The sequence below is a fragment of the Tripterygium wilfordii genome, chromosome 6 (assembly GCF_013401445.1).
Source record: "Tripterygium wilfordii isolate XIE 37 chromosome 6, ASM1340144v1, whole genome shotgun sequence".
NCBI classification, from domain to species: domain Eukaryota; kingdom Viridiplantae; phylum Streptophyta; class Magnoliopsida; order Celastrales; family Celastraceae; genus Tripterygium; species Tripterygium wilfordii.
Genome location: NC_052237.1, coordinates 9,273,464 through 9,484,102, shown reverse-complemented (window position 1 = coordinate 9,484,102; position 210,639 = coordinate 9,273,464). Strand labels below are relative to the sequence as shown.

At 37.0% G+C, this 210,639-nt stretch overlaps 29 protein-coding genes, 1 long non-coding RNA gene and 1 pseudogene across 59 annotated transcripts; 17 read left to right on the top strand and 14 right to left on the bottom strand.

Moving 5' to 3' along the window:
• The first annotated feature begins 4,115 nt into the window (after window positions 1-4,115).
• LOC120000266 lies at window positions 4,116-7,618 on the top strand. Of its 2 annotated transcripts, none has more exons than XM_038848246.1 (5): window positions 4,116-4,290; window positions 4,651-5,082; window positions 5,191-6,502; window positions 6,591-6,737; window positions 6,880-7,618. In XM_038848246.1, the coding sequence occupies exons 2-5, from the start codon at window positions 5,029-5,031 to the stop codon at window positions 7,395-7,397; spliced, it is 2,031 nt and encodes a 676-aa protein (XP_038704174.1). In that variant the 5' UTR covers window positions 4,116-4,290; window positions 4,651-5,028; the 3' UTR covers window positions 7,398-7,618. The 2 variants fall into 2 exon arrangements, with proteins under 2 accessions (XP_038704174.1, XP_038704175.1); XM_038848247.1 differs by having other exon boundaries at window positions 4,629-5,082.
• A 3,663-nt stretch (window positions 7,619-11,281) lies between these two features.
• LOC120000973 (probable pectin methyltransferase QUA2) lies at window positions 11,282-16,470 on the bottom strand. The gene is made up of 9 exons (XM_038849165.1): window positions 16,175-16,470; window positions 14,757-15,496; window positions 14,532-14,664; window positions 13,792-14,032; window positions 13,203-13,428; window positions 12,862-13,037; window positions 12,406-12,709; window positions 11,916-12,054; window positions 11,282-11,779 (listed from the first exon to the last, which is right to left on the bottom strand). Exons 2-9 carry the CDS (start codon window positions 15,464-15,466, stop codon window positions 11,627-11,629), a joined length of 2,082 nt encoding a protein of 693 aa, XP_038705093.1. The 5' UTR covers window positions 15,467-15,496; window positions 16,175-16,470; the 3' UTR covers window positions 11,282-11,626.
• A 7,849-nt stretch (window positions 16,471-24,319) lies between these two features.
• Window positions 24,320-26,788, bottom strand: LOC120000389 (7-deoxyloganetin glucosyltransferase-like). Its single transcript, XM_038848463.1, has 2 exons — window positions 26,168-26,788; window positions 24,320-25,473 (listed from the first exon to the last, which is right to left on the bottom strand). Exons 1-2 carry the CDS (start codon window positions 26,682-26,684, stop codon window positions 24,542-24,544), a joined length of 1,449 nt encoding a protein of 482 aa, XP_038704391.1. The 5' UTR covers window positions 26,685-26,788; the 3' UTR covers window positions 24,320-24,541.
• A 7,053-nt stretch (window positions 26,789-33,841) lies between these two features.
• Window positions 33,842-36,572, bottom strand: LOC120000456 (7-deoxyloganetin glucosyltransferase-like). The gene is made up of 2 exons (XM_038848545.1): window positions 35,950-36,572; window positions 33,842-34,959 (listed from the first exon to the last, which is right to left on the bottom strand). The coding sequence occupies exons 1-2, from the start codon at window positions 36,464-36,466 to the stop codon at window positions 34,022-34,024; spliced, it is 1,455 nt and encodes a 484-aa protein (XP_038704473.1). The 5' UTR covers window positions 36,467-36,572; the 3' UTR covers window positions 33,842-34,021.
• An 8,689-nt stretch (window positions 36,573-45,261) lies between these two features.
• Window positions 45,262-47,456, bottom strand: LOC120000455 (7-deoxyloganetin glucosyltransferase-like). The gene is made up of 2 exons (XM_038848544.1): window positions 46,834-47,456; window positions 45,262-46,313 (listed from the first exon to the last, which is right to left on the bottom strand). Exons 1-2 carry the CDS (start codon window positions 47,348-47,350, stop codon window positions 45,367-45,369), a joined length of 1,464 nt encoding a protein of 487 aa, XP_038704472.1. The 5' UTR covers window positions 47,351-47,456; the 3' UTR covers window positions 45,262-45,366.
• Window positions 47,457-48,271: 815 nt separating this feature from the next.
• On the top strand, window positions 48,272-48,791 carry LOC120000031. Its single transcript, XR_005468566.1, has 2 exons — window positions 48,272-48,720; window positions 48,753-48,791. It is a non-coding gene; the product is annotated as an uncharacterized LOC120000031 (long non-coding RNA).
• Window positions 48,783-50,751, bottom strand: LOC120000028 (7-deoxyloganetin glucosyltransferase-like). The gene is made up of 2 exons (XM_038847901.1): window positions 50,074-50,751; window positions 48,783-49,745 (listed from the first exon to the last, which is right to left on the bottom strand). Exons 1-2 carry the CDS (start codon window positions 50,588-50,590, stop codon window positions 48,808-48,810), a joined length of 1,455 nt encoding a protein of 484 aa, XP_038703829.1. The 5' UTR covers window positions 50,591-50,751; the 3' UTR covers window positions 48,783-48,807.
• A 2,743-nt stretch (window positions 50,752-53,494) lies between these two features.
• On the top strand, window positions 53,495-54,710 carry LOC120000029 (protein PHOSPHATE-INDUCED 1-like). The gene has a single exon (XM_038847902.1). It carries the CDS (start codon window positions 53,578-53,580, stop codon window positions 54,520-54,522), a length of 945 nt encoding a protein of 314 aa, XP_038703830.1. The 5' UTR covers window positions 53,495-53,577; the 3' UTR covers window positions 54,523-54,710.
• A 2,633-nt stretch (window positions 54,711-57,343) lies between these two features.
• On the top strand, window positions 57,344-58,547 carry LOC119999448 (protein PHOSPHATE-INDUCED 1-like). Its single transcript, XM_038847015.1, has one exon. It carries the CDS (start codon window positions 57,431-57,433, stop codon window positions 58,370-58,372), a length of 942 nt encoding a protein of 313 aa, XP_038702943.1. The 5' UTR covers window positions 57,344-57,430; the 3' UTR covers window positions 58,373-58,547.
• Window positions 58,548-61,477: 2,930 nt separating this feature from the next.
• On the top strand, window positions 61,478-62,603 carry LOC119999357 (protein PHOSPHATE-INDUCED 1-like). The gene has a single exon (XM_038846863.1). The coding sequence runs from the start codon at window positions 61,555-61,557 to the stop codon at window positions 62,497-62,499; it is 945 nt and encodes a 314-aa protein (XP_038702791.1). The 5' UTR covers window positions 61,478-61,554; the 3' UTR covers window positions 62,500-62,603.
• Window positions 62,604-69,770: 7,167 nt separating this feature from the next.
• Window positions 69,771-70,998, top strand: LOC119999622 (protein PHOSPHATE-INDUCED 1-like). The gene has a single exon (XM_038847304.1). It carries the CDS (start codon window positions 69,852-69,854, stop codon window positions 70,794-70,796), a length of 945 nt encoding a protein of 314 aa, XP_038703232.1. The 5' UTR covers window positions 69,771-69,851; the 3' UTR covers window positions 70,797-70,998.
• A 1,006-nt stretch (window positions 70,999-72,004) lies between these two features.
• On the top strand, window positions 72,005-74,344 carry LOC119999621 (F-box protein FBW2-like). Of its 7 annotated transcripts, none has more exons than XM_038847296.1 (5): window positions 72,007-72,296; window positions 72,551-72,584; window positions 72,680-72,755; window positions 72,909-73,207; window positions 73,507-74,344. In XM_038847296.1, the coding sequence occupies exons 4-5, from the start codon at window positions 72,909-72,911 to the stop codon at window positions 74,159-74,161; spliced, it is 954 nt and encodes a 317-aa protein (XP_038703224.1). In that variant the 5' UTR covers window positions 72,007-72,296; window positions 72,551-72,584; window positions 72,680-72,755; the 3' UTR covers window positions 74,162-74,344. The 7 variants fall into 7 exon arrangements, with proteins under 7 accessions (XP_038703231.1, XP_038703228.1, XP_038703224.1 ...); XM_038847298.1 differs by having other exon boundaries at window positions 72,546-72,584; XM_038847295.1 differs by having other exon boundaries at window positions 72,495-72,584.
• A 2,507-nt stretch (window positions 74,345-76,851) lies between these two features.
• On the top strand, window positions 76,852-81,374 carry LOC119999620 (phospho-2-dehydro-3-deoxyheptonate aldolase 1, chloroplastic-like). The gene is made up of 5 exons (XM_038847294.1): window positions 76,852-77,500; window positions 77,596-77,873; window positions 78,810-79,086; window positions 79,382-79,627; window positions 80,929-81,374. The coding sequence occupies exons 1-5, from the start codon at window positions 76,937-76,939 to the stop codon at window positions 81,193-81,195; spliced, it is 1,632 nt and encodes a 543-aa protein (XP_038703222.1). The 5' UTR covers window positions 76,852-76,936; the 3' UTR covers window positions 81,196-81,374.
• An 808-nt stretch (window positions 81,375-82,182) lies between these two features.
• On the bottom strand, window positions 82,183-85,218 carry LOC119999619 (serine/threonine-protein kinase SAPK2). Its single transcript, XM_038847293.1, has 9 exons — window positions 84,860-85,218; window positions 84,678-84,752; window positions 83,964-84,065; window positions 83,628-83,681; window positions 83,429-83,521; window positions 83,253-83,345; window positions 83,059-83,163; window positions 82,876-82,974; window positions 82,183-82,676 (listed from the first exon to the last, which is right to left on the bottom strand). The coding sequence occupies exons 1-9, from the start codon at window positions 84,977-84,979 to the stop codon at window positions 82,401-82,403; spliced, it is 1,017 nt and encodes a 338-aa protein (XP_038703221.1). The 5' UTR covers window positions 84,980-85,218; the 3' UTR covers window positions 82,183-82,400.
• A 1,562-nt stretch (window positions 85,219-86,780) lies between these two features.
• LOC120000705 (serine/threonine-protein kinase SSN3-like) lies at window positions 86,781-88,801 on the top strand. Its single transcript, XM_038848825.1, has 3 exons — window positions 86,781-86,885; window positions 87,397-87,597; window positions 88,649-88,801. The coding sequence occupies exons 1-3, from the start codon at window positions 86,781-86,783 to the stop codon at window positions 88,799-88,801; spliced, it is 459 nt and encodes a 152-aa protein (XP_038704753.1).
• Window positions 88,802-90,078: 1,277 nt separating this feature from the next.
• On the top strand, window positions 90,079-91,883 carry LOC119999618 (14-3-3-like protein). The gene is made up of 4 exons (XM_038847291.1): window positions 90,079-90,724; window positions 91,139-91,261; window positions 91,394-91,510; window positions 91,603-91,883. The coding sequence occupies exons 1-4, from the start codon at window positions 90,239-90,241 to the stop codon at window positions 91,657-91,659; spliced, it is 783 nt and encodes a 260-aa protein (XP_038703219.1). The 5' UTR covers window positions 90,079-90,238; the 3' UTR covers window positions 91,660-91,883.
• A 1,695-nt stretch (window positions 91,884-93,578) lies between these two features.
• On the bottom strand, window positions 93,579-97,390 carry LOC119999617 (VQ motif-containing protein 9-like). 2 transcript variants are annotated; one of them, XM_038847289.1, is made up of 2 exons: window positions 96,188-97,390; window positions 93,579-93,916 (listed from the first exon to the last, which is right to left on the bottom strand). In XM_038847289.1, the coding sequence occupies exon 1, from the start codon at window positions 97,162-97,164 to the stop codon at window positions 96,199-96,201; it is 966 nt and encodes a 321-aa protein (XP_038703217.1). In that variant the 5' UTR covers window positions 97,165-97,390; the 3' UTR covers window positions 93,579-93,916; window positions 96,188-96,198. The 2 variants fall into 2 exon arrangements, with proteins under 2 accessions (XP_038703217.1, XP_038703218.1); XM_038847290.1 differs by lacking the exon at window positions 93,579-93,916 and adding an exon at window positions 93,944-94,713.
• A 4,627-nt stretch (window positions 97,391-102,017) lies between these two features.
• On the top strand, window positions 102,018-105,820 carry LOC119999615 (alcohol dehydrogenase-like 1). Of its 2 annotated transcripts, none has more exons than XM_038847287.1 (8): window positions 102,018-102,213; window positions 102,311-102,450; window positions 102,533-102,579; window positions 102,678-103,000; window positions 103,956-104,038; window positions 104,140-104,376; window positions 104,561-104,722; window positions 105,269-105,820. In XM_038847287.1, exons 1-8 carry the CDS (start codon window positions 102,162-102,164, stop codon window positions 105,383-105,385), a joined length of 1,161 nt encoding a protein of 386 aa, XP_038703215.1. In that variant the 5' UTR covers window positions 102,018-102,161; the 3' UTR covers window positions 105,386-105,820. The 2 variants fall into 2 exon arrangements, with proteins under 2 accessions (XP_038703215.1, XP_038703216.1); XM_038847288.1 differs by having other exon boundaries at window positions 102,061-102,213; window positions 102,324-102,450.
• A 5,220-nt stretch (window positions 105,821-111,040) lies between these two features.
• Window positions 111,041-113,918, top strand: LOC120000791 (cytochrome c oxidase subunit 6b-3-like). Its single transcript, XM_038848924.1, has 4 exons — window positions 111,041-111,195; window positions 111,989-112,086; window positions 112,209-112,290; window positions 113,679-113,918. The coding sequence occupies exons 1-4, from the start codon at window positions 111,157-111,159 to the stop codon at window positions 113,730-113,732; spliced, it is 273 nt and encodes a 90-aa protein (XP_038704852.1). The 5' UTR covers window positions 111,041-111,156; the 3' UTR covers window positions 113,733-113,918.
• A 1,083-nt stretch (window positions 113,919-115,001) lies between these two features.
• On the top strand, window positions 115,002-120,157 carry LOC120000790 (serine--tRNA ligase, chloroplastic/mitochondrial). 2 transcript variants are annotated; one of them, XM_038848923.1, is made up of 11 exons: window positions 115,002-115,294; window positions 115,602-115,839; window positions 115,930-116,078; window positions 116,435-116,528; window positions 116,619-116,767; window positions 116,888-116,980; window positions 117,476-117,655; window positions 117,956-118,122; window positions 119,001-119,135; window positions 119,238-119,331; window positions 119,535-120,157. In XM_038848923.1, the coding sequence occupies exons 2-11, from the start codon at window positions 115,623-115,625 to the stop codon at window positions 119,808-119,810; spliced, it is 1,554 nt and encodes a 517-aa protein (XP_038704851.1). In that variant the 5' UTR covers window positions 115,002-115,294; window positions 115,602-115,622; the 3' UTR covers window positions 119,811-120,157. The 2 variants fall into 2 exon arrangements, with proteins under 2 accessions (XP_038704851.1, XP_038704850.1); XM_038848922.1 differs by having other exon boundaries at window positions 115,004-115,295; window positions 115,608-115,839.
• A 1,983-nt stretch (window positions 120,158-122,140) lies between these two features.
• On the bottom strand, window positions 122,141-122,881 carry LOC120000704 (pinin-like). The gene has a single exon (XM_038848824.1). The coding sequence runs from the start codon at window positions 122,879-122,881 to the stop codon at window positions 122,396-122,398; it is 486 nt and encodes a 161-aa protein (XP_038704752.1). The 3' UTR covers window positions 122,141-122,395.
• A 2,254-nt stretch (window positions 122,882-125,135) lies between these two features.
• Window positions 125,136-128,288, bottom strand: LOC119999631 (39S ribosomal protein L41-A, mitochondrial-like). Of its 3 annotated transcripts, none has more exons than XM_038847315.1 (4): window positions 128,112-128,279; window positions 127,770-127,938; window positions 126,393-126,457; window positions 125,136-125,600 (listed from the first exon to the last, which is right to left on the bottom strand). In XM_038847315.1, the coding sequence occupies exons 2-4, from the start codon at window positions 127,912-127,914 to the stop codon at window positions 125,532-125,534; spliced, it is 279 nt and encodes a 92-aa protein (XP_038703243.1). In that variant the 5' UTR covers window positions 127,915-127,938; window positions 128,112-128,279; the 3' UTR covers window positions 125,136-125,531. The 3 variants fall into 3 exon arrangements, with proteins under 3 accessions (XP_038703243.1, XP_038703241.1, XP_038703242.1); XM_038847313.1 differs by lacking the exon at window positions 125,136-125,600 and adding an exon at window positions 125,662-125,956 and having other exon boundaries at window positions 128,112-128,288; XM_038847314.1 differs by lacking the exon at window positions 125,136-125,600 and adding an exon at window positions 125,997-126,231 and having other exon boundaries at window positions 128,112-128,287.
• Window positions 128,289-133,691: 5,403 nt separating this feature from the next.
• On the bottom strand, window positions 133,692-144,360 carry LOC120000948 (chaperone protein dnaJ 1, mitochondrial-like). 6 transcript variants are annotated; one of them, XM_038849126.1, is made up of 19 exons: window positions 144,134-144,360; window positions 143,885-143,990; window positions 143,691-143,780; window positions 143,485-143,576; window positions 141,643-141,726; window positions 141,400-141,438; window positions 141,052-141,186; window positions 140,915-140,956; window positions 140,728-140,815; window positions 139,793-139,857; window positions 139,553-139,615; window positions 139,392-139,464; window positions 138,829-138,920; window positions 137,987-138,058; window positions 137,184-137,240; window positions 136,553-136,601; window positions 136,402-136,471; window positions 135,091-135,180; window positions 133,692-134,124 (listed from the first exon to the last, which is right to left on the bottom strand). In XM_038849126.1, the coding sequence occupies exons 1-19, from the start codon at window positions 144,158-144,160 to the stop codon at window positions 134,097-134,099; spliced, it is 1,362 nt and encodes a 453-aa protein (XP_038705054.1). In that variant the 5' UTR covers window positions 144,161-144,360; the 3' UTR covers window positions 133,692-134,096. The 6 variants fall into 6 exon arrangements, with proteins under 6 accessions (XP_038705054.1, XP_038705053.1, XP_038705052.1 ...); XM_038849125.1 differs by having other exon boundaries at window positions 141,052-141,189; window positions 144,134-144,358; XM_038849124.1 differs by having other exon boundaries at window positions 133,692-134,088; window positions 144,134-144,357.
• Window positions 144,361-149,111: 4,751 nt separating this feature from the next.
• LOC120000703 lies at window positions 149,112-149,762 on the bottom strand. The gene has a single exon (XM_038848823.1). It carries the CDS (start codon window positions 149,760-149,762, stop codon window positions 149,112-149,114), a length of 651 nt encoding a protein of 216 aa, XP_038704751.1.
• Window positions 149,763-152,573: 2,811 nt separating this feature from the next.
• On the top strand, window positions 152,574-153,565 carry LOC120001126 (blue copper protein-like). The gene is made up of 2 exons (XM_038849392.1): window positions 152,574-152,783; window positions 153,083-153,565. Exons 1-2 carry the CDS (start codon window positions 152,624-152,626, stop codon window positions 153,457-153,459), a joined length of 537 nt encoding a protein of 178 aa, XP_038705320.1. The 5' UTR covers window positions 152,574-152,623; the 3' UTR covers window positions 153,460-153,565.
• A 6,314-nt stretch (window positions 153,566-159,879) lies between these two features.
• LOC120000702 lies at window positions 159,880-163,062 on the bottom strand (annotated as a pseudogene).
• A 680-nt stretch (window positions 163,063-163,742) lies between these two features.
• LOC120000882 (chaperone protein dnaJ 1, mitochondrial-like) lies at window positions 163,743-174,871 on the bottom strand. 5 transcript variants are annotated; one of them, XM_038849050.1, is made up of 19 exons: window positions 174,670-174,871; window positions 174,421-174,526; window positions 174,230-174,319; window positions 174,024-174,115; window positions 172,195-172,278; window positions 171,952-171,990; window positions 171,603-171,740; window positions 171,466-171,507; window positions 171,279-171,366; window positions 170,344-170,408; window positions 170,104-170,166; window positions 169,943-170,015; window positions 169,380-169,471; window positions 168,544-168,615; window positions 167,738-167,794; window positions 167,094-167,142; window positions 166,943-167,012; window positions 164,971-165,060; window positions 163,743-164,195 (listed from the first exon to the last, which is right to left on the bottom strand). In XM_038849050.1, the coding sequence occupies exons 1-19, from the start codon at window positions 174,694-174,696 to the stop codon at window positions 164,168-164,170; spliced, it is 1,365 nt and encodes a 454-aa protein (XP_038704978.1). In that variant the 5' UTR covers window positions 174,697-174,871; the 3' UTR covers window positions 163,743-164,167. The 5 variants fall into 5 exon arrangements, with proteins under 5 accessions (XP_038704978.1, XP_038704977.1, XP_038704975.1 ...); XM_038849049.1 differs by having other exon boundaries at window positions 163,743-164,159; window positions 174,639-174,868; XM_038849047.1 differs by having other exon boundaries at window positions 163,743-164,159; window positions 174,670-174,866.
• A 6,436-nt stretch (window positions 174,872-181,307) lies between these two features.
• On the top strand, window positions 181,308-184,985 carry LOC120000965 (serine/threonine-protein kinase PEPKR2-like). The gene is made up of 4 exons (XM_038849152.1): window positions 181,308-181,593; window positions 181,901-182,746; window positions 183,609-183,905; window positions 184,225-184,985. The coding sequence occupies exons 2-4, from the start codon at window positions 181,993-181,995 to the stop codon at window positions 184,587-184,589; spliced, it is 1,416 nt and encodes a 471-aa protein (XP_038705080.1). The 5' UTR covers window positions 181,308-181,593; window positions 181,901-181,992; the 3' UTR covers window positions 184,590-184,985.
• A 1,623-nt stretch (window positions 184,986-186,608) lies between these two features.
• On the top strand, window positions 186,609-188,929 carry LOC120000777 (dihydrofolate reductase-like). Of its 2 annotated transcripts, XM_038848897.1 has the most exons (7): window positions 186,616-187,106; window positions 187,174-187,272; window positions 187,400-187,441; window positions 187,531-187,660; window positions 188,214-188,315; window positions 188,410-188,462; window positions 188,688-188,913. In XM_038848897.1, the coding sequence occupies exons 1-7, from the start codon at window positions 186,876-186,878 to the stop codon at window positions 188,697-188,699; spliced, it is 669 nt and encodes a 222-aa protein (XP_038704825.1). In that variant the 5' UTR covers window positions 186,616-186,875; the 3' UTR covers window positions 188,700-188,913. The 2 variants fall into 2 exon arrangements, with proteins under 2 accessions (XP_038704826.1, XP_038704825.1); XM_038848898.1 differs by lacking the exon at window positions 188,214-188,315 and having other exon boundaries at window positions 186,609-187,106; window positions 188,688-188,929.
• A 178-nt stretch (window positions 188,930-189,107) lies between these two features.
• LOC120000775 (pyridoxine/pyridoxamine 5'-phosphate oxidase 1, chloroplastic-like) lies at window positions 189,108-197,054 on the top strand. 8 transcript variants are annotated; one of them, XM_038848890.1, is made up of 15 exons: window positions 189,108-189,265; window positions 189,403-189,541; window positions 189,655-189,693; window positions 190,366-190,533; window positions 190,607-190,712; window positions 191,994-192,160; window positions 192,284-192,526; window positions 192,650-192,738; window positions 193,793-193,843; window positions 193,933-194,023; window positions 194,755-194,859; window positions 194,957-195,027; window positions 195,260-195,346; window positions 195,661-195,714; window positions 196,669-197,054. In XM_038848890.1, exons 2-15 carry the CDS (start codon window positions 189,416-189,418, stop codon window positions 196,703-196,705), a joined length of 1,434 nt encoding a protein of 477 aa, XP_038704818.1. In that variant the 5' UTR covers window positions 189,108-189,265; window positions 189,403-189,415; the 3' UTR covers window positions 196,706-197,054. The 8 variants fall into 8 exon arrangements, with proteins under 8 accessions (XP_038704818.1, XP_038704822.1, XP_038704823.1 ...); XM_038848894.1 differs by having other exon boundaries at window positions 195,661-195,749; XM_038848895.1 differs by having other exon boundaries at window positions 195,661-195,752.
• A 4,139-nt stretch (window positions 197,055-201,193) lies between these two features.
• On the bottom strand, window positions 201,194-204,199 carry LOC120000170 (transport inhibitor response 1-like protein). The gene is made up of 3 exons (XM_038848096.1): window positions 203,616-204,199; window positions 202,801-203,302; window positions 201,194-202,703 (listed from the first exon to the last, which is right to left on the bottom strand). Exons 1-3 carry the CDS (start codon window positions 204,149-204,151, stop codon window positions 201,948-201,950), a joined length of 1,794 nt encoding a protein of 597 aa, XP_038704024.1. The 5' UTR covers window positions 204,152-204,199; the 3' UTR covers window positions 201,194-201,947.
• Window positions 204,200-210,639: the final 6,440 nt, after the last annotated feature.

Here is a 210,639-nt window from a genome sequence, read left to right as displayed (position 1 = left end):
CTATAAAAAGTTTCAAAATACACGATCTTCTTACTGGTGCGTGTAAACAATTTGAGTGTTTGTCGCGTTCGACTCGTTAAAAGCTCATTCGATTAGATTAAGTGATTAACGAATCGAGTTCGAATAGTTTTTTTTAAACAAGCCGAGCTTGAACATGGAGATGTTTGAAAATATCTAGGGAGTACATTATAAGATTCTTCAAATGAACCCAAATAATTTTTCTATTAACTTTTTGTTTTGTCTTCCATGCCTTCCTATATATTACCAGGTACAACAATTGTAAGCTTGCAAAGGCTGGTATAGTTGCAATGTTAATCTTTAAATCGGCTGTAACAATAGACAACACTTCTTCTACAATGTACTATGAATCCAACTTTTGGTGACCTTGATTCAGTGAAGTATTTGTGCAATGCAGACATTTCTTGACAATTATCATAAACGCATTCAATTACTCTTTCTTCATTGTCCGAAGATATGACCTGTTATTTGGTTCTTTCACACTTTTTAATTGAACTACATTTGAACTCGAACGTTGTGTCTTGCATTGATAATTGTTTTCAATATACCACGTCTTCACCATATAATTAAGTAATTCTTTTTCATTTTCACACACTTGATTCAAGTCACTATATATTTCCTGGTAGTTCAATTATCAATCTCTACATATCGCATCATCTACCAAAATAACATCTCCAAATTCAGGGATTGGTGGTACCATGTACAGATGGTGCAACACAGTCTGTTCAGCTAAATTGACATATCCCTCTTAAGTGTTTACTTTTAACATAATATTCACCCAACATTTTAGCTATTATGGTACCATCATTCTCTTTATCGTCATTATCACCAGAATCAATGTCATATTCATCTTCGTAAGGCTCTGAACTATTGTTAGCAAATGCTTGCTCAAATTGAGTGTTATCTTCTCCGCGACATTTTTTTCGAGATTAATGTCACATTAACTGATGATATTGATCGCTAATATGAACTCCGAGAAGCTATTTGGGAATAATCAACCACCCAAGGAGCATATTGATCATATCCAGCATCAACAGAAAATTCAACGGAGAGATCGAGTTTTATTCCATGATGTCGTCATGATCACTTTAAACATATAAACAAGTAAATCAAATATACCACTAGCATCATTTCAATTCAAACACCATACAATAATTAGTTATAGATAATCCAAAAATAAATTACTCAATAATTCAACAATAAATTAATCCAATAATCTAACAATCCAATAATCCACTAAATTAATCCATCAATAAATTAACCCAATAATCCAGCAATCCTATAAATTAATCCAATAATATCAAAAGTAAACTGATTAGAGAGAAGATATACCTAGCCCAATTGAGGAGAGAACAGGGAGAACTGGAGAAGTAAGCATGCACGCGGTTGAGGAGAGAATTGAGAGGAGTGAGCGCGTGCAGGGGCGGAGTCAGGAATTTATATTAGGGGGCCAAAATGTTGACGGAGATTCAGGGGTAGTGCATCCGATTTTATTTTTTGATGGTTATTTATTGAAAAATTACCTAATTTCTCATTAATTATAGCAAAATCAAATTAAAAAACAAAATTATCATTGAATGCATAAAGATTATGTATTTACAAATTACAAGAAAATATAACCACCACACGTTGAATCTATTGATTCAAATCATGCACATGCAACAACAAAAAAAAAAACCTTAAAGTATTAACCACAAAATTTTGTAATAAAGTTTAGTGTTGTGCTGCTTCTTGATTTGGAAAAATTCTTGATTTGGAAAAGTTAAAAGTAATATCACAGTTAACTAGTTATTATGCACTGTGGAGTTGACATATGGGCAAATACTGCCAACTAGTACTCAGAAAAGAGATGAATGGCATCAGCAAATCGTTCATCCAGTATCCTCCTAAATCAATGAATTAAGATATTATATATATATTTTTTTAAAAATTCTGGGGGGCCAAATCCCCTGCTCCCCACATCCCTCCGCCCCTGAGTGCGTGGAGGTGAGAATTGAGAGGAATTAATGACGTTGTTTCAAATAGCATCATTGAGGAAAACATCCACTAGTGATGCTGTTTGAAACAATAATAAAATGTTAGATCGGTAAATAATTATTTTCAGTGATAAATCAGTATTTAATTTTGAATTGAAATGATATTTTGGTAAAAAAACTGGACATATACCCCAAATCAAATCCAAATAATTGGAAAGAGCCGCAGAAAAAGAGCGGTACATTTCAGGTACGGTGACATGGCAGGTAAAGCTACAATTAAATACGTAAGGTTGTTGCTATTTGCACTCCCTTTTTTACTTTCAATACCCCTAATCTAGTCAAATCCATAAAAGTGTAATGATGATTCTCTTTTTATTTTTTTTAAAAAATGTTACTTTGAGAATAACGTCGACACTGAAAATAAACTGATTAATTGTTCTATTTTTTAAAAACAAAAAAAAAATGTTAGTTACAAATGATGACACAAGTTCGGTTTTCCTCGGGTAATAATGGGGACAAGACATATATCTGTGTTCACGTGATTAATTCCATATGTGTTACTAACACAACTATTCGTTCGTCTATATGTATTCACGTGATAATTTTGTTTTGTTTTTGTTAGGTAAAATTTTTTTTACAATTCTAAAAAAGGTGAATATTCTACGCACTCATTACATGTTCCGTCTATTTTTCTTTGCTTATATTCACCTTCTCTCATCTGAGGTTGAGAAAAAAATGGATCATCTAAAATTTTGGGCTGAAGATTTAAGATTATTGGCAGGATGATATTTGGGTAAATGAAATAAAATAAGAAGAAGAGCCTGATCTTGATTGACGAACTAAGGACATTTTGGGCAGAGTATGTCGATCTATTCGGGGGTTATGATCGGGCAAGTTCCATTTACACTTCACTGAACTTTTGGGAATCAGATAGACCAGCACCACTTCAGAACTGGATGACAATGTCATATATGGGTCACTTGATTGCTTCAAGGTATAATGTCGTATTACATCTTATTAGTTCTGAATAGTGTTTGACATTTCTGCCACTACGATCAATGCCTCCACCGCCACATGAACATGTTACTATCACTATCGGGTTCGTTAATAATAATCACTTTGTCCAGGTTGCCTTGACAGAGGGTTATCCGATGTCTCCCATTATGATTCAATGGTTTAGATACAAGTACGATTGTGCAGCTACATGGGTTACACCATATACCATATACGATTAGTGCAGTAGTTCTATATTTCCTTCTGAAACCATTGTGTTATAATTTACATAATTTGTATGAGTAGTGGAAAAATAAAGATGTAACAAGCGTAATAAGAAGTTATTACCACTAATAACTACATAGTCTCAATAGTTATTATCACTAATAACTAGTTATTTATGGTAATGAATAGTTATTACTACTAATAAATAGTTATAAATGGTAATAACTACTAATTACCAGTAATAAATAGTTATTAAAGGTAATAAATAGTTATTAAAGGTAATAACTACTTACTATCACTAATAAGTAGTTATTAATAACTACTAATTTATGGTAATAAATAGTTATTACTACTAATAAATAGTTATAAATGGTAATAACTACTTATTATCAGCAATAAATAGTTATTAAAGGTAATAACTACTTACCACCACTAATAAGTAGTTATTGCCACTAATAACTATATAGTCTCAATAGTTATTACCACTAATAACTCGTTATTCCACTAATAAGTAGTTATTGCCACTAATAACTATATAGTCTCAATAGTTATTACCACTAATAACTCGTTATTTATGTAACAAGTAGTTATTACTAGTAATAAATAATTATAAATGGTAATAAATACTAATTATCAGTAATAAATAGTTATTAAAGGTAATAATTACTTACTACAACCAATAAGTAATTATTATCACTAATAAGTAAAAGCTGGGGTATAAATAGGAGCGCCGAATACGTAATTCAAAATCTATAGAAGATGGCGATCAGGAGAATCGGTGATGCATGTGTGGGTCTACCTGTCCCACATGTGAATGATGACATATTCTGGGAGAGGATTTAACAATTTAAGGTAGCTTTTTCATAAAGCCGTGTTTCATGCGCGTATGTTTTCCCTTTTTACTGGTTCTTCTGGGTAATATCCTCCCCCAACTAACATCTTCCCTAATCTTTCCAGCTCCTTCCTTCCTTCCTTCTCCATATATGCCCCCTCCACCCGAAGCTTTCTACCACTAATAATAGAACACCATTTTTAGTACTGAAACATTCAGAAACCTGGAGCAGTTCGGCTTTAACAGGTATGCCTCTTCATTGCAAGCTGTTAATTCTTATTCCTCTTGGTGTATTGTCTGTTTTTACAGTATCTACAGATGTTGGGGATAGTTTTGTTGGCTTTAACTTTAAACCCTGCAAATTTACTTTCTCTATTCAAATTGGGTTGACAAACGCGAAGGCCAGAACAGATGATTATACCCTTTTTGAATCTTAAAGGAATTATCAGTATGTGTTTACTTTTAGGTTCTGAAATCTCCAGTTTTCTCATCTGGGTTTTTCCTTTTTTGAATCTTTTAAGAGGTATCTGATATTTGTTGATTGTTTGGTTCTGATTTTTTCAGTTTTTCTCATCTGGGTTTAGTTAATTGATTGTATTTAAACAGATCATATATTGAAGAACGATTCTTTGAAGCTTCTGGAGAGAAGCTGCTGGTAGGATAACTCTGGCCGACTCTCTGGTGCCACTTCCCGATGCCGGAGCAGGCGTTGGTCCTTTGTTATCCGGCCCTTGTTCTTCTTGGTCTTCTACTCGGGCATTGATTTGGTGTCTTCCCATTGATTACGGCTAACTCTTGATCAATCATCTCCAATGTAATATTTTAAATTTTCAAGATTTTCTCTTGCAATTCAAACTCAGTTATCAACTGCTGGAGGTGTGAGAATAGTTAAAATACTTTTGAACCAAGAAAGAAAAAGACAAGGAATTCAGGGTGATCTATTCTGAGATTCTTGCAAGAAATCTAAATTACACGAATCTCGAAATGGCAAAACTTGGCTGCTTATATGTATTAATCGGGCGGAAGAAGAAAGATAAGGTATGTATAGCCATATAGATTGTATTCCTCATTATAAAATCATACTGTTTGAAGTTTGTTGTATCTCATGACTGCTTATCTATAACCCCCTTCTGTATGTGTTTATAGGAGGATACTAGTTATTCAAAAAGTATTGATTTCAACAAAGGGCTTAGGTCCCTGCAAATTAGGTTCGAGAGCTCAATGAAACCTTCAGAGAGCGATGAATTGAAGTCCAATTCTGTCAGTATCTCTGAACCTCTACAGAAGAATTATCGTCCTGATACCAAGGTGAAGAGACCTGAGAATCTTGACAGCAATGAAGTAGAAGTAGCCTATGAAGGGGAGGATGAGCATGAAGAAAACAACTCGATCAAGAGAGAGCTCTCCGACCTCGATCTTCAGGCCCACGTTGCTAATTCTGGTGATCTAGATTCTCCTCAAAAGTTTGCCGAGTTGAATTGTTCTAATTCATTTGATACTCAGATGAATGAACTTGCTGTGAAAAGGGCCGGGGGAGATTTTACTGAGAGGATGCAAAGTGGACATATAAGTGATCCTGGGATTGGACAGGCAGAGTTCTGGGCGCAGCCAAAGCTTAAGCGCTCTTGCTCTAATCTGGAAACGAGTAATGTGCTCCAAAAGATTGGTGAGTTACCTCCTTCAAAATCTCAGTCATTTGAAAAATTGCAGGCCTTGTCGAAGAGTGTGAGGAGGCAAGTGTATCCCAACAGCCCTGCATCTGTAATATCGCATTGCAGCGCTGATAGAGTGATGTTAAAGAAGCATTCTTCGAGCCAAATTCTACCTTCCAGGAGTAGAAGGCTGTGGTGGAAACTGTTTCTCTGGAGCCACAGGAACCTTCACAAACCATGTACCCAGAGAGTAAGACCAGTTGCCGTCAGTGCTGCTTTAAACCAGCAAGGTGGGTACTCATCAGACACACTTGAACTAAACCAGGCCATGGCATCAAGCAAGATTGAATCACCTGGATCATTTACTGGACAATCTTTTAAAGAAGGATGCAGCAAGGGACATGATAATCAGAGCTGGGATGGTTTTCATGGTGGAAATTCTGGTTTATGGCCACAGAACCAATGGGTTGCTTTCCCAATGGAATCATCCTCCTTTGCAAGAGTAGACAAGTGGGTGAAAGACCTTGAGACTGAACCCCAGCCCCCACCCGATGGGGATGATAACCATGATGAGGACATTGTTTTCCCTCCCTCTCCTGAAAATGGCCGATCACCCCGCACAACCCTTTTAGCCAGGCGTTCAGAGATCAATCTGTCAGAGGAGATTGTTTATGCCAATAGTGTCATCCAGTCACTGAACTCTTCCTCAAGTGTGGCTCACATATCAGGCATTGGCTTGAAAGCTGTTCCTATGATAGCCGGCTTCTATAGCCTTCGAACTGTTAACTTGTCAAACAATTCCATAGGTATGTCTTTGGACAAAGGAAAATATGTAAGGATTAGAAGTTTATTGGGAGTAACTGGAAATTCTTTTTGTTGTTTCCCTGTCTGCAGTTCACATTACTCCAGGAACACTGCCAAAGGGCCTTCATGTTCTCAACTTGTGCAGAAACAAAATCAGCACTATCGAAGGACTGAGAGACTTAACCAGGTTGAGGGCTCTTGATCTCAGTTACAACCGAATTTCTCGAATTGGACAAGGTAATTATATCAAGCACACCTAATTTGTGGCTTCTAACTAGATTTTTTATGATTCTTTAACAAATTCTTTCCCATGAAAATGCCTTTTCCCTAATAATTATGTCATATAATTCTAATTGTACACACTGCATTTTGATGCCAGGTCTGTCAAACTGTTCACCAATCAAAGAACTCTATCTTGCTGGTAATAAGATCAGTGATGTTGAGGGTTTGCATAGGCTCCTAAAGCTGACAGTGGTAGACCTGAGTTTCAACAAGATAACCACAACAAAAACTCTGGGCCAGCTTGTTGCTAACCACAATTCATTGCTAGCCCTGAATCTTTTGGGTAATCCAATTCAGGGAAATATCGGTGATGAGCAGCTGCGCAAAGCAGTTTGCGGTCTCTTACCAAAGCTTGTGTACCTGAACAAGCAGCCAATCAAACCGCAGAGAGCACGAGAGGTGTTCACTGATAGCATTGCCAAAGCTGCTCTGGGGAACAGCGGTTTGAGCTCTCGTAGAAAAGCAGCGAAAAGAGCAAGCATGGTTCTGTCACCATCCTCCAGTGGCCGTAGCAGGAGCAGTATTGGTGCTGCCCAGAAGAGCAGAAGCAGATCCAAGAGCCGAGTCCATCAACAGTTGAATCGGGCAGCAGGAGCTTCTTCATCTCACCAATAGTTGTTTCCTTTCATGTATTGTCGCTCCAAAACTTGTGAATATCTCTGAAGGATTGATTAGATTTGATAATTTCCTTAACAAAGGATTAGAAATCAATCTTATGCTAGTTTGTTCAAACAGTTGGTGTCAGTTATGAAGAATGTTCTCTGTAATGTTTGCTTTTTTTGCTGTTTAGTTTGTTAAACATCATTCACAATCAATGGAACCAGGATACAATGAAATGCTTGAAATCAATCAAACATGAAGCCACATATTAATTGGGATAACCAGAGAAGCAATTGGGGAGCAAGTTGCTTAATTAAGAAATAGAATGGCAATTTTACACAGGAATTCAATCAGATCATATGATTTTCTTTTTCTCATGGTGGGGTAACCTACCACAGACAACCCCTGGAGTCCCAGATCATCGTGGATATCTCTGTCTACTTTACTTTGCTGGTAAAGACAGGATGGGCATCATGGTACTAGCAGAAAAAAGGACATTTCCCTGAACAAATGAGACACTTCACATGTAGCGATATCCATCCAAGCAGATCTTCAGAAACACAAGAATCCAAACAAATATAGCGGCAAAATGAAGAACAGGGAAAAGAGCAACACATAATTTACCTTGGTATGGATTCAATACGAGATCCTACGTCCAGTAATGGCATTCTTTCAGTCTACTATGATTTCTAGAGAGTTTACAAGATTCATGAGTACAAGACATAGCCCTCACAACTCTCTAAGATTGCCCTTATCCCTTCTAGCTAGGGTTGTTCAAAAAACCCTCCAAAACCGAAACTGACCGAAACTGAAATGATTGGTCGTTTTTATAAAACAAAGTGCATATTTCTCCACTAAAAATCGAACAGCTAAAAAACCTATCATTTGATCGGTTATTTTCATGTAAAAAAACCCCAAAAAACTAACCGAAACCGATCGCGAACACCCCTACTTCTAGCTCTCTGTCTTAGTCGTCTCTTTTACTCTTTCTAAACTCCGTGACAAAAACAATAAGTTTTTCCAAACCTATATCAACCCTGATCTCGCGTCCAGCTCGATTCCGCTTGAGCGCAGGTGCTTATAGACCAGTTCCGCTCAAGCTCAACATATCTTCGGTCTAGTGGTTGCTCTCGGGTTTGCGCAACAATTCTTTCCACTCAAGCGCTCCGCTAGTCCGCTCGAGTTCGACCACACGGGTCTACTTGACGCCACTTGGAGCACGTTCTTCCACTCGAGAAGACATGCATTTGACAGTGTTCCGGCAATATTAACTTCTTCAACTTGAGCCCAGAGGCAGACCGAACCATATAGCACTGGGGGCCATGCCCCCATCAAAAAAAAAAAGTTGTACACTAGTTACATTATAGGTTTATGACAAATTGACTCTAAGACTCCCAATAAAAGAAAATGAGGTCGCTAATCCATTAATTCTCACCCAACTCACTAACTAACTTTGACTCAACCCAACACTCATAAGTTTTATATCATAATTTTATCTTGTCATTTGTCAAACCTACTTGCCAAGCCTCACAAATCCTCTCAATATGACAATTTGCAGTCTACATTCATAAATTAATCACATAAAGAACCCAAAAAAATATTCGCACCACTTTTATGGCCCCAATAATTTCAATTCATGAGTCCGCCACTGCTTGAGCCACTTCTCCACACCACGGTTAGTTGATATCGAAGATAGAATCTAATCCGTTTGGATGTTCTGCAAAATCAGGGGCGGCCCTGGGCCTGGGCGAGCTGGGCCGTGGCCCAGGGCCCCCAAATTTTCCCCAATTTTTAGGGCCCCCAATTTTTCATAGTATTAGTTAAGTTATATGGTGGTCCATTTATCCTCTTACTCTCTTAGCCCATTTTAAAGCCTTATATGTGTTAGTTTATAAAGTCCATCAAGAAAGAATGAAATTTTGAGGAGAGGCCCAACTAAAAAATCAATAACAACCAAGAAAATTTGAGAGGCCCAACTAATTGAAGTAAAAGAATTCTCATTCTTTATTCCCTTTTCTTCTCAATTCTACTTCTATCTTCTCGACTCTTACTTGTGACTTCCGAGTTTCAACTTTGACTTCCGAGACCGAGTTCCGACTCTAACTTCCGACTTTCGAGTTCCTGTTTCAACATTGATTTGGTTTCATTTGAGATTTTAGAACTAGAAGGAGCCTGAGACTTGAGACTTGAGTCTTGAGAGTTGCACTTGCAGGGAATTCTTTCTTTGAGTTTTGATTTTCTAGGGTTTTTGTTTTCATATCTTTATGATTTCTTTGGTGTTTGCAATCTCGATTTCTTCTTTTAGAAGTAGGTTTGAACAACTTCAATTATATGGAGAGACTTTTGGATTTTTGTTTGATTTGAAGAAGTTACATTCTATTGATAATGAAAGTTTGATATCGTATTGCACTAAACTTGAGAATTTTTTGAAGTGTGATAATCTTTATGATATTGATGCAAGAGATTTAGCTTTAGAATTAAAAGTTTTGTGTAACATCTTGCCTAAAGAAGTAAAAAAACCTATTGAAATATTAAATCATTTGCTTGATGGTGGTTTTCCAAATACATGGATTGCATATAGAATATTGTTAACTATTCCGGTAACGGTAGCCTCCGTAGAGAGAAGCTTTTCAAAGTTGAAATTGGTAAAATCATATCTTCGGTCCACCATGTCACAAGAAAGGTTAAATGGGTTAGCTATGTTGTCTATTGAGAGTGATTTGGCGGAAAAGGTTGATTATACTAATGTAATTAGTGATTTTGCATCTCAAAATGCTAAACGAGTTATATTTAAGTAATATTTTTTTTTGGGAGTTAGACTTTAACTATATGATAATCGCTACAAAAAAAATTTAGAGGGCCCCCTGTTTAGAGTTCGCCCACGGCCTCCGTAGACTCAGGTACGCCACTGTGCAAAATAAAATATTTGATAGAAAGCTGATATCCATCGGGCTGATATCCATTGCATGCAACTTGTTTCAAAAAGATTAGGCATGGCCTACAGAAATACAGCCAGCCATTTCTTTAGCTTTTTGTAGCCGTCTATTGATATAAAAGGACGCCAATACTAATTGGCTTTTGAAAACTAAGTTGGGCCATGACGATCCCAAGTTTATCTTTCTGAATAATTACTGGAATCTCTGAAAGTATGATGATGATTAAAATGCAGACCACAACTACCCATCAACCTAACCGATGCCAATGAACAGACTGACGATGCCTGAGGGCTTTGATATCAGTACCCCTTTTGAGCACATAATTTATGCTCTTAAAACCACAAAGTTAGAACTTGGAAGGGAAATGGTGCTTGTAATTGGTTCTCTTCAACAAGAGGAAATAGCAACTCCCCAAAATGCATCTCAAAACAACACTTGTCCACAAGACTCCCGTTGTGGATGAAGTCGCAGATAGACAAAATGTATGGACACCTTACTCTATATAATATGTGGAGAGACTTTTCAGAAATATTTAAACATGTGACCTCTAAGTTGAGCGCAGGTAATGTTCTTGTACTAAATCAAACACATTTTTGGTGGCTTTGTCAGAGTATACTATAAGACCCTTAAGTAATCTGTATTAAATACGCTGCATTGTGTATCAGGTTTAGCATCCAGTGCAGGTTTCAGCACCTGAAAAGCAACCTTTAAAGGGCCCGGCTTTTGGACATTCAAAGAGCGAAAATGCTGAGTATGTCAATGTTTTTTGTTCTAACCATCTCAAATACTAAGATGGACGCACATGATCCATGTGAAATCGTGGTTTATACATGCCCCGCATGATTCATATGAAATCATATGCATCCATCTCAACATTTGAGATAAGCTTCAAAGAGAGCACCCTATCGAAGTCAAACAAACTTGGACAAGCATGAAGGCAGTAAAACTGAATAAATTGCTATATGCTGAAGCAAAAGAACACTTTATTTTTAATCATCATCACAATCTTAATCATGTGGTTGTATAGTTACAAAAACATTGCAGAGAAAATACAATTTAATCCTATACTTCTCTTTTGCTCAGAACTTCAATTGAGTAATTACATGGCCCTATGTACACCTTACGGCTCCATAGGAGTTGTGGTTGATTTCAACCAGATTCATTAGTTTCCTCACCAGTGTTTTTAGACACCTTCTTTCTGTTCAAAAATTTATATCCTCTTCGCTATGGTGGAGTTTATGATTAACATCCACCGGAAATGAAAAGGAATACTGTGAATTAATTTCTTTGGCTCCATCTAGAACTTAATTAGCTGGCTTGTCTCTTAAAGATGGGTTTCTGGCAGATGAGCAGTCTTTCATCACTATCAAGTTCTATAACTCGTGCATCCCACCTCAGCTGTGTTGTCAGCGCTCTAGCTGATTCAACCAGAGCGATGGTGTCACGTATTATTACCCAGCCCTGCACCAACAGAGAGTAAAGTTGAGCCGTAATCAATGAGAGTCTATCATGTCTGTTCGTTGTAAACATGAAACGTTAACTCTCAGCAAGCATTCATAAAAATGTGCATAAAGAAAGGATCAGGTGATTTTAGTACCTCAGGACGAAGTAATCGGTCAATTTCTGTGAATATATCAAGCATGGTGCACCTGTGTTTCTGTCCAGCTTCAAAAGAAAGAAACCCTGCTGTATGCACCATATCATATGTTCTAGGGTATGTCGGAAAAGCTTGGCACCTAACAAGGACAAATTGTGCAATTAATAAAGAGGGCAATTATTGACAAAAGCTCGAGTTTTTGACATTAGTAATGAGTTAAAGCAAAAGGATAAAGAGAAATATGTCATATCGTGAAACTAATCATCATAAAATCCTAACTTCATTAAACAAAATTAAAGGAAATCTATTCCATCATTCATTGAGTTCATTTACATGCTATTCTCTGTGAAATCCCTGAATTCTTAACCATATCCATGTATTAATCTAATCCGAGGGAATATCTAATTGTAGAACTAGCTCAAACTGCAGAAACGGGAAACGTAAAAAAGGACATGCTAAATAAATAAGTTAGGTCAAGTGATCAAATTACCAGTCATGCAATACACCAACAAAGCCCCTGTCAAGGATCAAGGGAAGATAGTTGGGCCCGGTAGTTGGAACCACATTCATAACCCAAACAGACTTCCCACCTTCCACTAATGCATTGTTGAAACCACCAAAATGTGCATTCATGTCCAGCCCATTTCGGACCATGTTATAAGGAGGTGAAGGATCCTCATCACCAGGTCTCTTTGGGTGATCTGAGAATATTAGTGGTGACAGAAGAGACCAATAATTTGCAACGGCTCTTTTCCAGTGTTCTGCATCCTCAGCAAATTCTTCTGAATGCAGACCTGGTAAAACATAAAAACCTTGGGATGAAACAAAGCATTGAAATATTGAATGCACAAAACTTTAATCCTTAGCTCCTATAAAATGAAGTTGCTTTCAATTAAATTTTCTTCCAGGCCAGGTGAAAAGAAAAGGGAAAAAGAAAAAACTTTACCATAAATTGCAAGTTCACTCTTATTCAAGTGAGACCTCGAAGGCCAGGTTGACTTTGCTTGAAGAGGAATCCATCTATGGCTGCGAGTTCCAGCTATACAAGCCTCATGTGGTCGATAATATGGAGATTCAACTTCCTGACCTTTACCACAGATAGAGGGGATTGAACCTGGCTTCCTAGAAAGACAAATTAATGTATAGCATAAATCACGATAAATCAATTCATTGTAAGCATTAAAACATGCATGGTCACATTTCTTTATTCCTCTAGGATATTTAGAATCAATAAACAAAGCTATTTTATGTTGAACAAGTATAAAGTAACCACCCTGGATTCCTTACCTCGAACTATAACAGTTCTTCTTGCTAGTCTTTCGCCATACAACAGTTTCATCTTGTTGTGACAACATCTCCCAGCATAGGTTTTCTGCAAAATTTTGAACAAGGTTCCATCTTTTCTGATTTTCTTTGTTGCGAAGAAACCCCTGAGTATTGATAAGTGGTGCGGTCCAGACAAAGTATCCACCAGGCTTTAAAACTCTATCAGCTTCAACTAAGAAAATACCATCTGTAACACAGCCATGAAAATGCAGTGAGCCATAGTGTCTTTACAGAGAGAAAAAAAACAACAATACTCTAGCCATAGGGTGTCAAGAATCGATGATAAACTCTTTAACTAAAAGAACCGTACTTGATGCATAACAAGGAGTAGTTTATAATCACTGGCAAACAATGAGAAAGATATGTAAACAATTTAAATATTCATGCGAACCAAGGTTTCAACAACATACATCAAAAACATGGTACCTAGTCTAAATCTGCAACCCAGGAAAAAATATTCTAACTTCTAAGTAGCTTGGGAAATCTTCACAGGTTCATTTACAAAGATCATACATGAAAGAATCTATTTTCACTGCCTCAGAACTGTTACCTTTTTTGTACCAATCAATGCCGCATCGTGCACAATGCAGCATATCAAAGGAGAGACACGGATATGGCAACTGTTTTGAATTAAAAGAACCAATCATTGCAGGAAGACCTCTTTCAAGAGTTAGTTGAACTTGACTGCCTGAAGCCTCATAGTTTGCAATGCACATGGTTAACAGCTGTTTTGAAAAGAGGTGTGCTCCAAAGCTACCATAACCACATCCTATATCCAAAATAGTTCTAACCTGAAAGATGTAGGAGGCCAGCATAAGAGGAGAGGAATACTATAGTAATGTCAAGACGCAACTATGCAAGGCCCATTTATCTAATGGATGACAAAAGAGACAATAAAATTATTTTTCACAACTTTTTGCATCCAAATAGACTCTTTGTAAAAGGATCTGTCATATTTAATTAATCATGCTGTAGCACCAACTAGGAGTAGAGCTTAAGAAGTCAATTGGGTTGAGGGGACACTAGCAGTTCCATTTTTATTGAGATTAGCAACCAACAGATCACATAATTTATGTTCAGAGCTCAGATTGTGAATAGGCAAAGAAACATCTTTCAGAACATAGGTGGCAATTCAGTCAGATATATGACTTCAAGTATGTGAACCATTAAATCAAAAGAGGTAATATAGGACTAGAAGATAACAATTCAACATGGAAGCAAAAAGCAACAGTTAAAACAGAATATGTTCAATGGCTGGTTTCCTGGGGAAAATATCATAAATTGACTTACTCCAGCTTGTATCAACTGAGAATCATTTATCAGCCCCATCATTCTTGCAATTTGATGTGAGTAATCTTCTACACCATCAAACATGGGAGAGGCTGAACGAAAGGAAATCTGATCATCCTCCAACATCATCATCCTGCCCCACATGATTGAGCAATGGATGACCAGTCAGCACGAAAATGAAAGCTCATATGAAAGTTTTGGCTCACAAAATAAATTTCCACATACCTCTTTGTCAAGCTACCAGAGGAAAGTACCTCCTGGGCAGTTATTTTAACATTATTAGACCAGATGACGTCCCTCCCAGTTGGCCACCTAAGAGGAACCCTATAATTTACAGGTGGAACAACTAAACAATTTTGCCTTGAACCATAACCACACTGACGATCAAACATGTCACCATCGGAAGAACCTAAAGCAAGGTTTTCCAACATGTTGAAGCAAGGCACATAGTTTTCTGACTCTTGAGAACAAAATTCCAATTCTATTAACCTTGAAGTACCAAGAGAGATCTCACCAATATCCCATAAATCTGAAACCAATTGCTCCTGGAGTCGCCTATATCCATGGACAATGTGGCGTTGCGACGATGTTGATATGGAGATTGTCCACCAAAAAGATCCAGTAAGAGCGAGAAATACTATCACCACTAAAATGATCTTCAATGAGAGCAATATTAGTTTGTGTCGACTCCTTGGAGTTCCAATGCTGAAGGGATCAAATGCAAAACCATTCTCCCCAACTCCATATTTTGACGGAGAATTATCTGGAAAAAGTAACCGAAAAGGAAATCTAAGGGCTAAGTAACTGTTACTAGAAGAAAATGTTCCATCCAAATCTTCCTTTTCAGGTTTAGTTTTCATTTGAGAGTCCCATAGGTCTTCACTGTTACCCGATATCCGCATCCCTGATATACCTCGATGTAGAGTCCTGGACATTTCCTATACCTTGGAAACCCACAAGAAGCGCTGCAGAAAAATGTGGGGAAAAAATATTAGAAAATTTATGCATAGACAAACCGAATAAAGTCCTTTACTCAAGTTTATAAAAAATGGAACCAGAGCCATAGTGCTAAGCAGAATTCTGGTTAAGTTTTCTGTTCAATCATGCTAAATATTGTAGAGCATATAGCAAGCTGGAAATGTTGCAAAAGCGAATACAATAACGTTCGTCACAAAAATGAATCAGAGAATAGTTAGATAAGAGAGACTGCTCTAATAAACAAGAATACAAGATCTCTCCCCTAGTTAATTAGATCCACAATCTGGTGCAGAATTTAATTACTAAAGGAAGAAACCTTCCTTCTTTTTTTTCCTTCAATAGGACGAAGAAATCTTCTTGGCAATCCTAACATTAGAATCCAAAAAAGGAACAAAAAAGACAGCTCATTTAAGGTCTAAAACACAAGGCAAGTAAATCAGATGCATTTCTAGACAGCAAGACAATCGAATCAATTCCACTGAATTCCCAAATCCAGAAGTCAAAAACAAGTAATTTCATTTCAACCAAAATTCACACCAGTAACACTAAACGAAACCCAGAAGAAAAATAAGCAAAACTCATTATGTAGATCAACCTAACCGTTTGATAGTGGTATCAAATCAAGCAAGCAGAATTGAAAGCCAAAACAAAGAAGAAGAAGCTACCTTTGTAGTGGCAAAGCTGTAGACAAATTGGCAGACTGAAATACTGAGAGAGCAGGCCAAAAGTTTCCGAAAATCAGCTCAAATTCATGAATAGTCTGACAATGACACCACAAAAACACATTCGATTTTGTTGTGTTCTTGCCCCGTGATCATCTCTTGTCTTTCTCTCTTTCCCAAACTAAAAACACTTTTGGGTAAAGCGAATGACGAAAATTTTGGGTGGGATCAAGTTCAGAGAGAAGAAGCTCGTGACGAACTGCCACTTTTATAAATTCTCGCAGATTTGAAGATTAAAAAGAAAAGAAAAGAAAAAACCAACCCATAAATGGGACGACAAATAGTAATCAGCTGAACAGGGTTTGACTCTAAACTAAATTACTCCTGATTTTATTATTAATTTACCCAATCGAAGACTGATTGAAGAGATCTACCGACTACTGTTAAGCTCATTAATTACACTTACACACTCTGTAACTGTAATTAATTAAGCGAAGGGAATGAGAGAGAGACCCTATGCTGAATTGCCGAACACTCGCCACTTTCTGTGCAAGATAAATGTGTACAATATGCTTCACTCTCCATGTAGATATATATCATATATGTGTACAATGTGCTTCACATCTAGCATTAATGTAGACCAAACTTTCCATTGGAGACGGCAACCAAGAAATTGAGATTCAAATATAATTCGCCAAGATTTTTTCAAAACAAAAATGACATCATGCAAGTTAATTTGTCCTTTAAACATTTAATATGAATCTAAATTTGGACCGTTAGACCTGCGAGTAGGGTAAGTTGGGCAAAACCCAACTTGTGACTACAAGGATAGATATTACTCACAGTAGAAATCAAACTCAAGACATTCCGAATCCATACGTTTTGACATCATAAGACATTCATCACTAGGCTATCAACTCTGATTGTAGAGCTTAGCATGGGCAGAGATAATAGTGTGGACCTACATCCTCATTGGCAGATATGGAATAGAAAGGATGAATATGGTGACATGATCAGAAACTGAATCCGGTAACAAATGGAGCCATAGTTCCTATTCTTACACACTTTTTTTCTTTTTTCTTTTTTCTTTTTATAAAAAAAACAACTCAGTAGTAGTATCTTTTAGATAGTCCACTAAATCTAAATTCGAATTGGAATAGACACACACAAACTCATCCTATAAATTAATTGAGTCTCGCTTGAAAATAATTATACCAGTTTAGAGAGACCAAGAGATAACTAGGGAGGTAATAGCCAAGTGGTTCAGTTATTGCACATTCTAAAGAAGACAAAGAGCGTCACGAGTCTCTACTGATGAGGTGCGGACGTGGGGTACTGCCGACTTGGACAAAAGCTACTCAGTACTCACGAGGATTCTTTGGACAGGCAAAGTACCACCATTGGGTTCTTCTCCCCTACATATAACTCCAATGTTTTAAATACCTGTGGTAAATAACGTTTGAACCGATAAAACCGGGTACCAGATTCCTCACCAATATTACTAGTACGATTCATCTTAAAATACTAACTTAGGATTCGGCTCAACACCAACGTAACCATCACTTCGTACAGGGTTGGCCCTAACTTCTTTGGTGCCCAAAGCGGCGTGATAAAATAGTGCCCTATTGAAACAAAAAAATCACAAAGTGAGACAGTGTTTATACAAAGTGAGATGGTACACTTATTTGCTTTCTCCAATGAGGAAAATGAGAGGGAAAATGGAAGTTATGGTTTATTTTTGGTTGGGCTTGTAGTGTAGTGTAGATTTTGGGATGGGATCAGCAGTGTTATTAAAATCGACTCGCCACGATAATTTTTGAATCCAATCAGTGGGCTTAAATGGTCAAAGGTTGAACTACACATTTTTTAAATGATTTAATTTATATATAAATAATATGTGTGTGTCTTTATATAATTGATTCTTGAGTGGATATATGTATACTAGTGTAATAAACCTTTACCTAAGTAAATATTCAAATAAATGTATACATCGAAAAAAACCAAGAGACGTTGGCAATTTGCATCCTTTTGTCACTTGCGTACTTGACGGACTCGGCATGTGGTGGGCCCAAGAGAGATGAAGTTGTTTGAGTGGAGGAGTTATCCCACGTCCGAAAAAATAATCAAACTATAGGGTTCGTTTGATAGAGCGATTACAATGATTTTCAATGCTAGTGAAAAAATTATGGAAAAAAATTGAGTTTAAAGCTGTTAAACATGTTCTGAGGTATTTGGTAAACTAAAAACTGACTCTACCGGATAAGCTATGGAATAAAATATTATATCTTAAATTTTTTAATTTTTATAATAAGTTTTGTCTTTAAATCTAGTCTAATAAGTATAATTAATTGTTAAAATTAATTTCATTTTAAATTAAAAATATAATAAATGAAAAAAATGTTTAACCTTCACATTATTTTTATAAAACATTCATTATAGAATGTAATTTGATTTTTTCTTTAAAAAATTATTATTATTATAAAATGATAATGTTGCACATGTGAGGGCCCACGTTATTTAAAAGAACCAAAAAAACATTACATTGGGGTGATTGCAAGTGAACTCCACGTCAAATTAATTTTAAAAAAAAGACAGATGGCAAAACACCATTACCGCCCAGAAAAAAGCTCCTATGAAGAGCTTTTTTTTCTAGGAGCGGATCCGCTTACTAGGGTGTGGTGTTTGGCAGGGCCGTTGGTGGGGAGCCGCCCTGCCAAACGTGGCTAAGCTTGTGGAGCCGCCCTGCCAAACAGACACTATGACTATAAAGATAATGTCCAAGGATTTGAAGAAAAGCGTAGTAAGAAGTGGCTTTGTTTAAATTGGCCTGTTATACAGGCCTTAAGTTGTTTAATAACATTGGGCAGAGAATTGGGTAGTAAAAATAATTTTAAAAAGTTGGTGCCCTGGGCCAGCCCTAGTGCCCAAAAGCCAAGGTGCCGGGGCTCTGCTGTAAAAAAATTACAGTAGGCCCCGTTGTAATAATAATTTGAGATGAAAATTTTTTTATTTTATTTTGAAAAAATTATATATGTGTAGTTTATGGTCTAACGAATTCAACGATATATTTTTTGTTCAAAACAAAAATCATATGCTATATGAAAAATGCTTAACAATTTTAGACCGTCGGATATAAACTCAAAACATTCGGTGTCTGGATCACGATGAATTTGATTTTTGTTTCTAATAAAAAATATATCGTTGGATTCGTTAGATCATAAACTACACATTTATAATTTTTTCAAAATAAAATAAAAATTTTTTGGGATCCAAATTATCTACAACGGGATCTGCTGTAGTTTTTACTACAGCATACCCCTGCCACCCCAAAAGCCATTGCTTTGGCTGTTTTGCCCAATGGCCAGCCCTGACTTCATACACCAATTGAGAATATATCGGTTGACTCTGAGCTGTTCATCGGTCTCATCCCTAACATCAAATTGTAATTTTGAATTTTCATTGATGTTGCCTACAGCGTTCCATATGTGATATGTCTCTGACATAACTCTCATCATTACGGGGTTCCCTCCAAATTTCTATAAATATAAGAGTTCATTCCACTTTGTGTGGATCTGATATAGGAGATATCATTACTAAGAATTCTAAAAAATTCTTACTCTCACTCTTGATTCTAAGTCACATTGTTAACTTGATCGTCGGAGGTTCATGGATGACACCAAACCAATATTAAGAACTCTCACAATCATCATTCCCTCTTTAGCCTTTGCAGGTTATTAGTGGCCTCATTGATAACTCATGAAATTGTAGATCTGATGGTCTAACACCCACCATAATTGGGCAGCCAAAGTTAAAGATCTTCACTTTCTTGCACACAAATTAATTGATGGCTAGGTCCACTGGCAGGCCAAGATTGTGAGCAATACCAGACCGTCCATATATATAATAATGAAATTCGTTTTGCATGTATGTACTCACAAACCTGCAATTGTGGGGCTTTTACCATGCTTGAGGTTGTATTACACAAGATTCAACCTCAAGCATGGTAAAAGCCCCACAATTCTGGGTGGGCTTGAAGCCCAAAATCAATGTAGACCTAGTTATTGGGTCGGCTAGATGCGAGGTGAACTGGGCCTGAAACTTGAATTAAAACTGAGCGCATAATCAGGCCCGCGTAGCAGCCAGAGGTTGCAGAAACGTTTCTCCCAAATCCCAATAACGAGCTAGTTGGTTAGAAACTCTCGTTAGCGACATGACATTTACCTTGGCATCCAATCAAGTTTTGTGAAACAAAATTCATTTGAGCTTCATTTTGGTGTTCAATACATCAACCATTTAGCGATGGTCTAGTTGATTTTTCTCTAGACTTATGGGGCATTTGGTTGCTAATCCAGTGGTGTGAGTGTGAGACGAGTGTGAAGTGAGTATGAGATGAACATTACCATGTTTAGTATGAAATGAAGAGTGAGCATGAGTGTCAGAATTTTAATTGTAAAATTTTCATACTACCCAATTTTTTATACATAAAAATAAGAATAGATTAATTTAATGGTTGTGATTGCTTCGTAATAAGGGGTATAATAGTCTTTTGAGTATCAAACTCATTCTCCCTTGTGGAAATTAGTCAATCTCACCATTTTAGTGAGCTTGGCTAATCTCCATAAGGAGAGAAAGAGCTTGGGATGAGTTTGGGATTCTATCCTCCCAAACTCAACCAAACAAGGAAATGCGTGATTCTCGTCTTCCCCCGTTTGGGTGCTTGATCACCATCCAAATGATTGATTGTCTAGGTTGAGACTGAAAGGAGACACCTACGGTTGCTTCTCATCATATATAGATGATATAGGGTGCGTGAACCATAGAAATATATGTGAATGACCTATGCAATAGTTATATGATTATCCATCGTTCTAATTAATGAGTTTTTTTTTTTTAATATTTGAATCCGAATGTTAGAAATAACAGGGATTTGTATTGAAAATACTTTTAGTGTAACCAGGAATGGAGCACTGAATAAGAAAAGGAAATCAATTGTCAACAATAAATTTTTTTAAATCTCGCTTTCTATATTGGTGGGAAGTGCAAAGTCAAGATATGTGATTGCCTTTCGAGGTACCTTAATTTACGAATTAAGCCAGACTTCTTTTCAAGGGACATTGAGTTGGATATCCACTTGATTAGAAATGGACTCCACCGTACGTCTGGCTGTGAGATTGCTATGCAAGCAGTGTGAAAAACATGGTCATTGTTGTCGGTGGTTCACTCCTTGGGGCAGGCATGGCAATGCTAGCTGGAAAGACCATGGGTTTGAGATCTATGCTTATTACATAGGCAATTTTAGAATTATTTAATTCTTACGTGTGGAACTCAGGAATTTATGTGGAAGATAGGTATTTATATGGAATAAAGAAATTTAAGTGGACGTATGTGTTTAATATTTGTCAAATGGATGCTAATGTGACATTTGCTAATTCTTTGAAGAGAGAGGAGATTGAGAGGGTGGTGAGGGAGTTAATAGATGGCAGATGGGGAGAAGAGAAAAAGAAATGAAAAAAGAAAGCAATGGAGTGGAAGAGATAGGAGTCCATTGTTGCTCCTAGTGGGCCTTCTTTCATGAATTTGGGAGAAATTGATGAGGTGCTTCTCACTCCAAAGAGTGGAATTAATTGAGAAGTTCTCAATTATTGGGTAGACCATTAATTACTTGCTGAATCACATCACACCCCACAAGTCAAATCAAGTAATTTAGTTTGTGGGGTTGCTAATTATATTTCTCATCATAAGTTGAACTACTCACCAGCCAAACCTATTTAGTTCTATTGACTTAGTCAGTACTTGATAGACAAATTAAAATCATCAAAATGATTTTTAGATGGGATTCGATCCTCTAAATGTTTATCAACTGTAACGAAATGTCAAACAAAATCCAACTTTTTTACAAGCAATCGAGTTGTATTGATTAAAAAAAGAGGGAAAAAATTCAAGTTGATAACACATGTCATTTCACATTTTATAGATTGAAAGTTGACAACCACGGGGATACTCTATAAGTGAACAGTTTTAATTGCAACGAAAAGTTCCTGCTTAGATGAAACTCGTTTTTCAAGTTGATCTCTAGTTAGGAACATAATTGATATCATATTTGTAATTGAAAATATCTATCATTTTAATTGCTAAGAAGAGTCCCGGTTGAGACGAAAGTCGTTTTTCAAGTTGGTCTCTAGTTAAGAACATGATTGATATTATATTTGTAATTGAAAATATATTGGGGAGGGACTCCTAGGTAGAATAGAATTAGGAGATTTTATACCACTATAAATACTAACTAGTCATTTACTAGGGTTTTTAGTAGAGAGAAATCCAAGGATTGTGTGTATTGAGGGAGAGGAAGGGGGAAAAACTTTGTGGTGTATCTCTCATATTTGGCCTAGATTTCTTAAGAGATTCAAGATGTAGGGTGTTAGAGATATATGCTAGATTGAGTCTCATGATAATCTCTTGAGCTCTTTGGTATTCTTGAGTTTCTTGGTGAGAAAAAATTGTCGGTGTGTGGTTGTGTAATTTTCTACACAGTGAAATTTTATTTTGATTGTCTTTTGAGAACAACTTTAGTTTTTTTCTCCGGTTTAGAATTTTCCACGTAAATATTGTATTGGTTGATTGTGTTATGTCAAGTTCAATTTATATTTGGTTTTACCATCTCATTGTCCTTTTGTTTTTATTTGTCACATCATATCATATTTTTATTTCTTTCCTTTCTAAAATTTATCCGATTTTTACTCCATGATTATATGTGAATTGTATACAATGGTGGAGCCACCCACAACCAAGGGTGAACGGCTGCCCCCTTAAAAAAAATTAATTATAATAGTACATATAATTACTAGTAGACTTTGCTCCTCTTAAATACTGAGAAAAAAAGTGAACATTAAATTAGTCTCATATGTATTGGATCCAGTTGCATAGACCAAGTTTAAACACTAATAACAAACCCAAATGCCTGAATGAGATTATTATGCAATATTATTAAAACATGAGAATTAGGAAAAAATAATTATAAACGTTTAATCAAATTTATGGATATAGTTTTCACTTTTACCTTAACGTTATTATAGTGATATATATAGAACCCAACAAAAATTTTCTAACGGCACTGCCCTCGGATCCCCACTAAATTTCGCCCTCTTTTATCCAATGTTGGATCCCCCTAATTGTACACTCTATAGTATTGGAGAGCCCAATCCTTTACTTTATCAGTAATGTTAACGTTATAAGTCTTTTTTACATGAAATTTTCATGTATTTGCTTAACACATGTAATTTGCGGGTTCTTACGCAAGCTAACGGGCTTATTTAATGCACATCCAAAAGAAAATTTTCATGTATTTACCAAACATGTGTTATTTGCGAGTTCTTACACAAGCTTACTTGCTTATTTAATACACACCAAAATGTGTAGTGACAATCAACTCCCATATAAAAAAATTATTTGACAAACTTATTTTTTCACAATTTTTTTTTATGAAGACGTGATGTGTTTGGTCTTGAATTATCAATAGGATATCGGAGCAAAATCCCGTTCCATTTGGATTTGACTTCTAGTTGTTCATTTGTTGAGTCTTCATAACTTAATCCACAAATGTGAAGAAGTGTTAAAACTTTATCTCACATCAGATTGTTGAGTGGCATGCAAGAACAGATATATGTTATCTCACACAACCAACACGTTTTCTTAGTCTAAGAATCAATGGTGATGACTAAAAAAATACAAAATCATATGGGTTATTGACCCAAAATGAATAATATTGATTTGCAGTGGTTGAACTGAATTTTTCCAACCTACTATATATTACGACGACTAAAATGGCATTTAGTAGCATATGGCGGGCCCAATACCAAGCCATAAGGGTAAATGCAATGGTGAAGTGGTATTGGACCAACAAAGATGTTGTCTTTTACTGATGTGGCTGTATTATAAAATGTGTTTTGTTTATGTGGCTATATTGGGATAAGTGTTTTGCTGATGTGGATGTATTGATATTTAATGTTTTGTTGTGGATAATATGGAGGAATGGAATGTTGTTGGGTTAGGTGGAAAGAGAAAGTGTGTGGGAAGAAAAAGTGTATAGAAATTTGTGTTTTGCTGATGTGGCTGTATTAGAATACGTGTTTGACTTGACTTTTTATGTAATAGAGGTGAGACCGGGCCAACAAAAATGTTGGCCCACTAAATTGTTTCTTATTGCATTTGCCCTAACAATACGAAGCACAAACCCGCCGTACATCACATGCTGTAAACATGGTGACTTACCCAAAAACAAAAGCTGTAGATATGGTGGCCAACTTTCCAGGTATTTGACTTCAGAAACAACATGACACACACAATAGAGTCAGAAATCTAATCTAACTATTCTCAAGTAGACAGAAGAACCTGGTTGATCACATTGTCCAAATTCACATAGGAAGACCCACTTGAACCAGCAGTAGCCTCCTCTGCCATTTCCTTCCACACCAAAGCTTTCTCCCTCATTTCCTTTCCCTTCTCTCCCTCCATCAACTCTCTCACAAGGCTCTCAACTTCATCTCTTTTAACATCACTATTAATCTCCATCCCAATCCCCCATTCTGTGCAACAATACCTGCAATTCGTCTGTTGCTCTGCAAAGAAAGGCCAACAAACCATAGGCACTCCTCCACACACACTTTCAAGTGTAGAATTCCACCCACTGTGAGTCAAAAACCCACCAACACTTGGATGTCCCAACACTTGCTCTTGTGGGCACCAGCTTGACAATACTCCTCTGTTTTTAGTCTCTGTTATGAACTCCGTTGGCAGAATTGCAGAGTCACCGGAGACAAGATCAGGCCTTATGACCCACAAAAAGTTTTGCTTGGAATTCGCAAGACCCCAAGCGAATTCGATCAGTTGATCACCTGTCATGACTGCGATGCTCCCGAAATTGACATAAACAACCGATCTGGGGTCTTGGCTGTCTAGCCATTTGAGACACTCTGGTTCTTCCTTCCACAGGTTTGATCCCATTGCTTCTAGTTCACTGTCTTGGATCTGATTTTGGAGAAACTGTAGTGGACCAATTGGGTAAACAGGGGGAATGATTGTGGACATGGCTTCGATAACTTCATGTTCTAAGGCGTCAAAAGTGTTCAAAATTACTGCAGAGGCTCTCTGGACTCTCTCTGTCTCGGAGATTACGAAGTTCAACATTGTGTCTTCAGGGTCAGTTGTTCTTATAAAACTTGGAATATCTTTCAATCGGATATTCTTCATGCCCGGAATCCAATCTATCGGAGTATCCAAGTACCCATTTGTCAAGTCTTTCGGATCTGCCATACGAAAGTAGTAACCATGTCATTAGTAGCCAATTATATCCCCAGTACATCCTCTCAATAAAAGCCGACAAATGGTTTTCAGTGGACCACAACCAACTTGGTTGTGTAAATTTTGACTGGTTGCATAAATACTCCTCACAAGTGTTTACCTGGTAAGGGTGTCTATGTAACTAACCTAACGGTGCGAGTTTATATTTATATTGAATGTCTAAACATGTTGTTATCGGCTACCAAAAACTGTACATATAACCAAATCATTTTTTCAATAACCGATAACAACGCCACCGTGTTTGTCTATTTTTGGACAACCAATTAAGCCCTAAACTCGGGTTGAGCAGGCTATGGTAAATTGGGCGGAGATTCAATGCAAAACTGATTGGGAATCTCCGAATCAGTCCCACTGAAGATCAAAAAGCACGGCAAACATACGCCTTTTGGCCAAACATCATTAACTTTTTAAAGCAAGAACAGAAATAATTATGTTCTTTAACCAAACTAATTTTTTGAAGTCGAAAGGCAGATTTGGTCTGGAAAAAAAAAATACGCAAGGACTCAATTAACCATTTTTGATAAATTCAAGAGTTTCTGCGATATTTATCGCTTAAATTTTTTTGGTCCAATTGAGAATTTGTATCCTTCGAGTTTCAATGACAGAATAATGAAACATGGATAAAAGACAAAACCGAACCTTTGAGTGGTACTAGACCCTTTTGAATGAGGTCGCGATAATGAAGGTAAGCCATGAAGCCGCAAGCACTAGTAGTCCAGAGAAGCACTTCAGGAACACCGAGCTCCGCCGCCGCATCAAGAGTGAAACTCATCACCCCATCAGAAACAACACAACTCACCGGAGGAACACCCTCCGCCTCATTAAGCCTCGCAAGCAACCTTCTAAAGGGTTGGAGGCAGTACTTGCTGGTGGAGGCACAGAGTGATGGAATGTCTTGGGTGGCATCCACATCGGTCGAAGGAAGACCGTCCGGAATGGTCAGAAACCGAAAGGAAGGAAGGCCGTCAAGAGAGTTTGGACCTCGCGACTTCAAGAGGCGTTTGTGGTTGAATTCTGTGTTGACAAAGGTTATGTGAAAGCCTTTGGAGTGAAGGAGTTTTGCGAATTTTAGCATCGGATTTATGTGGCCTTGAGCTGGGTATGGGATGCACACTGCATGAGGCTTCTGATCATTTGTTATGACAAGGGAACCCATTTTCCCTATATCAAATCTAGATAGATCAGAAAACAAAATTGAAACTTGAAACCAGAGAAGAGGAGGAAGAAGAAGAGAAAGTTATTATGGAGAGAATTATGCTACCTTGTATTGTGTCATGAATTATATAGGCAAGCGAAGACGGAAGTTGTTGAAAAGATATTATTATAAATAAAAATATGTATAGTCAAATAATTACCATAGTCGCCAAATGATGAACTTTTTTTCACAGCCGGAGCCCGGATGTTAGACGGCTCTATGATTTTTTGTCATTGTTTACTTTAGTTGAAAGTTCAATGAAGCCGATATATGCATGTACCGCTTTTTTTTCTTTTTTTTGTTTTTTTAAAATTTGAGTGATAACGTATTTGGTGGATTTCCATGGGGCAAATCGTATAAATTTGAAAGGTCACGAGTTCGATTATTATTGGGAGCAATACCCTTATTGTCAAACATTGAGTTTTAACCCAATTTATCATGTCGTCAGGTAGAAGTGTAGGTTTGACAATCTATATAAGTTTAGGCACACATAGTATTTTCAAAGGGCAAATTAATATTGTGTCATTCTCGTTTACCGAAAAATATTACAGACCCCCAATTTATGGCTCTAAATACTATGTGATATGTGTGAGTCATTAATTATAAATACATATGTAAGATTCATTTAATATACGACCTTCCATATTGATTGGAGTTAAAATAAGAGTTATAAATTGGGGTCTCAAATATTTGTCTTTTTTGTTTTACATATATAATCCCAAACTTTTACGGAGTTACGACTTGATACACATGATTGCTGAGGTACCATTATGGAAATTGGCATGGTGAGGTCAAAGCATGTGCGGTATGGATGACGTGGTGAAGATATTTCTTTTTTTAAGATTTAATAATAAGAGAAAACTCTTGAAGATCAGCCTCTTCCTCTCCCCAAGAAGCAGAAAACGTGTGAGTTTGTTCTTGAGAGATTACTCAGATCTCTGTCTACTTAGGGTTGATGAGCTGTAATCAATTGGAGTTTAGGACATGCTTTTTAGCCACGCTATAAAATTACCCGATCCTGATGAAAAACACATCTCATAATTTGTGATCGCAGTTGTCTCAAATGTTAAGTTGGAAGCACACAATTTTATCTGGACTGTGTGGAGCATGTGAGGCCTATAATTTCACACGGATTATGTGCGTCCATCTCGATATTTGGAATAGTTAGGACAAAAAACATTGGAGTTCTTAGCATTTTTTAAATAAAAAACAACAGTCTTACAAATCCCAATGTTTTTTTTTATCTCAACTTTTCCAAATATGAAGATGAACGCACACGATTTCATATAGATCATGTGGAGCCTAAGATTTCACGTTTGGCACCAGGCAAATAAAGCTTTCTTTTGGTTATATGAGTACTTGTCTGGAAAAACATACAAGCCATTCATTTATATGTTCAAATATATATAAAAGTGTAATGTAAGGATGTAAAATAGGGGTTACATTTTAATAATGTGGATGAATGAGATGATAAGTGGGGTCCACTATTTTGGATCTAGCATATTTCAAATCAATAGTATAAAAATAAATCATTATTTTACACTCTTACATGAAACTCTTATGTGAAAATTCCTATATATATATATATATATATATATATATATATATATATATATATATATATATATATATATATATATATATGTTGTTTATGACCAACCATATATTATTATATATCCCCACATTATGATGGGTGTCAATTCATCATAAGTTTGAACCACATGCATGCAGTGTCGTGTCGTATATGTGATTGATAGAGCTATTCAAGGTGTTTTGATTTAGATGAATGCGAAGCATGGCTGACGACTTGCCCTCGGCAAGACAATTAAGGATCATCAATAATTTCGTCCATGTTTGCTGAAAAGTCAAAAGTCAATCCATTTAGGCCAGCTAGGCAGCTATTGCCTATGAAACTAACGTGTACGAAGCATGCACTACTAAGTAGTAACTTCCACATCTGACAACTGCCATTATGACCCGTCAGTAATCGGGGCTTGTTTTGACTACATCATTCTTGACTGCTACTCTATTATATGACATCTACGTTTTACAGACTTGATCAGTTGAAGGGATTGGTGATTTTTCTACGCTTTAGTGCGACCAAAGACGCATCTCTTTGTTACTTTGGTGTATCAATTGTTGAAGTTGATCTTGGTTTTGTCTATACCAACAGTAAATTTAGAAAGATACTTCTCTGAAATGAACATTTTCAAGACAGATTTACGCAAACGAATGAGTGATCAACTTTTAAATGATTGTATTGTATATTTCACAGAAAAAGAGTTGTTAGGAACTATCACTAATGATGTTGTAATATAACATTTTCAGAATATGAAAACCCATAGAAAACCAATGTGACAAATAAAAATGTAATGTTTTATTCCTTGAAACTATTATTAGTGATTCTCTTCGTGTCATATAAGTAACTCCAAAAATTGTCGAGGGTGCTGCCTTTGGATCCCCATTGCTTAATGTGTCTCGAGTCTTGCATTCACGCGTACCTTTCTTTTGGGATCAATATCCTTCAAATTCTTTTTCTTGTTCAAAATTCTCGGATCATGATCCTATACTTCTTAGGGCATAATATTTCTTACAGCCAACCATTATTAATCCAAAAGTGATAGAGATCTCAGTAAATGAAATCTCAATCATTCCAGTAATCGATCATGTCCTTTGATTGATGTACATCAGGTTTTATAGGCTCCTACACTTATATCAATCAATGATCAATATTGATTACTTGGATAATTGGGATACCATTTAGTAGGATTCCTAACATTTTTGTTATTAATCTTCTATTGGGCATGAAGGCACATTGTAAGTGGATTCTTCAGTACAAACCAATGCTAGCTAGGTTCCAATAGTATGTCACAATAGCTTTACGCGGTTAATGTGTCATTTCTACCAGTTCATCATTTGACCATATTCAATTATTTGCCAGTTGTGAATAATTAAAAGAGGTTAGCCATCTTTGTTGAACCATCAAACGATTTTGTTCCAGAAAATCCTTATATCACCTCCTTTCCGTTATAATAACGACTTTTCCCACATATCAATTTCTTGTAAGAAATCCCTAAACAAATTAGTTTTCATATCAAAATGGCTACTCTACTGAACATATTTTTAGTCTCACTAATATTATGTATATTAGAGCCAAATATCAATTAGTCTGGTTATCTTTTCAGACTTAAGGCATACGGTATCCAAGATCGGGAGTTCGAATCAACCAGCGAGGATATTTCCTTGTGAAATCTTAGTTTCGTGAACTTGTCCCACTTCTGGACCCCTATCTACATGGGTTTAATTTGGCCCCTTCTTACTTGTCGTCAACATGGTGCGGGCTATTCTGGAAGCCCAAAGATTACGCCCACTCATCTTTCCGAATAACATGTTGGGCTGGGTGATTTCTCGATTATCAAAAAAATAACATATCATCAACATAGAGACTAACTAAGACATGCATATTATCTATCATATGACATATAATGGATTCACTGTTAGAATTTGACCAAAATTTGGATACAATTCAAAGTCTCCCTAAAAGGAAAGGACAAGTGGGTCCACGCGGAGAAAATTAGAACACAAAGTCGTGTTCAGTTCAACTTTGTGTAAAAGTGGTGATCTCTTTGTCTTTTATTTGGGTTGAAAAGCCGAGAGTTAAAAAAAAATAAAAATAAAAAGGCAGTGCTAGTTCTAGCAAAGCCGAGAGGGTTAAAAGGCAGTGTGTTGGTGAGGGAGAATCCGGTATAGAGCTTTGTTGGTTAGTTCTTGAGTTCAAGAACTCATCTCCTTTATAATCTTCTTCATATTAGTGAAATTCTTCTTTGTCGCCTGAGAAAGTAGGTAAACTATGTCGAATATCGTTAAATCTTGTGTCATCTTTCTCTAATTTGTTTCCAAAAGTTTTCTATATTCGATTTTGTTTCGTTAAATCTCAACATGCACTTGTTACATCCAATAAACTTAAAGCCAATCTCAATCATGTAGGAATCAAATTTCTCATGCTCCCTCGAAATAGTACATGTATCACTCCAGTTGATATATACATATGCAGATGATATGCTGCTGATTACGAGTCCTTATTTTTGTTTATTTTAAATTATTACTTTCCAAATGTCCTATATGAGATGATCTAAGATCAATAGACAAGGACAATGGGATTAAATATGAAAAAATATTTAATCACACCTGATTAAGCAGCCTACACAATCAGTTTCTGAAATGTGTTTGATTTTTGTTGTTAATTACTTTCTCGATCAGCTTGATTTTAGCCCTAAATTATGCCATTTGGTCATCACTTGGTGAATAAATCAAACAATATGCGACACTTAAAGAGTTCAATTTATTGACTTTGAGGACTAAATACATCCACAAATATTAATCACTAATACAAATATTTGACAATCACAATCAGCTAATTATCAAAAAATGTCGGTTATACATTGACATCCAAAACTAGCTGGGTCCTAGTGACGTATTGGGTGGTAGGACCGACTTCAGTGACTGTCTATTCAGATGACCTGCACAATAGAAAACATGAGTTATACGGAATTCCGAGGGTATTCTCGGTTGACCTCTCCGACACTCAAATCAATATGCTATTAGTGGGGAATGCTCGCTACTTGGAGTGGGCTATCTCTCTCTAAAATATTAATCACTAATACTTCTGTTTGTCTTTGCATGTCTTTTGTTATTTTCTGTTAAGATGACTCTTTCTATGATCTTTTAGCTTTTTTGACCTTTTTCATAGTAAAGTCGAAACACAGCGGGTGCCTTTTACATTGCCCATGAGAAGCTTTCCATGTCAATTAAGAAGGGCTTTTGGTCGGGTGGGGCCGTTGCAAGAGCATTCAAAGGAGAAGATCCGTAAGGAGTAATTTTTTTTTCGTGGGACTTGGAAGAGTGGTCAGGTGCGAATTTATCTGCATTCAATGTTTTATTACAAATAAATTACATATTTTATAGATAAATTATATGCTCTACAGATAAATAGTTATAGTTTTTATGCACTACTGTAGATAAATTCATATATACAGTGCAGATAAATTTATATACAGTGCAGATAAATTCATTACAGTACAGATAAACTAAATTTACATGCTAGATTTTTTCGTCTCAAAATATATTGAAAGAGTTTTTAAAGCTGAATGACAATATGTAACTTTTTCAAATTCCATTATCTATTTTGAGAGAGAAATTATTTTGAAATTTCGTTTAAGAAAAAGGAAAAAAAGTAACAACTGCTTATGTCATCTTGGGAAAAATGTGAGGGAGACGTTGATGCATGTTGTGTAATTTCTTTAAACAAAAAGGGACATATATTATTTTACAATCTTTGTCTTTAAGATCTGGAACAATACAAACAATGTAATAACAATCTTGACCACTTAAAACAATGTAATAACAATCTATAATACTAACAAAAATAATGAAAATAGATTGTTGGTCAAATTAGGTCTGGTGAGATATATACTAAATTAACATTTCAAAGAAACATACATCATTATTTTTTATATTCTTACTTGAATTACATTATTTTTTATTTGTATTGCATGAGAAATCTCATTGTTTATTTTTAAAACATTAAAATATTTGTATAGCTAGAGAAATTTCATTATTTATAACATTATTTTTGATCAACACAGACATTTACATTATTTCAGCCTCTTATTACATTGTTTCAACTTATTATTATTTTCTTTAAGTTTTTTATTATATTGCTTCAGTCTCTTAACCATACTTCTATTACATTGTTTTTATGGGTGACACTGATTATAATTATATTGTTTCATTGTACAGATCTGATAAAATTATATTGACCATCTCTGTCGTGACGAGATCTCAAAGACCCATGAAAACCCAAATCCAAATCACATATAAAAACCCAAACCGAGATCTCAAAGACCCAAGGATGATATTTATTCAAATAAATCAAATTCGTATCTGATGAATAAATCAAACATATATTAATTTAAAGAACCAAACTCAACTCTCAACACCCAACACCCAACACCCAAATTCAACCCAATATTCTTTTTTTGGGCTAACTCGTGATTTAAGAGCTACCAACTAAAGAAGCCCAACCTCGTAGTTTTGGCATTGTTCGCTTCACAACACTCAAACCAAACACATTACAAAAACAAAACTATGGACTACTCTTTTACACAGAGAAATTGGAGTTGTTTATTAGAAAAAAGATGAGAAACAAATATGCCGCAAATCTAAAGAAGGAGAGCATAAACAGAGACGCCCCAAATCAAATATCTAAATTAGAAAAGGAGGAAAGAAGATAGAGATAGAGAGAGCTGAGTAGGGGGAGATGATAAATAGAGAAAGAGACGAGGGGAAATGTGGAGAGGGTGGAGAGAGAATGAGAAGATGGGTGGAGATGAGATAGAGAGAAGAGTATACATGATAAGATAAATTGGTAGGCCACATGAATTGACACTCTATGGAGACCCATACATCTAGCTTGAAACCCAACTAGTACCAAGATGATCAAGATACTTATTACATGATAAGATAAAAATAGAGGACAAGGAATCATGGGAGGGGTAAGAACTAGTCTTACACAAGCTTACCAATTTTTATTTTTTTTTATTACATGAGAAGGGATGGAGGAGGGATAAAAATAGAGGACAAGAAGATTTATAAATTCGATAAGTCTCATTGAATTGAGAGTATTGGAGTTAAGGTTTGAATTCTTGTTTCAAAAACTAGAGATCATACTATTATAGGAACCAAACTTACGAGTTTATTTAATACACATCCAAAAGATAGTAACTATCGACTCTCCAAAAAAATTATTTGACATAAATTTTTTTTCAAATCTTTTTTTTGATGAAGTCGTAAATACATTATTAATGACGACTAATTAAAATGTGCATTTAGTAGCATATGTCGGCCCCAATACCAAACCATAACAATACAAACCGGCCGAACCTCACAGACTGTAGACATGGAGGCCAACTTTTCAGGTATTGACTGGAGAAACAACATGGCAAATTTTAAAGCCGAATTTCAATGAAAAATTTTGCATTACAAGAATTTATTAGTAATATACGAAATTTCAATAACGCTAAACATCCCTTATTCTCTTTATCCCAATTATCATACATAACGAGATGGATACGCATGATCTATTTGAAATCGTAGGCCCCATATGAACCATATGAAATAGTATACATTCATATCATATCAGTATTTGGATAACTGAGACAAAAAAACATTGAAATCAGTAATACTATTGATAAAATTTAACACAATGACACACAACAGAGTCCAAAAATCTAAACCAACTATTCTCGAGTAGACAGAAGAACCTGGTTGATCACATTGTCCAAATTCACATAGGAAGACCCACTGGAACCAGCAGTAGCCTCCTCCGCCATTTCCTTCCACAGCAAAGCTTTCTCCCTCATTTTCTTTCCCTTCTCTCCCTCCATCAATTCTCTCACAAGGCTCTCAACTTCATCTCTCTTAACATCACTGTTAATCTCCATCCCAATCCCCCACTCTGTACAACAATACCTGCAATTCGTCTGCTGCTCTGCAAAGAAAGGCCAACAAACCAAAGGCACTCCTCCACACACACTTTCAAGCGTAGAATTCCACCCACTGTGAGTCAAAAACCCACCAACACTCGGATGGTTTAGCACTTGCTCTTGTGGGCACCAGCTTGACAATACTCCTTTGTTTTTAGTCTCTGTTATGAACTCCAGTGGTAGAATTGCAGAGTCGCCGGAGACAAGATCAGGCCTTATGATCCACAAAAAGTTTTGCTTGGAATTCGCAAGACCCCATGCGAATTCGATCAATTGATCACCTGTCATGACTGTGATGCTCCCGAAATTGACATAAACAACTGATCTGGGGTCTTGGCTGTCGAGCCATTTGAGACACTCTGATTCTTCCTTCCACAGGTTTGATCCCATTGCTTCTAGTTCACTGTCTTGGATCTGATTTTGGAGAAACTGTAGTGGACCAATTGGGTAAACAGGGGGAATGATTGTGGACATGGCTTCGATAACTTCATGTTCTAAGGCGTCAAAAGTATTCAAAATCACCGCAGAGGCTCGCTGGACTCTCTCTGTCTCAGACTTTAAGAAGTTCAACATTGTGTCTTCAGGGTCGGTTGTTCTTATAAAACTTGGAATATCTTTCAATCGGATATTCTTCATGCCCGGAATCCAATCTATCGGAGTGTCCAAGTACCCATTTGTCAAGTCTTTCGGGTCTGCCATACGAAAGTAACCATGTCATTAGTAGCCAATTATATCCCGACTCCATCCTCCTAATAAAAGCCGACAAATGGTTTTCGGTGGACCACAACCAACTTGGTTGTGTAAATTTTAGGGCTGGGACTGGGTCGTGTCGGTTGATTATCGGCCAATAATACAGCCGACCCGATCAATCGATTTCGGCCAAATGTGAAAACCATTATCGGCCCGACTTTTATGGATCAGATGTCAGTTGGCAACTGACATTTTCGGGTCGATTGATGGTTGATTATCGATCGCACGATAATGGGTCGGTCGGTCGGCCGATAATGATCGGTAACAATAACAAAACTAAAATTATTAGCATTATTTTTTTATTTTCTTTAAAATAGTCGGTTGACCGACAATTATCGGCCAACCGACGATACGGTATTTTAGAAACCATCAACCAACCCATTTATACATGAGTCGGGTGATATTATTGGCCCGACTATGTGGGTCAGTTGACGAATGATTATCGGCCGGCCGATAATGGGTCGATTGACCGATAATGGCCGATAAAGCCAACCCAGTCCCAGCCCTAGTAAATTTGACTGGTTGCATAAACAGTCCTCACAAGTGTTTGCCACGTAGGGGTGTCTATGTAACTAATCTCAGTCCAAATGTCTAAATGTAAGTTTGTATAACCTCATTATCAGTTACCAAAAAAGGTCTATATAACCAATTCATTTTTTTTTTGGTAATCGAGAACGACATCATTGTATTTATCTATTTTTGGACAGCCAAGTTGGACCTAAACTCAGGCCAAACAGGCTACACTAAGTTGGATCAAGACTCAATGCGAAATCGATCATGAATCTCCGGATTTGTCCCATTGAGGATCGAATCACAGAAACCCTTCAAACGTACGCCTTTTGCTTTAAAATTTTAGTGATCCAATTGAAAATTTGTATCCTTCGAGTTTCAGTGACCGAATAATGAAACATGGATAAAAGACAAAACCTAACCTTTGAGTGGTACAAGACCCTTCTGAATGAGGTCGCGATAATGAAGGTAAGCCATGAAGCCGCAAGCACTAGTAGTCCATAGAAGTACTTCAGGAACACCGAGCTCCGCCGCCGCATCAAGAGTGAAACTCATCACCCCATCAGAAACAACACAACTCACCGGAGGAACACCCTCCGCCTCATTTAGCCTCGCAAGCAACCTTCTAAAGGGTTCGAGGCAGTACTTGCTGGTGGAGGCACAGAGTGACGGAATGTCTTGGGTGGCATCCACGTCGGTAGGAGGAAGACCGTCCGGAATGGTCAGGAACCGAAAGGAAGGAAGGCCGTCGAGAGAGTTCGGGCCTCGTGACTTCAATAGGCGTTTGTGGTTGAATTCTGTGTTGACAAAGGTTATGTAAAAGCCTTTGGAGTGAAGGAGTTTTGCGAGTTTTAGCATTGGATTTATGTGGCCTTGAGCTGGGTATGGGATGCACACTGCATGAGGCTTCTGATCATCTGTTATGACAAGGGAACCCATTTTCCCACTATCAAATCAAGATAGATCAGAAAACAATATTGAAACCTGAAACCAGAGAAGAGGAGGAAGAAGAAGAAGAAGTTATTATGGAGAGAATTATGCTATGTTGTGTTGTGTCATGAATTATATAGGCAAGCAAAGATGGAAGAAGTTAAAAAGATATTATTACAAAAATATGTGAAGTCCAATGATCAAATAAAATATTGAAGTTCAATAAAGCCGATATATGCATGTACCACATTTATTTATTTTTTTAACTTGAGTGATAACTTAGTTTTGAATTTTTATTGGGTCAAATTTTATAGACTCGGGAGGTCATGAGTTTGATTCTCTCTGGGAGCAATGCTTTAATGGTCATGCGTTGGGTTTTGATCCAATTTACTCTGCCATCAGGAGGGGAAACTCTTATGTGTGCAGGCAGCCTAAGTTTAGGCTTATATAGGATGTCCAAGGGTACACTTATATGGTGTCGTTATCGGTTATCAAAAAATGTTGTAGACCCCCAATTTATAACTTTCAATTTACCCTCAATCCTATATGATATGTGTGAGTTATTAAATATAAATACATGTGTAGAACCCACTTAATATCTAATATTCCATACCAACGAAAGGTGGTTCAGTTGGTAATTAACTAGGTTAGTTATATGTGTTCTCAAGATTCAATTCTAATGAGAAGCATATCTTTTAGCGGCAATTAAAAAAAAAATTCAATCCTCCACATTGATTGGAGATAAAATAGTGGGGTCTCAAATATTTTTCTTTTAATGCAATTCGTCTAGAACAAAAAAGTTTACAATTTTAATCCAATAATTTAGTAGGTAGCTCACATCGCTACTTGATACGCACGATCGGTGAGGTGCAATTATAGAATTTTAATCCAATAATTTAGTAGGTACCTCACATCATTACTGGATACACATGATTGGTGAGGTGCCATTATAGAAATTTGGCTCAGATCAAGGCATGTGCATTATGTATGACGTGGTGGATATATTTCTTTTTTTAAGAATTAATAATAAGAAAAAAATCTTGAAGATCAGCCTCTTCCTCTTCCCAAGAAGCAGAAAACTAGGAAGGATGGGGAGGTGTAAGGTGTGAGTTTGTTGAGAGAACTCAGATCTCTATGTACTTACCCGCTACGAAATGTTAGGGTTGATGTGCTGTAATAAGTAGTGGTTTAGGACATCTCAGCCACATTATAAAATTACGTTATGATGAAAAACACATATCAGTATTTGTTATCGCAATTATCCAAAATATTGAGTTGTACGTACACGATTATATCTGGATTGTGCGGACATGTAAGATCCATAATTTCACATGAATTATGTGAGTTCATCTCGGTATTTGAGATAATTGGGACAAAAAAACATTAGAGTCCTTAGCATTTTTTTTTTAATGAAAAACAGAAGTATTATAGATCATCAATTATCTCAAATTACACGTGATTGATAGAGCTATTCAAGTTGTTTTGATTTAGATGAGTGCCAAGCATGGCTGACCACTTGCCCTCGGCTAGACAATTATGGATCATCAATAATTTCGTCCATGGTTGTTGAAAAGTCAAAAGTCAATACATTTAGGCCAGCTAGGCAGCTAATTGCCTAAAAATGAAAACTTCCAAGGAAATAAATTGTGAGGTTGAAGCATGCAGACAACTGCCGTTTATGACCAGTCAGTAATCGGGTCTTGTTTTGACTCCATCATTCTTGACTGCTACTTTATTATATGATTAATTACGTACTGGTTACGAAAATAATGGCTCCATGACAAGCAGTGACGGAGCAACTTGGAAGTTGGAAGTAAGGGAGTTGGCCCCCAGAAGCCCAGGTCTAACAGATTTTGTCAGTTAAAGAGGCTTGGCGTTTTTTGTATACTGTAAACAAAAACGCATCTCTATTTTATTTTGGTGTATCGGCTTTTGAACTTGACAATTGATTTTGTCTATAACAACAGTAAATTTTGAAAGATATTTCTATGGATTGAACATTGTCAAGACAAATTTGTGCAAACGGATGAATGACCAATTTTTAGATGATTGTATTGTATGTTTAATAAAAAAAGAGTCGTTTGGAATTATTACTAATTATGTTTTTTTTGAGAAAAATTACTAATGATGTTGTAATAGAACATTTTATGAGAATATGAAAACTCATAGAGAACAAGTACGACAAATAAAGATGTAATGTTTTATTGTTTGAAATTTGAAATTATTACTAGTTATTATCTTCGTGTCATATAAATAATTCCAAAAATTTTTGAGGGCAAGGATTCCCGTTGCTTGATATGTCTCAAGTGAGTTCGAATTATGGATTCACGCGTACCATTCTTTTGGGATCAATATCCTTCGAATTCTTTGCCTTGTTCAAAATTCTTGGATCATGATCCTACACTTCTTAGGGCATGCAATTTCTTACAATCAACCATTATTAATGTTCAATAGGGAATGAAGGCACATTGTAAGTGGATGCTTCAGTATAAACCAATGCTAGCTAGGTTCCAATAATAGGCTGTCACAATAGCTATACGCGGTTAATGTATCATTTCTACCAGTTCATCATTTGACCATATTCAATTATTTGCCAGTTGTGAATAATTAAAAAGAAAAATGGTTAGCCATCGTTGTTGAACCATCAAAAGATTTTGTTTCAGAAAATCCTTAATCACCTACTTTCCATTATAATAACGGATTTTCACTCTACCAATAGCTGTATTTGTGTCACAATGTGATGTAGAACAGATTGAAGCTGAGTTCTATGAGACTTGGATCGAAAGCAATGGTCTTTGACCCATGCTCACTAAAATGGCTATAACTTGGGCCTCGGATGTCCTTTTTGGGCCCATAATATATCAAATCGAAACTTGTTAGGCATCATTTTTGGCCTAAAAAATGGACGTGTTGATGGGTTTCGGGCCCTTTTTGCATATTTTGGTATTTTCGATATGTTTTAGGATTTTCCTTATTTTGTTGCTTTGTTATATTATTTTCCTTTTCTGAATATGTTGCAATTAGGGTTATGAATTATTATATAAGGTTTTGTAACCTCCTTTGAGAGGTAACTTTGAAATAAAATAGACACACTGTTTCAAGATTACTCTGAGTTTACTTGTCACCCAAAGTATTGACGATGATCATACCTTTTATCAATTTCCATTCTGCTTTACAATGTATAAAAATCAATGAAATTGGTTTCTCCCACATGAATTTCTTATAAGAAATACCTTAACAAGTTAGTTTTCATATCAAAATATCATCATATCAACCAGTCTAGTTGGTTATCTCTTCGAACTTAGGGCATCGGGAGTTCGAATCAACCTGTGGGGATATTTCCTTGTGAAATCCTAGTTTTGTGGGCTTGTCCCACTTTCGAGCTCTTACCCACGTGGGCTTGGGCCAGTCTTACTTGTTGCTAGCATGGTGCGGGTTGTTCTAGCGGTCTAAGGATTACGCCCACTCACCTTTTCGAAAGGGAAAATTTTATCTACACACCACAAAAACACTATTTTTTTGAAACAGGGATTTGGGGAGGGGATAAGATTTGAACCTACGACTTAATGGGTGGGTGATCTCTTACATGCAATGTGATTGCCGTTCAACTAATGGCTCACTTTCACAAAAATATTATATTTACACCACTTTTTGAACATGATATGTTTACACAAAAAAATTATAAATCTACACACCAAATTATAGTGAAAAGACCAATGTACCCTTGATGTGTAAAATATTAGAAATTCTATATTTAAGTTTACACACATTGTCTCTTTTAACCCCAAATTAATCTTCACACTCTCTTACCGATTTAACCACTCAGTCGATTGCTGTCACCGATTCTCCACAAACAATTCGAAGTTGATTTCCGACTAAGGAGTGTGAAGACCTTAGGCATGCCTAAATTCAGTGGGTGTGTATCCCCTTTTTGATTAATTGGCCTGAGCTTCGAATGTTAACTATTTTTAAACGCCATGGTCACAGATTCAAGGAATCTTCTGAAGAATTCACATAAGAATAAAATTAAAAACTTCCTCCGTTTACATACTCAAAACCAACAACCACACCAAATTCTCTGACATTAAAATTATCACTAACACCTCCTCTTATCCAAAACGAAGACTCGGCAACAAAATTAATTCAACAAGTTTATATTAAGCTGGCTTCAAACCCCAGTCAAGATTAATACCCCCTCCAGCAAACACGGTATCAAAATCCAAGAAGAAGAATCCAATTATAAACGTGTAGTAGTGTATAATTGTACTCCATGTGTTGATTTTGTGTTAAAAACTGTTCAAAATAAAATCAACAAACCAAGTCCGATTTTCTCGCCTGAAATCAGTAGTGTCGCGTTGTTTTTCTTTCAGAAAAACGACATCTTCTTGTTGTTGTTTTTTTTTCCTTTCGGAGAATTCTAGTATAAACTTAGTAGTCTCTAATTAAATATGTCAAAGTTATTTATTTTAAATTTTTAGTTTAAGGGTTAATATGTCATTGTATACAAGGATATTTATGTAAACTATAAAAAATTAAAAAATGATGTAAAGATAGTGTTTTTGTGATGTGTAGATAAAATTTCCCTTCCGAAAGACATGCCAGGCTGAGTGGTTTCTTGATTATCAAAAACATCAACATATCATCAACATAGAGGATAACTAAGACATGCATATTATCATATGACATATAATAGATGCACTTGTTACATACATTAAACTTAAAGTCGATCTCACTCATGTGCGAATAAAATTTCTCATGCTCCCGCAAAATAGTACAAGTATCACTCCAGCTGATATATACATGATTTTAGCACTAAATTATGTCATTTGGTAATCACTTGGTGAATGAAACAAATAATATGCGACGCATAAATAGTTCAATTTATTGACTTTCAGGACTAAACACATCTACGCATGGTATTCACTAATACGAATACCCAACAATCACAATCATCTAATTATCAAAGAGTATCGGTTATACGTTGATGACATCCAAAACTAGCTTGGTCTTGGTGACGTATCAGGTGGTAGGATCGATTTTAGTTAGTGTCTATTTGGATGATCTGGACAGTAGAAAACGTGAGCTATAAGAGCCCCGATGGTGTTTTTGGGGTGACCTCTCCGACACTCAAATCAGTATATTATCAGTGGGAGAATGCTCGATGAATGGAGTGCTCTCTCTCAAGTAGCAAATAAAAAGTGCAGGGTTAAGATTCAAGATACTTTACATGACAATATTATAGGTCCCTTTTTATATGGGTATGGAGAATTTTAACTTTGATAGGAGTATATTTCTTTTTTCCTGATTCTTAGATGAATCTACAAGAGGCCTGGGTGAATCTCATTCTGATTCATTTCCTAATTGGAGTCGATCTCTTCAAGGACTTCGGATTCCCTTGGGCTTTTGATCACATGGGGCTCTAGAGCATACTCTACTTGTGTATGCCGAGATGCTCTCCTCTTGGTCACATCACTTTTGCCCACCCAATACCCATATTCAACGCAATATTCTTTTTTGGACTAACACGTGATTTAAGAGCTACCAACTAAAGAAGCCCAACCTCCTAGTTTTGACATTGTTCGCTTCACAACACTCAAATCAAACACATTACAAAAACAAAACTATGGACTACTCTTTTACACAGAGAAATTGGAGTTGTTTATTAGAAAAAGATGAGAAACAAAGATGCCGGAAATCCAAAGAAGGAGAGCATAAACAGAGACGCCCCAAATCAAATATCTCAATTAGAAAGGAGGAGAGAAAATAGAGATAGAGAGAGCTAAGTAGGGGGAGATGATAAATGGATAATGCTTGAGACCCCCAAAAAGTGACCCCCAAAATACCCCCATTTAATATGGAGTGTTGGATGTAAAGTGGGGCATACAAGTGTGTTTTTAATCAATGGATATTTTAATGTCACATAGATTTGGGGGACTTTTGGGGGTCTCTAGTCCATGATAAATAGAGAAAGAGACAAGGAGAGGAAATGTGGAGAGGGTGGAGAGAGAATGAGGAGATGGTCGAGATGAGATAGAGAGAAGGGTCTTACATGATAAGATAAATTGGTAGGCCACATGAATTGACACTCTATGGAGACCCATACATCTAGCTTGAAACCCAACTAGTACCAAGATGATCAAGATACTTATTACATGATAAGATAAAAATAGAGGACAATGAATCATGGGAGGGGTACGTAAGAACTAGTCTCACACAAGCTTACCAGGTACTTCTTTTTTATTAAAGAGGAAGAGATGGGGAAGCTCGAACTTGAGACCTCTATGAGGTACCACATATACGAGTGTCATCTGAATTACTCGTGGTTCTTCTTACCAGATTATTTAATACACACCCAAAAGCAAAAATTTTATGTAATTGCCTAACATAAGATGTGTGATTTGCGAGTTGTTGCATAAACTTACGAGCTTATAAAAATACAACCCAAAAGGAAATTTTCATCTATTTGTCTCACACGTGTGATTTATTAGTTCTTACACAAGCTTATTTAACACACAAAAAAGGAAATTTCCGTTGTCTAACATGTGTGATTTGCGAGATATTCATTCACATGCTTCTAAGGCTCGAACTCGTCACTAAGTACGAGAGCTCTAAGGCAGGAGCTTTCCAGATAGTTACTATTACACAAGAAGACTTATAAATTCGACGAGTCTCGTCGAATCGAGAATATTGAACTAAGGTTTGAATTCTTGTTTCAAAACCTAGAGATCATACTATTATAAGAACCAAACTTACGAACTTCTTTAATACACACCCAAAAGATAGTAACTATCGAATCCCGAGAAAAATAATTTGGCATAATTATTTTTTCACAATTTTTTTTTGATGAAGTCGTGAATACATTATTAATGAAGACCAAAATGTGCATTTAGGAGCATATGTCGGCCCCAAGACCAAACCATAACAATACAAACCGGCCGAACCTCTCACAGACATGAAGGCCAACTTTCTGGTATTGACTTGAGAAACAACATGTCAAATTTAAAACCCGAATTTCAGTGGAAAAATTCGTAAATGATACGTATCTATAATAATATTTGCCCATGAGGGACGGACGGACTGTGGCATGACATGTAAGTTAGTGGGCCCCATATCCATTTTTAGTAGAAAAATTCAGAAATGATACGTATCCATAATAATATTTGTCCATGAGGGACAGTGGCATGACATGTAAGTTAGTGGGTCCCATATCCATTTTCAGTGGAAAAATTCGAAAATGATACGTATCGATAATAATACTTGTCCATGAGCGACAGTGGCATGACATGTAAGTTAGTGGGTCCCATATCCACTTTGTCTTTTCTCTTTCTTTACCTTTTGGCTTTTGCTCTTCGCCAAGAGGACCACTTCAAAATCTTCAAGGGTTTTGCATTTTTTTGACTTTTATTTTTTAAAATTTTAGATCTCATTTGCTTTGATTTTAAAATTTTATAATAATCATGTTTATATCTTTTTCTTATGCGCATTCTTATACCTAGTTTCAGTATTATGGTTGTCAAGTTTGATATTATACTACTATATTTTTTCTGTGTTTATTTTTTATTATATAATTAAATAAAAATTTTATTTATTATTATTTATAAAAATTAAAATTATTTAAACCTTGACCCTTCAAACCAACCGGTTGAACCTTCAAAATTAATTGTCAAGGGTCTATGAGCGGGTCGGCTCTGATAACACTGCATGAAAACAATCCACTGTGTGTCACTTTTTCTCTTCACATTTCGTGATGCTAAGAAACTGACTTGACAAGAAAATCAAAATGAAAAATAAAATAGAAAAAAACCAAAGGGAAAAAAAAAAGAAAAAAAGAGAAAAGAGAGAGTATCTTTGAAGAGGAAGCCATTCCTCTTTCTCAACTTAATCGGACGGATTGCTGAGCTTCCGTGTGTTTGCTTGAGTCAGCTTCTCTCCTTCGGTCATTCTCTCTCTCTATCCTCTCCACTCCACCTTCTTCTTCTCTCTAGTTCATCCAGGCGATCTGTCCATCGAATATCTCAATACAGAAGTAATCATTCAAGATATAGTTCTCTCCAAGCAAACATGAGCCTACCCCAGTGCCTCGACCAATCCCAAATACTGTTTCGAACCACTCCAGTCTAGAAATGCATTTGATTTACTTGCCTTCTCTCTTATTACATTTTTTTTCATTATCACATACTGTTATTACATTGTTTTCTTTAAACACATACTCTTATTACAGTGTTTTTTATTAATACAATGTCTTATTACATCGAAATAAAGATTGTCATAATGTAATAAAACATTGTTTTACGTGTTATAGATTTTTATACACTGTTTCAAAAATAATGTGATAAAACAATGTAATTAAGAACGTCCAGGTTAAACCTATCAAAAATGAGTCTTTTTTGAAAGAATAATGTTCGAGACCCCCAAAATTTAACCCCTAAAAGACCCTCATTTAATGTAGAGGGTTGGATATGAAGTGGGCCCTACATGTGTGTTTTTAATCAAAGCCTATTTTGGGGGTCAAATTTTGGGGGTCTCTAGCATTGTCCTTTGAATAATTAGGGGTATTTTTATAAGAAAAAGAATATATGATGCACTCTACATATCATCTTACTTAGTAAGCATGCTATTTAGATTATAGACTTTTATGAATGATTTTATTATAGGCACACAGCGTTGCCAAAAAAATTTTGCATTACAAGAATTTATTAATATATAAAATTTCGAAAATACTAAAGCATCTCTATTTTTTATCACAATTATCTAAATGTTTGAAATGGACACACATATGATCTATGTATAATCGTGGGCCACACATACCTACATGGTCCATATGAAATAATTGTTCATTGGGACAAAAAAACTGAAATCCGTAATACCTGATAAAATTTAACAAATGACACACAACAGAATCCAAAAATCTAATCCAACTTTTCTCTAGTAGACAGAAGAACCTGGTTGATCACATTTTCCAAATTCACATAGGAAGACCCACTTGAACCAGCAGTAGCCTCCTCTGCCAATTCCTTCCACACCAAAGCTTTCTCCTTCATTTCCTTTGCCTTCTCTCCCTCCATCAATTCTCTAACAAGGCTCTCAACTTCATTTCTCTTAACATCACTGTTAATCTCCACCGCAATCCCCCATTCTGTGCAACAATACCTACAATTCGTATGTTGCTCTGCAAAGAAAGGCCAACAAACCATAGGCACTCCTCCACACACACTTTCTAGTGTTGAATTCCACCCACTGTGAGTCAAAAACCCACCAATACTCGGATGGTTTAGCACTTGCTCTTGTGGACACCAGCTTGACAATACTCCTCTGTTTTTAGTCTCTGTTATGAACTCCGGTGGCAGAATTGCAGAGTCGCTGGAGACAAGATCATGCCTTATGACCCACAAAAAGTTTTGCTTGGAATTCGCAAGACCCCAAGCGAATTCGATCAGTTGATCACCTGTTATGACTGTGACGCTCCCGAAATTGACATAAAGAACTGATCTGGGGTCTTGGCTGTCTAGCCATTTGAGACACTCTGGTTCTTCCTTCCACAGGTTTGATCCCATTGCTTCTAATTCACTGTCTTGGATCCGATTTTGGAGAAACTGTAGTGGACCAATTGGGTAAACAGGGGGAATGATTGTGGACATGGCTTCAATAACTTCATGTTCTAGGGCGTCAAAAGTGTTCAAAATTACCGCAGAGGCTCTCTGGACTCTCTCTGTCTCGGAGATTACGAAGTTCAACAATGTGTCTTCAGGGTCAGTTGTTCTTATAAAACTTGGAATATCTTTCAATCGAATATTCTTCATGCCCGGAATCCAATCTATTGGAGTATCCAAGTACCCATTTGTCAAGTCTTTCGGATCTGCCATACGAAAGTAGTAACCATGTCACTAGTAGCCAATTATATCCCGACTACATCCTCTCAATAAAAGCCAACAAATGGTTTTCAGTGGACCACAACCAACGATAAATGATTTTCAGTGGGAGCACAACCAGTTTGGTTGTGTAAATTTTGGCAGGTTGGATAAGTATCCTCACAAGTGTTTACCTCTTAGGGGTGTCTATGTAACTAATTCGTCCAAGTTTATATTTATATCGAATGTCTAAAGGTAAATTTGTATGATGTCGTTATCAGCTATCAAAAAAATATCTATATAACCAAATCATTTTTTCAGTGACAGAGAACGATACCGCTGCGTTTGCCTATTTTTGGACAGTCAAATTAGATCTAAACTCGAGCCGAACATCGTGGGTAAGTTGGGCTGAGGCCCAATGCAAAACCGATTGGGAATCTCCAGATCAGTCCCACTGAAGATCGAAAAACGCTGCAAGCATACGCCTTTAACCGAACATCATTAACTTGTAATGGTACAAGACCTAACCTTTGAGTGGTACAAGACCCTTTTGAATGAGGTCGCGATAATGAAGGTAAGCCATGAAGCCGCAAGCACTAGTAGTCCAGAGAAGCACTTCAGGAACACCGAGCTCCGCCGCTGCATCAAGGGTGAAACTCATCACCCCATCAGAAACAACACAACTCACCGGAGGAACATCCTCCGCCTCATTAAGCATGGCAAGCAACCTTCTAAAGGGTTCGAGGCAATTCTTGCTGGTGGAGGCACAAAGCGATGGAATGTCCTGGGTGGCATCGACATCGGTGGGAGGAAGGCCGTCCGGAATGGTCAGGAACCGAAAGGAAGGAAGGCCGTCGAGAGAGTTCGGGCCTTGCGACTTCAAGAGGCGTTTGTGGATGAATTCTGTGTTGACAAAGGTTATGTGGAAGCCTTTGGAGTGGAGGAGTCTTGCGAGTTTTAGCATTGGATTTATGTGGCCTTGAGCTGGGTATGGGATGCACACTGCATGAGGCTTCTGATCATCTGTTATGACAAGGGAACCCATTTTCCCACTATCAAATCAAGATAGATCAGAAAACAATATTGAAACCTGAAACCAGAGAAGAGGAGGAAGAAGAAGAAGAAGTTATTATGGAGAGAATTATGCTATGTTGTGTTGTATCATGAATTATATAGGCAAGCAAAGATGGAAGAAGTTGAAAAGATATTATTACAAAAATATGTAAAGTCAAATGTTCAAATAATTACCATAGTCGCCAAATGATGAATTTTTTTAACAGCCGGATGTTACACGGCTCTATGATTTTTGTTTTTGTTTAATTTAGTTGAAGTTCATTAAAGCAGATATATGCATGTACCACATTTTTTAAAAAAAATTTAACTTCAGTGATAACTTAGTTGATGAATTTTTATGGGATTAAATTGTATAGATTCGGAAGGTTATGAGTTTGATTCTCACTAAGAGTAATATCTTTGTGGACAAGTGCTGAATTTTTGTCCAATTTACACTATCTCATCAAGTGGTGAACTTCTATATGTGCAAGCTTGACGGCCTAAGTTTCCATATATGATGTCTAAAGTACAATCTTGTATGATGCCGTTTTCGGTTATCGTAAAAATATTGCAAACCCCCAATTCATGACTCTCATTTTTACTCTCAATCCTATGTGACATTTGAGAGTCATTAATTATAAATAATGAACATTATTTGCTCCTCTTTTTTATTAAGTACACCCCACTCTAGTGTGTTTTTAAAAGGTTAATGGGATGTATTTAGTAAAAAACTTGGTATGAGGAGAAATCTGGGGACCATTTTGATGGGATGTTCATAATTTTGATATTTATAGTTGTTCATAATCTAGGTGACATGAGGAGAAGTGTGAAGACCATTTAATACTCATGCCACCTAGATTAAGGACATATATCATTTTGGATTTTTTTTTGATGAAGTCGTGATGTGTTTGGTCTTGAATTATCAATAGGATATCGGAGTAAAAATCTTGTTCCATTTGGATTTGGCTTCTACTTGTTAATTTGTTGGGTTTTACATAACTCAATCCATAAATGCGGGGAAGTGCTAAAACTTTATCCCACATCGAATTACTAAGTGGCATGCAAGTAAATATATGTGTTCTCTCACACAACCAACACATTTTTCTTAGCCTAAGAACCAATAGTGATGGCTAAAAAAAATACAAAGTCATGTGTGTTGTTGATCTAAAACGAATAATATTTGACTTGTGGTGTTTCAAACCAATTTTTCCAACATACTATATTACGACGACTAAAATGGCATTTAGTAGCATATGGCGGCCCCAATACCAAGCCATAACAATACAAACCCGCCGTACATCACATACTGTAGACTTGGTGACTTACCAACAAAAACTGTAGATATGGTGGCCAGCTTTCCAGGTTTTTTTTTTTTTTTGTCAGCAGCTTTCCAGGTATTGGCTTCAGAAACAACATGACACACACAATAGAATCAGAAATCTAATCTAACTATGCTCGAGTAGACAGAAGAACCTGGTTGATCACATTGTCCAAATTCACATAGGAAGACCCACTGGAACCAGCAGTAGCCTCCTCCGCCATTTCCTTCCACACCAAAGCTTTCTCCCTCATTTTCTTTCCCTTCTCTCCCTCCATCAATTCTCTCACAAGGCTCTCAACTTCATCTCTCTTAACATCACTGTTAATCTCCATCCCAATCCCCCACTCTGTACAACAATACCTGCAATTCGTCTGCTGCTCTGCAAAGAAAGGCCAACAAACCATAGGCACTCCTCCACACACACTTTCAAGTGTTGAATTCCACCCACTGTGAGTCAAAAACCCACCAATGCTCGGATGGTTTAGCACTTGCTCTTGTGGGCACCAGCTGGACACTACTCCTCTGTTTTTAGTCTCTGTTATGAACTCTGGTGGCAGAATTGCAGAGTCGCCGGAGACAAGATCAGGCCTTATGACCCACAAAAAGTTTTGCTTGGAATTCGCAAGACCCCATGAAAATTCGATCAGTTGATCACCTGTCATGACTGTGACGCTCCCGAAATTGACATAAACAACTGATCTGGGGTCTTGGCTGTCTAGCCATTTGAGGCACTCTGGTTCTTCCTTCCACAGGCTTGATCCCATTGCTTCTAATTCACTGTCTTGGATCCGATTTTGGAGAAACTGTAGTGGACCAATTGGGTAAACAGGGGGAATGATTGTGGACATGGCTTCAATAACTTCATGTTCTAGGGCGTCAAAAGTGTTCAAAATTACTGCAGAGGCTCTCTGGACTCTTTCTGTCTCGGAGATTACGAAGTTCAACAATGCGTCTTCGGGGTCAGTTGTTCTTATAAAACTTGGAATATCTTTTAATCGGATATTCTTCATGCCCGGAATCCAATCGATTGGAGTATCCAAGTACCCATTTGTCAAGTCTTTCGGATCTGCCAAACGAAAGTAATAACCATGTCATTAGTAGTCAATTATATCGAATGTCTAAAAATAAATTTGTATGATGTTATCGGTTACCAAAAGATATCTATATAACCAAACCATTTTTTCAGCAATAAAGAACAACACCACTGCGTTTGTCTCTTTTTGAACAGTCAAATTAGACCTAAACTCGACCCGAATAGGCTGCGATAAGTTGAGCTGAGACCCAATGTGAAATCGATTGGGAATCTCCGGATCGGTACCACTGAAGATCGAAAAACGCTGCAAGCATACGCCTTTAACCGAACATCATTAACTTTTAGTGGTACAAGACCTAACCTTTGAGTGGTACAAGACCCTTTTGAATGAGGTCGTGATAATGAAGGTAAGCCATAAAGCCGCAAGCACTAGTAGTCCAGAGAAGCACTTCAGGAACACCGAGCTCCGCCGCCGCATCAAGGGTGAAAGTCATCCCCCCATCAGAAACAACACAAGTGACCGGAGGAACATCCTCCGCCTCATTAAGCCTCGCAAGCAACCTTCTAAAGGGTTCGAGGCAATTATTGCTGGTGGAGGCACAGAGCGATGGAATGTCTTGGGTGGCATCGACATCGGTGGGAGGAAGACCGTCCGGAATGGTCAGGAACCGAAAGGAAGGAAGGCCGTCGAGAGAGTTTGGGCCTCGTGACTTCAAGAGGCGTTTGTGGTTGAATTCTGTGTTGACAAAGGTTATGTGAAAGCCTTTGGAGTGAAGGAGTTTCGCGAGTTTTAGCATTGGATTTATGTGGCCTTGAGCTGGGTATGGGATGCAAACTGCATGAGGCTTTTGATCATCTGTTATGACAAGGGTACCCATTTTCCCTCTTATCAAATCAAGCTAGATCAGAAAACAAAATTGAAACTTGAAACCAGAGAAGAGGAGGAAGAAGAAGAAGAAGTTATTATGGAGAGAACTATGCTATGTTGTGTTGTGTCATGAATTACATTGGCAAGCGAAGATGGAAGAAGTTGAAAAGATATCATGACAAACATATGTACAGTCAAATGTTGAAATTATTGCCATAGTAGCCAAATGATGATTTTTTTTCAACAGCCGGATTTACACGGCTCTATGATTTTTTGTCATTGTCTAATTTAGTTGAAGTTCAATAAAGCAGATATATGCATGTACCACATTTTTCTTTTAATTTTTTAACTTGAGTGATAACTTAATTGATGAATTTTTATGGGGTTAAATCGTATAGATTCGGAAGGTCATGAGTTGGATTCTTACTAAGAGTAATATCTTTGTGGCCAAGTGCTAAATTTTGGTCCAATTTAGATTATCTCGTCAAGTGGTAAACTTCTATATGTGCAAGCCTAACGACCTAAGATTCCATATAGGATGTTCAAAGTACGATATTGTATGATGTCGTTCTCGGTTATAGAAAAAATATTGCAAACCCCCCATTCATGATTCTCATTTTACTCTCAATCATATGTGACATTTGAGAGTCATTAATTATAAATATATATGTAGTACTCACTTAATATCCAACCATCTACATTGATTGGAGATAAAATAGGAATCATAAATTGGGGATCTCAAAATTTGATAGAGAAACCGAGTAAAAGAGTAGTAAAATATGCACATAAGAATGAAAGGTATTAGTCAGATTCAACAAATCAGAAAAATCATGGAAGTGAACCTGAAGAAACTAACCAGTCTATGACGGGTATTACAAGTAGCTACAACAAGAAAACCAATTTGAAAACCTCCATAGACGCGATTAAGCTTTCAATGTGAAAGTCGACTGCTTTGCTTTCATTGCACTTTGCGCACTTTGGTTTTTGATTTGCTTTTGTTAATTGTTGTGTAAACTTAGTATTTTTTTAATTTAATATATAAATATATATGAAATTTTTATTTTTAATATATGGTTTATATGTCATTCTAAATAAAGATATTTATGTAAACTAAATTTTTTAATAATAAATTAAATTTAGTAATTTGATGCTATGAAAAATATGTCACATCACATTTATATTTTTCAATTTTTTTGCCAAACTTTTACGGACTTACGAATTGATACACGTGATTGGTGAGTTGTCAACTTGTCATTATAGAACTTTGACTCAAAACAAGGCATGTGCGGTATGATGACGTGGTGGATATATTTCCCCTTTTTGGGAAATGATAACGTGTGCCCAAGGACACATGTTAAGAATGAAAATATGTATCGAAATCTAAAAAAGTGACGTATTTTAAGTTTAAAAAATTAGGTGAGAGATTATTTATCACACATGACATGCTTTGATAAGCTACAATTAATCCTTAACATGTGTCCTTTGGACACACGTCATCAATACCATTCTTTCTTTGAGATTTAATAATAAGAGAAAAATGTTGAAGATCAACCTCTTCCTCTTCCCAAGAGCAAAAAACTAGGTAGGGTGGGGAGGTGTCAGGTATGAGTTTGTTGTTGAGAGATAACGCAGATCTTTATCTACTTACCCTACCCGACACGAAATTTAGGGTTGATGAGCTATAATTAGTTAGAGTTTAGGACATGCTTTTTAGCCACGCTATAAAATTACCCGATCCTGATGAAAAACTCATGTCAGAATTTGAGTTTTCTTCCCTAAACTGTCCTCCATTCTTTACTGAACTACCTAAAATACCCCCAATCAAATATATGTACTATATTTTATTAAAATTTATTATACAAATATATATACTATATTTAAGAAAAATATGTATGAACACTGTTAGACATATAAAATTATAAAAATTTTATTTTTATAGTTATTAAATTTATTTAAATGATTTTTAATGTTATTATCATTTATTTCCTATTTATTTTATCATTTATAACTTTAAGGCATGATACATCTGCATGTAATTTTCAAAACAAATTTAATACCATATATGCTACCAACAAAAGTACGATCAAATACTATCAATATTTTAGACACCGTATTTGTTATCATCTATTACCACCATCTATTGTCTACAATATATGTTACAATAGATGTTACAGTTAAAATTGTCTACCAAACGAATCCTTAGTTTTGAAAGTTGGAGCACGAAGGCATGACATGCGTCGAATCTTTTTTTTTTGATGCATAACCTAGAATGACATCATATCAATTTACTCTTTGAACATTAAATATGAACTTAATTTTTTTGATGCATAACCTAGAATGACATCATATCAATTTACTCTTTGAACATTAAATATGAACCTAAATTTTGATAATAAAACATGCACGTACAAAAGTTTCCAAGTCGACAACAGAGTACAGAGTAAATTACGACAAAATCCATAACATGGCGAAGTATTATTATCAGGAACAATTAAACTCGATCAGGACATACGAGTCCATAAGATTGGCTTCAGACAGATTACATGGTTTGAATTGTGACACGAGTCCAACATACTACAGCTGGAAATTCCTCCACCATAATTCCAACCTCAAGGTTTGGGACACTGACAACATAATTCCATTTTCCATGACCGAACACGCTCTCTCGCTTTCCTTCCCAAAGTACCACCTCCACAACCACAATGCACTAAATTTTGTGCTTTTCTTTCACGTCTTTTTGTCTTTTAGTCATTAACTGTGGCCAAATCCTGTAAAGTGCTAGTTGTCCATCGCGAAATGACAACGCGTTTACTCTCTGGCAATTTAACAAACAGTTGACGAACAGACACTCTGAAGCCATTTCCGTGTAGTTTCTTTCGAGGCCGAGCGAAATCCTGTATATATATGGTCTTTTAAATCACTTCTTCTTCACTTCAAATCTCAATAACAAATTCATCAAACTTTAGTGTTGAATTTCAGTTCTTTCAAATCACATCAATGGCCTCTTTTGCCTACTCTCTGCTTCTGTTCCAATTAGTGATTGTCATCTCTCTGTTTAATTTCTCCTCTGCAGCGAGGAGACTCACCCAAGACCAAGACCCTTCTTCAATCTTTCAATACCACAATGGTCCTCTTCTTACTGGCAAAATCTCAATTAACTTGATCTGGTACGGCAAGTTCAAGCCATCTCAACGTGCAATCGTCTCTGATTTCATCACCGCCGTTTCTTCCACCCATCCCACCACAACAAACCAACCCTCTGTTTCCACCTGGTGGAAAATCACTGACAAATACTACCACATCGCCAAGACTCCTAATTCTCTATCGTTTTCATTAGATAAACAAATTCTTTATGAAAACTACTCTCTGGGCAAATCCCTCACAACCCAGAAAATTGTGCAGATTGCATCAAAGGGATCGCATAGAGATGCTATCAATGTCGTTTTGACGGCATCGGATGTAACTGTTGACGGGTTTTGCTCTAGCAGATGCGGGACACATGGATCGTCCATGGGCGGTTCTCAAGCCAAGAGATCTAAGTTTGCTTACATTTGGGTTGGGAACTCGGAGACACAGTGTCCAGGCCAATGCGCGTGGCCTTTTCACCAGCCCATTTACGGTCCACAAAGCCCACCACTGATTGCTCCAAATAATGATGTGGGCATGGAAGGTATGGTAATGAATTTGGCTAATCTTCTGGCTGGGACTGCTACGAACCCATTTGGGAATGGGTTTTTCCAGGGACCAAAAGAGGCTCCACTAGAGGCTGCATCGGCTTGTCCTGGTGTTTATGGAAAAGGGTCTTATCCTGGCTATGCTGGTGAATTGTTGGTGGATCAAACGAGTGGTGCAAGCTATAATGCATACGGTGTTAATGGAAGGAAGTATTTGCTTCCCGCTCTGTTTGACCCTGTATCCTCAACCTGCTCCACTTTGGTCTAACCCAGATGATGATGATGATCCACGTACTAGCGCATAAACTATGTATAATAGTTAGAAAAATTGTTTGATTTGTTTATTCATTTAATAAGTAGAGCGGATAATATGAGAACACATAATTTTCTTTACACTTACAATCAAGTAGTTTTATTTCGTGAATATAATATTTAAGAATTCAGATCATCCTGTAATTCGCAGTGTCTTCATTTTCAAGGCTTCCCTAAATCCTTTTCGTATTTGTTATCAAAGCTAGTTATCACCGCATTTCGTCTTGCACTCTGAAAATATGGAATCTGAAGACGACAATGGTAGATACCCGAATCTACAATCGTTGAATAGTCAACATAATTTATATGGAGGTCTTCTATAACGGGATCTTGAGAAACAAAGTAAGGTTGAAACAAAACAAGGTTGAGATCTAAGGACTTGGGCACTGGTGGGGTACCAGCCAAAGAACCTCCGACGCTCAAGTCAGTAAATCGAAATCAGGTTGGCCAAAGCCAAGATACAGGAATCGTAAAGTGCGAATGATGGTATGAAAATGGTGGACGTAGGGTGCAAGAGAGCTATGAATGAGTTGAAGGTTGAAGAAAGTGAGAGAGCAAAGGGTCTAAGTTTCCAAGATTGCGTATCCCTGCTCCCGAGGAAGAAGGGGGACCTTTTACAGTGGATTAGCTTGCCGACCAAGACTGACATACTGGGTACTATAGTACAGCTCACAGACAAATATGAAAAGGTGGTGTCGAATGTCAGGACACACGGCCTATTTTGGTTGGCTGAGGTCAGGGTTGTACAGTGGTCAGGCGGCTCGATGTCAGGAGGTGGTTGCAGACCATGTGATACGGCGTGCTGGGCTGTTCGATTTGTCGAGGTTAGGTTCGACAATGATCTCAGACGACCGTTGCTATAGGGGCGACTAAGTCAGGATAGGAGATAGTGGTTTGGGTGTACGATCAATATGGTGTGAGACATATATGTGTACGAATGTATGCATGAATATAGCGTAGGACGTATACCTAAGGCGGGCAAGTCCGTTATCCGTCAATGGCGTCGGATATCTTTCTGACTGGCCGCTCCCTGTTGGATCCTTTTGGTCTGCACTCCCCTTTGATGGCACGTCCGGGGGCATTCAACGTCATAGGGTTGATTTGCCTTGGGTTGGGCTTGATGTTGACCAACGGATATTGTGTTGACCATCAAATGTCCTGCTCATGGTTAGTCTATCGAAAGGGAAATATCTAAAGATGATTTTTGGCCACTACAACAATCAGCCCGATAACTATCCGACCTTCTCCTCCTCTGGTACTTGCTTCACATGTGGCGGCCCACTTCCAACGTGCCATCTCAAAAGACATCACTATCAGAGATCTCTCGGCCTTCGACATATCATCATATTCACACTTTCCACCATGTTAAGGAAATTCCAAACACTACAAATCTATATTGTACTCCTTGAATCGAAAGCCCGCACGACTTTATTCTTCTTGGACCGTCATTATTAGTTTTCAGTTCTAGAAAATGCATTGGTTGTGTGAGAGGTACCAAACCTTTGCTTATATGTAACTCGGTTGGATTATGTCAATCCATTATGGGATAAAGTCTTGACAGTCTTGAAGGATTTGAGTTTGGATTTTCAACATGATATTAGAGTAGAGACTCGGTCTATTTGAACGTGATCTATATCTGTCCACTTGTCAATTGTAGTTCACAAGTGCATATGAGTGTCAAGATTATAACCCATGTCAAATTGACGTAACCCAATCGATTGATATATAAATAAAGTTCTAACACCTTTACACAATTGATGCATTTTATGGATTTAAGAACCAATGACGACAACTAAATTTGTGTGGATCTGAGCGAAAAATATCCTTATGTGTTTGGACCGGTAATCATTTCATTTTTTTTCATATGATTACCATTACAATTATATTAATGCTTTACTTACTTTGGTTAATAATTGTTTTCTCACGAGTTTGAGATATTGGAGGAAAACTATAATGAGTAATCAAATTTCCGTTGACATGTTTATAATTTTATATATGTGAAACAAGGAGCTACTAGTATAAAATGGTGGGTAGATAGTGGTGATGACCCGCCCATCCACCAATTTGGGTTTGTTTCTTTATTCTTCTTTTGTCATAAAAAAATATAAAAATATATGACATAAAAAAAATGTTTATATATAAGAACTTATTATTGGTTTTGAAACTGGAGGCACGAAGGCATGAAATGAGTCCAATCATTTTCTTTTATGCTCAACTCCGGCCTCCATCATATCAATTTGCATTTTGAACATACAACATGGATTTAAACTTGGATCGTCACACGTACAAAAAGTTTCTTAACAAATAACAAAGAAAATTGGGATAAAATGTGTGGTAAGGTATTACTCTCAATGAAAATCAAACTCAAGACCTTTAAATCCATACTATTGTATTCAGACAGACAAATTACATTGTTTGGATTTTGACATGAGTCCAACATACTACAGCTGGAAATTCCTCCACCATAATTCCAACCTCAAGATTTGGGACACTGACAACATAATTCCAATTTTCATGACCGAACACGCTCTCTCGCTTTCCTTCCCAAAGTACCACCTCCACAACCACAATGCACTAAATTTTGTGCTTTTCTTTCACGTCTTTTTGTCTTTTAGTCATTAACTGTGGCCAAATCCTGTAAAGTGCTAGTTGTCCATCGCAAAATAACAACGCGTTTACTCTCTGGCAATTTAACAAACAGTTGACGAACAGACACTCTGAAGCCATTTCCGTGTAGTTTCTTTCGAGTCCGAGCGAAATCCTGTATATATATGGTCTTTTAAATCACTTCTTCTTCACTTCAAATCTCAATAACAAATTCATCAAACTTTAGTGTTGAATTTCAGTTCTTTCAAATCACATCAATGGCCTCTTTTGCCTACTCTCTGCTTCTGTTCCAATTAGTGATTGTCATCTCTCTGTTTCATTTCTCCTCTGCAGCGAGGAGACTCACCCAAGACCAAGACCCTTCTTCAATCTTTCAATACCACAATGGTCCTCTTCTTACTGGCAAAATCTCAATTAACTTGATCTGGTACGGCAAGTTCAAGCCATCTCAACGTGCAATCGTCTCTGATTTCATCACCGCCGTTTCTTCTACCCATCCCACCACAACAAACCAACCCTCTGTTTCCACCTGGTGGAAAACCACTGACAAATACTACCACATCGCCAAGACTCCTAATTCTCTGTCATTTTCATTGGATAAACAAATTCTTGATGAGAACTACTCGCTGGGCAAATCCCTCACAACCCAGAAAATTGTGCAGATTGCATCAAAGGGATCGCAGAAAGATGCCATCAATGTCGTTTTGACGGCATCGGATGTAGCTGTTGACGGGTTTTGCTCCAGCAGATGCGGGACACATGGGTCGTCGATTAGCTCTCGAGCTAAGAGATCCAAGTTTGCTTACATTTGGGTTGGAAACTCGGAGACTCAGTGTCCAGGCCAGTGCGCGTGGCCTTTTCACCAGCCCATTTACGGTCCACAAAGCCCACCATTGATTGCTCCAAACAATGATGTGGGCATGGAAGGCATGGTAATGAATTTAGCTAGTCTTCTGGCTGGGACTGCGACGAACCCATTTGGGAATGGGTTCTTCCAGGGACCAAAAGACGCTCCACTTGAGGCTGCGTCGGCTTGTCCTGGTGTTTATGGAAAAGGGTCTTATCCTGGCTATGCTGGTGAGTTGTTGGTGGATCAAACGAGTGGTGCAAGCTATAATGCATACGGTGTTAATGGAAGAAAGTATTTGCTTCCTGCTCTGTTTGACCCTCTAACCTCAACCTGCTCCACTTTGGTCTAACCCTGATGATGATGATCCAAGTACTAGTGCATAAACTATGTGTAATAGAAAGATAAATTGTTTGATTTGTTTATTCATTTGATAACTATAGCGGATACTGAGAACACATATTTTCTTTATACTTACAATTAAGTAGTTTTATTTCATGAATATAAAATTTAAGAATTCGGATCATCCTGCAACTCGCAGTGTCTTCGTTTTCAAGGCTTCCCTTGTTCCCTTTTCGTCTTTGTTATCAAAGCTAGTCATCACCGCATTTCGCCTTGCACTACAAAGTTAGCAAGTAGCAACCCTGAAAATATGGAATCCAAAGATTGACAATCACCCCGATAACTGTCCGAAATCTCCGTCCTCCTCCTCCACCAGTACTTGCTTCAAATGTGGCAAACCCACTGCCCTTGCGCCATCTCCAACAACATCATGATCCAGAGATCTCTTGGCCACCGACTTATCGCCCTATTCATGCTTCCGCTGTGTTGGGAAATTCAGTGAAATCAATATTGTCCGTTTTATGTGTCGAAGCTACGAACGACTTTATTCTTCTTGGGCCATCGACATTGATTGTTAGTTTTAGAAAACGAATTGGTTGTGTGAGAGGAACTAACACTTGCTTATATGTCACTCAATCGAGTTATGTCAATCCAATGTGAGATGAAGTCTTGACATACCTCCGCCATCGTGAATATTGTCCTCTTTTTTGAATAAAGTCTTAATACGTTGAGAACCTCCCTAACGCCCACACCCAACAAGAAGCTATAATCCTTGCTCATGTCCCTCATTCCCAAAAGATACATTTAGTATCTCCACCTTACAAGTTCCATGTTCCCTCCAAGAAAATTCAGTCTCTCGATTACATATGATGTTTTCATGATTTTTAGTGGATCACTGTAGCAATATTGAAATTTATTGATACATATCCTCTATTATACAGGATCTTCTGTGGGGTTTTTTTTTTTACTGTTTTATTCTTCATGTTTCCTTGTATAAAATAGGATACATATCTTATTTACAAAAGCAGTTGGAAGTGCTATTAGGTACTCATTTACTATTTAACTTTTGATATTTTTTTTCATAAATGATCAGATAGTAGTTTCCAACCCGCAAATCGAAATTCATTTGTAATTTATGATTTATAAAATTGGATAATTATTAGGTAATAATTTAGTAAGTAAGTATGATTTATAAATTTACCTTATGGAAGTCATTTTTCAAAAAAAGAAGTATGTATTCATAAAATATTAGGGTTAATTAGAAATACGCCTCTCAAATCAAAATTTTATTTTAATAAATCCACTCTAAGTTTCCTCAACTCATAAAGTCCATAAGTGGATAATACTTATTCCACTAAGAACAATTTATTTAAAATATCTTTTTTATTGATCATACTACCCTCAATCCTTGTTTTACTTGTAAATTTCAACAATTAAATATATTTTCTAACATAAGTGTGATTGGACAGCCATAACTCATGTATGCTTGAGACGATTTTTGTGGCATTTGAAATCAAACTTAAAAGCCCATAGAATTGTGTCTAATATATTTTTGGAGATTCGAACATTTTAAAGTTCAAATTGAGGCCCAGTGTTTGCATATCAGAGTTGTGTTTTTGATATCAGTGTAATCGGACAACCATAAATCACTCGTTTGATCTCCGATTGAGATAATTTTTTATGGTGTTTTAGAGAAGACTCTAACACCCATAGAATTATGTCTAATATATTTTTTTGAGATTTGAACATTTTAAATGTCAAAATTGAGGTTAAGGTTTGCGCCATGTTTTTACATCAGTGTGTTCGGACAGTCATAACTCACTCACTCGTTTGAGCTTCGATTGAGAGGATTTTTGTGACGTTCAAAAAATAACTCTAAGAACACATAATTTTTTATAATACATATTTGGATATCCGAATATGTTAGAGGTCAAATCGAGACTCAAAATTTATGTATTGGAGTTGCGTTTTTGACGTCAATATGTTCGGACAGCCATAACTCACTCATTTGAGCTCCGATTAAGATAATTTTTAAGGCGTTCAAAAGAAGACTCTAAGACCCAAAGAATTGTGTCTGATAAATTTTTGAAGACTTGAACATTTTAGATGTCAAATCAAGGCTTAAAGTTTACACATCGTATTGTGAATCATATAGACAAATCTGTATTATTTGTTGTGGTTTTGTTATGGTTAGTATATATTAAAATTTATCTATACTATGTTTATAATGCATTAGTTTTTTTATTTGCTTTATCTATTTTGATTTTATTATAGTTTGTTATAGTTTTTATACATGGTAGATAAATGCTTTTATGCACTACCGATAAATATTTTTTACGCACGGTAAAAAAATAGTTTTTTGTAGTGCAGATTAATTATATGTTTTGCAAATAAATAATTTTTATGCACTACAGATAATAATATACACTGTAAATAAATTATATTCAATGCAGATAAATTATATACATTGTAGATAAATTTATCTACACTAAATTTATATGCAATATTTGTTATCTTAGAATATATCGATGTTTGATATTATTTAAAATAGTTAACGTTACTTTTTAAACATTCAATATGAACTTAAACTTAGATCGTCAAGCCTACATGTATAAAAGTTTTCTAACCAATAAAGAGTCAATTGAGACAAAATTCAACGCGTGACCAGATATTGCTCTCAATGAAAATCAAACTTAAGATCTCCGACTCCATACAATTGGCTTCATAGAGACAGATTACATGGTTTGAATTTTGACAAGTCCAACATACTACAACTGGAAATCCCTCCACCATAATTCCAACCTCAGGATTTGGGACGTTGACAACATAATTCCATTTTCCATGACCGAACACGCTCTCTCGCTTTCCTTCCAAAAGTACCACCTCCACAACCAACAAGGCACAGAAATTTTGTGTTTTTCTTTCACGTCTTTTTGTCTTTCAATCATTAGCTGGCCAAACACTATAAAGTGTTTAGTAGTCCATCGCAAAATAACAACGCGTTTACTCTCTGGCAATTTAACAAACAGTTGACAAACAGGCACACTCTAGAGCTATTTCCGTGTAGTTTCTTTCAAGTCCGAGCGAAATCCTATATATATGGTCTTTTAAATCACTTCTTCTTCACTCCCAATCTCAATAACAAATTCATCAAACTTTAGTGTTGAATTTGAGTTCTTTCAAATCACATCAATGGCCTCTTTTGCCTACTCTCTGCTTCTCTTCCAATTAGTGATTGTCATCTCTCTGTTTCATTTCTCCATTGCAGCGAGGAGACTCACCCAAGACCAAGACCCTTCTTCAATCTTTCAATACCACAATGGTCCTCTTCTTACTGGCAAAATCTCGATCAACTTGATCTGGTACGGCAAGTTCAAGCCTTCTCAACGTGCAATCGTCTCTGATTTCATCACCGCAGTTTCTTCCACCCATCCCACCACAACAAACCAACCCTCTGTTTCCACCTGGTGGAAAACCACTGACAAATACTACCACATCGCCAAGACTCCTAATTCTCTATCGTTTTCATTGGATAAACAAATTCTTGATGAAAACTACTCTCTGGGCAAATCCCTCACAACCCAGAAAATTGTACAGATTGCATCAAAGGGATCACAGAAAGATGCCATCAATGTCGTTTTGACGGCATCGGATGTATCCGTTGACGGGTTTTGCTCCAGCAGATGCGGGACACATGGGTCGTCCATGGGCGGCTCTCAAGCTAAGAGATCCAAGTTTGCTTACATTTGGGTTGGGAACTCGGAGACTCAGTGTCCAGGCCAATGCGCGTGGCCTTTTCACCAGCCCATTTACGGCCCACAAAGCCCACCATTGATTGCTCCAAACAATGATGTGGGCATGGAAGGCATGGTAATGAATTTGGCTAGTCTTCTGGCTGGGACTGCTACGAACCCATTTGGGAATGGATTCTTCCAGGGACCAAAAGAGGCTCCATTAGAGGCTGCAGCGGCTTGTCCTGGTATTTATGGAAAAGGGTCTTATCCTGGCTATGCTGGTGAATTGTTGGTGGATCAAACCAGTGGTGCCAGCTATAATGCGTATGGGGTTAATGGAAGAAAGTATTTGCTTCCTGCTCTGTTTGACCCTATAACCTCCACCTGCTCCACTTTGGTCTAACCTAGATGAGGATGATGATCCACGTACTAGTGCATAAACTATGTATAATAGTTAGAAAAATTGTTTGATTTGTTTATTCATTTAATAACTATAACGGATACTGAGAACACATTGTTTTCTTTATACTTACAATTAAGTAGTTGTATTTCATGAATATAATGTTTAAGAATTCAGATCAGCCTGCAACTCGCAGTGTCGTCATTTCCAAATCTTCCCTAGTTCCCATCCGTCTTTGTTATCAAAGCTAGTCATCACCTGATGCAAGCAGAGTAGGGGTCTTCAACAGCACAAAGAAATTGGTCCAACTAACAGCTGATATATATATATGTGGATAACAATTCCAAAGGAATTACAAGACAGATAACTCAAATACAACCAAGAACTGAGACTCTCTCTCAGGAAGATGAGATTCACTCTCATGAAAGATAGGTCGAGAATCACTCTCAGAAGGAAAGCTAAACAGTAATAAAGAGAACGAAAATTCAAGCATCATCCAAAGTGCCCTATTACCAGTCTTCAGGTTGCATATATTGCTATTAGCTTGGACTGGGCTTGGCTTCTAGAGAAGCTTCATGGGCTTCTGACTTGGACCCATAGCAACTCCTATTCCAACTCCCATCTGCATCATTCCCTCCCTCCCAATTGAATTCGACTCCGTCGAATTTGGACTGCAAACTCCGCCGGGGTCCCATTGTAGTGTTCCAGGAATGAGAAACTTTAGAGATAGAGGAAACATACCCATAATGCCATCAAACTCACTATCAAGAACTTCACATACAAGTTTCACGCCATGATGGCCAATAATCTTGATAGGTACCTCCGATTGACTCAGCATTGTTGGGAAAATGTCATTTGCAGTGATCCTCTCATACACTTTAGGAAAAGCCTCAAACTTAAAGAATGAAGCCCACAAGTGAGCGCTACTGATCAACAGTCTCGGATTCCTAACATAAAGAGTAACAACAGCGCAAGCCCTTCCACTTGGGCTTCCTATTTGCACCCTTCCCACCACCCTTGAAACATTCGTCTCCGGTGATTGATAGTCAAGATATTCACCAAGCCATACTTCGATCGGACAAATGCAAGGCCTCAACAGAACACCACCACCCAAATCAAAAAGGAATGTGTTTACAGTCGCGACTTGTTTCACCAGATTATGAGAAGCACCAACTTGAACTTGATTCACCCATTTGGGTTTTAAAACAGAGCTATGTTTCTCTCCCAGAAGGCAGACTTGAGTTCTATGATGATGCACCACCTTGCCTTCACTGTACACACAACGCCTCACTTGTGCAAACCCCAAGTACCTTTTTGGTGAAGCAACAACCATAAACATATTTGTTGTAATAGCCTCACTCCCCTCAAGAAAAGTATTAACACTTTCCATTTCCCGGAAGTACATATCAAATTCAAGAATGAATTCTTCACAGCTACAAGGTAACACCAACGCACCACATTTATCAATTCTTTCAAACAAACCAACCATATGAGTGGTCCCTAGAGAAACCACAAGGAAAGTATGACCACTAACATAGCCACCAAAACATGCTTCCAGAGTTGCAAGCCTTCCACTTTTGCCTTCAAAAAGATAGTTGGACCATGGACTCACGTCCAGGACATGTAAATTCTCATAATTTGCAAGGTATGAGATTAGTTCCCCACATGTGTAATATTCATAAGTCCAAACGTTGCCTCCTGGCTCCCATTGATAGGATATCATTTCATCCAAGATGTGAAGTAGACCAACGAAACATAGATCAAACAAAGCCAAATTGACTAACAGATGGGTACCATGCATACTCATGCCATACTCAATCATACAAGGATCTTCATGCCTTATGAAAACAGCTAGAATAAGGAGTTGGTTTAGCATGTTCTCAGAGTTCAAGTCATCTCCAGAAACAACAAAGTTCCAAAGAACTAGGACTTGATAAAACACAGAGCCGGAAGTAAAGAAAACACATGGATGCAAGGCTAACTTGTCTTTCCTAAGATCACATGCAGTCCACTTCTTAATACCACTTGTAAGCAATGCTATTTTGCCTGGAGCAGGACCCACAATGCTATTACAAGCAGCTGCCAAAGATATTGGCTTAGCCGGCACAGACAAGTTAGTAATCCCAGAAGTACTTGACTCAACATAAGTAGATATCCCATTACTTTGCAACTTAAGATCACAACTTAAGTCAACAAATCCGTCACAAATAGTATTTACACCAGCAAGGATTCTTTTCTTAGGTTCCCTAGAAAGAGGATATATCACCCACAAAAAGTTGTTAAGAGAATGGCAGAGTACCGTACTGGTGCTTTGATGAATGTTTTTGCTATTGGTGACTGTAGCTTCTGTCCAAAGCAAAGCAAAAATTACACCAATCTTGTCAACAAATAATGCGACCGCCTCCCCTATCTTCTTAGTCACAGTAACATCAACTTCATCCCCAATCTCTTCAAAGCACAAATCATAAGAGAATGCGAAAGTCCCACTATAGGCGAAGTTTACGAATTTTCCCACAAGCAGCAATGTCATTGTAATTAATTCTCCACCAAATAGAAAATGAAAATAAGTGTCAGATTGCAGAACCTCAACCCCCAATTCACCTAAATTTACTTCCTCCCCAACAATACGGCTACCAAGAAACTGTGTTAAGTCCTTTGTCCTAAAAACTTGAAAACCTATTGAAGAGGCAACTTCACAAACTATTAGCACTAGAACACCCTCTAGAAACTGGTTCGTAGCGTGACAGTTCTTTCGTCGAGAAATACTTTCTGCAACATTTTCCATGGCAGTTAAAAATTCTGAAATTGGCATTATCAAGTGCAGACCTTCAACATGTATACTCATGAATTGCAGCCAACGTTTGGGGATATCGCATTTTGCTTGTGTACCAGGATCAAAAGTAGGGGGTAAGAATCCTCTTTGACCCTCATATTGCACATAATACATAAAGGAAATTGTACAAGGTTTCATACCCAGTTGAGGCCATTCGTCGAAAACCCTGTGTGCACTTGGTAGCAACTCAAAAGGTAACTTAAAACATTCAAACTTTTTACCGTGATCTATTGTTAGAGTGGTACCTCGAGTGTATGCAGCTTCCAAACGGTCCTTCTCACCATCAACAAAAGGTGTACTAAACCCCTCATTTGGAGAAGAAAGCTCATCCTCAATGCTGCCCCCTTTTAGTTGAGTGGAGGACTCCACCGCAAAATCTTCATGGAGCAATGGACCTTGAACACCAGAGGCAGAAGGAAAAGTATGCTCCCATAAAATGTCGACTTTTTCGGACAACAGGTCCAGTCGTCGGACCAGGGCTTCAAGGCGCTGCTCAATGTGCAAGTTGTTTGCGTCATATGACCAGCTGCGGCGTGTGGTACTCATGGCAAGCACACGCTAATGCTTCGATACCAAAATTGATGCAAGCAGAGTAGGGGTTTTCAACAACACAAAGAAATTGGTCCAACTAACAGCTGATATATATATGTGTGGATAACAATTCCAAAGGAATTACAAGACAGATAACTCAAATACAACCAAGAACTGAGACTCTCTCTCAGGAAGATGAGATTCACTCTCATGAAAGATAGGTCGAGAATCACTCTCAGAAGGAAAGCTAAACAGTAATAAAGAGAACGAAAATTCAAGCATCATCCAAAGTGCCCTATTACCAGTCTTCAGGTTGCATATATTGCTATTAGCTTGGACTGGGCTTGGCTTCTAGAGAAGCTTCATGGGCTTCTGATTTGGACCCATAGTAACTCCTATTCCAACTCCCATCTGCATCATCACCGCATTTGGTCTTGCACTACAAAGGTAGCAACCCTCAAACTATGGAATGGGAAGATTGACAATCACCCTGATAACTGTCCGACTCTCCGACCTCCTCCTCCACCGGTATTTGCTTCAAATGTGGCGAACCCTCTGCCTTCGCGCCCCCTCCCACAACATCACGATCAGAGATCTCTCGGCCACCGACCTATCGCCCTTTTCGCGTTTCCGCTGTGTTGGGGGAAATTCATTCAAATCAAAATTGTCTGCTTTGTACCGAAGCTACGCATGACTTTGTTCTTCTTGGGCCATCGATCATTGGTTATTAATCCTAAAAAAGGAATTGGTTGTGTGAGAGGGACTGAACACTTGCTTATTTGTCACTCGAGTGGGTATGTCAATACAATGTAAGATAAAATCATAACATTCCTCTGCACTCGTGGATGTTGTCCGTTTTGGGCCATGGACCCACACAGATTTGTTGTTCTTAGGTCATGGCCATTTGTTCTCAGGCTCATGAAATGTATTGGTTGTGTGAGAAGTAAGGGGTCTTTGCTTATATCTCACTCGATTAAGTTATGCTAATCCGATAAAGTCTTCACACATCGAGAACCTCGCTAACGCCCACTCCCAACAACAAGCTATAATCCTTGCTCCTGTCCCAAAAGGTCCATTTAGTATCTCCACCTTACAAGTTCCAACTTCCCTCCAAGAAAATTCAGTCTCTCAATGACATATAATGTTTTCGTGATTTTTAGTGGATCATTGTAGTAGTACTGAAATTTATCGATACATATCCTCTATTATATAGGATCTTCTGTGAAGGTTTTTTTCACTGTTTTTTTCTTCATATTTTCTTCTGTAAAATAGGATACATATCCTATCTACAAAAGCTGCTGAAAGTACTATTACGATCGGATACTCATTTATCATTTAACTTTTTATATTTTTCATAAATGACATATCCTATCTACAGACGCTACTGAAAGTACTATTACGATCAGATACTCATTTATCATTTAACTTTTTATATTTTTTATTTTTCATAAATGATCAGATAATCGTTTCTCAGCTCGTAAATCCAAATTGATTTGTAATTTATGATTTATAAAATTGGATAATTCTTAGGTAATAATTTAGTAAGTATGATTTATAAATTTACGCTATGTAAGTCATTTTTCAAAAAAAGAAGTATATCTTCATAAAATATTAAGGTTAATTATCAATACGCCTCTCAAATCAAAATTTATTTTAGTAGATATACTCGAAGTTTTCTCAAACTCACACAATCCATAAGTGGATAATACTTATTCCATTAAGAAAAATTATTTAAAATATCTTTTTTATTGACCGTACTACCCTTCACTCTTGTTTAACTTATAATTTCAACAATTAAATATCTTTTCTAATGTCAGTGCGATTGGACAGACATTACTCACTCATTTGAGATCTGATTGAGACCATTTTTGTGGCATTCGAAATAAGACTTAAAAGCCCATAAAATTGTGTCTAATACGCTTTTTGATATTTCAAAATTTTAAAGGTCAAATCGAGGCCCAAATTTTACGCATCAGAGTTGTGTTTTTTCTATCAGTGTGACGCAACTGGAAGTCAAAAACTCAAAGAGTTTAGGAAAATCAAAATTCTTATTGAAGGCAAAGTAATAACTGTCCCAACAAAACCCTTCTAACGACATATATATATATATATGAATAAGAAACCCTAATAAGTCTAGAAAACCGTTTACTACTTGGAAACAAATAAGAGAAACCAAAAGAAACTAAAACACCTCCATAAATAAGGAAAACGTCGTTTTCTGGCCTTGATTAGTACTCTTCAACCGGGTTTCATCCTAGTCGCCATAGCTGAATTTCAGTTCAGTCCTTAGAAAGATATTATGGGCCTTATAACTCCAAACGGATCAAAAGTTACGGCCACCTTTAGATTTACCGTTAAACCACTAAACCGAATTTTGTTTCTTGACCTTTCGACACTCCAAACAGTCCAGAAACTTATTCGCAATGACGTCCACGTCATAGTGTGTTTCGGACCGTCATAAATCACTCGTTTAAGCTTCGATTGAGACAATTTTTTATTGTGTTTTAGAGAAGACTCGAACATCCATATCATTGTGTTTAATATTTTTTTGAGATTTGAACATTTTAAATGTCAAAATCGAGGCTTAAGGTTTGCGCGTCGGAGTTGTGTTTTTGACATCAATGTGTTCGGACAGTCATAACTCACTCACTCGTTTGAACTTCGATTGAGATTATTTTTGTGACGTTGGAAAAACAACTCTAAGAACCACATAATTTTGTATAATACATATTTGGATATCCGAATATGTTAGCAGTCAAATCGAGACTCAAAGTTTATGTATATGAGTTGTGTTTTTAAAGTCAATGTGTTCGGACAGTCATAACTCACTCGTTTGAGCTCCGATTAAGATGATTTTTAAGGCATTCAAAAGAAGACTCTAAGACCCAAAGAATTGTGTCTAATATATTTTTGAAAACTTCGACGTTTTAGATGTCAAATCAATGCCCAAAGTTTACTCATCAAACTGTGAATCGTATAGACAAATTTATCTGCATTATCTGTTGTGGTTTTGTTATGGTTAGTATATACTGAAATTTATCTATACTAAATTTATATGCATTAGTTTGTTTATTTACTTTATATGTTTGATTTTGTTATGGTTTGTTTATATTGAAATTTATTTGCACCAAATTTACATTGCAAATAAATTATACGCTTTTGTAGATAGATAGTTTTTATGCACCGTAGATAAATAGTTTTTTGCACTGCAGGTAAATTATGTGTTTTGCAAATAAATAATTTTTATTCATTGCAAATATGGTAATACTGTAAATAAATTATATACATTACAGATAAATTATATACACTATAGATAAATTTATCTGCAGTAAATTTATATGCGAGATTTTTTATCTTAGAATATATCGATAATTGATATTGCTTGAAAGACTTGTTGACATTGCTTTTTGAACATTTAATATGAACCTAAACTTGGATCATGAAGCTTACGCGTACAAAAATATTTTAACCGATAACACAGGGTAAATTGGGATAAAATTCAACACGTGACCAAGTATTGGCTTCAGACAGACAGATTACATGGTCTAAATTTTGACAAATCCAACATACTACAGCTGGAAATTCCTCCACCATAATTCCAACCTCAAGATTTGGGACACTAACAACATATAATTCCGTTTTCCATGACCGAACACGCCCTTTCGGTTTCCTTCCCAAAGTACCACCTCCGCAACCAGAATGCACTAAATTTTGTGTTTTTCTTTCACGTCTTTTTGTCTTCTAGTCCTTAGCTGGCCAAACCCTATAAAGTGTTTAGTAGTCCATCGCAAAATAACAACGCGTTTACTCTCTGGCAATTTAACAAACAATTGACAAACAGGCACTCTAGAGCTATTTCCGTGTAGTTTCTTTCAAGTCTGAGCGAAATCCTATATATATGGTCCTTTAAATCACTTCTTCTTCACTCCCAATCTCAATAACAAATTCATCAAACTTTAGTGTTGAATTTGAGTTCTTTCAGATTACATCAATGGCCTCTTTTGCCTACTCTCTGCTTCCGTTCCATTTAGTTATTCTCATCTCTCTGTTTCATTTCTCCTCTGCAGCGAGGAGACTCACCCAAGACCAAGACCCTTCTTCAATCTTTCAATACCACAATGGTCCTCTTCTTACTGGCAAAATCTCAATCAACTTGATCTGGTACGGCAAGTTCAAGCCTTCTCAACGTGCAATCGTCTCTGATTTCATCACCGCCGTTTCTTCCACCCATCCCACCACAACAAACCAACCCTCTGTTTCCACCTGGTGGAAAACCACTGACAAATACTACCACATCGCCAAGACTCCTAATTCTCTGTCATTTTCATTGGATAAACAACTTCTTGATGAGAACTACTCTTTGGGCAAATCCCTCACAACCCAGAAAATTGTGCAGATTGCATCAAAGGGATCGCAGAAAGATGCCATCAATGTCGTTTTAACGGCATCGGATGTAACTGTTGACGGGTTTTGCTCCAGCAGATGCGGGACACATGGGTCGTCCATGGGCGGCTCTCAAGCTAAGAGATCCAAGTTTGCTTACATTTGGGTTGGGAACTCGGAAACTCAGTGTCCAGGCCAATGCGCGTGGCCTTTTCACCAGCCCATTTACGGTCCACAAAGCCCACCATTGATTGCTCCAAACAATGATGTGGGCATGGAAGGTATGGTGATGAATTTGGCTAGTCTTCTGGCTGGGACTGCTACGAACCCATTTGGAAATGGGTTCTTCCAGGGACCAAAAGAGGCTCCACTCGAGGCTGCATCGGCTTGTCCTGGTATTTATGGAAAAGGGTCTTATCCTGGCTATGCTGGTGAATTGTTGGTGGATCAAACGAGTGGTGCAAGCTATAATGCATATGGTGTTAATGGAAGGAAGTATTTGCTTCCTGCTCTGTTTGACCCTGTATCCTCAACCTGCTCCACTTTGGTCTAAACCAGATGATGATGATCAACGGGCGTAAACTATGGGTAATAGTTAGAGAAATTGTTTGATTTGTTTATTCATTTGTTCTTTATAGCAGATAATGAGAACACATAATTGTTTGATTTGTTGTTCTTTAAGTCACCGCCATTTGTTCTAGGCTCAGGAAATGTATTGGTTGGGTGAGAAGTAATGAAACTTTGCTTATATCTGACTCGATTGAGTTATATTAATCCGATAAAGTCTAAACACGTCCAGAACCTCCCTAACGCCCACTCCCAACAGCAAGCTATAATCCTTACTCATGTCCCTTAGTTTTAGAAGGTCGATTTAGTATCTCCACCTTACAAGTTCCAAGTTCCCCACCAAGAAAATTCAGTCTCTTGATAACATACTAATGTTTTCATGATTTTTAGTTGATTACTGTAGCAATACTGAAATTTACTGGTACATATCTTCTAATTGTGAATCATATAGACACAAGTTTATCTGTATTATCTGTTGTGATTTTGTTATGGTTTGTATATATTGGAAAAAAAATTCACTAATATGATTTCATATAAATAGGTTTTATACTATGAAGATAAATTATATAATCTACACATAAAATAGTTTTTATGCATAGCAAATAAATTATATTCACTGCAAATAAAATTATATACTTTTCAGATAATTAGTTTTTATTTACTATAGATAAATAATATACACAATAAATAAATTATATGCACTACAGATAAATTTATTTACACTAAATTTATATGCGAGATTTTTCTTCTCATAATATATTGATGAAAGATCTTGTTTGAAATAGTTATTCAAATTGATTTAAATATATATAAACTTTTTTTTCAAAATTCGTCTTTTATTTTAAGAGAGAACTGGTTTTGAATTTTCATTTGAGTCAAAACTAATTGTGTCATGCATAGAGAGATGTGGATAAAAAAAGTGTCGATTGAATAGTTGTGAATTTTTTAAATGAAGAAGTGCAAATAAGTAATTAAATAATTTTATCTTTATTAATAATTTTTTTTCGGTCGTGATAAGAAAAATTATTCAAAAAAATACAAATAGAGAATTAGTTTATTTTATAACACATCTTTCCATTTGTACTTTACTATTTTTATTGATAATTGCCCCAAAATATTATTATCCTTTGTATGATTTTATCGTAAATCTCTGCGTCATTATTTTAAAGGAATGCACGTGTACCGTTTGTCCGTTTCTTTGCAGAGATTTTTACACGCATACTCATCGCTAGCGGTTTTACTCTCCCCGTTTTTACTCTTGTTCTTGTTCTGCATTGTTTCTTCTGGTTAGGTGGGCAGATGCCTCTAGTTTTGTAGCTTTCCTCCTTTTACCTCTCTCTCTCTCATGATTTCGTTTTTCTCTCTGTTTTTGTGGCGGATAAACCGCCGAGACTGCCTTCTCTCTCCCTAATCCAGATCCCAAAAGCTAACGCAAAGACGGAAAGGCAAGAAACTCTCTGTAGAAACAATCGAACTTCCGTTGCGTGTATGTTAATTTTTCTTTCTCATTTTCCCCTGCCTTTTCTGTTTCACTCAGCTTTCTTTGTTTGGATGTTGAAGAAAATGGAGCAAGAACCCAGATAATTGAAACGATTGTTTGCATGTTTTTTTTGTCTTTGGTTGTGTAGCTTGGTTCATTTGGTTTGGATTAGGTGAAAATGAGCTTCTGCTGGTTCTATTTCAGATAAGATCTCATTTTCTTCATTCTTTTGCATATTTGGCTCTGCAAATCAAGCTTAGCTTCCAACTCTGTCAAGCAATCTTGATGCATAATGTGCGTGCAAGTGATTTTCGCCTCTATGTTCGTATTCTATTGGGTTTTGATTTCTTGATTCCAGATCTTTAAATTACTGTTCTCTATGCTTGCAGATCTACAACACACTTTTCTGCTTCGGCTCTCTCTTCTCTATTTTGGCCCTTTCTGTCTGTATTAGCAATAAATGTGGTATATTTCTTCTTGTTCCGGTAGCTTTGCTTTATTTTCTTGTTGATTTCTGTCTTTTCATGGTGAATTTCACTGCTGAGTCTTACAAGACTCTTCATTTTGCAATTCATTTTTGTTCCATGCTTGCTGAGGATGATTGACTGTGTTGATTAGATGGAAGAGGTGCAGCGTTGGGACGAGCTGATACCTGATGCGCTAGGGTTAATCTTCAGCAATCTTTCTCTGGAAGAGAAACTAACAGTGATTCCCAGGGTGTGCAAGTCTTGGAACAAAGCAGTGTCTGGCCCGTATTGCTGGCAGGAGATAGACATCGAGGAATGGAGTTGTCAATGCGAGCCTGATCACCTCGATCGTATGGTTCGTATGCTGGTCGCAAGGAGCTGTGGATCGCTCCGGAAACTTTGTGTTTCGAGCCTCTGCAATTATACAACTTTCTCCTTCATTGCTGAGCAGTAAGCTTAACAATGCATTCTTAATTTGCACTCATTTCAATTATAAAATTGCTGTGGATTTGTGTGATAGACAATTAGCTCACTACTTCAAACAGTTTGGCTAATAAACTGAATGTTTTGAGTGTCGGTTGATTGTTCGGTTTGCCGTCAGCATATTTTGAGAATTGGGAGGAATATTACTGCCACTACTCTAAATTTGATGCTCACTCGCAGTTACTCTACCTTGATTGGATTTCTTGATTCAGCCCTTCAATTGACTGCATTTTGATATGAGATTTGTTTTCCCTTCATTTTGCAAGTGCTGGTTCTCTTCAGATGTTGCAGCTGCCTAGAAGCGAGATAAGTGATTGTGTGGTTGAACAGATGGCGGGGAAGCTCTCTACTGTTACTTTCTTGGATGTAAGCTATTGTAGTAAAATTGGCGCTCGGGCTCTGGAGGCCATTGGAAAGCACTGTAAGTTTCTTGTGGGGCTGTGCCGAAACATGCACCCAGCAGGCGAGCTTTCACAAGAGGACGAGGCTCTTGCCATTGCCACCAGAATGCCAAAGCTTAAGCAACTTGAAATGGCTTACAATCTTACCACTACAGAAAGTGTACTAAGGATCCTCTCAAGCTGCAAGGAGCTTGAATTGTTGGATTTGAGAGGGTGCTGGGATGTGAAACTTGACGATAGATTCGTTAAAGAAAAGTTCCCCAAATTGAAAGTTTTGGGACCTCTCGTGGTGGACTACTATGAGATGAACGAGTGGGATGATTGGTCCGAGTACTCGGATGCAGCGACGGACTACTTTGCGTGGGACTTTATAGCTGATGAAGTGGAAGATTATGATGAGGATGATGACAGCTTTGATGGAATGTGGGATGATGAAGTCAGGCTAGAGGAGCTCGAGCTAAGGTTCTATGAAGGAGGTCATGAAGATTTGGGAATGCATGGTTGGCCTCAATCTCCATAGGTTCTGTTTCCACCCAACTTTATCAAACTCTTTCATGTATCTAGCAAGTAGAATGCTTCAACTTTGGAACTTCTACATGCTATATGATATACGTTTTAATTGGAATGGAGTTGTTTGGATTGTGTATTACTTCATTGTCCTACTTCTCTCTTAATGAGACTAAGCTTGATGATATTAGAAGCACAGGAAAGTACAGAACCTAATGGGTCGTCGTCGTTGTCATCCGAGCCTTTATTCCAAAAATTTGGGATCGGCTACACGAGTGAACATCATTGGGTTTCTTGTGAAAGTCTTATTCATTGTAGCCTAAGTAGACATGTTTAGAATATGGTATGAATGTTGTGACATGTTGGAAGTGTCCCACATTTATATTTTTGGTTTTTGGTTGATGAGATGGAGCCTAGGTTGCCTGCCACTGAGCAACAACTCCAACTTCTTAATTTCAATGCAAAAGTGAATGTTTTAAAGTCTAGCTTTTTCATTCATCCTTATCATGAGTGTCCTTGGCATCATCAAGAAAGTCATGGTTTCTCTGTGAAGGGGGTGAGTGGGTGAGTGGGGGTTTTAGTCTGGAGTTGCTTATGTTCTGTCAAAACCAAATTTGATGGGTTTGCTTGATTTTCCAAGAAGGAAAAGCATAGTACCTTCACCATTTCACCATGCCTTGTTAAAAAGGGATAATTATTAGTAAGGACAAAATTAAGAAAACTTATTCCAATAAAGACAGTCATAAAAAATTTAAGGATAAGGGCACGGATATGTAAATTATTTCTATGCTCATATACTTTTAACAAAATTACAACCCCTTGACCATCGCGTCTTCTTTCCCATTTCATTCTCTGGATTTTCTCCAATATGACATCATCTGTTTTGACTCTTTTTTTTTTTTTAAATGAAATTTTAAAATGATTTATCTTTCAAAATACATAACAGATTTTGAAAAAAAATATATATTCCAAATCAATGCACACAATCTTTCACATATTGAGTAGGAATACATTCCGGGAAGAAGCTGATAGCGAAAAGTATGTGTAAGAGCATGTCCTAACCAAAAATCTATTTTACGGGATCCATATTCTAAAATCACTCCAATCAAATCCCCATTTAAACATCACATCTAACATTTTAATATTTTCAACATTTACTATTACAAATAGAAATAATAAAATATTAGATGGAGAGGAGGGGTTTTTATGTTTTGGGTGCCTGTTATAACTTAGAATACTGATATTAAAAAAGTGGTTTCGACATACTCTAAGAAAGTTAAAAGATCACCAAACACACCCTTAAGTTCATTTTTTTTCCTCACAACTTTTTCACTAGCATTGAAAATCAATTCAACCGTTCTACAGACCCACCTTACAAATATTTAGAGCCGAATTTTATGAACATCCAAAATCATGCGCACGTGGTAGTAATATTAGACTATTAGTTAGTTAATAGTAGCACGTGCTACGCATGTGAATGAAACAAACATGTGTTTTGTTATAGTAATTGGGATTCAGTGACAACTGCTAGTCTGCTACCGTTGATCTCCAACTTCCACCTCAATTTCAAAGTCCCAATCTCATCACCTGCCTGCCCGCCCCGATCTCGTCTGCTAAAACTACGAGAGAGAATATGCCATATTCTAATACCATTTGTAAAGTACACGTGTCGGCAGAGGAAAGAAAAAGTAGACTGAATCATCAAGCCTGTGGGGTAGGAAGTGAAGATTGGTGAGGTGGAAGTCGAAAGGGGTTAGGTGGGATGACTTGACGTCCCTCTACTTTCTTAAGCTAAACCACATCATAAGGGCATATTTGTCATTTAATGGAACTTTTAAATAATTAATCTTGGAAATTCATTTCCACTTAGCCCTAATTGCTCTTGTGTTGGTCTGGCTCAATAATCATGTTGCCGTACAAGTAGACAATTATTCGTAACTTTGTACATTATGCTTTCCTTAAATCTTCTAATATATTAACACGTATATATGGTCACACACTCAATCACAAAAACTATACAATAATATTTTCCTGATACCCTAGAGATTAATTTCTATGAGATCAAATTATATGAACTCGAGAAATCCTAAATTTGATTTTCATTAGGAACAATACCCTTGTTGTCATGCATTGAATTTTAACCCAACTTACATCGTTGTTAGGTAAGAAACTTCTACGTGTGCGAGCTTAACGACTCGAAATTAGATACATATTGAATGTTCAAATGACAAATTTATATGTTGTGGGTCTCAATTAAAAAATAATCCCGCAACTACAACCATTTTTTAAAAAAAATTATTTTATGTTTATGTATAAAACATTTTTGAAATTATCCATGTTAAATATTTTCTAATTATCTCTAAAAAGAAATTAATTCCTCGTACGATTCCACGTTTTTTGTGTGAGAGAAAAAAAAAAAGTTTGACGTGATGTATATATAAATTGATTGATAAAATAGTATGCAAATTAAATACTTTTGTGATATAGATATATACACCACAAGTATATATTAATCCCAATATTTACCGAAATATCATTTTTACTAAAATCTATATGGTTGTATCTATTAATCCCCATATTTACCAAAATATCAGTTTTTGCTCTCAAAATCACAGAAATGCCACTTCCCCAACTACCCCCATACCAGCCGCGCTCGTAAGATTTCTTACCAGACACCTTCTCTGTTTTTCATCGTCCACAGCTTATAAATTCCTCACTGACTCATTGTTTCTCTCTTCATGTACCTCCCAGAGTCCTCTGTCAATCTGTACTGAGTTTCAAAGCAAAAATGGCTCTCACTAGCACCTCCATTGTTCCTGTCAAATCTTTCATTCCAAGCCAATCTTCTCTGCTACTCTCCTCCAAACCCCACCAACCCTCGCTCTTTATCTACCCCACCAAACCCAAATCAAGATATATCCTCCCCATCTCCGCCGTTCACGCTGCCGAACCCGCCAACAACTCAGCCGTCTCCGATAAGAAACAACCGCAGGCTGTAACGCCTAAACCGGCTGCGACGACAACCACCAACAATGCGGTTCCCGAGAAATGGACCGTGGAGAGCTGGAAATTGAAGAAGGCTCTGCAGCTTCCGGAGTACCCGGATCAGGAAGCGTTCGAATCGGTGCTCAAGACTCTTGATTCGTCCCCTCCGATTGTGTTCGCTGGGGAGGCACGAAGCTTGGAGGAGCGTTTAGGGGAGGCTGCCTTCGGTAATGCTTTTCTCTTGCAAGGTGGGGATTGTGCGGAGAGCTTCAAGGAGTTCAATGCCAACAATATTCGTGACACCTTCAGGATTCTTCTCCAGATGGGGGTTGTACTGATGTTCGGTGGTCAAATGCCCGTTATCAAGGTTAGATTGAGATTCTAATAATTTTTTGCTCTAAATTTATGGTTATGTTTGATTTCCTTGCGATTTCTTTGACACTGAATTGGTTTGGTTTGCAGGTGGGGAGAATGGCGGGTCAGTTTGCGAAGCCGAGGTCTGAGTCATTCGAGGAGAAGAACGGAGTCAAACTGCCGAGTTACAGAGGGGACAATGTGAATGGAGATGCGTTCGATGAGAAGTCGAGGATTCCCGACCCGCAGAGGTTGATAAGGGCTTATTCTCAATCTGCGGCTACTCTGAATCTTCTTAGGGCTTTCGCTACTGGTGGTTATGCTGCTATGCAGAGGGTCACGCAGTGGAATTTGGATTTCACAGAGCACAGCGAGCAGGGGGATAGGTATGCTTAATTCAGCTGGAAGCTTCCATTTTTTTACTTTCTTTGATTGGTTGGTAATAGTTTCATGAAAGTTTATTCGGGGACACAAAGTCAACACCTTTATTAGTTGGATTCATATTCAGTCGCCTTATACTTTCATGATACTTAGAGTTTTGGTTTATGGTATAAAGGTTTGATAATAAAGTCAATGGCACTAGTGACACATCCACTCGTGTAACCGATACCTTAATTTCCCGTGTTACCCTAAGAAAAGTTATGATAATTGCACTGGTAGGGTTACTCCGGCAAGAATCTATGCATTAGAATGTAACTTGTTAATTTCTAGATGTTTCGTTATAGCAATATCTGTGGTTTGTTGGTACCGGTTGATTGATGAAAACCTTATCTTCATACATTCTTCTTAATATCATATGAAGAACGTATGCATGCTTTCATAGCAAGAATCTTGAGACTTATGCAATTGGTTGTTGACTGTCTACTTACAATGAGATAATACTTCCCCCACTGTCTCAAGAGTCATGAAGTATTTAAGAAGAATTATCTCATGAAGCAATTGGTTTTTACTCCCCGACATTCCTGGTAGTTGTCGTTTTCATAGCAGAATAATACTCTCCCTGCACCCCAAGAAGCTTTGAAGAAATTGTATTGTTATTTTTGTGGTTTCATGATAGAATGATGCTCCCGATTACTCCTGGGAGCTACAAATAATTCATGCATCTATTTTTTGTTGTTTTGCAATAGAATGAAACTTCCACACATTCAACAGATATGAAGAATTAATACGGTTGTCTTTGTCATTTTATAACAAATGATAGTCCTTCTGCACTCTTGAGGTCTATGAAGGATTAATACTGTCATTTTGTTGTTTCATGATAGAATGATGCTCCCTCTGCGGAGGTGGTTATGAATACGGTTATTTTTCTGATTTCATGGCAGGTATCTTGAGCTTGCTAACCGGGTTGATGAGGCCCTTGGGTTCATGTCTGCGGCTGGACTCACAGTTGACCACCCTATAATGACTACTACGGAATTCTGGACGTCTCATGAGTGTTTACTTTTGCCATATGAGCAGTCACTCACAAGGCTTGATTCAACTTCTGGTCTCTACTATGATTGCTCTGCTCATTTTCTCTGGGTTGGAGAACGTACCAGGCAACTCGATGGCGCACATGTCGAGTTTCTTCGAGGAGTTGCAAATCCACTTGGAATTAAGGTAATGGCATTTTCTAATTTTGGTTTTTTGTTGGGTCATTATCACTGGATTCTTGGTTTTGGTACCGCATATTAGGTTAAACGCTTGGATGGATTGGCACGCACTAGAGTAGAACCGTTTTCTGAAATTATTATCTTAGCTTTATGCGTAAACAAAGCCCTTTTCCAGTTGAATAAATTTAACCTGGTTTTTGAGAAAATTGGCCATTGTCACGGAGCTAATTTAAACATCAGTATGTGATGCCATCAAGTTTTCTCTCGACTTATATACATTGATTGGATTTGTTGTGCTACAGGTTAGCGATAAGATGGACCCCAATGAGCTAGTTAAGCTTATTGAGATTTTGAATCCTCAGAACAAACCAGGGAGAATAACGGTGATCACAAGAATGGGAGCAGAGAACATGAGAGTGAAGCTTCCGCATCTAATTAGGGCTGTCCGCAGGGCAGGACAAATTGTCTCGTGGGTCAGTGATCCTATGCATGGAAATACCATAAAGGCTCCTTGCGGTCTTAAAACTCGCCCCTTTGATTCTATCAGGGTATGATACTGATCCACATTTACTACTTGCTTATTGATGCCGAGTGGTCTTAGATAGGGAGCATAAATAGTTGATATGCAGCCATGTTATTTGCTACTAACTTGAATCTAGACTGCATGCGATTGGATTGCATTTACTTCATAGATTTGAATTATGTTTAAAGGAATAAAGAGTCGCAAAAAGCCAAAAAATAAGGGCAGGTGTTGGGATGAAACTTTAGCTAAGATAACTAAATAGCAAAAAAGAGGAAGGTAATAAATTTAGTCGACTCCATAAATCACAAATGACACGGGAAGTTAATCATGTTTCCCTAAAAAGCTATGGTAAGTTTAATGACTAAAGAAAGAGTATTGTTAGAAACTTAGAATATGTATAAATGATGTAAAATGCCCCCAACTCAACAAGTTAACTTATTGGGTTGAATGGCAAAGTAACTAATCTTAACAAGTATTCAATTCTAGATTTCTATATAAACAGCGAAAGCACATAGTTGCTTAATGTATTCATTGTTTTTGCTTGTTTCTCACTTCTGATCAAGTTATGTTTCACACTTCAAAGTTATTCATCCTTAGCTTTTATGGCACCCATTTTTAAATGAAATGGTTTTCTTTGACAATTTCCCATTCATTCCTTAGTTAGGCCAGCCATTATCATTAACTGGCATCGAATAGTGAAACTATTCTATCATGTTAGATGAGGTTCAATGTTAGTTCCATCATCTTGGGTGGCTATATTGCTTGATCATGTTGATGATTGTACTGATTATTCAGGAAATTGGGCAAAATAGCTCAACTGTCCTCATCAATTGTCATCGTTTAGCTTAAAACCATTTCGCCTTTCATATCTTAGCAACAAACTTAGTATGCCGGCAATATGATGGAGGTGTAGTAGGTGGGAAAGGGACAGCAGGTGCAGGTGAAATGGTCAAACGCTACCCCTTAAAGATTGAAATCATTATAATCAGGTGGGGTGGGAGTTTAGAACAAGTTTGTAAGAAATATCTTATTTCGTGCAAGTTTTCTTTCCTTGTTACCTGATATCTTAAGGTTCACCTTTATTGTCGGAATTATTGACCGGGGGTTTTGATATCCATGCCTATTTGCATAATAAAACTGGTTGATAACCGAGGATAGGTGATGATATCGTGGACTAGCTAATCGACTGGGTTGAGAGCACTTAATCCTATCTTTGACGTGTGATTCTAAAGTAACTAATCCAAAATCGAAAACCATGAAGGTTCCACGGTTATAGGATGAGACCGATTACCAATTACTTAGATCGTTTACATGTTACTTTTGCAGGCGGAGTTAACGGCATTCTTTGATGTGCATGAGCAAGAAGGCAGCCACCCTGGAGGAGTCCATCTGGAGATGACTGGCCAGAATGTGACAGAGTGCATTGGTGGATCACGGACAGTAACATTTGATGACTTGAGTTCCCGCTACCACACTCACTGTGACCCTAGGTTGAATGCTTCCCAGTCTCTGGAGCTCGCATTCATCATTGCGGAGCGCTTGAGAAAGAGAAGAATCGGATCACAACAGTCTCTTCCCTCTGTTGGGTTGTAGAATAGCTGCAAAAGTGCATGAACATGTTTGTTATTTTTCGTTGAAGTTATTAGTATCTGTGTGAATTTGTCAAGTGCTGATTAAGTTAATCGTTCTTCTTGTATGTGTGTACTTGGAGATGGTAATGGTTTGAGACTCCGAAGATTCGACAAAAGAATAAAGCTTATTATTTAATAATATAAGATATTATTATTTTATGACAATATTCAATACTATCAAACAGAGGAACTACCAAGTTCAATATGCCAATCCTTTGGACAACTGAGTGAGGTGTTAGAACAGTTCGCAACACGTTGATGACATGTAAGATTGAGTTGAAGCCCAATGGGTAGGGTTCCAAAAATGGGACAAGTCAATGAAACCATGATTCCAAAAAAACATATCTCAAATGGTTGGTTCAAACTCTCAACTTTGGACACTGTGGGCTCTAAATCCGCATTAATAAGCAACTAGGCTATCGTTGCTTTTTGCGAGCACACACTAAAGCTTGTCTCAAGTACCTCCCCATCAACCTCTTTTCAAACGCTATTATTGAAATTATCTGAAGGCAAGCTCGAAACATAGCAAGATACAGACAATGAGTCAAACCATCACACCACAACATCAAGCACATCAAAGAAATCCTGATGGTTGTAAACTGCATATTAATGTCAATTGGTGAAGTAGGAGGTCCACTACTTCTGAGGCTTTACTACATCCATGGTGGAAAAGGGGAGTGGCTCAATGCCTGGTTACTCACATATGGGTTCCCAATCTCGATCCTCCCTATCGCAAACTCTTATGCAAGAGCTCGGGCCACCGGTTGAACGAGTGGAGTTCTAGTCACAAAACGGCTAGTTGCAGCTAGTGCCACACTGGGATTTCTCCTTGGTCTTGATAGCTATCTTTTTTACTCCGACGGAAATTTGAAGGAAATAAATTTCTCTTCTTGATTCAACCCAGCTGGCCTTCACAGCAACTTTCGCTTATTTGGTTGTGAAGTATAAAGTTCACACAAGTCATCTTCCACATTCCTATTCTGTACATTATTCAACCATTCACTAAAATGCTCGTCCTAAAATATTGAACAATTAACAAGAGCGATCGACAAAGGGCCGTCTACAGAGCCAAATTGCAAGATAAGGATTACAATAATACAATGTGTTCCTAAAAAATGCATTAGCAGAAAACTAATAGGAACAATATAATTTACCTACACACACTGTTTATAACGGACACACGAAATCCCCACTAGTTTCAATATCTTCAAGATCAGCATCGGCATCCAAGTCATCCAGGTCCATGCTGCCTCCGGTGAAATTCCCACCAAATTTGTTCACCTCAATAGGTTTCCTTGCCTCTTGGACTATAGATAGTACTTCTTCCATGCTTTGGGACGGGTTATTTACATCATGGTTCTGCCAGCTCCCTCCTTCCATCAATTCTATAGGCAAATGCTTCAAGTACCAAGGGTGGTTTTTTATTTCGGCAATTGTCATTCTCTGCAAACCAACAAAGTTTAGTTTCGTCACAACAGACTTCAAAATACTAACAAGGCTTAAAATATCCAAGACCACAAAAAAATATTGCATCAAGCTCAGGTTTAATCTATGCTCACAGCACATGGTTAGTTGTTCCTTGCTGCATTCAATTTAAAAATCTATAAATTCTTATCCATACCAAAATTTTTTAAAAAAATACCTTCTCAGGACTTCCCACAAATATTCGGGATATAAGATGTTTACACTCCATAGAAACTCGAACATAATCTGGAAATGAGTAGTGAGCACTGAGTATCCGCTGCAATGACCAACAACTTTAAACAGGATCAATAATACTTCAATCTTATTTAGAAGTTTAATTCATCACAGTTTCTTCACTCACCCCAATTGTCTTTCTCAAATTTTTTGGATCAGTGGGATCTTCAAAGGGATATGCCCCCACCAGCATTACATATAGAGTCACACCACAGGACCAAACATCCGCAATCTATACTAGAGGATAGAGATATATAGAACAAAATTAACATAAAAGAAAAGAGCTCTAACGAGGCAAGAATAAAAATCTACGGAATTTACCTTTCCATCATATTCTTTCTTCGATAGGACCTCAGGTGCAATGTAGGCTGGCGTTCCTACAGTAGATTTTGGTTGGGAATGCAAGACAGATGACTGCAAAATGAGTAAAAATACATCATCACTTAATAAATATCAAGCTTGTTTCCCAGACATTATCCTGTAGCAAAAATGGCTACCTTTGAGTATCCAAAATCGCATATCTTGACACGTGGGGCTGTGCTTCCATCTAGGAGTGTATTCTCAAGCTTAAGATCTCTATGACAAATTTGCTGAAAAACAGAGATCTCCTTAAGCATGTGTTAAAGAGCATAAGGAGACGAAGTAACAGTTCAAGGAGATAGGACAAATATTGAACAGGAGGGGCAAAGTTCATACCATCGAATGACAATAACTGACTCCTGAAACCAGCTGTTGAAAGAAAAACCTAGCCTGACAAAATAGAAAATGACAACAACCTTAGTTTCTAACCTTTCAAAATAACTTTGTCAGCAGTCTTATGGCCCAGCAGGCAATCTTTTGTTGCAAATTATGAGTTCAATCAAACCTAACAATTTTAAAAAGGTCCAAAACCTAAGAAAAATCAATCCATTAAAGCTGCTACCGAGTACATACTGATACTGAAAATAGCTTTTTATGTGCCATGGAAAATTATGTATGACATGTTTTCAATTTCCGTGGAACATCTAGAAAATAAAGTATTTTTCAGATTACCTCATCTTCACAAAATTTACCAGCATTGCAGATTCTCTCAAAGAGTTCTCCTCCAGCAGCATACTCCATTACTATAGCTATATGGGTGGGCGTCAACAAAACCTGCGAGCATAACATCTCATATTAAACACTCTGAGCCAAGCGTTAGGTTCTGTTCAAGAAAGTTAAGCTCAATAGTTCATTCCATTCAACACCGAGATACACTATGAGCTTCATAGACCATAATCATACATCCCAGGTGTATTTTGCCTGGTTAACCAAAACATAATGGAAGATCGTGAGTGTAGTCTCGAAGTTCCCATATGATTCTCCCTGAATGAAACAAATGACTGATAAAGTTCATTTGCAATATGCTATATGTCATCTATCATATGATATATAAGTTGAAAATTAGCTTTTAAGCTGCATCATCTGATTAAATCGTTTCCACATTAGCGGCCGTAAATAAGCTGGATTGAAACTTTTCAATTCATGATGTCAAAGAAATATCTTTGAAAAGCCTCGTACTGAGACATAAAAACAGAATAACTAAAGAAATTACGGTAAGTCTCCTATGCATATGCAGTTCGATTCATAAGATATTAAGCCACCTCTCAAATTTTTCATCTGTTCCCCAAAAGCAAGCAATAAACCCTTAAAACCTCAAAGCTGTCAATAACTGGACACCAAAGATAAATAAGCAATTTCCAAATAACAGCATATGCAAATACAGACCTCTTTGAATCTTACTATATTGGGATGCTTCAATGATCGATGGTTCATGATTTCCCTTTGCACATGCTCATCGATCTGCAAAAGACAAACCCAGAAAAGCAATTTCAGTTTAATTTTCTTTTTCCGCAAAATCAAACCAAAAGGAAGAGAAGACGAATGGGAAGAAGAAGAAAGCAGCGGACTTTTTGTCCTCTCTCAATAAACTTCACAGCAAATAGCTCTCTGGTCAATTTATCTCTAACAAGCTTCGCCACCCCAAAATTCCCAGCCCCGATATCCTTCACAATCTCGTAACGGTCCATTCCCGTCTCACAAAAATCAACAAGCTTCAACCTTTCACCACTTCTCGGATCTTCTCCTTCAGAAACAGAGTAGGTGGGAACTGAAACCACACCAGGAACGAACAAAAATCAAGGGTTTTACATGTTTTAGGCAGAGACTGGGCGTGCTTTACAAGTAATCGTCATCAGCCTCAGTCCTTGACTAGTACGCTTACACTGGGAAGAGACTATACACGTGGAAAGAATGGCGGATGTTGGCTTTGGTGATCGTTGAACGACGAAAGAAGAATAATAATGAAATGAAAGCGGTGTGCATGGCATGGGCCCCGTAAAAGTTAGCCCAACTAGCCAACTTGATGCTACACGACATAATTTGATGGGCTTTATTTATACCCCAATTTTTATTAATTACAATCCAATTCTAGTCAATTTAGCTTTGATAATATGTTTTTCTAGGTAGAGGATTAACACACGCCACTCCAAACCTAACTTACAATTTATTTTTGGTATCCAGTTCTAGATCTCCAGAATCCTCCCGACTTCCTTCATCCTGTCCTCATTATTCTCAAGAAACTCGTGTGGAATCTTTCGAAAACAACAAATCGATGACTTTCAACTTCTCTACCAGGGATGATGATAAATGTGTACCTAGGTTTTTGATAATAATCTTTGGTAGCCGACTTTTTAATGTGAGATTTCACTAAGTGAGTAAACTGCCAAATCTTCAGTCACACGCAAATATTCTTATTTTATAGCTGCATGTGTTATGTTATGTCTCTTCTACGGATTCAACCGTAGTCCGTATATTAATAAAAAAATAACTCGACTTGTAATCATTATGTACATTAGAAGAGGGGATGAGATGATGAATCATTAGATAAGCTCCACTGCAAATCCCCATGTCAATATTCAACGGTTGATTCATGGTCATGGATGCTCAAGCACGATATTGTAAAAATTACCTATATTTTATATATTTTTATACTAATTGTGGTAAATTGATTGTTTTATCCATTACCGTTATCGTGATTCATGGTCAGTTGTTGGGCCATTTTTTTTTGAGATGTTTCAAAGGTTTCTAGGGCAGTTTTTAAAGCTCAAGCTGTGTCCAGTATTATGCAGATTTTAAAGCTGTTTTATACATATTTTGGAGCTGCTTTAGTCCATATTTTGGAGCTATTTTTGTGCAGAATTTTGAAGCTGTTTGGTGTAGATTTTGGAGCTATTTTGTGCAGAATTTTTAAGTTGCTTTGCGCAGATTTTGGAGTTGTATTATGCAGATTTTAGAGTTGCTTTGTTCAGATTTTGGAGCTGCTTTGTACAGAATTTTAGAGCTACTTTGGTGCAGATTTTGGAGTTGTTTTGTGCAGAATTTTGGAGTTGGCTTATGCTTATTTTGGATCTGTTTTGGTACAATTCATCTATTTCTCTGGGATACAACTTATAGCTTCTTAGTTAACTTGAGCTATTAGTTTGTGGGAGTTTTATCTTCTCATTTGAAGTTCTCTCTTTGCACTTTCTTGGGACATGTGGTCGTGTATTGTACACATTTCTTTTTTTTACAAAAAAAAAATACATCATTGTTTGCTGTGTTTTTTTGTCATTAGGGTGTGTTTAATAAATGTGTCAATTTTTTATTATTTGGGATATGGTTAGTTATTTTTCAATTTTTATGGGGTATTGATATACCGAGGGTATCATTGGTAAAAACTAGGGTGTAAATAAACCTCACCCATAATTTTGGGCCCCGTAAGATTAGTTGTGGACCAATTATAAGCCCACATTTGTTGGTCCACTTCAGCCCAAGTCCATCTTCTACTCAATGGTGAATGGTGAGCTTTATTTGCATCTCACTGTTTTCCATACTACACTCCAATATATTCATACAAGGATGACAGATGATCAAGGCACATCTTCGAAATTAGTGGTATGGGAGATCAAAGATGATCGACCCAATTGCTCACTGATCGACTAGCAGAGTTAAAGATGGAGCCCCCGGATTAGCGTTGTGCGGATGGCGAAGAAGAATTGAGGATTTGAGGAGTGTAGTGGAAATAGGCATATGGGTGTGCATTGATTGCGTTGTAAAAGAGAATGCATAGCTTCTCCAAGGATCTAGATGAGTCAAGTGATTGACGATGAGTGACGGTCATGGAGATCGGGAAAAGGGTTTGTAGATGGTAAAATCTATTATCAAAGTTTTATATCATTGAGCCACAAGCAACCTGTAACGATAATCGAACGCTTTAAATAACAAGGGTGGAAACTATTTGGACTGTACTTTTTCCCATCTACACCCCTAAAAACAGAAAAAATTTAGTCAGCAACACACCCCAACTCTAGTCTCTAGTCGACAAACACCTCTACCCTAGTCTGCAAACACCCCAACACACCTTCCCCCTTCTCATTCCATCCTTCCCCCTTTTCTTCCCTTGAAGCTATTGTCTGACAACGGGGTTGTTGTCACGATCTGGTATCGTGCGCCTGAGTTGCTACTTGGAGCAAAGCACTACACAAGTGTTGTTGATATGTGGGTTGTTCGTTGCATATTTGCCGAGCTTTTGACTTTGAAGCCACTATTCCAAGGGACAGAAGTTAAAGCCACACCAAATTCTTTCCAGCTTGACAAGATATTCAAGGTATTAGGCCATCCTACTCTTGAGAAATGGCCAATGCTTGCTAATCTTTCACATTGGTAGCAAGATGTATCGCATATCCGGGAATAGATATGCGTGGGTACCATCCACAATAGAAATCAAGACGTATGTGACCATCTAACTTGCCGGAGCTGCTATTTGGAGGCAGAGTTGGGTCTTACCGGAGCTCCTTCCCCTCTTTTCTTCCCTCTCCCCCTTTGTCTTGCGTTTCTGCAACAAAGCAAGGATTTGGAGTGTACTCAGATTCAGGTGACAAACCTAGGAATATTCAAGAATTAGGGTTTACTCAGATTCATGTGAATTTTTATGGGTTTTTTTTAGTGATAGGGTGTGAATGGGGAAAAGTGGAGTGCAACTAGTCTCCACCAATAACAAGTAATTGAATACTGAAGTAATAAATAGTAGATAATCCAGAATTCGAGTGAATAGTCAGGTTAAAGATTGTGTCGAAGAGCTTTTGTCGAGGAGAGCTTGCTGGGAGTGATTCTAGAGCAAGAGAGAGTTTTCTACCCGAAAAAAGAGAGACCCTACCTTTGATGAGATTCTATTGTTTATCCTACGATCTCCGAGACATGTGTCATTGTAGGGACCGTCTGATCTTGGACCAGGTTACTGTTAGGGACACGTTGCCTTTTCTTTCAAACTTGCCCTGACTCTTCTGACGCTACCCTATGACAGGACGTGCCTCATATATCATGGATTACCTCGGTTATGCCCTTGTGCGTCAGAGGAAAAGTTGAGGATATCTTATGTGTCACAAATGGATCGATTTGACTGTTTCCTGAATTGCATCACAAGCAAGACTTATAAAGGTCAAGGGATCGGAGATCAAGGTAGTAGGAATTTTTAAACAAGGAAAAGACAATGTTGTAGTCGACTTCTTCGCTGGCTTCAACATCCCATCCGGGCTTTTCGACAGTCAAAGACACGAGTCTTCGATCCAAGTTGCTTAGCTTGATTTCGACTTGGGCCTTTGATGGGCTTTCACCGTTGTTGGCCTCGTGCCATTTTTTGCCATTACAGGGTCTTACAGGTGAAGGAGATGTTGGCAATTTTTGGCGGGGACAGCTATTGGAAGTACCAAATCTACTCATTCAAAGAAGAGATTGTTATCGATGTAGAGATTTTGACTTTGTTGTTGTTCTTAACTCTTGGAGTGCTTCATGGATACATTTGTGACGAGTGATGATGACATCAAGCCCCCGACATCAAACCCTAAAAACTAGCCATTGTGATAAGGTGGGGATGATGTGCTCAGCGGTGGCGTGTGCGCAAGTTTTTCTTACTACTTGCAAGTTTCTCGTTGAAGGGGTGGGGTGTGAGAATCCTAAACCTAGAAAAACAAATGGTCAAACCTAAGCCAATGTAAGCATGGATGTAGTTTGAACATAGTGGGATGCAAATAAAGCTCATCAGAGTCAATCGCCAATGTACTTTTGTCTTAGGCTTACAGTTGCGTATGTGAAAGTGGTTTGTCTGGCTTTAAGCATAACTTATTATATTTGTTTTATACATATTCAGCAAATTTATTTTCAAGTCAAGTTCAACAAGTATTTTTTTCGGTCAGAACCGCAACCAATATTGTTTGAGTGTATGCAAGGGGTAAATTCGTTGGACTTGCGTCCTAGACACGAACTACGAATATATAGTCGGGTACCCATTGGACTTGCGTACGCGTACTAGTTCACAAACTTCGCATATCTAATAAGCCTATAGAAAATTCATGTGTGAACTCATGCCTTTGGAGAGGATTGAATCCTAATGAGAGAGCATGACTAGTAGTCTAATATACACCTTATCATTATGCCAACACCATCATTGGCAAACAAGCCACTATCATTTCGGTGCCTAATAGGTAAGCCCATTGGTCTTGCTTAGTAACCCACAAATGACACATATCTGACAAGCACATCAAAAATCCATGTGTGAACTCATACATCCTAAGAAGATTGAATCATGATGAGACCTAACATACACCTTTCCCCTAGTTGAACAATATCATTGACGAACAAGCCTTATTAGCACCGACAAAGTGAACTCCCAAAATATATATATATATATATATATATATATATATATATATATATATATATATATATAATGTATATTAACCAAGTTGCATAGTTGGAGCTGACATTCATTGGCATCAATCTTTATCACTTCAACTTCTCAAATTTGAAACCAATTTGGACCTCCAGCTGTAGAAGGCCCAGTCAACCCATTGAAACAATGAAACCCCAAAGCCCATTAAAGGCCTGATTTCCTTGCGAGCTGATCTGCTTTTTTCAAAATTTCAAAATTTTACCTTCTATCCCGTCTGCTAAAGAAAAGGCACAATCAAAGCAAAAACCCGTGTTTGCCAGTTGTGCCCTTTAATGCCCCTAAATGGCAAAATGGCCCTAACAGATCCGACGGTCCACATTCCATCCCTAAAATCGCTCTCCTTCTTCAACGCAATCACCCACTCCCTCCACTAAAAATAGTAAAATTTAGCCCTTCCTCCTAATTTTCGTTCTCTTCTATCAAAAAAAAAATAAAAAAATCGCAGTCCAGGAGTTTTGTCTCCCTCAGATCTAATCTCTCTCAATCTGTCGCTCAATCTTTGACTCTTCACATTTCAGCAATGGCGGTGACACCTTCACCACGCGAGGAGAGCGTGTACATGGCTAAGCTGGCGGAGCAGGCCGAGCGCTACGAAGAGATGGTTGAATTCATGGAGAAGGTATCCGCATCGGTCGACAACGAGGAGCTGACTGTTGAGGAGAGGAATCTCCTCTCCGTGGCTTACAAGAATGTGATCGGTGCTCGTAGGGCTTCCTGGCGCATCATCTCCTCCATTGAGCAGAAGGAGGAGAGCAGGGGCAACGAGGACCATGTCTCTACGATCCGAGACTACAGATCCAAGATCGAGAATGAGCTCTCCAACATCTGTGATGGCATACTCAAGCTCCTTGACACCAGGCTCATCCCATCCGCCTCTGCGGGTGACTCCAAGGTCTTCTATCTGAAAATGAAGGGAGACTACCACAGGTACCTCGCTGAGTTCAAGACTGGAGCCGAGCGCAAGGAAGCCGCCGAGAGCACCCTCACTGCCTACAAAGCTGCTCAGGTTTGTCTCTCCTACCGTTATATATGAATTTTTGTTTCAATTTGTCGATCGAGTATTTATATTTTATTTCATTTAACGATGTTTCTGATCTGTTTCTTTGTTGTTTCATTAGATCCGTTTGCAGATTCGTCTTTAAGCTGTATTTATATCCGAACTGTTGTAATATGTGTGGTTGTTTGTCTCAAAGCAGTTTGTAATTCCGATTTTGCCTCTATACGTGCGTTGATAATTTGCAATTTGAATCTATAATTATGTTGCTGAATTTTTGCCATTATTCTGGAAAAACAATGCTATGTTTGTATAGTCACAAAGAGACTGCCTTGCGTTTTTCTTTTTTCTGAAGGACATTTTGACATTGATATATTCTTAGAAGGAATATTTGTTGATTGTTTACTGTTTATCTTGCTGGTGCAGGATATTGCAAATGCAGAACTGGCTCCAACTCACCCGATCCGTTTGGGACTGGCTCTGAACTTTTCTGTCTTCTACTATGAGATTCTAAATTCTCCTGACCGAGCCTGCAACCTTGCCAAGCAGGTTAGCAATTCTGGATGTGATAGGATGTCCTCCTTGCCTAATATGTGTTTATACGATGTTGTTTTTGTAAACTGTGGAACTTATTGTGTTGCTAACTAAGAGGTTTTTTCTTGTTTATCTGGCATTAATCAGGCTTTTGACGAAGCAATTGCTGAGTTGGATACCTTGGGCGAGGAGTCATACAAGGATAGCACTTTGATCATGCAGCTTCTGCGTGACAATCTCACCCTCTGGACCTCTGATATGCAGGTCTTGAAGTTGATCCTTGTTAACTTTGAATTATGCTCTATCTGTTATTGTCATGATATTTACTGTGAAAAGTTTATGATTTTTTTTTCCAGGATGACGGAGCTGATGAGATTAAAGAAGCACCCAAGCCTGACGAAGACAAGCAGTGATGCAACTCAATCAACTGCAAGTTAGGGGCTTCTCCTTGATATGTTTTAATGGGAGAAGGTGCTTGTTTTCTGATTTATCTACCATTTCTAGCCATTCTTGTTTGGTTATGAATCAGTGGATGTATTGAGCTTTTCTTCTTGTAGTTTGTTGTTTGAACAATTTGTGTGTTTCTGAATGAAGCCTTTCTCATCGATGATATCCAAGCTGTTGCACTGGTGTCGAATTTCTCTGATGCTACTTTACCTTTTTTATCCCCTGCCTCGTCCATACATCTTTATATATATTTTTGTTTGCGTTCTTTTTTTGTTACATGTAATTTTACAGTGCGCTAAATTATTTGGGTGGTAACCCTCAGGATTAACGGGTCAATCTAGCATTGACCTTGTTCTCTCATTGACCCTGATCTATTCTGCATTGACGGTGCCTGTGTAAAAGGCATTACGCAGTGTCTTGTTTCTACAGCCAGAAAGCATCGCATCATTAATCTCCATCTTTAACCAACCCCTGTCGAGATTTTTTTTTATAACTTATTAGATCGGTTATTGTGTTTTTAATTTGATATTAAACTTGCGGAGGCATTCTAGTCTAGCATTTGCTGTAATGATATTCTTTTAAGTTGTGATTTTATGGGATGCCGTTCGCATTGCTATCTCATTGGTACTTGGCAAGTGTCAACTAAATCAGCATAAACTGACTTGACTTTTACTCAACCCATTTTGCATTGTCACTACCCATTGAGCGTTTGCTGTTAATTTGATTTGTTTGAAGGCCATGGTATATCCCTAGGGGCTGCTTTCTTTTATAGATTGGTTTTTTTTTTTAAAGATTTAAAAGTGGAGGGTTCAAGTGGAAGGAGTAATACTTGGATTGTAGGAGAGGCAAGGGGAGGTTCCCTTCATGTGACTAACTCAACATTTTGTAACCCACGGCTTGGGATTTGTGGTTTTGTTAGGTGTGGGGAAAATTTGTTTGTTATTTCTTAAATCATCCATAAATTTTTCACTCATGAGTATTTTTGCAACTCATATCACTTTTTAACTCTCGTTGACTCTATATTTGAATACTATAAAAATAAGGACTGGTAGATATAATTCCCTTATTACATAACTTATGTCTCTCACCTAACTTTCCAAAACTTATATCTCACACCTAACTTTCCAATCCTTAACTCTTCAATTTTCAATCTAATTCAATCTAAGCAAAGCCTTAACGCCTTAACCTTTGAACACTAACTAAGAGTGTGTTTGGATTGAGGGATTTTGAGAGAATGGAAGAGAATGAAAATGGAGATTCCTTTCAATTCCCTTGTTTAGATATTTTAAAAATTATTAAGAGGAGTAATTTGGAAGAATTAAAATGAAGATTTCATTAAATTTTTGTTAAAATTCTTCATCTCCAAAATTGAGTCATTTAGAGGGAATTGATGACTTATTAAGTTATAAATATGTTAAAAATCTATTTTACCCTTGTAAATAACACTCTAACATAAAAATAAGTATAAATTAATAAATTAAACTAATTTTCTTTTCATTTTTATTATTTATCCAAACATGAGAGATAAAAGAACTCTTATTCCTTTCATTTTCTTCCCTTCTTTTCCCATCCCTCTAAATCTCTCAATCCAAACACACTCTAAGACAATATGCATTGATGTGTTTGTACCGTTGTATAAGTTGGGCCATTAATTTCATATGTAAGAATCTTCTTGATATTCAAGCCTACACCACATTTCTTAGAAGTTGCCTGACTTCTCCTATTTAGAAGCTCTTTTTTGAGTTTTGACCCATTCAAATACTCATTATTTTTTTAAAAAAAAATCTTGAAAAGAAACTCCGAATCAATTTCACAATATTCTTCAAATAAGTCATGCTTGCTAAAGCTGTATAAGTCAATCCCTCTCTTTAAAATTTTTGACTTGTAAATGCAGATTGTAATTTTGTAAGTCAAGTAATAAATTCAACTATTATAGCTTTCTAGCTCTTGAAAAAGCATCAATGGCACATTGGATTCTATTCATTAGAGGCAAACTTACCTTAAATCACCACAACCCATTCACAAGAATTTCAAACAATTACTACAGTATTGGAGTATGTCCTGGACATTCTGGACATTCTTCAATTTGTTTCCAATCAAGGCCCATGTAACTCTTGAGTTTCTTCTCTTAGCTTCAAAAGATGCAACCACTTTGCTTTCCAGACATAAGAGCAGCAATTTCTTTGAACTTCTTTATAGGATGGAAAGTATACCTCTTGTCACCTAAGCATTAAAAGAATGCAACAATCATCTTTGGGTCACAACTAACCAGCATCTCTGTTTTCTATCCAAGCCACTTAACAAGTTCATGAAGATTAGGATGATTTTCAACAATCAACTTCCTGCTTCTAAAAAAATTCTTCACTTTAAATCAAACCATAATTAAATGGCACACGTTAGCACCACAAGAAACACTTTTTTTGTTGTTAACCGACAACAACTTAACATGCGTGCCCTTTAGACTACTCATTAAGCCCAAACTCAGGCTAGGCTAAACACGTGCAACCGTGCTTGACAAGTGGTTGCCACAAAAGGCACACATTAGGTAAACATTACCACCCCTACAATCCTCTTCTTCAACTGCCATCGCTATACTCATCACCCTTTTGCATAACCAATGACTTCCCTTTAACAGAATAAATAGCATAAACACCATTCTGCTCGATTTGAGAGCCTTCCCTACTTCAAGCAGTGCCAAATTCAGACTTCATTGCAACAAGCATAGGAAAAAAAAATAGATAGCAAAAGCCATTAAACCTCCACTACAGTATCAACTCATTTATGTATCTCAATATCACAGCGATTCCAATTACCACTTCAAGCATACCTTTATTTGAGCAGCAATTAGAGGCTGCTATGACAGTTGCACAACTTCAACAATGGTTGAGAATTTATGAAATAAAAATTTGACCTTTGCTCTCAACCAGCAAAGTCTGTCTCAGTGATCCCACAGGGGGAGGATGGCACTATGGCAGTAGGATAAGGATACCCAACGGCAGCAAATGCAAAACATGGACTTCCTACAGATTATACAAACGGCATACATTCCAAATTACAAAACAAACAAAGCAATAGCCTTTGTTTCCTAAGAATATTCATATTTAACGATGCCAAAAATAAATTTAGACAACGTGAAACGCAAGGATATGGATGAAAAAATCCGGAAAAGGCTCCCTGCCAGTGCCTATTGACCAAAAAAAGGAAGGAATGAGATGGCTAAATGAAGTAGATACCCTGGCAAGGGCATTAGTAGTTTGGGAGCTTCCATAAGCTACTCATTAGTAGTTTGACTCTGAAGTGGGTAGGTATACCAAAAAAGCCACTCCTGGGTAGAACGATAAGGAACATTTACAATGTGCATCTTCTGATGCATGGTTGAAACAGTCCCTCAATGCCTGAGGAGTATAGAAGAGTCGAGCAGGGTTGCATATTCCAATGAGACGTCCTACAGGTTCTCACCAAAGAGCAGGACTTGACTAGGAAAGTTGTAATTCCATCAATGAACCCCAAGATAAAAATACATCATTTAACATGGGCATTTCAAATTCTTATCATGAATACAAGTAAATTTCCAGGCTAGAACTTCAGAAAGAGTCGGCAATCTACGATATAAACATCATGGACGAAGAAATATTAGCTGAACCAAGTAACAATCTCCAGGGTTAATAATACTGTCATGTAGAACATCTAGTGAACAAAATCTAATGAAACAAGCAAAAATCATGCAATTATTTGCATTTGGGCTGCCAAAACTCAAACTAAAATATTACTTAAGTTTATAAGTCAAAAAGCCAAAGTTTTAATGGAAAATTATCGCAAATGAGGTACCTAGCAGACAAATAATAGTGTCAGCAAAAGAGGATGTCCTTCAAACTTCCTTCAGCCAAGCTTCCCTCCTCCGTAAACCCAATAACTAAAAAGAGTGTACACCACATTCTTCCATGCATCTCACACACATGCTGAATATACTAAAGAGGCAGGACATCATCACTCCATAAATTCCAATGTGTGAAATTCAAGTAAAAGCAATCTACTATACCATCATAATCTCAACAAATCCTCTATAACCCTAGCCTACTACATTGTGATGCCAAAGTTAACCAAAAGAACAGGAAAGCAAATTTAGACAAGTTGGAATTTACAGAAGAATCGGAGGGCATAAATAGAAAATGAAGTCCATTGAATTGTATCAACTAAAAATAACAACAAAAACACACTATTGTCTTTACTATCTATCTGGATATCCCCGCCCCCAATCCAAAGACAAAAGTATCTAATTGTAGTCAAAATAACAATTCTAGGGCAGTTTTCCTTTGACTGAACATAATATCCATTTATAGATAACAGACACTATAATTAACCAGAGCCAGAAACTTTTCCATCCAACAAGAAGTAACCTAAAAGCCCTCCAACATGTACAAAAACCCTAATCCTAAACCCCAAATCTTTGAAACAGCATCTTCCTCTAAAAGTTTTTGTTTTTAAAGGTCTTACCTGATATAAGCTCAAAGACATCTCCATTTAGGGCTTGGCAGGGGCACCTGCACCGTCGGTGAAAGCGGAAAACCTAATGGCCCTGACGAAGGCGAGAACAGCGGACCTGGGGAGAGCAAAGGGTATGGCGACCGCAGAGAATTCGAACAACCAAACGCCAGCGGTGATGATGGCAATTGGAACTGCTGTTGGGTTGCAGGCATTCCCGAAGCTGATGAATGTGGCAGAATCTGCAGCGGTGGTTGTGGAGTCGAGTTATTCCAACGTGGTGAATTCAACGGTGCAAGCGGCGAGAATCCCGATAACTGCTTCGAATTGGGGTCGACGTTAAACATCGAGTTCTGACTCTGGAAGAACCGCATGTAAGCGGAGACGGGTGACTCAGCTGCACCGTGGACAGACGGGAGCGGAGGAAGCGGTGACAGTGGAGCTCCCGGGAACTGGATAAAACCGCCTGGAGCAGTGGCGGTGGCCAATGGATTTATCGTTGCCAGAGGTTGATGCTGTTGAGGCTGAATGGCGTTGTTTAGCAGCGGAGGAGGTCGGTTGCTAACATTCGCAAGGGGCGAAGGGCGAATACGCTGCAAGCGAGAGCTCGGAGCCTTGGGTGGTAGTATCGGTGGTGGTGTAGAGAAGCGCTCATGAGCCGGAGATCCAGTGAGCTTCTGAACGACGTCTCTGAAATCATTTTTGTTGATATTGTACACCGGTGGCTGGTGCTGCTGCTGTTGCAGATCATGTGTTTGTGTTTGTGTTTCTGCCTGAGAGAGTTGTGGTGGTTGAGACAACGGTTGCTGGTGAATCAAGTTCTGACTTTGATCCTGGTAATCGAAGACTGGTTGGTTTCTGGTAACAGTAACGGGTTTGGAGATCTTGAGTGAGAGCTTATTGAGGTTTTTGAGGTATTGATCTCTGCCGGAGCTGCTGCTACTACTGCTGGTTGTTGTGGTGGCAGTAGACTCAATGCTTTTATCCATTAAACAATACGAAGAACAAAACCCACCTCCCTCTCTCCCTCACTAGATCTACTGATCTATATATCTATCTATGATTTATCTATATTCAGTGTGTGATTCTGCTTTGTCTGGTGGGGATCCGCTGCTTCTTAACCGGTCGGCGAGTAGAGTCATGGAGATGTTACTGTGTGGAAAATAATTGGAGGCTCAGTATTTCTAAAAAGAGAAAAAGCGAATGAAAAAAGAATAAATATGTCTTGTCCTTGGTGTGGTCTGTACTCTGTAATGCTTTTGAAAGATACTAAAAATTTTATTTTGCTTAGTCATTCAAAGATTTAATTTGCTACACTTTGACTACTTATTCTGGACCGACGTGACACTTTAATCCTTAAATCCAATTATTTTTTTTGCTTAGGTCATGTTTGATATTTGGATGATCAAAATAAAATCTTGTATATCTTTCAAATGACTAAAAATTTACTTAACCCGAGAGAAGTGAATGGAACATGAATAGTAAATGAAAGCACGCATTACAACCAATTGGGTTATAGAATCTTTATGAGGATAACATTGTTTGGACTCGAAAATATTTGTGTTCCGAGTATAACATTATTTTGTGGCTATGCGTTGGGATCTCATGCACTCAGAAGGTTTTATGTTTAATTTTCAATGAGAATAATATATTTGTGATAACACGTCGATTTTGGTCCAATTTATTTTCTATGATGAAAACTTTCCGTGCATGAAGGCCTAACGGTTCGATTTAAGTCTATATGGAGTGTACCAATTACAAAGAATTTGTATAATATCATTATCAATTAAAGAAAGAAAAAAAAGACGCAGCTCTCACTCTGTCTGAATTTCTATCTTACCTACAGTCCCATGTTTGCGTCAAATTCCTGGTCAAGGCAGAAAAAACAGTGAGTCTTTGGAGAATCATGAATAATTTGTAGATCCTGCACCGACAGTTCCTTGTACGTACGTTGAACTTGAGTTACTGATGATTATATGAAAACACTCCTATTTTTTTTTTCCCTTATAAATGGTGTTTGTTTTTGCCAAGAAATATTTTAAGCAGCGGAAAATAAACTATGAAAAAACTTTATAAGCTATGAAAAAAATTATTAAATTTAATTTAAAAGATAAAATAAAAATTACACAAAAAATGACAATTATATAAATTAGTTAGTTATTTTATGATTTTTTAAATCTTTTTTGGTAAATTTCTTTATAAATATTTTCATATAAATATAATTAAATTAATATTTAGAATTTATAATATTATATATAATATTATCTTATTAAAAAATGAAACGAAAAAAAGAAAAAACAAACAAACAAAAATTTTAAATAAGTTTTAATTTGAAACTTTCTTCGCCTTCAATTTGTGCCTTTCTAGGTTATCCCAAACACCTTCAAAATTGGGTATTCTAAATTCATTATTAATGCTTTAAAATTGCTCTACAAAATGTCCATATTTCAGTTGAAGAAGCAAACGACTATAAAAGCTTCATTTCCTAATTAACTTTTTGGGTCACTATTTTCATTAATAAATTAAAAAAGCAATTATAATATGTGGTACTTTAAATTGCAAAAGAGCAATGTTACAAATCCTCAAAAATTGTCTCTTGTTTTAACCCTAAATTCATGTGGCATGTGGAATGCACATTGATTATGAACACAAATGTAGGGTTCTTAAACATCTCCTCTAGTGGAAGGTGACTGGTCATTCCTTCATACCATATCAATTGGGTAGGAAGTTATGAAGTATTTTATATGGTCTAATCCACCCTTAACTAGTATGACGTGTCTTAAAATCATGCAAATGGGTGGCTCAAAGCGAACAATATTGTGCTAGTGAGTTAGGCAAGCATCGGTTTGATATCGAAGCTCGAGGCCTAGGTAATGGTATCTTTGAGGATGTGTATCTTTGAGGAGGATAGGTAATGGTGCAGAAGGTCCTTTAGTGAAAGGTGATTGGTCATTCATTTGTCCCATATCACATGATAAAGTGCTTTATATGGGTCAATCCACTCTTAACTAGCATGATACGTATTAAAATCGTGCGGGTGATAGGCTCATAGCAAATAATATTATGCTAGTGGGTCAAGCCTAATTAATTACCAATATATATGCCAGATAGATAAAAATTAAAATTGGGAGTAAGAAATTGATAGACAAAACCATTTTTCACTTCAAAAACAGTCCATAATTCTGTTTGAAATCTTTAATATTTGTTTTTGCTTTCACACATTTTTATGGAATTTGCTGATTAAAGGAAACCAAGTTGAAAATCCCTGTAACTCTTTTGCTACGCATGAAACTGATCCTCTTTTTAAAGCCATACAAATATCAAAAGCATCTATTCCGATTTATTTTGGAGACCTTTAAGTCTCAAAAGGCGTACCAGTTGTTATAACGCAAAATGTTAGTAATACTTCTTTTTAATGAAATAATTTGGTAGTTGGAACCTAGTATATGCTCACACACAGTCACATTCATACGCATGTCAGGCGAATCCCTAAAACGTTACCACTCGAGTGTTAAATCTATCTGGTGAATCTCTCTGAAGCCATACCATATGTACTTGAAAGATCTTGAGTTCAATTTTTATTGAGAGCGATATCATTGTGATCATATTATATAATCAAAAGATTATATAATAATCTTAATATTTTCAGTACGTTGGAAGTATCTCAAAGTGGGGCCTAAAACATGACATTGCACCGTGCTAGATTAATCAAAAGACTATTAAAAAACACATTTTCAGTACATTGAATTATCTCTTAAGTGGGGGAACCGTGGGGTGATTGGTTCATAAATGATGAGATATATAAGCTTTTGTCTCCAGGTGTGAGACATTGTGGGGCCTACCACTAGAATACCTTACGTTGTCTTTGACTACATATTTGGCAGACATGTTAAGGTTGGACCATCCCTTTGGGTCTACAGCTGGCAGACATGCCTAGTCAGCACCAAAATGGGCTTTGTTGCCGGGCCTTACAGAGCCCGATACGAAATGTGTATTGGACGATAAACCCACTGGATCGAAGTGGGCCTGTACAGAGTCGTGACTCGTGATATTGCTCGGGCAGCTTTAGTTACATCCCGGTTTTAACTAAATACACCGTTTGTTAATAGTAATTCATGAAAACTCAAAAATTTTATAAATACACCCAAATTATATAAATCTGAGACATTTTATAAACACATCTCGTAATCAAATATGCCATTGTCGTTCATATTGTCGTCTATTGGAGTTATTCTCGAGTGGAAACTTGACGAAAACGTGAAATTCAGCCTCATAGTTATCCCATAGTCGGTATTCGAGACCAAAATCGTCCAAAAATGCCTTGTTTGGGATCACTCGGGTCGTCAATTTCCTGCAGCATCTTGACCGAAAAATGGGTGGTATAGAAGTGTCTTGCCACGAGAAGCCCAAAGGTGGTGTCGGTTTCCTCCAATTGTCTGGATTGAACGACTTTTCTCACTGTGACTATAGACTTTTGAACGTGATTTTGATAATTACCGTGGAAGAAACTCATCTGGGTTGGTTGGGTTTAGTTCGTGGTGGCTTGGGCTTTAATTTGGTGATAGTGGTTACCGGATTGGTGCTAGGACGGCGACGACACCATGGTTGGCCACGGGTGCTCATGGGGAACAAGAAAGAGATGGTGAGGGGGTGGGGTGTAAAGATCATATGTCTTCAAAAAAGACAAAATCAAAGCAAAGTCAGCAAGTTGAATCACACTTAATAAAAATCGGGGTGTCACTAAAGCTCCCCTATTGCTCCTCATTACTACTGTTGCAAGTATTGACGGATCCGGGGGCTTACAATTTTTCCGAGTCTGTACTTTGTATCCAAGGCTTGCCCACATTATGTTCCGTTAGATGCGAATTTAATAGTTTGTGGAATTGAAGAGTTGCTCCATCCATAAATCACCGCTTGTGGTCAATTGTGAAGCACGATGAACATTTAACTTTGCTATATTTTGTGAATCTTTTAATGTTCCATGATTCATATTGAAGTGTGTTCAATTACAACTTATTTTATCAAAAAAAAAATCAAGTTTATTTCATTGCATTTTTAGATTACTAACACTAATTAATTATTTGTTAAATTGAAATTACATCAATATTATCGCACATTATGTTGATTGTATACTAATGTCATTAATTTATGATGTACATGTTGATATAAAGGGCAATACTAGTTGAAAATAATAGAGAAACAACTGAAGTGAGGTTAAATGAGTTACGATGACAAAAAGTGTTTGACATGTCAAAAATATAAAATTACAAAATCTACCTAGTACATTACAAAAATCACCTAGAATATTTCATAAACTATAAAATAAACTGAGCTGCGGCAGCGACAGAAGTAGCAAATATCTACTTTGTCTACCACTTCAACTATGGAACCCCGTCAGGACACTTTGCCTAACATCTAAGACATGAGAACCTCTACCGCACCAAGGTGTGTTAGGTAGGTGCCACTCCTTTACATTCAAACTCAACTTGCCTCACGACAATTGATAATTAAACTCAACTCATCAAGCTTAAATAAATCACACCCCACGTCCAAACAGAGCCCGTATGTCACTCCACCTTCGTTGGCGGTTGGCCATAGCATACGTATAACTAGTAAACCTTGTTGCGTAGTTGGCCACAGAAAATCACATCAATGGTGATCTAACGAAACAAACATGTTGTTGTAAAACGGGTTCCCTCACAAATGATCACAGATTATAGAACAATGTAAAGAAGCAATCGAAAAGAGTAAGAAAGAAGGAGAACACAGTATTTAAGAGGTTCAACAACCCAAATATCTTTTGATATAGTTCTGTCGGAATCAGAAAAGTGCAGCACCTAATAATACAACAGAAACTCAATTATTACAACAGAATCTCAATTATTTCTGTGCCTCACTTGATATATAAAATACACCCAAGCCTTGTAAGAACAGAGCAGAAGGCAGAAAACCTCAAAGGAAGAAAAAACAGTGAGATTACTTTGTTATGGAGAACAAGAAGGAATCAGAAACTGCAGGGAAGATCATTAGATGCAAAGGTTCGGATCCAAATCAATCATTAGTTTTTATGAGAACAATTTGTACATGTTATCTGTCTAATTACTCTGTTCCTGAGTTTCTCTGTTACACAAGCAGCTGCAATCTGCAGGAAGCCAAGAGAGCCTCTTGTGATAGAGGAAATTGAAGTAGACCCACCTAAAGCTTGGGAGGTCCGGATCAAAGTTCTCTGCACTTCACTCTGTCACAGCGATGTCACTTTCTGGAAAATGAATCCAGTAAGCTCACGCCTCTCACTTCATACAGAAAACAGAGCACACTACACTTCCTTAAATTCACTAATTCAAATGACTTCTCCAGAGTCCAATTTCAGTTTTCCCTAGAATTTTCGGGCACGAAGCAGTTGGGTATGTCAAAACCACATCAAACCCCCCCTTTTCAACTTATTAACCGATTGGTTTAATGGTTCTGATAATTGTTTTTTTTTCCCCTCAATGGAGTCAAGTGTTGTGGAGAGTGTTGGAGAGAATGTGGAAGGAATTGAAGGAGGAGACTTGGTGTTGCCAGTGTTTGCTCCAAATTGTGAAGAATGCAGGGATTGCAAGTCTAGCAAGAGCAATATGTGCACCAAGTTCAAGACCAAATTCATCGACATGCCTCGAGATGGAACCAGCAGGTTCAGGGACAAGGATGGGGAGGTTGTGCACCATTTCTTATCCGTCTCGAGTTTTACGGAGTATACGGTGGTGGATGTTGCTCATCTGGTCAAGATCAGCGCTGAGATTCCTGTTGATAAGGCTTGCTTGCTTGGTTGCGGTGTCTCAACAGGTAGCCTAGTTGTTTATTCGTTCAAAGCATTGCTGTCTATGAGTTGTCTGGTCTACAACCATTCAAATAAATAGTCAATCATCATATAATAATTAGCAGAAGCCGTCCATATGGAAAAACAATTCTCATAGAAACCATAACATCCGTGACTTGTGAAAAACAAGGATTATTTTTTTAAGTCTTAAGATCTCTAGGTGGATTTGGTAATCAAGAAATATTGGTAGTGGTTTTATGACTAGGCATGAAACAAAATGATGTTACGTAATCAAGTGATGATTTTTTCTCATTATTTTTTTTATATGAACTCAAAAACATTTTGAGTTTGATTTTCATTTAAGAATAATGTTTTTGTGGCCCAATATTAAATTTTGATCAAACTGATTGTATCGTAAAAAAATTATCTTTGTGTTAGTATAATATCAAATTTCCATTTATCCATTAAAAAAAGAGTATTTGATGCAGGGGCGGACCCACGTGCCCCCCTGGAATTTGAAAAAAAAATACATTATCTATATATATATATATATATATATATATAATAGTTGACACACATGACATGAAACGCTTCTAGTCCGGTGATAACTGCGACTCGAATCTTTAAAGCAGCAGACATTAGGTTTTTTTAAAAAAATTTGCCTGATCTCATTTATGCATGTTTGTCTTCATTTATACATCATCCAATAAGAAGTTAACAAATGGATTTCTTATTAAATATATTCATCTAAAATACTAAAATTTATCTTCTTTTTTTTATTTGTCTTCATTGATGACGTCGTCTAATAAGAAGCTAATAAAGATTGTTATTTCTTCAATTTATTCGTCTAAATATTGCAACTACATTCATTTTTGAAGTATCTCTTTGGTTGTGCATGTCTTTTTCTTTTCTTCATATCTTATTATTCTTTTAATGAAAGTGGGTGCATGGTGTATGAGTCATAAATCCACGTGGGTGCAGGGATAGGAGCGGCTTGGAAGGTGGCAGACGTGGAAGAGGGATCCACAGTCGCAATATTTGGGCTTGGAGCTGTTGGACTTGCGGTACTAATTGTTAGAGTTATAACAATTTACTCGCAAAACAAAACCGAACGGTTAACTGATCGAATTGGAGTTAATTCAAAATTTCAATTTGTTGATTTCAGGTTGCAGAAGGAGCGAGGCAACGCAGAGCATCGAAGATCATAGGAATTGATTTGAATCCCGACAAGTTTGAGATAGCCAAAGAATTTGGAGTCACCGATTTCATCAATCCGACAATATGTGTCGACAAACCAATCAGCGAGGTGATTAAGGAAATGACCGATGGAGGCGTCGATTATTGCTTCGAGTGTATTGGATTAGCATCAATGATGCAGGTTGCTTTCACTAGTACCCGAAAGGTTAGCTCGATAGATCGGCAGGTTTATATGAGTTAATTTAGTTCAATAGTGCTAGACTTCTCATCACATGCACTTTAATTTTCGTCCATATACCTGTTGTTGAGATGTTTATCCTTTTCGAATTTAGTTGTCTATTGACCTTTGTCTAGATCTCCGTGTTACATTATTGTCTTAATTTCAACAGGGCTGGGGCAAGACAGTGATACTAGGACTGGAGATGCATGGATCGCCTTTGTCTTTGAACTGCTATGATATGCTTAATGGCAGAAGCTTGAGTGGCTCATTGTTTGGAGGCATCAAGCCTAGATCTGATATTCCACTCATCGCCAACAAATACCTAGAAAAGGTGATTAAAGTTGTTAAATATATGTCTTAAAAATTAACCCAGAGCACTAAGCCCCTTCTCCACTTGGTAGGTCGTCCAGCAATACCATCAAGCTTGACACCTGTTGAGGCTTGTGATCCTGCCCACTTGATGTTATAGTTTCCCCTTAAGAGGCTCACGTCCTCGTGAGTCCCACATCTTAAACTATGGGGCCTTGCTTCGATATAAACTGTAAGAGCCCGTCCCTCCCCAGTCCTGGTGAATATTGTCTGTTTTGGGCTAGCTCGCACTAGCCCCCACAAAATTTTGTTTTTGGACCCTTTGGCCTAGAAAACATGTTCAGTTAGGAGATTTGAACTATTATTATGTAGTTCATTTCTTCCCATGCTCTATGCATGATTTAGAGCATCGAACCCTTACATCACTGGGTAGCTCACCCAACACTACCAAGTTTGACACTGTAGAGTATTGTGACCTCGCCCACTCGAGTCAAGTGGCACACCATATATGCAGTCGTTATTAAAATTAGTGAATGACATATATCATTTTTCTTTATGATGGTAACAGGAGCTTTGTTTGGACAAGTTCATAACACATGAAGTAAGCTTCCATGAGATCAACAAAGCTTTTGACCTACTCATTGAAGGGAAAAGCCTTCGTTGCATCATATGGATGGATAAATAGTCGGATTGTGGACAAATGCACAAAGCTAATGATCATCAATAAAGCTGTTCGATTGTTTCACCACTTCAGAAAACCAATTCCACCAGTAAAATACATGTGCCTTTTAAGGACTCGGTGGCTTTCTAGCCTGACTACAGGCCGTGTGCTAACTGCTGTTTTTTGGGTTGGCTTGCTTTGGTTTTATTTTGTTTAGGTTTTGGGTTTGCATTGTATGTGGGTCTTCAACCTCTGGGTTGGGATTTGTTTCCACTTTTGGGCAAGCTCCTTATTTGTCCTTTGATTGTCCTTTAACTTTGATGTTGGTTACGTTCTCGTATTTGTTTGTCCTTTGACTTTGATTGTTGGTTAAGCTTACAAGTGTCAAAGAATTGTAACCCAACTGACGGGTATGTAAGCAAAGCTTCAACTATTCTCATATAAATGATGTGTTTTCTAGATTTAAGTACTTCAAAGAATGCCTAGGACAACCTAGGAAAACAAATACGTGCGTACCTTTGTCCAACAGCATACTATCACTTTAATGTAGATCGTCTCCAAAATCTTAACTGTTAGAGTTGAGCCACTTTTAGCATAGGTGGTAGTTCCTTATCAAGCTACCTTCTTGAAAGTTGGAGAGATTCAAGACAACATCATCATAACTAATGAAGTTTTTAACCAAATGAAGAAGAAAAGAGGCACAGAAGGCTCTATGGTTATGAAGCTAGACATGGAGAAAACGGGATGGGGGGCGTTGTAGTTATATTTGCTGCAGTTGGTTGTAGTTTTTTAATCTCAGTCATCCATCAAATTTGATGGTTGAGATCAATTACAGCTCATCAACATTAATTTTGGGTTTATTAGTCAATTGTCCAATAGGAATCTAGGTAGATTCCACGTTTTTTTAAAAAAAAAGAGAAGAAATTTTCGTGAGAAAGAAGGAGCGGTTATAGCTAGGGCAAAATTGTAATTAGCTTAGTATATGTACTTAAAAAGTTGGCAAAATCTTTTTTGGCGAACCTAGATGTCCATAAATCATAAATTGATATCGGTTTGAAATTTTCCCTAAAGCAGCATTGGGAGTGTCAGCTGCAAGCATGAAGAAAGCCTAATCGGCCTAGCACATTGCTCAATCAATCCTATTTAGTGGCGTGGATTTGGAGAAAAATGAGGGCAGAAGTAAAAAAGAAAGTAAAGTTGTCCTCAAAAAGTCGACGTGGTATGCAATAGGGCTGCTAAATGACCCAAGTAAATTGGTCCCAATATAGCCCAAGTCGATGTGGCAATCCCAATCAGCATGTCAACAATGCAATTTTGAAATATTCAATTTGAAAAGAAGCTCGAAAATCAAGGAGAGCATTTAATGGTCACAACCACTTCTTACATTGAAAATGTAACCCCCAAACCCATTTGTTTCTCTTTCGTTTGCAGTGTACGAAGCTTTTCCTCTCGTTTCTTGTGTTCTTCATCACCGATTATGTTAATGGAGATGATCAGAGTGGTTTCCCTTGTTTGGAGGTGACGGTGTAGCTGAAAAGCAGTGTAATGAAAAGAAAAATTTCAAGGTAATGTGTTATATTTAGTGATAAGCTGAAGATATTGATGGCTCTGCATCGTTGATAACGTTGGTGTGGATTAATGGATTGGTTTTTTATACGTATATGTTTTTTAGCTGAAAATAAGGGTAACGACGAAAAAAATTCAAAGTCATTCCTTCTACACACCTGTTTCGACTTTCTTTGCATTACTTGTTGTGTTAGGGATTTTTGGGGGTACCTACAACCATCTGGGTTTCTCCAGTGAATTTTATGCGTTGTATTGTTAATATGGGTAGGGTTTTTCAAGGGAACTCACACCGAGCTGAGTTTCTCTACCAATTTTAATTGCGTTGCATTGTTTACTTGTGTAGGTTTGTTGAACATTTGTGCATGACCCCTTTTTTGAACCATTGCGTTGCTTCGTTACTTCATTGCATTATTTTTCATGGTAGGTTTTCTTGTCTGATTCAGAACCAGTGACTTTTATTGCACTGCATTGTTTATTTGGCTAGGTTTTTTAGGTTTCTCACACCCATCTAAGCATGTCCACCAATTTTTTGTCCATTGCATTGTTTAATTAGTTAGGCTTTTTGACTGATTTGACACACATTTGATATTGACACCTTAATTTGTCCATTGCATTGCTTCTTTTGTTAATTGCATTGTTTTACAACCCCACATTGCATTGCATGGAAATGTTTAGGGATTTCTTAGGTGGTTCACACCAAGCTGAGCTTTTCTAGTGAAAAATATTGTACTGCATTGTTTATTCAGAGAGGGTTTTTTTAGGGAACTCACACCCATCTAAGCATGTCCACCAATTTTTGGTCCATTGCATTGTTTAATTAGTTAGGCTTCTCGACTGATTTGGCACACATTTGATATTGACACCTTTATTGGTCCATTACATTGCTTCTTTTGTTAATTGCATTGTTTTACAGACCCATTTCAAGCACATTGCATTGCATGGAAATGTTTAGGGATTTTTTAGGTGGCTCATATGAAGCTGAGCTTTTCTAGTGACTTTTATTGCACTGCATTGTTTATTTGACGAGGGTTTTTTTAGGGAACTCACACCCATCTAAGCATGTCCACCAATTTTTGATACATTGCATTGGTTGTTTTGTTAATTGAATTGTTTTCCATAGATTGCATTGTAGTTTGTGTTAGTTCCCTAACAAAGGCTTTTTTAAATGTGGATTGCATTGTTTCAAAAGACAATGTCATCTTATTCACATCTCATTTTTACAGGTATGTCAAATAAAAAATGGTAAAAGATTACCCGTTTCAGTACAAATCAAATCTTGGGGCAATAACATCGGAACTTAAGAATTTGTTTTTGCGGAGGGAGCATAATGCTTTGTTTAAATATTTATTGACCTAATGCTTTGTTTTCTTTAACATTTTAAGTACTACGATTCCATATTCCCAATCGGGGGCTCATCAAAGCTAGAAGCATCCTTCTCAACAGTGAGGGACGCACCCCAACAACCAACAACATCGTTAGTTTTCCAATAAATTCTAACACATTGATCTTAAATGCAATTTATTAATTATCTTATAGATGTCCATGTCTTGTTTTTTGTTTCTGAAACAGTGTCGATTGTGGTATCATTGCCATGCTCATAATGGAGTGCATATTCACCAACAAACCAATCCCGACGACTTTGAAAGAGGAAGATATTCGTAGGTTTAGGGCGCATGTTCTTCATTTGCTTCTCAATGACAAATGCAATGCATGAGGATCATAGTGTAAATTATTGTTTTTGCTACTATGGTTGAAGTATTAATTTTGTATGTGACTCGTCAAAACAATGCAATGATATTTTGCTGGGTTGCATTTATTTCTTTTCATTATATGATTGTAGTCTTACCAAGGTTAATCAGTTGTCTTGTTCCACACCCATTAGAGCAATGTCCCAAATTTACTTCCATTGTATTGTTTTTTTGGTTGATAGTTTGGCCACCTAGTGTATGTAAGACTCCATTACATGTTCCATTGCATTGGTTGATAGTTCGTCCATTGCTTTGTTTTGTGTAAAAGCATTTATTGTTTAGTCTAGTCCAGGCCCTCATATAACATAATGAAGGCATATCTAAAGTGGGCGTGGTTGTAAATTAGGCCATAAAACCCAACTTAAAAAATCAATGCAATGGATCAATGCACTGGACAAACTCAATTGGATATGACTTACCTAAAAACTCCCTAAACCCATAAACAATGCAATGAAAACGAAATTGGATCTAATCTCAAATGAGGGTCCATTAGACCCTAAACCATTTCCCACATAACAATGCAATGTTGGAAATTGTTCCTTCACAGCTGTGAAGGAACTCAAAACCCCCTAATCAATGAAGCAATGCAATGGACCAACAGTTGGTGCTAATCTCATACGAGTGTGCAATCGGACCATAACCCATTAACTATAAAACAATGGAATGCCACCAATTGTTCCTTCACAATTGGGTGTGGCTTTCATAAAGAATCCTCAATTAAGTAATGAAATGGACAAAAAATGTGAGCTAATCTCCAATGAATTTACTTGCAGACAACAAACAATTAACTAAAAAACAATGCAATGCATCACATTGTTCATTCACAGCATAATCACTATATAAATAGTCTCATTCGCCAACATAATACATATATAAACTACAACATCTCCTCAGAACATGAAGCTTGACCCATCCACCTGACTTGCGTCCTACACATCAAATAGGCCAAATAAATAAAAGGTTAAAAAGTTATAGATTACATTGAAATAAAATAATTGCCATTAAGAATGCCAGAAAAGGTTGCCATGCTTCCACTTGTTCCTGTTGATGCTGGCAACACTTCATTACTACTTTTGCTGTTCCTAGCAGATCTCTTGAAAATTCTTTTTTTCCTCACAGATGGAGGACGTCCTTTGCCTCTTGTAATCAACGGATTCATCGAAAACAGAGTCTTCCACACCTTGAACGCTCTCATCTGAACTAGATATATCATTGTGCATGCACATGTTCGATCCCTCAATTTGCAAGTCCTCCCACCCTCGATTTGCCTCATCATGCCTTTCTATTTCTTGTCCAAATCAATTCTCATACCCCTGCAATTAATTGGTAAAACAAACAATGTTATTCATGCGAAATATGAAACAAAGAAGCAATGCAATAGAACTCAATGGACAAACTGACAACTATCAAAAAACATACAATGCAATACAAACCGCATAAAATAAACAACTCCCAAACACAAAGTGTATCAACTCAGTCAAGAAACCTCCCTAATTAAACAATGCAATACACGTTAAAATTGTGGTCAACCTCAAAGCTGACTAAAGAAGCTAATAAATCCATAAACAAAACAATGCAATGCAAACCACATAAAATAAACAATTCAAAGTACCAAATGAGGAGGCAGTCTCATATGGGTGGTAGTTCCCTCGAAAATCCCTAGACAAAGAAACAATGCAATCAATGAAAGTCACTATACAAACTCACCTTGGTGTGAACCACCTGCGGTATGTTGAGACAAAACAATGCAAAGTTTGTGGGATTGAACATATACTGCAAAGACGAAACCCATGCAACCTGCAACTGTGGCCCTCCAGCTGCAAACCAAGTTCTCTAGCTATGTCTTCTCATTTAGCTAGTGAAAGAAATCAGTTGGGGAGAAACTAGGTTAGGGAAAAATTACAGAGTATGAGAGAGAAACTAGGTTAGGGAAAAATGAAAAATCAAAAACAGTTCTAAAAGGGAGAAGAGGGAGCCGTACGCAATAGAAGCGGCAAAACAATTGAGACGGACTCATTTATCTAGGTATGTCCATGTTGGCGTGATGACTAGTCCATCCACCTCAACGTCACATCAGTTTGGGATTTGTTGGGCTAGAATAACTTGGGCCATTTAACATTTTCCGGTATGCAATGGTGGAATCTTGCTTTACATATGTGGTAAAATAGTCAATGACTATTCTGATATCAATAATAATAGACATTCCAACAGTTGATATCCAACTACAAAGAATATCACGTACATCATATGTGACATGTGAAACTCACATATGAATATGATGCACATAAAATCTTGTGGATAAGAAGTAGCTCGGATAAGAAGTGTAGGATACCAGCTTTTAGAATCCCTATCGTTACTAATATATATTAACCACGTGGGGCCGTGCCTTCGTGTAGCCGCCTTCTTTTTTTTTTTTCCCCTCCTGTGTTTCGTTACGTTCTTTGGAAGACTCGAGCAGATCGATAGCTTACTCATCCATCAATGGCGATAGCTAAAGCTGATACCCCAAGCCTCGCTGAGGTACCAATTTCGCTCTCTTCTTTCAATACCGTCGTAATTTGACAACTTTTGTATTACCTGAACCACGGGTGAATGATTGGTTTGTTTAGGACTTGTTTTCTCGGGAACGGCTTTGATTTGAATGGATTCTTCGGATTGTGATGCTGGAATGATATGCATACAAGGAATTGATTATGGTCTTGATTAATTTATGAAAATAATGTCAGGACGAAAGCAAATAACTGATTCGGTTCTGGTTCTGATTGTTCTTAGAAGAGTTGAATACGTGGGCTTTTCCTCACATGGGTAGGAACTACGAAGGTTGTCCCATTAGAAAATCGAGTTGGAAAGAGAAACAGGGATTCTTTGATCGGACCAAATCTCCATTGCTAGATTTATCTGAAAATCGGTTCAGTCCCCTCATGGGCGTTCATGTCAGTGTCACATCTTCAATGTAGACTAAGAAATTTTCTTTTTAATTTGGAAATTTCAGAATAATGTATGACAGTTAATGTGCAATGGATGCAAAGTAAAAAGCTCGTTGAAAATGTTAAAAACATAAAGAGAATACGGAGATAGAAGATGAAGAAGAGAAAGAGGGAAAGGCTAGACCGCAGAACAAATTTTAGTCCTTGTGTAAATTATTCGCTCAGAATTTGAATTATCACTCTTTTTAAACCTAGCACCCAAGGGATAACAAGTACCAGACCTTCAATTTATCAATGTTTTTTGCCAGCCTATCTGTTTTTATGTGTAATCTAAAGTACATTTCTGTTTGTATTATGATGTTAAGTACATTTGTGTTTATGTTCAGTCGGAGACCATTCAGCTGCAGACAGCACCAGGAGATTTTCGTTTCCCAACTACTAATCAAACGAGGCACTGCTTTACCCGATATATTGAGTATCACCGGTAAGTAAAGCATCAATTATGGTTCTTTTTTTTTTTATAATTTTTTCTCAAGTTATGTATCAGGATTAATGTACAGTAGCTGTTTTAGGATTGAAAGAATGATTTACTTTGATATTTCGCAGCTGCATAGCTGCTAAGGAAGAAGGTGCTCCAGAGTGTCAGAAATTTGCAAAATATTACCGATCTCTGTGTCCTGATGAGTGGGTAAGTGTGTTTCAATTTCATTGTGTATCCTAAGAAAAAGGCATTCATTTATTCTGAATGAGGTTTACATGGACTGTTCAGAAAGTTTGTGAAAATTATACAAGTATTATTGTTCAATTGTCTTGCTCATAGTACTATAAGCTGGCCTCAAGTATCAAACTTCCTATTGTGGAAGCTATACTGTTAAGTGTTACTTGACTAATTTTAAGTATATTGTGTTGCTTCGATAATGTTAAGTCAGTGTTTATTGAGGCATGGCTTGTTCTTAAAAGTTTATGGGATGTAAATTCCAACTGGGGGTCACAGGAGTCTACGAAAACAGTTACCATGATGAAAAAATATTACTTAATTATCAATTATAGATCTAAAAGGTGATCCAAAATATATTGGTACTTGAAATTAATAAAATGAAATTGTTCTCTCTTTGGTGAGATAATTGGCCCAATGTGGTTGATTAGATGGTTTATCAACCTGTAAACTCATGGAACTTTTTTTCCCCTTTTTTCGTTGACGTTTGTTGAATCATAAAAATATAAATCAACCGGAAGAAGATATTTTTCTTAGTTAACGAGAATATAATTATAATCCAGGAAATAATTTCTTGTCATATTCCCCATATTTTGTTCAGTCTTAATTCGACACCTTATATTCCATAGGCATCCCCTACATTCTTATTCCCTCCATTTTCTTGGAATTTTATGTCTAAGGGTTTAGTGATGGCCATGCCAGCAAATTTGAATTTTAAATAAAAGAGACACAGAAGTGTTCAAATATTTACACAGTGGAATTGCAAGTGATTGGAGTGAAAAAAAAACTGTATGATATTAGAATCCCCTTCTATTATGGCTTCGATTACTTGCTAGGGTCCGTTTTTATTCTGGTGGCATACGTGCAAACATGCTGTTGATTAAGTGCTGCTGCATGTTGAAAGAGCTGCTTTGGCAAAGCCCAATGCTCTGTATGACCCTCTTTTACTCTACATTTTTTCTCATTCTTTTGAAAGAAAAAGTACTGGACATCAGTTAAAAATAATTTTAACAATGAAGTTCGGTTGAGACTTGAGAGATTAACATTGGATTTGACTGTCCCAAGAATCTGGGGATAAAGTTGACTTTAAATGTATTATTACTAAAATTTTGTTTGAACTCTTCATAGATTTTGTTTCCTTTTTTATCTAGTTCCCCTGGAATTAGTATCTGAAGAAACTGTTTCTTCACTGAATCGTTTGCATTCTATGGTCTCAAAATAATTTATAACGTACTGTACATTTAATTTTTCATGGTAGAATCTGCTGAACTTTACATTATCTTCTGTGAGATGGCCTTTTGCCATTGCTTTTCTTTCTTTTTGTTGCCAAGGTAACTTTGGCATTACCAAATTGTTTGCAGGTCGAGCGATGGGATGAGCAGAGGGCAAATGGCATCTTTCCTGGTCCTCTGTAGACAGCATCTGTCTTGGCAAATGGTTTGGTTGCTGCTGTTATTGCTCTGAAATAAACAGATGAATTTCTTCAATATGAAGTGATTTTTTTTTAAACATTACATATGGATGGGAAGTGTATTCTTAAGGATGTGGAATATTCATTGGTGATTTGGTATAAATAAATGACTTTGGCTTGTGTTTTAGAACCATTTGTGTCTGATATGTTACTCATAAGACCTTCATTTGGCTTGTACTGGACATCAGTTACAAGCAACTTTTGCCTACAAATTAAGGGGAGGTGTTGGCCGAAATGGGCCATGTGACCCGGTCCAAGGATAAACACAAGCCCAAATGCTTCCTGAGGGGCTGACGAATTATAGGCCTTGTGACGTGGCCCAAATTTCAAATAGTTTATTACAGACAAATAAAATTTCAATGAAAAGAAAATAAATCCTGTCGATAAATCTGCCGGAGAAAAATAGCCGTCGATAGACTCTAAACCCTCACTCTGTGCAACTGTAATTCCTCCTCGAACACGTACAGATAACATCGCAAGCAATGGGTTTGAACTCTTGCTTGGGCGGGACGACAATGCAAACTCTGAGACTTGTGACCATTCCAGCATCGTCTTCTCCTTCGCTTTGCTTTCGGACACCTCAATTTCCTTTCCCGCCACATTAGCTCACGGAGACCTCCTCTCACCCTCCTCGTCCGGGCGCTCTCGGCTTCCGCTGTAGAAGCCGCTTCTGCCACAGAAACTGCCGATAGTAAAGGTGATACCTTTTGCATCTCTTCTTTAATCGTTTTGCTTCATTTTCATTGGATGGAGCGTGGTATTTACTTTCGTTACTGTTTGGATTTAGTGGTGAAGCCGCAATGGAAAGCGGCTATTGATTTCAAGTGGATCAGGGATAATAAAGATGCTGTTGCGGTGAATATCAAGAACAGGAACTCTAATGCCGATTTAGAGCTTGTGCTTCGGCTTTACGATAAGTTGTCTAATCTTCAGAAGGTTAAGCTTCTATCTTTAATCTTAATATTTCAGTTCTTTATGTATATGTATACAATTAGGGTCATTTTTTTCTGGAAAAGTTCTCCCTGAGGCGCGCCTCAAGGCGAGGCTCATTCGATTTGCCTCCGGGCGTACGCCCCTGACAGAGGTCGGAGAGGCTTGCGCCTCAGTCTCCGAAGGCGGACGCCTCGGGAAGGTACGCCTCAAGGCGTAGGAGGCGGAATTGCAAAAGTCCAGTTTATTTTTTTGGCCCAAGTTTCTTATTTTGGCCCAGTTTCTTTATTTTGGCCCTGTTTCTTCTTTTGGCCCAATCACAACAGCCCAGTAACTCCCTCTTCTAGTCCTCTGCTGCGCGACTTCACCTTGCCATTGCAGATGCTTGAACCCTAAAATTCACATACGAATGTTCTTCGCTTGTTGCGCTGGGATTTGACTCGGTTCTGTGCTATTTATTTGTTCTATTCTTTGCTGTCGCTTGTTCTACTCTCTGCTGGAGCTATTCTGTGTTCTCTTTCATCGGTTCTAGAGGTGTTCCTGTTAGTTTGTTGTTCTAGTCTGCTGGTCGACTCAGGTTCTTTATTCTATCTAATATTCTTGTACCATCGTGTTCTGTAATCTGTCTGCTTCTGCTGTTGTGTTCTTCGATTCAATCCTTTGAAGAGTCTCTGCTCTTGTGCTCTCTGTGTTGTGTTCTGTATTCTGTACTTGGCTACTTGGATAGTTGCATTATCTAATTAGTTCAATCAAATACACTCATATGTGTATATACATATTATATATTGATTGGATTATTTTTTCATTTATATTGTTTTTTACACACAACAGATATATATATAATTGATATGATTATATTATTTGAATGTGTACATGTGTACACGTACAGATAACATCGCAAGCAATGGGTTTGAACTCTTGCTTGGGCGGGACGACAATGCAAACTCTGAGACTTGTGACAATTCCAGCATCGTCTTCTCCTTCTCGCTTTGCTTTCAGACACCTCAATTTCCTTTCCCTCCACAATAGCTCACGGAGACCTCCTCTCACCCTCCTCGTCCGGGCGCTCTCGGCTTCCGCTGTACAAGCGGCTTCTGCCACAGAAACTGCCGATGGTAAAGGTGATTCCTTTTGCATCTCTTCTTTAATCGTTTTGCTTCATTTTCATTGGATGGAGCGTGGTATTTACTTTCATTACTGTTTGGATTTAGTGGTGAAGCCGCAATGGAAAGCGGCTATTGATTTCAAGTGGATCAGGGATAATAAAGATGCTGTTGCGGTGAATATCAAGAACAGGAACTCTAATGCCGATTTAGAGCTTGTGCTTCGGCTTTACGATAAGTTGTCTAATCTTCAGAAGGTTAAGCTTCTATCTTTAATTCTAATATTTCAGTGCTTTATGTATATGTATACAATTAGGGTCATTTTTTTCCTGGAAAAGTTCTCTCTGGGGCATCGGGGGTTCTATTTTCAGCATGACTCTGACCAAATATGTTATAGGGGATTTTTTTTTTTATCCTCAAATCACCCAACTTAAAATTGGTTATTAATTTTGAACTTGTACTATTGCTAGTGTTATCTTAGAGCTGTACAGTTAAAGTAATGTACCATGTTTATGTATCTGTGTTTAAATTGCAGCTTATGCATTTGAAATTGAAAGAATTGAATACTGCAGTTTCCTTCTTAGTTTGTCTAATTGTCACTCAAAGATAGCAGGAAGTTGAACAGCTCCGTGGTGAAAGGAATGTGGTCGCAAACAAGATGAAAGGAAAAATAGAACCCTTGGAGCGTCAGAAACTGATAGATGAAGGTATTTTTTTTGGAAATAGTTTTTCATGCTTTTGATTGTTCCTATAGGCTTCAAATGTGTTATTTGCACTGAATGTTTTTATGTGACCAGGAAAAAACCTGAAAGAAGGACTTATGACTCTGGAGGAAGACCTGCTTAAACTTACAGATGAACTTCAGCAGGAAGCACAAAGTATACCAAATATGACCCATCCTGATGTTCCAATAGGAGGGGAGGATTGTTCGACAGTGAGAAAAATGGTATTAATTGTACTAAGTACTAACTGATCCCTCGTGTTCCTTATTTTTGTGATTATAGGGGAGGGGAGGCCATTGATGCTGGGCTCAAGTTTTATTTTTAATTTTGACGTTTTCTAATAGGTTGGTAGTCCTCGTGAATTCAGCTTCCCTGTCAAGGATCATGTTCAACTTGGGAAGGAACTAGATATCCTAGATTTTGACTCGGCTGCAGAGGTACTCTCTATGTTTAATCTAAGGTATTAAAGCATCTCTGGTTGATCTCCATGGAATGCTTTGTGTTTTCTCAATACATTCTTCAGTCAAACTTATTTGTTCAGTTTAATTACTAGTGTGGAGTTATTATCAACTACTTCTTATTATAATTTGTGAAGGCAATTTCCATCTTTATATGTTTATTTTGTTGCACTGGGTATCAAATTTCAAATTGGAGTCTTTAGGTGATTGAATTTGAGTGAGTTTACAGAGTTCTCCAGCGAAGCAGTTTTTCCTCTTGTAATAGGATTTTCTTTAGCACCTATTTATAATTTAGTTGTGACCTGATCAGTGCCCTACTATTTAACGAGTGTGCAAACTGCAAGGTTCTGTTACTCATGTCCTAACCTAAGAATTATGGTTAATTGGATTTTGGTGACGTTAGCTTCTCTTGTCAAGGTGAAAGAAGTGTAGTTTATTTTTCATAAGCGTCTTAGTTTTTGCTAATACATGCAGGTAAGTGGGTCAAAATTTTACTACCTGAAGAATGAAGCAGTTATGCTGGAGCTGGGTCTCATCAACTGGACACTCTTCGAAGTCATGAAAAGAGGCTTTATGCCTCTAACAACACCAGAAATTGTGCGATCCTCTATTGTCGAAAAATGTGGGTTCCAACCTCGTGGAACAAATACCCAGGTAATCAAAATATGACCTTTTCCAGAATAATGCTGCCATTGTTTTATATAGCAAGTGTGTTTAACATAATTGTTTCACCCACCAGCCTTGTCTCCCATGCAACTTCTATATGTCTGAAGAATTTTACTTTTTTATAGTATGATTCACATCCTTGATTGGTTGTTAAATGAATCCCACTAATGGGCCAAGTCCTTTGTATCTCCGTGTCGTTAAGGACTTTTCTGAGATTATTTACTGATAGCACTTTGCTGTTCTATTGCCCTTGCTGACTTTTTGAATCTCTGTCGTAACACTTCCTAGGTTTATTCTATTGAGGGTACAGACCAATGCCTTATTGGCACAGCAGAAATCCCTGTGGGAGGAATACATATGGACTCTATTCTCACTGAGTCATTATTGCCTCTGAAGTATGTGGCATTATCTCACTGCTTTCGCACTGAGGCTGGTGCTGCTGGCACTGCGACAAGGTAATTACCTCTTTACCTTTCTCTTCTGTAGTCATAGCTGTCATGCACATCACAGCTACTGTTGAGTTTGCCCTCTAATAACATTTCTCTAATGCATTTGACTAATCATCTGGATGCACAAGACCACACAATTTAGTTCTTCGATGAATGCAGTAGGAGCTAAAACACCCTTATGTCTTTTTTAACGTGTAACTTTCTGACAGAATTAAACCAGTTGGTCATTGTCCAATGCTTTACATTACCATGTTTAGCTGATTTGCTGACAACCTCTTTGCTCCTCATTTATGGCTTATTCTTCTTAAATAAGTGTTATATAATATATAGTGAACAATATGATAAGTATGATCATGACTAACCATAGTCCAGCAATGTACAAGAGCTGGTTTCATGAACTGCCGTTGGATCCTCTCACTTTTGGTTTTCAAGAATTGGTGGTACATTTCATACGTCGCCTACTTCTGGAGTAGTCCTAAAATTATGAACTTTCCACTTTATTGTACTCTGGAAAAACATAAAGATGTATGCATTATAAAGGCATTCCCTTGACGACATTGTTGTTGGTCGATAGAGATTGAGCCATTGCTCCATAAGCCTATGCATGGAAAGTAGCGTTGCTACACTGTTTGTGGTTTCTCCTTGACAATCTATTACATTGTATCGTATCAAGTGAGCTTATGTCCCATGACAAACACCTCCCTTTTTTCCCATTGCAGTGGCTTGGAAACCCTGCTCATGGGAGGGGCTTGCTAAGTTGCTTCTTTTTGAGATAGGTTGTATTCATGCTGATCCAAATAGGTGCCATTCATAAGTCTCGGTATCAGAAAATAAAGTGGCATTTATTTTAGCGCAAGCCATTAACTGTTGGCATTTTAAAGCAGGGGTCTCTATCGAGTTCACCAGTTCAGCAAGGTGGAGATGTTTATTTTGTGCCGCCCAGAGGAGAGTGATTTGTACCATGAGGAGCTCATACAAATTGAAGAGGACATCTTCTCAGCTCTAGGTTTACATTACAAGTAGGGATATTTCTCAGTTGTTTGGTGTTTTCATTCCAATTTTTTCAATGCTTTTTATCACCTTTTATTTTTTATTTTTTGTTATGATAATTTTTTTGGCAGAACACTGGACATGGCTTCTGTGGATTTAGGGGCACCTGCATATCGCAAATTTGATGTGGAAGCATGGATGCCAGGTTTAGGACGCTATGGTGAGGTACTGTAATAAGATATTCTCTATTTACTTTAGCCCTTTCCTTTCTTGTGAAATGAAGCTTCTTGTGTGTGTGTACTGGACAAGGAACTTCTCTGCAGTGCTATTACATTTGAGATATTTACAAATTCTTTCCATGGAGCAGTACGGTTTGGTTTAGCAATTTGTGAGCATTTGTACTTCTTGTTTGGTTGTTTTTATAACAGATATCTAGTGCATCCAATTGTACGGACTATCAAAGTCGTCGACTAGGAATTCGTTATCGTCCATCAGAACCATCATCATCGCAGCCTAAGAAGGTTAAGGGAAATCTTCCTCCAACAAAGTTTGTGCATACTCTAAATGCCACAGCCTGCGCGGTTCCTCGGATGATTGTATCCTTGCTTGAGAATTATCAGCAGGAAGATGGTTCAGTTATTATCCCCGAGCCGTTGAGGCCCTTTGTGGGTGGGCTTGAGGTTATAGCTCCTAAATCCAGATAGGAAATTTTGACCATGGGACTTATTCTGTCAAGCCAACTAAATTTGTTCATAAAACCCTGCCTTGATAATCCAGTAACCCACAAAATCTGGAAAGGAGGGAAAAATCAGGACAGTAACATTTTGTTTGCTCGGGTGTGAGCTTATGAAGCGGCTTTGTGTTCTTCGGGCTCAAGCAAAGATAAAATTGATTGCTACTTATTTATGCATTTCTTCCTTTAATCTTGATTAAATTTTTGTGTTATTGATTATAATCTTGTAAATGTTGCCGTTGTTATTGAAACTGGCAGATAGTCGACTTTTGATTTTATCAGAAATTTGTGTTTCTGCAAGTTCCTGCATTTGTTATACCTTTATTGTTATTTCAAAAGGAGTCTCACTTGACTTGATCTAAGTAGACTTGGTCTCACCTACCGAATAACCCCATTATCTAAACCACTTTCCAAGCAATCTCAAAACTACCATTATTTTCAGGAAATTCTCTCCCTAAAATTTCTCCACAGTTTCTCAACAATACCAAGGTTATATCTTGCAGGATAAACAAGGAGAAAAATACAACTACAATTTCTTTGCCTTCTCTTCATTATCTTTGAGATATCTGGGTTATTAGAATAAAAGCTTTGTTGTTCTTGTTCTGCTTGGTCTTTGAGTGCACACTGCACAGAGACGGTTTGCTGTGTCTGGGGGAGGTAGCCTCTACAAGCCTGTTGCACCAAGTTTTTTTTTCCGAGGGGTGTAATCTACCTTTAAGGACAGCTACTGCACCTTAGACGAATTGCAATTGAACTCCATATCATCATCAATTTTCTCCAACACTTATAAGCTGGATTTGCTAGACCCAATAAATAGATAGGTATACGTTATGTCCAAATGTACCAAATCTTTACTCCGATACCTTATTAGAAAATTATGCCCAAAACACTACAAATCAATATTTTCCGTTTTGAACAAAAGGCATGTGCGAATTTGTTTCTATTGAGCCATCACCATTAGTTCTCTAAGTTAAGAAAACGCATTGGCAGCATGTGAGAGTGACTGAATCTTTGCTTATATATCACTCGATTAGGTTATGTCAATGCTATATGAGATAAAAGTCTTAACAAATTTCACATGAGTGACTCTAAAGTCAACAGGACATTAGATAAGGGTTGATTCAATTTAACCAAGAATCTTTTGTTTTTAATAACCACGAAGATAAACGCGCGTCCTAGCACGTACACTTTAAATGTTGTCCATATACTTCAATAATTGAGATCACTCGGACATCTAGCACTACTGTTTTAATAATTATGTTGATACTTACCAGCTACGCAACCCTTGAAGTTTATATGACACATATAAACCTTAATTTTTTTTATGCCTAAAATGGCAATAAAATACCTACCTAGCTACCAAATTCTCATTTGGAAGAACAAAAAATATAACTTGGCATCTTCCTTCCCCTATATATATTAAAAAAACTTTGAAATATTAAATAGAGTTGGAAAAGAATGTGATCTAGGGTTTCTTGGGAATTTGGCCAACTGTCCATGTATTAATCAAATTAAATGTGCCAGCTAAATTGTTTGAAGTATTTTAGACAACGCATGAGGGAGGAGCCGAGGAGGAACAATAATATATGGAAGTTGCCAAGAATTTGTACTCAGCGTTCACTATTTACCCAGCTGTCATGGCCTCACCTTCCACTCTGGTCAGGAATTTCAACTCTAAATCAATAATAACTATCAAACTATAATTAATTCAACTGCCTAAATTTTCCGCTTGTAAATCTTAAGAAATTTCATGGATCATGGATGGTAGTTTTGGCCATTATAAAGTGTCGAGAAAATCCGACATACATAAAATATATATATATATATATATATATATATATATATATATATATATATGATTGACATATTATAAGCCCAAAGATTTCTTTATTTAGTAAGAAGCATTTTAAAGCCGTGAGTTCTAAAAGACCTTCGAAGCGTTATGATGGGTTGGCCTTGGACTTAGATTTGGGAAAGTGGATAATATTTGATGATGATAGTCAAGTTTGAGTTGAGAAATCTATTGGTATTTCCTAACAATGCCAACATGTCTTCTTGCTCTGAATTGGGAGATAAATTAGTAATGAATTTCTCTGCGGTCAATCATATGAACTCAAAGCTTCTTGAGTGTGCGATGAACTTTAACTCAACTTATACTGTCGTCAAGTAAAAAAATTATGTGCACAAGGTCGTTCTAGTTGCCAAAAAAAAAAGTGTCTCCTTACTGTGACATAGAATCTATTGTCGATCTTATCATCAAGAGAGACAAAAACTAAATCAACTTCTCTCACAATTACATACAAAAAAAACAAAAAACTAGACTAAGAGAATATCTCATCTCAATCTAATAATATTTTATCTTCTGACATACAAGATCTACACCATCGAAGAACAAGAATTAATGAAGAAATTAGGCTGGTTTTTTCCTTAATTTGGCATCCCAAATCCCAATAGATCAATACATACAGCATATGATTTATATGCACGCAAACTACATAAAAGAATAAAGAATGGATCGAAAAGAGAGTTTCAAGAAACCACAATATTAATCCTCTCTCATAGTGTGCTTGAATGCACCAAACCCCCATTATCAATCTTCTTCCTTGTTGGACGCAACAACTTGGACCAAAACCCACCTCTCCTTGTTGTCTTCTTCTTGTAATCACTACAAGAATCATCACCACTCCTCCTTTGAACAAAAGCCAATGATCTACTCTTGGCAAGTGCGTTAACATTATTCTTCCCCCTGTTATTCTTCCCTCCTCCTCCTCCTGTACTAAAACGATACGGATGACGATGATGCATTGGAGACGAATACGAAGAAGAAAGCGAAGAAGAAGAAGAATATTCGGACGATAATGAAGAAGAAGACGAAGACGAAGAAGAAGAAGAGCGCTTTATCGTACGACGTGACCTTGTTTTAGAGACTTTTGAGAGCTTTTCATTCAAGCAAAGAGAGCATATGCCAGGAGATTGTTTGTGTTTGGGATGCTTCTTGCATTGAACATGGTCCTTGTTTGATGGTCTCTTGGGGTTTCCCATTTTGATGACTATGTGTGTTTTGTTGGGTGTATGTATATATAGGGAGGGTTTTATGAGGATTGGGTTGGGTTTCGACTTTCGATGATGTTTCATGGGAGGTTTCTTGGGGTTTTCTTGTAAAACTGGCTTAAGTTGACGGGTTTGTCAAGGGGATTCGAAAAGTTGGTCAGAGGCAACAATTGTACGGCTGAGATGGAGTCCCCGTCGCGTCGGTGGTTGTGATTCGTTTGAAAGAAATGGTGAAAGTGTGGAAGGGGTCGAAAAGGCCCCAACTTTTCTCCTGGGCGGCGTAGAAAATCAAGTGGGCCCACCATAGAAAATTACCAAGGCGTGCGTCCTTTTTTTTGTGGGCATGCTCTGTCAGGGGAAAACGGCGCCGTATTGAACAGATAGTTATAAAAAGGAGGCATTTCACAGATTGAACAGAAAGTGTGTTTGGAGTGAGGGATTTAGACGGAAGGGAAGGAATAATAGTTTTCCCTCTCTCATGTTTGGATAGATAGAAAAGGAAAGAAAAGCAAATTAGTTTAATTTACTAATTGATCCTTATTTTTTATGTTAGAGTGTTATTTACAAGGGTAAAATAGGTTTTTAACATATTTATAACTGAATAAGTCATACATTCCCTTCAAAGGATTCCATTTTGGAAAGGAAGAATTTTCACAAAAATTTAATGAAATATTCCTTTCAATTCCTTCCAAATCTCTTCTCTTAATTCTTTCTAAATTATTCAAACAAGGAGATTGGAACTTGGAAGGAAGCTCTATTTCCCTTCTCTTTTATTCCCTCCAAATCCCTCAATCCAAACACACTCTTAATTAGTCATCCGTTCCCTCCAAATGATCCCATTTTTGAGAGGAAGTATTTTGACAAAAGTTCAATGAAATCTTCCCCTCAAATCCCTCCCTTTATTTTTTTATAAACTATTTAAAAAAGAGAATTGGAAGGAAACTTCATTTCTCTTCCATTCCTCCCAAATTCCTCTAAGTTATTTATGAGTTAAAATCATATTTTACCTTTGTACATAATATTTAAACATAAAAAGTAATAATAAATTAGTAAATTAAACCATTTTTTCCTTCCTTTTTTTATCTATCTAAAACATGATAGATGGAAAAGTATTTTATCTACCATTCTCTTCCATTCCCACCAAATTCTTCAATCCAAACACACTCTAGGATAGTATAAGAATGTCTAGTGCTAGAAGTTAGTTTAGCCCCTTGAGATTCAGGCGAGAAAAATATTTAGTGGTTCTAGTACTCCACATTATATATTGACATCGTGTATTAGGAGTTAGGATTAATAATATTGTAATATTTCATAGGAGGTTGGTATCAAATGGCCTAAATCATGGGTAGTTGAGGATGATTTAAAATTTGAATTATAAACTAACAAGTAGTCACCCTCGAAAGAGTGCATAATAGCTCACTGATCGAACGCTCTTCCGTTAAAGAAGTGATCTACCGAAACTATGAGATGTAAAAACGCATCGGTAGGGAGCATTCTACCTTAGAAAAAAGCACCCGTGCGAGCAGGTTTGAACGAAGCGGAAGTGAGAATGTCAACTTCAGCAACACAAACATTGGTGAGATGACAATCACAATCACCCATAATTTAACATCACAATCCATGAAATATCACAATACTATTGGTCCTGATACATGACATCAGTCGGGACCGTGCTCTCCCAATGTATGTAGGCATTGCTTAGATTCCTTTTAAGACGAGTTACTGCGATCTCCATGTCATCGGAGGAAGAAAACGAGAGAAGGATAAAAAATTTGAGTAGTTTTGACCTGCATTAATCTTTCTTGATGTTCAAACTACAAGTCTACAACTGAACCAGCTTTCACGCTTTGAGCTGTTTTATACTGATGACAGCCTAAATGTTTGGTGGACCAGTACCAGTACCAGAAGTTGCTACGCACTGTCTGCTTGTACAGTAAACACGTCCGTATGGGTTGTGCCATAACTTTGGAAGGAAGACATTTAAGTAAAGTTGTACAAATTCCAGTATTTTTTATCCTTGATATTCCAAATACTGAGATTAACGCATACGATTTCATATGGATTATGTGAGACACGAGGAGACCAATGCACACACAAATTTAGCTAACTTGATTGCAAAATTACACCCTAACTTCAGTATCCTGCTATCCTGTAAAATGATTTCCTGTAAGGTTGTCATATTCACTGGGTGCATTATCCTGGATCTGTACAACAACCAAATTCTTCCACACCCAGATGAAAAATATCCTCAAATTTCCATGTTCATTCAATATACATTTACCCATAAAATGCACGAGTTCACGACATTTTATGTTTCAAACAACGCTACACGATGTTGAGATGATCAATTGAAGATTCAAGATCCAGCATCCTGCCTGTTTGATACTTTTATAATCAACTAATCATGGGCTATGTATCTCTACCGTACAGAGAGTTTCATTAGATCCTGTTAAAATATAATAAGCCATCAAACAAAAGTACTCATTAAGCAGCTAATCGGTTGATAGTTCTTCAAAGAACAGGAAGATATGTGATTAAAAGTTAAAACTATGTCACGCTCCCCTTCAAGATCAACAAAGATCATAATATATCTTTTCGATGACTGACAATAAAATATCAGACCCTCGCTCAATTTCTCTGGTTATTTTGCAGGTTCAGAAGCCTCAGTTGTTTTGACTTCTGTTGGAACTTGTGATACATATGGTTTGAGCTGCAGGCAACAGATGCACTCTAAATAAGAACATGCTTAAAAATGCTTGACTTAGCTCATAGATGGAAAAGGTAGTAGATTACTAATTTTCTAGCTAAAATATTTGGAAAAGAACAATGGAATATTTGTAATTGGAAAATTTGTGATTAGCACAGTTCTCTTTCCTGGCCAATCTAATCAACCAAACTAATATCAGCATCAGCACTATGATTTTCGTACAACAGATAACTCATTTTGAGGGGAGGAGCTCCATTTGAAAGTTGAACTAAACAACGGAAAATTTGGAAAGAGCAGGTTGGAATTGCAAATTTGCAAATTGGGACTGGAAAGAGAAAGGAGGAAAACCCTGTACAGTACTGCAAGGAAAGAAGTGATCAAGCATCCTTCAACAACAATGATGTAGAAGATTAAGAGCTTGTGCAAAATAAATGGAGGTCTACCATATCACCCACTCTCAAGTTACTTATTTTTTCTTTTTATGAAGCATCTACCAGCTATTCATATAAATTTTTAATAAAGAAAGAAATTAAACGCTTGACCAAGTAAATAATTTAACTTTACCATTTAGTCTGAGGGCATCAAGAGCACTCAGGACACAGATACCAAACAATGTCCTCTTTAGCAAAATCAACTGATTTTCCATGAAGTTCGATAATTGGGACCAACAGATTCAAAAAATTTCGCAGCTTATTAATGAAATAATCAGAGAAGTATGAAATGGGAACTGCACTCAGTCTAATCCCCGAGAAAAACCAAATTAGGAATAGCAAAGAATGGAATATAAGTAGGTACCTTAAAGTCAGTCAAATCAGGAACAACATAGTTTGGTAGTTTCTCTTGCATCAGAACATAGCCACCTGCAATAAATTATTACGTTACTTTACAAACTACAAAAAGAAAATCAAGCTTTGGGAAACTAAAAGGAAACACCTCACCTTCCCTGGTACAGCTCAAACTTTTGAACCGTACAAACTATAAGTTCCATGGACCTAAAACTCAACTTGTTTATTCTAATGACCCGAAACATATATACACATATTTATACTGTTACCAAACATCTACAAAAAGAGAATGCAGTAAAAGATTACTATTTGTAAGTGCTCATTAGGGGTGGGGAGCTATGATGATATAGATTCTTGTGAAACCATTGTCTGCAACTTCCTATGCAGGTAGTTCATTACCTCTGCTGTTTAGTGTTTATATATGACGAATATATATGCTATTGTTAATTAATGAATATGGATTTGGGTTATAAGTAGTAATAGCAATGGGCAACAAAGTTTTGGAACACCAATACGATTCTCATAAGAGGGACAACAAAAGTAAACATTTCATTGTAGAAAGGAAAGAAGGGAAAAGACAAATGTCAGGGAACAAAAAAAAGGAAAACAGATGTGAAGTATATATAAAACTTAAATTGATTAACTTTGAGGTGTAAGAATAGGCTTATACACCCCCCTCATACATCTCCAACTATCATCCGCTCTCCCTCTCCAACTATCATACACTCTCCCTCTTTGGATGATGTTGGAGTTGTTCCTTGTGGGTAAAAGCCTATTCCTAACCCCGAACAAATGAACTTTACAAACCTGTAATTGCATATTCTCCTTCTCATTAAATTTTGAGTCTTTTTGCCTGGTTTTCCATTTTTCAAGTTTGAAATAGTTTTTTCTTGACCAGTCCAAAGAGACTAAAGATTACTAAAACTGACAAATTGAAGAACATGCATATACAAAAGGTACATAACACCTGTACACGAGGCTACCGCAGACCTTACCTCCAGTCCTCCACATAATTAAACATGTGACCTCTAGGTTACCACTAAGCCACATGTTCGCCTATATACACACGCATATATATGTAAATATATTTGTGTTGTACACATATAAATATAAACATACACAACATGAGCATCTGATGGGCATCTACATACATATAGATGTGTAAGCATACGGATGTTACATATATCACACACAACTGAAACAGGAAGATAGACCCAAATTTGTGCAACCTTACAATAAAACGAGTAATACATTATACATCTATTGATCAATGTTACAATATCGCATGTATTGCTGTCACCACAGGAACTTTTTAGACGTCCCTCCACAAGCATAACACAAATCAAAGATAGCAAAACAAAGCAAACAAATATAATTATGAGAGTACCTTTTCGAGTGTGGAAACCAGTAGGTTTGCAATTCTTTCCCTTATAGTAATTACGAGGGGCACGCTTTGACGAGAGGATGTCCAGCGACGAAGTCCGCTTCCGCCGAAATGCCCTTCCAATCCCCATTAGCAGACCCAGCGGCATATTCAAGCAATAATTTAATCTCCTCTTCCAACAGGGAAAAAAATGCATCATATCAGAAGAATTTTAACTGATTCGCGCATTCAAAAAACCGAAGAAAGACTATGATTCTCAAGAGTGAAAGAAAACACTTCGATTCGATATCTGTACATATAACACGAATAATCAAAGAGTCTTAAGAAAAAAAACAAGTAGCTAACCTTAGATTCGAAGAACTAAGCGAATCGGAGCGATGATGGAAATAGTGTCGTAATCAACGTGGAAATCACCCACAGAGTGACCAACGAAGGCAATTCGAGAGGCCACAAAATGCAGAGAAGTAGCAGAACTACGGAAGACGAAAGATGGGGGAGAGAAGGCTTTCACGGGAGGGTTCAAAGGGTTTTGTCTGATTTATGGGCTATGTAAAGCCCAACTAAGAAAAGATTCGGTTATAAGAGCCCAATAGTAAAAGGTTTGGGTTATGGGCTTGGTTAAGTCAAATGGCTTGGAAAACCTCGAATTTGGAAAACCATCCGACCTTTAAGAGTAACGTATCCTTTAATCACTTAGAGTTCACATGTTCTAACTTTTTCACAGTTATTATCCTGATGCAATAACTTTTCACAGTTACTCTATCTCTTTGTTGTTTGTGTTTATTTCGCATTTTAATATGAACAAACAATTTCCATTCATGTGGGGGATTGTTGGATATTGGTTTAGTCATGGGCGTACTTTGAGCACAATTAAATGTGAGACCCACATGTCTTTTGGGACAGGTCCATGGTTAAATACGTACATCTTTGAACATAGATGAACGTCGTACATTTGCATTACAAAAAGTAATATCGGGTGAATAAGAAATTGATCCCAAAAGTGTACACATGAAAAGGTATAAGTTGATGCTATGAATCCAATCCTACATTGAATTGTTATAAACTCGAGAGTGAATATATGAACTTGGGCCTAAGGGCACTCAAGTTTGTTGGTAGGAAAATCTTACATGAGCTAAAGTATGGGTTGGGCCAAAGTCTTACATGACCTTAGGTACGAGTGGGGTTTGGCTAGGCCCGTTGACCTTTTTGGTCAATGATTGACCAAGCCCATTTGACCAACTTAAGATTATGGTCCAATTAAACTAAAGAACATGCCCCATTTTACTAAGTCAAGTTAGTCAAGTCTGGACAACTCCTTGAGTCGTCTGGACAAATGTCACAAATCTACATTCGGGACAACTGTTATAAATAGGTTTTATTTGTAGGGTTTCGAGAAAGTCAATTAGTGAGGGTTATATTATAGGTCTAGTTTGGTAAAGCTTTTTTCACAAATATTTCTACTACTAAAAAGCATTAATGCTATGACTTTGCCAAACAAGCATTTTCTGGTGGAAATTCCTAAACACTTCTGGTAGCATTTCTGCCCTCTTGCCGTAAAGAACTCCCTGAAGATGTTGCGAACTTGCTTCATAGGACAGATTTTCCACTAACAGATTGAACATTGGGCACTGGCCTAGTTACAGATGGGGGAGGAGGTTTTTCTTTTTCAGCTTTGCATAATGGACTTTTAAAGCACGACCCTCAAATTCCCAAACCAAATTCATGAGACTCCAAATTAAAAATAAGAATAGAAAGAGAGAGCTCCATAAGAGTACAACCACCAAGAATAATAGAAAACTAACTCTCCACCATTAGTTAGTGTGTGAAGATAAATTTCGTCATTGTCTTTTCAGGCTGATTAGGTTTCCTAAAACTAAAATTTCAGCATTGATAGATACAAATGAGCCAAACAGTTACATTAAACTCTCGTCACATGGATTTATATGTTAGAAAATGTTCAGCAATAACTCTAATTACATTTATCGTCAAATCACCTCAAGAAAGCTAAGTGAGACGAAAGTCACAAGAATTTGAGATAAACCCATGAAGCAATTGGAAGGATATGCTTACATATGAATCGAGATTAGAGAGAGCCGCTGAGTCTGAAAATGAGAGAGAGTATATAGAGACCTAGAAAGAGAGATGTTGTTGGTCGAGTTTGTGTTTGGAGGTTTATAAAGAGACGATAATGGTGATTTTTGTGAAAACTTTTGTTCAGTGGAGAAGTGAGGGGATTTTGGGCAATGGAGAAGGCGAATTGAAGCCATGAACACAGACTTCACTCTCTGAGATGTTTCAGCTTTGAAGACAGAGTTTGCTCGACCCTGAAACAACATCATATGCGAGGCGCCGTCCTAGCCTTCCCTGACCTGGATCAGAACTGAAAATTCCGCCGTGAGTTCTATTTTGGCTGAGAGGAGAAAGAGGGTCAGTCTTCATTTTAAAACGACGACGTTTGACTTTATTGGGCTTTCATCTGGAGTTGCTTTCCGTTGGACTAAACTGGGCTTTCACTAGGCCCAAGTAATGACTCAAAGAATGTAAACGTTAATCACACCTCCAAGTTTTTGGGTTTAATGCATATATGTCACTGAGAGATACCTCCGTTTACAATTAGATCACTGAAAGAAAAAAATTTCAAATTTGATTACTCAATATTTTAAATTTAAGCAATTAGGCCACTCTGATCCAATTCGATCAGCTGTTCACCGGGAATTGCTGACCTGTCATTTAAGTGTCATAGTGGAATATAAAATTAAAAAATTGAACTAAAAGATGAAAAAGGGAGAAAATAAAATTAATAAAAAAGAAGAAGAAGAAATCAAACTTGTTAGATATGATTATTTGAACGTCTGGATCTGGTCATTTATGTTGTTTTGGTGTTCAGATCAACAACGACCAAGAGACTGGAAGATCAAGGAGCTTCCGATTTATGACTTTCACCTGAAGTTGCACTTGCGAAGATTTCGTTGCTGCCATCGGTCTCCTTCTCTCTGAGTCTCCTGGTTATGGATTCCTCTTCGAGCTTGAATCCATGTTTAGGAGCTCAGAGTCGGACCAACAAGCTCTGAAAAGGCAAAGATCCGTCAGTGAAAAATCGACCTATACGTCTTCAAAATTTTCTCGTAAAAGCCTTGATGCAAGTCTTGCTGGTGCAAAGACACCGAGATGGGGTGGAGTTCTGGAGTGAAGCAGCGGTAGACCGAAGGAGGCGAAACACATCTTCATCATCACCGGAGCGTTTCTTCGATAGGCTGAGATCCAAAGTTCCAAAGTGGGTGGACGAGTATATCCAACAAATCTGGTCGATTTTAAGAGAAGGCGGATGGAGCGAATCAAACAAAGTTGGTGTTGATGCAATGCCCCTCTTCGATAATGGATTCTTGGTTGTGGATTTCTCAATTTCCAGTGACCATTTTCTTCTTTTTCAATCTATGTACTGAAAATTCAAACCCAATTACCTGGGCTTGCAAGAATTGGTTAATTTTCATTAATTTTCATTTTTGCGTTGATATATGCCACATTTCTTTTTTATTTTAATTTTTTAAAAAGCCACATCATTTTTTTATATTTTACATGGCAATTTTATTTTATATTCCGACGAATTTATGACATGTCAGCAATTTCCAGCATAAGATTGACCAGAATTTGACTGGAGTGACCTAATTGCATAAATTCAGAATATTCAGTAACTCAATTTGAAATTTTTTTCTTTCAGTGACCTAATTACAAATTGGGGTATCTTTCAATGACTTATATGCACTAAACCCTTAAGTTTACTAAAGACACATACCTTTTGATAAGCGAACCCCTCAAATCTCTCAGTTCAAATTGAACTTGTCAAAACACATAAGAGATTTACAATTAACAACCCTATACATCAAAATCATCCAAGAATAAGTGAATATACAAGTACATGTCATCCATATTTGACACCTCACTGAGGAACAACACCTGTGAATTCTACAACAAGAACAACGACAAAACCAAACATTCCAAACAAAGATAATTAAGCCTAATAATGCCTTCTAAGCACAAGCACATGCAACGAAACTTTGATCTGCAACGCATTCACCGAGGACACTGGATCTAAGCAACGCCGCAATGGAACTTCGATATGCTACGCATTCGCCGAGGACAACTTATTGGCAGCAACCACGAGGAGTTTGACTCGCACGCGGTGGTCCTCCATGTACTGGTAGAAGATTTCGATGATTAGACAGGCAAGGAGTGTGAAGATGACATAACTAAGAGATCAGATCATGAAAGATGGACGAGTAGTAATTCAAGGCCTTGCGGTACCTCTTGGTGGTCCATACGTCACGGAGAGGGACTACTCAACTTGGACGCACAGGTAGGAGCCATAGATCGACAAACCAAAGCTTTTGGGTATGGGGTGTTATGAGCTGGTTCCTAAAAAAACACATGGTCAAAGCAAAGTCAACCTAAGTCGTGGTGTCTTTAGTAAACTTAAGGGTGTGACTAAAGTTTACCTTCGAAGAAACAACTGAATTTTTTTAGGGCTTATTTTTCATATCCAAAAAAATTCAAGCCCAATGAAAATGGTCCAAACATAATCTTTATATAAAAAATGACATATTACTGCCCACTTTATGAAAGTTGGATACTTAGGTCAAAGAAAAAAATATTTTGCCATGTATAAGTATCTATTTTCTACATAAGTATCTATTTTAAAAGTTAATAATTACATAATCCCACATTTGACCTTTTTCTTCAATAGGCATGGATCTAAAAATACTTAGATCTAAGACACCTACTCTCCATCTTCACCATTGCCACGTTTGCCTCCATCTCCACCACCGCCACCGCCACCGCCACCGCCACCGACACTATCACTCCTCCACCACCATCACACCTCCATAATCATTTTCTTCATTTTCTTATTATCCTTCTTTTTCTTTTTCTTCTTATTATTTTTATTAGTGTTCGTCTTCATCTTGTTAGATCTGAGATCTAATATGAGATATGAGATCATAATCTGAGTTCATATTTAATATCGTACAGATCTAAGATCTTATGTTACTGTTTCAATGTTACAATAGATCTGAGATCGTATGTTAGTGTTTCAATGTTACTGATAGTAACCTTACGCGAGCAAAACGGGCCAACTTCAGGTCTCCCCTTTTTAGTGGCTGTTTTGGATGGAATATGATTGGGCATTGTGCGTCTTAATGAGGGGTGTCTAACAACGATGGTGATGTAACAAACTGTCGTCGAAATCGTCTGGATGGGAGACTTTTACTTTTATGTTATTGTTTCCATGTTACTGTTTCACATAGTAACATCTCTATGTTACTATCACAAAAATTAATATTAGACTAATATTTACCTACAATATCATGTTAATGTATTGACATTGTGATGCAGTACCATGTAATATAGGTCAGGTATTTTTTTAAGGTCATTTGCTCTAGTAAGAAATATTACAAGGATTTTGTTTATCATGAAATAATAACATAAACATATCTGAATAATTTTACAAAACTTGATAGATTAAGGGTAAAAATGTAAATAATCATTTCATGGATAACTTTATGTCCATGTGTTTTTTTATTGGACTTAGATGTCCAGAAGGACCCTAATAGGTACCGTATCATTTTCCCATCTTTATATTCTTTCTTCTCCATTCCACTACCGTCACTCTTGGGGGAAAATGTACCTAGCCTAGTATTAATTTCACTGGCATGGAAGATGAAGCCAAAAGTGCAGGGGCAAGCCTTATGCCACCATACTGTTGACAGCAGCTTCAAATGGCTTCGCATTTTTCCGAAGATGAGAGTATAATCATAGCACAATTGGCTTTCTCAATTCTCACATCTTTAGTAATGGGATAACAGAATACACTTTAGAGCACCATATTGATGTTCATATACATTATAAACCAACAGAAACAGGAAAAAAAAATCTAGAAATTGTATTTTAAGTTGAGAAATATTTCCATGAAAACAAACAGAATACCAAGTCAAATGAATGGATTTCATTACTATAACTTGACACCTATTATTCCTATACAACAAATAAGCAATGGCATCAATCTTTGTTAACTTTTTTCAGGAGAAAAGAAAGGGGTGGAGGAAGGGATTGATCCTGTTTTCTAACGATTTTTTTCCAGAAAACTAAGACCTTTCATAAACGGTGTTCCCCCGAAGGATGGGCTGCATATGGTCGATAATTGGCTCGTCAATAACCTTGAGGCAGCAGTCAGCCCATGGCTTTGCGCACGAACAGCAAAATCAATACTAACAACGATAGTTCAAGCATCAACTGTGGACGCGTCACACTTTCACGAAGGGCCTGCCACCTGTAAGTTCAACCAGTAGATAGCTGCTGATAAAGCCTGTTATCCATTTCATGGTCTTCATTACAATCAGAATAATGATTCTAGGAGATCTAACATGCACTACTTTAATAATGACACTGATCCCAGCTAAAGTACAACCTTTAAAAATGTTTGTGGGTTGGGGAGATTTGAACCCATGATCAGAGATAAACTTTCCTTTTTTAGTAGGTAATGGAGGAAGGGGAAATGCTAGCACAGCACACATCAGTTCAGCTGAATGCAAGCATAGAGGATTAAAACATACACACCTTACTTCAAAGATCTAGTAGATTTTTGGAGAATACCGAAATCCATCTATAAGTCACTCTACATACTTCGCTCATGAGTTATGGGACACAAGAGGGTGCAGCAGCCCCATGATACTCGAGTTTCTTTTTGAATGTAAGGAAAAGGGAAACCAAAAGTTTCAGTAAATTTCACATCAAAAAAGAGTAATGCATGTGTTGGTCATCCTCTAAAGTACTCATTGATTTCAAACAACCAATGCATGCCTGTCAACAGTAGGTACTTTGGCATACCAACCACGACATGAGCATCCTTCCTTGCTTTAGACATTTAAATTAGCTTTCTTTGGTCTGTATTTCTGGATTATCATTGCATGCTGAGTGTATCTTCTTTTTTGACTGTTAAAAGGAATGCTTAGGTTATTTCGGCATTTATACGTCAGTTCTGCACAATATTTTAAATTTAATCCCAACCAAAATTAGGAATGTTGTCTCCTTTCTTCAAATGAAAACAGATGACAATCCATACTAACTTTTCTCTCTCGTATAGAATGTACCAAATTACCAATTAGGAGTAAATTCTTATGTTTCATTAAGCCATGCAAAAAAATTCTTAGGTGGTCATGCCAACAGTAGCTTTGAGACTACACTTTGTAGTGAACAATGTTGCTACATGGCATGCAAGACTGCAGGAAGTAGATGGATCGGATAGCACATGCAATACATATAAAACACTTACCAATTTCCTTCAGCAGAGCTACTGTTTTCGTCATTCATTTCCTCCTTTGCAAATTCTTCTAATATAGCACGTTGACGTGCATTCACTTCACTATAAAAGTAAATAAATTAATTGATTATAATGAGATTTTATTTCTTTGCAAAACAATAACAAATAAAAAAGGGGAAAACAATTGAATTCAAAAAGTGATCACAATAGAAACCAAATCTACATAATTGAAGAGGCAGGGGATAAAGAACATTTGATAACTAATCCATAATGTAAGAGATGTTCTAGCTCTCCTTTCTGGGAAATTTAAAGCCAATATTGCAAGAAAGCTCAATAGCTCAACCTATCAACATCCACACCTTTCTTCCCACCTAAGCAAAGAAGACACACACACACACACTTTAGGTTGGATTGTTTTATGTTAAGAAGTGCAGTGGGAAGCAGAGAAGGCACAGATGTTTCTAAGAAAGAAGGATATCGACGTGAATGGATTGGAATGAGAGTTTAGTTTTTAACTGGATAGAATGGATCAAGGAATCAACGCGGAAACTCAATTAGTAAAGTAAGGATTCATATAGCTGATGGCATAAATATGGCAATGATTCTTCGTTTCATGCATAGAATTCTCCAAACTCAGTATAAATTATTAGTAATGCCACGACCATCTATTCATGTTATAATTTACAAAGTTCAAGGTCATCTGGATAAGCAAACAATTAGACATGTAACCGAGTCAGGAAATAAATAAATTGTGCTTATAGCCTTATACACATCACAAAAACTCAACTTTAACACAAACAAGATTTCAGAAAACCATCCAAACATCTAAAAATATTCTATTTGATTCCTAGAAACTCGTGCCCATAGAGGGACATAAGTTCTTGCCATCGGCATTCAGGCACTGCCCCCATGTTTTGCTTCCATAAAATTCTTTTGCAAAGCTGGTACATTGAACATTTGAACCAAACTTTTAGCAGCTGTCTAAAGTGTAAAGTGGCAAATACTGGTGCACAAGGAAACCAATGTTAAGGCCTAAAAACATCATATGCGTGCCTACTCGAAACGAAGAATCTGAAGTTCAGTTACAGAACGCCATATTATTCTGGGATTCTGTTTTAGTAATTATATATATTGATAAAACAGAGGTTCCAGACGTCACTCCAAAAATAATTGCACCAGAAAATACAAGAAACAATCCAAAAGAAAAATTATGCACAACTAACATGGTTAATTATAAATATATCAGGAAAAAATTTGCATCAATGAAATATATAAAACCACCAACAGAAAGATCACACAATTCAGAGCACATAGAAAGCTTACGTCGGAAAATTAATACGAAAGCGCACAAATTGATCTCCATGATCCACAAGAAAACCGTGCTTTGGAAGTCCTGTGGAAGCTTCATTTTGAGTGCGGAACATATTGAGGGCAATTGAAAGCGTAGTGGAAAAATAAAAGACATCTGCTATACCTTTTCCTCGTAGTACCAGAAGTTGGCCATGCTGAACCCCCTTTGGTATCTAAGCGAGCCATAGTCGCAAAACAAGGGAAATTAATGTTAGAACAGGTTGGGGGCATAAGAGGAATGCCAAACATGATGGCGCATAATGGCAATTAGACCAAACATGATGGCGCATGATGGCAATTAGACCAAACATGATGGCGCAAAATGGCAATATAGCATTCCATTTATAATTAATGAATCTCAATTTCTATACATCAAAATAATCAATAGAAAGAGATTTCACAACGAAAGGGTTTCTTTTAGGGCAGAAAGGGAGAAGGGTTTACTTAGTGATCAGTGTATAAAATTCCAACTTTTTTCGTTTCACTACCACAACCAATTCCACCTTATGTTGCTTTCAGTTAAATTCAATACTTAACCATACTTTAGTGCCCGATAATTTTAACCAAGGTCAACATTTGCTTATGCTTTAGCTTAATACTAAAAAATTTGTATCAGCTGAGATGTATTGAGTCAAGTGCAATACAAAAGTTATCAAATTATAACTCCATTTACTATATGGTTGATAACGTTGAAACCGTTTTCTTTAACCAAAGAAAAAAAAAACAAAATTAGAAAATAAAGATAAAATTTATACTTTTACTTGCGTCTTCCCTGACAAAGTTGGCACCTCAACCTTTCCACCAAGCATAGCCTGCATGAAAATCCAAACATTTTTACGAATGAATAATTCAAACATCAATTTAATAAGGCGTGATAGATACACTTTCTAAAACTACGATTAATATTAAAAAAAAAAATCCCAATGTATTTTGTGAATTAAAACCTATGAGTACCATACATAATACACACTAACAAATTGCTAAACATGTATTAAGCATAAATATTTCATCCTTTTTATGGAAAAATATGTCATTTCATTGATAGCAATAGCCTTTGAATCCACAAGCCTCACAAGTTTGCAACCTAAGAAAAAACAGGCATAAAGCAGAAGAAAAGTATTTTCCTTCTGAGTAGCAAAAGTTTGATTGTAAAAAATGAATAACTTTGCACAAGTCAACTTCCAACAAATTTGCTCTCTTTTTTCCTGTGAAAATTTGCTAAAATTGATGAATAAAGGCAACAACTCAGCAATTATAAATGCTAAGTAATTTTCCAGTAAAATATCACAAAAACTTTCCATATTTTAACTCCAACCTCACACAAAATCAACAGGGTGTGTTGTTTTAAAGTGCCTTTATCGCAAACTTACTAGTTTTTCTCATCCATTCTAACTAAAATGCACCTAAGGATCTAGCAAATGGCTACAGAAAAAAATGAACAATCAAGAATTTAAAGAAAAGCAAAATGGCTAAGCGATTGCATGAAGCCAAAGTATGTGTAATCAAAGAGAAACCCGACAAGCACAATAAACTATTTGTATGAAGTTTCAGTTCTCACTTGTGTAAGGCTTATCTTGTAGTCCACGTAAACATCTGCACCATCTCTAGAAAACACAGGATCATCAGCAACCTACATGATGAATAACATGGACAGATCTGAGAGAAATTGCAGTTCAAACAAAAACGAGAGAGAATCTGAGATAAATTGCAGTTCAAATACAGAGAGAGAGAGAGAGAGAGAGAATCAGAGAGGAATTAAGCTTCTGAAACCTCGTAATAAACAAGTTCAGTATAGCGTATTTTCTAATCTCCATACACCCAGAAAGTTTATCCAGATAACTAATCCATTACACAGACCTTCTAACGATTTAGAGATAGCACATTAGAAAAGATTAGCTTAACAAATAAAATAACTTTGTTCTCTGCATCATAATGAACTAATTTTTTTCCCCTGTTGTTCTGAATGCCGCTCTCATATTCAACAAACTGTAGTAAACAACCAACTCACTAAATGAATTAGATTTTTTTCCCCAATACAAAAGGAAGGTATTGAATGACGCAAAGGGAATGCAACATATATCCATGTGTTTATGACTTTGTAATAACAGAAAACATAGAAATTATCAGCTGTTAAAATCATTGAAATGGCTTGTCTAGAAGGGTAGAATTCTATTTACCAACCAAACTCTTCTCTACAAAAAAAAAAAAAAAAAGAGAGAGAGAAAGAAAGAAGACAGCAAGCAAGTGAGATGGACAGAGGAAAACCGAATGAGACGTATGCTTTTCTTCGCGAATGCATTCATGTTCTTTTGTTAATCCATAATTTAATAAGAAAAAAAGGTGAACAGAAAATGAAGGTACTGTGACACTAAAATGTTTAGAGAGATAGATAGTGGTTGCCTTAAGTTTAATGTACAAACTGCCAGAGTGACTTCGTGGTCCTCCAAAATTCCCAGCACCAGGTACACGGATGGTATCTCCAGTGTCCATACCTGGTCAATTTTCCCAATAGGGGGGAAGAGAGAGAGAGAGGGACATACAAACTTCATTAATAAAAATAACAAATAAATTAAATAGACAACTCCATAATATAGATCAATTTATTTTGAATTATCCATTGTGTTTCTTTTTTATTCACCCAGTGTAGCCCCTTATATGTCATTTAGGCTTTGAAGTTTGACCTTCAAACCTCCCAGAGTTACATAGTTCCAAATTCTAAGAAGCTGCCAAATGCTTTATTGTCGTACGGAAGATTTAATAATCATGAATTCGGATGCATAGCAAAACATATTATGCAGTTGATATCATACAGTCGAGAAAAGTAGCACTGCTCAATACCGGAAAAAGTGCCTATAGGAAAAAATAAGACATACATATACATGAAAAGGAAGGATTTGATCCTATTTCTTGCCTCCTGATGTAAAATTTTTGGTTTATTCATAATAAAAGCATCCAAAACCAACCTGTTGGTATGGTAACTTTAACTTCCTTCACGCCTTCAACTGCACCATATCCTCTGCATGACATACAACGGTCCTGCAATGGATGGATAAAACATCACTGACCTTAGCCACAAAGTTAGATGTGGCACTCAATGGAGTCATCGCTTGAATTGGCATTTGACCTTAACAATCTGACCAGACCCTTTACATGTGCTGCATGTTGTCGTAAAGGGAGGAATTGTTACCTGAGGGAGGATTCAATAAAAAAAAATGAATATTGAGTCAAATAGATAGTGAAAAATATTGAGTCAAATAAGTTGTGAAACGCCTAAGATAATAAGAGGAAAAAAAAATATCCCCATGAAAGTGAGTTTTCTCAAAAGAAGTAATCTAGTACTCGTCACCATGTTAGCAGCACTTACTGTACCGATGCCTCTGCAAATTGGACAAACTGTCGTCTTAGCATCAAGTGGATAACCACTCCCATCTGCACCATAAGAAGGGGCAAAGGAACTTAGTCATTTATGATGGGTGTGGAATAGTTCGGAAGGACAGGGTGGAATAGTTCAGAGAATGGGGCGGAATAGTCAAGAAGTACATAACATAATCATCATCACCATCATCAAAGCTATAATCCAAAACAATTTTGGAACAGCTAGATGAATGATGAATCCATAAAAATTAGTTGGAATCACAATGTGGATTCTCCATCGCCAAACTGCAATAATCCCCCAGAGCTAAAAAGGAGCATAATAGACAAAATGAAAAATATTAAAGCACTGATACTTCTATTATGCTAATTTAAACAATACGACACTTCAGATATCCCACAGCCCAAGAAAATTGAAGGAGCGATTTAGAATTCTCTCAATAAAGAGTTAGGCACTTACGCTGATTCATGATTTTATCAAGAATAAAAAGTGATGTTTATCACCCCTAAGTATATACCGAGGACTCTGGCATTTTGGTTATGACATAATCTAGGTAAATTGTCTCTCTCATTACTCATGACATTTTCTAAGGGACTGCTTAAGGAGAGAGAAAGCCAAGTAAATAGTAATCCTATGACTATCAATTTATCTGTCCAGCTTCATTTGTCTAACGACTTATCAGCGAGTGGAATTTCTTTGTTTACATGCATCAGACAATACAAGTCCCAAAAAAATTGGATCCACCCAGAAATGCTATCTTGCGTTTCAATTTGTAAGAGAATCAAATACAGCCGGTATAACAACACAAAACCAAGTACCTTAACAAATTTGATATGACGAATTGAAAAAAGAGTTCTATATATCACAATCAAAGCATCAAGATTTCCAAATAAAATTAATTTCATTATAATGCTTGTTTTACTTACGGCAAGAATCGCAGGGAACATATGCATCAAAAGACAGATGCTTGGTGCACCCATTAGCAGCTTCCGAAAAGGAGAGCACAAGATCCACCTAAAAAAGCCCCCATCAGAATACAATCCATACACTTTAGCTTGTATGTATTTAAACTCGGGACAAACATCCACACTTGTATATACACTTAGAGTGGACCTGAATATCAGATGCAAAATGATCGGTTTGATCTTCAAATATCTGTGAAAAAAAATATATCTGTTAATTTCAGCATTAAACAATACAAGTAAACAGACCACACCAGCTTGAAGGAATAACAAGATGCTAGAATGTACTTCAGAAAATATTTTGCGGAATGAATGAGAAAAATGAGTCTGGTGAGCATTTTTAAATCCATCCGCATCACCATGATGATATCGAAACTCCTCTGCTTCATCCGGATGATACCCTCTACTCCCAGATCCCCTACTCTGCTACTTGATAGAACAGAAAGATAGAGAGAATAGTGTCGGTTAGTTCATAAAACCTTTAGTGGGACTGCAGGCTTTAAACTGCATCAACATCTAATATTTAGGAGAAAAAAAGAGCAGTACCAACAAATCCTTGGACCCCAAATGATATCTATTGAAAAGCAAACACAGATACAAACAAAATCAGGAATGAAATGTCAAGCAAGTAGTTACCATGTCATACTGGTTTCTCTTCTCAGGATCTTGCAAAGTCTGTAAGTTACCAAAGCAGAAGGAACAAGAAAACTATTCAATATATATGGAAAGTAAGACAATATTAACAATATGACAATTGCATCTTCCATTTATCATTGGGAAAGGCAAAATTCAAAACCAACATGGAAAATAGTGGGCAAAGGGAGAACACAAAATGAAAATCATGAGAAAGCCACAGGGAATCCCAGCCCAGGCCCAAACCTCATAAGCATCTCTTATCTCCTGAAATTTCCTCTTTGCAGAAGGATTGTTCTTGTTTGAATCTGGATGGTACTTCTTGGCAAGCTGCATAATAAATGGGAACTCAGCAATTTCAAATGAGAATAGTGACATAGTTGTTACAGGTATCATATGATATGCAAGAAGAGTTTATCAATCCAAATAAAAGCATACACAATTCTCCAAGGTGGATAGAAAGGAGACCACTAATGCTGCTAATTCGAACATCCACACCGAGGACAAAAAAACTACTTTTCTTCAGCAATGAATATACACGTCTAACTCCCAATCCATAGCTTCCCTAACTAAATGCAAAGTCCAAATGATTCTCCATTGTTAATTTCAAGACAATGCCCACCACAGCTTCCTTAGTTGCTTTGTTTTGGGATAAAACTATAGACCAAGAATTATGCCTCTAACGTCTTTCTCAAAAAGTAATTTTGTACCATTCCTGATAAAAAGCATAATCTGGGAAGCACGGAAACAACACTGCACAGATATACCGACACGGCAATTCTCAAAATTCTAAGGATGTGACACGTCAAGGATGCGGCAAATAAATATATTTAAATTTAATTCATATAAATTTCCAACTACAAATCAAAATACTATAATATCATAACAATCAAAAATAATTTCATGCATCTAAATCTTCAATTGGATTTTCTTCGACATTCTCCATCCTTCCACCATCAAATATAACTGCTTCAATCTCTGGTTCATCAAGTGACAAATCGGCAACTTGGAGAACTCTAAATTCATCCATCATATCATCAAAGGCATCTCCTCCTATATCCCACATCTTCGTGTATCCTTGCATGTGTTACGGATTTTTTCTTGATAAAAGACGAAGATTATTGTGAACATAGACCAGATCCTCAACAAGTTTAGGCGCCAACTTGTTACTACTAATAGAATAAATGAACGAATACTACTCCAATTGTGCTCACAAGAAGACAAGGAAGATGGCTGCCCAAGCAACTTTAAGACCAAAGATTGAAGCATAGGAGAGGAAACACCATCAACCGCCCACCAAAATTTGTTTATACCTTTTATAAAATATTTATGTTTTCACTTTATAGAAAGTAGTTGACGACTTTAAGCAAAAGAAGTGTCGAACAAGCATGCACTGCATGTCCGGCAATATTTTTTAATTAAAAAAATAAATATATTGCATGGCACGTGTCCGTGTCCCGCAAGTTTCCGACTCTTGCATTGGCTATCAATATGCGTGTCTGTGCTTCCCAGATCATAATATATTTGACCCACCACCCCCTTTTTCCAAAAGGTTCTCCAATTGTTCAAAAACTACTCTTAAATATGTTCAGGACAGGGCATCAAAAATAGGACCAGACCTCCTTCAGAGCTACCATTCAGAATCATCTTGAAGATAGACCCAGCCCATGTTCACGTTTACGTGCAGCCAACCTCAATTACTGGAATCAAACAGAATGGACATGTTTACAGTATCATTACAGTTACAACTTACAAGTTCTTCTATGCTGATATGCAGTTTCCACCAATCACTTACTAGGTTCCTACAGCTCGCTTTACTATATTCAGCTCTCACATTATCAAAGCAGAATTATGGCTTTGTAAAAACAACATGTTATCACTTCAAACAAAGCACATGGCTTTTAACAATCTCATGATAAGGGTAAAGAGTGTTAGAGGTATGCAGTATGCTACACACTATGCATACTTTTTGAACAATTACAGCAAAAAATTAGTGTTGTAGATTCACATATAGGCAAAACTTGGAATTGGAAAGAAAAATGCCCAACATCAGAAGAGGAAACTACAAAATGCCAGTATTATACTAACCACATAAAAAGCCTTTTTGATCTCATCTCTGGTGGCATTCTTAGAAACACCAAGAATTTCATAATAGTCTCGTGCTGGATAGCAACAAGATCCTGCCGAAGTGAATGCAAGCATAGTCACAGTTACAAAAACTAACGAAGGACAAGAATGTTTTAAAGGATTCAAATGAACAATATGCTTCTTGGCACGAGGAAGAGTGCGAAAACCTGTTGCATGAATATAACGCTTTCCCACTAACAATCCTGTAATTTCAGTATAATCAGGTTTCCCAATAAGAAAACTGCACCTGTGCAAAGCTTATCCAAACAATTAGAGGAAAAAAAATAAGTTAGGAATCCATAACAGAGGTTTCACAAGAACGAGTAAAACTGCATATTAGCACTCAAAACGAATATAGTACATCGTTCCGGAAATATGCGAGGGTGCGGCGGGAAAGTCCTACAAAGCGGATGAGCCTGGTGACTGCCGGACTCCACGGCCATATATGCTATCAAACACCGCCGGCGCTGCATTTAACAAATTGCCCACATGAATCATCCAATAAATTTTGTTTAGCCAATCGGAACGAAATTCAATAGTCTGCCGATCAGTTCAAAAGAATTTCTGCAGAGAACTAACAGAAAGATTCAACAGTCGAATCATCGCTCACCAGGCCTAGCCAGCTGAATCTTCTCATTATAAATTAAGAGGAAGAAGCCGGAACAGAATTGAAATATTAAACTATTCGTTAACTTCGCATAATGGAGAAGCAAAATATATGAATTCGTATCCACCAAGAAAGAAATAATACTGCACCGCTCGAATCTTTGGTGCCCACCGAATAATTGAGAAGGTTTAGGGTTTTGCTCAACGGCTCTAGCCTCTAGAGGTGTCAAACGAGCCGGACGTCCCGTTTGGGGGGCAGTATTATATTGTTGATTTTTTAAAAAGATTTTCTTCTTTTTCTTTTTTTTTTCTTTTTTTATCTTAACACGTTACTAAAACGGCCAAAGCCACTCGCACATTTAGAGTGTGTTGGGATTGAGGGATTTGGAGGGAAGGGAAAGGAAGGGAAATAGAGTTTCCTTCCAATTCCCTTGTTTGGATAGTTTATTAAAAATTAAGGGGAGGGATTTGAGGGGATTTGGAAGGAAGATTTCATTAAATTTTTGTTAAAATTTTTTCTCTCCAAAATGGAGTCATTTGGAGGGAAGGAATTACTAATTAAGTCATTTGTAAGTTAAATATCTATTTTACCCTTGTACATAATATTTTAACATAAAAATAAGGATAAATTAGTAAATTAAACAAATTTTCCTTCCTTCCTTTTTTTTATCAATCCAAACATGGGAGAGGGAAAAATAATCCCCCTTCCCCTCCCTTCCCTTCTCTCCCCCTCCCCTCCCTTCTCTTCCCTTCCCCCCAAATCCCTCAATCCAAACACACTCTTAGGGGTCAACATCGGATCAGGCCTGACCGATCCGAAAATATAATGCCCATGCCCGGGTTTATCATTTGGGCCGGGCTTGAGTCGAAAATGGAAGCCCAAGCCCGGTCCGAGTCCAAATGAGTCGAGTCGGGCTTAACTATTACTATTTTTTTATATATACACATATACATATACATACAGTATGCATTAGACATATATACAAACACATAAATACATATATATACACACAAGATATATATATATATATGTTTTCATATATATATATGTTTTCACTTTGAAGAATTGGAGAACCTTTTGGAAAAAGGGGGTGGTGGGTCAAATATATTATGATCTGGGAAGCACGGACACGCATATTGATAGCCAATGCAAGTGTCAGAAACTTGCGGGACACAGACACGTGCCATGCAATATATTTATTTTTTAAAATAAAAAATATTGTCGGACATGCAGTGCATGCGTGTTCGACACTTCTTTTGCTTAAAATTGTCAACTACTTTCTATAAAGTGTGAACATAAATATTTTATAAAAGGTATAAAAAAAATTTGGTGAACGGTTGATGGTGTTTCCTCTCTTATGCTTCAATCTTTGGACTTAAAGTTGCTTGGGCAGCCTTCTTCCTTGTCTTGTTGTAAGCACAATTGGAGTAGTATTCGTTCATTTATTCTATTAGGAGTAACAAGTTGGCGCCTAAACTTGTTGACGATCTGGTCTATGTTCACAATAATATTCGTCTTTTATCAAGAAAAAATCCGTAACACATGCAAGGATATACGAAGATGTGGGATATAGTAGGAGATGTCTTTGATGATATATATATATTATAGTAATTACGAGGGGCACGCTTTGACGAGAGGATGTCCAGCGACGAAGTCCGCTTCCGCCGAAATGCCCTTCCAATCCCCATTAGCAGACCCAACGGCATATTCAAGCAATAACTTAATCTCCTCTTCCAACAGGAAAAAAATTCATCATATTGGAAGAATTTTAACTGATTCGCGCATTCAAAAAAACGAAGAAAGACTATGATTCTCAAGAGTGAAAGAAAACACTTCGATTCGATATCTGTACATATAACACGAATAATCAAAGAGTCTTAAGGAAAAAAAAAACAAGTAGCTAACCATAAATTCGAAGAACTAAGCGAATAGGAGCGATGATGGAAATAGTGGCGTAATCAACGGGGAAGTCACCCACAGAGTGACCAACGAAGGCAATCCGAAAGGCCACAAAACGCAGAGAAGTAGCAGAACTACAGAAGAAGAAAGACGGGGGAGAGAAGGCTTTCACGGGAGGGTTCAAAGGGTTTTTTCTGCTGTATGGGCTATGGAAAGCCCAACTAAGAAAAGATTCGGTTATAAGAGCCCAATACAAAAAATTGGGTTATAGGCCTGGTTAAGTCAAATGGCCTGAAAATTATAAGCCCAACTTACTAAAGAAATTAGAATAGCAACAGCAAGGTGGGTCTGAACCAGCATAAGCCATACATTTTAGATTTTAACACACTAATGAAAATGCAACCAGCCCAGTGGACTGTTACAGCCAATTTTGCAGTCATGGACCCTGGAAAACCACCAATTTTGAAAACCATCCAACCTTTGAGGGTAACGTGACCTTTGGTCACTAAGAATTGTGAATTTCCAACTCAGTCATCGAATGTTCATATGTTCCAACTTTTCACAATTATTATCCTAATGCAGTAACTTTTCACAAGTACACACGCTCTCTCTCTTTGTTGTCTGTGTTTATTCCGCAGTTTAATCTGAACAAACAATTTCCATTCATGTGGGGGTTGTTGGATATTGGTTTAGTCATGGGCGTACTTTGAGCACAATTAAATGTGAAACTCACACGTCTTTTGGGACGGGTCCATGGTTAAATATGTACATCTTTGAACATAGATGAACGTTGTACATTTGCATTACAAAAAGCAATATAGGGTGAATGAGAAATTGATCCCAAAATGTACACATGAAATGGTATAAGTAGATGTTGTGAATCCAATCCTACATTGAATTGTTATAAACTCAAGAGTGAGTATATGAACTTGGGCCTAAGGGCACCCAAGTTTGTTGGTGGGAAAATCTTACATGAGCTAAGGTATGGGTTGGGCCAAAGCCTTACATGACCTTAGGTACGAGTGGGGCTTGGCTAGGCCTGTTGACCTTTTTGGTCAATGTTTGATCAAGCCCATTTGACCAATTTAAGATTATGGTCCAATTAAACTAAAGAACATGCCCCATTTTACTAATAATATAACCCTCACTAATCGACTTTCTCGAAACCCTACAAATAAAACCTATTTATAAGGGTTGTCCCAAGTGCAAATCTGTGACATTTGTCCGGATGACTCGAGGAGTTGTCCGAACTTGACTAACTTGACTTAGGCCTAGTTTGATAAGGCATTTGCAAAGTAGCAGATATGTCAGCAAAAATGATAGTAGTAGAAATGCTAAACAATTTTAGTAGCAGATATGTTGCTTGAATGTTGTGTAGTGTTTGATTAAACTTTTGCTGGTAACATTTTATCTATGTATCATATCGTGATAAATTACGTACATGGGTATTATGCATGTTAGTTGTAATAGAGGCATATAAATGTATGTATAAATAAAAATTAATTTATAAAATAATAAAAATTAATTAAAATATTTATAAATAGTTACAAAATTGATACAAAAAATTGAATTAAATAAATATTAAATAAACACCCAATAGGAACAAAAGTTAATTCACCAAGTTGATAAACATTGACCAAATTAGTTGTCTCCAATCTCTATCCGTCATCCCGATGACAACAAAAGTGAGGTCGACCACAATTATAACAAATTCATTCACTGTGCAAGGCATGGATTCACGGTGCAAGTCAAGACAGAAAGTGCAAGGCAAGGCAGATCAATTCAATGTCTTGAGTCGCTGTGGGGATGAGAAGTTGATGTCATGCCGGAGCCAGAGACACAAGGTATGTGGCGACACCGACAATGGGGAGATTGCCAGTGATGTTCTTTTGGCGACGATTACGAGGAAGAGGGTGAAGAGAGAGAAGAAGAAGGTGAGAGTAATGACTTTTTAGGGGTAAAATGGGGATGACATTGAAATATTGAGGACATAATAGGAATATACACAAAAATGTTGGTAAAATGCTTTGATTTGGGAGCATTTGAAAAATGGGCAAAAAGGCTTTGAAAAGTGTCTTGGATTACGTGCACCATAATGGTTGTTTCGTTAGCTCATAACATTTATACTAAAAAGTAGTATAAATGCTTGTAAAAAAGCTATACCAAACGGGACCAATATAGCTTACCTTCTCATGTTTGTTTTAAGTTTGCAAGTTTAGTTGGCTACCTATTCTAGGCAACCAAATGGCAAAACCCATTAGATTCAAAGACACAATTTAATAATCTGGTTACATTAATTAGCATAGTCACTAGTTTATAAACCAAATTGGGATAGCCGGCTTCGGCCAAATGCGTATGCCTGTAGGATTTTCGTTGTTTGATTTCCACTGGGATCTATCCCCATTCAGTTTATCTGTTGGCAGGTTGGGCGCAGCATGTTTGGCTCGAGTTTATGCACAACTTGATTGTCCAAAGTAGGCAAACCCGATAGTTTTCTTCTCAATTAAAACAAACAAAAAATAGTTACTAGTTTAGAGCATTATGCTCTGTTTTGACATCACCTTTGAAATTTCTTTAGGAAATTGGGTTACTTGCAGGGCACAACATGACATTTACTTGGTGCACCTAAGGTAGCTAGCAAACATCTCCATCAACCTTTTCAATGTCTCAGAGGTTGCAAAACAGTGCAGTGGATAGATGAATATGCCCAAACTAGAAAACTTTAGAACATGAGAACATTTCTTCTTTATTTTTTGACAAATTTAAAGTGTGTTATGATTGGAAATAGTATCGTCAAGGATTTTGGTATTCAAGCCTCCTTTTCGATAGATGCACCCCTGTCAGAGACCCCATTATAACATTTCACTTTTACAGATATTTTTTTATTTTTAAATTTTTTTTTCTGTTTGAATGACCGACCATGTCACTTCTTCCTTTGTTTATCAGTGGGGCCCATGTCTATTTGATATGGATTGATAAATGTAAATTCGAAATTATTTGGCAAATAAAGTTCTCTAAAAATTATTTACTATAATAAGTAAAATAATTATTTTATTGAATCACATTAATACATGTTACATCCCTAATCTTCTAACACAATAGTTTCAGGAGGGAACCTAGAACGAGTATGTTGCATGTACGCATCAAGTTGTTTCGTATAAGGCGTAGCCCGTGTAGCTATACAATCATACCGAAAGTGTTTCCATTGATACATAATGAGAGGCACCAGGTAACCCTTTGTCAATGCAACCAAGACGTAATGATTATTATTTACGTGCCCAATAGCTATAGCAACATGTTGATATAGCGGTGGAGGAGTTGATCGAAGTGGCAAATATGTCAAGCTCTGTAACTGACTAAGAACGTGTAGTATGACATTATACCTCGAAGCAATCAAGAGACTCATGTCTGGCATTGTCATCCAGTGCTCAACCGGTGCTCCTCTATCTGTTGCAAAGAAGTTCAATGAGTTTTGAATATGATATGCTCGCTCTTCACTGCCAAATATTGCAACATATTGATCCCAAAATGTGTTCAACTCTTCCATCAAGTTATACCGGATGGTGGCCCATGCATCTTCGCCAAGACGAAGACAGACAGCTATTGCTCGAAATCCGCAATTTCCATTAGGTATTACATCTTCTACTTGTTTGATGTAATCTTGCAATATTGGTGGAAATTGACAAACATAGCCATCTACAGAGTAGTTTATCCTTTCAGACCTTGAACTCATTTGTGTAGGAAGCGATGATGTATTATAGAGAGAGCAACTACTGTGTCTTGTTGGTTCCTAGCTATGGAGAAAATCATGCTCAATGAATTCGTATGCAGACAAATTTCCCTGAGTCAATGTGCCTGACTTCAAGTTCGAGATAGGACATTTGTATGAATAACTGTGTCTATTTGGTTCTTGATCATGAATAACTGCCTTTTGCTTGGTATTCATCACCCTGTTCTTCGTTGGTAGGCATCCACGAGTATTTGTCTTAACAGCTGGTTCTTGAATAGAAGTTGTAGACGGTTTGATTATCTCCCTCAGCTTTCTTAGTACACTGAATTTTGCCCGGCCAGGACTGCTTCTTAAATTGTTCTGTGAACATTTGTACCTCGACGGCACAATCAATGTCATCATTGAGTAGAGAAACACATGGCGACAAGTCAAGTTTCCTCCAAAATGCATCAATGAAAGCAAGTGGTATAGGTCGACCATCATTGACATAGGCACATGGTAGACCGTAGCATTTTCTATACTTGCATCCGCAGGCATATGAATCTTGTCCAACAACTTCATCCGCTCAAATTCAGTCCAAATTAGATCCAATGCATAGATGGAAACAAAACCCCATAATTCTCGAAAGTGTTGGGTTCTGAATCGATGTTGTAGGATATTTCTGCTTTTCTCCAGACTGGCTTTGATCGATGAAATTTGATTTTGGATGAGCTCATGAATGAACGATACCGCTGACTTCAAGTTCGACTGTGTTGAACCCAAATAGCATTTCAACTTGGCATGCTGACTCTCCACTCTGTTAGTAGTCTGGTTCCCGAAATGTAAATAGCTATCGGTCCAAGCAGATACAAACATCTCCTTATATGGTGTCAACCATACAGTTTCGATGTAATTAACCACAGCTGGATGGTTTTGTAAAATTACCTACATATATGACAAGTTACAGAGATATACTGACTCATTTCTTGATTCCAACAACGTTTTCCACATGGAGTAGAAAGAATTCCACAATTGTTTTTCTCCTAGCAATGACTTGCAATCCTTTCAATTTCACTCCTTTCAGTCTGAAAGGACAATCTATTTTTTTGGTGCCAATAAATTTCGTCGACGACGTCTTATTTTTGAATGTGCCACCACGATCACAATGTAACTACAATTTGGGTCTCTTTCCGAATCCACCAATCTCTGACCTTTTAATGACAATGATAAATCCCAAATTACGTCCAGTGTCTTGAACCTAATCAATTAAGGATTGACACGATTTGAATACCTGAGGATATAGTAATTAATATAGAAATTAAGAAAGTTAGGTCAGGAATTAAATGCTAACGTGTGAAATTTAACCCTAAAATTGAATCTTGAAGCCAAGAAATTTCGTGGTAAATAGCAACATTATCATACCATGTTAGTGAAAAATTCATTTGTAACATCAACGTCTATATTGTCTTCACTTTCTTCCACAGGTTCGTCTTCTTGTTTTATGAAAATATCATCCTGCCAACAATAGATATTCACCTTATCATATGCAATTAATAAAAATATTTTATGAAAAAGTAAAAAAATATGTATATTTACTTGACCGTCACTAGAACCACTTGACAATCGCAGATCTTCAGCCCAACTTCGTAACTGATCCAAATTCATTTTTTCTCTGAAATGGCGAAAATAAGATAGAGAGAATGGAAGAAGTGGAGAACATCTCTACTTATAATAGAAAAAATTATAGCCGTTAAACTTTGAACGTTAAACACAGAGAGTCATTGAAGATAGAGCCGAGAAAGGCAAAAAAAAAAACCCACTTTAATACGTTTGGATTTCAACTATAAACATCACTGCATGTGTTTTTGAACAAAAATGATTGAGTTTCGACTTCTAAGAAGCACAAAAATCGACAACAATACAGTCTCGTTTTTGGTTCTGAAATAATGTAATTTTTTATTTAACATGTGAGTTGACAACGTTTTCAGTCGTAGAATGATGTACCTACACCTTAGAGTAGGTTTTACATGTACCTTAGAGTTTATTTACAACCACCCTATGGTCAATCAAAATTGTGATTTACCAGAAGAAGACATAATTGGACAACTATGTCAGTTTTTGTTATTGTCCCAACAGCTCAACTTTCCTTGCAGACTACTTTGAGTAGGTTTGAAGCATCTAGTATTGTGTTGTTTTCTTTTCCATCACATAATCATTTCCATCTTAGTTTAATGTTTAAGATATCTCCATACACTCTTAGCTACTAATTAATATAATAATCTTCAATCATAATCCATCTATGAGGTACAAAAACAAACTATAAACAAAACCCTCTTTTATCTTAAATCCATGTTCATGCCCTTTTTGGTGCCTAATTATGGTACCACCTTATTTTGACTTTTTTGATAACCGAAAATGACACCATACAATCTTGTCATTTGAACATCCGATATGAGTCTAAACTCGAACTGTTATGTCCACGGATACTTAAGTTTCCCACCTAATAACATGATAGGTTGGACCAAAACTCATCACGTGAGGATTGAACTCAGGATCTCCGAAGTCCATATGACTTGCTTCTAGAGATTTATTATTTTGACTTCTCGATAAACCCTCTTTTCAACAACCATGTCCAACTGAACCAACTAGAAGAAATACCAGAGAATTTGGGTCCCATTTCCCTCCCACAGGCATTAGGTATGAAGGTCTGCCCCAAAAGTCACTCTTATGGAGTGAGTTCGTTTCACAAACCCTTTTGAAATACCAAACGTCTTTACTCACTCCAATAGCCCTTTCTATGTTTATTTAAAGCATCAAACCCCTCAAATCCTCCAACAACTGCCCAAATTAAGCCTCTAGCTTTCCTTCTCTTTTACTCTCTCAAAATGGCAATGGCAAGTATATCAGTACTTCTGGTTTTGTGTATGGTGGTGCCAATTACATTGGCAACTGATTACACCGTAGGAGACTCCACTGGATGGGTAATGGGTGTTGATTACAGTACATGGACTAGTGGCAAGACCTTCACAGTTGGTGACAAGCTTGGTAATTTTGGATCACTAAACTCTCAAAATGTTTACATACTTGTTAAGATTATAATCCCACATCGGTCTGACATAATCCAGCTAAGTGATTTATAAGCAAAACCCAGTCCCTCTCACTTCAACAATGTGTTTTCTGGGCTTAAATACTATTAAGTGAGATGGCCTAGAGAAACAAAGCCTTACGGGTTCAGGCCTAAAGAGGACAATATTGTGTTTGGAGTCGGAATTTCAACTACACTTCAATTGAAACAACTTTATCTTACTAAATGTGTTTTTTTTGTTTTTGTTTGCTTGGGTTAGTGTTCAGCTATGGAGGTGGGCATTCAGTGGATGAAGTGAGTGGTAGTGACTACAACAGCTGCACGGTAGGAAATTCACTTACAACAGACAGCAGTGGTGCCACCACCATTACACTCAACAAGGCAGGCACTCATTATTTCATATGTGGTGCTATTGGACATTGTGGGAGTGGCATGAAGCTTGCTGTCACTGTTGGATCCGGATCTCCGACCAGTACCAATACTTCACCGGCGGCTTCCGGTGGTAGTACTACTACTACTACACCCACCACCACGACGCCAAAATCCAACATGCCGGAATCTTCTTCAGGGAATCTCTCTCCATTTGTAGGTCTAGTGATCACTTGGGTTTCATTATTTGTGCTGAATTTTTCATGAGTATGGCAAGGGGGTCCCGCCCTGGCCAGGATAGAGGCAGTGCTCTGTTCTTCTTCTCTTTATTTGTGGTGTTGTTATCAGTTTATAGGCATTCACCAGTGTTGTAGTTGAGTAGAATGTTTCGTTTTGCATAAATTGCTTTGTGTAATTTTTTTACTTCAATAATAAAAAAACACGTAAATCTCAAAGGAAACTCCTAAAACAAGTCAAACTTATAATTCTCGGATTTTATTTTGTCGAGCAGTTGTTGAATGCTAGCTGTTGGCCAATATTGTGACATCTACGCTCGAGCTTGGGTTGAGCAGTTGTTGAGCATAAGGAGCTGAAGAAGCACAAAAGTATAATTTATGCAAAATCCAATCTTATTTCGATAAACAAAACATCAATTCAACCTAAAAACATAAGTAAAAAGGTGTATAATAATATGCGCATCAATGTGCACCAACAATCCTCGTGAGATTGGAGCAATGCTTTTACTTTGACTCTTAACATTCTCTTCATAGTTCATACCCTTCCAAGAGCACATTCACAATCAAGAAACAGTACCTCCGACAAACCATATTATACACTTTCTTACAACACTAGAGTCTCACACACAGCCTGTCAACCAAAATCAACCCCCCAGAAAATTTTTAAACAATGTTGAAATTCTTTTGAACTGCTAGCTTGCACAAATTTATTCTTCATGCACCATCGTCATTGATACTTAGGCTTAGAAAATACGTTTACAATGTGAGAGGAGCTAGACTTTACTTATAAAGCAATCGACTGGATTATGCCAGACTAATATGAAATTTTAATCTTGATACTTTCCTACACTTGATATAGGAATTGATTTTGAGTGGATTTGAAGTTGATTTGGATTAATTTGGAGCTGAATTGATAGAAACATAAAGTTGCATGAAATTACCATTTTTACGAGCTAGTAGAAATCAAATTCCAACGGAATTGAGTTTTGTTTGGTTTTTGCCTAACTGGAAAATTTTATGACGTTGTCCAATTGAGTTGATTTTTGGTCGGCAGAAGCAAAATAGCGTTTTGAATCGAACCAAACATTGTGATACTTGGCCCCACCCCGGTTTCGCGAAATTCCATCGTTTTGGGCCTCAAATGAACTTTTTTTTAGGGATATTTTTGTAATTTTATATTTTCGTGTTTTCATCTTATTAGGGTTGTAACAGGCCCTAGTGGTCATTATCTTTTACATTCTATCAAATATATCAAAACCCTAGAGAGTCTTCTCTCAAGTTCCTGGTGGATTCTAATATTATTTTGCATCGAACGTTGGTTTGATTTGTGTTTTCTTTTCCTATATTGATATGCTTGCATTAGTTAGATTATATCAGACCCAACGAACAGATAGATACTCATCCAATTGGACCGAGACTATTGAAATTATCAACTCAAACACAAAAAAGATAGTCTCTAAACATATTTATTCTTCATAATCTGTCGCCAATGATACTTGACCCAAAACCGTATCTACAATGTGAGAGAAACTTGCTCGACAACTAAGGAGGACGAAAAGAACTACCAAAGGATCACCAATAAGAAAAAAACAAAAGACGAAATAGCAAAAACAACCATAAAATAACACTTCTACTAGCAACTACAATCAACAAAGCCATCTACGAAAACCAACGCTCATCCAAACTCAGAGACCAAGCTTAGATTGTTTATCCTTTGCAATAATGGACATCAACTCCGTAGGGACTTCTTCAATCCAACATTGGAACCAAAGGAGAACCAAAGGAGATCCAAACCTTTCTTGGCCAAGATATGCTGCTTTGTTTATAAAGTTAAGGTGTGAGATTCCTCGAGTCTCTCTTTTGCCAACTTTCTCTCTCTCGCCCACAGGCCACCCACACCCATTATCAAGCAAAAGCAAAATTATTATTATTATTATTTTTAAAAAAAAATAAAACAAAAGTAAAATTAATAAATAATAATTACAACCCTTTTCGTCTCTCTTGTCCGTAGCAAAAGCACATGGTGTCCGCTCCATAACAGCTGCTACCACGTGACACCTGTTATAACCCCCCAACCCCCCTTTTTCTACAGGCTCGCAGTTCACAACGCTTGTGTACTTGACATGGTAAAAAAAGAGACATTGACCTCCTTCCAGCTGTCCACGAAACATAATCACCACATTACAGACCACGGCCCAAGACACTACATGATACCTCTGCTATATGTCTCGAGAGTCTCTGTACTACTTTGCTCCAGAGATCAATCTGACACGACATTGTTTATTAACGTATTTAAATTAATCATAAGGATAATAAATATATTATCTCATCATAATTAAAGAAAAATAAATTTACAAGATGGAGAGATAAAAAAAAGAAAACATATATGAAGATGTCTCCCCACTTTCACTTTAACAATAATCAATATTAATTTATATGAATTTTAAAATGATAAAGTCACCATGAGTTTCAACTAATCAATCTTAATTTATAATTTATGTAATGATTAGATTAATTGATATCTTAATTTATAATTTGTTATGAAGATATAATAAGAATTTTATAAATACTAATTGATCTTCCATAGTCTCATATCCCAATATGTAACTTTTATATATATATATATTAATATTATTTGATTTTCTCGGTTAACCAAAAAAACCATGACAGCAAAAATATCCAAACATTTACTAAAATCATAACTATATCCGAAACCATGATTACAGATTGATTTCTCAGTTGCGGATTGATTGTAGATACCCCTACTTTTGGCTATCCATATTGAAACAATTTTGTAACTGTTTGATTATGAAATTGACCAAAAATTACATTATGCCGTTGATTAATTAAATTAAGAGATACATAAATGGAAATGGAAATAAATATCATAAAAAGAATCCATAATCAGCAATGATACTAAATTAACAATAATAAACTAGAGTAGGCAATCCAATCTCAACCGTCAATCATCATCTCCCAAAATAAAAACCAAAAGAAAAAAAAAATAAAAAATCCTACTAAAAATATAACCGTGAGAAATATTCAGATCTACAGTAGCAAAGCCGCCGCGAAAGCGATTCCAGCAACAGATCCGGCGATTGCTAATCTGTTCAAGCTACCACCGTTACTAGGAGCACCACCTGGAGTTCCGGCAGGAGTGTCTGCAATTGAAGGAGGCGTAGAGGTAGAAGGAGCAGAGCCAGGGGCCGTAGGAGACATCGGAGGTAAGGCCGTCGGTGCTTCGGTCGGAGGAGTCACAGTGGATGGAGCAGGAGTAGGAGTCTTGGTAGGAGGCGTGGAAACTGGTGCAGGAGTAGTGGATGGAGGCGAACTCTTCGGCGCAGGGGTCGGCGAGGCTGAGGGAGCCTGAGCCAAGGCGGAGCCAGCCACCAGAGAGAAGAGAATGAGAGTCACGAAGCTCGAGTAAGCCATTGTCGATCGCTGATATCTCTCTCACACAAATCACAACGAGCTTTGCCGAGCTTTGCAGTGAGAAGACTCAGACACAGAGCACAATGAGCTCTGTGCTCTATTTATATGGAAGATTGGGTGCAGTCGGTTGTAGACAACTTTATATGAAATTACGCTTCGGTCCTTGACTCTGCCAAAATAATCAAGGTGGCATCCTAGCTGTCCACGTAGTATGTTCTGGCAAATTTGCCAAACTGGGACCGCTGATAGATCGGCATATTCTTCTTTTAAAACGCGTTGATCATAAGCCTCGTGATGGACGGTGTCTGATTTGATCAAAGTGGGTTCCATGAATACGAGAGTTGTCAATTAATTATGAACAAAAATTCCTAGTGACCGTTATGATTTGCACGTTATAGATGTTCAAACAACTCCAGAAATTATTACGTCGACTTAATTAATTAGAATTGAGAAGGTACACTAACACACGGCATTTGTTGTCTCCTCTTTCTTGGTCAATGGTTCTTTAACGGTCAAAACTTCAAATTGGGTAGATTAAGACAATTGATTTCAACGTTGGTGACTAAATAAACATGAGATATTTTCACCCTTTTTGCATGTACGGATTCAAATATCTATAATTCATATTTAATGATGAATAAAAAATAAATTTAAAAATAAAAAATAAAAGTATGTTGTAATGTACGTCGCACCTCCCAAATCATTTCATTAAAATTGTAAACTCTCCTATTATAAATGAATTGTGGAACACCCAAATTGGTGGTTAACCACTACCAAATGCCACATCAATTCGATTTTAAAGGTAATAGTAGGAAAGACAAAACTCTGTCCAGTTCGAATGATTGAATCTTTTCGACTCGGATTAAACCAAGTTTGAACATAACTATATGTCCGAAATTCAAATCCAAACAGATTTTTTTATGTCCTATTTAAATCCGGGTCCAAACACATAAATCTTGTCCGGTCTATTTGTCCGGACCCTAACCGGATTAGGTTATTATTCGATTTACTTGTCCGGATTTAAACCAATTTGGATTTGGACAATTAATTATGTCCAAAATCCAATTCGAATTAAGATCTGGACATGTAAAAATTTTATAAACATGTTTTGTTGTTCCATCTGAAAACGATTCTGAATCGATTTTTTTGCCACCACTGGCTAATAGAATTATTTTAGAGTTTTTATGCATTGTTGTCATTAGCTCGAATAATAGGTTGTCAATATGCGACTATCTTCTGTTTTATTCCGCTTCTGAGGTGTCATTGATGCCCGATGCAGCTGTCATTGCTCAAAGATCACACAAAAAAAAAATATCACACTCTGTCTACTTCCAAGATGAGCATATCCAGCTCACAAATCTTAAGAATAAAGCTTTTTTGAAGTTATGGGCTGAATTAATTGTTGTGAATTAACCAACAAAATCGGAATATAGAAAATCTATAGAAACAAAAGAGTGAAAGAATACATAAATTTAATGAGATTGATACAATTTGCCTACATCTTTAGACAAAGAACAACGAATAATTCCACTAAAATGAAAAAATATAAAAGAGAGATGAGCTCAAGCTACTAACCCATGTCTCTTTCCCTCGCTCTGGAAGGCACTTTTCCAGTGCTTACAAATCAGTTGTGTTTGGTTCAACTTTTACTAATAACATTTTATGTTGTGTACTTTTGTGACAAATTACATGGAGGGGTAATGCATTTTAGTTGTAAGTTGTAATAAATCTATTCTATAAATTATTAAATATATTATTATTATATTTTAAAAACCAAAAAATAATATTGATAAACACGTGTCCTCACATCTCCCTTTCATTAACCAAAAATAAATTATTTGATTTATTTGATTTTTACATTTTTTTTATACTGACTTCGCAGACTAGCACAGTAGCAGCACACCCTCCATTATCGGGATAAAGTACTGATATGAGGGATAAAGTGATAGGGGATAAAATGGCAATAACAAACAAAGACTGAGGACAGAATGGGAAGAAAAATCGAAATGCTATCAAAATTGTACAAATGGGAGCATTTTCAAAATGGGTACTTATGCTACCAAAAGTGCCTAGGAATTTCCGCCAGAAAATATTTGTTTGGCTAGGTCATAGCATTTATATTTTTTAGTAATAGAAATGTTTGTGAAAAAACTTTACCAAACTAGGTCATTGTTTAGACAAACTCCACCTTCTGTTGTGTTTTTCATTGGCATTTTATAAGACTTGTCTATGCTAATATCCTGAAATGTCACCACCAGAGTTCATCAAACAGGTTATGGCAAGCAAAGAAGAGTGTACACATCAACATAGCAACACCATGATGAGTAGTGCATAAACATTATTAGGATTTAGAGAGGGTGGGTCGTCCCTAATCCCTATTATGATAATAACCAGCCACCTTACCCGGATATATGAGCATGATGAGTTTTTCAGTGAAACGTAATCAAAAGCTGTGGCATAATTTCACAAATAAAACATGTGGGTTTTTGTTTTTTTGTTAACCGAAAAGTACATCATACAAACTTGTTCTTTGGATATTCAATATGGAACTAAACTTCGATTGTCAACCCACGCGCACAAAACTTTCCACCTGGCGACAAGATAAATTGAGTCATAACCCATCGCATGATTACAAGGGTATTACTATCAGTGGGAATCGAATTGTCACATGCAATATTCAAGAAAGGCATACATCATTTGGTTAACTCTGGGTTTGTAGTTGGTGATCATTGGCTTTGGTTGGTGCATTAGGTCCCTTTTAGGTCTAGCCAACTGCCACCCTACACAGTACACCCTATTAGTTTGGCTCCTCTTCTTTGAAGCAAAATATTGTCCTTTCTACTTCATCTGTAAAGACTTTTTAGTCTTACTAGGGCCCAAAGACAGGAAGATTGTGAGGAACACACTGACCAAAAGTTTAATTTACTTGATTCTTTTCTACTGATTGAAGGTTCAAGTTTCTCAACCACCAATCCCCTGCAAGATAATCTTCTATCAGTAACCCATTCAAACAAACGTGTAATTTCTGTTTACTGCCATGAAATATTCAACAATCCAGTACAGTAATAGGACATTCCTGATTTCCTTCTATTCATACTGGTTGAATTGATAAGAGCAATCAGCTTGATGGAGGTGAAATCTGCACACAATTGATAAAACAATCTTTTTAGGCAGGAAGGAAGGGAAAAAAAACCGCGCTTCTTGATGCAATGCATTATACTAGAATGTGAACGAATCGAACATGTGAGTGTGTTCAGTGAGAGATGAAATATGAGAGAACAATTGGGATCAAAAGAAGAAATTGCCATAGAAAGTCAAGGATATTCACACAATTTCTCAGAGATAAGAGGAAAATAGAGTAACATATCCATTGCAAACTGAAAGCAAGAGGGTAGAACTTTATAATATTCCAGAAATAACAGTCATAAACAAAAGCCAGTATTGCTTCAAGATGAACCTCACAGCAACAAGAAACTCAAGATGCAAATGCACACAAGTATTCATAACTAGCAAATAAGGAGCTTGTGCAATGCTCGGGCTTTGTTTTGGATTTTATAAACCTCCACCAAATGTTCGTTTGTTTCAGAGAGACAGAGAGATCAATTTGGAAGGAAAATTTTTCAGATGGCTTAAACAATGATAGGGAGTTTGGTAGTCCACAATGAAAGACCAAAATCATCAATAAATAATGTAATCAGCTAACAGTGAAACTTGAAAGTTTTAGATGAAAGTGTGTGCCAATAACAAGCTCGCTGAGAGACCAAGGCCTTAGTGTTTATCGTACAATGCCAAAAAAAAAAGAACTTTCATACTTTTATGTGCTGTTGGTTCAACAACAACAATTCACCTGGTAATCATCCAATTAGGTGGCTCAACAAAGAATAATACAAATGAAACATAACATATAAAGCCTCGCCTGAAGGTCCAATGCATGCTTACCAAGGCACCTCGAGAAGGTAGATCCTAATGGTCAATTGAGAATATTAGAAGTTCATGTTGAGAGTTCATCCCACCTGCCCTCTATAAGTTCGCAGGCAGGATTCTGCAGGAGTGAATGGCAAAAATCATAGCCAAGTTCACAAGGATAATGGACTGAAGTTACATGAAACTGCAAAGAATTGGCTTAACCACAGGCTACCCCCGGGTTGAGAAGATGTTCATCCATTCAAATTCTTTTCAGTCAAGCTATTCAAATTTCAGGGAAATACTTTCTTGTACGCATTGGACAAAAATAATACTTGTAGAAGAAGAATGACCATATTTAACAGTTTTTTTTTTTTTTTCCTCAAAGAAACACAAGATTATCACATGCAAAAATAATTGTGGAAGAAAAATGAAAATCCAGTTTGCCCTACCCTATTGGAACAAATACAGTGGCCACATCATTTTTTTTCTCTGAGGGTTTTACTTATTTTACTGTACTGGAAACATTGTGGAAAAAGGATTACGTAACGATACAAATTTTAGGAAATCTAAGATATGACAGTATAACCTAAATTATAAATATGCTTCATTTTACTTGAGGCATTGCAGATTTGAGAACAAAAGTAGACGCAGAAAGCGCAAACCAGCTAATTAAACAGAAACACAAAGAATATAGTAGTTTAAGATCTACTAAAGGCATTTCCGAGGGTTTACCTACAAAATTGCCAAGTGAAGAAAGTGATGAATATCAATTCTTCCATCGGTGGACAATCAACTTGTGTCAGTAGTATCTTTTTGCTCTGTGCCAGAGGTCAACTCATTCGGAGTATCATCAGATGATGAATCCCCTTTTGCTTACATTTTCACAAACTGTCTGCTACGTTGCACTCGAATTGATCTTCCCATAAAAATCTGCACAAAAGAAATTTCTTAGAGTTCTTCATTTCTGATTCCTGGGATCTTCAAATTAAACAATGCAATTTAGTATCAAACCCAGTCCATGCTGGCATGCTCAAAAACACATTTTTACGATTTAAATAATTTAACTTAATCAAATAAATGCAGCATTACCTTTCCTTTGAACGCACAAGGACCTCCTCAGCTTCTTTCCTTGTCTTGAAGGAGACAAATCCATACCCAGCGGACCTTCTTGGATTATCATGAAATATAACTTCAGCAGAAACAACATTTCTGCCCTCTGCCTTAAAGAACTCCTGAAGATGTTGAGAACTTGCTTCATAGGACAGATTTTCGACTAACAGATTGAACGTTGGCACTGGCCTAGTTACAGATGCGGGAGGAGGTTTTTGTCTTTTTCAGCTTTGCATAATTGACTTTTAAAGCACGACCCTCAAATTCCTAAACCAAATTCATGAGACTACAAATTAAAAATAAGAATAGAAAGAGAGAGCTCCATAAGAGTGCAAGTGTGCAACCACCAAGAATAATAGAAAACTAATTCTCCACCATTAGTTAGGGTGTGAATATAAATTTTGTCATTGTCTTTTCAGGCTGATTAGGTTTCCTAAAACTAAAATTTGAGCATTCATAGATACAAATGAGCCAAACAGTTACATTAAGCTCTCGTCACATGGATTTATATGTTACGAAATGCTCAGCAATAATTCTAATTACATCTATCGTCAAATCACCTCAAGAAAGCTAAGTGAGACGAAAGTCACAAGAATTTGAGATAAACCCACGAAGCAATTGGAAGGATATGCTTACATATGAATCGAGATTAGAGAGAGCCGCAGCAGCTTCTTCAGGTGAGCCCATGGTGACAAATGCCAAGCCCCTGTTCTTGGTCTCGCCATACATCAAAAACTAAACAACCGCAGAGACCCGCATCAGTAATTCAATCAAAAGCAAAATCCCATACATGGAAACCAAAATTATTCTAAACAACAACGATAAAAAAAAAAGTAATTTACAATACCTCTACATCGAGAACCGTCCCATAATTCTCAAACAGAGATCGAATATCCTCAGCAGTGTACGTCCAAGGTGCATTCGAAGCAAACAACCTGGTATTGGAAAACTCTTCTTCTTGTTTGGTGTCTAACTGAGGCTGTGAGGAGACATCATCAAGAACTGGGTCTTGGACTGTAGAAGAGAAACGGGAAACTAAATAGCTAATTCGTAGTCTTCTAGTTGGGAGAAGCTGAGTCTGAATATGAGAGAGAGTATATAGAGACCTAGAAAGAGAGATGTTGTTGGTCGAGTTTGTGTTTGGAGGTTTATAAAGAGAAGATAATGGTGATTTTGTGAAAACTTTTTTTCAGTGGAGAAGCGAGGGGATTTTGGGCAATGGAGAAGGAGAATTTAAGCCATGAACACAGACTTCACTCTCTGAGATGTTTCAGCTTTGAAGACAGAGTTGGCTCGACCCTGAAACAACATCATATGCGAGGCGCCGTCTTCCCGGACCAGAGGATCAAAACTCAGCCGTGAGCTTCGATTTTGGAAGAGAGGGGAAAGAGCCAAAGTGGGTCAGTCGTTATTTTTAAAACGACGGCGTTTGAATCTATTGGGCCTTCATCTCGACCTGCTTTCCGTTTGACTCAACTGGGCTTTCACTCGGCCCAAGTAATGACTCGGAAAAACGACTGCGTTGTTTTCTTCAGAGGTCGTCAGTTTAAAACGACGTCGTTTTACTCTATTGGGTCATCTGCACTTGCTTTCTGTATGAATCAACTGGGCTTTTGCTAGGCCCAAGTAATGACTCGGTCAACAACTGAGGGGTTTTTTTTTTCCCCTGGGCTTACTTACTTTCCATATCCAAAAAAAAAATTCAGGCCCAACAAAAATGGTTCAAACATGATCTTTATATTGGCTTTCTCAATTCTCACATCTTTGGTAATGGAATAACAGACAACAAAATCACTAAATAGAAGCAGAATATTTTACAGCACCATATTGATGTTGATATACATTATAAACAAACAGAAAAAAAAATCTATAAATTGTATTTTTTTAAATTAATAAGAGGGATACATCCATGAAAAGAAACAAAATACCGAGTAAAATGAATGGATTTCATTACTATAACTTGACACCTATTATTCCTATACAACAAATAAGCAATGGCATCACCTTTCATCCTTTTTATCTTTGTTAACTTATTTCAGGAGAAAAGAGGGGTGGAGGAAGGGATTGATCCTGTTTTCTAATGATTTTTTCCAGAAAACCAAGACCTTTCATAAACGGTGTTCCCCCGAAGGACGGGCTGCATATGGTCGATAATTGGCTCGTCAATAACCTTGAGGCAGTAGTCAGCCCATGGCTTTGCGCACGAACAGCAAAATAAATACTAACAACGATAGTTCAAGCATCAACTGTGGACGCATCACACTTTCATGAAGGGCCTGCCACCTGTAAGTTCAACCAGTAGATAGCTGCTGATAAAGCCTGTTATCCATTTCAGGGTCTTCATTACAATCAGAACAATGATTCTAGGAGATCTAATATGCACTACTTTAATAATGTACACTGATCCAAGCTAAAGTACCACCTTTAAAAATGTTTGCGGCTTGGGGTGCAGAGATTTGAACCCGTGACTTAAGGATCAGAGATAAAAAAAAAATTTAGTAGGTAATAGGGTAAGGAAAGGGGAAACCAAAAGTTTCAGTAAACTTCACATCAAAAAAGAGTAATGCATGTGTTGGTCAACTTCTAAAGTACTCATTAATTTCAAACAACTAATTCATGTCTGTAAACAGTAGGTACTTTGGCATGCCAACCACAACATGAGCATTCTTCCTCGCTTCAGACACTTAAATTAGGTTTCTTTGGTCTGTTTTTCTGGAATATCATTGCATGCCGAGTGTATCTTCTTTTTTTACTGTCAAAAGGAATGCTTAGGTTTTTTCAGCATTTGTATGTCAGTTCTGCAACAAAATTTTCAATTTAATCCCAACCAAAATTAGGAATGTTGTCTCCTTTCTTTAAATGAAAACAGATGACAATCCATACTAACGTTTCTCTCTCATATATAATGTACCAAATTACCAACTAGGACTAAATTCTCATGTTTCCTTAATCCATGCAAGAAAATTCTTAGGTGGTTGTGCAAACAGTTAACTTTGTCACTATGCTTTGTAGTGAACAAAGTTGCTACATGGCATGCAAGACTGCAGGAAGAAGATGGATCGGATAGCACATGAACTACAAATAAAACACTTACCAATTTCCTTCAGCAGAGCTGCTGTTTTCTTCATTCATTTCCTCCTTTGCAAATTCTTCTAATATAGCACGTTGACGGTCATTCACTTCACTATAAAAGTAAATAACTCAATTGATTATAATGAGATTTTGTATCTTTGCAAAACAATAACAAATAAAAAAGGGAAAAGCAATGAATTCAAAAAGTAATCACAATAGAAATCAAATCTACATAATTGAAGAAGCAGGGGATAAAGAACATTTGATAACTAATCCATAATATAAGAGATATTCTAGCTCTCCTATCTGGGAAATTTAAAGCCAATATTGCAAGAAAGCTCAATAGCTCTCAACCTATCAACATCCACACCTTTCTTCCCACCTAAGCAAAGAAGACACACTCACACACACTTTAGGTTGGAATGTTTTATACAAACTGAATGGTTAGTTTTCCATTTTCTGGTGGTCTATTTCATATATATTTGGAACCACCCTCAGCTAACTGACTGAGTGCATCCCTTTGTAGGCTTTTACCCATCTTTTTTTCCTCCTGTTGAATCTTAATTATCCCACTCTATTAATTACTATGATATGCATCTTGCTGCCATCTTCCACTTTATCTTTCTTGAAACTCTTTCCTTTGTTTTGTTATTCGCAAAAATTGTATTTCTACAACGATTTACAAGTTCCTCGTTTACACAAAGGCAATGCTAAATTACGTTGACAACTCTTTGTATTTCCATAACACCGGACCTCATTTTTATTCAAAACAATTGCTCTTTTATGTTTTCAACCAATCCTAAATTTCATATGCTTCTGATGGTTTCTTGATAATTGTTAGTGATGCATGTCAACATGTGGTTGAGTAAGAAAACTGACATCATGTCGAAGAAAGGTTCAATTGATGTGTGTCTCTTTTCTAAGTAATGTCAGCATATTGCAGTAGATGTGCAGCAACACAACGCAAGACAGGATTAAACAAATGAAAAACAATAATAATCATATTTAATTAAACATTGAGGTCAAGATGGTATGAACTGATGGACATGTACAACAGTACCAGACAAAAATCTAAGCATCCCATTGTGGATTGATAGATTCCAGGTAGATGTTAAGAAGTGCAGTGGGAAGCAGAAAAGGCACAGATATTTCTAAGAAAGAAGGATATCAACATGAATGGGTTGGAATGAGAGTTTAGTTTTTAATTGGATACAGTGGATAAAGGAATCAACGCGGAAACTTCAATTAGTAAAGTAAGGATTCACATAGCTGATGTCATAAATATGACAATGATTCTTCATTTCATGAATAGAATTCTCCAAACTCAGTATAAGTGATTAGTAATGCCACGACCATCTATTCATGCTATAATTTACAAAGTTCAAACAAACAATTAGACATGTAACCAAGTAAGGAAATAAATAAATTGTGCTTATACACATCACAAGAACTCAACTTTAACACAAACAAGATTTCAGAAAACCATACAAAAATCTAAAAATATTATATTTGATGCCTAGAAACTTGTGTCCATAGAGGGGCAGGAGTTCTTGCCATCGGCAGTCAGGCATTGCCCCCCATTATTTGCTTCCATAAAATTTTTTTGCAAAGCCGGTACATTGAACCAAACTTTTAGCAACCGTCCAACTCTATAAAAAGTGAAGTGGCAAATACTGGTGCACAATGAAACCAATGTTAAGGCCCAAAAACATCATATGAGTGCCTACTTGAAACAAAGAATCTGAAGTTCAGTTGCACAACGCCATATTATTCTGAGATTCTGTTTTAGAAATTATATATATTGATAAAACAGAGGGGTTCCAGACATCACTCCAAAAATAATTGCACCAGAAAATACAAGAAACAATCCAAAAAAAAATATTATGCACAATTAACATGGTTAATTATAAATATATCCCCAAAAAAATTGCATCAATGAAATATATAAAACCACCAACAGAGATCACACAATTCAGAGCAAATAGAAAGCTTACGTCGGAAAATTAATACGAAAGCGCACAAATTGATCTCCATGATCTACAAGAAAACCGTGCTTTGGAAGTCCTGTGGAAGCTTCATTTTGAGCGGGGAACATATTGAGGGCAATTGAAAGCATAGTGGAAAAATACAAGAAATCTGCTATACCTTTTCCTCGTAGTACCAGAAGTTGGCCATGCTGAACCCCCTTTGGTATCTAAGCGAGCCATCATCGCAAATCATGGGAAATTAATGTTAGAACAGGTTTGGGGCATCAGAGGAATACCAAACATGATGGCGCGTAATGGCAATTAGACATTTAGACCAAACATGATGGCGCAAAATGGCAGTTAGATCAAACATGATGGCGCAAAATGGCAATATAGCATTCCATTTACAATAAATGAATTTCAATTTTTATATATCAAAAAAATCAATAGAAAGAGATTTCACAACGGAAGGGTTTCTTTGAGGGCAGAAAGGGAGAAGGGTTTACTTAGTGATCAGTGTATAAAATTCCAAACTTTTTTCATTTCACTACTACAACCAATTCCACCTTATGTTGCTTTCAGTTAAATTCAACACTTAACCATACTTTGACTTTAGTGCCGGATAATTTTAACCAAGTTAAACACTTCCTTATGCTTTAGCTTAATACTAAAAAATTTGCATCAGCTGAGACGTATTGAGTCAAGTGCAATACAAAAGTTATCAACTTATAACTCCATTTACTATCTGGTTGATAACGTTGAAACAGTCTTCTTTAACCAAAGAAAAAAAACAAAATTAGAAAATAAAGATAAAATGTATACTTTTACTTGCGTCTTCTCCGACAAAGTTGGCACCTCAACCTTTCCACCAAGCATAGCCTGCATGAGAATCAAAAAATGTTTACGAATGAATAATTCAAACATCAATTTAATAAGGCGTGATAGATATACTTTGTCAAAGTACGATTAAGATAAAATAAAATAAAACAAGTATTTTGTGAGTCAAAACCTATGAGTACCATACGCAATACACACTAACAAATTGTTAAATATGTATTAAGCATAAATATTTCATCCTTTTTATGGAAAAATATGTCATTTCATTATAGCAATATCCTTTGAATCCACACAAGCCTCACAAGTTTGCAGCCTAAGAAAAAGCAGGCATAAAGCAGAAGAAAAGTATTTTCCTTCTGAGTAGCAAAAGTTTGATTGTAAAAAATGAATAACTTTGCACAAGTCAGCTTCCAACAAATTTGCTCTCTTTTTCCTGTGAACAAAAAATTTGCTAAAATTGATGAATAAAGGCAACAACTCAGCAATTATAAATGCTGATTACTTTTCCAGTAAAATATCACAAAAACTTCCCATATTTTAACTCCAACCTCACACAAAATCAACAAGGTGTGTGGTTTTAAAGTGCCTTTATCGCAAACTTTCTAGTATTTCTCATCCATTCTAACTAAAATGCACCTTAGGATCTAGCAAATGGCTACAGAAAAAAATGAACAATCAAGAATTTAAAGAAAAGCAAAATGGCTAAGCGATTGCATGAAGCCAAAGTATGTGTAATCAAAGAGAAACCCGACAAGCACAATAAACTATTTGTATGAAGTTTCAGTTCTCACTTGTGTAAGGCTTATCTTGTAGTCCACGTAAACATCTGCACCATCTCTAGAAAACACAGGATCATCAGCAACCTACATGACGAATAACATGGACAGATCTGAGAGAAATTGCAGTTCAAACAAAAACGAGAGAGAGAATCTGAGATAAATGGCAGTTCAAACAGAGAGAGAGAGAGAGTCAGAGAGGAATTAAGATTCTGAAACCTTGTAATAAACAAGTTCAGTATAGCGTATTTTCTAATCTCCATACACCCAGAAAGTTTATCCAGATAACTAATCCGTTACACGGACCTTCTAATGATTTAGAGATAGCACATTAGAAAAGATTAGCTTAACAAATAAAATAACTTTGTTCTCTGCATCATAATGAACTAATTTTTTTCGCCTGTTGTTCTGAATGCCGCTCTCATATTCAACAAACTGTAGTAAACAACCAACTCACTAATTGAATTAGATTTTTTTTTCGAATACAAAAAGAAGGTATTGAATGACGCAAAGGGAATGCAACATATATCCATATGTGTTTATGACTTTGTAATAACAGAAAACATAGAAATTATCAGCTGTTAAAATCATTGAAATGGCTTGTCTAGAAGGGTAGAATTCTATTTACCAACCAAACTCTTCTCTACAAAAAAAAAAAAAAAAAAAAAAAAGAGAGAAAGAAAGAGAAAGACAGCAAGCAAGTGAGATGGATAGAGGAAAACCGAATCAGACGTATGCTTTTCTTCGCGAATGCATTCATGTTCTTTTGTTAATCCATGATTTAATAAGAAAAAGGTGAACAGAAAATGAAGGTACTGTGACACTAAAATGTTTAGAGAGATAGCGGTTGCCTTAAGTTTAATGTACAAACTGCCAGAGTGACTTCGTGGTCCTCCAAAATTCCCAGCACCAGGAACACGGATGGTATCTTCAGTGTCCATACCTGGTCAATTTTCCCAATAGCGGGGAAGAGAGAGAGAGAGAGACATACAAACTTCATTAATAAAAATAACAAATAAATTAAATAGACAACTCCTTAATATAGATCAATTTATTTTGAATTATCCATTGTGTTTCTTTTTTATTCACCCAGTGTAGCCCCTTATATTTCATTTAGGCTTTGAAGTTTGACCTTCAAACCTCCCAGAGTTACATAGTTCCAAATTCTAAGAAGATGCCAAATGCTTTATTGTCGCACGGAAGATTTAATAATCATGAATTCGGAGGCATAGCAAAACATATTATGCAGTTGATATCATACAGTCGAGAAAAGTAGCACTGCTCAATACCGGAAAAAGTGCCTATAGGAAAAAATAAGACATACATATACATGAAAAGGAAGGATTTGATCCTATTTCTTGCCTCCTGATGTAAAATTTTTGGTTTATTCATAATAAAAGCATCCAAAACCAACCTGTTGGTATGGTAACTTTAACTTCCTTCACGCCTTCAACTGCACCATATCCTCTGCATGACATACAACGGTCCTGCAATGGATGGATAAAACATCACTGACCTTAGCCACAAAGTTAGATGTGACACTCAATGGAGTCATCGCTTAAATTGGCATTTGACCTTAACAATCTGACCAGACCCTTTACATGTGCTGCATGTTGTCGTAAAGGGAGGAATTGTTACCTGAGTGAGGATTCAATAAAAAAAAAAGAATATTGAGTCAAATAGATAGTGAAAAATATTGAGTCAAATAAGTTGTGAAACGCCTAAGATAATAAGAGAAAAAAAAAATATCCCCATGAAAGTGAGTTTTCTCAAAAGAAGTAATCCAGTACTCATCACCATATTAGCAGCACTTACTGTACCGATGCCTCTGCAAATTGGACAAACTGTCGTCTTAGCACCAAGTGGATAACCACTCCCATCTGCACCATAAGAAGGGGCAAAGGAACTTAGTCATTTATGATGGTTGTGGAATAGTTCGGAAGGACAGGGTGGAATAGTTCAGAGAATGGGGTGGAATAGTCAGAAAGTACATAACATAATCATCATCACCATCATCAAAGCTATAATCCAAAACAATTTTGGAACAGCTAGATGAATGATGAATCCATAAAAATTAGTTGGAGTCACAATGTGGATTCTCCATCGCCAAACTGCAATAATCCTCCAGAGCTAAAAAGGAGCATAATAGACAAAATGAAAAATATTAAAGCACTGATACTTCTATTATGCTAATTTAAACAATACGACACTTCAGATATCCCACAGCCCAAGAAATTTGAAGGAGCGATTTAGAATTCTCTCAATAAAGAGTTAGGCACTTGCGCTGATTCATGATTTTATCAAGAATAAAAAGTGATGTTTATCACCCCTAAGTATATACCGAGGACTCTGGCATTTTGGTTATGACATAATCTAGGTAAATTGTCTCCCTCATTACTCACGACATTTTCTAAGGGACTGCTTAAGGAGAGAGAAAGTAAAGTAAATAGTAATCCTATGACTATCAATTTATCTGTCCAGCTTCATTTGTCTAACGACTTATCAGCGAGTGGAATTTCTTTGTTTACATGTATCAGACAATACGAGTCCCAAAAAAATTGGATCCACCCAGAAATGCTATCTTGCATTTCAATTTGTAAGAGAATCAAATACAGCCGGTATAACAACACAAAACCAAGTACCTTAACAAATTTGATATGACGAATTGAAAAAAGAGTTCTATATATCACAATCAAAGCATCAAGATTTCCAAATAAAATTAATTTCATTATAATGCTTGTTTTACTTACGGCAAGAATCGCAGGGAACATATGCATCAAAAGACAGATGCTTGGTGCACCCATTAGCAGCTTCCGAAAAGGAGAGCACAAGATCCACCTAAAAAAGCCCCCATCAGAATACAATCCATACACTTTAGCTTGTATGTATTTAAACTCGGGACTAACATCCACACTTGCATATACACTTAGAGTGGACCTGAATATCAGATGCAAAATGATCGGTTTGATCTTCAAATATCTGTGAAAAAAAATATCTCTGTTAATTTCAGCTTTAAACAATACAAGTAAACAGACCACACCAGCTTGAAGGAATAACAAGATGCTAGAATGTACTTCAGAAAATATTTTGCGGAATGAATGAGAAAAATGAGCCTGGTGAGCATTTTTAAATCCATCCGCATCACCATGATGATATCGAAACTCCTCTGCTTCATCCGGATGATACCCTCCACTCTCAGATCCCCTACTCTGCTACTTGATAGAACAGAAAGATAGAGAGAATATTGTCGGTTAGTTCATAAAACCTTTAGTGGGACTGCAGGCTTTAAACTGCATCAACATCTAATATTTAGGAGAAAAAAAAGTGCAGTACCAACAAATCCTTGGACCCCAAATGATATCTATTGAAAAGCAAACACAGATACAAACAAAATCAGGAATGAAATGTCAAGCAAGTAGTTACCATGTCATACTGGTTTCTCTTCTCAGGATCTTGCAAAGTCTGTAAGTTACCAAAACAGAAGGAACAAGAAAACCATTCAATATATATGGAAAGTAAGACAATATTAACAATATGACAATTGCATCTTCCATTTATCATTGGGAAAGGCAAAATTCAAAACCAACATGGAAAATAGAGGGCAAAGGGAGAACACAAAATGAAAATCATGAGAAAGCCACAGGGAATCCCAGCCCAGGCCCAGACCTCATAAGCGTCTCTTATCTCCTGAAATTTCCTCTTTGCAGAAGGATTGTTCTTGTTTGAATCTGGATGGTACTTCTTGGCAAGCTGCATAACAAACGGGAACTCAGCAATTTCAAATGAGAATAGTGACATAGTTGTCACAGGTATCATATGATATGCAAGAAGAGTTTATCAATCCAAATAAAAGCATACACATTTCTCCAAGGTGGATAGAAAGGAGACCACTAATGCTGCTAATTCGAACATCCACACCTAGGACAAAAAAACTACTCTTCTTCAGCAATGAATATACACGTCTAACTCCCAATCCATAGCTTCCCTAACTAAATGCAAAGTCCAAATGATTCTCCATTGTTAATTTCAAGACAATGGCCACCAAAGCTTCCTTAGTTGCTTTGTTTTGGGATAAAACTATAGACCAAGAATTATGCCTTTAACGTCTTTCTCAAAAAGTAATTTTGTACCATTCCTGATAAAAAGCATAATCTGGGAAGCACGGACACGATACTGCACGGATATGCCGACACAACAATGCTCAAAATTATAAGGATGTGACACGTCAAGGATACGGCAAATAAATATATTTAAATTTAATTCATATAAATTTCCAACTACAAATCAAAATATTATAATATCATAACAATAAATAATTTCATGCATCTAAATCTTCAATTGGATTTTCTTCGACATTCTCCATCCTTCCATCATCAAATATAACTGCTTCCATCTCTAGTTCATCAAGTAACAAATCGGCAACCTGGAGAACTCTAAATTCATCCATCATATCATCAAAGGCATCTCCTCCTATATCCCACATCTTCGTGTATCCTTGCATGTGTTACGGACTTTTTCTTGATAAAAGACGAAGATTATTGTGAACATAGACCAGATCCTCAACAAGTTTAGGCGCCAACTCCTAATAGAATGAACGAACGAATACTACTCCAATTGTGCTCACAACAAGATGAGGAAGAAGGCTGCCCAAGCAACTTTAAGACCAAAGATTGAAGCATAGGAGAGGAAACACCATCAACCGCCCACCAAATTTTTTTTTATATCTTTTATAAAATATTTATGTTTTCACTTTATAGAAAGTAGTTGACGACTTTAAGCGAAGTGCCGAACACGCATGCGCTGCATGTCCAGCAATATTTTTTAATTAAAAAAATAAATAAATTGCATAACACGGTGACACGTGTCCGTGTCCCACAAGTTTCCGACACTTGCATTGGCTATCAATACGCGTGTCCGTGTTTCCCAGATCATAATATATTTGACCCACCACCCCCTTTTTCCAAAAGGTTCTCCAATTCTTCAAAAACTACTCCTAAATATGTTCAGGACAGGGCATCAAAAATAGGACCAGACCTCCTTGAGAGCTACCATTCAGAATCATCTTGAAGATAGACCCAGCCCATGTTCACGTTTACGTGCAGCCAACCTCAATTACTGGATTCAAACAGAATGGACATGTTTACAGTATCATTACAGTTACAAGTTCTTCTATGCTGCTATGCAGTTTCCACCAATCACTTACTAGGTTCCTACAGCTCGCTTTACTATATTCAGCTCTCACATTATCAAAGCAGATTTATGGCTTTGTAGAAACAACATGTTATCACTTCAAACAAAGCACATGGCTTTTAACAATCTCATGATAAGGGTAAAGAGTGTTAGAGGTATGCAGTATGCTGCACAGCCATATACCTTTTGAACAATTACAGCAAAAAATTAATGTTGTAGATTCACGTATAGGCAAAACTTGGAATTGGAAAGGAAAATGCCCAACCTCAGAAGAGGAAAATACAAAATGCCAGTATTATACTAACCACATAAAAAGCCTTTTTGATCTCATCTCTGGTGGCATTCTTAGAAACACCAAGAATTTCATAATAGCCTCGTGCTGGATAGCAACAAGACCCTGCCAAAACGAATGCAAGCATAGTCATAATTACAAAAACTAACAAAGGACGAGAATGTTTTAAAGGATTCAAATGAACCATAAGCTTCTTGGCATGAGGAAGAGTGCGAGAACCTGTTGCATGAATATAACGCTTTCCCACTAACAGTCCTGTGATTTCAGTATAATCAGGTTTTCCAATTACAAAACTGCACCTGTGCAAAGCTTATCCAAACAATTAGAGCGAAAAAAAAATAAGTTAGGGATCCATAACAGAGGTTTCACAAGAACGAGTAAAACTGTAGCACTAGAAACAAATATAGTACATCGTTCCGGAAATATGCAAGGGTGCGGCGGGAAAGTCCTACAAAACCGATGCACCTGGTGACTGCCGGACTCCACGGCCATATACGATATCAAACACCGCCGGCGCTGCATTTAACAAATTGCCCACATGAATCATCCAATAAATTTTGTTTAGCCAATCAGAACGAAATTCAATAGTCTGCCGATCAGTTCAAAAGAATCTCTGCAGAGAACTAACAGAAAGATTCAACAGTCGAATCATCGCTCACCAGGCCTAGCCAGCTGAATCTTCTCATTATAAATTAAGAGGAAGAAGCCGGAACAGAATAGACGAAATGTTGAACTATTCGTTAACCTCGCATAATAGAGAAGCAAAATATATGAATTCGTATCCACCAAGAAAGAAATAATACTGCACCGCTCGAATCCTTGGTGCCCACCGAATACTTGAGAAGGTTTAGGGTTTTGCGCAACGGCTCTAGCCTCTAGAGGTGTCAAACGAGCCGGACGTCAGTTAGGGCGGAACGGCCCGGCCCGTTTGGGGGCAGTATTTTGAAAAAATGTCTTTTGTCAAATTGTTGTAATTCCATCCAAAATCGTATTAAATGATGATTTAAAATATGTTGTTGAATATTTTAAATATTCATAATATTACTATATGTATTTTGAGTCAATTATCATATTATATTAAAAAAATTCAAATGATGTACTTCACTTGCGATAAAATCTATTACATATAAAGTAATGGGAACACAAATTATGTTTTAGGCTTTCAGCAAAGTCAGCATTGTATTGCTCTAAAATGCTCTCACATAAATTGAACAAAATATACATTAATTATTATAAATTAATATTTATCATTCATCTTCATAAATTCATGTATAGTCTTTCTAAATACATTTAGTACATTGATGAAAGTAATGTATCATAAATGTTAATGTATCATTAAATTCATTAATCAAGATGAAGATAGGGGTTTCGTACGCATTGTTACTCTTTGATGGATTGAGTAGTTTAACTAACTAGTTGCACGCTCGCGCGAAGCGCGATACATAATTAATTTGGAAAGTAAAGATTTTTGACAATTTTTCAATACTTTGTTACCATGATGAACAACAGAGCTTGAATTATAGAAAATTGAGATAATTGTGAGATGAACAAATAACTACAATACTTTTGTCTCAATATGCTAAGAAATAATTTTCTAAGAGGGAGCGAAATATTTGATGCATAAGGAAAAAATATGCTCAAAGTTTAGCAATTCTTGTTTGCGCTGCTTTTTTCTCCAAAGTGACAAATGTCACAAAGAACATGTATATGGAGAACATTCTATGCATAGTAGTAAATGGAAAAATCATGAATCTCATTCTAAACATGAGTACTCAGTAGCGTCAATAAAGTGAAAATATGTGTTCCCATTTATTCACACGACTAAAAGGTAAAACTAAAAGGTTTTTAAAAGTAACCAAATTTGAAGTGTAATACACTTCACAAAGATTTTAATTATAATGCGAGTACATTCAGTAGTAAGATAATAGCACTGCTATATATAACATGACATTATTGAATTGTAACATATGGTTGATCACATGAGGCGGAAAAGGCTTGATGATTGAAAGCGTTTCTTAATACAACTTCAATTTTATTTTATTTTATTATCTGTGGCAAAAGTTTGAGCCATACAGAAGCAGACGTAGCAGCTTCTAAAGCACTTTAGTATTTTGTAATACACTTATCTTAATTATATGATAATGATTATGATTGTTCAATTATTTAGCCTTTACTTTTCATTATTTTACATCTTTTATCACTTTTTGTTCAGTATTTATACACATTTAATTGGTTATCATTAAAATAGCATTGATTTTTTTCATAATTAACATATTTAATATTATGTTTATTTAATTTTTTAACATCTTTAATATTATGTTTATTTAATTTTTGATGGGTCTTTATTATTAGCATTGATGATTTTTCCACAATTAAGGATAAGCTTTTTACCCTCTCTTTGCTATTCTCCACAATTCAAGGGGAAGCATCCTTGAGGCCTCCATTTTATATATATAAATTGATGATTGATTGATGATTGATTATATATAGGTCTGATAACGTTCAAAACTATCTTCGGTTCCGAGGGCGTCATCGATGGTAGGGCTGAAGTCATGATCGTCCTGGTCGCTTTGAAGGCTGATTTGCGCAAGGAAGCACGTAAACTATGGGGGCTCGACGGTGTGCTCGAGGGGAGCTCTCTTCTCTCAATTTGATATTAAGGCTCCGTTTGGCAGACAATTTTGTCAGTAGCGTATATACTAGCAGATATGGTGGTAGTAGATATGCTGAACAATAATGGTAGCAGATATGCTGTTTGAATGGTTGTTAGTGTTTGGTTCGACTTTTACTGGTAACATATATGCTATGTAATATTCTGTGATAATGATAAATTACGTGAATGGGTATTATACATTTTAGTTATAACATATGCATATAAACGTAAAAAAATAATAATTAAATTCTAAAAGAAAGATAATTAATTAAAATATTTATAAATAATAAAAAAAACTTTCATATTTTATATTTTTTGTTTTACAAATAAAGATAATCCTCAATTTGATCCTATCTCTTCCTCTCTAGCCGGGCATAGGTCTTCTCTCTTTGACTTGAGATTGAAAGTTGAATTGGATTTCCCAAGGCCAGGAGCTCATTTTCTTTCGATTTCTTCTCCCCTTTGATTTATCCACAACCCACTTTTCCACCTTCATAGAATCGGTACCCAAACGTAGCTAGAAACAGAGATGACAGGCAAGATGGGTAAGAGAGAGAGGTGTCGGTGACCTAGGCATATTCATGCCAGGCATGCTACCCGAACCGGATGCAGATGTAGCTATTTCAACGATGGACACTATTCGATATATACAGGCTATTGTTGGAGGTCGGCGGCGGCAATGGAGTTGTCTTCATGCTTGGTTCTGTAAGTGTCGAGATGTGAGAAGAGGGAGAGTGGGAGGGAGGAAAAGGCAAGGGTAATTTCGACACTTTAGTAATTAAATGAGGACAAATTGGGAAGAAACTTGAAATGGTCTCAAAATTGTATGATTTGGGACCATTTTCAAAATCCAATAATATTGTCTCAAAATTGTCTCGATTTTTGAGCCATTAAATTGCTATTTGTTTGCATCAGGCCATATATTGTCTTGATCAGCATATATTGCCTCCGAAATGGTCTACCAAACGGGGCCTAAGTGTGCTAGAGTGCGATTGGAGCTTAGTGCTTAGAACTTAGAATGTTTACCTGAGGCAGGGGTCCCCTTTTATAGTAGCTAGAAGAGAGCAATTATGGAATATCACAAGTCTCTCCTCATCAAAGCTGAGATCGTGGGTGAGTGGATCCATAATTTTTTGCTTCCTTTGTAATTGATATTTTAAAAATCAAGAATATGTGCTAAGCGGGGTATCGAGGGTGGCTCTTCAATCATGCTGAAGAGCTCTCCTCCTCGCCTTACTTTGATGTTCTCAGGGACTCTTAGTCCTCGTGTATACTCTTGGTCTTATGGATGAGTGGTTTATCGATCTTGTCGATAAGCTATCTTCCTCGTCTTCTTTGATGCTTGTCCTGGGGTGCTCGCCCTTTGATGTTCACCCTTTGTGCTAGGCGTTAAGACACATGACAGGTATTGAGAGGAGGTCATTTTGGTATCATCAAGGTCAATTGGTCACTCTCTTCACTCTTGCAATTTGATGATTCAATCTAAGTTGATTGTTCCTCAATTGATTATCGATTTGTTTTATGGTTGTTTTGGCACGAGTGATAGATGTGAAGTACTGTCGTAAGTTCAATTGAATCATAATTGTGTCATCTATGTTGTATATGTGTGTTGACTTAACACGATTTACAGCTATCATGAAAATTCAAAATGACTCATATATCGCTAAATGTTATAATTGGACATTATATATGCATATAAGAACACTAAATATAAGGTTAATGTGAAATGAGTTGATATTTTCTCTAAATCTGATGGAGAGAGGCGAACGAATATCTTTTAGCATATGTAATTCTACAAGTATTTTCCATATCAATTACAGAAGCGCAAGTATACTACTAATTTAAATTTATACATAAATCTTTAATACTATTTATTTCTTATGATTTTATATAAGAATAATCATAGCATGTTAATGTGATATGTGTCCATCATTCATATATCGTTTTCTCCACACAAAAATATTGGGTCCGCTTGGGGTCCCATTTGTCACCATTGAAACTCCACAATTTGTGGTGCAACTGTCCGTTTCAGTCACTTGGGTGTTTGGCTGTGAGTTTCGTTTCAGTCACCTAAGTGTTTGGCTGCGAGTTTCGGTACAAATCCACTACTCGAAGTAGCGATGGTGGTTGAAGCAGCACATAGCTACTTCTTTGGAAAACTCAATCCATAAAAACTTAGTTCCACTTAAAAAAACACGGAGCTCCACTCTCTTGGCATAAAAAAAAAGTGCTGGTATTTTCACAATTCCCACTGACTATTTTGCTTCTTGCAATTTTATCCTAAATCGCATATACAACTCCTTCCGAGTTACACAGCTCCTTCCATGGAATCTTTGGTGGTTCAGGATACGACACTAATTGAAGGAACACTTCAAGCATCGCTTGAAAAAAGTGTTTGTTGATTTGCGTAGGAGAGAGAAATTAGGAATTGTTAGAAGACATGAAGGGGTTTGGGGGAAAGAGCATGAACTGCTAGAAGAAGATATGAGGTTTGGGGAAAGAGGTCAGATTTGGTTGTTTGAACCTTGATTTCATCTCCAATAGATCTCAAATCCTCAAGTAGTTCCCATCAGATGCAGTAAATGTTTATGATCCACTTGTAGGAAAGATAAAAAAAAAACCCCTATTTTACAACGAAATTGAAATGATGATTTAGGATTTGATATGATATGTTGAGACAAGAAGAAGAAGTAGCTAGAGTAGAAGGCCACTTGTGTAGTTAAAGCCTTCTCTACCCTCCGAATAATTTTTTTTTGTTATGTATGAAAAAAAACTTATGGCACATATTTTTGACATTATAACAATAATTTATGTTGTTTCTTTGTGTTTATCGTCTTCTACACTGGATAGAAGACATCACAATGTTGATTGCTTTTGATACTTACGTTCCACCTGGCGCGTCAAAAATATGTTTATCTTCTTCTGCGTTGGACTGGAGATCTCACAATTCTGGTTGTTGGGAACATGAGTTTTGTTGAATTTGCAGGTGTGTCAGGGCTTGCTGCAACCCAAAGGATTTGATATGATGGTTTGTAGGATGCTGCACCGAATCTAACCTCTCCACCAAACAGGTTGTGCGCAGTTAGAGAGCATAAATTACTGGCTTGAGGTTTGCCTTGTCGGGAAAATGACTTAAAATGCCCGGAGTGTCAATCCAAAAAAAAAGCAGAAAAAACAGAAGACTAATCATCGGAATGAAAAGAGCTCCTATTGAAGTGAAATGAAAAACAACGTATTGCTGAAATGCATCAGGATCTTCATTGAAAAATGGACATCTTGAGATGTAAGCGTACTTTACAAGTTTAAACTAAAACATAGCCGTGAGGGCTTTTGAAAATGTAAATCTAAGTATTAGTTGGCACGGAGCCATGCTAAATAAAAAGATAAGTGGTCGGAGTCATGCCTAAGAAAGCAAATAAAGTATTGAAGACGCTAGATATGTGTTTGACGCGGGGATGTTTCTTCCTCTTCTTCTTTTATAGTGCTAAGAGATGAACACTTCTTCTGTTCTGCTTTAGGTGTTGGTTGTGGGAACATTACGAGAATCGTGGCAAAACTGCTCTCTTGCTGCTTGTTGGAGTGTCTAGATTAGTGGGTCTTGTAACTGTAACTTTCTCCTAAATGTGGGAATAATGTCAATGTCCTTCTGGTCGTGCTGCTTCTTTTGGAGGAAATGGACTCTCTTGGATGTTGTGGCAGTCTCTGCTTCACTAGTCTTCAGGCTTCATGGACCAAAATATGGGAACATGACTCATGACGATCATTTCGTTACTTTTTCTGCACGAAAGATCGTGTGAAAATGGATACTTCTGAGTGGTGCAGGACGAATGTGGCTTGAGCTGCGTAGAGACGTGTTTCAGCTGGAAACATGTTTGAGAGAAAATTAGGTTGTTAAGCTAATAAAATTCCGTTCTCTAGGTCCCTCTTTGATGTCATCCTACTAAAATCTCGGTAATAATCCAATAAATCACGTTTAAAAATAATTTATCCGTTAGGACCAAACTCCCTGAATCATAGCTTCTTGGACAGTCTTGATTTCTAAGAACTAATCCCTAGATTTCAAGTCAACAATCAATTTAAAACCTGCAAAATGAACACCAATTAATATAAAAAAATCTCTTTGCCTCCGCCACATGTCACTAGGAGATTGACCGCCTTTTATACATTGTGGATCCCGCCTTGCCATGTGTCAACTGACTTGTAGGGTTTAGTTTTGATACAAAGACTTTGCTAACAAAGTTATGTTTTTTAATGCAATATACATGTATTAATATGTAATATATATTAATAATTTTTTTAATTCGTCATAAAATATAAAATAATAACTTAAATCATAGTTAAAGTTAAACAAAAGTTAATCTTATCTCAAATTTTGTGTGCATCCAAATAGTCAAGTGCACATCAACTCGCCTCATCATATTTTGTTGTGACACATCAAATATTGTTTGTCAACAAAACTTATCTCATAACACCATAATTTTTTACCTGATAACATCTCATTTGGGTTCATCAAAATACAAAACACTCCCAATCGACGAAGTCTATTGTTTAAGATGGTTTTGAGATGGAATTGTAGCCAATGAAAAACATTGGCGGGGATCATAACATATACTCCTATTTAACATGGACACGTCGGTTTGCGCGAAAGAAACACGAGAACCGTAAAATCTCAGACCTCCTTTCACTATTTCGGATAATAAGATTATTCAATAATAATTTGGGACGAATCTGAAATCTGATATTCTAGGGTTTACGACTCGATCAGTCCCCAATATCGTAATGGGATTTGCCGTTGTCGTTCTCCGATTTTAACTTCTAATCGTCGAATCTTCCACACAATACCCATGTTTTCGATTTTGATATCCTTTCGCGACATCGACGTTGATCTCACTGATCTCTGAATCTTGGAGAGCATTGTCTTACTTCAAAGGTTCGTTCTTTGCCCTAATATTCTGTTCTTGTTTGTTTTGAAGTAATTATGAATTTCATACAGACGTACTCTGATTTTGTTGACAATTTGGTTCATGCATCACGAATTTAGAACAAACGACTGAAAAAATCTGTCCAATTTTAAAGCAGTTAGAGACAATGGGATCCTGATTTCTTCCATTAATAGTGTTTATGGGTTATTCTATTTTCCATTTACTGAACGATCAAGCAAACCCAGAGTATGTAAAAGTGTGCGAGGTCTTGATTAGATTTTGCCGATGGATTTTTTTTTCTTCATTTGGTTGCAGATACGAAAACCCTGTAGTGTATGACTCTACAAATACATAACTCCAATCCCCTCTGGCTACATTCAGTGGAAAGTGTTTGTTGATCCGGATTAATGAGGAAGAAAAGGAAAGGAAGTGAAGGTGATCAGTGCCCAAATGTGGCGGAAGAAGTAGCACCAGCTCGTGATTCACGACCATCAAATCTTAGGTCTCATTATTCGCTAGAAGATTATGCTAGGTTAAAGAAGAGGTGCAAAGAAGATGCGGACACCGAACCTAATAATTCTTGCAAAAGTAGGCTTGCAGGCATTGCTACTGCTCCACCCTGCGGTGCCTCATTATTGGTACCACCAGGAAGGGGTCTTAAGAGGAAGATAGGGTGCATTGATGTTGCTACCCAGACGGGTCGAAAAAACAAGATTGAAGATGACTATTTTTCAGGTGCCACAATTGGGCATGGTAAATTTGGGTCTGTTTGGTTGTGCAGGTCAAAGGTAAGTGGGGCAGATTTTGCATGTAAGACTTTGCAAAAAGGTGAGGAGACCGTTCATAGGGAGGTGGAGATAATGCAGCACTTGTCAGGGCATCCTGGAGTTGTGACGTTGCATTCTGTGTATGAGGAGACAGAGTGTTTTCATCTTGTGATGGAGTTGTGCTCTGGAGGACGTTTGATTGACCAGATTGTGAAGGAAGGACGGTATTCAGAACAACGTGCTGCGAATATATTCAAGGATGTGATATCCGTTGTTAAGTATTGTCATGACATGGGTGTTGTACACAGAGATATAAAGCCAGAGAACATATTACTTACAACAACAGGAAAGATAAAGCTTGCAGATTTTGGCCTTGCAATGAGAATTTCAAATGGTATCTATTCCCACTTTTTATGGTTATTCGATGCTTTTCTGCCCCCTCTCCTTCAGTATTTTTCTTTCAGTTTGTAGTTACGAACAATCACCCATGTGGGATTGATCCCATGACCTTTTTGTTCACTGATAGAGATAAATATTATGATTGCTGTCGGTGCACTTAAAAAAGAATCAAAATAAACTTCCATTATGCTGGTGCAAATTTCAGTGTGTAAGTGTAGAAGCTTGTAATGGGACGAGCTAAATAAACAAAGTGAATAAGATGGTTCCTTGATTGAGAATTTGAGATGCCTGAAAACAAAGCTAAAAATCTCTGGTCATCTACCTTCTTGACATTCGAATAAGAAACATTCTTGGAGTTTGTGTGATGAAGTGTGGAACTTTTTGAAGTTTTGTAGATTTTCTTTTAGAGAATGGAATATGTAAGGACGCATTATTATAGACTATTGTTACTTATTGTTCAACCATCTAGTAGGCAAGTTTATATGTTGCTGGTTAAAATGATCTGCATGTGATCAAGGGTACACGAAATTGGGTATAAATAAATCATTATCGAATTTAATTGGATTATTTCTGTGAGATTTTTTTGTACAACCCTGCCAATTTTGATTATAAATATTGCTGTCTCTGAAATTCTTTCTTTGGTATGATGATTACCATTGATAAAGTGTTCTCTTTATGTCCAATCATTTATTTCTACCCTTAGATTTTTGTTTGATATAGATCTTTTCATTGATGAGTATGTTCAGGTATTCTTACACTTGCATAGAATTTCTTAAAACAATTTTCTCAAATGTCAGTATTTTTTTTTTTTAACTCAACTTGATAATATTGTGAGTTCGTTTTCTCATCCATGTCAGGTCAAACATTGTCTGGTTTAGCTGGAAGTCCAGCTTACGTTGCCCCAGAAGTTCTGTTGGGGGATTATTCAGAGAAGGTTGACATATGGAGTGCTGGAGTACTTTTGCATGTGCTTCTGGTTGGATCACTTCCATTTCAGGGAGACTCCTTACAGGCAGTTTTTGAGGCAATAAAAAATGCAAAGCTTGATTTTAACTCGGGTGGATGGGAGTTAATATCTAAACCTGCACGTGATTTGATAGGAAGGATGCTTACAAGGGATGTTACTGCAAGGATAACGGCTGAGGAAGTGTTGAGTAAGTTTCTATGCCTTTTCTTTGGGTCTTTATGCAACTTGATTTGTTTGCATGAATTTTTTCATTGATTCGTAATCCTTTAACTTCTTTTTGTGCTGATATATGCTCATTTCTCCATCTCTTTGGGTTCACAACTTCACATATGCCGCACTAACTTTTTTGGCCAGTAACTGTAATTCTCTCTTCATTCATCTCTCTCTTTTGCATATCATTACCTATCACTGTTTTGATTTCTTAGTTCTGAACTTCTCAAAGGACTAATTAGAGGCTGGATTTTGTGCATTTTTCTTTCAATTGACAATGGAATTGGCTTTTTCAGGGCATCCTTGGGTTCTGTTCTACACAGAGCGCACTTTGAAGACGTTATCTATCAGGTCAAAATTGAAGAATCAAGCTGGGGAACCTTCTCGCCCACTAGCTGGTGCACGTGACTCCAACTTTGACAGCAGCAAGATAAATTGCGGTTCCATCTGTGAGGGTTCGATTTTGCATTCATCGTCAGAAAGTTCTAGCTGTGAGTCAGTAGAAAAGGATGAAAGTGGTCTTGTTGATGCACTTGCGGTGGCAATTTCTAACGTGAGAATTTCTGAGCCAAAGAGGAGCAAGCTGTGTGGGCCAACAGGCCCGATCGAGCAGCAATATTCATCTAACTTGACCGCTAGCAATCTCTGTAGAGCATTTTGATCCTGCTGACAGACTGACACCTCTAACATCATTACATCCAATGTTTTTCAGTTGAGGACTGAAGATTAGTGGGCACCGTAGCTAATTTCTGTGGGGAAAGACGAGTACAAGCCTAGACAACTGTGTCTTGTAAGTATGGCGTTATTTCTTGTCCATTGATTTGACTGTAATTCCTTTCCTTTTTCATGTTTATATTGTTACCCAATAATGGTACTACTGGATTAACTGAGAAGATTATGTACAGAATCTGTAAATGCGAGGGTGGCTTTCTTAAATTTTGCTGCTGGTTGTACAGTTCATTGCTATTTTTCCGCAGGAGATGGCTGTGAGCTTTTTGAAAGCACCGTGGCAGATCCTTAACTCAACTTGGAATAACATGGTTTCAATTATATTCCTCGTACCGCTAATGTTTTGTTCCTATTTCATCTAAGGCTCTGTGATGTTTGGGACATCGGTCTCTCCCGCTAATGTGTTGATGAATTTTCTTGGTGGTTGTTATTGTTGGCTAGTAGATTGAATCGTCCCGGAAATTCCATTAGTGACTGTTAGGGGTTCTTAGCAGCAACAGAAAAAAGTACTCATCTAGCGCATTGGATGTGCGCGAGAGGTAAATTTTCGCTGGGTGTTCATTCTTTGGATATTACAGAAATCGTACCTGCATCCTCGCTAGTATGAACAATCCTAGTGGCCTATGGGAACCAACTTCTTTGGCGTGCAAGCCCACAGAAGATTCACCAAGATTTCATCTTTTTGAAGATCTTGGACGACATGTAGACCACAAAGAATAGAAATAGTGCAAAAAGAACCGCGTGAACAATATGGTTTGACCCATACTTGATGAAATTCTTGTTCAACTTCCTTGCATTGTTCTTCAGACCCTCCTGGGCTTTGATCATTCTCATTTGCTGTTTTACTGTTAAGACTTTTATTTCACATCGATTATATGTAAGCTATCAATATGGTTTATAAGTAAAGATCAAATCCCTTTCAACCAAGAGATCTAAATCATTTTTAAAGATAAAACCGTGTGGCTCTTAGGCTCAGAGCTAACAATATCTCTTCTATAGATGACCACTAATTTCACCAATCTTTACAAGTTAAAATACATTATTGATATACTAGACAATATTAATAGGAAATATCAATTCATCCAAACTGTGCTGGGTACAGCCCCATAACTAATGTAATTCATATTTTGCAAAAAAAAAATTGTTGCTTATTTTCAGAACCAACAAAACACTAGTTTCCGGGAAATACCTCCCTTCTGATTAAGAAATCAGAGTTCAACATCCATTGCCAACATTTGGTGACTTGTTGTGCTTGCAAACACAGAGCATTGTTCGGAAGATGTAATAACATATAATAGCTAAGAAAACGCGTTCGCTCAAGATTAGAAATACAAAATGTCTCACATAAGTTAGGTGAGAGTCTCTCAATTCCACTAAATTGTAGATGACCATTTTAAGGACAAAATCGTGTGGGTCTTAAGGGCCAAAGCGAATGGTATCTCTACTCTACAAGTGGATTGAGTCAAACTCCTCTCTCATCTCCTTACTTTCTTCTTCTACTCCCTCTCAATTCGTTCAAATTATAACATGTTATCGGAGCATAGACTCGATCATAAAGACCTCCATCCATATAATCTAATTATTAGGTCTCCCTTATCCCATAACCAAGCACACAAGTACATGAGAGTGTTAAAAATACAAACTGTTCCACATCGGTTAGGTGAGACTGTGAGAACCAACTATGTGGTTTATAAGTTCGAGCACAACTCCTCTCAATTATAGAGAACTCTTTTTAAAAGACAAAACAGTGTGAAGTTTAAGGTCCAAAACAGACAATACGTGTACAAATGAATTGAGCCAAACCCCTCTCTCATCTCCCTACTTGCTGCTTCTACTTCCTTTCAATTCCTTAAAATTATAACAAAAAATTTATGCATCTCCTTTTAAAGAATGTAATCACGTAATTCAATACTTTCTTATAATAATAATCTATGTACTATAACGTGCAGGTCAAATGTCCGCATCTCCTTGTAAAGAATGTAATCGCGTAATTCAATGCTTGTCTTATAATAGACAAGAATTCATTCCAGTCCAAATCTCAGCCATCAATCATATTTAACCAAAAATTGTATTCATCGTCATTCCTTACATAATCCCACACGGTTGGCTCCCCGTTCATCTACCCCCGACACACATATTTATACCCTCCAGAACTTCCGGAAACTCAACAGAGATATAACAAATACAGGGACAAAAAAGAATTGAGCAAACTCCAAACATGGGAACAGAGGCTGAGGCTGCTGGGATTGCGAAGAAACCGAGGTTTCTGTGCCTCCATGGATTCAGAACCAGCGGAGAAATTCTCAAGAAACAGATTATGAAGTGGCCCGATTCGGTGCTCGATAAGCTGGATCTTGTTTTCCCAGATGGGCCCTTTCCTGCCCAAGGGAAATCTGACGTTGAAGGCATTTTCGATCCTCCTTATTACGAGTGGTTCCAGTTTAACAAGGTCAGTTCTGTTTCGAAATCTTTATAATCCTTGTTTATGTTCGAATCGCTTATCATTTCTGTATCAGGAATTCTCGGAGTACACAAACTTCGACGAGTGCCTTGCCTATATCGAGGATTACATGATAAAGCACGGACCGTTTGACGGGCTCCTGGGTTTCTCACAGGCACGTAGTCTGCTTCGTTCTAGCTAATTTTTTTCTGTTTGGTTACTGAGAAAATTAGAAGGAAAAAATGAGAAGAAAAACGTTCCTTTTATTCAATTAGTTGATTTCATGTGCATAAACAACGCAGGGAGCGATACTGTCGGCTGGGCTACCAGGGATGCAAGGGAAGGTGCGGTGAACACTGAACATTCTGTTGATTGACCAACATTAGTCTCCGTCTCTGGTGGTGGGGCTGAATTGTTTTTTGTTTGTGTGCAGGGTGTGGCACTAAAGAAAGTGCCTAAAATAAAGTTTCTTATAATAATTGGAGGGGCAAAGTTCAAATCACCAACGGTGGCTGAACAGGCATATTCTGCTCCAATCCAATGCCCAACCCTCCACTTTTTAGGTACTTCCTGTTCATCCTCTTGTCCAATATGAGTCTAAACTTAGGCTGTTTCTCTACTTTTTAGATATTTCTGTTCATTTTTTTTTGTCAATATAGACCTAAATTAGGGTCATCATTTCAACTACCACAATAGTAGTCATCACCTAAGCCACAAATGATGCTTTTTGGTCAATAATTAATTCTCATCAAGTCAATAACAATAAAGCATGTTTTCAATATGAGCATAAATTCACACAGGATGCTTTTTGACCAATAATTAATTCTCATTGATCACGTCTTATAGGGGATCATTGAATCAATAACAATAAAAAACATGTTTTCAATAGGAGCCTAATCTTGGCCCGTCAGGTCGAGCGTACAGAAGTTTCCTAATGACATGGTAAGTTGAGCTAAAGTCCAGCGCGGGGCCACAAATGATATTGTTTATAATGGAAATTGAACTCAAGACAAATTTACCAACTAAGCTATCACCCAAATCATTCTTCATTCTTTAAACAGGGTGTTTAAAATGCAATGTTCATTAATGAAATGCTATCCTACCTGGTTGGTGTAGGAGAGCATGACTTTCTGAAGCAATATGGGAAGGAATTACTGGAATCATGTGTAGACCCTGTAGTGATTCATCATCCTAAAGGACACACAATTCCCAGAATTGGTAATTTAAGCATTGATGTTTCATTGTTTAATGAGTTTATTGATTGTAAATGTTTTTTTTTCCCTGAATTCTGAGGGTTTTTGTTTTTTCTCAGATGAGAAGAGTTTGCCAATGGTGATGGAGTTCTTGGAGAGAATTCAAAAGATGGTGAGCCCATAAATAGTTGATGAGGATGGTTCCTTAGTTTGTAGCAAAGATGTGATGGTTGTTAGGATGATTTATCATCCATACACAATTCATTGATTATATTTGAGGGTTGATTTCATGCCCAGAATTTGAAAGTTTGTCAGTCTTTTCAATGATCCAGCGAATGAATTTTTCCCAGAATGCTATAATTGGGTTGGAGTTAAAATTATAAATTATTTTTCCCAGAATGTTCAATGATCTAGACGTATCCCCTTGTTTCAAAGAGAAAGGAGGACGACGGGTTAGTCACATTTCATTTGATGGTTGGAGGCGAACGGAAAGTTAAGCAATGATGATTCTATATATTTCTTGACAGAAAAATTAAGATGTCTTACGAGTTGCCCGTAATATGTGTAAGTATCTATGTAATTTTATAGAATCGTTGAGCGAATCAGCATATTTGAATGTAATTGTTAAGACTTAAATTGATGTTTTTTTTTGTGATAAAAATAGAGTTAACAAGATCCTATGCAACCCCCAATTCTTAAAGGTTTTTGTGTGCAAAAGATATTAGAGAGAAATAAAGACAAGACAATATTTTCCAAAAATACTTTAAATACCCACAAAATATTAAAATTGATACTATTTTAGTATTTTTCAAAACGACTGCAAGAAGCAAGGCAGAAAAGAAGTTCCCGTTGGTACGCAAGAGCAGAACAATGACATTACATTGCTCATTGCTCACTCTATCACTACCGACCTCTCTTTTATAACACAAATTTCAACAATCTACAGACCTGCTCGCTCCTTCCAGAACCTCCTCGGTAAGTCTCTTTCTCTCCCTCTAGTAGACCAGCTTCACTGTAACGAACTATGTGCAAACTGAACGTTCTGCGTGTGATTCGGATTTTTCTTGCCCAAATACGTGCCCTACAATTCGTGCTTTTTGTTCGAAATCCAGTGAAGCTAGAGGAATGGCTGATATAGCCGTTTTTTCCATTCAAAATCCGGATTCTATTTCTTACTTCAATCAGCGAGAAGCTGCCGAGATTGATGAGATTCTTATGGGACCTGTGGGGTTTAGCATCGATCAGTTGATGGTCAGTGCATACTGTTCGTTTGTTTGTTTTATCTTTGGTTCTGTATTTTCATTTCTTGTTAATGCTCCAATTAGTCTTACTGGAGGAGTGGAATTGTGTTGTGGTGATTGCAGGAGTTGGCTGGGTTGAGCGTAGCTACATCCATAGCTGAGGTTCACTTTTGAATGTTCTTTTCTGATCCTGTTTTCCAAAGTCCTATGCAATACTATACTATTCAGTTACATTGACGTTATTCTCAATGGAAATTAACTTATTGTGAGACCAAAAAGGATAAATCAAGCAATCTCAAGTTGTAGCAACAGGTGATAATTCATTAATACTTTTATACCAAACAATTTGGTATTGACTACATAATTCTAACAAAAAAAACCTGTTGAAATCCACCCCGTAGATTCTCTTGCGTGATTCTTTTTGATCCGACCTATGTTATCAAGTGATTCTTTGAGCCTGAATTCTTTCTAGTACATCTATCCAATAGGCACTGTCACTTAAAGGTAAGCTATCCTAGGCCTTTTTTATATGGATTTCTTTTCACATGTTCCCAAATGTTAAACGTAACACTGTTTTGAAATAGGAGAAACTTTATGGTTCAGGTAATCAGGTTTGTGTTATAATACACTTATATTCCAGTATAAGATTCTTGAAATAGTTCAGTTTGGTTAACAAGTGCTCTAGCTTATTAGGATTAATTCTATCAAAAGACTCAATATTATTTATTCTTTGTAATGAACCTACCTGAGGAAATGAAATGCCGTATTGAAGTGAAGATCAGCTTTTGGGGCATGTGATGCTTTGAGTGTGGGACCTCAAATATTTTTTTACAGGTTTACAAACCAGGTGAGTACGGACGTGTTCTTGCAATATGCGGCCCAGGGAACAATGGTGGTGATGGTCTTGTAGCAGCTCGTCATTTATATCATTTTGGATATAAACCATCTATTTGCTACCCCAAACGTAGTGACAAGCCTCTTTATACTGGCCTGGTTAGGCAGGTATGGCGAGTTAAATGTCTTTGCGCCTTTAGATTTTTTGCTTTGAATTATTTTTAATGTATTAATGTGGCAGCTGGAGTCTCTCCCAGTTCCTTTCTTGTCTGTGGAAGATCTGCCATCGGACTTGTCAAAGGACTTTGACATTTTAGTTGATGCCATTTTCGGGTTCTCGTTCCATGGTAATTCTTGTTTGATGTTTATTAATTTTCGCTTCTGTCTATAATCATGATACTGCTGTAAGACTCTTGGTTGTAGTGCCCGTCAAATTGGATATCATGAAAAATTATGGTCATGCATTCTTTTGAATATCTTAAGCATTTGGAAATTTGGTGCGGTGACGCAGATACCATTGATGCTATTCTTCAGCCAGAAAATGGTTCTTAACCTCATTAACATGTCCTACCTCCTCCTACTACTACTTTTTTTTTTGAAGAAACAAAACAAGGTTCTTCAATGACTACATTGCGTCTTCTTTTCACAGCTCTCTGATAGAATCTTGCTGTCAAACTTTCTTCTTATATTTGTTTCAGTTTTACTCTCTCTCTTACCCTCTCTCAATCCGTAATGACCAAAGGGGTGCCACCGAATTACAAGAGATGTAGAAAGGGTAGTCAGGGACTGAGAAGTGTTGTAGAGTGCATTGAATAACATTGCTTCACTTGCAGTATCCTTTCCACAATCTTGAAATTCTCTCCTTCTAAGTAAGCTAACAAATCAGGGAGTTGAGTCCGTCTTTTAATTTGTTTCATCTTCTTAGATTTGCTAATGATTTTACTATCTTAAAGTTCACCTCTAATGGACGAGATTTTAACCAATGGGATCTCTATGATTATCAAAGCCATCTCCCAAATTCATTTGTCCATACGCTATGTAGGAGAAGGTCATTGTCTGGTTCCTCTGCAGTCTAGGATTCAAAAAAATATCAATTATCCTTTTTTTATCATTTTCTTTGGTTTTCTTTTGGCTTTAGGGTGATTTTGAAGCATCAATTCATCATTTTCTTTCTTGTACAGATCATGGCCATCCATTCTTAGTCCTATGCTTATTGTAATATTAGAAGTTTCATTGACAAGCCAAAATTTTCATGTAAGCTGTTTCTGAGGGTCCAATATTTTATATTCTAAATACAATAGGGAAGAAGTGTTGTTGCATTTTAGTTTTCCTAAAACTGAGCTTCTGCAATTCTCTTTGGATTGCTTGAGTTCTAGGGTAATTTAGTTCATAGGAAAACATTTTGACAAAAGTCGATTTGCTTAGCTTTCCTTGTCAAGTGATTGTTGCTATGAAAAGGTGGTTAATCTAAAGTCTAAACATATAAGGAGTAATTATTTTAATAGTTTAGGCTTCATGCTCTTCCATATATTGAATAAACGACTTTTGCAGGCTGATAATTTTGTTGTCTGCCACTTGAAGTCCCTCTTCTAATTCTGTGAACAATTCTACTATATCATATATTGCAGGTTCCCCAAGGCCACCTTTTGATGATCTGGTTCAAAAGCTGGCTTGCTTACATCGTAGTGATCAAACACGGCAAAAGGTCCCTGTTATTGTTTATGTGGATATTCCATCTGGATGGCATGTTGAAGAGGGGGATGTTGGGGGAGAAGGAATTAAACCTGATATGTTGGTATATTAAAATGTGCTTTCACTTTATTTTAAGGAAGTTTGTGATAATTCACATTTAATTATTTAGTTTGTCTGTTTTCTGCAATGTAGAAAATTCAATTGATACCTTGTTTTCTTGTTTTAGGTTTCTTTAACTGCTCCTAAGTTGTGTGCAAAGAGATTCTCTGGTCCTCACCACTTACTTGGGGGTAGATTTGTCCCACCATCTATTGCTGATAAATATAAGCTTTGTCTTCCACCATATCCTGGAACTGCTATGTGTGTGCGAATTGGGAAGCCTCCGCAAGTTGATATATCTGCACTTAGAGAGAACTACGTTTCTCCAGCACTCCTTGAAGAGCAGGTTGAGGCTGATCCTATTGATCAGGTAGAATTCAAGTATTATGATGCTAGTGGTTGTTCATTACTTGAGATTAAGTTTTTCAGCAGTTTTGTTGATAATAATTTCAGAATCTATATTTCTGAAAATATTTCACGTGTTGGCTTGTAGTTTCGTAAATGGTTCGATGATGCAGTTGCTGCTGGCTTACGGGAACCCAATGCTATGGCCTTGTCAACTGCCAGAAAGGATGCAAAACCGTAAAGTTCTCTTCTTTTGCCACCCTTTCTCTGATAGTAGATCAAGTTGTTTCATCTAAGAGCATGAAGTACCATGTTGCATGTGGACTTGTTCAGATTTTCATTTGTTGTTATTATTTGTCTACAGATACATTAACTAAGATAGATAGAGGAGAAGTGGATTTCCAGTTAGATAAGGTGCATACTATTTTTATGGACCGAATAGAGTGGTGAATTTTATGCTGCCGACATATTAGTTCTTTTATTCCCAAAAGAAAAAATTTATTAGTTCTTTTATTAAGGACCTCTCATGTTGCCAGTTGAAACTTGAAAAAAATTTTAATATTCCAACAATGCTAGAAGATCCAGAATGTTAATTTCCAAATTTGTAGGATAGTTTATGTTTGGAGGCTGACTATAACAAAGAGAATGATAGCTCTTACTAAAAGACTAAAACATGTTGGGTAGCAAGGCCTGCTGTTTCCCCAGTGTATTTATTCTGAGATTCCCTGTTTACTGGGTGAACAGCATCTTATTGACCTATTAACACAAACAATCTATTGAGAACTAAATTGAAGTATTGGTATTGATTGTTAAACTTTGGGTCCTCCACTAATGTAGAAAAGGGTTTAAACAAACTTCTGATTTCACATTAGTAAATTTCGATAATTGCTTTGGCTTTGGCATTGGCATTGGCTAATGGGGCCTTGAGTTAAAGGGTTTTGAGAATGAAGAATGCTATGTGGAGGAAAGAACAATCCTCCTTGTAGACTTGTGAAGAATCCCATACAACGTTGCATTGGTTTGACAATGTTAGGAATAACTCAAAATGTTTCATTCATGCAATCACGAAGAACCATTTGGCATTGGAAAAATCACATAGTTGTTTAATCAATTATCTTTTGGAGTGGCTATCTGCTGCATATGCTCGGTGAAAATGGGTACATATGGATTTATTCTTGCCTAGAAAAGTTGGATGCTCCTGTTTTCATTTTTAATTGTTGAAGTGAGTTCTGAATCGAAGACGTGGAGCCACTGTGCTTGTTAATTCGCATTGTTTTTGTCCCTGATACAGCTCATCACGAATGGTATTGCTGAAAGGAGTTGATAAGGATGGTTTTGTCTGGTTAGTAATCTTCCATTACTATTCAGCACAAGAGATAGATGGTGGTGTTTCCCCATTCTGTTTTGTCAATGTTTTTGCTAATTTTCCAGGTACACAAACTATGAAAGTCGAAAGGCACATGAATTAACAGAAAATCCTCGAGCATCACTTCTTTTCTACTGGGATGGTCTTAATCGACAGGTAGTACCATCTCTTAAACACTCTTTTGAGCATTGTTAAGTGCATCATAGACATGAGGATACAGCATCTCTCGTCTTTGTGCTCTGTTTTACAAGTCATTTACTCCCTACAGAAATCTAGTGAAGTAGCCTTCGTAGGCACATTGTACAGCCACATAGGTCATTACAAAAAGCAGTGATATTACTCTTGTTGATTTGAAATAAACATATTAAGCATGAGGTAAATTTACTTAGGTCACATCATCTATGCCTTTTATCCCAAAAATTTGTGTCTGGTTACTTAGGTCACATTTAAATTATTTACTTACCCATCAATTCTCTTCATTTAAGCAACTTCATCTGGAAAGTGCCTGGACCATGTGCAATTTAGCTCATCTGTTGGGGTTACTGCGTCCCTTCTGGTCTGGCTCACCATCATATAAAATTCAGTCGGCTTAACCAAGCCGCCAATAGATTGAAGGTCTGTTGTTAGTGAGAATCAGATTTTGGTTTGTATCTTGTGTTTTTGGTTATTGTCTGTGAGTCTGCTATATTGCAAGACAAGAAAAGAAAATAAAGATTTTGTCATCGTCAAGAGTCCACCACGCAAAACTTTTTAAGCTTTCAGCCATTAAAATTACCCTTGTTTGTGTCTGTTTTGTCTTCAACTGCTATGGTCATACGATAATTTAGCAAAGAATCATATATGTGTATCTTGCCCATGGCCTAAGATGTTTGGAACTGCTTCTCCAGGTACGGGTGGAAGGATTTGTGCAGAAGGTTTCTGACAAGGAATCTGACCAGTACTTTCATAGCCGTCCTCCAGGAAGTCAGATTGGAGCAATAGTCAGCAAGCAGGTTTGTCGTTTTCTTATTCTGTTAAATTATATTGGATATCTTAACAATAATATTCACAGAAATTTCAGATATCAATCCTCTTCTTTGCTTCCTTCAGAGTGCTGTTGTTCCAGGGAGGGATTTTCTGTATCAACAACACAAAGAATTGGTGGAGAAATACTCTGACGGGTACTTTAAGTGTTGCATGTGTTTTTGTATATATTAATTTTGTTCGAGGTCCTTTTTGATTGAGATGCTAGTATCTTGATATTGTAACCGAAATGGAATATAAAATCCTCTGCGTTGTCCCCTCACCACCCTCCTGCCTTCAGGAAAGACATAAAAAGAACAAAGAAAAGAGGTTATGTATGTTTATGGATATAATTGAAAATTTGAGCCCTTCCTAATCTTCTGTGTGCAGAAGTTTGATTCCAAAGCCTAAGTGTTGGGAAGGATATAGACTGAAACCAGAGTATTTCGAATTTTGGCAAGGACAACAGTCTCGCTTGCATGACAGGTTTTCCCTGGTTCCTGCTAAACATATCTATAATTTATGTTCAAATAAGTAAATGTAGCGAGCTCTTATAGTGAGTCAACCTTTGATTTATTTGTCATGGATTTGGCTATTGTATGGATGCAAATAACATTGATCCATTAATTGGATTTGGTTAAATGAAGAACCACCTTCCGAAAGCATAATAAGTGAAACTTGCATCATACGAAGGGCTTTATAGGAAAAGGAGTTTGATTTTATGACCTACTCAATGAAAAAGGTCAGTTCAGTGACAGATGTCCTGGTTGTATGTATATTGCCCTTGACAGGTTGCGATACTTTCCTCAAGATGTTGATGGGAAGCAAGGATGGAGAATTGAGCGGTTGGATCCCTGACTATCTATATCTTCTTTGTTGGGAAGTACATTTATGCTATCTCGCTCCTACCTATTGCTTCTTGTTTATTTCTTCTAATTCAAGGTTATGCGTAGTGAAATGTTTGGCTATTTGTTGCAATGCCCCATGCAGCATCTCTGAGCGTATTGCCCAATAGAATATCTATATATGGTAACCTAATAAGAAGAAATTAAGATGCCTAGAAACTGAAATGGACTGCTTAGGGAAAAAAATTGTGGCAAGGTGGAGTGGTATGTGTCATATAAAGTTTCAAAAAAAGGAAAAAAAAAAAAAGGAAAAAAAGGAAAGGAATGCATCCTTTCTGACCATGTGAATGTGGTAGTGGAGTAAGTTTTGTTCACATCTTTAGTCTTTTTGCTCGAGAAGGAGGGCCTTCTGAAAGATTGACGATGAAAACCAGTGATTGTAATTCTCATTGGCATAACTAGAATGTGATTTGGTGACATTCTTGAAATAATGTGATATGTTACGGTAGCCAGTATATATTTCCTAAAATACAGTGTTGGCCATTTGTAATTCCTTCTCTAAAAAATTATAACTCTGTTCCTTTCATAGCACCTCATTTAAGAACCTTTTAGTAGTAAAGCCTTTCACCCACTTTTCTTTGACTCTTGTCATATTCTGCATAAATTAATCACTTCTATATTTTCTTAGCCTTGCAAGCTAGGATTGCAAATTGTTGGGATTTGTCTTCAGGATTGGCTGGAAGTCATGTTTTCTCAGCCACCAATCAAACATTTTATTAACCATTTTCCCAGTGGAATTAATTTTTCAAACCCTCCTTGATTGTGGGCTACCTTGATTGGGGCCACAATTCTCCAACACAAAGTTCACAGCGGGTGGTTATTATGATGGTTACTTTACTAGTGGATCTTGAAAACTTTCCTTACTATACTTGCCCTTGATATTTGATTATGCAGGTTGGGATTTGGGACTCAGACGTATAAAGAGGCATGATAACTATTAATAGATGGCCTTACTGTAATCACGACTCATCGGCTGCATCCAAATTTGTGTGTTGATCTGCATTCGGTATGTTTCCGACTAGTGGTTCTTGTTACATCTGACCAAACTGGGATCTGCAGTTCCCTTTCAAGGATCTTTTTGAAAGGCGAATTTGATGGAATATGACATCGTCTACTTTCTACTGAATGAGTGAGTGTAATGTTTCAGACTAGTGGTTCTTGTTACCATTCCTCCAAGATTAATATATACAAAAACACTCTGTATGTGGATATGTCCACATCCAGAAACAAAAGTAATTATATGTGCTTGGAATTTTATCATAGAAAGTGGTTTATGCTCACGAATTCCCCCCCCCCCCCCCCCCCACAAGCATCATATGTATTCCCAAAGGTGGCTTTTGGAACGTTTAATGGGTCAGTATTAGTTTGATTGTCTTGGAAGTTACCATAAAGAAGTTCACTTGCTATTGCTATTGCTATTGCCATTTGCTTGAATGGGGGTAGAGATTGCATCATCATACGATGATGTGCCAAATTGCTTGAATTGTCAATGGATTTGTACGAATTCAATTCTCAATAGCGGAGGGATCATAATACATTGAAAGTGGGGATTTTTATATAATTTTCAAGAAAGAAATGATGGTGTGCTCTACCAACAATAAGATAAAGAGTTTAGGGGACCTCTACACATGGCAGTATGTAAACCTAGGCCTTGAACAGCACTTGTGAGTGGGAGACGGCACTCTTTTGAACGCGAGAGGCCACGCATCTAATTATGGTTTTAATAATTAGACGTGATGAATCCTTTGAGGAAGATATGCAAGGATGGGGCCATCTACGGATGAAAAAATTCCTACACCGCCTGTTCTATATATATAAAACAAAATGTAAATGTAAATGTATGAATATCTAATAATCACTATGAGGGGCCATGCACAATGTCATCTAGATCTAGAACGAAAATGATATGTAACCCAACAGTTTGGTAGTACATAGTAGCCCAACATGATAGCTTTATTCCACTCTTTTATATTGAAATTCGTTGTCCAAAATTTATTTGTTTTAATATAGATTATATTGTTTTTTAAAACACCGTCTAGAATTCATTGTTTTAGTTCTAAATCCATTGTTTTTGAAATTCCATTAAAAAAATAATGGACTTAAAGATTCACCCGATAAAATTCATCGACAATGGATCTTGTAAGAAATAATTTTATACATTGATTACGAATATGTAATTTTTTAAAAATCTAATATATATTTTGAGAGTCAAAACGTTTTAAAATTTCGTTTAAGAGATTTAATCTCTCTTGGACTACCACTATATGAGCTAGAAAGGGAAAGAGAGAGATAAAGATTTACATAGTAATTGAATTATCCATCATCTAACAAAAATGTTAGGAATCTCAGTAAAAAGAATCTCAATCATCACAGTAGTGAATCTTATCCATTGATTGATGTAAGTGTAAGAGCCCACGAAACTTAGTGATTAAATGAGAGAGTGACACACCCTTTACTAGGATAACTGGGATCCCTTGTCACTTCTTATCATTTAATGTATGACGGCTTTTTTGGCCTGTAATTCTTGGGCAATTTGGGAAAGAATGAACTAACTCGGCTCGTTTATAAACGAGCCGGGCTCGAGCTGAGCCCTTATAGGGCTAACCTTGAACTGGTCACAAATGGCTCGGTTCATTTACAGTTTACACGTGGCCCACAATACTCAATGATCTGGTTGTGGGACCCATATGTTGAGATGGGGATCCATCAATCATACCAGAGAAGTTGGTTAAACTTTATTGCTATTATTAAAGTGTAACACATATATTAATATTGTAATTATGTGATTATTATTATTATGTTTCTGCCTAGCAAAGCAGTGCAATGCATGTGCCCTTAATCTAGATGAGGATGTTTCAATCATGACCATTCAATTCAAAAGAAAGGTCTCTCCGTCAATGATATGTCAAGTAGGTAAGACAGACTTATCAAATTGGGGACACTTTACGCATCCAAGGGTCCTTCTTTTTTTTTTTTTTAATTTCCTTGAGGAAGGTCATTATCAGTTTTTCTTTTTGTCTTTCACCTTTTTTTTTTTTTTTTGTTCTCTCTCTCTAGGAGACAATAGACAAGTATGGGTTGCTCAAACAGAACAATCAGAGGCGGATCCGGGGGGATTGATCCTCCAACCCGACCGGTGTAGCAAATAATTTGGAAAAAAAATCATGATTCATAAATGCAGAGTATTTAATATGACGAAGCTAAATATATATTTTTTCTTTCTCAAACTTCATCGTGAAAAAGATATGACAATTTTAGATCGTCGGATATAAACTTAAATCATTCAATTTTCGTCATGCTAAATATTATTATTACACGTTGGATTCGTCATGTTGTTGGTTATCTTTTGCATCGGACATGAGATCTCACAATTCCGACATTGGGGATCAGGAGTATTGTGGTTGTAGACGATGAAATTATAGGTGTGTCAAGACTTGTTGTCAGTTCAAAGGATTTGATAGGAGTTTGCACCGAGTATGACCTTTGTACTAAACGGATTGTGTGCAGTTAAAGAACACAAGATTGTTGGCTCAAAGTTTGCCTTCCGAGAAAATGACTTAAAATTCGTGTAGTGTCAATCTGGGAAAAAAAAGATAGCAAGAAAAAGAAGGCTATCACCGGAATGAAAGAACTTTCATTGAAAAGTGATACATTTTGAAATATAGGTGTGTTTTACAAACTAAAATAAAGACATGGCCGTTGGGACTTTGGGAAAAAAAAATCTAAAACTAATTGGCCGGAGCCATGCTAAGTAAAAAAAAAAAAGTGGCCAGAGCCATGATTAAGAAAACAATAAAAGATTGAAGACGCTGGATTTGTGTTTGACACGAGGTCTCTGTAAACTTCTCTTCTCTTTTTCTTTTATAGTGCCAAGTGATGTCTCTTCTCCTGCTTCTCTGGCACTCACTTTACAAACTTTAACATGAGGGTGGCCTCTTGCTTTTTTTATTATGCCTTCACAGATGGCTACCTTGGGCGCCTCTGATGGATTGGGGGTAGGATCAGTGCATCATTTTGGTGCATCAAAATAATTTTAAAAGAATTTACAAACTTGGATATGGATATTCAAGTCCAAAGTAACCATTCCCACATAAGCATTGTGATTTGTGGATAAGAAAAGAACTCAAAATTCAAAATTTCTTTCATGTTTATGTTGAACCCACCCTCACAAGTCACAAACTTGTCATCCATCTTATCCTTGAATTGAAAATCGTCAAGGGTGAAATATAGATTGGGGTGGTGGCAAGGACTAAGGAGAGGACATTTTTATGTTTGGTCCACTTGCCAAATCCCACAAATGGGATAGACAACTAAGAGAGCCAGGGCTTGCTTCCCTTTACTTGTTCAATAGCACCATCAGATCCCACTTGAAAGCTTTTTTTATTTATTTATTATTGTTTAGTGTTCATATGTAGGTTGTGTTGTCATCCAGTTGTATTCCAATGTGTAAAAAATAAGTACAATGTTAGAATACCAACTCAGATTTTTTCACACTCCAGTTAGTAGGTTGGAACGGTAAAAATAATATGTATCGTCATGGTGATCAAGGTTCGAATCCCGCTTTTCCGTTTAAAAAAAAAGTCAAATCTTTCCGTCTTCGGAACTAATTGAGAGAGAAACCGCGGTTACTTACACATTTAATGAAATTAAGACAGAAATGAAATTAAGGTTATAATGGGACCAAATGTCATATTTAACCAAAAGAATACCAACAAATAAGGCAGGTCGGCTAGATTTGAGATTTCTCTCCTATAATGAGGGTACGACTTGAGAATTAGTGAGAGAGGCAATCATAGGAATCGACTACTTTATCTCGCAAACACAGGCGATGGTCATCATTGTCGGCTTCACCCCCAACTATATCAAAATTCAAAACCAATGATTTAAAATTCAATACCACAGATTTCGCAGCCCCGACTCCATCAAAGTGCCTGTTTGGTCCCCTAGCTGCGCTGCTCCACCAAATATAAGACATTTTTTTTTGTTTTAATAAATTATAACTAATTTAAAATTTATTTTCACAATTTATAAACTACCATATCTAGAAGTTTCACCAAACATTTCACAACTTTTGAATTAGCGTTGAAAATCACAACAATCGCTCTACCAAACAGAAATTTAGAGCCATTGATAGAAATGGTCAGGACCATCCCATCCCATCCCATTTCAATAGGTATGAAGCACCACAACCACAAGGGTGAAGGGGCCTTCAATGCGTGCTTGCATTACGCTTCAATGCCAATTGATCATTCCGCATATGCTTTTATTAGACTCAACATTAGAGTTACTCTCACACAAGACTATCACTTGGGGGCAACAACAAATGAAAATCTAAATTGTGGAAATTAAAGTTTGAACTCAAGACATCTAACTCCAATACCATGTTAAGATTGCTTACTTTGTCATTCAACAAAATAAATCAACGCAATAAATTAACTGTTGAATTGAGACATTTCACATCATTTATACATATTATAACAGTAACAATAACAACAACAACAATCAATTCAACAGTCAGGTGCTACAACATCACATCTGATACAGAAACAAACACTGAGAAAGAGAGATGTACTAGTTTAGGCATTCTCACCAGCTACAGCTTAATCTAAATAATCACCATTTGAATAAAAACATGCTACTTTATACTTTCTTCCTTTGGAGAGTGAACAGTTGGCCCTCACCTTTGATTCCCCATGGGTTCCCGGTTCTGTTAAAGGAAAGATTCTCATGTGACTTTTCTCGGAATTTTCATTCATTTCCTTGGACAAATTGGATTGTCAATTTGCTAAGTTGATTTCCTGATGTAGCAATACACACATCCCTCTCCTCTGGTAGCCTTAGTTAGGTAAAATGAACATAAAATTACAAAAAAGAAAAAAAAACCCATAAATTTAGAAGTGTACCGATACAGCAACATCCTATGTCCAACACCTTATATTTGCATCAGACTGCTCTTCCAAGTCCCACAAAAAAGTTGTTCTTTGCAGACCTTCTGATTTGAATGCGCTTGCAACAGCCCCACCCGACCAAAACCTGTTTTAGATGACTTGGAAACCTTCTCATCGGCTATGTAAAAGGCACCCGCTGCGTTTGACTTCACTGTGAAATAGGTCACCAACTGCCCTAAAGTCAGAGTGAGAACAGCTTTTACAACTTCCCTACGTCTCGGATGCCTAACAGATTGTAACGAAATTTGGCGCATCATCTCTTGCCCCGTTGAGGGAGCGATACATGTATAAAGTCTCGACATTATCATCCATCTCCTTCTGTTCAGTCTCTATCACCTCCACCACAAGATGGGGCAATGCTTGAGCAATTTCCTGGCAACCTTGACGAGATAACCTACATGATGACATCCAAAGGAATCTCATGTTGTAATAATGGTGTAAGCCAGAACGTAGAGCTGCATCTCCAAATGGACTATCCCTAATCTCAAGCTTCTGCAATCTTGGGCAACCCTCCATGACAAATTTTAGCCCCATATCGCTGTCTCCAGCAAAAGCAACGGACAAAGTCCTAACCAATTTCCCATATTTTCCAATATAACTAAAAGCTCTATCAGTTAACAATCCTGATACAGCTAGACGAGTGAGCTTCTTACAGTTCATGACAATGGCTCCAAATCCCTCGTCCATAGGTTCTCCGGTCACATGATCAGGCCTGTGACGCCCCATTATACAAAGACGGAACACTACAAGATCTGGACAGTTCTTTGACATGGCTTTAACGGCTGCATTAGTCATCAGCTGGCAAAAATATAGTATGGACCGCAGTTTCCTGCAACCTTCGGAGATTGCTTGGAGGCCAACCTCGGACACAGGGCTTTCAATATCCTCCTGGGCATTAATTGGGAAGACACGGAGCTCACGGAGTTCTTTGCATGCCATAGCCACCGCCTGAAGTCCTTCATCACATATAGAATCGAGGACCTGCATAACAAAGACAAAAAGGAGCTCTGGAATATAAACAAATATGATTGTGAGCATAACATTCTTTCATTAACCACAACACATAAAACATACATACCCAAAAAGTCTGGAGTTTGTGGCACTGGCTTATGATTGGTTTGAGCTGCACTGCAGTAATGTTAGCATAGCTGAAATTCAGCGAGGTGAGATTTGCACAAACAGGAAGGACAACAGGAAGGTAATCCAGAATTATTCCCCTAAAACCTGAAAGACAGACCAAGGATTTGCAAGCAGCAAAAGCAGACAAATAATCCGGCTCTTGCTCAGCTTGTGCCACACCATCCAATAGGCTGAATGAGCCTGTCCCAAGATGTGTGACCTGTGGAGCTTGAATCATCAGGCAGTAGAGCTGCCCTATTGAAATGTCACGGTTCACCCTAAGTTTCTTCAATGAAGGGGACCTAACTACCAGCCTCTCCAATGCCTCGAAATTAACCGGGAATTCTACACAATCAAAAATCAGCGATTCAAGGCAGGATTCACCCTCTGGAAAACACGATATCCAGTCCATCTCATCATCTGTAACCTCAGATTCAATCAGATCCAGCACTTTGAGGTGTCTGCAAAATTATAAATCTAAAACACCTATGAGTTCGTTATTCCATTTGGAAAAATGCAACAGGATCTCACTCCTAAGCAAAATACTGAATCCAGAGAAATTACAAACTTTCAAAGATCTAAACAGAGCTTCGATGAACACAAATCGGAACAAATAAAACCGAATAAAATATTTTGACCTTCAGATTCACCTTAAAGTGATACGATATCCACGAAAATCAGTAATATAAACAGATCCAACCAACCACTACAGCAACTAAAACTAAAACTCTTGGTAAATAATTAAAGCCAAAGAAGAATCGGAACTACACATACCTGCACTTGCTAACAAGCACGGCGAGGCCGTTGGTACCAAAGCCCTCGCAACAAACGAGAGCAAGCTCTTTGAATCTGATAAAGGACTCGGCAAGAAGATCGAGATCATTATTGGTGATGGACATGCGCTTGAGGTTAAGCTTCTCGAGCCAAGGGTAGGATTTCACCATGGCGTTAAGCCAAGGAGTGAAGTGGGCCCCCCAGTTCGGCGGCATGAGGTTGAAATCGTCGAACCGGGGCCTCCCCTTCAGCGTGACGGAGCGGACACGAGCGAATCGAGAAGTAACCCGGCGAGGCGAGACTGCATAGCAATTGCCGATGAAGAGTTCGGATCGGGTCAGGGCCTCCACACGGTACCAAGACTTACACACCAGAGACGCTGAGCTGCGGTCACGGCGAAATGTGAGGAATTGGAGCACATTCTCTAAAACATTCTCTAGAACCTGGTCCGAGCAAAGAGACTGGAAGTCGGAAGAGGTCCCCGGACCCGACCCGGGGAGATCGGCCGGCGGAGATTGCTCATTGTATTCGGACATTTGTGAGCAATCGTGCCTCTCTCGAAAGAGAGAGTGTGATGATTGATCTGAAACAGAGGGTTTTGATAGGGATAATAAGGTTTTTTTTTAAAAAAAAAAAAGTTTAATTGGTCAGAGCATAACAATGGGGCCCTCCAAAATTCCTTTCTAAACCTGGTCCCACACATGCCACACACCTTTACGGCTTTACTCCTCTTCAAATCTTTTCTATAAATAGAACCATCCACCATAACCACTTTTCAAACTAAAAAAATGTCCCACTATAATAAAACACACATTTCTCAATTTATATTTAAGATTACTCATGTAATTTCTCACAACATTAATACAAATAAATTTATTATTCAAATTGAAAACACATAAATAAATTACACTAACAATATACTATTTAGGCATCTTCGTCAATAAAATGGTTCATAAGATCAGACTTCAATATTTCATTGGTTCTTCGATTACGAATCTGGCCAAGACGGGCTGATATATGTGCTAGCAAAATACAATCATATTTAGGGGGAGAAATAGTCTCGTCTGGTAGAGGGCTCCATGATTCATAGTTAGTGTGACGCGCTCGTCTTCTATAATCATATTATGAAGGATGATGCACTCATTATCTTAATAAGATTTTATGTGTCTGTGATGCATTCAGTGTGTATTGGTGACCATTCACTATGTAGTCGGTTTGGGGCATTGTACCATGTATGATTTGGTCAAATAGTGGTGAATGATCTAACACGTTAATGTCTTTTGAGGGGCTAAGTAGACTTCAAGTTTTCCATAACTTGATGCTATGTGTGGCATATATTCATTAGCATAGATTCAAAATTGGGAAAAGAGGATTACATAATTAAAAGGGTTGAATGGATACCTTTCGAGTAAGAAAGAGTGTTTGGGTTCAATACAATCCATTGCCAATTGGAGTAGTGGTAGTGATGTAAGGAATGAATTTGACAAGTTGAAGATATTGGATTGAGATTATATGCTAAATGAGGCCTCAATCAGTCAATCTGGAGTACTTTTGGGCCATTACAAAATTGGGCCTGTTTCTTACTGGGCTGGATTGGAAAGTAAGCCTTGAATTCCAAAAATTCAAACCTGTAAAGGCATCTTCTGCACTTGTTAGACTTAAAACTTCTGTCGACTGCAGAATCCAAGCCAGAGACGGATATAGGACTGCACGCGAGACAGAGAGAAAGACCTGATGATTAGGGTAAGGGAGAAGATCACAAGCTTTCCGGCGATGAAAGAAGCCGGAAAACAATTCTGGCCGGACTCTTTCATCTGATACAATGTGAAGAAAAAACAGAGTTTTGGAAGAGGTTTCATTACTTCCCCAAATATGGCGGATAATCCCTAGAAATTGTGTTCTTTCTAGTTCAAATCGAACTTCTTGGTTAACTCGTTGTTTGACTTCTGCCGAGTGCCCACAAAACATGAATCAAAATCAGACCGATCAAGCCCACGCAGTCAAACCATCATAAGAACGCCTAAACCCTAAGTCTCTAAATATAATATTATCATACTCTTAGTTATATTGAATAAATATTAATAAAAGCTTACCCTAAACCTAAGTTAAATATGACTCTCTAGTCTCTCTAGTTTCTATTCATAAGTCAATTGAATTGATCTTGATAAAAATATAGGACCCAAATCTTAAGTTAAATATGACCCTATAATCCTAAATCCTAATCTCCAAAACCCTAAAGGCTCTAAACCCTAAACCCCAAATCCCTAAAGACCTTAAACCCCTTAACCCCTAAACCCTAAAGACCCTGAACCCTAAAAGCGTTGAACCCTAAACCCTAAACCTAAGCACTAAACCCTAAAGCCATAACATGGCCCTCTACTCATAAATGTTAATAAAATCTTAAGACCCTAAGATTTTATAAAATAAAGTATAAAATTAAACAATTTAAAACTATAGATGTGTATAATATAAATTTTAAAATCAATACCATTAAGTAAAACTAAAATTATTTAATTGTTTTACAAATATAATAGGTGGTATGTAAAGATAATAATTTAATTAGTTGACAAATGTAACATGAAAATAGCTTTGGCTTATTGGTTAGTTCATTACTCTTCCAACTAGAAGTCCTAGGATGTGCAATTTAATTTTACTTCTTTCAAAGAGTCCTAGGATGTGCAATTTAATTTTACTGGACTTTTGTTCGAATCCTAGGATGTGCAATTTAATTTTACTTCTTTCAAAGACCTTCTATAGTCAATAGGGGCGGGGCGACCATGATCCGCCCTCGCCCCGTTGCCATCCCTAATATTAACATTGTTGGAAACAGACAAAATATTTTCTCTAAAAACGCTCATAAAATTTAAAATGAAAATCAAACTAAAGAAGACGATTTCCAAGAACTCGACAAGTTCATCCATTTTACAATGACAATCGAATCTCCACTCTTTTTATGGTCTCAGATCCAAGTCGGATCTCCACCTGTGCTCGACCTACGCACCTATGACATGCATATAACTGGATCTGACATACACATGACAAGGATTTCCTTCTAGAGAGGATATTTAAATTCATAGACAAGGGGGAGAGAGGAGAGCAGGCTACAAGCCGATTTCGATTCGACTTGATGTTGCTCGGTTGTCCCTTATTGCAACCGACTTGAAATCTCGATTTGAACTCGTCAAACTGCATCTTCTCCCCTATTATTGAATCTTGCAAACTACCCTATGTTGGTTGATATTTGATTGTTTACAAGTTGTTTTTCTCAATTTATATTGTGGGTTTCTCTTATCTGGCTTTGGAATCACATGATTCGTGATAAAGGAGGTAGATCAAAAACACTATCCAAAGATCTATGGAGTGCGAGTTCGTCTTGCTGCGAAGTTCTCTCAAGAACATGGTTTTTCTTAAAAAATTAATTATTATTTAAGAAAATTGAGTGACGCTATCTCACACAACGTCATTATGTTTTATAAAAATTTAAGGAAAATGAGAGCGTCATTGTTAATGACGTTGTTTGCAACAACCTCAAATATCATTTTGATAAAAAAAAAATGAAAGTGAGTCCTATTTAGGTATTTAAAATTTTGCAGAGTCCTAGTACGGAAAAAAAAACTCACTTGTTGGTGGGTCATCTGTATCTTAGCCCAAATAGACAGGCGCACACCATCTAAATGTGTGACTGACTAACAAGGCTGCATCATGCACGTTATCTTCGGACCACGTAGAGGTGGCCCGTTCATAGATATTACATCGGCAAATGATATATAAATACCCATCTCATTAAAATTGGACACACAGGTCCAAAAAAAAAAAACATTTTGCCACATAATTTTGTAATCTCCTTTTTTTCCTTTCTTCTTAAATATTTCTTGATTTATGTGAATATTTTATATTGTGTAAGCTTTAACCGAATTTTATTCCGTGATTGATTTCATTCTTTTATAACAGAATCATATCTTCGTATCATCTATCAAATACAATACAATAACTTAAACTACAAATTGTAAAGCATAATCAACATCCGAAAACTGTATTAGACTTCATACCAGTTTCAACCATGGATTAATCAAAACTGGGCAAAGGTCTTCCTCTCATACTCTAGACTTTTGTGGAGACAATGGTTTCTGTAAGAGGGTTAGAGTGGAGAGGAGATCTAGCCCTTTAATAAACTTTATATGGGCCCCTCATTAGGGGCCACAATTAGGCCTACACTTAATTTTATCCAAACTCATACACAAGTACATAGTACCAATGAGGTGTGCTTATAGCCCATAATTTTAGGAGTCTCACAAAATTAGGCGTACCACATTATCTCAATAACTATAGCTAGGCTTTGGTTCATTTTATAAAATCAAAATTAACCCACTTTATGGTTGGAATAATCTTTATAGTTAGAATCATTCCATAGAGATCGAACAGGGATGGACTACTACTAGCATATTTCTCTGCGATATTTTCCACGTATTCACCTGACATTTGGAAAGTGGGATTGGGTTAGAAAGTACAAGGTTGGTCTAGAATGGGATTCGATGCATGAGAATGGTGCAATTCTTCTTGCCAGCTTCTTCCCTGATTGAGCAGAGAGTTCTTCGTTCGAGCAAAAACGTCATAGACCTGATACCACATCAGGTTTCCAATAGAAATAGGGTCTGTTTTTTTTAGGGGTTATTAAGTGGCCACACGAGTAAAAACACCGAGTAAGAGTTCGAGAGAAGTTATTCGTCTTGTAATTGGTGAGTTCTACTCATTGTAGTAATTAATTGAAGAGTGTTGCATGTCTTCTGTGTCGTTTTATTTTTACTCTCTTGTTCAATGCTGTCTTGTTCAATGCTTTTATATAAGGATGTTAAATGTTGTGATGAGCCATTCCTAGTTGTGAATAACTGATGTCAGTTTGTGGACGTCATTATCACTAGAGACCCAAAAAGCTCAAGTACAATTGGGCCAAGAACATTTTACACGCAAGTAATAGTTTGATCTTTTTCTCTATGTTTGCATCAATTTGTTAGTGATAGAGACTTTATCCCACATCAGATTTGACAGTAAACAAATCGAGTGGTATATAAGTAAGATCTCATTCTCTTTACAAAGTCGTACGAATTTTTGGCCCGAAGAAAACAATATTTGTTTATAATGTTTGAGATGGATTTGGTATCATCTTTATAATTAGCTATATAGGACTTGGAAGACAGCATTCTTGACGGAGGCTTTACTGGTGTAAAGCAAAGATGTGGATCTGCTTAACTGGTGTAAATTAAGCTTAACTGGTGTAAATTAAGCAAAGATGTGGATCTATATACTATATTATGCATTTAACCTGTTTTAATGCTTCTCTTTATGTCAAATCATGCAAAGTGTTTTCCTAATCAAACTTAAATAAATGACAATTATTTTCTGTCATATACTCATATATAATATTGGTTCTATATTGAATGCACAATCTATTCTATATTTGATTCTTGCCAGTTGCCATTCTCATCTTGGCTGTTCTTGTTGTAGGTTTTTGCACAGATTTCTTGACTTCTTGTGGATTGTGTTGGGATTGTGTTGTATGTATTGTTGGACTGAGAAAATATTTGTAAAATTTGCCTTGATTGCCTTTTTAAAAAGGAAAAGAGAAACATCCCTCTTTATGAATCTTAGTATTTTTTTTATCCTAATTACTATTACAAATGTTGAGATGAACACACACGATTTCATATGGATCATGCGAGATATTTGAGACCCATGATTTCACATGGATAATGTACATCCATTTTAACGTTTGAGATAGTTGAGACAAAAAACACACATGAATTCTTAAATGTTGAGATGAACTTGCACACAATTTCATATGGATCATGCGGGATATTTGAGACCCACGATTTCACATGGATAATGTACATCTATTTTAACGTTTGAGATAGTTGGGACAAAAAACAGAAATTGATTATCCTCAGTTTTCAGGGAATAATACCAATTTTTATTTATCAATCCCATCATAGTTTTAATTATAAAAAACAGTTGGATTTTTCTTCTCTTACTTTATTGTTAATTTGCAGTTGTGGGAGGCTTTAAGAGAGTCTCTCCTTAAATTGCAAAAATAGAGCAAATAATAACACAATTCAATATTATTTTTCTTTGTTTTCCTTCTTAACTCATAAGGTTATCCTCAGATGGGCAGACTTGAATTTTTCTGTCATACCACTTAGTTGTCAAATATTAAATATATTTTCTGTCATAAACAATCTCCTCAAAATACCTATATTAGTTAATGTGGATCCAAAATACCTTTTTTATTGGTTACATGCATTTTTAATCCGAAAATGACACCATACAAGTTTGTTATTTGGGAAATCTAATATAAGTCATTTGTCGTTTGAACATCTAATATGAGTATAAACTCGGGTCGTCAGGTCTACATACACATAAGTTTTTCACCTGACAATATAGTAAATTGGATCAAAACCTAACGTCTGGTTACAAGAATATTGTCTCTCGTGGAAGTCTAACACATGGGTCAATTAATCCTTTTACATTAAATTTTTGATTTTAATATAATTGGCAGCCCTTTGTAGATTGAGATTTTTTTATGATATAAATTTGAAGACTAGCTTTTAATTGTTTAAATTTCATTTAAGTGGCCCCCACACTGCAATAACTGATTTTGGTAGTAATAACAATATATTACCCCAATTTCCATTTTACTTATGTTAAGAGCGAAAACGGATTCCAGTAATTTCATATTATCTGCACCATTGAATGGATAGGATATGGTATTGTCAAATTCAATGCATAATTGTATTTGATGGTGAAGATCAGGTGGAATGGGCTAGAATCATTCCAACCCCTATCCCGTTTAAGAGTCACATTTTTTATGGTAATTGAAGAGGAGAGGATACCAATTGGAAGCACATATTGGTCGTCTTCTTTTTATTTGTGAATAATGACACAAAACTAGGCAAATCTTAAAAGTGGGTATGATTTGATCAAATCTATATATATATCTAATATCAATTGACCACAAGCACCCCCTCACCAC

What these genes read in the sequence shown, in the direction of transcription:
- LOC119999620 (XM_038847294.1), top strand. Translation starts at nt 76,937, where the DNA reads ATGGCTCTCACTAGCACCTCCATTGTTCCTGTCAAATCTTTCATTCCA. An exon ending in GTCAAATGCCCGTTATCAAG is followed by an intron (nt 77,501 to 77,595) that starts GTTAGATTGAGA and finishes TTTGGTTTGCAG; the next exon opens with GTGGGGAGAATGGCGGGTCA. An exon ending in GCCCCTTTGATTCTATCAGG is followed by an intron (nt 79,628 to 80,928) that starts GTATGATACTGA and finishes TTACTTTTGCAG; the next exon opens with GCGGAGTTAACGGCATTCTT.
- LOC120000266 (XM_038848246.1), top strand. Translation starts at nt 5,029, where the DNA reads ATGGCAAAACTTGGCTGCTTATATGTATTAATCGGGCGGAAGAAGAAA. An exon ending in CTTGTCAAACAATTCCATAG is followed by an intron (nt 6,503 to 6,590) that starts GTATGTCTTTGG and finishes CCCTGTCTGCAG; the next exon opens with TTCACATTACTCCAGGAACA. An exon ending in AATTTCTCGAATTGGACAAG is followed by an intron (nt 6,738 to 6,879) that starts GTAATTATATCA and finishes TTTTGATGCCAG; the next exon opens with GTCTGTCAAACTGTTCACCA.
- LOC120000029 (XM_038847902.1), top strand. Translation starts at nt 53,578, where the DNA reads ATGGCCTCTTTTGCCTACTCTCTGCTTCTGTTCCAATTAGTGATTGTC.
- LOC120000948 (XM_038849121.1), bottom strand. Translation starts at nt 144,160, where the DNA reads ATGAGAAGATTCAGCTGGCTAGGCCTG. An exon ending in AGATAAGAGATGCTTATGAG is followed by an intron (nt 141,439 to 141,642) that starts GTTTGGGCCTGG and finishes GGTAACTTACAG; the next exon opens with ACTTTGCAAGATCCTGAGAA. An exon ending in GGTCTGGTCAGATTGTTAAG is followed by an intron (nt 139,465 to 139,552) that starts GTCAAATGCCAA and finishes CATCCATTGCAG; the next exon opens with GACCGTTGTATGTCATGCAG.
- LOC120000705 (XM_038848825.1), top strand. Translation starts at nt 86,781, where the DNA reads ATGGTGAATGGTGAGCTTTATTTGCATCTCACTGTTTTCCATACTACA. An exon ending in GCACATCTTCGAAATTAGTG is followed by an intron (nt 86,886 to 87,396) that starts GTATGGGAGATC and finishes CTTCCCTTGAAG; the next exon opens with CTATTGTCTGACAACGGGGT. An exon ending in AGCTTGACAAGATATTCAAG is followed by an intron (nt 87,598 to 88,648) that starts GTATTAGGCCAT and finishes AGGGTCTTACAG; the next exon opens with GTGAAGGAGATGTTGGCAAT.
- LOC119999622 (XM_038847304.1), top strand. Translation starts at nt 69,852, where the DNA reads ATGGCCTCTTTTGCCTACTCTCTGCTTCCGTTCCATTTAGTTATTCTC.
- LOC119999619 (XM_038847293.1), bottom strand. Translation starts at nt 84,979, where the DNA reads ATGGACCGTTACGAGATTGTGAAGGATATCGGGGCTGGGAATTTTGGG. An exon ending in GTAAATTTTGTGAAGATGAG is followed by an intron (nt 83,682 to 83,963) that starts GTAATCTGAAAA and finishes CTATTTTGTCAG; the next exon opens with GCTAGGTTTTTCTTTCAACA. An exon ending in ATTTGAGAAAGACAATTGGG is followed by an intron (nt 82,975 to 83,058) that starts GTGAGTGAAGAA and finishes TGGTCATTGCAG; the next exon opens with CGGATACTCAGTGCTCACTA.
- LOC120000790 (XM_038848923.1), top strand. Translation starts at nt 115,623, where the DNA reads ATGGGTTTGAACTCTTGCTTGGGCGGGACGACAATGCAAACTCTGAGA. An exon ending in AGTTGTCTAATCTTCAGAAG is followed by an intron (nt 116,079 to 116,434) that starts GTTAAGCTTCTA and finishes CAAAGATAGCAG; the next exon opens with GAAGTTGAACAGCTCCGTGG. An exon ending in TCAGAAACTGATAGATGAAG is followed by an intron (nt 116,529 to 116,618) that starts GTATTTTTTTTG and finishes TTATGTGACCAG; the next exon opens with GAAAAAACCTGAAAGAAGGA.
- LOC120000389 (XM_038848463.1), bottom strand. Translation starts at nt 26,684, where the DNA reads ATGGGTTCCCTTGTCATAACAAATGATCAGAAGCCTCATGCAGTGTGC. An exon ending in GGGTCTAGTACCACTCAAAG is followed by an intron (nt 25,474 to 26,167) that starts GTTCGGTTTTGT and finishes TTCGTATGGCAG; the next exon opens with ATCCGAAAGACTTGACAAAT.
- LOC120000882 (XM_038849047.1), bottom strand. Translation starts at nt 174,696, where the DNA reads ATGAGAAGATTCAGCTGGCTAGGCCTG. An exon ending in TTTGCAGAGGCATCGGTACA is followed by an intron (nt 170,167 to 170,343) that starts GTAAGTGCTGCT and finishes ATCCTCACTCAG; the next exon opens with GTAACAATTCCTCCCTTTAC. An exon ending in CGGAGAAGACGCAAGTAAAA is followed by an intron (nt 167,143 to 167,737) that starts GTATACATTTTA and finishes TGGCTCGCTTAG; the next exon opens with ATACCAAAGGGGGTTCAGCA.
- LOC119999631 (XM_038847313.1), bottom strand. Translation starts at nt 127,914, where the DNA reads ATGCCGCTGGGTCTGCTAATGGGGATTGGAAGGGCATTTCGGCGGAAG. An exon ending in TGGTTTCCACACTCGAAAAG is followed by an intron (nt 126,458 to 127,769) that starts GTACTCTCATAA and finishes AATTTATTGCAG; the next exon opens with GTGGCTATGTTCTGATGCAA. An exon ending in CTGATTTGACTGACTTTAAG is followed by an intron (nt 125,957 to 126,392) that starts GTACCTACTTAT and finishes CTTTCCTTGCAG; the next exon opens with TACTGTACAGGGTTTTCCTC.
- LOC119999357 (XM_038846863.1), top strand. Translation starts at nt 61,555, where the DNA reads ATGGCCTCTTTTGCCTACTCTCTGCTTCTCTTCCAATTAGTGATTGTC.
- LOC120000973 (XM_038849165.1), bottom strand. Translation starts at nt 15,466, where the DNA reads ATGTCCAGGACTCTACATCGAGGTATATCAGGGATGCGGATATCGGGT. An exon ending in TCTGGTAGCTTGACAAAGAG is followed by an intron (nt 14,665 to 14,756) that starts GTATGTGGAAAT and finishes CATGTGGGGCAG; the next exon opens with GATGATGATGTTGGAGGATG. An exon ending in CTCAGTTGATACAAGCTGGA is followed by an intron (nt 14,033 to 14,531) that starts GTAAGTCAATTT and finishes TACATCTTTCAG; the next exon opens with GTTAGAACTATTTTGGATAT.
- LOC119999448 (XM_038847015.1), top strand. Translation starts at nt 57,431, where the DNA reads ATGGCCTCTTTTGCCTACTCTCTGCTTCTGTTCCAATTAGTGATTGTC.
- LOC120000965 (XM_038849152.1), top strand. Translation starts at nt 181,993, where the DNA reads ATGAGGAAGAAAAGGAAAGGAAGTGAAGGTGATCAGTGCCCAAATGTG. An exon ending in TGCAATGAGAATTTCAAATG is followed by an intron (nt 182,747 to 183,608) that starts GTATCTATTCCC and finishes CATCCATGTCAG; the next exon opens with GTCAAACATTGTCTGGTTTA. An exon ending in AACGGCTGAGGAAGTGTTGA is followed by an intron (nt 183,906 to 184,224) that starts GTAAGTTTCTAT and finishes TGGCTTTTTCAG; the next exon opens with GGCATCCTTGGGTTCTGTTC.
- LOC119999615 (XM_038847287.1), top strand. Translation starts at nt 102,162, where the DNA reads ATGGAGAACAAGAAGGAATCAGAAACTGCAGGGAAGATCATTAGATGC. An exon ending in TGGTTGCGGTGTCTCAACAG is followed by an intron (nt 103,001 to 103,955) that starts GTAGCCTAGTTG and finishes ACGTGGGTGCAG; the next exon opens with GGATAGGAGCGGCTTGGAAG. An exon ending in CCAACAAATACCTAGAAAAG is followed by an intron (nt 104,723 to 105,268) that starts GTGATTAAAGTT and finishes TGATGGTAACAG; the next exon opens with GAGCTTTGTTTGGACAAGTT.
- LOC120000456 (XM_038848545.1), bottom strand. Translation starts at nt 36,466, where the DNA reads ATGGGTTCCCTTGTCATAACAGATGATCAGAAGCCTCATGCAGTGTGC. An exon ending in GGGTCTTGTACCACTCAAAG is followed by an intron (nt 34,960 to 35,949) that starts GTTAGGTTTTGT and finishes TTCGTATGGCAG; the next exon opens with ACCCGAAAGACTTGACAAAT.
- LOC119999617 (XM_038847289.1), bottom strand. Translation starts at nt 97,164, where the DNA reads ATGGATAAAAGCATTGAGTCTACTGCCACCACAACAACCAGCAGTAGT.
- LOC120000455 (XM_038848544.1), bottom strand. Translation starts at nt 47,350, where the DNA reads ATGGGTTCCCTTGTCATAACAGATGATCAGAAGCCTCATGCAGTGTGC. An exon ending in GGGTCTTGTACCACTCAAAG is followed by an intron (nt 46,314 to 46,833) that starts GTTAGGTCTTGT and finishes TTCGTATGGCAG; the next exon opens with ATCCGAAAGACTTGACAAAT.
- LOC120000170 (XM_038848096.1), bottom strand. Translation starts at nt 204,151, where the DNA reads ATGTCCGAATACAATGAGCAATCTCCGCCGGCCGATCTCCCCGGGTCG. An exon ending in GTGCTTGTTAGCAAGTGCAG is followed by an intron (nt 203,303 to 203,615) that starts GTATGTGTAGTT and finishes ATAATTTTGCAG; the next exon opens with ACACCTCAAAGTGCTGGATC. An exon ending in ACAAACTCCAGACTTTTTGG is followed by an intron (nt 202,704 to 202,800) that starts GTATGTATGTTT and finishes TTTGTTATGCAG; the next exon opens with GTCCTCGATTCTATATGTGA.
- LOC119999621 (XM_038847303.1), top strand. Translation starts at nt 72,909, where the DNA reads ATGGAAGAGGTGCAGCGTTGGGACGAGCTGATACCTGATGCGCTAGGG. An exon ending in TTCTCCTTCATTGCTGAGCA is followed by an intron (nt 73,208 to 73,506) that starts GTAAGCTTAACA and finishes TCATTTTGCAAG; the next exon opens with TGCTGGTTCTCTTCAGATGT.
- LOC120000704 (XM_038848824.1), bottom strand. Translation starts at nt 122,881, where the DNA reads ATGGGAAACCCCAAGAGACCATCAAACAAGGACCATGTTCAATGCAAG.
- LOC120000777 (XM_038848897.1), top strand. Translation starts at nt 186,876, where the DNA reads ATGGGAACAGAGGCTGAGGCTGCTGGGATTGCGAAGAAACCGAGGTTT. An exon ending in TACCAGGGATGCAAGGGAAG is followed by an intron (nt 187,442 to 187,530) that starts GTGCGGTGAACA and finishes GTTTGTGTGCAG; the next exon opens with GGTGTGGCACTAAAGAAAGT. An exon ending in ACACACAATTCCCAGAATTG is followed by an intron (nt 188,316 to 188,409) that starts GTAATTTAAGCA and finishes GTTTTTTCTCAG; the next exon opens with ATGAGAAGAGTTTGCCAATG.
- LOC119999618 (XM_038847291.1), top strand. Translation starts at nt 90,239, where the DNA reads ATGGCGGTGACACCTTCACCACGCGAGGAGAGCGTGTACATGGCTAAG. An exon ending in CTGCCTACAAAGCTGCTCAG is followed by an intron (nt 90,725 to 91,138) that starts GTTTGTCTCTCC and finishes TTGCTGGTGCAG; the next exon opens with GATATTGCAAATGCAGAACT. An exon ending in TCTGGACCTCTGATATGCAG is followed by an intron (nt 91,511 to 91,602) that starts GTCTTGAAGTTG and finishes TTTTTTTTCCAG; the next exon opens with GATGACGGAGCTGATGAGAT.
- LOC120000703 (XM_038848823.1), bottom strand. Translation starts at nt 149,762, where the DNA reads ATGAGTTCAAGGTCTGAAAGGATAAACTACTCTGTAGATGGCTATGTT.
- LOC120000028 (XM_038847901.1), bottom strand. Translation starts at nt 50,590, where the DNA reads ATGGGTACCCTTGTCATAACAGATGATCAAAAGCCTCATGCAGTTTGC. An exon ending in GGGTCTTGTACCACTCAAAG is followed by an intron (nt 49,746 to 50,073) that starts GTTAGGTCTTGT and finishes TTCGTTTGGCAG; the next exon opens with ATCCGAAAGACTTGACAAAT.
- LOC120000775 (XM_038848889.1), top strand. Translation starts at nt 189,416, where the DNA reads ATGGCTGATATAGCCGTTTTTTCCATTCAAAATCCGGATTCTATTTCT. An exon ending in ATACTGGCCTGGTTAGGCAG is followed by an intron (nt 190,534 to 190,606) that starts GTATGGCGAGTT and finishes TTAATGTGGCAG; the next exon opens with CTGGAGTCTCTCCCAGTTCC. An exon ending in GGGATGGTCTTAATCGACAG is followed by an intron (nt 194,024 to 194,754) that starts GTAGTACCATCT and finishes CTGCTTCTCCAG; the next exon opens with GTACGGGTGGAAGGATTTGT.
- LOC120000791 (XM_038848924.1), top strand. Translation starts at nt 111,157, where the DNA reads ATGGCGATAGCTAAAGCTGATACCCCAAGCCTCGCTGAG. An exon ending in ATACCCCAAGCCTCGCTGAG is followed by an intron (nt 111,196 to 111,988) that starts GTACCAATTTCG and finishes GTTTATGTTCAG; the next exon opens with TCGGAGACCATTCAGCTGCA. An exon ending in CGATATATTGAGTATCACCG is followed by an intron (nt 112,087 to 112,208) that starts GTAAGTAAAGCA and finishes GATATTTCGCAG; the next exon opens with CTGCATAGCTGCTAAGGAAG.
- LOC120001126 (XM_038849392.1), top strand. Translation starts at nt 152,624, where the DNA reads ATGGCAATGGCAAGTATATCAGTACTTCTGGTTTTGTGTATGGTGGTG. An exon ending in CACAGTTGGTGACAAGCTTG is followed by an intron (nt 152,784 to 153,082) that starts GTAATTTTGGAT and finishes TGCTTGGGTTAG; the next exon opens with TGTTCAGCTATGGAGGTGGG.